At 38.9% G+C, this 288,358-nt stretch overlaps 1 protein-coding gene and 3 long non-coding RNA genes across 9 annotated transcripts; 2 read left to right on the forward strand and 2 right to left on the reverse strand.

Annotated features, from left to right (window-relative positions):
- On the reverse strand, positions 13,892-128,603 carry HTR1F (5-hydroxytryptamine receptor 1F). Of its 2 annotated transcripts, none has more exons than XM_021402721.1 (5): positions 128,480-128,603; positions 72,687-72,780; positions 24,136-24,270; positions 22,181-22,311; positions 13,892-18,847 (listed from the first exon to the last, which is right to left on the reverse strand). In XM_021402721.1, the coding sequence occupies exon 5, from the start codon at positions 18,807-18,809 to the stop codon at positions 17,709-17,711; it is 1,101 nt and encodes a 366-aa protein (XP_021258396.1). In that variant the 5' UTR covers positions 18,810-18,847; positions 22,181-22,311; positions 24,136-24,270; positions 72,687-72,780; positions 128,480-128,603; the 3' UTR covers positions 13,892-17,708. The 2 variants fall into 2 exon arrangements, with proteins under 2 accessions (XP_021258396.1, XP_021258406.1); XM_021402731.1 differs by lacking the exon at positions 128,480-128,603 and adding an exon at positions 112,416-112,558.
- On the forward strand, positions 91,878-115,259 carry LOC110401516. Of its 3 annotated transcripts, XR_002440406.1 has the most exons (4): positions 91,878-92,314; positions 105,771-105,890; positions 113,108-113,192; positions 114,932-115,259. It is a non-coding gene; the product is annotated as an uncharacterized LOC110401516 (long non-coding RNA). The 3 variants fall into 3 exon arrangements; XR_002440407.1 differs by lacking the exon at positions 113,108-113,192 and having other exon boundaries at positions 91,880-92,314; XR_002440405.1 differs by lacking the exons at positions 113,108-113,192; positions 114,932-115,259 and adding an exon at positions 110,624-111,609 and having other exon boundaries at positions 91,882-92,314.
- On the reverse strand, positions 187,658-221,632 carry LOC110401524. Of its 2 annotated transcripts, none has more exons than XR_002440411.1 (6): positions 221,552-221,632; positions 217,932-218,075; positions 207,586-210,001; positions 199,484-199,556; positions 191,521-191,778; positions 187,658-188,773 (listed from the first exon to the last, which is right to left on the reverse strand). It is a non-coding gene; the product is annotated as an uncharacterized LOC110401524 (long non-coding RNA). The 2 variants fall into 2 exon arrangements; XR_002440409.1 differs by having other exon boundaries at positions 190,259-191,778.
- LOC110401534 lies at positions 232,409-269,795 on the forward strand. 2 transcript variants are annotated; one of them, XR_002440412.1, is made up of 3 exons: positions 232,409-232,481; positions 262,132-262,247; positions 267,831-269,795. It is a non-coding gene; the product is annotated as an uncharacterized LOC110401534 (long non-coding RNA). The 2 variants fall into 2 exon arrangements; XR_002440413.1 differs by lacking the exon at positions 267,831-269,795 and adding an exon at positions 265,435-265,993.

Below are 288,358 nucleotides of genomic sequence, written 5' to 3' on the forward strand. Positions count from 1 at the left end.
ATACAGCAAATATAAAAATGTACACATACATGCAAATATCTTTATGTGAGAATGCATGTATGTTCTTCTATGTGCATGTGAAGTTGTGATTATATGGAGATAAAGTTATATATTTTTCCTTGATATTAATTTCTTAATAATTTCCCATCAATAGAATGTTTCATTATATATAAATGTTGTGAAAGACCTTATTAGACAGACAAGTAAGGGAAAAAATGCAAAATTTATGCAGAAATAGTAACCTGAAATGTATTTTTTTTTGCATGTGTGTGAGCTCAAAATTCCAGCCTTTTTCTTCTATTAGAATACTGCTCGCATATCATTTGTTTCTTTTGGTAAAAGAATCTGATTTGCTGATACACACATGGAAATCCTATCTGATAGTGATTGTAGAGTACATCTCAGACTAATGGATTTTTTTCCTTTTCTGTGAGTATTTTAATCCCCTCTCTTATTCTTACGTAAGGCAGAAAAAAAAAATAACTGGGTAGTCATTACTGGCCATCTATGACCAGCTGCAGCAGTTTGTTGGAGCTACTGATATCGTTGCTTTCATTTTGATATAGGAAACAGGTTGGGGTTGGGCACAGAGAAGGGAAGAAGAAAGAGTAAAGATGATGCTAAAGCATGGAAAAAATGTTCTTCTAAATACATAATATTCTTAGTTCTTAGTTACAGCTGTCATCGTCCCTCCAGCACATTCTCAGAAAATCATGTATTTCAAATATGGCTTGTCAAATAAGCCAAATGCAACTGGAGCTCTGTATGTATCAACTGCTCTGGTACTGAGTGGCTTTATTACACTAAATCTGGTGTCCATGTTCCATTCCTGATATTTTTCTGTAATTGTTATTGTCTCTGTTCATCTGTTGGCAGATGCATTAATATTAGTGTTAGCGTGGGTCAGGAATGTGCTTATGAATAGAAACTCCCTATAGTCGATACTTAATGTTTGAGTTCATATTGTCAGGCAGCCTTGGAGTACCCAGCAAACTGGTTTATTTGCTAACGGATCTAAAGCAGCAGGTGCACACTAGGGATATATGTAGTGCTTGCCAGCTGATAGTGAGTGCCCAGCTCACAGGTTCAGCTTAGAGCAAGCCAAAAATAAAATCCCCTCAACCCATCTCATGCTCTGTTAAGCCACTCCTGCTGAGCCTACGTAGATGATAAGGTAAAAACAGATTTTGTTAAAAAACCTCTTCCCATAGGGTAATATTTTTTTAAAACCTGCTTTGTATGCAGGAAATAACTTGAGCATCAGCCCCAAGAAGACTCTGAAAACTGCTGATTTGCAGTGCTCCCATATTTAATGTCCCTATTTTTTCCCCTTTTTCTCTCTCTTATTACACAAAGGATATGCATTGAAAATAACAGGGCCATAATGAGTATGTTCCTTGAAGGGTTCTTTATGTCTTGGAAAAAACATTACAGACTGAATCTTTTGCTAACCTGCTACCTTGGATTGCTCAGCCAGAAATCAAAGGAGCCATGACCACATGTAGGCACTGGTGCCAGCTGAGCTGTGTGTTTTCTTCACAAATGCTGGAATAACATGGAGAATGATGTAATACAATCTGTACAACTATTTGCAAATGCATGAGTCTCATTTGACTCACTCAGTATATAAAAAAAAAATAAACTGCCATAGAATTCTTACTATTATCACACAACAGCTTGCAGCTAAAAAGCCATTGTGCGTAAGTGCAAATTGTGAATTAGCATATCTTCCAAAGGAAAAAAAAAAAGAAGCAAAAAGCAATTGCTTAGACTGTATTTACTAGCTACAATGACAAGACACCAGTCCATCTCTGGAGCTCACACTCAGCAGACATTTTATGTGGAGGCATTATCTGATGGGCAGTGCAATCTATGCAGAGCTCAGACGTAGTAGAATGAGAATGAATTTGGTCTGAACCAATGAGAAAGGGAAGAAATTAGAAATACTGTTGACAATTGTAGTCAAGTTGGCAATAGTCAAATAATTCCATCTTACATGAGTAGGAACACACAGACATGCATGTGTATTCAAACCAGGCAATTGGATCACAGGTGATGTGCCAAGCATGAAACAGAACATGACTTTGAATTCATCCAGGTGGAGTAGCAGTGATTATTACATGACGAGGAGTAATCATGTTGGAAACGCACTGTACAGAGATTATAGTAGAAGCAGTTTAGAGGCAGTGGAGGAGTGGATTCATATTAATAAATTATATTTAAAAAACAGTGATAACATTAATGAAGTAGATTAGTCATGACTAAAATTGTTTTAGGGAAGGATGCTAAAAGAGGCCCTCCTGAGATAGACTGGGAAGTTGAATTTGTAAATGAACAAATAATTCTTTAATGTCATTAAAGAGAGAAATACTCCTGAGATTTGTGTCACGGGAAATTTTAATTTCTCAGTCACCAAGACTAAAACTCATTAGCAATAATAGACCATGTAACTGGTGTGAAAATCTAAAGATATATCTAACTGAGCAGTCAGTGAACCAGCTGAGAGTGCTGCTACTTAAAAGTTTGTTTCTGTGACTAATACCAACAATTCAGACGAGGTGGTTGTAGGAAATATTCCAAGTGATCACATAAGGTTGATTTACTCGATGTGAGTTGGAATGCAGGTCTGTGACTCTTATTCTTAGTTTAAATAGGAAAAACCATACATGACAGGGGAGAACTAAATGGTGAAGTCATTAGGAGTAAGAAGGTCAGGACTTCATTTTAACTGAAGCCTGGAATTTTTTTGTATTAAAAGTGTAGACCTGTTGGAGACTTCTCTTCTGAAGCAAAACAAACAATAGCCCCAGCCAGCTCTGGAAATAAGGGCAAATTCTCTTGAAGTGGATGCCAGGAACACACAGAGACTCTCCGAGGATAAAGAAAAATATTAACCTGACAAAGACACTTGTCTCAGACATCAAGAAGCTCAGGGATAAAATGGCAGTTGTCAGCAGGCTGCTCTTACAAAATGCCTTCAAATGCTAAGAAAGCTCTCTTAGGGTGTGCAAGTAAAGCTGTACGTGGACTGTCCCAGCTCTGGTGGGAACAGACCTCAAGTCCAACGCCCTCATTACGTTCTCATAGTTTGGGAGACTTGGGGGACACTGTGGTGCTTGTACTCTGGGTCACATACCATCACTGGCCAGTAAGCAGCAAAAGTGTATGTGGAGGGTAAGAACCACTCTAGATAATTGTTTGGATGCTTTTCTTTAACTATAGTAACATTTTGGTTCTAATTTGCTTTGAGCACATGGCAAGGTTGGCCAGGCTGGGCCCACTCTTCAGCTCGAGCACCCTTTTGGCCTGAAACAGCTGTCCAGGGCAGGAAGGGTCAGCCAGAGCAGTGAAAAGCTTAGAAAAGTGACACCAACGAAGTCCTGCAATGGCAAGTGTTAGAAACTAATTATCAGCCTCATTCCTAGCTTGTGTAATGATTTCACATCGGAGTATTCAGCAGGTGTTCAAACCTCTGTTTTGAGACAAAGGGAACAAACAAGAAGATTCTCACTGATTTTCTGTCTGCTCCTTGGTAATGATGATGAACATACGTACCAAAGGATCCCACCAGTCTCAGGAGGATGTGCCCCTCCTTAAATCCCGTGTCTGCTGTATCTGGATCAAACAACAGCTGGCTCCAAAGGCATGACAGCAGTCGGCCAGCATGCAGGTACTCTTGCTTGACCCATATCTGGAAGATCAACCCCATTCCTCAAGATATCAAGTGATAGCTTGGGGAGTTATCTCAGCCTAACATTCAATGGACAGAGTGGAAATTTGATTCTGGGCTTCCACAGTTATGCTCATCATTTTTTCTACTGGCTTCATACAAAGTTCCCTTCTCTCAGTCATTTTTCACTTTCCAGTATCTCTGAAAACACAAGCTGACTATATATTGCTACTTCTCACTGATTATTCATAAAGCTTTGATGCTTTTGTGCTTTCTTTTTTCCTTAAAATCTCAGCTGTCTGAGTCCCAGTTTCTGTATTTGGTTTACTTTGTGACTACAGAAGAAATGTGATGTCTCTAGTCCTAAAGAAATACTTGAAAACTCAGTGGATGTGGACAGCACAGTAATCAATGGCAAATTAAAAGAATAACAAATATACTGTTTTCTGAATCCTTAGCCACGATTTTGAACAATAAGGTTTAAAAATGATGATCCTAGCTAAAACAATAAATATTTACATATTCTTTCAGAAAATCTCTACTTTAGACCCCACTTTTATGTCAAAGGAGCATCCTTGCTTGTTTTCTGACTTCAACATTTTACAAATTTTTGGAAATGTTGTAGTGAAGCCTAAAGAAGTAATAAGATGATGTCATAGTAAATGAGGAGATTTGTGTTTAATTCTTTGCTGCTGTTTTGTGGTCTCAGGCAAGAAATTTGTCTCTCTTTCTCTCTGCTTTGATTCTCTGTCTCTGGGAACGATAGAACTTTTCCTGGAAATGCATTATTTTAATCACTGTAAAAGATAACAAAGAGCCAAGACACCAGGCTAGGGGCATTGTGGTAAGTGTGACAGCTCAACAGAAATAGAAAAAAAACACCTCTGAGGCTGTGGATGTTTGAGGCTGGATCACTGTAAATAATTCTACCAAGTTACGGTGTCCTCTGTGGGCCTGTGAGGTAAGGATACCAATAACATTTGCACCTCAGTTGGTTAATGATCCAAGCCTTGCTGCTGCCTCAAGCCCTGTTTTTACTAACATAAAGATATTTTCAGCTCTAATATTGAGAAAGGTTTCAGAAAACTTACACCTCTGTGAAATGACAAAGTGGGACGAGTTTTGGTTTTTTTTTTCTATCTAAATAGGAAATACAGTATTGAATAAATTGCTCCTATGCTGCTTCAGTTTCGTGGCTAGATTACTATGACCTGGGCCTTGTGATACATTTATCTAACTTAGAAAACAAGATGGGAAGATCAGCAAGGAAATTGCACAGTGCATTGATGCTCCACAGCTATAAGGCCTATGCACAATAGGCACTGACTAATACCATTGGGTCTGTCTGAATTTCAGTCAGAGCAGCCTGGAAGGAAGGTATTCCCCAGCTACCCCTGGACATAATAGCCACCTGACAGAGAAAACTGCTGACTGACAGTGTTGTCATTCAGATAAATGTCTGGCTTATCGCTAGATTCTTCTTGTTTTGTTCTCATTTTCGTGGGGAGTACTCTTTAATCTTCTGGGGACAGGCTAATATCTTTATTTTGGTACTTTACTGATTTATGTTTGGAAAAAAAATCCAGGTTATTAGCTTTGCTCTTTTCTCTGCAAAAGCACAAATGAAAATGTGGGCAGCGATTGCAAATAAGAGCTAGGTATCAGTCTCAATCTGTCTTGTGGTTTGTAAAACCTCTCTCAGCAAAGCAGTGGTTCACCTGTGAAGATGCCGCTGTTAACAAGTGTAAGGGGACAAAAATAACACGGTGAGGAGAATCCACCACAAATGAGTGGTACATTTGTGAAAGGAGGAAACAGAAATACGTTCCTGTAAGCCTGGAAAGGCTAGGAGAGCCATAGCACGTGCTGCTTTGTGCAAGTACCAGCTTGTTTATGCATCATCAGAAGCAGTCAGGCTACAAGAGCTACAAGCAGTTTGCCAGGAACCCACATGTCTGGCTGGCTGGAGTTTCTGAAAGAAAGGAAAATTTTTAAAACTGCAATCAAACACAGAGGCTTGGCCTGCTGTTGTCCACATCAGAGGTTATGGCTGACGACAGTAACATTTTGTTGTCTCAGACTGATTCTAGAAAAGTTATCTATCACAGCTGTGTTAGCCTGTGTTCACCTGCTAGCTGGAGTCCACTTGACAATTGCCCTAGAACTGTTTGATTTCCAGGTTTTATTAAACATAGGCCACCTGCAGACAAATGAGATGCCAATGGTTAATCATAGCAAAATCCATGTCTTCCTGCCACAGAGACGTCAAGGAAAGCCACAGAGAATGACGCAAATTGCTATTCGTCTGTTGAATCACAGAGGGAATTTAAAACATAAAAGCCAGGCACCACCCCTTCAAATGATTCCAGGTGGTCCTCTTCACCCTGCACATAGAGTGGTCTCATTCCCCTGGAGAGGTGGAGTAAATAGCTCTGCCTTAATATTGTCTTTCCTTCCATGTCAGGTAAGAGATTGAAATCTCTGCCCTTCTGTCTTCAAGCTTCATGACAAGATTGTTCCTTCTTGCCTTTACTTTTTGCAGATTAGAAGTTATAGTAAAAGTATTTCATCAGGAATCTGTAGGATGTGTGCTTAGATGCTTCTTTTTCCAGACCATTGCTGTTCACAAAATGACATGGGCTGGCAGATGTTTTCCCTCTTTCTGTTACAGCCAAATTAAGCAATCTAAGATCCTTCTTAAATGGTGAATTGAAGATAGTCTTAAAGCCAAATTCAGCTTTATGCATTTACAGTTTTGGATGGCAAGCATCTAGATAACTGGGCAGCCTAGAAGAGAGGGGTACTGTAAGAAAAAAAAAAATAAGCAGAACAAACTGTGTTTTCATACCATGCCAAAATGTTGGCTGACCTAACCCTTCCATAGTTAACAGGAATATTATCATTGCTGGGAATGTCAAGAGTTAGCACAGCTTAGCTTTATATTGGGTTAGGTTCTTTGTGGTACATCTCAGACTATGCTACTTATTGTAAAGCAGTATGCTGAAAAAGTAGAGGTAAATTAAATGCATAGAGTTAAATAGCTGAAGCATGGTGGGAAGGTGCTTCCTCTTAAACAAAGCTCCCTTAACTTATGGCAATAAAAGACCTCATTTTGATGGTACTGGTAAAATCAGACTATATCCAGTATTTCCTCCAGGGACTACTTTTTTCTCAGACAGGCTATGTGGAACAAGCCGAAGGTGAATGTAAACACCTTCTGACTTCAGCTGGTGGGAGTTTCCTTCCCAGACTTTGTCTTGATGGGTTGCTGTAGGTTCCAGGTAGCAGTCTTCTTCCAAATCCTGATGAGTACGCTTAAGGACTATTTGAAGTCTGCTCTGTCTGCCTAGGTTGTGACAAGGAAGATAGCATTCAGATTCTGTGGCTAACACCTGCAGCCTGTTTTAGCTACTCTAACCCATCTCTTGAAGAACCTCTTTCTTTCCACCACCTGAAGAGACCCTAAATCTAACTCACTAGGCAAAAGTCAACTTTTGGCAATATCTCCATGGACTCTACAGAGGGAATTCTGTAACAATCTGTTCAACTTTGGTGTGAAGATGTGATATAAGGCAAGGACAGATGGATTAATGCTGGATGAGCGCAAACTTTTGGTTAAATAATTTCCATGCTGTTTTGGAGGGAAGATTTGGAAGGCACCGTTGTCAGATCCATGCAGTTTCTGGAGATTCCAGAATTGGATCAGAATGGGATTTGGACAATGCTGTGATGAGTCTTATTTGTTTATTTATGGGCGTGCTCACTGAGCAAACAACACTAATTGCAAAGAAGTTGTACTCTAGCCTGCAGTTTGGACTCATATGGCTGGTTGAGACAAGCAGAGAAATGTTGAAATGGTGTGTGCAGACAATGCCAAAGCTTTCTTTTAACACAAGTAGAGTGCCAGTTTCTGTAAAGTACCCAGTGATTATTTAGTTCAGTATAGATCCCATAGGATCACCTATCAGACAAAATCACCAAAATGATGACCTAACTCTCTGAACATCCCATGTCAGTGAACAGCACAGAGAAGGCAATGGATACTGTAGCAAATTCTCTTCCTGGTAACAAAGACCAGAGCCTTTTCTTATTGGTGCTGGGCTGCTCTGCTGTTCCAGCAGCATGAAGCTAAGCAAAAGGAAAACTACACTAATCGGTCAGTGGGGAATTTTCCTTGCACCAAAAAGTCCTCATGGGGCTCAGGACTGCCCATACCTCAACACAGCTTAATGACAGTAGCCTTTATAGTAGGCAATACTTGCATTTACATCGATGTGTTGTAGGGATAAAAGGTCTGGCAGCTTCCTTGGCCGTGTGTCTGGGCTGACCTTTTGCTCCCTGCAAGGACCTCAGCCCTGTGGATTTGAGGGCTAGCACATTGCCATGAGCTGGCGTGTCCCTGCCTTATCTTTGTGCAGCTGCAGGCAGAGGGGACACGAGCTCATTTGTACAGAAAGAGACCTGTTGGCAAAGTGGGCACCTTCCTGGGTGCTGGAGAGTGGACTTCACCCCTTCTGGGTGTGCTGCAAGCCATGTCAGCTGTTTGTCTTACCATCAGTCTTCACTTTCTTTTCTGGTCCCTGGGGAAGCTCTCATCCTGTTCTATCTCTTACTTCGTTTTAGCTCAGGGGCTTTGACAGATACCTTCTTAATGTAGAGAGATTATTTCATATCTGTGATCTCCTACAATGCTGATGATATCATTTGATCTTCTTGCTTGTTCCAGCAATGAATCTCCTGGAGATACGTTTGAGTGAGGAGACCTCCTCCGCTAGAATGTTTGTCTGTGTATGTCATACAGTGACAGAAAGAAATATGTTGGGACGAGGGAAAAAGGACAAGAGTTTACTTTGTATTTGCTGATTATATGGTGAAATGCTGCAAGTAGAATGAGTCCCTGTGACATTTCTGCATCAAACTAATGTTAAATACTGTACGAAGTACAATTTGGCAAAAAAAATACTACCTACATTTTCCATGGCTATTGAATTGGATAGGGTTTGCACCACCTTATATCCCTGACGAATGCAACAATAAAGTTTGTATAGCTCCCTAAATCACCTGGAAATGTGAATTCTTAGCTGTGTAGAATTAGCTCGTCTTCAGGGTGTCTAAATATTTGTAATTTCCTGAGTCCCACTTCCTTCAATATAGTGATATATCCTGCAGCAGAAGGGAACAAGATGGGTTCACACTGCCATTGTGCTATTTCTTTGGAAATGCAGCATAGGTAATTCTAACCGGTCTCACACTTTTAATGAATGATTTATTTTTTTTTTCCTTAAAATTTAACAAAACTTGGAAGAAGAAAAAAATTTCCAGGTTTGGTGACTTTTTGTCTGTAGGACAGTAAAAGAGAACATACAGGACAGAAAAAAGAAGAGATGTTGACAGAAGCATAGGAGTCGGAAAATCTGCTATCTTTCATTTTCACTTTGCAAAGTGGCTCAAATGGCTCCTGTGCTGCCTATATTTAAAAAGTAAAAAATCAAGCTTCAAGTGAAAGGCATAAATGCTTCTAGGTTCGTTCTCTCGCATAGCAGTGATACGACAAGAGGGAATAGCCTCAATTTGTACCAGACGAGGTTCAGGCTGGATATTAGGAAACATTTTTTGTCAGAAAGAGAGCGGTGAGGCACTGGCACAGGCTGCATGGGGAGGTGGTGGAATCATCGTCCCTGGAGGTGATCAAGAACTGTGAGGATGTGGCACTGAGGGGCATGGTGAGGAAGGGCTGGTGGTTGGACTGGGTGACCTTAGAGGTCTTTTCCAATCTTTATGGTTCTATAGTATTAGAATTTATTGAGGGAGCTGATCTCTGGTGATCTATATTTCTTATGTACATTTTCAATCTGTGTGGATGTTTCTGCAGCCCATTTCAAACGGCTGCCTTTCTCGACCTTTGCCTGGGAGGTCTCAGAGAAGTTGCTGAAGTCTCTAGACTAGTGAAACTTAAACAGCCTGGAGCCTGTCTCAGCTAACAAGATGTTACAGAGGCACAAATTACTTCAATCTTGCCGCATCAATGAGAGGAAGCAAATGTCACATCCCTTTCTCCTTCCTAGGAAACTCTAGTGCCTCTCGCGCCTCGTTGTCCCTAGAGTCTTCTGACACCGAAGCGTGCATTAACCTGAAGGAAACCTGCATTAATCTCCTTTCCCTTCTCCCAGCTGTGTGCTTGATAGTTACTCTTGGGTTACTATCCCAAAAGTCGCCGCGGGAGCCCTGCGACCACTCCCGTCCCTCCCGCCCCACCCCGAGGCTCCGCAGGCGCAGCGGCTCGGGCCGTGCGGAGCGCCCCGGGGCCGCTAGGGGGAACCGCCCGCCCGGGAAATGGCGGCAGCTCGGCCCGGTAGGGCCTGAGTGGATCGGTTGTATGTGATAGCCCGGTGGAAACAGCTCTCCTCGCAGGTGTGGTAGAGCTTCGGGTTTGGGATTAAGCTGAAACCATCCCTCAGGGAGAATCTGCTCTGTTGCTCCTGCTTTTCTCCTTCTCTCCGACACTTATTTCATCTGCACTATTTGCTTGCCGGCACGTTTATCAATAATACATCTCCTTTGCTGCTCCTGGTACAGCAGGGGAAAAGGAAACGCAGCATAGGTATCATTATACAGCCTTCCTCATGCCCCCGAAGCATCCCTGAATGAGTTCTTTTCTCAAGTAATGTAAAAGAAGCCAAACCTTCCTCTGAAAGCAGCTCCATCCTTCATTCATCGTGGGCACTGTGTTATGGGGAAGAACAGCCAGACTACACACTGAAGTGACTAGAAGGGATGGTTAAGATAAGCATTCCTTCATTTATTTTCTCTTGGATCAAGGCTGCTTCATTGTATTTCATTTTTCTGGCTTGTTTGCAGGTTTAGAGCTTGGAGGGTATTTCGGCCACTTTTTTGTTACTCTCCTGCTAGGGAAGAAAGAGAAGCAGTAGAATAAATTGGTTATAGAGGGCCTTAACTCCAACTCTGAGCTGGAGACAGGTGAAGGCCAGGCTGGCCCAGAGCGGGCAGGGTTGGCATACACCAGTGCTAAACAAGGAGAAGCAGGAATCATGGTAGTGGTTTGACTCTGTGTAACTTGTGCTTGGAGAACAGAAAGCAAGCTGAGCAATTATCACTGGCTAGGTCTAAAGCAAGGGGTATGTCTCCATTTAGCACTCTTTCTGTGCTCAAGGTGACTTCTGAGAGGGATGGAATAGAGGACAATGTTGAAACGTAGGTAAGATTTAAAAATATGTGCTTTGATCGTACTCAATTTTTTTCTCTGTTGACTGTAGCTTTTAAAATCCCAGCACTCGTAATTCCCCAGTCTCACCAGATGTACTTTTTTGTTGCTGACCAGTATTGTCACACTGATCTTTGAGCCTTCTCTCCTATGTGCTCAGATATAAAGTGCTGTACTGACCCAGTAAGTGCTCATGTGTTACATGCTTCCTCTCTGTGCTCAGCTCCTGGGACATGCCAGGCATCTTCAAAATGAATTCGACTTGAGCGCAACTCAAGCAAGCTTGTTTCAAGGCCCCCTGGCACTATGGGGAAAAAACTGCTCGGTCTGTCTCTTCCTGTTCTCCTACTCCTTCCCCTTTTCTGATTTGCTTTAATCCACAGATGTTGTTTTCTTCTGTCAAACTAGTATGCAGTCCAGCAAAGGAAAGCCTGAAGTCCTGCTTCTGGGAAGGAACAATCCTATGCTCCACTACATGCTTGGGAATGACCATCTGGAATGCAGCTTTGCAGAAAAGGCCCTGAGGGTCCTTGTAGACATCAAGTTAAACATGAGCCAGCAATGTACTTGCCACAAAGAAGATCAACAGCCTCCTAGGCTGCATTAAAAGTAGTATTGCCAGCAATTGGAAGGGAGTGATCCTTCCCCTGTGCTGGTGGGGCCACACCTGGAGTGCTTGAGTCAATTTCTGGGCTCCCTACTACAAGAGACACAGGGACTCACTGGAAGGAGTCTAGTGAAGGACCACTGAAGTGATTAAGGAACTGGAGCGTCTCTGATATGAAGAAAGGCCTGAAGAACTGGGACTCTTCAGCCTAGAGAAGAGAAGGCTCAGGGATCATACAAATGTGTATAAATGCTTGAAGGGCAGTTATAAAGGAGACAAAGCCAGGCAGGCTCTTTTCAGTGATGACCACAGACAGGATGAGAGGCAATGGGCACAAACTGAAACACATGATCTTCCATCTGAATATCAGGAAATGTGTTTTTCACTGTGAGAGTGACTGAACATTGGCATAGAGGTGTCACAGAGATGTTGTGGAGTCTCCATCCTTAGAGATACTCAAAAGCTATCTGGACATGGTCTTGGGCAGCATGTTCTAGATGACCTCCAGATATTTGTTCCAGCCTTGACCATTCTGTAGTTCTAGCAGTAGACTGGGAAACCTTGGCACTCTGGGACCTCACCCAATAAAAAGTGCTGAATGCCTACTTCCTTCGACTTCTGGTTTTCTACCTGTAAATTGTGATAAGACCTACCTATCCACTGAAGATAAGTAGTTAATTAATATTTCTTCTGCAGTTTGAGAACAAGTTGTGAAAAACTGACAAAAAGACTGCCAGTGAATGAGGTTAGAAACAGTCTAATGGTGATATAACTTATATCTGTGAAAAATAAGGTCATGCTTACTTGTGATATGTATGTAGCTTGCTTGGAACACTAGTTTGGGTTTAGTTTACTTGCTGTCACAGTAGCTGTGGAAGAAAAATCCACATCAAATCCTTGCCTGGAATTTTTACTATCTTAAATTCCTATCTCTTTGCATTTACCCAAGTTGAAACCTGACCTTCAGAGATGAGCTTTATGATTAGAGGGTATGCTAACTGTATACTGATCAGGATTGATTCAACACTGTCTTACAAATCATGCCAGGACAGCTGACAGAGCCCAGCTAAGTTAGGATAGAAAATAAGCAGCAGGAACTAACCAGCTGACTCCAAATTCATTAATACCTAGTTGAACTTCCCTTGCCAGGGAAGACAGGCCGGATACTGGACTGCTCTTCTTTCTGTTACTAGCTAGTGCTGAGTAAGCTTGCTGTTGGTGGCATTCTCCTTGAAGAGATCTCATTTTGCACGTGGTGGGGCAGCAGTGCTGGTCTGTGTTGAGCCCACCTAGTCCTCAGTCTGGTCAGGCTGTCTTATGGCTACCTCCCAAAAAGGAAGTGGAGGTGAAAGCTTTCCGCTGTTTTTGCTGTGGATAAAGACACAGCTTTGCTCCTGCTGGTTAACAGTGTGTGTTTGTGGAGGAGTTACCTCCCAGTGACTATCATTTTAGAAAAGGTAGGTGTGCAAACAGAGAGATTTCTTTTTTCATGGCTCTGGATCATTTTATGCAGCTTTGTACTGTGAAATGCGGAAAACTGGGCTTAGCCAAAAGTGAGTTGCTTACCAGACGCTTGCTGTCATACAAATTAGACACAGCTTTTGCATCTTGGAGTACTGCCAGCAGAGAGCTAGCTATTGCATTAAATGTCTACTACCAGTCATGATCCAAACTGAAAGCAAGGAAATTAATCACTTTTCTAGCTTCAACTTAGTAGTTAGTGCTTTGTGTGGCATTAAATTTGTTTTTTGTCTTTTAAACACAAGCTGTAAAATACTGCTCTGAGTTTCAAATCAATGAGTGTATGGGGAGAACAGAGAAGGATTTAATTTAACAAGAGAAAGTATTGTGCATGTGTAGGATCTGTCTAATTTTAAAGTGGAAAGGGAAGTTAATTTTATTAGTGCTGCTCATCTGTTCCACTGGAATTCATACTTTCAAAACTAAAGTTTAAATAAGTATTTAACTTAAAGAGTGGATACAAATGATTCGAACTACTAGTGTATAAAAAATAGCAGTGTTCAGTAAACACTTTCTTTGCCTTTTTGCTCTGCCTCAACCAAGTCAACAACTCAACATGAAGTAAACAAGTGGATTTTAGGAAATTCAGACTTCAGCAATTTCCTGAGGATATAAGATTTCTTTCAGTCAGTCATTGCTGTCTGCTGTGAGAGAGTTTTGCCACTAGAAAGGCTGTGTTGGATTGAATTGGTAACCTTGACTGTTCATACCAATGCTGCTGACTTCTGCCTATTCTCAGTAGTCTTCATCTTCTTAGCCAAGCTCTGTATCACCAAGGCTTTGATTTTTTTTTTTTTTTGAGTTACTAGATGGTATCCAGAAACTCTTGGTCATAGGAGTGTTTATTTTTTATTTTAAAGGTTTACCCTTCTTGGTTGAGGAGAGAAACAACAACAACAAAACAATTAGAAATTAGACACCATTAGACAAACGGAAAATCCTAAAGAAAAAAATCTGCTTAATTCATTTCAGCATTGTGCAGGGGAGGGGATAGCAACATACTACTGGTATTTTTAATAGTTCTGATTTTGGTAGTACTGTTCTTGTAGTGTAGCAGCACTTTTCAGAAGAGGAATAAGAGAGAAAACAGCAGGTAATGCTCACTGCTTGGGTGCTGGAATGCTTGCAAGTGTTAGGTTTATGCTCAGTCTTTACAGGGCTGCTACAAGGGTTTCTTCATCCTTTTCTTGCAGCCTTTTTTTTCTTTGATCTGCAGAGCTCTAAAAGCCCTTCCTTTTCTATAGCTACAGGGGTGATCTTCTGTTTCCCTTCTGCAAAGGAATCTGAAACACAAAGGCCAAATAGGAATGCATACTTGCCTGGAAGTGCTGAGTTTGTAACTACTGGAGAAAATAATTTGGCACATACTTATTTCTGTGTACCTCCCTAATGCTAAGAACAATTAGACACCAGCTGAAGGCAATGATTGCCAAAAGCACATTTGGATGAGGTGGGTGTTTCTGGGTGGTACAGTCATGCATTAACAAGTGTGACTGCGTCACAAAAACAAAAGTGTATTCATACCCCAATCCCTCTGTAGGAATGTGCTATCCTCAAGAGGAAAGGACACCACTTGGTAGGAAGGGAAGGAGAAAGACTGAGCACGGAAAAATGAGATGTATTTAACTTCTTACTGTTAGTAAAAAAAAAATGTCTACCTGAACTGGATATAGCATTCATAGTTACATCAGGAATCATCCTCCGTGAAAGATGAAGTGGGAGTAGGTCAGCTGCTCCAAATACGGTTCTCCAAGTGCTAGAAGAAATCTAAATGGATGGGTGGTTGGGCAGCAAGCAGCAACTGGGAGGGCAGCTGCAGCGGAGGTAGGGATCCAAGGAGCTTTGTCCAAAGCAGAGGTAGATGGAAAACCCTTTCCTCAAGTACATATGCTCTCTTCTGAGAAATAGAGTTAAGAAAACAGCCTTTTTTTTCCTTCTTCTTCTATCTGGGGGACTGAACTCCCACAGGGTAAAGAGCTAATTGTAAAAAATAAATCCCAGCTCCAGTGCATAAAATATTGCAGTCTCTCTCTTGCTCTTTGAATTCAATGTTAACCTCCAGTGAGTGCCTGTGTATCTTGTGGGGAAGGGAAAACTGCATCTAGCAGAAACCTTAGCCATTATGCATCTTGAAAGAAAAAAATTAGAGGTTTTCTTAGCACATCACATGCACACATAGATGCTGAAGATGAAATGATACTGTGTGGGGATGTGTAATGCAGTGTTTGTCACTGTGGAAATTTCAGACACCAAGAAATGATGGTCCACAATCTGTAAGTGCTTTTAATAAGATAACTACCTGCTTGCTTGCTTAGATTTCTTGTAGTTGCATCTTCCACCACTGGGGTGCTGAAGGATGAGCACACAGAGCTCATTGAGAAGCATAAAAAAAAAAACCAACAAAAACCCACCCTGCATTTTGAGAAACGTTTAGCAGCTTATTTCAGAGTATAGTACTGTTGACAGTGCATAAATGAGAGCTATTTTCTATTTATCTACATATTATTCCATTCTTTGAGCCTTATCTATTATGAGTATCTTAAATATCTTTTCTCCTCAAAAGCAACCCTTGTTTTTCTTCCAATATGCTTTCACAAGACATTGTCAAACATCTCACGTGTAAGAGGAAAAATAGTGCACTCTACCCTCCAGCAGATTTACGGGGAAAAGCAGGGGGAGGGGAAGCCATGGCTTTAAATATCCAATGTTAGTACTCAAAAACGAAACAACAACAACAACAAAAAAAAAAAAAAAAACAAAAAAAAAACCCACCAAAAAAACAAGGGAAACAGATCTTCAGAGTTAGATGTTTCACTGTGTTTTTCCTTGTGGCCTTCTGCTAACCTGGTAATCCTCTCATGAAGCTGAGTTCTGTGGCTCTTTCTGGAGACAGCAGAGCACAGCTGATCCTTAAAACTGTTATTTTCTTTCAGCATAATATAGCCATTGCTGAGGTCACAGGGGCTGCTGCATCTGTACTCTGACTGCAGAATTATCAAATGCATTATTTTATGCTGCGTACAAGCCAAATTACATGCTGCCGCATCCTAGTGCCTTCAAAAGGTAGCTATGCTTCTGCTGCACTAGAGCTACAGGATATGACGAGTAGGATTTCCAGTAGCTTCCTGGAGGGGTTAAAATCAACAGTAAAACAAATACATGGTTTCTGGTACTTGTGAATAATATCTCATTTGGATCTTGATGTGAAAGCAGAATACAGTAAATTTCAAGTGACAGAAACAAATTAGTTCAATTTCTCAGGTCTCAAACCTCATCATCTTTCATGAAACACCTCTGACAGCTGCTGTGGCAGCTTGTATCTAAGGGGAAAAATACAAGCTGGAGTGGATGCGAGGTCCTTTCAGCTTTTCTGGGACTGGGGACCAGGGCCAGATGCTCTGAGAGAAGTGGGGTTTTGGAGGGGCCAGCCCATGAGCATCCTACTGGATCACCTCCCCAGGCATGTACTGCAGACTGAGATAACTTCCCTGCCCTTTATGGAGAAGGGCTGCAGGGCATTTTCTGGAGACCCCCACTGCTTAAACTGTGGTTGGACTCTGCTTTCTAACATGACTGGGAAGAAGGTGCACAACCTTAGTGCTTGAGGCACAGTCAAGAAAAGACTTGGGGGACATTAGGCTTCTGGAAGTGGAGGAGCATGTGCTGAACTGGAACTTAGTTTAGTGACTCTCAACCAAACCTCAGTAAGCCGACCACCGTCAGCAGTTATCTGGGGGCCCTGGCACAAACTGTGGATACGTTTGGTACTGGGAAATATAGGATTGTGCCTGGACAGGCGTGTGAGATAGAGATGAGGATGTGAGCAGGGATTATCTTATGTTTCTAACATCGGTAGAAGGAGGACCAGCTGCTTTTTATGAGCTAAATTCTCCGCGGGCTCTACTGAAATGGAGACTCAGAGCACCAGGCTCTGAGACCCTAATCACTGGAGGTGCACTGACTACCATACCATTCCCCTGGGGCTATGGCTGTATGTGTCTTGGGTGTGCAATGGCAGAGGGCACATGATATTGACTCACTACGAACTGCTGGGCTGTGAAAGTGTCTTCCCTACCACTGGGGCATTGCAAGGGCGTAACACAAGGAAGTCCTAGGAGAGGGCAAGGCTGGAGCTGAACTCACCTAGTCAACATAGGGTGATGCTAGGAATATTTAAAGCTACCACCCTTTGTTCAAAATAGCTTGGCTCTATGCTGCAAGCCTGTCCTACACTAATAACATTAGTAAGTTTTATTTTCCATCTTACTGACAATAGAGACCAAAATCTGTGTGTTATTTACTTAAAACTTAAAAAGTCACTTAGAATTGCTTTTTTTCTTTTTTTAAATTTGTTTCTTTCTTTTATCTACTTCGAAGGTGTAGATTTCCTTCATATTTAATGTAATACCTATATGCTTCAAACTAAGCAGCTCTCCAAATGCCAGCATGGTCAGGGCCTCAATGAGTATACGCTACTTCTTTCTCCAGAGCAAAACTGATCCCAGAAGATTCATCTCTTTAAAACGTGGGCAATTTATGCTCCTGGTACTACTTATACAAAAGAGTCATAATGTGAATGCAGAGTCTTGGTGCTTTTCCTTAAATACAACAAATGTGATCTCAGTTATATAAATTTATACATGTTAAAAAAAGCAATGAGTATGTTCTGCTTATATGAACAAAAGCTCTTAAAGATATTGCCTACACCGCACAAGCTTCTGGAAGGCTTTCTTGAAATCTTCATTAAAGATTGTGTAGATTAGAGGGTTAATAAGGGAATTGATGTATCCCAGCCATGCTAGGAAATTAGACATGTCTTCTGAAATGTGACATCTTTCACAGGTGTTCACAACTACTTCTTTTACAAAAAAAGGAAGCCAGCAAATCACAAATGCCCCCAGGATCAGACCCAGAGTAGTTGCTGCCTTTCGCTCTCTTGTGCTAGAGATCCTCTGTTTTTTCCAAGACTTCTCGTGCTTAGATTCAGATCTGGGGCTTCGTATGCTGACGTTGATTTTATCACAGTCCACCAGTGGCTCTGATGTCTTCTCTGTTGTGCTGGGCATTGAAGCCAATTTGGTGCTTCTTTCACCTGCGTCCAAAAGGACTTGTCCATTTACCTCCTCCCTGACTATCCGGCTGACACTTCTTCTGTGAAACGTCTTTGCTGCCTTGTATATCTTGTAATAAAGGATCAAAATCAAGGCCAGGGGGATATAGAAGGCGCCAAATGTGGAGTAAATGGTGGAAACAATGTGGTCATGTTTGATGATGCATTCATCGTCCCTGCTGGTTGTCTGGTGCCGCCAAAACAAAGGTGGCATAGAGATAAAAATGGATATGATCCATACCACTGCAATCATGATACCAGCATGCTTTGGTGTCCTTTTTCGTGCGTATTCCACAGCATCTGTGATTGCTCTGTAACGATCCAAAGCAATGGCAGAGAGATGCAAGATGGAACACGTGCAGCATGTAATGTCCACACTCAGCCAAATGTCACACACTACTTGCCCCATGATCCAGGTCTCCTTTACAATGTAGACAATGCTGAAGGGCATCACTAGGACTGCCACAAGGAAATCAGTCACTGCAAGAGAGCAGATCAAATAGTTGGCGGGGTGGTGGAGTTTTCTTGTCACAATTATTGCAGTCATCACCAGAGAATTGATGGCCGTTGTCATTAGTGCAAGCACAGACAGGGTAATGGAAATGAGAATCTTGGATGTCACCCATTTGAATAGTTCTTCTGATGTACTGTTTTGTTCGGTTGAGTTTATTAAATCCATGTTCCCTTTTAAAGGTGATCTTTACCAGTAGAAGTTACCTGTTGGAAAAGTAAAAACATGCATCTTCAGTTTTCAGAGAATCTTCAATTTGTCATCTTAAAAGACTATAAGCCCCAAGCTTACAGGAAACTCCAGCGTATAATTAGAAATGATTCTGGCTCCAGGCAGATATTTTCTTGGCTATTGCTGTGTGGTATGCTCTGCCTCCTCTATCTCCTTGATTGTGCTGAAGGGAAGGTCAAGGGGGAGAAGTATGCAATGGTGTCTGAGATGGCACTGCCCTGCAGGGTGATGCAAATCACTGCAGGGGACAACCAGCTCTGTCCCCAGTGCAAGGCAGTGATGCTGGTGCTGAGTGTAATTGCTTACTCCAAATGGATTGTAGTGGGTCCTTGAAACTGATTAAACATGGGCAGTCTCATCCTAAGGTAAGTACTGAAGTTGCTTCTAGGCTAATGCTGTCTGCTCTGCTGAGCAACGTAAATACCATTGAAAACCTTAATTCACAGGAAGCTAGTGTAATGCTTCTTCCCTATATATAAACTCATTTTTCCCTATCAGTATGTGTCTCCTTCCTTGTGTGGAGAAGCATAGGCTTTTTCACTTGGGACGTAGTTTTCAAAAGAAAACAGAAAAGTGAAACATTGCAGTACAAGTAGGAAACAAAACAATTACGTGTTGAAAATTTCTATCCTCTCGTGCAACTCTAAAATTAAGCAGCAAACAGCTGAATATGTCTTCAAGCTTCACATGGCTGACTTATTGTCTAAGTGAAATATATGTTGATTAGACTCATGAGAATGTCACTTCTTTTCCTCAGGTTTTGCTTTTCTGTGGCTGCTGCTATAGTAAACTGTCCAGAACTTGAATGCTGGTTGTTCCTCTAGTGGCTATCTCTATGGAAACAGTACGACCCCTGTATGGCTCTGCAGGAAGTAAAAGGCAGGGAAATACTGATAAAACGAACTCTTGGTTATGTTCTGGGAAAGTGCTGTTCCACCCTATGTTCTTATCAAAAAGGGTTTCTGAGCACTCTGCAGTAGGAACTGAAGTAGGAGTTCCTAACTTTTTTAGACTAGAACTTGTAACTCACAGAAAGAAAATCATTTTGGGTTTCATCCTCTTGTGAGTTTTGATGTGCAATTTCTTGTGTGTGGAAGCTCTACTGGATGAACCCTTTGGTGGGGTTTCCTCTGTCCAGTTCTGGACTGTAGTGAGTTGTGCTTCTGTTGCACTGAGTGCTACAAGTAGAGAAATATATTAAATATGGGTTGGGTTTTTTTTTTGCAGGAAAAATGGGCCTCATTAACATAACCAAATACTTTTGGTATTGTGCTGAAATGGCTTAAAAAAATCTCATTTACTGTATGTAACCTTTTGTCCCTTGGACCAATTTGTTTGATATTCTAACCAGGGCAATGCTTAATGTGCTGCTGGGCTACTCACAAAGGTTTTTATCATTGCTTGACCTCAACATTTAATTGTATGGAAGGACAAGGAGAGGAAATATATTTTATTTTGTGTTATGTACAAACACTGAGCAGACTCTTGTCCTGTACATGAGCTGATTACAGCATGCGCGTGCTCTCTTTCTCTTTCCATGCCCCTCTCTCTGAACTTGAAATATACTTCACATGCATAAAAATATATCTTTTGTCATGTCAATGTCACCTTAAAGCCTTCTGAATCCACAGTAATTGCTAGCTTGCAGATATTTTTGTCCGTAGATAGCTGCCTTCCAGTGGAGGAATAGGCAGATATAGTATTATCTCATGAATGTTCAACCTCTGCTTAAAAAAAAAAGGAAAAAAAACCCTTCCTGTTTGTAAATGAAAAAAAGTTTGTTGGGAAAAGCTAAGTCTTCTGTTGATATCCAGCAGCTGATCATATTTCAGAACAGTTACTCATTACCGTTAATTACCTTATAAATTTCTGGCTCCTTAAATATTAGTCCTTAATTGCAAGCAAGCAAAAACCGATTTAGATATAATGGAAGTTGATCAATAGTTTTTGAAAGATTATTTAGTCTGAGAATACAGAGTAAGGAAAATAGTGTGTTCACAGAACTGGTGTGTAGGAATAAGTAGGTTTCCTTAGCAGTGCAATGATTTGGAGGCTCTTTGTAAGAAGCTCAGTGACAGCAGTGTGCTTACTTACCATGTGGTTCTCTCTGATGTTTTCAGGTTGTCATCTAGTATGTTCTGATTTCATCCAGGCTGATAGCACGGACCCTCAGCAGTACTGAAGACTGCCACCCCAAGTATTCATTGCTGCTGTTATACAGAAACTTGTGCTGGTATTTTCTGTTTACAGGATGTAACTTTTTATTTAATTGCAGCCATCTGGAAGTGCACCCTTTTCCTATGTGGAGTGTTAGGACCTTCAGAACCCCAGCAGCAGGTGCCTGGGGCATTCGCTGTGGGCAGACCAAGGAGCATGGCTCCATGGATCTGAGCACATTCTGGATCTGAAATGTACTGGAGGTGGAGGAATAACTCATAAGATGTTTAGGTTTTGCAGTTCAAGTCTCTGTTAACTGAAGTTATTTATCACAGAAGGTCACAACAGACCTATTTCTAGAAACACATACCATAAATTACTGCAAAATTACAGATAAATCAATTGAGCTAATAACAACTGAAGATAATACAGAATTCTGCCTACCAAGCGCCCACTCAGGAGGAGCCTGGGCAAATAGATAGGCTTTGCAGCATGCCCTGAATACCAATATAACACATGAAGAAAACAAATTTCAGAGTCCTGGAGAATACGTGCTTCCAGCTTAGAAATGCACAAATCCATTTATTGCTTGAACACAGAGACTTTGATTTGTTACAGAACGGTAAAAAAAAAAAGAGTCCATTTCTGTTCCTTGAATGCAAGGCACAGAAGTTGTGTAGTAAACCTGCAGTTGATGCTTTTCTTAGCCATGTTATCAATCTAAAAGTCCCTGTGTTGGTAAAATGATACACTGCAGTATGTTTTGAGTCAGGTGCTACAAAGATGATGCTTGCTTTTATTTTCTAGACAGTGCTTGAAATTCTTTCGGCCAACAGATATAATTCCAAATAGTTAAAACGACAAACTCTTACAGGCTTAGCCTGGAAAGTTACCGCCTCAGATGTCTCTACTGCCATGTTATTGCACTTGGAGCAAAATCGACAGGAGGAAGGTTGTACTTCCTCTGAAGCAGCTGAAATGCAAAATCCGAGGGCTTGTTCATGCTACCAGCGAAGGAGAACTTGCCCTGTGATGCTAGGTGCTGTTAGAGAGTTGTGAGAAGCAGTGTGAAGGTGGTAACCTCTGGCAAAGGGGCAGAGTGAAGTGCACAAATAGTTCCTATCTTCACCTCCCTGCTGTAATCAACTCACCTTCATGTTTTAGGAAGCCACACGAATTGCAGCGTGCTGGCTGTGATTCCTTTGGCATGTCTCCCTGCAGAAGGCTGTGGTCCTTCCTGTGCTATCCCACCGGCATTACCAGGCACTCCGTGTTTTCCAGCCTGCAAAACACCAGATACTTCAATCCTGAATGTGATAACCCTAGATAACAGGCAATCAGGGGAGTTCTGTTTCAGAGGCGGTTCCTGCAGAGGTACCACCAGAGCTGTCTTTCAGCTCTGCCTGGTAACTGAGCAGAGTGCTCAGTAAAACCTGTATGGGAAGCAGGGTTGCTACATGGTGGGGGTGGTTAGCCTGTGATGTTCTCCTCTCTGCCTTTGCCATGTTCTCTACTTAGATCTTAGATCTCAACCTGCTCAAGGGATACCTTCCCTACTTATTGTCATCAAGTCTGTAGCAACCACTGCATTTATTTATATGGAAGAATGATGTTCAGAAAGTAATTATGCATTCCTTGCTGGTGCTTGAAGTGATGAAGTTGAGGGTTTGTTGCTGTGTGTTGGTTTTTTTTTTTCTTGGCTCCTTTTGCAGAATTAGTCACTCATCTGTGTTTGCTCTTTATTTTGTGTCCCTCTGCCATCTGTTTTAATCTAAATGAGAGGGATGGGGAGGGGAAGGGGAAGACAGTCCCCTAGCCAGCACTCTGAGAGGCAGGAAGGAGGAGCAGCAAGGATGGCATAGTTCACAGCGTGACAGGATTGCTGATGTAAAACAGGAAACTTGTCTGTGAGAAACAAAGTTGTGTCTTGGCATCCCATCCCCCTGTGTAAGTGGAACTGTCTCTGCAGTAACTCTGCACAGACAAATTCCTGTGTAACTGTGATCAGGAGGCCATCCATAGAAGTACTCATCCCCTTGGGTGAGTGGTCAGGATCTAAGCTTGGGCCCTCCATATCTTTAATTTAGTTTGCATCTAAAAGACTGAAATCTTCTTTTCAACCAAAAATTTTCTGTATTAGGAGAGGGTGTTTAAAAACTTTTCCTTCCACAGAGCTGGAGGTGAAAGAAAAAAGCAAGTATTGCATTTTTTTTATTTTGTTTCAAGTTTTGAGGTTTTTTTTTTTTTTCCTATGACAGTGAATCAAAGTGATTATTCACTCACCTCTGTCTGCAATTTGTACAGTTAATTTTGTACTGTGCAGGAGTGACTTGCTTTCGTGTTTATCAACTAAATTTATACCACAAAGTGCAAGTACACAATAGCTTTGCTTATGTTTCAAAACACTGCCCTTTGGATAAGGACTTGAAACCTGCAGGAATGATAAAGCAGTGTTGGAGCAAAGAGGCTGAGAGGTAGCATTACTTCCTTTGAATGGTGATAAAATACAGCCTTGTTTCTCCCACTTCCCACTCATCCTTATGCTTAAGGGCCAAGTGTTCTTGCCAGCCCTCTGAAAACGCATGCATGCACAGTAGTAAGTTAAAAACCTTTTTAATCAATACGCCTACCTCTGAAAGTCTATTACGAGAAGGGGTTCAACATTGAGGAAAAAAGTCTACTAAAGGCCTGCCAGCCTGAAAAATCTGGCAATTAGCTTGTGTTTTTATTAAATAATAATAATAATGGTGCACTTTGGTTAATAAGCATTTTGGTGGAATGCCTCTTATGTTACCTGGCTCAGATAAAACGTGCACCTCTTTTCTTATTTCCTTGGATGTTGGTCCTAATTCATTTAATCATGTTAGTCACTTGGAGCTCACAGGAGTTTCTGATTTTCTAACATGTTACTTCAGCCTTTTCCAGTAGTGATAGAGAGGTCGATTTAATCTAGCATGTTTTTATTATAAAAACTGTGAAAGCTTTTATCGTACTGGAAGAAACTGCCTTGTTTACTCCTGGACAGTAACAATACAGCCTATCTTCAAATATGTCTGGAACAGATCTCTATTTCAAGTTGGAAAATAAGAAAACATCATTTTCAAACCTGGGCCAGGAGTAGCACATTTGTTTTTCTGCTGTGTGCTCACTGAGACAGCTTTCAAGAAGAACTGGCCTCAGAAGTGTTTGGTGGAAGAGGAGTGAACGTGACAGGTCGGTATGCTCCTCTGCAGTAGGGATTCTGCACAACAAAAGAACATTAGGAATCTGTGGTTAATTGCTTCATTTTGGAGAGATGCCAAAATTCACATGATCTGCAATCTCATCTCTGCCCTTTGCTTATATTTTTCATCTTTCCATCTGTTTTTCCATCTGTCTTTCCTGTCTTACTGCATACTTCCCAGTATTTCACCTCCTATTTCTTATTACAATGCTATCTCTGTTCTGGTTCTTATCTAATAATCTCAAGACTGAAGGTCTTTCCCTAGGCTTTGTTACCTATTTGTGATTGGATAGGCCTCTTAGTGAAGTGTGTGCTGGGTTTGTGCTGAGCAGCAGTTCTCTAATGTGCTCTTTATCAGGATAAACTGATACAGTTTAGGCTATTTCCTCCGAATGATGCACATGGAGTTCACATGGAGAAGTATTTTAAGTAAAACAAATAGAATCAGTCCTTAAATTGATGGGCTTGGGAAGTGGGAGGAAATGTAAAAGTCTCAAAGTAGAAGTGGAATTCAAAATATTTTTTACCCAGTCTCCCTGGAAAAAAAAACAGGAGAAAAGGGTTCTACATGCTACCAAAAAAAAATGGGCAGGATGTGTTGAAAGCTTTTTCAAAGGGATGCTTTGGGAAACTTCATTTAGAGGATGCTGCCACCACCAGGAGAATATGCAGTGGGGGAATGGCACAAGAGATTGTGTCCAGTCCAAAATGTTGACATGCTGTGGGCTCCTGGGAAGCAACTAGTGGATGGTGACTTTTCTAAGATATATAATGCACCAATCCTCCTTGAAACTGTTACACTAAAGTTTAGCATGGAAAAAGTGAACTTTGAGACCAAAGGTGGAGCTCTAGAGCTCTTTAGATGGAAGACTGGAGAAGTCTTGTTGAGTGCGTCTGAGATACTTGTGTAAAAAGCACAGTTGTCAGATAAAATCTCAACCTGGAAATGTGCCCAGGGGTTTTTGTTTCGGAAGTAACTAAACTGTCCCCAAGGCAGACAAGCTGAATCACTGTGCTCACACTGACCCATGGTAGACTCAAAACCACACAATGTAGTGGAGCTGTGTCACTCTTTGGAGACCCAAGCTATTGGTTTCCTTCATGGGGAGACAAAGACTCTTGTTGGAAAAGGCCACCTACTGAAGTGACAAAGAGGTTTAATTAGGTAGCTGACACTGATACTTCCTAACTGGCACTGAGTTTTTCTTTCCTAGATGTTTCTATTAAGACTGATTTGTTCACTGTCTGTGAATGCTTTGATTGGGAACTGACTTTCCAAAATGCAGATCCTGTGCCTTCAGACTTAAGTCTGTACTTAAAAGGACGTGCCTTTAGCTGCCACAGTGTCATAGTGCTGGTAAGGCATAACATGAAGTCATAAGTTAGGGCAAGAGGTAATGGCCTCTAGTTGTGCCAGGGAGGTGCAGGTTGGATATTTGGAAAAATTTATTCTCTGAAAGAGTGGTGAGGTATTGGAACAGGCTGCCAAGGGAGGTGGTGGTGTCACTGACGCTGGAGGTGTTCAAGAAACATGTAGATGTGGCATCTGGGGAGATGGTTTAGTGAACATGTGGTGTTGATGAGTAAGTGGTTGGACTGGGTGCTCTTAGTGGTCTTTTCCAGCCTTAATGATTCTATAATAAAGTTGTTTCTGCACATAGCACCTCCTGTTCAGTGGCAGAGCATTAGCTTTGTCATTAGCAGGGGTCTGGTTGGTCAGAATCTCAGTGACCACTGCGGGAAATGCTTATTGGAGAATGTAAGTTTCAAACGGAGTGGGTACTTGATAGCTAGGAAGTTTTTGCTTACTGTTTTCACATGCTTTTCCATTTTATTTTAAAGAGACTTTAATCCTAGCTTTGACACAATTCAGTGTTTTAACCAGAAGATTCTACTTCACTTGGTGAATTGGCAGAAGCTCTAGTGGCAAAAAAGCATTTGTTCCAGGCTGGTATAAAGTAGCTACCCCCTGAGGATCTTGGATGTGATCATTCTGACAAAGCTTCTCCAGAACAAGTTGGGCTTCAGCTTTCTTCCTTTCTACAGCTTCCAAATAACCTGCAGCTGTCAAGCATGCCTCTCCCTTTACTTAATTTCATTATTGCATTATAGCACGCTCACTGTTAGAAGTACCTGTGTTTAAAATGTATGTCTTGGGGCAGCCTGCATAAAATCAGAAGAATGAACAGGGGATGAGGGAGCCAGTGAGGGGGAATCTGATGGAGAAGCTGGGGGGAAGAGTCTGAAGAAGGGAGGGAGCACCTGCTGCATAGTACTTGCGTGCATACATATCCCACAGTGCTGTTCAGTCACATTGGATATATCCAAATACAGTGACTTCTCGCAAGAGCGAGGATGCCAAATAACTTATCCACGCTGTACCATGGAAGCTTGCATTTAGGACTTCTGAGCAAGCTGGCATGCTGCCTTGGCAGAGAGCAGATCTGCTGAGTGAGGAGGGCAGGCAGGCAGCCAAGGCAGCCCAGTGCTGTGCCCAGGCTGGAGAAGCTCTGGAGCTGACCTGTGGCTCTTGGGGCAGGGCTCGCTGTGCCACTTCTGTTAGGCAATGGCTGTCTCCGCAGCCAGCTGGCATCATGGCTTGTTAAAGAATTCCTGGGAGACTTTGGCCTTGGGCCTATCTTCAGGGCGATAACACTTTCAAGAAAGCTAATAGCAGCAGGATAGTGTTAAAATGTGTCCAAACTCCAAATCCGGAATGAAGATTTAGCTTCTCTAGGAAGCTTTCTGGATGCGTCAGGTCTCCTGCTGGAGACACTTCCATTGCTAAGTGAGGCCTTAAGCTCCCTAACACTTTGTGAACTTGTTTTCATTCCTGATAGGCAAATAATGGGCTGTCACACACAGCATTTTCCTTTGCATAATTCTGATGAAGCTGTGACACTTGACAAATAGCACAGATGACTGTGAATGGCTGCTTACAATTAAAGCAGATGAATCAGAATTAATTATGAAAAACGGTGTTATTGTTGTCCCAGGAATTCAGTACAGACAGCCCTTGTTTAACAAGATTATCCTCCTTCAATTGGCCCCAAAACTTTTTAGGATTAACATTTCAGAGCCTTAAATGCTTTATCGATAAGAAATTGTTTCCAAACAAAGTTTCAGAGCCCATTATTCCCCCCATCCCCCTTCAGAATCCATTGCTATTGCTTTTCTAAGATCTTTTGAAACATAACTTTGTGATTATTAAAATCTTCAGTACTGTAGATAATTTTAGATACTACTTTATGCTAGGGGTGCTTCTAGTCAGCACTGAAGCTCTTTGTTTTCTACGCAAGGAAAAATATGTAACTTCAAAAGATGGTTGAGAAAAGTTATCTTTTAGATTTAGATTATAATATTAACATAAAAAAGCAAGAATTTTAGTGGCTCTTTTCTCCTTAAGCTATACGCTACAAAAATGAAATTTGTCTTTTTATGTGATAAGGATATTTATTTGTAATATTGGTGTGCGCCAGCAATATATTTCAAAACATTTCACAAGATCTGTTTGCTAAAAGGTGGTTTATAGCACTTTTTTTGTTAAAAATATGTATGTTTTTTGGATCAGGTGAGAACATGTAATGTTAATTTGATGTTGAGCAGAAGCATCAAACTGTTTTCCCCCAGTTGCCCAAATCCATAGAAAGTACATCAGTGCTCTGAGCTGCTTTAGGAGAGCTCAAAAACCTCCAGTGCATTCTCAGCAATGTTGTGGTGCCTGTGGTACCTGGAGTTTCTGAGAGAGACAGAAAAAGAAAAGAAGTGCTTTCACAAAATAACATGGTTAAAAAACATTAGTAAAGGACAGTGGGAAAATGGTTAATGTCCGTGTTTTCAGAGACTAGAAGAGGCCTGGAAAAATCAAGGCCAAACATGCCTTTGTTATGTATCAGAGCATCCTTGTGCTTTGCACTTCTGGAAATGCTGAATTCCTTTCCCTGGAGTGCTTACAGTTGACCTCTTGCATTGGGAAGTCGTTGGATTTAACTATGAGCTGTAGCATACTGAACTGTTTTTCTATCAGGAGATTGAAAAAGATCAAATTATAGCTTTGAATCTCTCTGCTAAAATTCGTCTTTGGTTTTACCTTTTGAAGCTGTTGAAATTTAAGGAAAAAGGCTTTTTTCAGTACCACACTGTTGGCAAGTAATTAAAAATATAGGGTTTCACATCGTTTGCCCTTATGCATGTAGATATTGCATCCTATTATTTTGCATATCAATTCAACGTTTTATATTTTAAGAAGTTATTGCAAATCATGTTTTCTTAATGCTTAAAATGAGTCTTTGCTCTCTGAAGCTGAAGAATATTTTAATGTTAACTCCTCTGGGAAGAAGCAGTGTACAGATTTGGGCAAGTCCTCACATCTGTATAATTCTAATTTCAGTGTTTCCCATTTTTTGTCACTAAATACTGACATTACATTCTGGAATTCTTTTACCTCCATTTCTTGATTCTAAATCTTTGGGATGTAGCTAGGTCATATCAAATCTTTCCCTGCATAATCCCAAGATTTAGAAGCTGTTTTAAAAAGATATGGCTCTAGCTACAGACATGTGTGTCCAGAAAGTGTCCTCAGATCAGCTGACCAAAATATTTATGGCCTCAAATAAAACTAGCAAGCTTGAGGAGAAATAGCCAAATTGATAGTTGATGACAGTCTAATTTTGAAATGATAAGTATGTGATATGCATGATGTACATATATTCATAGGGTATGAAGTCATCATAAAAACATTCTTGGTCAATCTAACAGGGCACATGAATAAACTTTTGCCTGCTTAATTTGCTACGGTAGGAAAAGTTGTTGGAATAGAAAATTAATGTAGTTGCCAGTATCTGAAGAAGTCAAATATATTGTCTTTACTTTGAAGCCCTGTCTGTTTTCTAGGTGTCTGACTCTACATTTTGAGGATGAGAAATTCCAGCAGCATTAGCTGCAGTTCCTGGGTTTATTGGTGCTTCACTTCTACTGCAACATCTACAATTCCTTCTGGTAATTCAGATGGATTACATTAGACCAAGCATGTAATCATGGTATTTTCCTTCTGCAAGTAATTTATTCTAGTCACTTTGTTCTCCCTGTTTCTGATAATGTTTTTTTTTTTTTCTTCATTAGAAGGCATATACACGTAGCTAATTTAGGCCATGCAGCTAAAATTGTCCTAAAATCTTTGAGTCTGCTGGATTGGATTATTTTATTAATATTACACCTATAGTTATTTTTCTTTTAAGTACTCCAGTATGACCCGGTTTGTCTACAGTGTTGACTGTCAGTGCTCTAAATTCACTACAAAGTATGTAACACTGCATGGGAGAATATCTTGTAGATATAACCATCTATGAATCAATTAGCCTAGACTTAAATTGTAATAAAAAAACCCCACAAACTATGAAAAACAGCAGCTTTCAGAAAACATATGACTTAAGGTGGCAGAAAGGAAAAGTACTCTGAAAATACTTGCTCCCCCATTTTTTTCAGCTAGCAGTGGAAAAAATGCTGCAGACCTTGAAACGTCATAAAGAATTCTCATATATCTCAGCTGTGGATGAAACATAACATGGAAAGTAAATGCAGAACACTGAAGCAAGAAGCAAAACAAAACCAAACCTGACCAGGAAAAATAAAATAACCATCAAATATAGTACAGGATCATTAGATTAACCTTATGTTATGATGAAAAGCGTTGCTGTAAGATGTGCTTCATCTGCACTTAATGGGATCAGTAAGTTTATGTTCTTATTACACTGAAATGGATAAAGCTTTTAATTTAGATAAATGGGTACCTGACATGGTCTGTTTTTGTAGTATCTGCTGCATTTATGCTGGGTTCTGACTTCAGTGGTTATTAATAGATAATTGTTTTTTCCTGTACAGGGTAGTGCTGAAGTTGGATGCCAAGAATGAAGTATGTTCTTTATGCAGATGATGCTTTGCTTCTACAGCAATATCCAGCAAGAGCATTGGATCTGTTGATAGCTTTCCACTGGCAGTACAGAAAATTAACTAGGGGGAAAAAAATCTAGAGCCAACAACATGCCCTTGAATAGTCCCTTTCCAAAAGCACTTTATGGCTTCTCCTTAGTAGAGGTTTAATAAATACAGAGGATGTATTTATCATCACGGAAAGATGTCAGCTGTAGGTAGGATGGAGATGTATTTCAGTCTGGGCAGAATGTAAGTCATTTGTGGCAACAAAAACGGTCCAGTGGATGGAACTCCTCTGCTACAAGGACAGGCTGAGAGAGCTGAGGCTGTTCAGCCTGGAGAAGAGAAGACTCCAGGGAGACTTGAGAGAGGCCTTTCAGTGTCTAAAGAGGAGTCTTTAAGAAAGGAGAGGGCAGACACTTTAGCAGAGTCTGTTGTGATAGAACAAGGGGAAATGGTTTCAAAATAAAAGGGGGGAGGGGGAGACTGAGATTAGATATAAAAAAGTTTGTTATGATAAGGATGGTGAGGCACTGGAACAGGTTGCCCAGAGGTGGTGGATGCCCCAGAGACATCCATGGTCAGGCTGGACAGGGCTCTGAGCACCCTGGTTGAGCTGTAGGTGTCTCTGTTCATTACAGGGGAGTTGGACTAGATTACCTTTAAGGGTCCGTTCCAACTCAAGTGATTGTATGATTCTTTGACCTTGGGGAGAACAACTTGTCTATACTATGTCTTCCTTTGTGCTCATAGCTCTCTTCCAGATGTAGGCCTTCCTGATGGTTGGATCTTATATATCACCCAACGTAGTCATGTTGCAATAGTCTCATGCTATGGTTTTATTGCAACTGTCCTGTGGGAATGGCATGGTCATCTATTCCCCCAGATCCCTTCTTTGGAAGACTGTACACCTCTCTGCCCCCTTTCCTGGCTTGCCTCCTCCTGCTTCAAAGCACTGTGGCAATGTGTGCTTCTTTAGGCTTTAGAAGAAGATTGGGTAGGTTGGGTTAAATGCTGGAGATTGTTATTCAATTAGAAGTTGATATCTGTGCCAAAACTGTTTTAGAAAGTTCCCAGTTGGGTGGTGGGGCAGGGCAGTGTCACACATGGTTCCTTCTGTTCCTTCAGGACTGCAAAAAGGCTAGGAGATCTGAGACAAATTACTTAATTTTCTCCATACGTAAAAAGAACACACCATACTTGTGCTTCACATCTATACTGAAAACTTTCAGCTTTCAACTTTCTAATGGTCTTTGAGTTGAAGTATAAGTAAGGAATAAAATATGCTTAGGCTGGGAAGTATCTTGTTCAAATAACTTGTTATCGCCTGTAGCTGTTCTATCTCTGATCTGACTGTGGGCCAGTTCAATTGGAGCCATTTAATTTCAGCAGAGGTTTCTCAGCTGTTGTGGTGTGGAATGTCATTAATGATCCTCAAAAGGACGCTTGGAGTTTAAAGATGTTAGCACAGTCAAAAGCTTACACATTGCTTGAGATAACCTTGTAAAGACAAGTGATTATTACAAGTTTGGTTCTCTGTGACAAACCTGAGGTGAATAGCTGGAGCCTCAGGGGACTGCTATTAGCAGCACTGCATTCAGGAAAGCAACTGATCCTTCAGTTTTCTTCTCTCATCCCCTCCTGGTGGGACAGCTAAATCTGTCATAGGCAAAGAGATTTTGTTCCTCAGATATAGCAGGCATTTTGAGAATTAATTGAATGTTCCTAAGCTTTAACCCAGTAAAATAAATGCATTCCAGCTGAGGCTCCTTGCCCTGTGCCATGGACAGTATCAGACATGTTTTCCCTGCCTGGCTGAACACTTGCTAGGCTAAGGGTTAGGGTCTGTTAGCCTTAAAAGCTGTTAAGGAAAGAACTGATTGTTTCTTAATAACGCAATGCTGGTAGCTTTATTATTTTTTTTCCAGCAAAATGTCATTAAATATCTTTAGCAGCTATGACAGTTATTGCAGAATATCTAGGAGAAGGGTATTGACCAGCCTTCAAAGTACAAGGGGTAGATGTCTTGGAGATTTTTCTTTTACTGACATGTAAGAGCAGAGAAGAGGTACTTGTGACCTTTTATTCATCTACTGAGAGTGTGCTTTCCTGAATTTTTCTGTGGGTAAGAAGTATGCCTTCGAAGGAAGCTCAGCTGTGTCACTGAATGTATTGTGCTAACAAAAATCTGCACTATAATTGTTGAGAAAAGACATCCGTTTAGGAAATCGGTGGCAGGGCCTTGTTATTTGCTCGATTCCATAGCACGACAGCTATTTTCCAGTCTGGAACTGAAGCATTAGTTTTTTTGACTGCAACTAGATGTTCCACTTTCATTGTGTAAGAATAATAATAAAAGCAATTATTTTTTTCAGGCTTCTTCATCTGCATGTATTGGCTGCATTGCAGGCTCATACTAAAAATAGTGGTAAAAATTATAATGACTTGCATACAGGAATATATCTTTTTAATATTCTCAATTTACTGTGGATCATGATTACTGCAATTGTGATTTAAAAGCAGTTATGTAAAAATAGCAAAAGGTGTGTCACAGAAGAGGCTATTGCCTTTGAAAACCTTAAGCTGTTCTATTAAGCATTTAGATGTGTAGTATCGGAGCAGATAAACTTAAAATTAACTGCCTTTAAGGTTGTCACAAATGTTGCTTGAGGCTCCTAGGAGAAGCAATATTTGGATCTTTTATCTATCAAAAAAGAGACTGATGAGCATAGGAACTTCTGACTGTAGTAAAAATGTCAGTGTGCCATTCTTGCTGTTTCAGGAATTTGCTTTTCATTCAAGAATCTACTGCCCTTTAAGATCATTTGATCATAACATTAAAGACATTCAGATCCTGTGTCCTCTTCAATTGTGATATTTATATTCCTATATGTATGCTCCAGACGCTAGAGAATTAATGATTCGGTTGGTAGGGCCTGAGGAATCCAAATACCTCCTTATGGACCTAGTTTTGTGTGGCTTAAAAATTATGTTTTACCGACTATAAAGAAGCTTCTAGTGCTATTGCTATAGTCATATATAGAAGAGTTGTTTGAAAAGTCAACCAAGACTGCCTATATTTATTAACTTTAGCCAAAAGGCATAGAATCAACTACTTATTTCTCCTAAAGCTCTGTTTATGACCAGAGAAAAGTTCATAAAAGTGTCCCAGACTCGATGAAACAGGATAAAGAACCTCATCCCCCAATTTCTTGAGAGACTTTCAACACTCAATTGACTTCCTGCATATTTTTAAAGGACATTTAGTGTTGGTTAATTATTTAGAGCAATTGAGTACCAACCTTGCTCTTGGGAAATAAGTTACACTTAAGAATCTCAAATTGCAGAGATTTAGCAGAACTGTCATTTAATAGCATTTCCCTCATCTGCTGTATTGCAAACACAGTGTCAGGAGCTATACTTCTGTTTGATTGTATATTCAGTCTTAATGGTACCTCTGTTTCTCTAGGTACTACTGCAGTTTTCCCACTTTTAGATATGGTGTCAATGAAATGAACCTTTTCTATACAAGGGATGTAGCCCTTCTTTCAGTGCATAGAATTATGGTCGTAATAATAGTGAGTGGCAATAGAAAAATCACGTATGTACACCCTCAATTATCCAGATTTCCCATGCATTTGATCATCTGCATTATCAATAGCACATGATATTTTGGATTATTATTTTTTTAAAGTAACCTTTCAGATTTTTTACAATATTAGCAATTAAGAACCTGAAATTCCACCCTCCCAACCCCCTGCCAGAAGCTCATGAAGTTAAATCCAGGTTTTTTGGCTTTTGGTTTAATTCAAAAGCAGCGTACAAAATGATTGCTCTAGGTAAACTAAGTTGTTTACTTTTTCTCTACTGGTACATTTGTAGTTCCGGATCCCTTGGTGTCCTTATGGGCAAGACAAGGCCTCAAAATTATGTTTCATACAGTTTTTACGGTGTCTCTCCATGCAATTTGACCAAATGCTCCCATCTGGCTCTCTTTCCCCATCCATACCAATGGGCATGGGAAATGTAACTGACTCACTGCTGCCAATTGCTGTACAGTCTTCAAGGAGTCTGAGCAATGAGCATGGTCCATTAACTCTGAAGCAGAAAACTAACCAGCAAATCATTCCTGATGCATCTCCCAGCTAGAAGGTCTGATTTTTTTTCCCTCCACCACAGAGCTTCTGATGTGCAAGGTAGAAGCCCAGCCTAAATGTGCTGAAATGTTACAGATGTCCCTGCTAGCTCTTGCTTGGACTTCTTGAGGACTTCTTTTAATGGAAAAAGCACAGTGCTTGCCCTGTGAATGTAAAGGGGAATACTGACAATAATATCTGGGATATTAAATCTGTAGAACTGCGTGTAAGTGTAATGGACATCAAGGTTACCGGAAAGCCCTTAAAGACAAGGAACTTACCATTCAGAAAAATACTAATAACTTACTGTTCTTAATGGTACTTTGCATTTATAATGTTTGTCATGGAGTTTATGATTTCACTCAGATGTAGAACTGTAAATGGATTGATAAAAGTGACTTTTTGAAGGTGTAAGCTAGGGTTGAGGTGTAAGCACTTTTCTTCCCTGCCATTTGCTCAGACAACTAGAAAATGACTGCTCTCCTAAAGCACGAGTACTTAGGAACTTTGGATGTGCAGGGTACATTGAAATCAAAGGCTGAACTTGATGGATTCTAATCACCCGGCCAAAAGACATCTCCGCTGAGGAAGGGCCATCTAAGTTTAAGTGCCTTAAGCTTCTATGAATATAAATTCAGATATGGCAAATGAAAATGTTCATCGTGCCTTGAATAAGGCTGTGATAATTTTCTTAGTTTCTAGTGGATCACGAGAACAGAGTATCTTAATTAAAAACTATTCAGCTGGTCAAGAGCTGTCAATTTTTCTCCAAGAAAAGCAAGTGGGAAAAAATATTTTAGTAAGTACTACTTGATTTGTTTTATAGTAAAAAGACAGAAGAAGGTCCTTGGGTTTTCTTGTTCCTGATGCAGAGACACGGGTTGAAAGTCTTCTTCATAAAAAGTGTAACCTAAAGACGTATCCATGAAGGATACTTTTTGTAATGATAAGTCTTATCATTTCTATTAAGAAAACTAATTTTCCAGAAACAAATATGTGGCTGAAAAAAATCTGCTTCAAAAGGTCAAGTTCTCCTCCTGTAAAGTTAACCCACTCTAGTGGAAATGCTGAATCACGGCTTGAACCAGTGATTGAGCGCCTGGTGGAAAGGTAGGGCCAGCCCAGGGGAGCTCAGGTACAAGCAGTGCACCTGAGTGACTGGATCCTGGCTCCACTCCTTCCCAGACCTCATTTGAGAGTCGGCAGTGGAGGTGAGGTCATCTGGAGATCCCTACCTACGTGAGGACCTTTCAGGCCTTCTGAAGATAAGTAGTTTCTTTCTCTTTTTTCTGTGCCCACTGCTGTTATGTCTAAGCAGGTTTTCACCTGCTGTGGCCTGGGACCTTGCTGCTCTGCTGTTTTGTTGTGCTTTCCGTCCATTACACCTGTGCTTTGCTAGAAAGTCTGTCCTTTCTCCATTTAAGATGGCTGAATCTAAACTGTGAATCACTGAATATCCTAGTCTGGACCCACAAGGATCATCAAGTCCAACTCCTGATTCCAGAAAAGACCACCCAGAAATCAAAGTGTATGTCTGTGAGCATTGTCCAAACTCTCTTGGACATATATAATGAGATGTATCTGATTTCAGTGCTATTGGCAAGAGGTATTGTTGAAAGCAGGGGGATTACAGAAAGAGATTTTCTGCCAGGGATGACAGATGATCCTGCACGAGATGAGACCCCCAATCAGTGTGTTGTTCTGGGCAGGTTATCTGTGCCAGGTGTTTGCAGATAAGCTGTGAAGGGATCTGATGCTGTTCTTACTGCATGTGGTATCTCAGCAAGCAAACTATGTGCATGAAGCTGATGAAGCAAAAGTAGTTGGTAGGTTGTCTAAAAGCACTCTGAACATTGGCAGCTTCCTCTCTAAGGCTGACGTTTATCTCTGTATTTGACACTGAGTAAGCCTGTCTATTTTGGCAGAGTAGTGGGTGGAGGATTAAAGTAACCAGAACTTGGCTTTTTATTTATTTATTCCCCTTGTCAGAAAAGTCTATCCCTAGACTTAAGCTCTTGGTACAGGAGAAATGTCCATTTAACTTTTATTCTAACACAGTGTTACCTTGCTTGAGTGACTGGATGAAATAACATAGCTGGGGTTGTGTTTGTACAATGGATTTGGGACTGGGAAAGTCAGCTAGCTCCCACAGTGACCACCTTATGTTCCTGTCTGGAAACAACCATTTTAAAACTTGAGATAAATGGCCCTAGCAGTCACTGGTGTTATAAATCTCAAAGGGGAAGATCCCTGACTAGCACTGTGTCTCCTTGTCTGTGCTGATCAAAAGGATTAAATCTTTCTGCTCAGGAAATGAGTGGGAATGAGAGCTGTCTTGTGCACCTCTGACATGGTTGGAGATGCCATGTCCTCCCATTGCCTCTTTGTCCATGTTCTGTGACTTGAAAGCCTCTTAGAGAAGCTTTTCTTACAGAAAGACCTTTCTGCAGTATTCAGAATTTAAGAACGCCAAGCTGGAATATTAGATAGCAGGCTGAAAGTAAATTAAAACAAATCAATTAGCTACAAGTGCTATTCAGAGAGTGTTTCAAATTAAAATAGGCACCTAAGAGCATGAAGTATTCTGTCAAGTTATTGAATGTGAGGGTGGAGAATGGGGGAAGATCACTTTAGTACACATGTTCAGCCACATTAATTAGAGCAAATTGGTGATTTCCTTCTGTTGGGAACTGCTCTTAAAATTAGAACAAATCTATAGAGAATGAATTCTCTAACATACTATCACTTAAAATTTCCCCTTGTAATTGTGTAAGATTTCAGTACCCTGTTGTCAAAATGGGGAGGGAATGCTGGGGAGAAAATGCTTTAAAACACAAATGGCAGAGTTGATTTGATTTAATGCAGCTATCTAACCCAGAACTGTTGCCCTACACAGGGAAAAACAGGCATCTCTAAGGCACAGTTATTCTCATCCTAAAGTAAATGCTTCATTTTGGTCAGATGAATCATGCCTGAAGGTGCTTATTTCTCCCAGCTGGTTATAAATGGAGCCTATGAATCTTAATACAGATATAGGTATCTGCAGAGTGGACCTCTACAGCTAAAGGAAATGAATCCTGACCAAAGTACACCAATAATAAAAAGTTGGCAGAGAAATTTCCAAACAGAACATCTGTCATGTCTACAGTAGTGTTACACAGTGGTCCAAGAAGGTTGTAGAACTGCTTAAAACCTATGGGGATGTCACAGTTGCGATGCTTCATCAACGCAAAGCAAGGGTGTGAAAGAAGTGTTTCTCATGATAAGCCTATCTAATCACAACAAGCTTACAGACAAATTTGTAGTGGTGATGTTGGGACCATTTCTCTTGGGGAATTTATCCCATAGGTGTTCACCATCTATCTTTACATCCTTGTAAAAGGGAACTCAATGGACAAGCAATAATGATCTAAGGCTTCATCTCATTCAGTCCATGGTAATACTTTGCTTATTAGATAGGTGCTTTCCTGTAATCCTTTTGACATTAAAAATCTAATTGTGTTTTCTAATTAGAAAATAGTATATGGTACCACTTGGATTTTATCCTTTTTGTATTAAGCAGTTTATCATAAGTGAGTACATGAAAACCTTAGATGTGATGCAGTGTCCCAGTATATGGAACTAAAGTACTTCTAGAGAGTCTACAACGCTGTAATTAAAATCTCAAAGGATTTGTATGCTTGAGAACACCTTTTTAAAACATGCCACAGACAGTGGAATGTGCTGAGGGCTGGTGTCTAACACAGCAAAGTGTGGCTATTTCCTTCTTTTAAACAACATAAGCATTTCTAATTTCAAGGAAATGAAACTGCGCACTGCTAAATATTTTTTAATTTAGTATGTCTCTATACAGACTATGAATTGTGACTGCCTTCTCATCCTGTGTGAAGAACAATGAGTCTCAGAAGTCAGAAGCTTTAAATATTGGTAGCTTAATTAGAAGGTACCCTAAATGACAATTCTTAGCATTTTAATTAATTTCCTCTAGAATTTTTTCTCAGAGGAAATTACAGCGGATATGTGAGTATTGGGGATCGCTAGGGAGACCTGGGCATTTAGTGGCAGAAACTTTTAACTGTGAAGTGTTTGTTCCTTGTCTGCAACGCTGAGGTACATATAGATGCAAACATTGTATGTACGTATATTAACTGGGAAAATAGAAGACTGTACATATAACAGTCTTTTATTAACATCTTCTGGACACAGGCAAGGTCTGATAATATGATATGTTGGGCTCAGGTGGCTTTTGGTTATATTGCTCTTCCAACACTGATACTCTTAGGAGTTACTTAAAATAAGTTATGCATCCTTCCTCCTAAGTGACGCATGGATAACCTGGAGAAGCTCCTTTGGACTGTTATTTTTAAATAAGCAGTTCTGCCTGGTGCTGGTGTGGGCTCAAAAACAGGAAGCTTGTACACTGCGTCTTTCCCTCTCTTTTTACAAGCAAACCGATTTAACATGCTGGTACTTGCAGTAGGCTTTAAAGGATTTTACTATTTAATGTGTATTTATTTGAAATAGCATTTGTTTGTTCTTAGCTTTTTTTTTTTTAATTAATCAATAATAGAATGTTATTTTTGGTATTATGTGCTGCTAGGCTGGCTTTGTGGTATTTTCAGTTCAGCCATACTTTCTTAAAACTGGGTAATATGTATTAGATCAAGCAATGGTTTCTATAATTTTATACTTCAATTCAGGAAGAAATATTTCATAACTTTCTCTGCAGTAAAAAGTCCATTTGACTGGTTTAAAGTTTCTTTGCAGATTCAAGATCATAGTACCATTTCTCCCCTGGAAGGGGGATTGTTGGAAAAACATCTGCTTAAAAAAGAACAAACTTTCACCTTTCTCATCATCAGATTAGTGCTGTTTTTTGTATTCAGTTACACAATCTCAAAATGCTGTCTGACAAATTGCTGTAATTTTTGCTCATTCCTTTGGCTTAGAGATGGGGATTTAAAGGTTATAACTATTAGACTAGTGGAAAGCCTTGTTTTAATAGAAGACGCATAGTATTTACTGCATGTTATCAGGTTTGATAATCCTGGCAATCAAAACACTTTTCATTTTTCAAGTAATACCTTGAATCCTTGAATACATTTGTCCCATCAATAAGTCCCTCAAACACTGTACCATGTTTTCAAGCTCCTCCATTGCAGTGATGACGCTGTACAAGGATGAGGGGAGCTTTCATAGTTATTCTACAGTTACTCTGTGTTTAAAAATGATTAGTAAGGGATTTCTAGGACTTGTGCACCCTGAAACACTGGGAGCATATTTTGAAACATCTCTGCCCTTCCTGCTGTACCTGAGAAAGGTTCCTTGCTTGAATCTCCCTTGAACTGCCTAGTTTTTTCTTGTAATCTTGGAGCTGGCTGTCATAGGGAGCCAATAAATCAGTGGGTGATGTAGAACTACACCAGAGGAGGGCCAATTTTGTATTCATTTTCTATGAAACCCTGATGAATTTAAGAGTTGAAGATGATAAAGATCCTCTCTGGGCCTTCTTTTCCCTGGAGAAGAGCTTAGACCCCTAAATCCTTTCTGGCATGCTACAGTGGAGGGTGAGTGAGCAAGGTTTTCTGCAGTACTAACATTGATTTGTTAATAGAATACCAATTATTTCATTATCTTATTTGTTCTATTTTAAATCCTATAAAACTCAATTATTCAAGACAGCTACTGATTAACATAATGCTTCAGCATGAAACAGTAGTAGTGCAACAATAAATATCTGCTTAATGCATTTTTGTAATAAATATAACTGTTTTTTAGAGAGGCAATTACATGACTGCTTGCATTAATTTTTGTTGGAAACGAAGTATGGACAATCTTATTAATGTAATGAATATAAGCTTATAGCTAGCATTACATGATGGGGAAAGTGAGATTATTAGGAAGACTTTGTGTGCGTATATGGAGCAAGTTATCCTTAAGTACCAATCAGCAGATAAATTTGCCAAGCAAGCATGTTTTATGGACTTGACTTTTTTCTTTTAACTAATCTGCTGGACTACTGGTTTAGGCAACCAATAAGGTATCTAATGAAAATGTTTAAGATAACTTATTTTAAAATGAACTTTTCAGTAATAAGCCAAGTAAGCGGAAGTACCAAAATACAATCCCAATCTGGTAATAGGGCTTGTAGAGTACATAGCATGACTGTGGGCACATTTTCTGTTTTCCGGGTATGCATGCTTAGATTGAGAGTTCACATCCAAACCCTTCAGGCTTGTGTTAGTAGGACAATCATAAAATATCCTGAGTTGGAAGGGACCCATGAGGATGAAGTTGAACTTCAAGATGTCAGTGATCCTGCCTGCAGTATAGAAGTACTAACACTATGTCTTGAGAAATCATCTTCATTAGGGCTAGAAAGAACTTTTACTTAGGAAATCCTATCAGTTTCTCCTAAGCACAGTTTTGCTCTGGGCTCCTCTGAATAGGCATGAGGGTTGGGGCACGGAAGCAAGTGTCAGAAGCAAACTCCACTGCAATGCACGTTAAGGTTTAGAGCATGCCAGTGCAATATTTCTAAAGTCTGAGCATGCTGATACTATTCAGCACTTGAACAAAAGAAAAGTGAAATAAAGCAGAAACTGCTTATTCTGTGGAAGATTTGCAAAGGTTCCTTAACACATGAAATTACATATTTTGTGTTCTGAACAAAGCATGAAGAAATGTGGGGGTTGTGACTGACAAATTTCAGTCCTAGAAACAGTAAATTTTGAACATTTATCAAGAAAGATCTTGAAAACTGAAATGGTTGAATGATGCTCTTTCTTTTCCATGGTATCTGGTTTGAGGTGCAAAATGAGATGAATCTGTTTATAGTCCTTACCAAAAAAGAATGAAGTGTTCTCAATATTTTTCTCTATCTAGGGACATTAAGGTTGCCATTTGAGGGAGAAAAAGAAACAGAGAGGTTTTCAGGTCTCTCCTGAATAGAGAAACTGCTTTGCTTGCTAAGAATAAACTTTGTTTCTTCTTCAGTCTCTGAAATCGAGCAGCTTGACTCTGCCTTCAGATCACTGCAGTCTGAGTGAGCACAGGTGCAAATAAGAAAGCCAGCAGCATGAAGGCCATTCTCACTGTTACTGCTGTTCCTCAGTCTTTCATGGTTATCTGACTCCAGGTCTCAAACAACATTTTCTACATGAGGCACACTGAAGTGAAGCAATTAGAAGAACAGAACAAATACGAACAATATCTTTCTGCTATTCTTTGGGGTAAAGGTATGATTCAAGGTTGCCATAAGCAAGCTCCTTATGGCATGAGAGAGCTGGCTCGGATCTTCTCAAGCGTAGGAAGAAATGTGACTAATGCTACCTTGAGGGTGAAGGGGAGGTGTAGGTGGGAGAAACTGATTTAGGTTGGAAAGCCAGAGGACAATTGGGCTGCTTCCATTAGGGCAGGGGCAATGGCAGCTGCTGTGCTGGGATGAATTTTCCTCCCTTGGCTGCTGGAGCTGCCAGCCCAGAGCTGTGGTGACTGGGTTTGTTAGAAACGCTTCTGGCATAGAAAAAGTGGGCTGTGTCCAGTTTGTTATCCTTGGCAGCCTGATGTCCTAAGCAAACGGCAGCACTTAAAGTTATAGCTGGCTGTGTCTTGCTATGGGTCAGTAGCAGAGACAGGAATAACACAGGTCTTGTGGCACTGTTGGCTCAGAGCTTTAATGAGCAAATGGCCAAGCACTCAACAACTTCTACAGAGCTCAACTGAAAAGTGTCCTTCTCCTACCTTGGTCATGAAGTTCTAGGTGAATAGAAGGACAAGATACTACTAAGGAAATTAAAAACACAGAAGCAGAGTGCTTTTTGTTCTTCCATTTCTGAAATGTGATGAGACAGTTGCCATAGAAATGCTATTCTTTGCTTGATGCATTGTGCACCAGTTCCAGAAAACCATTGGTGCTTGTCACAAATAGCTTTTCACATTTAAATATCTCAGAGTAATGTAAGGGAAAATGTCCCTGTGTTTTCTTATAGAAGATCGGATTCTATAGGATCTGTGTTTACTAGAAGGCAAATATTGGCCATCAGTTCTTATGAATGGTCTTCAGATTGAATGTAACAGTGGTTAATTTTAGTTGCAAGAAAAGTTTAGCATATGTTTTCTCAGAAAAAAGAAATTGCATCTTTTAGGATGCTTTTGATAGAACTGAGCATGCAAATATGCTTGATTTATATTAACAGTCTATAAAGCTTGGTTCAGAAGACTATTTTAGCTGTTTGAAAAAATGTAATTGGAAAAAGTACTCTGTGAAGAAACAGTTTTCAGTTGATAATAGTCTGAGATATTCAAACCTTTATAAATACAGCCATACAGTTAGTGTATTACTGAAGATCTGATAGCAGGGAAAAAAACCTTTCCATTGTTTTTGTGGCTGATATTTACTTACTACCATCATGTGCTCTGCCATGGCAGGAGGTAGTAGCAGTTGGATAGAGAGAGCACTGAGTGCATAGAACAATGCAAGCCCTTGGTCTGCTTTCCTGGTTGGCACACTGTTCCACAGAGACCAGCTGAAAGCAAACTCCTTCAGGGAGAAGACAGTCATTCGAACAGCAAAAGCCAAGCTACCACAGGGAAGCATAATGACCTGTACCAACCAACCTGTTGAAGTTACATTTAAGGAAGTGGAGGCTTGAAAGTACTTCACAGATGAAAGAAGGATTCAGTTCATGGCTACGCTTAGTGGCTTACGCTATTTACAGATTTTTGGCAGCCAAGCAGCAAGTCTATAGATTTTTTCTTTTATTCAGAGATTTAAAAAAAGATAAGAAAATTAAATTTAATTTGTGGGAGCAAATCTGTTTATAGAGTAGACTTCATGGCTAATGAAGATAGGGTCAATTACTGTTGTCACAGAGCTTTCTGGACAAGCTCAGCATTCTTCAGCAGCCCCGTGCTCAAGAACAAAGACTTAAAAAAAATAAAAGACTTTGGTGCTTTCCCTTTTTTATAGTTAGATTTGGAGTGACATAATGAATTACTGCTGACATAAAATTATCTGGCCAGATGTATGTGCTGTGTAACATACAGATGAAGGGCTTCCTCAAAAGCTGCAATGAAGCTTGCTACTGCTGTGCTGCACTTGTCTAAAAGGATCTTTCTTGTCTCTCAAGCCTTAAAAAATGAGGGTATGTCAGCTGCAGGCTAGTACCTTAATTAATGGGAAGGGTAAGTTTATGTGAGAGTCTAGGTCAGAGATTTAGTGTTCCCTTCTCCTTTCCATGGAGTCTGCCAGCCACTATAAATTACTATGGTATCCACTGCTATTCTGATTGGGAAGAATGAGCTTTACAGCAAGGCAGCATCCAAACCATCCTTGGGACACAGCAGTCCAGCACTTAACTTGCTTTAGGGCCTCTCTGAATAAAGGAGGTGACTGTCACAACCTTGTTCTCAGTCTCGGTGCCTCCCAAGTGTTCTGCATGAAGGTTTTTTGATTCTGTTCTGCTTTGCTGTACTTATTAATTTTTTTATATTGGTGCAAAAAAATGCAATAAAAGTATGCTCAATTCCTATAGTGGCAAGGAGAGGAGCTAATGGTTCCCCTGTGGTTGAGTCAGCTGAGCAGAAGTTGTCATTGCTGGGTGATGCTAATGCTGTATGAATACGCTGGGAGCATGGAGCCCAAATGGAATGCCTTTAGCTGCTGTGTGGTCAAGGTGCAGACTGCAGACCTGTGATCAGAAGCCCTGGATATGCCCTCTGGAGGGATGCCAGTGCTTGGCAAATTGTCTAAGAAGCAAAGTGCCAATTGACATCTAGTTCATTATAGGACAGACTTAATTTTGCAGTATTGATTTACAGAAGCCAAAAGCCACAATGAAGTTTAGTACTCTATTTCTTGCAGTTACTGTAAACAAACATGTCTGTGTGGTGAGAACATAACTACTTGTTCAATATTTCACTTTAAAACAGTTTTTTTTTTTCCTAGGAGTAGTGCTTTTATTCATTGTTGTACAAGAAATTGAAGACTTATATTCTCAACATCAATAATGATCCCGTTCTCAACTTTTTGACCTCTGGCTTACCAAATATAATCAATTGTGATAACTGAATCACTTGAAATAACCAGCTGTCTATCCTGTAACGGCCAGATGTGAAGGCCTTAAATTTGAGGGCTCTTAGTTCTCCAAGGCAAACTACATGCTGCTGCTAGCATCTTGAAAATACTTATTTCAGTTTGTCAAGTGAAGAATGGCAGTCTATTGTCAACTCTCTCTCTACTTCTCTGCTTTCACGACCGGGGACAGGACAAATCTGTCTTACTGAAAGGGATAAAACTACTGTCAGCTGGTAAGTGGATCTGGTGGCATTACTGTCCCTATCTGGACAGAATAAATGCATATTAGTAAATGATGACTAACAGTCAGACTCTTTGACTTGTATGTTTTTTATGTTTTTACATTACCTAACACTAAAGCCCTTTAAACACTAATTCTCAATGTCAGAGCTTAATGTTATACTCTGCTTAAAAAAAAAAACAAACACACAGACAAAAAAAAAAAATCCAAAGAGAGAGAGAGAGAAAGTATGGCAAGTCTAAGTGCCTTGTCCTACCTCCCACAGGAAATGGACAGGAAGGAGCTCAGAACAAATTTCTAGATCTTCTTCACCCCAGCCTGCACTCTGCTTGTGATGCTCCCTTTGCCCTGCCGATGGAATGTGTTTTCCAGAAGAGGAGTTTACATCATTAGGAGTGCCAAACATAGAATCCGCCTTCTAAAAGACATGAGACAGAGGAGTGCTTTCTAGTGGGTATGCTTAGCAGCTTGAGTAAGCAGAACAGTCTTTTCTTAATTTTTTTCCCCTAGTTGGCCTTTTTCCTTTGGTTTGCAGTACTAACTATTCCTCCTAGTTAAAGGTGAGATTTCCAGTAGTTTCATGTGTGCACGCCTGTAGTGCGGGGAGAGGAACAAGGAAACCTTCCTGGAAAGTGTACTGTCTCAGCAAGAGTCTGCCCTATTTCTGCCCCTTCCCTTAGGAATCAGTAAAAAGAAGAAGGATTTTGCTAACAGGGAGAGGCAACTTTTATCTTACTAGAGACCACAACCTGTTTGTTCTGTAAGCTGCAGCTCCATAGGGATCTCTTCCCTTCCATGCTCTCCTAAATATTGAAGCTTACACCTGCTTGATGCTTAGCAGTATTTTGTCTCTTATGCACTTGAACCTTCTTCTGTCATGGTCATTTCTTCCCCTAAGTGATATTCTAGATGTAATGTGTGCTGGATGTATGCGTGTTTAACTTCAGGCTGAATGCAGCTTGTTCCTAGAATCATTGACTGTCCTGAGTTGGAAGGGACCCATAATGATCACCGAGTTCAACTCCTAAAACAATTATGACCTACAAGAAATGGCAAGGCAACAAATTCAGTTCTGCAAAGTACACAACTGTCTTTTCTTAAAGAGATTAAAGTCTTCTGGCTTTTCAAGCCTTTGGTAATGCAGACTAAAGAACAGTGCAAAACTTCCCAATCTGCATGTGTTCTAAGTATGCTAGAAAGTCTGTCAGACTTCAGGGATGAATTGGTTACCTTGATGTACGCCTCTAAGTTGCTGCTATTGAAAACAACCCAATTGATTCTTACAAAGTGTTACAATATTTCTTACTCCCAGTCCATTAAAGAGTGTTTTGGTTTCTGGCCACCATCAACTCCAATAAGAAAAAATCCTGCCAAGAATATCACAGACTGTGCAGAACACAGGGCAGGGTCTCTGAAGTGGAATCGTCTAGCTCTCAATGTATGAAGACTGATACCCTTCCTGAGAGTGGGTGGTGTCTCTTAAAAACTTCAACTGAGAGGCAGCTGAAGCATCACTGTGATGCTTTGCTGACAGCTATCCATGGCTCTGTTAGCAGTCTGATTACAGCAAGGGCACCACCATTCCATGTTAAGATGCTTGAAGAAGAATTAGAACCAAAGGCATCAAAGATAACTCCAGCTCCAAAACACTTGATTTGTGACAGTTTGTTTACTTCCTTGCTATATTCCCTGATACCTTTTATTTTCCTGTAGCTTGAGGTCATGTTTTTCCTTTTGCCAGGAGCTGGACAAAACCTGACTCTGTTCTGAAGGCAGATTCTCAGAGCCATACGTATTGATCGCTCCTCTGATGAACAAAAAATTTTCGGAGCTCTTGAGATTGGACAAAAAAATATGGTCCTAGAAGATTATTTGGAGTAGGAAGAAGCACCATTTCTTGGTGACTCTGAGGAATTTAAAGCCTTCACCAAACAAATGCTTCTACCTGCCTGGAGTTTTTTGCTGCTCAGCAGGTGCTCTGCTCTCTGTTCGAGAAGCTATGTATACTTCAGCACCAGCACTCCTCCTTGCACAGGTTGTATCTGCAGAGAATGAGGCAAATTGTTGATTTAGGCCTTGCAAACAAGGGGGATGGCTTCGCTGAATGATGCTTGGAGTGCAGTACTCCAGACACATGGGCTGTAGGGATTGTTTGCCAGACCTGCTTTATGACAACATGAGAGGTAATGGCCTAAAGTTGCATCAGGGGAGGATGAATATCAGGTTGGATATTTGGAAATGTTTCTTCTCAGAAAGAGTGGTGAGGCATTGGAACAGGCTGCCTGGGGAGATGGTGGAGTTACTGACCCTGGGGGTTAGAGATGTGGCACTGAGGGACATGAGTTAGTGGACATGGTGGTGATGGATTGATGGCTGGACTAGATGATTTTAGTGGCCTTTTCCAACCTTTTTAATTCCATGATGCCTTGTTTTGACCTGCCTATTCTTCACCTCTTCATTGCCCACTGACTTTAGTAGGGTTAGTGAACTCCCTAAGAAACAAATAAATTTCCCTGTGAAGTATTTCCTTTTAACAATCAAACAGACTTTTTCTTGGATGGTGTTATCTGACCATGTAGTTGATGTGTTTTCTAGAAGGTGAAAAAGGTCAGCATAATCTTATGTTTATCTCCTGCCCTAGCACAAACACTAAAATATGGGTAAACAAAAAATACCTTTCTGCCAGATACTGTTTTGCTAAGCTTCCTACCGTGAAACCCTTGAAACCCTTAATCAAATGATAGCAACCATTGCACTTGCAGTGGGATGTTAAACTGGCATAAATTGGCAAATGAACAAAGTAGAGAACATACAGTTTCTAGTTGGGGTATAGCTTGTGCTTTGAAACTTGGTGAACTATGTGAGTGTTCATAGGCTGTGTGGGCAAGAATCACTCTGATTCATTATGTTGAAGTCACTGAGGGATTTCTGATGAAGATCGCCTGGTTAGGCACCCACAAGAATTGTTTGTTCCTTTAATAGTTGAACAATAGGTCCTCAAAGGAATGAAAAATGTAGTTTATGATGAGCAGAGTCAGAAAAGGAATTAGGTGGGGAGAAACTCACCAGTTCCCTGGAGGGTGTTTTAAGAAAAAAAGACTGCTGTAGGAGTTTTGCCAGGTTTTCAGTCTGAAGGCACGCAGTGAAGAAGGACTGAATCTGTGTGAAGATTTGAACTTTGCCAACTACTGATTTTGCAGCAGTCTGGTGGCCTTAAGAAGCTGGTGCGTCTTGTGAAGGATTTGGATGCTGTCCCACAGAGACTCAAAGGAGTAAATTGAGCAGAGCTCTATGAAGACATTATTTGATATGTTTCACATCTGGACTCCTCTCCTCCATGTGAATTTAGGGAAATCTTACAAAGATTGGAAGTCTTCCCTGGAAGTATTGTTTTTAGAGTTATTGGTAATATTTATCATTCTTTCAAGGATTATGATTATGTATTATTTGAACTGTATGTTTACAGGCACACATGTGTTCAAGGTAGTGAAGGCAAAAGAAGAGATTCGTGCAATCTCTGCATATAAACTTATTTCCTTCTCTTTACCGAAAAAATAGACATTGCTCAGATATGCATAATGTGACTCGATAATGATTGTAGGTAACTGTAATTGTATGGATTTTATATATAAAATTTGGGCTTTCAGCATTGGCCTATGACTAGGATGCATTGGAGGCAGGGGAATAAGTAATTGAAATGAAGGCACAGATCTTCCTAATATTCAGACTCTATAATAAAAAGTTATACTAGACACAACTGCTTGATTTGTGGAAAATTCTTAAAATTTTCTGATTGGCTTTTCCTATATGTTGTACCTAGAGTGTTTTTTTAAAAGTAGATATTGTTAAGAACAGCTACTACTAAGCTCTCCAAGATCTCAAAGTACTCAAACATTTTCCCATGAGATGCTGCAGATGCACTCACAACCAGTCAGAAAAACATTATTTTGTTAAAATGTGGTCTTAACAAACCTAATTTCTGCCAGCCTATGCCCTTCTCTCCTTGCTTTGAGTGGAGGGAATGGAGATGCATAGGAATTTGGTCCTCAGCTTTCCTTCCTTTTCATTTAAGACTGACTGCTGACAAGGGAACACAGAAAAACTAGCAAAATAAAAAGCAGCCCCAATGCACACATGGAGGGGGAAATACTGTTTAACAGAGATCTCTTGTTTCAAGAAATGTTGTTGCCTGTGACATGATTTGCCTTTCAGCTTTGTTGTCAGTCGGGTGTGGCCATGTATGGGGGAAATGGCCTCTGTGTTGTTCATCTATTCTTAACAAAAATCCCCAGAAAAATTTGGTATCTTTTGATATTTCTCTCTTTCCCTGACTTGTGATTGTATGTTTGTAAATAAGGTCAGTACTAAAAGCGACAGCATTTCCAGCACCATGCATGCTGTGTTTAAAAAATGTCATTGATATTATGTGGAGATGAATATCAATCACAGTTTACACAAGTGTTCAATGGAAATGAAATGAACTGCTTTCACAGAATTATTTACTGGTTCCTTCTCTTTGTGGTTTTACTCTGGATTATCCACTCTCCTTAGAATACTTTTTTCCCTGGCTAAGAATTCTATGAGAATTGCCCCCCGTTAAGGGAACAACACTGAATGGGAAACTCTAAGAGAACTGAACCAGAGATTCATTACCTGTGAATATCAGAAGGTTATAAAAAAGGAGATTGCTTGAAACTAATCTATCTACTGATTTGTTAAACAATAGATGTTTTCTGTGGTATTTGTGAAATTCATGTTGCTCATGACAATGGGTGATTAGTTGTATTTATCATTAAAGACATTGCTCAAAAAGGCAAGCTTCAAAGGGGCCACATATCAATGCGTGTGAAGCCAAGGGAAAGGACAGATAGATGTGTAACCCTTTTTGCTTTGAAGCATAGCTACCCAAATAAGTAGCTATGTGACACTGCAGCTGTATTTAGACATTTCCTTATTCCAATGCAGTAGTGATTACCGCCGTGTGGAGTGGTATAGAGTGCAATGTTTAGATCCAGAGTATTGCTTCAGCCTTTGAATTCACTAGAGATTCTGTCAAAATGGGAACTTTGACATTGCACAGCAATTCTTGCAAAATTGCATAGAGTAAAAGAGCAAAATTGTGATGAAGCCTGAAGTGTAACTAAATTCAAGCAATAAATAGGCACATAACTTTAAGATTGTCTCCCGTGTGCTTTGGTGTCAAAACAAATCTAGCTCTTGTAGAAAACAGGATCACAAGAAAATGGCAGATACAAAGCTTCTGGCTTGAAAAATGTTTCTAGCACCAGGTACAGCTTCACATGACCTGGAACACATACTATATATGGCTTATCCTTCCTTCACAGCTAGAGAACATTCGAAAAAGGGAGACATGACATGAGTTTTGTCATGAGCAGGGAAAGATGTGAAGGCTACATTCTTCTTTAGATTGCGACAAAAAAGAATCTGGTCCTCTTCTAATTCTAGTGCTGTTAGTTTGGGTTCGTGGGAGACAGCTGGCATATAGCTCAGTGGCTTATTTATTCTGCACTGGCCTCATGTTGTGTGCGCTTTGCTAACCTATTCCTAGGCTTCTGCTCTTGGATGAAGATCCATATTTCAACAAAATTACAATCATGCAACACCTACATACTTCTTGGGGATACTGTTGGTATCAGTCTCTTTGCTGTCAGTAAATCAGTAGCTAGCCTACAGAACTTCTGTTAGGTCTTACATCTGTGATGCTCTTGATAGCTCATCACTTAAGAGCAGAAATATATCCATACAGTTTCATAAAGGCCAATTACGTGTTTCAGAAATAATTTCAGTAGTTGTTCTTTTATATTACAGGCAGGATTTAGGCCTGATTTATCTTGATAATCTGTTGTTATTCATCATGTATTACAAGAACTTATGGTCGAAGGTATCCTGCTTTGGAGACTTTCCCTCTGAGGTGGATTCATCATAGCTAGAATTTTATTATCTATATAAAGATGCATATTTCCTAAGTCAGGCATATTATTTGCTTGTAATACAATCATACCTATTACCTGACATTTATTGAGTGGATTCTCAGAGGGAAGAAAAAGAATTCTCACTTTCACCACTGGTTGTTCATGGTGACATTTTTAGCTACAGGTTGGTCTTGTTAACTGATCATTTAAGGTGTTGACTTATTTACTGATGGCAGAAGTAATATTTTTGTCTCTGACAGCTTTAGAACTTGAAAGAAGTATGAGAATCTCCCTACTGATCCTTCAAGGTATTAACTAAGGATGTATTTTCTGCGCACTGGGTAAAAGCATAGAGAAATCTTTTCTTTCTTTCTTTTTAAATTATTTTTGAAGTGCTTGCTTCATGGTCACTAGAAACTCCTCTTAGCAGCACCTTAAGTTCTTTTTCCTTGTAACGGTCTCTCAAATTTTAACTAGCTCAGGATTTTACTGTAGCAGTAGATGAGCCATGTTATTTAGAAAGAAATGTTTTACATGCTAAAAAGTGTAAATGAGAACTCCTCTGTATGCATTCTGTTGGAATTCTTTTACTGTTTAAAATGTCTGTCTGCATTGACAGCATCAGAAATACTGGCTTTAGCTCAGCAGAAAGCCCTTCCAGGTTTATATGCTGCTTCTCGCCATGCAATACCATGCCTCTGGCCATGCAGCCTCATTGCTTCCCTCCCCCATGCAGCCTTTGAAAAATGTGTGAGCTTTCTCACCTCCAAGCTGCTGCTCTCTCAAGTGTACAAATCCATGTACTTCTAGATAGTGTGTGTCAGAAGCACATGGTTGTAATTTGTACTTTCTTTCATTCACAGGAAACCACACTGTTAAGTCGTGTTACTGGGAATTAATCATAGAATCATAGATTCACAGAATCATAGAATGGCCTGGGTTAAGAAGGACCTCAAAGATCATTGAGTCTCAACCCCCTTGCTGTGGGCAGGGTTGCCAACCACTAGACCAGGCTGCCCAGAGCCAATCCAGTCTGGTCTTGTATGCCTTCAGGGACGGGTCATCCACAGCCTCCTTGGGCAACCTGTTCCAGTGCATCACCACCCTCTGAGAATTGTTGCTGATCATCTTTCATTTATAAACCAAGTTTGTGGATGATGATGACAATCTCTTAACTCACCACTCATCTTTCTGCCTTCACGTATCTACTCATAAAAATTCAAGCACTTTTCTAATTTGGGAAATAAGACTAATTTTATTCACAACATTCTGTTTGTACTGGAACATCAAGGAAGAAACAAATGTCACTTTTTTCTTTGTCCCATGCAACAGTACAGATTGTAAACACAGGGCAAGATTTACTCAACTCTGGTCTCCTGAGATGTTATTCAGAAATGCTGTCTACCCTGAAGCACACATGAATGCTAAGACTGTGCTATGAACTAGCCCCTCAGCAGAATGCGCTCTCAAAAGACAGAGGTTCTGAACTTTAGAAATGAATGTTGATCCTTTTGAGGATGCCGAAAGAGTTTTTAGCAGTGGTGATATGGAATGGTCTTTACAACTGTCCTGGTTTCAGCTGGGATAGAATTAATTTTCTTTCTAGTAGCTGGTACGGTGCTGTGTTTTGGATTTAGGATGAGAATAATGTTCATAGCACATGGATATTTTAGTTGTTGTTGAGTGATACTTACACTATATCAATAATTTTTCAGCTTCTCTTGCTACCCCAACAGTAACGAGGCTAGGGTGCACAAGGAGCTGGTAGTGGGGACATAACCAATACCTCTGACCTGGATTGGCTAAAGGGATGTCTCATACCCTGTGGCATTATGCTCAACAATAAAACTGGAGAGAATTGTCTTCTGGGGGCAGCTGCTGCTTGGGGACTGGCTGGGCATTTTCTGAGAGTGTGGTGAGCAATTGTGTTGTACATAACTTTTTTTTTCTTTTATCATCACTATTATTATTTTCCCTTCCTTTTCTTTCTTATTAAGTGGTTGTGGTGCTGAGCTGCCTGCTGGGTTAACCCACAACAACTTGTTCCTTTCTTTGGCTTTGAAGCTATTGCAGTCTTTCTGATAAAATTTTCATCCACACTGCTCCCAAGAGAGAGATGGGAGCAAGGAGAGGGATATGTATTATTTCATCTGTGGCTTGTGCCATGCTTGAGCTTGTCTTCAGATATGATGTAGGTGTTTAGTCCTGAGCTATTCACAAAGCAGTTCTATTGAGATAAACCTTGGCAATTTTGGATGTTTACCCAGTGAATAGCATGCAAGCCTTTTGAACTTGTGAAACTTTCTGAAATAACAAGCTCTCTATGGAATGTCAAGTATTGTAATTCCTGCTTTGGGCTTAGTCAAATACCCTGAAATACTTTTTCATACGTTTTAGTAATGTTTTTGCAACATTACTAATTCTGATGTTATTCAATAAACTCAGAAATGTAAATCTGCAACCATAAGAGAGAGAGGATTGTGCTAAATAAGCCATTGCATATATGTTTAAGGCAAAACAACAACAGAATTCTTACAATTTATTTCTTAATTCTTGGCACTTATACAGATTGTGTGTCAGTAAAGCAACTTCAGTTAGAATCCTATCTTGTTTATATAAACAACTCCACTACTGAAAGTGATTTAAAAAGAAAAGGCCAACCTGCTAAACACTTATTTGAGACCTACAGTTACCAATCATGTAGTGCTTAGATCTGTTTTCTTAACCACACCCCCATGCTTAGTTTCTTCTTCAGCCTGTAATAACCACTTTGAAATATACTGCTTTATTTTACTTTCACCATTAACTACTTGCTTAATGTCTAAAGGTGGTTAATGTACATGATGGTCTGTATTCCATGCTACATAATTTTAAAAGACTTTTTGTTCCTGTTGCAAAGTCTGAGGGTAATCCTACAGATGCTTACTTTGAAGCATTGTTTGTAATATTGTTTATGGGAAATAGAATGAAAAGCTCACAGTACTTTTTCCTAACTTTTACAACCAATTGAAAGGCTAGAGAGATTTGCAGCTTTGCATGCTCCTGCAGGCTCAGGAAGAAAGATGAATTTACAGTTTTATTCTGCATGGAAGTGCTTGTTTCCTTAAACCTGTTAGTAGTGAGGCTCCTCTGGGTGGCCAAAGAATCGTAGAGGTAGTGGTTGTCCAGCTTGTTCTATGTACCTGCAAGACTGCTGACATTAGTGACCAGGTAAGTGATGGAATTGTTCAGATGAGTTAGGAAAATCCCCCATAACTGATACGTTACAATCTCTCTGGGTGGGAATACTGCACTATGCTCCTAGTGAAGTTTTTTCTAGTCTTCAGCCTGAACCTCTCAGTATGGTGTTTGTGGATACTGGCCTTTTTTATATTGCCTGCCACACTCAAAAACCATTTGGTTCTGTTGTCTTTGATACATTTCTCCAGGTAGTTGCAGACACTAGTGTATCATCCCTTCTCCAAAAGACTAAACAAACCCTGATTTCAGCCTCTCCTCCCAAGTCTTGGGCCCTGACAGTCTCAGGAAATTCTCTACATCCCTCTTGAACACATCCCTGATCTCAAACGTGGATTAAGTAATCCAAGTGTAGCCTTATCAGTACTGACTAGAGAGGGATCACCTCTCTCAGTCTGGCAGACATGCTTCCATTTAAGTGGTCATTTGCTTTCTTTGTGTCAAGAGTACATTGTTGATTGATATTAATCTGGGATCTGGTGTAACGTTGGGATCTTTTCAGGCTAATCAGCCCATTTTGTTTCCAACCTTTGTAGATCATGGTGTTATTCTTCCCCATGTGCAAAGCTTTTCTCTTTTCTGTGTTGAACTATATGATGTTTGTTTGCCCACTACTCAAAATTATGGCCAAACTACTTTGGATTGACGTTCTGCCTTCTGTCATAACAGCCACTTCCAATCTAGTATCCTTCAGGGTAATCCAGAAAAATTACAGGCAAGTTTCAATCAGATTTATTCTCATTAGGAAGATTTCTCTATCCACTAACTGTAGATGGAATTGTGAAAGATTTATTCTCTAATCTAAGGCTAGCTTTAGCAGATCTTCCCAGTAAAGAGTGTCTATCTGCTGTAGCTTTCAGAAGTTATGACAGCGGGGCATAGGGAGAGACTGCAACTTTCTTTTCTTTTTACCCTGCTATGCAATGCTCAAGGCTGAATAGAACAGAAGCTTTTTGTTTGCTAAGAAGTTCTTCTGCTTTGTGTCTGTTTCTGCCTTCCAAATATTCTATTTCATCTTTAATGTTTATGGCACACATTAAGCAGAGAACAATCTTATGACTGAACCAGCTCCACAGACTGCTAGCTTCATTACAGAACCTTAACTTAATGTTCAGACTGTTGGTGCATTAATAATTGTTCAGTATAAAATGTTGGCTTGTTTTCATGCCTTTTTTCCTCTATTAAGCTTCCATTATTTGTAAATAGAGTACCTCTTGGCAAGTTAACCTACACTGTGTTTTTCTTGTTAACCTTCCCTCTATATCATATTAACTACAGGTACTTGCAATTCTTCTCAGATTTTTACCAGACCTTCAATTTTAATATTTTTAGATAGTGAAACCCCAGTGGATATATTTATATGAGTATTCCCATCCCTTCCTTTGTTTCAGCAGCCTCTCTCAAAAATGTATTTTGCTATTGACCATGTAGGTATCGCTTGGATATATCTGCAGTGGTTCTCAACCCTTTCCCCCCCAGCTTGTTTGTATACTACCAAGAATCTCACAGTAGAAATGTAAGTCCTCATATAACAGCTCCACTGCTCTGCTCCAAAAGTGCGTTGCTTTTGTTTTTTGGTTCCTTAGTTGTTTTGAGTGGATCTCATAGAAGTAGTTTATGTAAGTGTTTACAGACCCCAAGATGAAAGTGGTTGTTTCATATGATAGGAAAGTGGACATGCATTGCTCTTAAGCTATTGCTTACTCTAGAGAAAGCAGTATGTCCTAAGTGGTGATAAGTGTATGCAATATATTCTGGATAGCGTTGCATGTAGGATTTGCATCAAAACAAGTATTGCCCACTGGATGCTAATATATATTATTTTTTTGAAAAAACACAAAAATATTTCACTTTGGTATAGCTCTTCAAACAGAATTTGCAACATGCCTCATTTTATCTTTTCTCCTACAAAGCAAATACATCCTATCTCCAGCCAGACTAGGACAAGGTTAAAAGGAAGATATTTTAACAAGTGAAGAAGTGTCCTACTACCAAGAGGGATTGCAGCAAAAAGGCACAAGGCTGATGAGTGAGTGGCTTGCTCTATCTCAGCAGCAGCAGTTTCTCTCTTCAGCCACTAACGCTCCTGGATGCAGCTGTATGAAAAGCCCACTGCTGAGTGGGAGTGAGCGTGACATTCTTGTCAGTAGGATCCAGAGCTAAATTAGCTCATCCTCTCCCTTTTCTTCCTTCATGAATTGCTGTGCTGTGGCAGTGTTAATGAGACACCAGCCTCATGCAGTGTGTCTTTCTACTGCCAAAGTTCAACAGAAGTTTAGTGATGCTTTCTGCAAGTGCATAGTTTAGCTTAAAATTATGGGTTACAATTTAAGATTGCTTCATTCATTATATGGTGTATCATCCTTGCTTATTTCTTTTCTTTATAAAAAAAAAATGGGTCACTTTAAAATGTTCATGGCAGTGAGATGCCTAGATATGCCATATGATGATCTGCTACCCTGCTCCAGCTGAGCATAAGTTCAAGTCAGATGTCAGATGATCCAACAATACCAGGGATGGTGTGGCCTGGTATTGTTAGCTGTCATGAACATGGTGCTTTGCTGGATTGACAGAAAAGGAACTTGCAGTTAGTAACCTTGAACGCTTCTGGAGTTATTCCCCCCCTGTGAAATGTGGAGCGTGTGTGAAAGAACAGAGCTTCACAAAATGGTCTCTAGATTGTTGGTGGTTGAATGACTCGGCAGCGCTTTGCTGCTCAGCTGGAATAAGTAGCTACTTCACACTACTCTGTAAAGGTTTTATCAGTGTTTTCTTTTTCAACTCCTAGATCCAGATTTTGGTTGGTACCAGGGTTAGGCAAGGATGGGTGTGCAAGTGTTACAAGCATAAGAAATTATGGAAAAACTTGCCTACAGAAAGGGCTTATTTCTAATTTCCATAAGTCAAAGATTTGTTGATGGCCAAAGAATGAGTAGTTCAGTTCCTTTTCAAATGATACACTTTAGATGTTGTATGGCTATTCCTTTTTTTTTTGTTTGTTTTCAATCTGGTCCATCCTGCTGCAGCAATGTTTTCAATCTTTTTAAAATTGGATAAGGTTTTAACTAAATAAAATTAGGATATTCAACACTGTTCTCAAGTATAAGTTCTTCCCCATGTTCAGACCCTAATTTCTAAAAAAGTATTTCTATAATCATACAATGTATTCAGTATTCCCACATGCATTCAGCTGAGGTACCTAATGGGAGACACCCGGAACCTGCAGTGTGCCTGGCACATGTCTTGCTGAATCCCAAGATTCATCACATCTGACCCCAAGCCAGATGCCTTAACCATGATCCCATCCATCTCCACTGAAACTAGGGCATGCATGAGCTACAGACTAAAAATCAGTGCTGGTTAACCCTGCTGATGATTTCGGTGAGGGAGCTGGTAAAAGAGCAGAAGCAGAGCAGTGCACTGAGGAGAGCAATTTTTAAATGCTTAATTAGAGAGTGTCTAAATTAGACTAGGAGCTTTCTGGAGTGCAGATCAAGTGTTTTTGCCTCTGATAGGATTAGGCCACTATGGCTACTTATGTCTGGTCCCTTGCAGACATGCTAGCGCTTTGAGTCCTCCCACTCCCCGGAGGACTGTAATTAAGAAGTTACTGTTTCCCAAGTGCACAATTATATTCTCTAAAAGCCAGTAACGAGCCCTTCGTCTGAAGTGTCCCAGGCTTCCTTCATTAGCATATTCTCGCTGATAGGTAGGTAGTTTGTTACACTTGATGATGTGCTGAGGATGTTTTGTCCTCCAGACAATTTGCTGAAATGCAAAGTCTTAGAGAGAGGATCAAAAGAAAGACATCAAGTAGACAAAATAAAAGCGTAAGCATTCTTGATAAGTATTTTTTGAACAAAAGATAAAAGATAAAAGATCTGAGTATTTGTTGAGTTTGTCTAAAAATGAGTGATAGGTTTCCAAGGGTGAGAAGCTTATGTTTTGCTGTTTTTTTTTTTTTTTATTTATTTTAGGCAGGGTTAAAAACACTGATTTTAAATAAGATGTTGGAAGAGAACTACTCAAAGAGACAGTCTCTCTGCTGGTGACAAAAATAAAATTCAAAGACTTGTTAACCCTTAAATCATCTTGTTTACACTAGCCATGAACTCAGTTAAATCAGTTGTACTTGTTGGCTTATGTGGAGGCAAAATTGGTTGCCTGGAAATTATGTGTGCAAGGTAATTATGTGACTTGTTTGAAGAACTGTTTAGAGCAGTAAATTGATTAACTCACTACACCGTTGCTATTGCTGCATCTGACAGATAATCATCTTTCTATCCTTTAAGGTACTCCCGTAACAGAAAATAAGTAACCCTTAGGCATGATCTTCCAATGCAGTCACAAAATGTTAGCTAAAGCTTCCTTGTTGGCATGTATGCTGTAATGCTACTTTCTGGGTGGGCATGGAGACTCCTGTATTCCCTCTCTCACTGCACCAACATCTAGACTTTCAATTGTGCTTCCTCTCTGCTTTCTCTGTTTGGACTATCCTTTTTTCTTTTCTTGGTGGTTTTCACTTAGCCCATGTATCTCAAATATGGTGCTCAAAGATGGATGAAATAGTCTGGGTGATTCATTAGTGTCTAGCAGAGCTGAAGGCTTATTTTTATTATTATTATTCTTTGTTATACCCTGGTTTATGTATTAAAGTAAAATTTCTTTTTCTTCAATATTGTGGCTGTTTCTAACTCGTGTCCAGCTTGTGATGCCTTAGGTTCTTCTCTACAGAGTTCCGCTTAGCTAGTCTTTTGCCACCCTGCTTTTGCAGGTTTTTATTCCTATCTAAATATATGTAGTGCTTTGAAATTCGCTAAGGACAATATCAGTCTCTTTCTAAATTGATTATTTATCCAGTTTTGCCACAATCACACTTTACTTAGGGCTTCATTGCTAGAAATGAGCCACAATCTGGACTCCCCTACTAGAGGAAAACACCTTTCTGTGCTTGGACCACAATTCAAGAAGAGGACTTAAAGCTCAGTAAGGAGATATTGACACCTTGGACCTTCATGGAAGGCTAAAAAATTAGGACTCTCCTAAGGAAAACAGAAAGATCATAGTTTTAAGAGTAGTTTCTTGCTTAATGTCTTTATGTAGTAATTTTCTGCAATTCTACAAGTCATGGCAAGTTTCAAGTATGTTGAGTACAAGCAAAATAGGCTGGTTCCGCACCAAGGCTTAATGGCAATAGCTTGAGGGAGAAAACAAAAAACAAACTACACAAAAATTAAGGAAACAAAATAATGAAGCTTTGTTTAGTAGATGATTCTAATAAATTGCAATTTAGCTAGTTAACATAATGAGGTAAATGCTATACTGAAAACTACACAGTACTTTCTTCATTATTTTATGTTCCAAAACGACTTTTGTAATCACTGCTACTGTCTGCCAGCATTTTAATCCTGGTTGTTGACGTGTCTAAAGTATGATGTCACTTGTAAGAACTAACTTGGAAACATGTAAAAGTACTGCAGTTATGTATTTTTGATACTGCCCCGTTTTTGGTTAGGGATGAATGAATCATGCACAATATTATTGTTTCACGGAATTGTGTTCAGACCCTCACAATTATTCATTACACGCATTGGGAGAAAGAATTTAAAATAACAGCGCTAAGTGAATTGTATACATCTTCACTGCAAATCTAAGATTAACTTTGAAGTTAAACTTCAAATGTTTTCTATAAATTCCTTCTGTTACACATACTAGCTAACAGTGATATTTATCATGCAAACAGAGCAAGTGTTTTAGTTGGAGTGTGCAGATCTCTGAATAGAATAAGGTGTACTACTCTATTTATCACAATAGTGTGAGTATTCAATAGCTAATTTAAAAAAGTGGTCAAACTGGCATTGCTATTACTATACAGTCAATAGAATTTAGTATTTTTATTCTGCATCCTGTTGATTTTCATGAGGTTTTGCATTTCCTGCAGTCTATTTCTACTAGTGTTGACAATATCTCCATTTAACTTAAATTCCTGCGTGTGGCTGAAAGGAATTTGGATTTGTGTAACAGAAGGTAAAAAGTCTAATTTAGGAAAACATTTTGAAGCGTTGAGTATACTGAAATAACATCCCACTCCTAAGATGACAAATGTTTTTATAGGACCAGCACTGCTGTCATACTGCAGTATGATGTATGAAATTATTGTATCTCTAAGTTTGTGAGTGAAGAACAAAAAGAAAAGTAGAGTTTCTACTTAATACCTTGGAGGTGAATGAATTTCAGAATGATTACACTAGGAAGATAATGCCTAAAATTATCCCCATACTTTCCATTGTACAATATGATTTTTGACTTTTTGCCTCTGCGTGCAAAAAATGTGTCATGCTGTATCTGTGCCTCTGCATGAACTAGAGTGGCTGGGTTAAGGAAAATGGTGTGATTTTGACACATTTAAAAATCTTACAGAAGTTTGAGAAAGTCTTCAAAACTTTGGGAGAAAGAAGATAGGAAATGGCAGTGAGGAGGAAGACTCATGGTCATCCCAGAATAGTCTTTCTTCCTGAGGAAGCACTGCAAGCAGAGTAGTGTGAGGAGAGAAAGTGGTGGAGAGAAGGGCAGGTTGGAAGTGGGTAGTTGTTAGTGTGAAAGCTGGAAAGCAATCCCTGAGTCCACCATCCCTAGGTTTTTCACTTATCAGACAACAGCTGTGACACCCAGTGACAAAATATGTATCAGTATTCTACTAGAAATAGACCCAGAGACATTTATATCCTAAGATGCTTTATTCTATACCATTAGCTCAGTGAAAAATGGTGTTAATGATTCAAGGGTGTTAAGCCTGTGTATCGAGGTGATGATGGTTCCAAGGGCTCTAACTGGTGCTGTTTTTGAAAGGAAGAAGGTTCTGCAAAATAATTTTATCAAGAGAAGACATTGAGTATAAGCTTACTTGAACAATCTTGAGATGGTGTTCAGGGTATAAGTCAGAATTTTATAGAGAAGGGAAGTTTGGCAGACTGCTGCCTGCTTGTTATAGAATCAAAGTGCATATAATGAAAGAGAAAAGAAAATAAAGATTTCAAGATGAGACATTTGCCCCGGTCCTAAAAGAATTTTAAGTGGTACTAGGACAGAGGGAGATTGATGATCTCTCTGACGTGAGTTCAGCAAAACTTGTCTCACTCTCAGTCATCTTCTACTCTTGACTTGTGAGAGACTGCATCTGATTTAGAAGGGGAAAGCTGCTTTGAAAAGCTGATATCCAGGAGCTGTGATCTCTAAGTAAAAATAAAGTGGTGTGCATTGCCTAAATCTCTGGTAGCGGAGGTCACATTCTTCTTAAGCTGAAATCATGCAGTGAGTAGATACTGGTGGCAGTGTCTTCCTTCTGTCTTCAAAATGAGGGAAGTGCTACAAGCTCACAAGGTTTTGGGAGAAGGCTTTCACTGTGTTTCTGAAGAAGTCTACAGTGCTGAACCCCACTGAAAAGGACGATGAGGAATTGAGTAATTCTGATGGGTGGTGAATGAGGCATAGTGGAAAGAATATTAGTCAAGAAAAAACAGTAGTATCTGCCTGTTCAGTGAGCATGGTCCCTTTGACCAAAAAGTGTAGCAGGATTCTGTGGGAAAAATAACAAAGGATGGCCCAGTGGAAGCAAGAGATGAAAGGAGAGATGAATTCAAGTTGCATGGCTGTTTTAATCTTGTTTTTTCCTATTTTTTGATCTCTTATCAATATTAATATTACAATATATTACTTTGTTGATGTAGAGTATATAGGGCATTTTGGGTCTTGCAGGGTCTTTACTGTATGCTTGGCAGGTACATGTATGTATGCAAACCAATAGTCTACTTACCTTCCCCCAAAAGTCTGAATTTTTTGCTTGTTTAAACAGTGCATTTTTGCAATGTGATGATTTTGATTTCAGGTAGAGCAGCAAAATGAATTATACAAAAACGTACTGTGCTAAAATTAGGAAGATGTGATTTGCAAGGAATATTTTCAGTTTCAGTGGGTTTCCTTCAAAATCTGCACTTTGGATGTTTAGAGTTGTTTATTTTACATTTCTAGGCAACAGAATCCTTCTTTGCTCAGTGTCAGAGAATAAGTTATCATCTGTCAGTGTGTCACTTCTAATTCAGAGTTCATTCTGAGGATATTTTTAATGATTTTTCAACTAGAAATATCACTCTGCTAGTTTGTTTAAACTCCTTGAATACTATTCCTTTCACTTAAAATTATTAAAGGAATTTTGTGGTTTTTACTCCAGCATCAGTGTATGTAAAACAGATGTCTTAAGTCTCTTTTCCTATATTTTTGCGTATAAATATCTAATTTATGTTACTATTGTATTATTAAGAATTGTGGAAAAAATAATTCAGAAATGACATCTATTTTTATTTAGCTATTGGTCTACTATTTATAAGATATAGTGAAGATTATCTGAGATTTCTAAGTCTTATATTTAATTCTATCTTACCTACAGTTTTGATGGACTGCTATTTGAATTTATCACTGATACCTGTCGTGTAGGGGAAACTCTTTCTTCTGAACATCGTGTTGCATCTGTAGTGCCTTTCCCAAATTCTGTTCCCAGCAAGCAATGTATACGGCTCCGATTATTCTCCCTTTGGTAGGAGACGTTGGAAGAACCTTTGGGAGGCTGTAAACTGATATGTGTCATAGAGCTTAACCTGTCATGTTTTCATTCTGTCTTTTCCCCCTTTCACCTTTTGTCCTGAGGATGTTCTGTCCTTGTGCAGTGACTGCATTGTCTTTTAGCTTCCTGTTTTACTCTAGGTCTCTGATCCTCTTAGAATCAATGCTGTGCATGTGTAGAACAAATCAATTTCTAACAGGGGAAAACCAAATATCAAAACCTGGAGAATTTTATGCCCAATCTGACTCCAAACAAATAGTAATGACACAAGGCAGCACTGTGTTTGTGTCCCTCCAGTAGTAGTCTTTGTTTGTTCAAATTCTTGCACCCTATGCTATAGGAAAGTCATGTAATGCAAGCATCGTAGTTGTAGTATGGCAAGCTAGAACATGGCTTTTCACATTCTTTTACCTGAAAAAATATAAGATAAGAATAATATATAACTTTTCCCAGTGCCACAAGTGCTAATAGCCTGGGAACATCAGGGAGGACATACAGGCTCAAATGAAAGATTTCTTGGTTTGTATCATGGCTCCAGCGTTTCCTACTACAAAAACTGGCAAAGAAACAGGTGCTACTGGTGCTAAGTCTGGCACGAATCATACTGATGTCTGCTTTCAAGTAGGAAGGAATGCTCTTCATGTGTGGGAAACACATCAAAGGAGATTGGCCTGGGGTTCAAACCTGCAAAGTTTACTGACTTCAGCTCTTGTGATGTCTCTGAGAAAAATCATGCAGAACTGTATGGGTTGACCTCTGCAGATCATCTAGTTCAACTCCCCTGCTAAAAAAAAAGTTAATTTTAAATAGAAACTGGAAATAGTGAAGCTTAAAGGACAGCTTGAAAACGTTCATGGACACAAAATAATCTACATTCAGTAATGTTTCCATTGTAAACCTAATGTGTTAAAATGAATTCATATTTACCGTATGATATCTGAAAATAATATTGAGGGTGCATTATCTGTTTTGGTAATGCAGTGCTAATTTTAGCTGTCAAAAGGATAGAGTCAAAGACATATAAGAGAATATAATTTCTGGAGTAAAATCTAATGGGACATTTGATTTGTTTATGTTCTTTTTCTTCTGAAAAAGTCATTTTGAAGTGGATAATGCATTTATGTAAGTGCTGGTTTTCTGATCTCTTTCTAAACATTCTAAAAGCTTTTTTAAGAAAGGTTTTTTTTTTTTTTAAAGCACAATGGAATGGTAGTATGCATTTTTTTGTTGTTGCTGTTTATCTGGTTGGTTTTTTTTTTTTTTGCCCAGTGTTAAAGTGCCTGTGGGAAGGTAGTCAAAGGAAGAGAATTCAAAATTCAAATTGTCTCAAGTAAAATTCATATTGTTGTGACAGACTTGTGCTTAAAATATTAGATATGTCTTTTATGTAGAATGTTCGGGGCTGCAATTGTATTAGCTGCTCCTAGATGTTTATCACAGGGAAGGAGAATCCTAAACTTGATAAAGTTCATGAATTTTAATTTCCACTGATAATTTGATTATATTTCAAGATAAATCATTTCATTTAGATCTGTTTAGAAATAGGATGTGCAAGCAAAATCCTCTAATCTAGATTTTGTACTCAGTATAAGGCATATTCCTTTTTTGAGGCTCAAAGTAACAAATTTGTGCTTTAGCTGTGCTAGGTAAATTGCAGAGGAATTCCACTGGAAGTGGTGGAGCTATCTGAAAGCACGTTTTTAGTAACAAAGGACTATTGCAGAATTGATGAGGCTTTGAAGTTGTTAAAATTGCAGTATTCATTGTCACAGGATACTGAAGCAGTCAAAAACAGAACGAAGTTGGTAAGGGATGGTGACAGATTCATGGAAAAATATATGCAGTCTCCAGCTTTGAACTTTGAAGCCATTTTCAACACTAGTGCTCTGACATGACTGTGCTTGAGGCTTTGACAAAGGTCTGACCGAGTGCCAGCATGTTGGTTGGGTGTCCCTGAAAAGAATCCAGGTGGTGATATGGAAAAATCTTATTTCTGTTGGTTCACAGTAGTGAAATTTAAAGGACATAACATGAACTATGTTCAATTTAATGTTGTAGGATTCTTGCAATCAAGCTGGAAAGCTTTTGCCAGATGGTTAATAGACTCAAAGAATGCTTTTAACCTTGGAGAACCAGGCTGAATGCTTTTTTTTTCTCCCTTGTTGATTTGTTCTGCAGCAAACAAATAGTGTTTGGCTTGGGATGATGGCAGACTGAATCCAGTGGGATTGGCTTAATTATGGAAAAAGAAGCCTAGTTATAGCTGGGAACTCAAAAGTGTCACATGCAACTTGCAGTTACACAGCTGAGGAAAGTATCCATTTCCCATTTAGTGGTGGTTTCTGTAGTGTGGTTAGCTGGTGACCTCAGGCATTTCCATCCTTCAGCATCACTATTTGTTCCACTTGTCTCTGCTTTTATTTTGCCTTTCTTCAACTGAGAATAAGTGAGAGCGAGAGTCATTATGATTATAACACTGCTGTACCAGAACTCACACCACATCAAAGTACAAAAGCTGTCACTTAACATGAGTCATTCTGTGTGTGCATCTCGTGAGTGAACAACTGAATGAGAGATGCCAAAGTCTGCAAGTTATCTCAGCACTTCAGTTGAGTTCAAGGTACAAAAAGTCTCTACTAAACTTTATTGTACGTTTTTTCTTCTCTGTGTTTTGAGTTTTCACAGTTACATCATAAAATAAGATGCAGAACTTCTATCTTCTCAATATTCTGCAAAATTATGACCTTTCCTTCTGTAGGAGAAACTGGTAAACTATGGCACTTTGTCTTTAGCTTCTGGTATGCTATGCAACTCTGTGTCTACAGCACAAATGTCTGCAATCCAGCTACCAGAATTGGTAGGCACCAAAACCCCAAATGCAAACTCTCACTTGTCATTGCCCTTCTATTCCAGAGGCTACAAACAAAATAAAGAGAGTACGGAGCTTCTTCAAATCAATGTAAAATGTTTTTTTTTTTTTTTTCCTGTGCTTTCCTGTAGAGACAGGAGCTGATATGTAAAGGTGCAAAGCTGCTGTTCTGGATGAATGAATGTCATCTGGTGATTTTATTTCAAAATCTAGGTAGGATATTTGATTTGCTATTTGATTTGCTCTAGGTACAACTTGGAAGATAAAAAAAAAAACAAAAACAAAACCAACCCTTCAACATTTCCTTTGTGTTACCCAGTTGTATGTATAAGATGAAACAGCTATCTGCTGAAGTGTTTTCAGGGATACTTGTTCACAAAAGAAAGGGCATTTGATGGAAGATATAAACTGTTAAATCCCTACAGAAGTGGATTCCAATTGCCTGGAATAGCTGAACAAGTTTCTGAAGGGTTTAAACTGCTACAATTTGTCAAGTTAACAAGTACCACAATTATTTTCAAAAATATTTTTGTTCCAAAGCGTTAGTTTTGCCTCTTTGTACTGAAAGCTCTTTAGTGAAAGGACTATTTACTACTGTATATTTCTTCAGTACAAGACAAGTTTCTAAGCACTATTACAATAATGCAATTAAGATGAAATAACCACTCCAGAATGATTCTATATAGTGTAGTAGACAGAGCTCTTTATTCATGCTCTTGTACTTTAGATAAAGTCATGACTTACGCAGTGCAGCAATTCATTAAGCTACTGGTTAGAATCACTGAGTTACACTGAATAAAATCCCAAATCTGAATGCTTATCAGCTGAGCTTTTCAAAATGGAATCTGCTGAGTTTTTCTCTATTAACCCTATCTACAATAGCAGACTGTAGTTTAATTCAACTAGATGTGCTTGGGTGCTAACACTACCGCGTTCAAAGCAGGACATAAACTTATCAAATATGTTGGAATTGCCATCATTTTCAGAACCATAGCTTAAAACTCTGAAACTTTTCCCCCCGTTTATTATTTGTACTTATTTCACCAAAGTATCAACTTGCCTTCCCTTAGCTCCAATGTAATTGACCCTATTAATTGCTAGTTAAAACTTTCCTCCCTGAAGTCCACAGAATTACAACTTGAGTGGTTTCAGCTGATAGAATCTAATTCAGCTATAACCTAAAGAAGTAACATAATTTTTGCAATATGTGATAAAAGAAGCAATTGGCAAAGGTCAACTTTTGAAATATCTTGTGGAAATGTAATTAAGTATAATCTTCTGATAGGTCCTCTTCTTCTGCCTCAGTGTCTTAACAAAACTTCTGGATTTTCTGGTTGAAGTTCAGCATCTATGTGACTTTGATAACATCAAGTTAGAAGTTTCTGATATAATTAAATAAATTCAAAACCAAATATAACCGCTAGGAATTTTGATAAAACTCTTTGAGTGAACTCTGTTATACGAATGTAAAACAATTTTTAAATTATCAGTCCTTCTGAATGTAGTTAAGACTGCTAAGCATAGAGGAGAAGTCCTAAACATCTGAATTTAAGGAAGAAAAGTTCACACTATTATTTGATATTAGTGGGGACAAAGGCTATGCCAAAATGAAGCCCTTCTGCATGCAGGACCTATCTGCATTTCAGTTTTCCATTTCTAAATCCTAATTTGTTACGATGGATGTTAGGATGACTCTTTGTTAAGCTCACATCACTATGTTAAATCACATAATGACATTATGTTAAGCTGTCAGAAGACTAGATCAGTGTATATCTTAAAGTGCAGATACTGAGGTTGGAGAAGGTGCGAGATGGCAAAAAATTTGGAATGAGCTCTAGTTTTAAGCTGAGGAAAAACATACATACCAGCACTGTTGCTATCAATAGACAGTTTTAGTTGAGCTGTCTACAAATGGGGAAATGCTAAAATGACGACTTGCTGTATGAACATCTATTTAGCTACCTTTCATATTAACAGACTTAAAACCAAAAGATGGGCAACAGGCCCATGACAGTGGTCAAATACAAAATCAGTTAAAAATAATAGTAATAAAAACTGCAAATTAGATATGGATCATTTACACAGTGAGATGACAAAATTATGTCTCTGTCTTACTGGCAGTGCTCGTACTCCCTAATAGGGAAGCAAAGTACTTCATGACCTTGTTCTCAGAGCATACCTGCTGTCTTTATGTGGGCAGCAATATGTGAGTGTGATAGACTGGCACTTAAAATCTGCATTATATTGGCCTTTGGGAAGGACTAAGGGGCCAGAGAGTCTTCTTGCATATTTTAGAATATTCTGTTAGCATGAATGACTTTCTGACACCATAACTATTCAGGATGCATTACCATAGATAATATCCAGCCTTAAAGGGATCTCTACAGCATTGTAGAGGTCACTGGATCAAGGTGTCTGCCAGGACGCTGCATAGTAAAGAACGTAGCAGCTCTGAACAACTGAGGGTTGAGTGTCTTGGAGAGCCTCAAGTCTTAAACTACGTGACATATCCTCACCTGAGGTACAGATGAGCTTGTGTCATGTCAGTTTGTTAATCAGCCTAAGGGATGTTATAACAATTATTCAGTAAAGTCCAGGATTTTCAGTAAACTACTGTCACTTGCATTGCATTGAGCTGAAGAAAAAAACCTATACCTGTGAGATTCAAAACTAAAAGTAAGACAAAATGTATTTTTGACAGCTTGGTGTCTAAAGTGTCCCACTAGATTATTTAGCATGTGTTCTTATGGACCAGTCAGTGTAAGTAATAATGAGCTCCTCATAGAATCCCAAAGAAATTGGTATATTCAAAGACAAATAGCTGGTGAATATTTACATAGTTAACAAAAGTGGAAGTGGTATTCTGTAACCTACCTGTTGAAAGAAGTTAGAAAGAAATTGCAAAACAGAATCATAAAGGGACCTTAAAGCCCACTCAGCCCCAACACCGTGCCACGGGCAGGGCTGCCCCCCACCAGCTCAGGCTGCCCAGGGCCTCATCCAACCCGGCCTTGAGCGCCTCAAAGGATGGGGCATCCACAGCTTCTCTGGGCAGCCTGTGCCAGCGCCTCACCGCCCTCTGAGTAAATAATCTCTTCCTAACATCTAACCTAAATCTCCCCTCTTTTAGTTTAAAACCATTCCCCCTTGCCTTGTCGCTATCAGACTGAGTAAAAAGTCTGTTTCCATCTTGTTTACAAGCCCTGTTTAAAAGCAGAAGGCCACAATTATGTCTCCCTGGAGCCTTCTCTTCTCCAAGCTGAACAAACCCAAATCCTTCAGCCTTCCTTCATAGGAGAGGTGCTGTCAGCCCTCTGATCATCCTTGTGGCCCTTCTCTGGATGTATTCCAATAGCTCCATGTCTTTCTTGTACTGAGGGCCCCAGGTCCATATGCAGTACTCCAGATGGAGTCCCGCAAGGAGAGAGCAGAGGGGGACAATAACCTCCCTTGCCCTGCTGGCTTTTGATGCAGCCCTGTATGTAGTTGTTCTTCCAGGCTGCAAGTGCACACTGTTCAAGATACAAGAATAGTTAGTCCTTTTGGAATATCACTGCTTTAATATATTCCGAGGACAGAGACTTCATAAGCAAACTTCTGTGCTTCAGTTTTGACCTTACTGAGGTAAAAGAAATGTATGAATAGTCTTTAAATATGCTAGTAATTTAAATGATAAATGGTGGTAAGTGCTTTTCTCCTTCGTGCCTAAAATTTACACGAAATCTTCCATTAAAGTGTACAATCAAGTATCTAGGCAGTTGCATTTAGATTTACATCTACTGCCAAAACAGTATATCTTTCAGATAAGACTCATGTGTTACTCTTAATAATAATGATTTAAATTAAAAGACTGATTCCATCTGAATAATGAAGCAAGATAGCCAAGAAAATAGATATGTGCCTAAGCGTGCAAATTCATTAAAATAAGAAAAATCTATGAAACAGTGATGATAATGAGAAACCATTGAGTCTCAGTTGACAGTACTGAAAACAATGATTGCATTTATGGCTAGCTGCATAGAGGGGTCTGTTTTACTATTCTTATGTCTTTCTTTCTCTGAGGAAAAAAAATTGTGGCAGCTCAGTTGCTTTCATTACCGTAGACATATAGAATCTCAGTAGTGCAAAAACTAAGTCTGATGCTTGTACAAGGAATAATGCTTTATTTTGCTTAAGATTAGCATTAATGATTGCCCTTATTCCCATACTAAGAAACATATAATTATTTAGTAATGACAAACATTACCACTTCAAGAAGGCAATTTGATGTAGACAAGATACTCTCCTTTCCAATTTTCTTCTTGGTCTCTAACTTGCGGATAGTGCATGCGCTACCTTGTCTTCATTTTAGAATTAAGTTGCCCTTTCAAAGTCTGTTTTTGAAATACCTGTTTGAAGATGTGCAATCTTTGTTTTCCTCATTAAAATATTTTCCCCTTCTTCTGAGTATAATGAACTTGAATAGCAAGTGCTAATAAGAAGCATGATTGCCTATCAGTTGCTTGCCCTTTTCCTCCATCGCTCATGTTATTTCTTTTCTTTAGTAAGTCGACTCAGTATTAAGCAAAAAGTGGCACCAATGCAAGAGACCTTGACAGACCGTGGGATGTTAGGAATGCTGAGAGAGTTCACAGGAGAAGCTGATGCTCTGTATATTTCCAGCCAGAGACAAGTTTTATAATTGATATCCATCTCCATTGACTACTGTTGACTATGGAAAGACAAAAGGTGCTGCCTGGGACAGAGCAACCTTTTGCTGTTGGAGCACAGATGGTATGAAAGTGCTTTACGTGACACACTGTCACGAAACATTCGGTGCAGTAAAGTGCGCTGTTGAGACCTGTTTTCTTTAAGCTGCCAGTCTGTCACTGTCTTTTGAAAACTAGCATACAATGAACAAGCCCCTTTCCATCAAAAAATAAAAGTCCTGTTTATTCTTCCCTTCTGTTTTCTCCCACCAGGTGATTTCAATCTATAATATTACCTCAGATATTACAGTAGAATTAATGAATAGCCAAAATTTCTGCTACACCAAAAAAAAGAGATAAATAGTAAGGAATAAAGTAGGTTTTGAAAAAAGGTAAATGAAAAGGAAAGAGGGGCTTTCAGACCAAACGTTTGCCACACGTGAATCTGCTGAACTTCCTAGATGCAATATGAACCTACTAATTTTCCATATTATAGGCACAGCTGTGTAAGGGGCTTTAATACCACCTCCATATACAGACCTGCAGTTGGTTTGGATACCACTAAGATACCACTAACTTTCATAGCTGAATCCAGTATGGACCAGAGCAAGTGTTTCTTTCAGTCTGACTTGCAACTCAGATTAAAATTCCATTAGAGACAAAGAACATCATCTAACTTGCCATTTTCCTGAAGCCTTGATGGTTACTCTGTATTCAATTGGTAATGATTTTTTCTTGATTTATGATGCATTATTTAATCCTTTTAAAGAAGTTAAACTAATGAGGTCACAAATCAAAAATCTCCCATTTAGCCAGTACTGCCTGTATTGGTTCACCTGTTTTCTGATTTGGCACTTGGAGGAACTACTGGCTGAAGGGAAGTTCTACTTAGAAATATAAAATCATATGAGACTGGGGACTTTGTCTTTCTCTGTGCCTTCTTGGTGGTAGAAGAGGCTTGTAAATGCTGAAAATAGCCTGTATTTTGGCCTAATTTTCACTAAATCCATGTGATTCATTCAGATTACTCTGTATCAAATAGAAGACTTTCCTATTTTTTGTTAATTTTACAGTTACCTAGTGACACTTTTTAAATTCTTCGTTAATATAAGTGCAGCAACTTTGTCCTTGCCTCTCTCACTGTGAATAAGAGTTTTAAAGATCACCTTTCCTGATCTTTCAGACACCTGGAAAACAGACACGACCCTGAGATGTCAGGACTCTGAAATTCTGTAGTTGTAAGTGAGGGTAAGGAGTGATGAACATGTGAAAACATCATGCTTGTCTGTAGGATCTGTTTCTTATGCTATGAAAAACGTAATGAGATGACCCTGCACGTGGCAGGGGGTGTGATCTAGATGATCTTTGAGGTCTGACCCAAGCCATTCTATGATTCTATTCTATAAAATATCACAGAATAGAATCATAGAATCGTTAAGGTTGGAAAAGACCTCTAAGATCTTCTAGTCCAGCCACCCAGCTACCACCAGTATTGCCCACTAAACTATATCCTTAAGTGCTACATCTACATTTCCCTTGAACAACTTCAGGGACAATGACTCTACCACTTCCCTGGGCAGCTTGTATCTCAAGAAGGATTTCTTAGAATGTCAAATGATTATGCATTTCTTTATTACCTCTGAACATACACAATTTTCAGGTATGCTTACTAGCAATCCCACTTAATGTGCATTTGTTCAGACAACTGATTGCTGAAGATTTCAGATTGTCTCTTGTTACTTAATTATCCAAACATCTCAATACTGAATGACAATTTTGCTCTTGGCACAATTACAGGAAATCTTACCCTTCTATTTTTAAATATTGTTGTATGTAAGTCAGTTTTAGGTGCTTTACGAAGTATTGTCACTAGGCTATTGCATTTGCATTGTTATGGAAAGCAAAGATTTGGGGATTTTGCCATCTTTGTTGATATTAAGAAACTACATTTATGCACTATTGGAAAAGCAAGTTCTTTGCAAAGCTACAAATATCAAAAACAGAAATAAAAACAAGCATGTAGTGGCATGAAATGACCATAGGCCAACACAAAAGTAATAAAAATCTTCTCTCACGGCGCATCTTTGTGATGAACTAACATCAAAAGATTTTAGAGTTCAGCTAGGCAAAGAGATATTTAGTTAAGCAAAATAATGAGTTCTGCTGTGCTTTTCATCTTCAAAATGTCTTACAAAGGTTAAACCTTTAAAATGTGTCTGTGAAATGAAGCGTTATATTACTACCGTTGCTTTTTTCCCCTCAGTGGAAGTGGATGTTGAATGTTTAAATGCCCAAAGGTGCAGAGAAGGTTGGTCAGATTTCGGACTGAAGATTGTGAGCTTCTCCTGCAGTGCCTGAACTTCTCAGACTGTGCTGGATGTTCTTCACTAATTCATAGGCATCTGTCCATTGGCTACTTCCTTCTTTTCCCCAGTATGTCTACAGCTTTCCATTGCACTGTGTCTATTGACATTTACTGGGTTAGGCTGCCATAACCCTCTAGGTAAACCCTCACCTGCCTCCATTCGACTCTTCAGACCCCTTTCTTTCCTCTTGCACTGCTTTACAAAAAGATTAATTTCAGAGCTCAGCAAAACTCTGGATTGAAACTGCTTTGCTTTGAATTTGATCACACTTACATTAGGCATAGTCCTCACGAATTTACATAAAGGAGCTCTACATACAAGGGTAGAAAGCAACTCACCATCTCCCATATTTGCATCAGCCATGGTAAGGTAACATCTGTGCCAGGAGGCCCAGGGATGAGAACAGAAGTAAAAATTGTGTCTACCAAATACCTGTGAGAAAGCAAAATGTCATAATTATAGACTCTGTAAGTGATAGTGAAAGAGATCTCTACTTCAGGAGAACAAAACCACTTTTCAGAAGTTTTAAACTGTAGTTTGCAGGAATTCTTCAGCTAACTGATGATGGCTTTTTAAAAGCTTAGAGATCAACATCAGGAAAACCCTACCAAGTTTGTAAAAGTAGATAGCTGGTAACATGTGAAATTCTTTGTAACAGGCTAGTAGCCAGTAAAAACCTGGTAGGATTTGACACTCAGAAATTTTCTCCAGAGCTCAGGAAATTGTAAAAACAAAACAAAGCAAAAAACCCCTAGACTTTTCTGAAGATAAACAGTAAAAAGAGAAGGAGGAATTCTGTACTAATTAGCCTAGCTAGCAGGTTTAGTGTATCATACGCTATTAGTACCCAAGTGCATCTGTGTTGTTGGATGTCCTCAATTCAGACTGCAGTGGGAGCCCAAGACACTTGGTATTTTGCAGCATTAGGCTTCTTGTTATTAATCTGAGGACATAAATGTGCCTAAGCATGTGCTCTTTGAATTGCAAGACATAGTTTCTTGCTTTGTCAAAGTATATGTATTTTTTTCCATAAGAAGTGTTTCATAATAAGTAACTTGCCTAAACGGGAAATATACTGCAAAGGTGTACCATGAAAAGCAGAAATGTAATTAATATAATTTTCCTCCAAGAATAGGCTGATTTGATTGTGAATATAAGTTGTTTAAATGGCTAATGTGTTTAAAATGCAGAAAATCAGACATTAAAGGCAGCTTTTATTTGAAAGTAGAAGATTAGTAAGAAAAAGAAACAGAAAAATAGAAGACAAAGTAACAAAAGAAATATGAAAAGTTCATTAGTTTTCTAGGAATAAAAAAGGATAAAACTAATACTTTTTCAGGTACTATCAAATAATACAGCAATTCTAGTAACATTTGCCCATGACTTGGTACCAGATCAGTTTCCACAACACAAAGCTTTCTGGGGCGTTTTATGAAGATGATTACAATCCTGTTTTCCCTTCAAGAAGATAATGTGGCTGATAGCCCAGCTGAAGTGCCTCTAAACCAATGCACGCAGCATGGGAAATAAGAGGAGGTAGAAACTGTGGTGCAATTAGAAAGCTATGACCTAATTGCTATCACAGAAACACAGTGGGACGAGTCTACAACTGAAATAATATGATGGAGGGCTACAAGCTTTTTGGCAGGGATAGGCCAGCCAAGAGGGACAGAGCAGTTGCCCTCTATGTTAAGAACTGGATAGACTGAGAAGAGTTGCCTCCGAGAAACAGCCATGACCAGGCTGAGAGCTTGTGGGTGAAAATTAGGGACCAGACCAATAAAGGACATCTGGTGGTCAGGATGTACTAGTCTGCCTGATCGAGGGGAGCCTCTTGGCAAGGTCTTCTTGCTTCAGCTACAAGAGGTGTCAAGCCTGAAGGCTCTCATCCTGATGGGGGATTTCAACCAGTTTCAACCACCTGGATGTCTGCTGGGAAAACAACACAGTGAGCTGCATGCAATCCAGAAGACTTCTGGAGTCTGTTAAGGATGACCTCCTGATCCAGATATTGGACGGACCAGCTAGAGGTGGCTGTGATTGCTGAGCCACTCTCCAGCATATTTGAAATGTCATGGTTGTCAGGCAAAGTTCCTGGTGACTGGAAAAAGAAAAACATCTCACTCATTTTCAAGAAAGAAAGGAAGTCCTGGGGAACAACAGACCAGTGAGCCTCACTTCTGTGTCTTGGAAGATAATGGAAAACATCTCCTGAAAAAGATGTAGGTGGAGGTGATTCAAGACAGCCAACATGGCTTCACCAAGGGCAGATTGTGCCTGATCAATCTATTGGCCTGCTATGACGGAGTGATGGTATTGGTGGACAAAGGAAGGGCAACTGATGCCACTCCCTGGACTTGTGCAAGGCCTTTGACATGGTCCCACACCGCATCCTTATCTCTAAATTGGAGAGATATAGATTTGAAGACTGCACTGTTTGGTGGCTAAAGAATTGATTGGATGGTTGTGGCCAAAGGCTTGTGGTCGACAGCTCTATGTCCAGGTGGAGGCTGGAGACAAGTGGCGTCCCCCAGGAGTCTGTCTTGGGGCTGGTGCTTTTCTTTACTGATAAAGATGTTGACAGATGATAGACAGTGGGATCAAGTGTAAATTATTCTTAATAGAACATCCAGGTTGCACTTAGACAATTTGGAGACCTTGTTTGGCTTTTCAAGAGAAATAGAAGGCTCTGTTCCTTGCCAAACTCTAGGTCCTTTTAGTACAGGCCTTCTCTCAATATTGTATCCTTTTCTTATCTTCCTTTCCTTTCAACTTCTGTATCCTTATATTTTTATCTTAATTATCTCAACTTTGTTTGCAATAAGATGACTTGCTGCACTTAAACTCTTCCTAGAACTGCTCCCTTTTTCCTCTCCTGATCCTCTAATGCAAGAAGTAGCCTGGTGTACTGCTAGGCATTCCTAGGCAGGCAGATTTACAGGCCCCCTACCGGCTCTTTCTAAGACCCTGTCTGAAGGAGAAGGGAAGATGGATGCAGGAGCCCTTGTTGATGATATAGCAATATGAATGTAGCTGTTTCAACTTTTATCATTTTAGCTTAATTAAAATGTAAGTACCTTGGGATAAGGGCCTAGAGATTTAGATGTGTACTGAACAGATATCGCCTTAGGAGTATCCAAGCTAGCCAGCAGGTATAATTCATATGGGGTTATTTCTTTTAGCTTTCTAAGAACAGCTGAAAAAATAAGTAACATTCAATCAGTAGCTGAGGCTATTTTTGGAACAGTGACTCCTATAAATTGAGAATAGAGAGGAAGGCATTACAGAGCTGCATGAATTAGGACTTTTGGAACCACTGAGAAGTAATTTACAACCAGGATATTTTTTTTGGTTGTGGCAGAAAATCCTCAGGCAAAGAGAAAATTTAGGAAATTACTCCAAACCCTATGAGCTCACCTTTTCATTAAATAAATGGAAGCCAAAGTTTTATCAGATGAGCAGGGTTTACTTCTGCATACCAGAAATTGATATATCTAAATGTAAACGAACTTCTTTCTTACCCAATATAAAAACATTTCACACCTGCTCAAAATGCCAATAGTCTCAATTTATGCATGGGAGCAACTACCTTTAGGGAAGTAGTTCACACAGCAGAAGTAATTCTGGAGGCTAAGGAGTTCTGGACCTGCCTTCATCTCTGAAGCACATTCCTTGTTTCCATTGCTTTTTGAGCCTCAGAGTTCTTTTGCTTCAGATCTGAACGTTTATTAACTCAAATTGAAGTCTGCCAGTAATCAAAAAGCAGAACAATCATTTCCAAATCTTTTGTGCTAGCAATGACATTGAAATTATGAAGGCTTTGATCTTGTGAAAAACAGTGGCGAAATTCCTGTGAAATGTGTGGAATATAAAGACAAGCTTTTTTTTTTTTTTTTTTTTGTATGTGTGTGTGTGGTTAAAAATAACATCTGCAATAATTCCATGACAAAACTAAAAGTGCTTTTCTTACTCTGTGGAGGATGCTAAATAAGACTTTTAAAATAGTATCTTGTGCTAAGATAATGGTGGGAAAAAATCAGCCTTACATGAATTTGACAGCTGTTTTAAAAGCTCAGCTGGCAACACCATTCGCTATAGTGCAGAAGACCTATGTTCAAAATCACACATAAGTTTTTGTCTTCTCAAAAGTCATCAAAGACTCGAGGTTGCATAACAAAAATGACAGCCTTAGTGCAAAGGAAAACCGAAATCAATCTGTGACATTGAGATGTTTGTGTTTCCTGAATAAAAGGGGCAAGGAATTAGAAGGTAATGCTTCCCAGAATGGCTTGATGTCCCTAGTTGGGGGCATCAATTTACAGTGACTTAAATTTACAGTGACTGCATTAGATACACCAGAAATTGACAGATCAGTACAGTCCTATAAATCCTGAACAACAAGCATAGCTTTTCAAAAACAACCTTCCAGGAGAAGAAAAAGCCCAAAATAATGACAGCACACTGACAGTATAATAAAGAGGAATTCGTTATTCTGACTGCAGGGGTTGACAATGACCAGAGGGCAAATGCATAAAAAAGGAAAGAAGAGCCTATGCTCAAATGTCATAAAATCCCTGCCTCAACTGAAAGAAAAATAAATATTCTCAAATTATTTTATATGGACATAATAATAATAATAAAGTTAATTTATCTGACCACAGCAAATATTTCTGAGCACGAAGCTGAGGATGCATTGTTACATGATGTCATCTGAAAATAAGTAAATCCTTTTCAGATTATCATTGCCATGAAAATAAGTGAAACCTTTGACATCTGATGGTGAGGAAAAATGCAGCAAAAATTAAAATGAATAGTGAATGAAGGGTTAAATAGGTGGGATGGTCTTCTTTGTGAGCAATTTTTCTTGACAGTTTTTAGGTTACCATTCAGTTGTAGAAACAAATCTGATTATTGCTATTTCTTTTATTACTGGAAAAGAATAATAGCAACTCATGGGGATGACTACTTCTATATGCAGGCATAAAGTGCATCCTCAGACAAGATCTCAATCCCACAGAGGAACAGCAATAAATTGAAAACCCAGTTGTTTTTCTGAAGATATTTAGTTCTAAACATACCTTCATGCATAACTTGTCTGCCTTTTATTATTATTATTATTATAATTTTATGGATTTTTTTAAGTCCTTTTTTTTTTTTAGTTGAATGCTTTTGTGAGAAAGAAGGATTTTTTGAGTTTTTGTTCCCCTGATATTTCCCATGTGAAGTTACAATCCTCATACAGCATGTATGAAGGGGATTAGAACATGTCATCACTAATTACAGATGAGGATTTAAAGCAGAGATGGTCAGGAGAGGCAGACAGATGAGACTGCCTCACCTGTCTTTATTCAGACTGCACAGATATTTTGCTTCTGCTTCTGCTGCTCCAGAAACTTTGCTTGGCTTTCATATCTTTTATCATTATATAGCAAGAGAAAATTTTTGTTGAACATACTAAAAGACTAATTTTTCTATTGCTCATCGTTCCTGAAGATCCATTTCTGCCGTAAGAACTACAGAGAGTTTGTTGGTTCATGAAAATGTACACACACAAAAAAGCGGATGTAAAGAGGAATAATTTCTGAATTCCAAAAAAAATCCCAGATTGGAGTTGCGGAATTATATTTTCTTCCACCATTTTTTTTTTCTTTTTCTGTTAGACAGTAAACAAATGGAGTTCTGCCATTGATCTTCTCATATGCCATAAGAGTGCATCATATGACTATGGAAATAGTAATGGTAATGTATGCAAGACCCTAACCATCTGTAAATATTACTCTTATTTAAAGTCAACAATAGGTAGTAATTGAACTAATATGCTTGAAGAATTACATAAGTAGCAACAGAACAAAATAATGTCAGCTTGCATCTCCCCTGGTTTGGCTTCAGTACAAATCAATTGCAAAACACAAATCAAAGTAATGGGTACATATTGTAAACAATTTTGGGTCCCAAGCATTAAGGACTGAGAGAACTTTCTCTCATAAAGATAAATATTATACAGTAAAGATCCTAAAAGCTCCCATGTGAGCCCCTGAACTACTTGGAAGGACATTTTATATTAGCCCTAACATTCTTTAATGGGTTTAAGACTAATGGATAAGATAAAATAAGCAAGACCAAGTAGTACAAGTTACATTGCAGTTCTCTGGATGGATCATTCTTCACTAAACCTCATAAGTAAAGGACAGAAGTTATTGTCCCTTAATTTGCTTTGAAAATGATTGTTTTCTTTCAAAGTCTACCTCAGTCCTTGCAATAAGACAAAAAAGTGACTCAGCAGTTTTGCAGTATGGCAAGATTGAGCCAGAAGGAGTTCAATTATTTTCAGTCATCTAATGAAAAACAGAATTTTGTTAAAATTTTCAGGAATAATCAGTCAAATCAGATCAGGAAAATGGAAAGGACTATTTCCTGATTGAGTCTGAAGAGGAGCTTGAACTTCATTTTCAAGGAGAAATTATATATTTTAGAAAAATTCTACCTTTATTAATAAAGACAAGGAAATATGCAGTAAAGATACTTCCTTGTCTAACCTTTCAATAGAGCTGTAACCAAAGTTCCACTTTTCTATATGTTACTCCTATGCCATATTTTGACTTTTCAGGGAAAGATTATGTATTTTTACTGTGTCATTTATAAAGCAGCTTGTGATTTGATTTAAGGAAAGAGTTAAATACTCTGTTTTTTTTCCTCAAAATTAAAGGAAAATAAAATTTCAGTTGTATAAAATAGTTGTTGATGTAACATTTTGGTTCTCAATCATCTGAACCTGTGATGAACATCAGTATCTTGCTGCGAGAAAAATGTTACTAAAATGAGTTTTTCAGTCTTTTAATCAGGGCAGTTCCAGTGAGGAAGAAACACTTCCTGAGGACAGTGCCTAGGATTTTAAATTTTATATACCATTTTGTGAAAGATATAACAGGTACAGTAAGAGTGCTCTGACAGGGCAGTGTCTTACGTATCAGAAGAGTATCTCTGCAGAGCACGCAGCATTTGAGTTCTCTACAATAATCTTTTGCTACAGTGGTCTTCTAGCTCAACTTTCCTGCAGTGTTGCCTCTGTTCTAATGTATAGTTGTTGGTGATGCAGGATTTAATATAGGGAAAGTTCTGGAAAAAATGAAGGAAATCTTGCTGCTGACTTTATCAGTGGCTTGGCAACTTATTGGGAGACATTAACGTTCTGTTGATTCATCTGTGCTATCAAAGTTTGGGGTTCTGAACAATGCAGTGGCTTACAGAACCTGCTCAGACTTTTTTATTTCCTTTCATCCCAGTGCAGATGCTGCTGTCCAAACAGCCTTTGGGGAAAATTTCCTTTGTGGGACACGGACATGACAGTGGAAATAGCTGGAGCCTGCTGAAGGTAGTGATGATATTTTTTGTCTAAAGAAGGCAAATAAATACCCTGTAGACCTAACAGAAAAGGTCTTGGGAAGCATTTTTATCACCTTTTACTGTTTTGAATTGCTATTTTGGTAAGCATTTTTTGAAGACAAATGGCTTCGGATAATCTAGGCATGGAATATTTCCATCATTCTTTGATCTGTTTTTCAGCAATGCTGGGTTGATGTTGGAGCAAATGGGGAAAGCTGTTGTCAGGGAAGAATAGGGAGAACTACTTGAGCAGAATGCAGCCAGAGTGGAAACTCTCCTTCAGCCAAAGCAATTTATCACCAGTTTCCTCAAAGGTGCAAGAATGTACCAGAAAGATCCATCACTACAACGCATATAGGTAAACACAAAACAGATATTTGTAAGGGAAAGTACTGCTGTAAAAGAAAGATAGGATATGATATGGGTAATTTAAAAATCTCAACTTCTACTCTATTTTCAAAATTGACTGGTGTTTGTATGGTCTCAATAAATACAGCTCAAAAGATGCTGTTTTCAGAGATACCATCTCCTCTGTCAAAAACATATCTATTTAATGGTGGTGTGCAGTCAAAGAATTCCTCTCCACTCTGCTAGATCACATTTCATTTCAACAATGTGAACATGTACCAAAAGCTGCAACAATTTGTCATAGAATCATTAGAGTTGGACGGGACCCTTAAAGGTGATCTATCCCAACTCCCCTGCAATGAACAGGGACACCTACAGCTCCATCAGGTGCTCAGAGCCCCATCCAGCCTGACCTTGGGTGTCTCCAGGGATGGGGCATTCAACAACTCTCTGAGCAACCTGTTCCAGTTTGCCTCACTACCCTTAATGTAAAAAAACTTCTTCCTTCTATCTAGTCTAAATTTCCCCTCTTTTACTTTGAAACCATTTCCCCTTGTCCTGTCACCACAGACCCTGCTAAAGAGTCTGTCCCCTTCCTTCTTACAGCCCCCCTTTAGACACTGAAGGGTTGCTCTCGGGTCTCCCTGGAGCCTTCTCTTCTTGGGTCACAGGGGAGGGGTTCCATCCCTGGGATCCTTTTTATGGCCCTCCTCTTGATACACTTCAACAGGCCCATGTCTTTCCTGTACTGAGGTCTCCGCATCTGGATGCAGCACTCCAGGATACAATTGGCTTTCTGGGCTGTGAGGGCATGTTGCTGTCTCATGTCTAGCTTGCCATCCACCAGTACCCCCAAGTCATTTTCTTCAGGGCTGTGTTTAATCCTTACATCCTTGTATTGGTAGCAGTTTTTTGTGATCCAGGTGCAAGACATTGCACTTGGAAAAACTGAAACTTGACAAAAAGTTTAGAAAAATTAGCCAGCAGCTTGGCTGATCTTAAAAGTCAAGCTCAACATTTTTATATGCAGTGGAATGTCACTTTATGCCTTTCTACATAAAGGATATTTGATGATGTATTTGAGAATATTGTAGAGAGGTTTATAATTATATAAGGATGAAGTAAAACTTCTTTTATGAAGAAATTAGTTTTTTTGTACTAGTTAAAGAATTTTGAAAATATTGTGCATTAGTTATTTTTACTCTGTACCTTAAATCTGCACATACTATATTTGTTTCTCTGTAAAACAGAGTGAAATTAGAAATATCCAGGTTTCTTTTATATTCAGGAGGCAAAATTTATCAAATAGAGCGACTATAGATGTAGGCAAAGATGTCTGCATTTTGTCTGAATTAATATCTTTTCAAGGATATGCTTTCCCATGTCTTTCCCCTAAGCCTGTACTAAATCACATTTTCCTATCCATTAAAATTGCCTAAGGTTCACAGCGTGGCTTAATTTAAAAATGGTGTGTTAGAGCTCAAAAAACAAGTCATTCCATTTCGAGTGTCAAGTATAGAAAATACCCTCCTCTTCCTTATCCCTCTGTAACAGAGGGTGGCCAGCTTAGCATTCTGCCTGTTTTTGATTAAAAACAAAGCACAAATCTGATCTGGAATGGTAATTACTATATTCCAGTTTAAGTCACAGATCATTGCAGCTATTATTTATTCTCAGACAGAAACAATTGTCCCTCCAGCCTCCAACTACAGGATACAATTCTCAGTTGCTAACCTTTTGCTATGAGTAAAAACTGCATTATTTCTCCTTTGCATCAGTAACTGTGGGCCTCCTCACCTGTGGCAACTGACATAGCTGCATTATCTGTTATCCATTCTCTGTGGAAAGATTTGAAGTTTTCCTATGCTCTCTTTCGCTATGGATCAGAAACCACATAACTTTTTAATCTTAAGGATGGTCAGTTGCACTTCATTCAGTTTTTCTCTTCTAAAATAAATGCACACAGATCAGCCAGAGAGCAGAGTATCTCTACAGAAATCTTATTGTTCTCTTATTAGAGTAGGTGAGGGGGCCTATGCATACTTAAGCCTATCTTGGCAAATTAAAAAAAAAAAAAGAATGATTGAGCAATAATCACTTTTTCTGATAATTTTCTTTGCTATGAGGAACACTAAATCTGCATTATTTTGTTAGAAGACATAGGCTAATATGGAATGGAAGTCAACAAATAAGCAAGGAAAATGCCTATGATAACCAAAAATCTTTGCCCAAACTAAGATTGGTAAAAACATCTCCTTAAATTTCATGTAGGCCTTACAGTAGAACACCTGCAAACTTTTACCTTATGATTGACACTTTTATGAATAAACAGAAAAAAAAAATCCAAACTCTGGAGATGGAAAATTTCCTGAGTCTTTTGTATCTGAACTACTACTCAGTCAGCTCCAAACTTCCAGATGCATACTCTGGCATAGCAGCTGGATGCACATCAGCAGATCTTTGCGCTGGCAACAAAGTCTCTTGGAAGCTGATGGTACTTCTACTGTAGAGTCCAGGCTAGCTGGTATGGTAAGAGTTTCTGGGTTGGTATCTGTGTGCTCCTTCAGAGAAAAACCAAAAGAACTTCATGCCCCAATTTTTTCTCCCAGAGCTGTTTAACATAGGAAAAAAAAATACCACTTCTCTTGAGAAGACATATATAATACAAAAGTTGGGATTTTCAAGATATATCTCACCAATTTACTATATATAACACATCTGAGAAACTAGGCATTCAACAGTAAGGAAAGAGAGGAGAGACAGGAGCTGCTGATCAAACTACAAGACCTGTTGAAGTACTTTCACCTTGTTAGAAACTTTTAGGACCTAAAATTTATCAATTTTTAAATATATCTTGAAGAAGCTATACATTGTAAGCAGAAACGGTATGTTAAACTTTTTAAAAACAGTGAGTAAACCTGCTGATACATTAATGGCAGAATCCACAACAGCTGTCACAAGGTGGTAAATGTTTTTCAAAGTAGATAAATACAACATTCATGACATCGCATTTCCTGCCAAATATTACTAATGAATAAAACATAGTGTGAGCAAGAGAGGTGCAAAAAGGACAAGAGGCCTGAGTAAAATGTAAATTTCCAGTAGAGGGGACAAAGGCGGGAAAATCTAACATGTTCAGCCATAATTGAAACAGGATTCCTCACTCCTTTCCGGCATATGGAAAACATCTTTCATTGTCATCAACATCTCTTCACAATACAAATGATAGGAATGTACAGGTAACTGGAAAATGAGTCTTCAAAATCAGAACATTTTAATGTGGAAGAAATACAATGGTGTGCATACAGAGGATTAGCTTATACGAAGTGCTGGTGGAGCATATTTTTGGGGAGTAAGAAAATATTTTTTTTGTACTTCTATGATAATTCTATTGCACTCACTCCACCATAAATTTTCCACTGTTGTTTATAGACATTTCAAGAATTTGAAGCTGAGACTGGATGCTGTAAAATTTCAGATAACGGCTGTGAGGGAACAGAGCAATATGCAGACCACCTTACCTTTTCATATTTAGATTCCCACAGAGGAAAACAGCTTTAAGAAATCTGGTTGTATAATGAAAAGGCAGAGAAATGTTTCATCTCATTATTTTCCTCTCCTAAATCTCAGGCTCACACGCTCCCCCTTGGCTCCCGAAGGCACAGCTGTTTACTTGTCAATCGTGAGCAAAATGTCCCTTCCTGGAAAACGTTTTCCCCAGCTCTTAACATAGTTTTTGGAGTTGGCTCATGGTACTTAACAAGGCTAGAAGCAGTAAAGTCTAACCCAGGAATGTCCAACACACAGGCTGCATGCGGATTGGCCCAGCACATCCTGTGGCCATCCCCCTGCCCCACACCATTGTGGTAGTGACTCTTTTCATCCATTTGCAAGGATGAAGTACAGGAAGAGTAAAATTTCATCAAAAATCTCTGACAAACACCTCGGGAGCTCACTGAGAATTTCAGCCACTGCCATCGAACCAGTCTGATGTGTTAGTTTCACAAAAACAAGGTCAGATTTCCCACTAGTTTAATGTTTTTGTTGCCCTCTTTTTTTTTCTTTTAATATAAAAAAATATGAAAATAAATTTTGTTACTTATATAGATTAACTATATTATATATATCTTATAAGGGCTGCACTGAAAGTAATACCTCCTATTTTATTATGTTGGTCCACGATGTTAGAGGCAGATGTTGGTGGTATGGCAGTGGAAGTTAAACCTTCCCACCAGTGTTCTGTTACATGTTGTTGTGGTGTGACAGATGGTGGCAGAGGGGCAGTCTGACACAATGGTGTCTAACATGGAAGTGTGTACGAAGCAAAGCGTTATTACTGAATTTCTCTATGTGGAAATAATGGCACCCACTGACTCTTGATAAATGTTTGTGGAGACCAAACAGTGAATGTGAGCACAGCGAAGTGGTAGGTGATGCATTTCAGCAGCAGCGACTGCAATAGTGGGTTACCCTTGCTGGAGTAGATTTTTATGAGTGGAGCCTGCGGCATACAGGCTCTTGTCCATTGCTGGCAAAAATGTGTAGCTAATGGTGGTGGCTATGTTCATAAAATCATAGAATCATAAAATGGCCTGGGTTGGAAGGGACCTCAAAGATCTTATAGTTCTAACTCCCCTGCCATAGGTAGGGTGGTTGTTGAAAAACAGCATTTTGTAGCTGAGAATTTGCTCTATTAAGTAGTATTGTTGTTCTCTTTGTATCAGTTGTAGTTCCCATGGAAATAAATAGGAGGCATTACCTTCGATGCAACCTATATATATGTGGCCCAAGATATTCGCTATTCACAGAGTGCAGCCCAGGCAAGCCTAAAGGTTGCACACCCGTAGTCTAACCAAACATTGTATTATCCTGACTGGAGAGCTGAGGAAGGATTGCAAGTCCCTGGAGGTGTTCAGGAATTGTGTGGATGTGGCACTGAGGGACATGAATAGTGGGCATGGTAGGGATGGGCCGATGGCTGGACTATGTGATCTTAGTGGTCTTTTCTGACCGTAAGGATTCTGTGATTCTTTAAGTCTGGCTAGTCAGGAAGAAAATACTGCTTTTTCCCCCTTTCTGTGTTATTTTTCAGGATATAATACTTAGAATAATAAAGGAAATTTAAACAGGAATGAACCTGGCATTTGAAGACAGGCCCTGTTGTTTGATGCCTCTATTAGCCAACATAACATCTGTCAAGGAAGCTTGGACACCTGGTTGTGTGTTTTTAGCAATGCATGACCTGGTATTTGCATCTCTTCAGCTCACCTCCTGTGATGCAGAGAAGGTCTGAAACTAACCCCAAGGGATTTCCTTTGAAGACTGGAACTACTCTGGGACTCCTCATAGCAGGGCTGTCATCTCCATCTCAGACTACATCTGATCTGCCTGTGAGGACTTTAACAGACAGCTGACCAGCCAAAATGTGCTCTTGATATCTCTTATTTGCCTGGGAAGGATTGATGTGAGCCAAGCTCTTCCCCTGCCCTACTGGGCTCATTCTTCCGGAGCTACCTCTCGAGAGTGAGTTGCATCGAAAAGAGAGGGATCCTGCCAACCCTTAGATTAACCAAACCTGTCTTTAGTTGAAGCCACTGACTCTTGCCTCTTCAGGACATTGATGCCATCCTGTATCAGTCAAGGCTGAGCTTAAGATTAAGGTTTTGGAGATAAGGAACAGCAGAGCCAAACCTGTTGCTGCCTACCAGAAGGGCAGTGACGTGAGGGGGCAAACGTAGGAGATGAAGCCATTCTGAATATGGTGAGTGGCAAACAAATGTACCTTCAGTGAGGTGCTACTGCAGGACATTGCATTTTTGCTGGATTTTCCTGAAGCCTGAAGTTGCAGGATACGCAAGTGCTCTGCTAATTGTGAGTGATTACTTTGAAAAAAAACTGATTCCCACACAGGGAGTTGGAAGGCTTAGGATCTGAGCAGGTGGATTTTTGTAGCACACTGTTAAATCCATGTGGAAATGATATATATTGTTACTCATGTAGATGATCCTCCTCCACCACCCCAATTCAGTTAGAAGTGACTAATGGTTTCTAGGAAGCCCCCAGACAAAGCCAGGATTAGTGCTGGCTCTGCAATGGCTGTCTGAAATGATGGGAAGGAAAGGTTTTATTGTTGAGCTAGTCGAGGCCCTCAACTTGAGTAAGGATGTCTATTCTTATGTCTCATCATTAATTTCTGGACATGCAATGGTTGTTACTGTGTTGATAACACCATGGTTAGCGCTAGAACTAAGACTAAGGCACTGATCAGCAGGTCAGAAAATATTTTGTTACTGTCAGACCCAGCAAGTTTTTTCTGGGTGAAGCAATTCATTTCGGTAAGCACTGGGATGAACATGGCCTGCTGTAATATTGATACAGTTATGTTTAGGTTTAGGATTATGTTCACTTTTAACAGATGAGAAAGGCCAGGGTAAAAGAGAGGAGTTTACTTGCCTGATTCTGCAGGACAAGAAGAGTTTGGATGAGGAATGATGAAGATGAGACAAATGGCTTATAACTACCCATGCACTGCTGTGTGTGCTGCTGAGGCTATGGTTAGTGCTAACGTTGGATTTGTAGTTTGTAACTGAAGAGCGTGAGGAGCTAAGCTTATTCCTAAATATCACAGGACCCCGTGGCTGGATGAAAGCTGATGTCAGGCAGGGTTTTATGCTGTGGGAAAGTTGCTCTGGGGGAGGTTTGGGTTGGATATCAGGAAGAACTTCTCAGAAGAGCAGTGAAGCAGTGGCACAGGCTGTCCCGGGAGGTGGTGGAGTCACCATCCCTGGAGGTGTCTAAGAACCGTGTTGATGCGGCACTGAGGGGCATGGTTAGTGAGCATGGTGGGGATGAGTTGACATTTGAACTAGATCTTAGTGGTCATTTCCAACCTGCAGATTCTATGACTCTCTGAAAAGTCTCTGTACTGGATAATGCCTTGGCTAGTACTGAAGATAATAACATCTGAGGCACAATATGCTGAAAACTTATCAGTGGCAGAGACAAAGTCAAAAACCTCAGGCCCAAAGATGAGGGTCAGGTCTGGCCAAAACATAGCAGAAGGGGAGGATGGTGGTGATGGGGCAGGGAGGAAGATGCGGTGGGGAGAGTTGCTGCTTTGGCTGTTGCATAGGAAATAAGAGGGAGGACAGGGACCCCCTGCACATTCATGGCTCTGCATTGCTGTAGCATCCAAATAGGATTTCTAGGGCTTTAATGCAGACAGATGTGGAAGATGAGCATGCAAGTTTTGTAGTGCTAGATTTGTGTATGCTTGTAGCTGATGCTGCTGTGAGGGCTAAGGTTTATTGATGGATGCTGCAGGACTTTTAGGATTTCTGCTGACAAAACCCACTGGCATGTGTGTGCTTTTGCATGTCACTGCTCTCTAGTTGAGGCTGCATTTGAGGCAAAGATTACAGCTAAATAGCTTGGCAATAACTGTGCTTAGTGTTGCCTCCTGAGAGTCTTCCATGGCAGGTTAAGGGATGGGCTAATGATTAAACAGAACAGCTGGCTCCAGCTATGCAGGAAGGACCGGGAGGAGGATAGACGCATGCAGGAGTGAATGCTGGATGCTGTCAGTAAGATCAGGGCTTTCAAGGGTGGCTGGTGAAAGTGGGAGAGAAAAAAATGAGTGGAAGAAGGAACGGTGAGGGAGGAAAGTGAGAGGGAAGAGACAAAAGGCATGCAATTTCCTAGAGCTTCTCTTTTCATTCCTGTCCTCCTTCCTGTCTCCAGGGTACACACTAACTCAAAGTGTGTCCTCTCAAAAACCAAGCACAGTACGAGATACAGCTTTCTGCACTGTTTACAGTAAATACTCTGAGGTTTGCTTGTAAGACCTGGTCTTTTTTAGCATCTTGCAAAAACTACAGCCTGTTTTTTTCCAGTGCTTTTTAGCAGAAGACAAAACACAGCAGGATTTTTTTTTGAGAGGCTTTTGTTCTGAGCAGTTTACACAAATACTTTTCTGTTGTGTGTCTTAAAATCTCTGGATGTTAGTCCTCATAATTCACCAGAACAGGAATAGAGCTTTAATTATCCAGAAGTGTTAAGGAATAATCTATCTAGTTCAGATCATGAAGAAGATGTGTAAAGCACTATTATAGATGTGTATCTCTGTAGGAGGGTTGCTCCAAAAGTAATGCCTCCAATTTTATTATGTTGGCTTGCAATGTCAGAGGCAGATGTTGGTGGTATGGCAGTAGAGGCTGAACCTTCCCACCAACATCCCATTACATTTTATTGCTGTGTGACAGATGGCAGCAGAGGGGCAGTCTGACAGAATAGTATCTGACATGGAAGTGTGTATTGGAGCAAAGACGTGTCATTGAATTCTTCCATGAGGAAGAAATGACATTCACTGATGCTTGCTGAATGTTTCTGGAGACCAAACAGTGGATGTGAGCACAGTGAGGTGGTGGGTGGTGTGTTTCAGCAGTAGTGACGGTGACAGCGAATCACCTCCACTGGTGCAGATTTTTACAAGTGCAGCATACATGCTCTTGTTCATCACTGGCAAAAATGAATACCTGATAGTGGTGGCTATGTTGAAAAATAGTGTTTTGTAGCAGAGAATTTATTGAGTACTGTTTTTTTCTCTTTGTATCTGTTGTATTCTCCATGGAAATAAATAGGAAGCATTACTTTTGGAGTGACCTACATATATGTTTGTATGCAGGTGAAGGAGTGAAGCACTAGGAATAGCCAGCTCTCAATAAAAGCAGAGCTGCTTCTGGGTTGAATAACAGGAGAAGCAAGATGCTGACTGTGAGTCTGACATAATATTGCAACTTGAAATCTAATTCAGGAAAGAACAGAATTTAAATAACATTTGGATGCAACAGCAGGAAACAGAAGGAACAGGTGTTTAACAAGATTTCTTTTGATTGTTTAACCTCTTTGTTAATGCCAAAACCCAAACTCTGTCAGGTTTTAGCTTTATGTACCTTCTGTAGTTGTACTTTTGGTTGTTTCATGCCTTAGAGCATTTCTTCTGCTGTTCATTTGTCTCTAAGGACCCAGGCCTCTGTCTCTAAGTACTTTTGATCTCCAATGTATGTGTGGCTTTTTCTTCATGAGTCAGTGGAACAACATGGCCATGAATAAGGCTCAGCATTTGTTGTTCTGCTCTGTGGGTTCACTAGATTATCAGCAGGAGAGACTTTTAGATCTCCTTCCCAAACTGGATGAAATCTCTTGTTAAGACTTAGAAACCGCAGAATGTTTTTCTCTGTGATCATTGTAAAATACAAAAGCAGAAATAAGTGCTTCACAATGTTTCAGGTGCTGGTATAGTCTTGATGTATATCTGTGTAATAAAACAGGTCTCTCACTGCAGGCGCCCTGCTGAGTGACTCAGAGTACATAATACTGAAGTTGCTTTAAGCTTTGGAAGAAACCTCCTGGTTTAAAAAACCTTTTGGTGAAGAGCTCTTTCTCTCTAGTCTTTCATGCTCCATTTCACACTATTCCTTGTGTTTAGCAAGTCAAAGTCTATGGTGACATCTGCTTTAAGCAGAGGTGTCCTTTAATGATACAAGTGTTTACTTCTATCATGACTTTTAAAAGTTCCTTCTTGACTTTCTTTGAAGGATTCAGGGTCCAACGAGAAGAAATGACATGAAGATATCTCTGTAAAAACATGCTTTCTTTAGGATGGAATTTTAGTAACTTTTTGATGATAGAGTCCACTTGATGTCAGGTTTTGCCTGTGTGAATCTCCCCCTCTCCTGAGCACTCTCCATTAGACCTCTGCATGACAGGGATGTTTGCATATGCATCTCTAACTCCTTAGGCCTGTTCTCACAGAAACTTGTCCCATTAGCTGCTGCTTTTTGTTAGTATTCTTCCCTATTCCTCATTGCTTTCTCACCCAGGGTGCAGTCCAGTCTTCAGACTGATGTTCTTCCAACAGATAAATGGTTTTCACACTAGAATCTTTTTATTTCCCTTTCTTTGTTTTCATTTTTTTCATAATTAGCTTTTTTCTTTCTTTTTTTTCTGCACATGCTGCTCAACCTCCTTGAAAACCTCATTGTTCTCTGAATAAACAGATCCATCTTTTCACTCTGTTCCAATATATGTGTATATGAGAATGCATTATCTCCTTACCTTGCTCTCTCTGACCTACATTCCTGTCCAGAGCAGGGTTGGACTTGCTGTCAGGGCAGTGAGTGTATCAGTACATTCTGTAACCTCTCTTTGAGAGGTTTGACTGCCTTGGCTGAGGGCTGTGACATTCATTGGAACCTCATGGTACTTTTTCACTTGGGTATTACTTACTGGATGTTATCTGAAGGACTGCTGGTGACTTTAATTCCCCTAACAAAGATTCTGCTTCCCGTCCTTCCCCATTGTTACTGTAGATTATGATCTTAGATATTTAATTATCATTTTCCAAATTCCCTTTTTGTTTTTTATTTCCTGATGACAGTGCACCAACAACACACTTTATGGCAGCACAGTCTGGAGACGTGAAAGTGGACAATGAAGATGCATCACTACGAACAAAATATTACAAAGCAGTTATTTAAAAATGTTGTTCTCACAGACCTCTATCTGCTCTTCTTGGACAGCAGGAAAACATCTACAGCTTGCTATTTAAAGATATCTATTGTCCTTGGGGGAAGGCTGCTCTTGTGTGTAAAGCGTAAGGAAGTTCAATTTCCAGCTCCACTGAGGAAAAAAAACAACACAGAAACTATGGCACCTTGAATGAACCTTTACGTTACTTCTATCCCATTTACTAGTTTACAAGACACTGTGTGTGTGTGGATGCTGATACCTTCCTACATGGCAGGATGATCTTGAGGAATTAGACATGACAGTGGTTTAACTCATTAAGCAAACTGATGCTTTGTAGAACTGACGTTGCACCATTTCCCACCCTAGAGTTGCTCCCTGGATGACTTTTCATCTTTTATGATCTTAATTAATATGATGGTAACTGCACCACCTCCCTGGGCAGCCTGTTCCAGTGCCTGACCCTCTTTTGGAGAACAAATGTTTTCTAATATCCAACCTGAACCTCCCCTGCTGCAACTTAAGGCCATTTCCTCTTGTTCTATTGCTAGTTACGCGAGAGAAGAGGCTGACCCCCACCTCGCCACAACATCCTTTCAGGCAGTTGTAGTGAGTGATGACGTCTCCCCTGAGCCTCCTCTTCTCCAGACTAAAGAATCCCAGGTACTAATCTATGAGGAAAACTAATTTCTTTTGTTACAGGAACTGGTATCTATAAGAAACCATAATGTACTGAAGCCCTATGTAAATAATGAAATAGTTCATTTTCTTCTGTTATGATTTGTTTTTGTATATTGTTTTCTTTGGTAGCTGGAACTGTAACTCCCACACCTGCAACTTCCACCACATGATTTAAACAATTTCAGAAGTAATAAATGGGAAGAATAGATCACAATTTTAAAAACTTTAGTGAAAAGCCATTATTAAATGAATGACAAAGAGGTGTTGCAGGTTTTTTTTTTTCTTTCCACTTTGCTTTCAGTCAGCATACTAATTATTCCCTTATACAGGATTAATTGCTCATTTGTTCAGAAGGGTGGTTTCATTTTTGTCTGGTCCTGTCTGGAGATGGAATCCTCCTGTATATATCCCCAGAAGTTTCCTTTTTTCTTTCAGCATGTATTGTGATTACATAAAATTAAAAGCAGAGATCATAGATCTCAGTAAACATAACCGAAGGATAAATTCATCTTTAAAGCTGTCTAGGATACTGAACTCATAATTCACATATTATTTTTGTCATTGGCATGTTTAAATCACCAAGGCTCTTCTTCAAAATCACAGCTGTGGTATCTTCAACAAAAGAACTACAGGAAAGCTGTAGTTAGGTCATATTGCCTTGCTGCTGTAGATGAAACAAATGATAACAGCATTACTGCCTAATGATTTTGTAGCATGTTTTATTCACTAAAAACAATTGTAACGATTAATAGAGTCATAATATTGTATGCCAAATGCATTTCCTCTTGCTCTGAGTGGTTGACTTAGCTAAGAAGCATGGCAGAGTTGACCAACTCCAGCTGAATCAACTTGAAGGTAAATGCAGAGGCAGGTGATGGAATTGGCTGGTTGGGGAATGGGGTAGAGCTAAGTGGATTTTGGAAGCTTCTTAGGGAAAAGGAAGTTTTTAGAATGAATGGTGTGGAGGAGCTAAGGTTAGTGTGCTTCCCTTCAGAAGGGAAGGAAGATATGCTTTGGGCTATGTACGGTAAGTATTTGAATACATTATCGTAAGTAGAAAGAAGCTATTCTCCAAAGTTACATTTTGTTGACCGCTCCTGCTGGTCAAGGGGAAGGTGTTAAAATTAGGCTGCTGGCTGGAAGATTATTAGGAAATGAGTTTGGGCATTTTACTGTGTTTTACCAATCTACGTAATTCTTAGAGTAACTCTTGTGGGGCTTGCTGCCAGTTATTTCAAACAGAGCATGAAAAATGCTTCTGCCCAGGGTAAATACTATCAACTTGAGAAGAAATCAAACTGCTACTTCAGAGCACTTGTGTAAGCATATGCTCCACGTCTACAATTACTTGTTTTATAGAATGAAATTCTTGGAAGTGTTATTAATGGTTTAGAAGGGTTATAGTAACTTCCTGTATGCACAGACTATTGGACCACAGATGTCTGATTCAGAAGGTCTGCAAAGCATCTACTTTGCATGTTTGCAAACAGACCAAAAAAAATTGCCATATAATGCTGTTACAAGCATAGGGCATATGTGATAAAGTACCAGATGCTATGGACGAAAAAGAGTGTTGTATACCCTGAGCAGTTGCAATTGTAGGTGATTTGATGAGCAGAATGCCCAGAAGTCCTAACATTGTGCCTCATGCCAAAGGTAACAGACTGCTTCTATGTTGGCTCATGGTTTTTTTTTTTTTTTTTTTTTTTTTTTTTTGTTCTCTCTGTTTGGGCTGAAGTCATTTGGCTTAGTTTGAGGGAAATGGAGAGGAATTGCTGCTCTAACCCTGGGAACTGAATGCTGGTAGGCAAGCTGGCTCATGCTACTTGCAGCTTGTCTGTAGCTGTGGCCAATAGACGAGGCCAACTTTGGGACAATAAAGTTGAGTACTGAAAAGCACTTCAGGCTTCACCTCATAGGATTTAGAGGAAGAATAAAGGAAAGATCAGAAAACAAATGATGTGTTATAGGCAGAAAAAACTTCTCTCTTGCTCTTGGCAAATAACCAAAAGAAATACCAAAGCTGAGGTCTAATACAGTGTGTCATGCAAGTAAATTTTGTTGGTGATGCTACTGCACTAGCTATTGAAAGACCTGTAGCACAGACTTAATTTTCTGTTTGCAGAAGTTCTGAGGTATATAAATTCCAGCATAATGTGATTGAACTCAGTTTTAAAATAGTGTAAGTTTCTTGTACCAGCTGCTTTGTCTGGAAGGCTGATAAGCATGAAGTTTTTTTTTTTTCTACAGCTTCCAATTTCAGCTGATGTACTGTAAAATGTATAAAAGATAAAATGAATATAAATTTGAAAATATCAAAAATTGCATAAAATTAGATAATGAATTTATATCACGTGGATACCAATTGACCAATAGTGTTTATTTTGATTAGATACTTCCAGAATACAAGATAGACATTAAAAGAGTCACCCCAAGCTGCTATACTACTGTACGATCTCAGTTTTACTGCAGCTTTGTAATAAAATAGCCCTGACATTATTCTGGTACCCTGTATCACCCTGTCTATAACTAGAATATTGGTTTTTTTTTTTCCAGGAAATTTTTTAGGGAGAAAAAATGAGCTACATTTACTAATGGCATATCAAACAAGATGTAGCTGTCATTTAATTGCAAAAACTTGAAATTATTCCCAAATAGTGTTTAAAATAGAATATTTATAATGAAATGAAAGCTATTATTCTATTCCTTCAAGACTGACAAGTTACAAAAGTTTACAGTCCAAACCTCCCACAAGTCTACATAGGTAAACTTGCAGAGACCAAACATAAGAGATTACTCTCTTAAGGAATAACAAATTGCAAGGGATGCTGAGAAGACTAGCAGTGGAGAGGGAGAGCAGGCTGATGATCTCTCCTTCATGAGATGCACAAACGCAGCCCAATTCTACCCCACGAGCTATGTAATTTAAAGCTACTTCAGAAAAGGTTTTGTATCACATCTGAGTTAAATCTCCAAAGCAGAGCCTTGCCAAGGAAAGAAGAGGCTCAAACAGAATTGGAACGTGCTGAGTTGTGAGCTCTAATAGTAACCTTTTGCTCCTTCAGCAGCTTAATGACATCAGCATTTCTCAGTATTTCTGTAGTGAAAGACACTAATGATATTCTGCACTCTTACACGTGTGATTTCTAAAGACTATGTTTGTGAAGTCTTTTGATTAAAAATAGCGCCAACTAAATAACAATGTTGCTTCCCCTGGGATATGTGCATGTAGATGCTTTGATGATAGGAGGAGGTGGACAGCTGAAGATACTAGGTAAACAGAGACTTGTGAAGAAAAGTTCATCTGAAAATAGAAGGATTTTACCTACGCATTATGGATTCAAACTTGCAGACAGCTAGTGAATAACTTGTTGCATACAAAAATGATATCTGAGGTGCTGAAATGAAATGCTTGCACTGAAATATGTTGTGCAAGAGTTGTTCGGTATGTCAAATTTCTAGCAGGATTTTTGGGAATAAGTATTGTAAATAAAGACTATTTACTTGCTAGCATGGAAGGTAAGCAATGAAGAGGTGGGACCATACAAATGTCAGATGTCAGAAACCTCTTATTTAAAAACAGCAACATCATCTTTCAGGATGCATCCTGGCTGATGAACAGCTAATTAATCTCGTAGTCTAGGAACTAAAAAAAAATCACATAAAACAGCATAGGTGAGCAATCTTTACACATGGAAGAGAATACTTTGTGAATCTTAAATACTTCTAATTGTTCAGACATACTTTTTGCTCCATTTAGTGTTATTCTTTTTCTCAATTTCCCTGAAATGAGTTTTTCACTTTGACTTTTTTTTTAAAGATTTTATGATAAATATCTCTTCTGTGAATCAGCTGTGATGACCTCTATACTGTGCTCAGTGTCCAGGGCCAGCTCAGCCTGCTAATGAGAATATTTTTACAGTAAAGTTTTCTCTTTATGTGGCAGACTTAACATGGAATTTCACGTCATACAACAGGAGCATGACTTTAAAACCATTTTAATCCATCCATTTAAGAGAAATAGTTTCTACTTGTAATGATATTAATTAAGTTCACCAGTCCGGTCTAAGAAATTTCAGGGAAGGGATTAATTTTGTTAAATGCAGATGCATGCAATGTCAAAATCTATAATAATTCTTTTCTTTCTTTTCCCCCTCCCATTTATATTCAGCAGCCCTTCTGGGGTGCAGTGTTTTGCAGTGGAGAATCAAATGTCAAAGACAGATGAGAATTCCCTTCTGTCCTTTTCTTTCCATTGGTTACAAAGAGAGTGTAGGATGTCCTACTCAGACATAAATATGCAAGTTACATGTGAAAATCCTGCCTCAAGCAATGGCACCAATTGATACAACTTCATAATAGAAATATCTGGTGTGCTTTAAAGTGGATCAGCAATACCAGTTGGAGAAATCTCACCTACTCCAGCTAGTGTTTGTGTTCTTGGTTGTGGTTTTTTTTTTTCTTTTGTAACCTACAGAGTATTTGGGACAGGGCAATTCCTTTATAATGCATTTAAGTATATGGTCTGGAACCTTCCTGGCAGTGGAGGTGCTAGGTAGCTCATATTGTTTGCATGGACTTTGGCTGAACCCTGCTGCAGGAATCAAATACATGGGGTCTGTGTTGGGGTTGTGTAGACCTTCTCAGCTCTGAGGAAAGAGAGCAGGCATGCTCAGCAGCGGATCTTTATGAGAATCACAAACCATTAGAAATAAGTTCTTTTAAGGGCCCTTTTTCTTGGTTCCAGGAGTTTTCTTTCAGTTACTGTGAATTGCTGTAGTTACCATAGTCTTGGAAGACATACATTCCCTGATGAAACATCTTTATGAGTATATATGTTGAACTAAAACACCGAATCTGCATTTAGTTTGGATATGCCCCAGGCAGGAACTTCATGAACAGGATATAGACCTTTCCTGAGCTGTGCATAGTACTCAAAGCACTGTGCCCAATCTGAAACTACCATGGATTAACTACTATGAATTTATCACCTTACAAATTTAATTTTCAAATGAGAACAAGGCAACTTAAACCCATCTTCCAGCTCTCTGAGGGCTTTTCTTCTTTCTGTTTCCTTTTCTTCCTTTCCCCTGTTCATCTATTACAGAGTGAAAATGGGACCAGAAGAGTAGGTCACTTGGATATTAACCCAGTGTGTAAATATTTCTACTGTTTAGCAGTTGAAACAATTATTATTGCAAAAGACTGTGTATGCTTGTTTAATGTGCCGAGGTCTTAGAATTAGGGCTAGTGTACTCGGGAAATAAAGCAAAAGAATTATTCACCTTAAATTTCTCCAAATGTGATACTTCATTTTTTGACTCCACATAATTTCAGAGCGGTAGAGACTACTTCTCTATGCAGGATGTTCAAACAAAACCAAATACCTCACGATGGATTTGATTGCAAGTTTGAAATCCAAAGGGGAAAATGAATAAAAGATACTGCTTTTCCTTTGCAAGAATCTTATAATTAGTGTTGTAAAAGTAGTAGTAGTGCACAGGCTGGATGATTTAACAGCTAATAAAACAGTGAAATTTCCAAATTTCTTAATACAAACAAAAGATTAGATCAAGTTCTCGCTTGGTTTTCTCATACATCCCAAATGCCTGTTCTTGTGATAACAATTTGTTGTGTAGGAAAGGCATAGTATTTAAAATGTCAATGGAAATTTGAAGATCCTATTCTGCAAGCATGCTGAAATTCATGCTTTAATGCAAGGCCACTAAAGAAACACAAGCATGTGTTGTGCATCAAAATGAAGACTTTATGGCTTTTATTTATGCATTTTGATACCCTATTAATGCGTTTAGGTAGATCTAATGACAATAACTGCTTTATCTTCCTCTTTAAATATGTGAAGAACTATATGGCAGACGGTTTAAAAGCAGCACTTTTCACAGTGAAATAAATAGGTGGAAGCCAAGCAAGGGGATGTCAGGACAGGACTGGAGGTGAGGGAGAAGAGGTGTAAATTTTAGGGGAAAGGTGTATCGATGCTTCCTGTTTGGCTGACTCCCTGCTTCTGCTCCTTGATGTCTGTGCTGCATACATACCAGTTTGCTCTCACAAACTGCCTACAGCAGACTGAGCCTATGGTACTGAGTAAAATGTGGCCACAGAGCAAAGCTGGGGACTTAACCCCTCATTGCCTATGCTGCCTGGTGGTTAGCAGGGTCCCCAGTTCTGTTTTGTTTTCTTGAAGACCGGTCTGTAAGGAAGGGAGTCAGCCTGAAGCCCTCTGCTTTGTGGCCTCGGGGCCAGATGTGATCCCTTCTTTTTATTTATTTATTTATTTTTGTCCACAGTCTGAGTGACATAGGCTGGACCTGCTCTGTTTGCAAGTCTGCAAGGAGCTTGAACGTGGGTCAGCTTCCTCATTCAGCTGATGCTCCCAATTCAGCCCAGGCTAAAAACAATTGTTCCAGTGGCTATAAAATTAGTTCTCCCCTTTTCAGTGGATCAGAGGCTATACCTCAAAAATTCCTAACACTGAAACAAGTCTTAAGGATATTCCAAAGGTTGAAGTCTTGTCATCTTCAGAGATCTAAGCTGCATCATATCCAGGGGGAGAGAAAGATAATTATGTACTATGACTGGGGAGGTGAGGGGAGAAATCTACATGGATATCTTCCCAGGCACATTCATCAGCTACATGGCCTGTACATCCTCACTGTTGAATGTTAAAGGTTTGTGAAACAGTATATAACAGTTAGTTGAAGGTCGGATGAGAACATTGCAATCATCCTTCCAGTACCTGAACAGGGCCAACAGGAAAGCTGGGGAAGAGCTTTTTATAAGGGTATGTATTGATAGGAAGAGGGGAAATGGCTTTAAACTAGAAAAGGGTAGATTTAGACTAGATACTAGGAAGAAGTTCTTTACTGTGAGGGTGGTGAGATGCTGGAACAGGCTGCCCAGTGAGGTTGTGGATGCCCCCTCCTAAGAAGCATTCAAGGCCAGGCTGGATGGGCCTTTGAGCAACCTGGTCTAGAGGGGGGTGTCCCTGCCTATGGAATGGGGATTGGAACTAGATGATCTTAAACATCCCTTCTAATCCAAACCATTCTATGATACTATGGTATGATTTGGTGACTGCTTTTGTCTTTCTGGAAAAAAAACAATGCTTCCTTTAGTTTTAAGCCATAAAGCTCTGTCCAGTTCTACATGCTGTGTCTTTCCATCCTATATCAGTACAGTTGTTCTGCTGCAATCAAGTGGTTAAAATGATTTTATATTTCTGAGAGGATGTTGCAGAAGAGTGGAAGAAAACAGCAGATACCTGCACTGGATTTGAAGTCTAAAGAAATTTGAAGATAATTGAATGAAAACATTACCACCTCAGTGTCCCTTCCTTAAAGATTTTGTTGCTGACCATTTATTTGAGAGCTAGACACACAGATGGCCCTAATCCTCCCCCTAGATGTAAACTGCTGCATAAATGTTCTGTTCAAATAATATATTGCAATAAATAACACACAAATTTCCCACGATGTTCTGTCTCTCTGCACTAAAATTGATGTATTCATTTATTAATATTTAATGTTTCTGCTGTGTAAGCTCCACTGATAGTTTTCTGTAGGCAATTTGTCTTTTATTCATAGTCACGTATAATCGTATATGACAGCAGGAACATAAAAGTATTTCCAGATAAATTTTACTCAAAAATAAAATCTCCCCAATTATAAAATGTTCAAGCATGTTGAGGAATATATTTTAAATGTTAACTAAAGAGCAACTAAGCATTTTTCAAATTGCCCCATCTGGCACAGCTGCAAATAACAATCTGTCTATTTTAAAAAGTCTTTTGTTGACTGTTAGCAAATGTTAGGATTATTTGCTATTAACTGACAATTTCCTTTTAGAGTATATTCATGAAGTTCTGCAGTGTTGACAGTATGTATATAATTTCTTACAGATTGGTTTAGAACTGAGAGAATCTTTATGCAAACATATTTAAAGTACTTAATCTTACATCTGAGGATATAGATTTGGATAGAGTTAGAGATGTTTATCATCATCTTTACTTTGATCCTTCTTTCTGCAGAAGGGCAATAAGCTGAAAAATTCATGTATCTGGAGATGTAGGAAAGGCAGCTTCACCTGCCGCTGGGAGTAATCACTTAGGCGTGAAGGATTGGCTGACTTCTGGATGTTAGTGGGTACAACATCAATGTCTCACAGATATTAGATGTTGCCTAGTGATCTTTCATCAAAGCAGAATTAATGAGTGTTTCTTTACTAATAGACCAGTAGTACATAATATAGTTATAATAGATATTATGAAAAGATGATATCAGTAGAATAAAAGGAAATAATGTTTGCAGGTACTAGTGTATGTCACTCTGTATGAAGAAAGAAAATGTGGATATCACTCCACTCCTGTTGATATTCACTTGAATATTGCAATGAGGCAGGCAAGGATTCCCAAGTTAAAATCAGCTTTGCAACTTGACCTGCTGCTTTAGACATAAGACAAACATCTTGTGGTGAGAAGTGTTTAGTAAAAAATACATTTTTTTATTCTTCACATGGCAGTTATGTTTGTTACTTTGATTTAAAGTAACTGTGCTGGGTAGAGAACACCCTACCTGCATTTAGACCATGTTATCAGCTGTGCAAAATACATATGAAACACTTCACCGCTCTAAGACCGAAGTAGGTGAAAACCCAGGCTGGAAATTCAGGCACTAAGACATGCATTATTTCTTAAACAACAAAACCAAACAAACAGTCTTTCTCTTCCCAAGCCCTGAGGACTTTTGTCCCTGAGTTTTTTCAGAGTTTGTTAAAATGAAAGTGCTACAAGTGTACAGCAAAAGGCAGAGTGGAATACAAATAAAGCCTCAGTCCCAGGTACTTCAAAAAGAAGTGCCAAGAAGTAACATCTCTAACATCTCCCGCTCTGACGTAAAATTGCTTCCTACTTGGTATGTTGTTTGTGTATATTTGAAGTCATAGCTACTGGCTTGCTTTTAAAGCTGATGTTTCAACTGCTTGCTTTGGTGTGCAAGCCCAGCAGAGGAGATGTGCTGACAGCAAAACAAATCCAATGCTTTTTTGTATATCTGCATTATTTGTTAAGCTCCGGTCTGTATTGGCTGTGCAAGAAAACACTGTCAGGAAACAAAATGCTCAAGTGTCAGTGAGTCAGTTTGGCCAGAGGATTCTTTGTTAACAGTAATCATGCATGAGAGGAACTTTTCTTGATTGTCAGCTTGAGTTTGTAGAGCTGGCACATTGCAGAAAATGAAACAAGTTTAACTTGCAAATAATGCATACTTGGCATGGAAATAACTGACAGTCAAGAATTTACCAAGTTCCTGCCTGCCGCTTTTATGACTGCTTTACCAGCAAAGCTATCATTTACGTGGAAAGAAAAAGCATTACCACGTTCTCCTGATGGTTTCACTGAGATCAAAATCTGATTAGAATGGGGTGGTCAGATCCAGAACCCCTTCAAAAGTAATGCAGAAAACCTGCTGATAAACAGCCTGTCCCTTCTGTGAAACACAAGTGCAGGAAAAAAACGACTTTAATAGAAGTCCCACTGTCTGCGAAGTAGCCAGATATAAGATTTTCTGAAGAAACTGAATATAAAAATTTTCTTGAGCTGAATCTTTTTCTCTTTTTAATAACTGGCCTTGAATAAGTGGGAAGAACTTCACATGGAGATGACAAAGCAAACAAACAAAACCATCCCAAACCCTCCTGTATGTGCTACCTGAGAATAACGATGTCCTGGCATCTTTCCATGTTTCCGCCAGGGAAGAAATGGAGCTGGTACTCCTGGGCTTTGCAGAATTCCCTGCTCTCTTGTTTGTCTTTTTATCTCTGGTTTGTAAAGGTTCAAATACCTCAAATCGATCTTCTGAGGATGAGGATAAAAATGCTATCAAATTTTATTTCCAGCTTTGAAAAAAATTCTGTCATCAAACTGAATTGCATGACTGTATACCAATTGTTGTAGAGTCAAAATATGTTAAGAGGAGTCAGTAGGAAATCAAATTGGTTTTAGGAATGAATGAACACAAATTAGCTCTGAAGTTTCAGTGACTGTGATATGGAGTCCAACTGAAATGCATGTTTGTTCTGCAGGATTTTTTTGTCCTTCCAAGAATGAAGAAAGTTAGATTTGACTAAAAGGAGGGATTACAGCATTGAAATTTATGATATATATATATTTGCAATTGCTGCTTAATAAGGTATATTCAGAAGTAGTGAAAGTGTAATATGTACTGAAAATAGTAGACATGGAAAAAAAATTACATGACAAAAATGGATTAAATTGAGTTTAGAGCCATTCATCACGGAGTGGAAATGAACTTAAAAGAAGATGCAGCTTGGCATACAAAATATTTGTTTGAAATGAGTATATGCAGAAAAAGGTTGTGTCAGCATGTGTGCACACAGCCTCTGTGCATGTAACATACATTAGGCTGGGGATGGAGGGTTTTTGGCTTCAGACTACCACAGGCTAATTGGCACTCCAGTTTTGAAAAATAGAATAGTTAGCGTTACTCTATTTGCAGAATCCTTTTCCTCTTGGATTGTTGTAAAGGTTTTTAATAAGATAGCTTACTGTATGTTTCTGAGATGTCATACATTTTAAATAGATATATTGAAGGAAAAGTAAAAAGGGGTTTACCAATGTGATATGTCAGTAGCAATAAAACAGGCCGATCAACTCACAAACAAAGCGCATACTCAGGTTTAGTTAAACTTGTTGAAGGAACGTTCTGTGTACTCCAAACCTGAAAAGCATAGAAGTAATTATCTGGTAAAGGCTTGTGCTTTCTTTTCTATTCTTATATTTCAGCATTAGTGATTGTTTTGGCTTTGACGGACTTTGAATAAACTCTGCTAAAGTTTTAAAGTAATGGATTGAAGGGAAATCCTTGGTTGCATCTCCTTAAATGTGTATGTGCTCTGGGCAGCATGGATGCAGTCAGTTGCATTCATGGTGAGCCAGTGACGAATGTCAGCTGTTACCGGAGTTCCAGGGCTTGGCTTCTCCATTTTCTCTCTCAGCTTAAGGAACAACTCACAGAACAGAAAAAGTGCACACTATATTGATTTGTCCAACAAGAAACTCTGTTGTGAGAGAATGCGTACCTCAAATCTATATGTGTATACACATATATTTTGCTACAGTGAGACATATGCAGGATGGAAGGTAGTTAAGGTGATTGCAAGTAGTGAGAGGGCAAAGGATTTCTAATGTGTGCTGGAGTGTTATGTAACGAGCACAGTGAAATGTCTGTGACACTGTGGAGGAATCACAGAGGCTTGATTAGAGAGAAACTTACGAATAAAAGGACTAGAAATCTCTCTTCTACCTGTCTCAAGCAAATTTGTCACTAGAGCCCTTTTCCAGACTGATTAGTCTCCATTTCTAACTAGTTTTGTGCGAGTTGCTCATTGGAAGATTGTTCCCAAACTTTGTTGCCTTGAAGGTGGAAATGTTTTTCTAATGCCAGGATGTGCTTGTTCTCATGCCAAGATTGGTCTTCAGTGAAATTATTTTTTCCCCCTTTCTGTTTTCAACTTCAGTGATGTGTTTGTAGATTGAACCCCTGTCCTTCACTTGGCCAGGATTTTGGCAAGCTGAAACAGGCTTTCGTGAACCTTTTACAATTTTACGTTCATTTAAGTCATGTTCTTTCAGAATTCTGATGTGAAGATTATATGATCTTAAAAGACCAAATAAGCTTCTTAGCAATTCCCCTAACCTGATTCCCACTAGCTGTTCTGCCTTTTGTTCCATACTCAACATCTGATTGAAGTGAGGCAGAATATTTACTTAGTTTTAATGCTGTACCTAGATTATCTTTAATCTCTGTTCCATTTTTCCTGCAGAGCAACTCCGTTGTTCACCTGCTTGTTTTAATATCCTTTGCAGTCTAATTTTCACTGTATGTCTGCATTTCTTCATCTTTACCACTCAGCTCTGATTGCTGCTCAGTACATTCTTGTTGGTTCTGCATATCTAGTGGCTATTATTGTTGCCACTGTGTATCCTACTGAGAAATTCTATTTACACATTTAAAACAACACCTAAATATTTAGATGAGGAAAAGGCATTTTGGAGTACAAAATACAGTACTAAACTATGCTTCCAGATCAGGTTACTTTAGTGGCTTCTGTTATCCAAAAGGAAGGTCTTATTAGGTAGATGCAGTCTTTTACTTGCTTAACGTTGCCAGGTACATCCCATTTTGCATTTATATATTGGCTCCAAAATTGTATTCTGGGTGAAATAACCATTTGTGTTCTATAAGGATTTATGTGGTCTGGGTCACTGATGATGTATATTTCTGCATTCCCTCCTAAATGGTGATCAAATTAAGCTTTTCTATTTAGTCCATAGATGACATTTATGGACTGAGTAGAAATGAAGTTCTCTCTTTGTTAATTCTGTGGAAAAACACAGCAGTAAGGTCAGTTTCCTCATGGTAGACCTAATTTTTGATACAGTGGTGTAATATGAATGCTAAACAGCTTAACAATAAATAAACTTTTCTAGGAATAACAGTAGCTTAAGACTGTTTACATTTTACCTGTTTTGATATTTTTTTCTCTTATTCTGCCCCTGCTTTTGTACTTTACAAAGCACCTCCTTATTTCTTGTTGCCTTTCGTAGCTTTCCGTCATGTTTCTTTCATGTTTTTAACTGCCTTTTTCCTATTCTTATTGGTTTTTAACTCCTACTTGCAAAGTCCTTTCTTGCTTCTTGATTACTTTCATAAAACTAAGCCATTTTTGTCTTGAATATTTTGCAACAGGCAACTTTGAGCACTACAAGGTCTCTTACCATCTCAGTGCTGAGGGAGGGGAAGCTGTCCTTTGCAGCATCTGTTGCCTAGCAATCTGTTTCTCAGGTGCCTTTAGCTGTATGGTGTTGTGATCAAAGCTTAAAAGGCAAGTGCGAAGAAAAATGAAAATGGGCTCGAAAAACCCTGCAATCAAAGTGCAGCACTTCCTGCAACTTTGGGATTTTTACATGACATTGAATAGATGCCAACAATGCTTTCTGCCCTATGTGACATTATGTACCAAAGGCTTAACTCATTTTGCTAAGTGCTCCTTGGAATATATAAGCAGTTGTTACCATCCCACAGCTCTCTGCTGGATGGCATCACGTGTCTCTGCTCAGGATTTGAGCCAGTATCAGCCTGGATTCTGGGGCGACTGTTTTGTTGTTGTTGTTGTTTTACATTCCCGCAGACACTTTACTGACCATCAGATGGCATTCTTAGCAGTAGTCAAGAACTTAAAGTAGGATGTTTCCTATAGGATAAAGCTAACATAGTACCCTGAGAAGCTCTGTTGTTTTTCACCCAGAGCCAAAGAGCCAGGTATGCCTTTGTGAGTAACAAATCCTCCCTGTGACAAATTTGAGCCATTTCACAACATAGTACCCACTACAAACTGGCCCCAGCTAAAGTGCAAAAGTTACCCATATTTTGACCATGCTGTGCACACGCTTAAAAGAAGGCACGAAAGAAACTTTGTGAAACACAACTTTGTCAATACAGATGGTGTCCAGGTTCTTGAGATGTCTGGCTAAGTTTTATTCACACCAGCAAGATGCACTAACTAGTTAATGCCATCACTGCACAAAATTAGATGGAGTGGTTAGTACCATTCATGAGGTTAGAGGGAAGTCAAACATCTCAGTGAAATCACCTGGATGCAAATGTTGTCTAGACTAACACCACATAACCCCAGCTTAATGTAGCATTTTTCAAAAACCTCTTTTTAATTTAGGTATTTAAGTCCCATTAGCTTTTGGTATGATTAGTTGTTTAAATAATTTGAGCCTTCACACAAATGTTTTATCTGCATTGTGACCAATGAATGGAAGCATTCTCTGTTATTGAGGTCCTGGACCGTGTCCAGAGAAGGGCAACGAAGCTGGTGAGGGTACTGGAGCACAAGTCTTATGGGGGGTGGCTGAGGGAGCTGGGATTGTTCAGTCTGCAGAAGAGGATGCTCAGGGGAGACCTTATCACTCTCTACAACTGCCTGAAGGGAGGCTGTGGTGAGCTGGGTGTTGGCCTCTTCTCCCAGGGAACACTTCTAGGATGAGAGGTAACAGCCTTAAGTTGCACCAGGTGACTATCAGGGTGGATATTAGGAAACATTTTTTTCTCAGAAAGAGTGATGAGGCATTGGAACAGGGTGCCCAGAGAAGTAGTGGAGTCACCGTCGCTGGAGATGTTCAAGAAATGTTTAGATGTTGTATTAAGCGTGATGGTTTAGTGGTGAAATATTGGTGTTAGGTAGGCAGTGGGACTGGATGATCTTGGAGGTCTTTTCCAATCTTGGTGACTCTAAGATTCTAAAAATTCTGTTCCAGAGTTGATAGTAAGTAAACATAGTGAAGACAAAAATTTTCAGAAATTTGGATAAGTTAGGGTATGATACAAAAAAATAAATAATCTGTTTGTAATATGTTGTCTCTGTTGTCTTTCTTAAAGGTTCAGAAAGAAAAGGAGTTCATCAGCATGTCTTTCAGAAGAGTAACAGGGAAATGCAATAGAAATACAGATGATTTCATCTTATGTTCAAAGTTACCACACCATAAGATGGTTATGCAGGTAAGTTTTTTCTCTGTTAAATGACTGCTGAGTGATTCTCTTGACTGTGATTTTGGAGTTTTACAATGACTTTTTCCCATGCCACACTGCTGGCAGGTGTGCAAAATCTACAACCTGCTTCTCCCCTTCCTGCTGTTTTAAGAGTTAGACGGTCATAGTTACTTGTCGTAATTTTATTACATTTAATGAAAAAAGATTTTCAGGGAATGGGGTTATTAGCAACAGTCCTCACACACCTCCATGATTCCTGTGTTTTCAAACTCTAGCCATTCTATAGTGCATCTGTGTTTCAAATTGAAATTGATTATTTGCTACTAAGGTAACTTGTTAATAATAAGTATATAAGGAGGTAGTCAAATGTTGTTTTGCCTGGAGAAGAGAAAGATGAAACCAAAGTTTTGATTTGGGATGAACTTTTCCTCAACCTCCTGATCTTGAAAGAACACTTTTTCTGTCTATATTTTCTGTCTAGTTTTAAATTTTCTCAGAAAGGTGTTTCCTTACCTAAGCTGTATTAAAAAGCATAGGTCTTCTCTGTAAAGACAAGGGAATGAATCTTTAGAAGTAGTAGATATAGGACTTTTGCTCTGAAGGTGTTTTCCTTTGCAAGGCCGGAGGAGAGATGGGAGTGTGAGATGGTGAAAGTGTAATTCAGAGCCCCACTGAACGCTGTTCTGCTTTTGGACTTCTTTCCCTTGCTGCTACAAAAAACGATGTGTAGGTGAATAAATGAGAAAAGAAGTACTTCCCTTTCAAAGCATTTGTTGCTGTGGTTTTGAAGGCATGACTGCAAGAACGTGTTATTAGAAATTTTGTCTGAATTTTTTATTTTGAATTTTTTTTGCACAGTCATTTTTAGGAAAGGATGTGATGAGGACATATAAGAATAAGACATAAATGTGAATACCTAGCAGCTGAATTTGGGGCCCTTTTTGCAGCCTTCATTCCAGGGCTGGAGCCTTGCTCCCTGGAGGGTTGACCGCGAATGACCAGGCAGTCTGCTGCTGTTCTGGGAGTGGATTTCACCCTCTGTGTCACTGCTTTATGATGTCTTTCACCAGCTAGATGAAATAAAAGCTCAGCTGTAATTCTGGTGATTGCAGAGGAGTGTGTTTTGGAAGGCTGAAAGAGCAAAGGTGGTGCTTACTGCAGGGCCGGATGTAGCAGAACAGAGCTTGTTTGCTGGGTTTTGCACAAGGGCTGCGGCACGCCGTTACTGACATGTGAAAGACATGTTCAGATATGCTTTACAGAACCAGTGATGTTGCCTCCAGAATCTGTCATTAATTGTGATGCCTAGTGGATCAGGAATGCCTTGTCCCCTTCTTTTTTCTGAATTATTATTGTCATTTTTAATGCTTTTCTGGTGTTTCTGATGAAGGGTGCAACACAACATGGGTGGTCTTAGGGACCTTATGGTGTCAAATTTTCATAGAATGGCCTAGGTTGAAAAGGACCTCAAAGATCATCAAGTTTCAAACCCCTGCTGAGTGCAGTGTCACCAACCACTAGACCAGGCTCCCCAGAGCCACGTCCAGCCTAGCCTTCAATGCCTCCAGGGATGGGGCATCCACAGCCTCCTTGGGTTTTATTTTACGTCAGCAATAACTCATACAGAAGCAGTGTAAACTTTAGGACACTGGAGCATACACTCCAAAAGAAATGGTCCAACCATCTAATTGAAAACTTTTAAATTGTCAAACTGGTACTAGTATTCTTCCTCTCAGAAGAAAATGTGATGTTAAATGCACTTGGTAGAAGAATTCTTATTTTCCTCTTAGTGCTGAAGAAAAAGAGAAAGCTGTTTCATATAGGAGGGAAGGTGACAGTTCCAGTCTATGCTGCTGAGTGCTGTGCTGTCTGTGTATTGCTTGCCATGAGGGACAGAGCTTCACTAATGAAGGGAATAGGGTAACCATAGGGTACCAAGATATTTCGTGTCTTCTGGCATCTCCACGAGCCATTTCTGAATGTCACTTCTCTGCCTCTTCTTCTTCTTCTTCTTTTTTTTTTTTTTAACTCCTCTCTACTTTCTTCAATACCTTCTCATGCATTCTTTTCCCTTTCCTTGTCCCTTAACCAGGTTCTTATTCTGCCACTCCCTATCCTGTTCCTGACTCAGAAATCTGTCAGATGGGGTGGGACATTGCTGGGACAGAGCAGAGTGGTGGTGGAGTGGGGCAAGGACTTAGAAATGAAAACTGGGGAGCTTTGGAGCACAACACAATAGTTATTGTGCTAATTCCCATCTCAATGGCAACAATAATGCAATGTTTTTCTCTCCCAAATGGAATTCCCTTCCTATGGTCTTCTCCTGGGCTGAGCTGAACCTGGGCTCAGCCTGTAAACCTGCAGGACATGTTTGTTGGCCACCGATTTCTCCAGCACAGGAACTGAGAGGTGCCTGTGCAGCTTTCAACTAGTGGAATGGCTGCTGGGACATTGGTGAGGGGCGGAGAAACAACTAGCAACCTCTTTATGCAACTCTATCCTTACAGAGATGGATAGATGCTATCAAGAAGTTTGCCAAACAAGGAACACAAGGGTTTTTTGTTAAAATGGCAGTGGAATTTGGTATAACAAACAGCAGTGCTTTTATTAGTATTGTGGCAGAGATCCTATCAGAATGAGAACAATACTATTTCCATAGGTGACACCTCTGAAAAGACACCCTTTGAATGTATTATTATTACTTTAAATTTTATACCATTAAAGGTTTGTGTAAAAAAAAAAAAAAAAAAAAAAAAAAAAAAAAAGGCACAGCAAAAATAAATAGGCTTCTCCAGTAATACCTCTGAAATTAAAGCATTTAATACCTTAAAATCTCCATGCATCTTTAAATATCTTTCTTTATATCTTATATAGATATTTTATAAAAGTTGAAGGTAGCTGAAAGGTCAGAGCATTGTTCAAACAGTGAAGCAACTTACTATCTCAATTACACTTTCTCCAATACCTGCTATTGTGTAAGTATGCTTTCGTTATAAGATGCTTGTGTTGTTTGTTTTTCTTTTAACCCTTGTGGTACTATCATGTGGATGGTGATCTCTTGGGAGGAAATACTTTCTGATATTCCATAAATGTGAGTGTTCCCAGGTACGTTTCTTGTGGCTCAGCACTGCTGTGCCATTTGGATAATGCCAGAGAGCAAATGCTGAAAAGGCTTAAGAAGTGCCAAGAGGGAGAAGAAAGCTTTAGAAAATGCTGTTGTGATGTATGGTGAGCTTGTAGGCTGTTCTCAGATGGAGGCAAGTTGAAGAGCTTTACTTCTTCAGTCTGGACCTCTTCTTGAGAAAAGTTAGGAGCAAACATAACTAGGAAGCTGCAGAGCAGCTTTCATCGGTGAACTACTGGCAGAACAAAATTGGCCAGCAGCTCTCCAGGTAGTTGTATTGAAGCTGAACACGTTCTGCTGACAGTTCTTGCTGTCCACAAAGACCTGCCAGGAGCCCTGGCTGGAATTTATCATGCCTCGGCTGAGAAACCTTAGAGCTGGCCATGAAATGTGAGAGAGCAATGTTGGCTTTCCTAGCAAACCAGTAGCGCTGATGGAGACAAACCAGCACCTACCTGGAGCTTTCCTATGAGTAATCATTTACTTGCAGTAGTGGAGCATCCAGGTGTTTCCCTCTTGGCTACTGGACCAATGGTATGTATTCAACCAGGTCTGGTCCAACTCTGGCAGCTAGATCTGAGCACTGAGGTATTTCTGTGGAGTAGATCTCTGCTAGGATTTGCTCAGTTTTTTGACTAAGATGACTGTTGCAGTCTTGAGAAAGACATGTAGTTCTGCAGCTAGAATGTGCATACAGCTATGCAGCAGCATTTAAAGTGGAAATGGCACCTGCTCAACCCACAGAAATAGTGAGCTCCTGGGAAAACTGAGAGCTCAGTGAAGAAAGGCTGCAGGGAATTTAGTTCAAAGGACAGATAAATTCAAGTTCTTGCCTTATCAACTTTCTGAAGTTTAAATGATAAGCCATTTTAAAGCAAGTGTTCAATTTCACCAAAGGTATACGCTAATTATATAGATGCATTAGACATATTACTTTGGGGGGGAATAAACCTTAGTGTCTTTTACTTTCTCCACTCTGTTCTGTCCATCCTGTCTCCCATCTTTCAATCACACATATGAGTCTCAATACCCATGTTAGAGACCTTTCTTTCCCCACACATTCGGAGTCTATTGCGTACTTGTAGCTCCCCGAGTACTGAGTGGGTTTGATGTACCATCAGGCTGGAACATGTTCGGAGCTAATTCTGGGATGTGTGAGTGCAGGAATTGTCATGGGAACATAGCTGATAATCAAGAAAGATAAAAGTTCCAGAAGGAAAACAGGCGGAGGGAGGTTTCTGTGATGTTGCTCTAAACAACCTTAAATAAATAGTGATTTTGAAATTATTTCAAAGGAGAAACCAAGCAGTGGAAATCCGTGACCAAGCAAATCAGCAGTAATAATTAAAAAAAGACACTTTGAAAATTCAATTTTTTTTCTTCTGGTTTCCTGTAACTAAAACTGTGTTAATTAACTTTGCTTAAAATAAATAAATAAATAAAAATTCCTATCTCTTTTTGGTGACAGAAAAGGAAGGGTTGAATTAGCGTCCCACATAACCAGCCACCAGTCTTTTAATTCAGTTTCTTAGAGAAATGGTGCTTACAAGATTGTGCTGTCTGTCAGTCCCCATGGGCTCCTTTTGAACTCATTGCCCATTTTTAACTGCATTTGCAGAGACATCAAGAGTTCCTTACATGCTTCATGAAAACATGCTGCCGAATAGGCACAAGGCAAGCCCCCTGGTAATGGAAAAGCTGCAGCATGAGTTCTACCTATTATTAGACATCAGAAAATCTGTGTGAGGGAACAGAAGGACTGAAAACCGTTGTAGAAACAAGAGCTACAGGAAAGCAAGCTTCAAAAGCTTCACTGCTCAAAGAACTTGTTGGGAGCTACTATACTAAGCTCTGTATGCTCTCTCCTAACCTGTGTGGAGCCTCCTGATAATTAAACTGTCAACATTTCCATGATGAAAAGCTGCACTGAAAATCAATGATCAGTTGACATTGCTGCATACAGGGAAGAGAGAAGCCTTGGAAAGGTCTAAAGAACCAGCTGTGAGTGCCTTGTGCCACCTTGCTGGGAAAAGAGCTGTAGGACTGAACCACCATGCTTCAGTCCTCAGCCTTTAATCTTACGCCTGGCTACAGGTGAAATCAAGGATGTATCTCTAAAACTGCATGCCTTGTCTAAAACTTACTGGAGTTGTTTTGCATGTTCTCATACCAAGATCACTGACTGAGTAATACTGAGCGAGAAGCCACAGGGAAGCTCATCACAGAAAGATCTGTCAGTCCAAGCAGTGTGCAATGGCCTCTTGTGTCAGAGTTCAAGTACCTCTTACTTTCCTATGTATTTTTCCTCCCAGTGCTTCCCTAAGCATAGAATACTCCTCACATTGCCTTACAGATGAGGAAAGCGAGATGCAGGGAGAATAAATGATGAGAACAAAGATACATGCTTTGGCAGAGGATGAAATGAGATAGGAATTTGCAGCAACAGACTGGCAGCAGCTCTGAATGCCATGCTGTCAGAGGGGGCAGCTTTGGGCTCTACTGGGGTGTAAAGCTCTTTCTCCTGGTCTCTACCCTTCCTTCCTCCTCAAATCAGTTCCATTTACACTATCTGGTTGCACTCCATTGTATCATATGCCCCAGAACTGAACATTATCAGGGTGGGGGTTAGGGAAAGGTTCTGCACCAGAGGGTGGTGGGCATGGCCCCAAGTGCTGGAGTTCAAGGAGCATTTGGACACTCCTCTCAGACATAGGGTTTGGATTTTGGGTGGTCCTGTGTGGAGCCCAGAGTTGAACTTGATGGTCCTTGTGGGTCACTTCCAACCTAGGAAGACACTTGTATTACAAACAGAAGTGGCTTGCTACCTTCCCTTTCAGCGTTCGCAAGCCATGTCCAGAAATGCTCTGAAGCAGCTGTTAGCAGTCTTGGTGGTTGTTCTGATCGCACAGAAGATAGTTTCAAATCATGATAAGTAACTACTTATGTAATTTTGTTTATTCTGTTACAGTCTCTGCTGGGTTTTTAGCCCCAGTACCTTGTTCCCAGAGAGTGCTGCATTAAGGCTGAAGTGACGGTATACTGTGTGGTTCAGAAAGGTCTGATGATGGAGTTAGGAAGGAAAAATAGGCAGATGATACAACAGAAATTCCTCTTTGACATGCAATTTTTCATCTCCTTTTCACCACCCATGTTTTTTATATTGAACTATCAGAGTAGAATAGTCTGCTCTGATTTAGCAACTTTAAAATCTTGTTCAATATACATACATACATTTTTGAATACTACTCTTGTCAGAATGCCTAGTGGAAACCTGCTGAACTTCTGCAACCCGTCAGCACCTCCACTAACTCAAAAACAACTTTTCTGTTTCCCTGCACTGGTCAAGCAACCACCAGGCATTGCCCCACAATACAGCCCAGTTTCTGCCATCTTGCCAAGCAAGGACCTACCTGAAGCCTTCTCACAGATGGTGGCATGGAGCATATTCTTTAGGACAGGGAGTCTGTGCAGTATCTAGTGTAACCAGGCAGGGCAGGGAACTTCAGAACCATCAGATCACTCCCAGCCCACAGCTGCTCATGCTATTTTCTTACAGGAGGCAGAAGCAGCTTTTGTACCTCTGATAGCTTGACTTCCTCAGCATGAAGCAAGAAGAGGCAGTTTCTCAACAGCATGATGCAAAACCTTGTTGTCTTAGACAAGCTTCCTGCCTTCAAATCTTCCTTGTAAGCAGTGCTATAGCCAGCAGTGAGCATAAAATAGTGGCAGTGATTGTGTGCCTGTGCCTGAAAGTTTGCAGTAAGACAGCTTGCTTGTTCAAATAGGGTTTTGCTTTTACCATCACTTCCCATGTCAGCCCAGTGACACAGTCAGCAGTACACCCTCCTTGTTACCACACTGGAGTACTCAAAAAGCAGAGACTGTCTTGGAAGTATTTTTATTTTTTCAACTTATTTGTTTTTATATTCACCTGGTTCTAATAAGGACCCTTCTTGTATCTCCTACTGATTCCTCCTCTCACATACATAAAACAGGTTTTAAAAACAAACCAACCAAACAGAAAGTAGAAGGGCAACTAGCTGGTTAACCATTCAAAAGGCATAAACACCTTCTGAATTACCTCTTTAGTTCTTTTCTACAGCACGTTATCATCACTTGATCTGAACTGAACTGAATCGAAGCCAGCTTACTGCAGCGAATGAGAAGATTTCCTGCAGATGCTGGAGGTGAGGCACTTGCCTGAAAGCTTGGTGTGAGGCTGCTTGTTCTTGGAGGCACCACATGAGTAAGAGAAGTGAGGACAGATTGTGTAAGTTTCCTCTGCTACAGAGAAAAACTGATTCTCACTTTCAGGACAGGTTTTAGAAGGAGGTGAAAACATGAAGGAAGGTGTTTTTCTCCCCTTCTTTCCCCCTCTCCACCCTCAATCTGAAGGACTTTTTCTCTCCTGGTGGGGACATAGCTGTGCTCTGAGAACATTTCTGCCCACAAGGTCCCTCCACTCCTTCAGGGTATTTCTTCACTGCAGTGTGGCTGTTTCAGAGTTGAAAACTATTGTAGGCAGGAAGAGGAAAGTCTGAAGGAGTCAGGGTATCAGCATTTTTCTCACTGAAAGCAAGAGTAGTACTTCTTGATTCTTACACTCATTGATTCCCACAACTCTTTAAAGGCAATAAATCAAGTGATAGCATTTGCTTGACAGGTGTAGGTTCAGAAGATTTGTAACAGAGAACAGGAGGATTGTGCTTTGTTCTCATTAGCACAGAAAGGCTTTCTGTTTCAGGTAGGACAAACAAGTCTGTATTTCCTGCATTCTTTAATTACTTCAATTTATTAAAATATTTGTTTTTATATTCTTAATATCCCTGCAGTGCTTTGAGTTCTGAGGTCAGTGAGTCATACCTACAGCCATACAAGAGTAAACTTCTTTTTATATAAATGCCTTACTTTTCAAGCTGACCATGTAATTTCACCATTCATCAAATGGCTGATAAATCTCTAGATTAAATTAATGAATTTCCAGAAGGTAAATGTGTTTAGGCTCAACAGACAAATCTTTATGTCATGGTTCTGCTAAAGAAGTCTATGCGATAGTGTCCTAATAAAAATAAGAAAGTAAAAATCAGTTAGTCACAGATGTACTGCATATTAGATTAGCAGAAAAAGCATAGTAAACTGTCATTATAAAAGTAGTCCACTCAGTTAAGGATACAAAAGTGTTGGCCACACCTAGATTATGTATTGCTCTAATGAAAGGAATCAGAGAAGGTCAGAAATCCATTTATAAATACAGTCAATACTGATGAAATAAGTGCTGTAAACTTCTGACTGTTACAGTGTTCCTTCCTGTGTGGCTCATGTGCCTCATCCTACGTGTATTTTAAAACATCTCTCTGTCAGTCTGCCTTTAAGTTTGAAATTCAACACAACAGCATAGGACTATTTATATTTCTGTGCTATTACCTTGTGCCATCAAGGTGCTTTATAGGTTTATTAAAGAGGATAATATAAATGTGTTTTTCTCCTCATTCTCTTTCTTTGTTGTGTACTTCTTTTATACATGCTAGAAGTTGGTTTTCAGCAGACAGATGCATCCAGTTTGAAAAAAACCTAAAATTAGTTTCTCATCTTTCTGCATTTTAATTCCATTTTAATCTTTCTTTTTTTTTCCTTTCTGGATAAACTCTGGCCAAACACTTTTTTTCCCAATGTTTCTACATAAAACTTGTTCTCATGAGTTTTCTGACTGAGACAGAGGCAAGCAGTCTCTAAACTGCTAGACCAAGTTTCCTTTGGCTGTTACAAGCTGGCATTAATGTTGCAATGGTCCTGGTAACTATTTGTGTGAAAGGTCACCCGCTTAGCGTCATCACATACCCAGGAAGTCAATGCCATTGCCATATTACTTGGGAAGATGAGAGATGAGAACCCTGATCTACTGTATCACCCTTGGTTTTGTCCATAGGTCTACAACTCGCTGAATCAGTATGATGAACTGAACAGACACTTATCCATCTTACAGACTGTGATGACGCAACCAGTGGAAGCCAGGTGCTCTAGGATTCCTTTAAGGAAGAGCAGCAACTCAGTGTAAATTCTTAACAGAAGGCACTTGCCAAAGGGAATCAGGACTCATTTCCCTCTTTCTTCATCCTTGCCTCAGGGTACATCTAAATACAGCAGATACCAGTATTTCTTGCAAGAGATCTACATGGATGTAACTCAGACGCTGCACTTCTAGCGTGTTGTTTTCCCCATGGTCTTCATGTGTTTCTTTGTAGAGAAAGATTAAATTAAAGGTATTGTCTGATAATGAGTATTGGGGAAAAAAAAATCTTTGCCAAAATTTTTTCTTTTTTCATTTGGATGTAAATCCAAAAATGTTGGACACAGAATTTCTTAATTTTCTTTTTAATCACTTTTACCCCAGCTGGTGCTGGAGAAGGGTAATGCAGCTCCAACATGCACACTTGCCAACACCAAGACCTGGTTTCTTCCAGCTTCTACCCCAAACCCAGTCTTTTTTCTTAAATGGGAAAAAAGGGGTTTGGACTAGGTAATCTGTATCTTAAAGAGTGCCCTAACAAGCTGCTTGGAGAGCTGTTGCTGCTGCTGTTGTGCAGCTCCAAGTCTGTTTGAGAACAGCAAGAGCAGAAGAACTAAAGTGCTATCTCCTCCTTTGCGGCATGTGAAGACAAAGCCTTCTACTAGAGGCTGCAAGAAGGGAGTGTCCCAAAGAGCAGGAAGCTGTGCCTGGACCGTGCTTCCTTACTGCTAAATTATTAGGAAAACAGAAATACTGTCATTCTTTTGTAACTATCTTCTTTATGTGCTGTATCAGAACTATTCAGTATATTAAGGTCTCTGTGCTCAAAAGCGTTTTGTCAAAGATTTTTCTGGCAAAACTGCTTGGACGTACTCATATAAAATTTACCACTCTAAATTGCAGTGTTTCAATGAATATATGGTTCACAGCAAATATCATTTCCCCAGCTTCATCAGTTACAGTTGGTATTCGATGTTAGCTCTTCAGAACATGAATTCAGATACCTTTGGGTAAACATCTCTTTCTGGAAAATTCTGTCCTTATAGAGTGATATAAAGATCATTAAGTAGCTGAAAAACACATGGGGAACAGACATACCCTCCCTCTAGCTATCATATATGATGGACTTCTTTATGCTGCACATTTATATGTTATTTAAACTGTTCAGCAGAGAATATAAATCTTAACACTGGAGTAGGAAGACACTGGGAAGTTTGTGATACATCCATGACAGGCACAGGGGAATCAAAACCAACCTTTCTTCTGCCAAAAAAAAAAAAAAAAGAACTGAAAAAATCCACAGTAGTACGCTATACATTTAAACGTCAAGCAATAAATGCAGAACTGCCATGAAGAAAATACAGTAGAGCAGTGAGAGGGGTTATGCTTCCTGAATGAATCTTGACTTCATTGCAAGTTTGCAGCCACTCATCAAAAAGAGAAAAAGGCAAAAATTTCCCCCACATCCAGCATAGTTTCCCTCCTACTCTTAGTGTAACTATGTTTTATGTATTTTATTTAGTTTTCTAACATTCTATATCAAAGCATTTAATGGGCAAGTCTTCCATAGAACTACTGCCCTGATTTTTGGAATATCTGAATTTGATCTATTTTTGCTCAAATGCTATTAGCGGAAGAAATATTTGTATTCTGCAATCTAATGTAAAGCTATTGAAAGTCTTACTTAAAGTTGTGGGTTTTGTTTGGTATGGGTTTATTTTTTAATTGTTTGCTTAATTTGGCTGAATTTTTCCTCATTTCCCCCTAATATTAATCTTTCTTTAAGATAAAAATTATCAATGAATAAATCTGGAAATTCTTAAGTATCTTAGGCTAATTTCAGCATGTCCAATCAATCAAAGTTATGGGGCATAATTTTCATCGTGATACCCAGACTTCCACAAGTTCTTTGCTTTGGGCATCAACCTTATCTTTATAAGCAAGAATATGTAATGGTCCAGGAGCTGAGAAGAACTCACACGGCAAGGATGACAGTGGGATGCACAGAGCAATGCAAAAAAGTAGGTGTGTTGATTTTGAGCAAAAATAATAATGATTTTAAACACTGGGGGAAAAAAAACACATTTTAAATACCTTTATTAAGATATTCAGTGTAATGTATTCTTTATTAGAAATAATTTGGTCCTGTAAAAAGACATCTCCTTGTGTCTGACAGCTGTATGTACATGTGCTCAGACTCTGTTATTTTCTCCATAATAGAATGGACTTCCAGTCCTGCAGTATGGACATCAAAACCCAAAACCTGCTTGGGCTGAAACTCATTCGTCCCTTGGGAGACTCAGCTGAGACTACGTGATTTATTTTTGAAGAATGGAAGTCTGCCTTTTTTTGAAAACCAATTGTCAGGCTTGAAGTAAGATGATTAAATCAAAAGCTAAGCACTTTCTGCAGCCCCAGATGTACCCTGTCAAAATTGTAGTACTGCACAGTACAAAACAGCCTGGCTATTTTATTAAAGAAGGAAAAGTAAACCCTGTTTTCTCCTCAAGCTTAAGAGCTATATTTAAAGAGTAGTGCGGCCACATAGCTATTTGCTATTACTGTGCTTCATGCAATTGCCTTATTGTTTGTACTGAAAAAATGGGAGAAACTGAAAGGAATTTGCCCAGACAGGTGAAATCTTCTTAGCAAAGAAGGCAGAAATGAATTCAGCTGCTAGAAGGATGACAGCCTAGGATGCTCCTGCTGTGGAAACGGTTCAGACAGAGGAGATGATTCAGGCAGAGCCATAATGTGTTGGGTTTGCAGTTTCTGGAGGCCTCTTCTATTTGCAGCAGCTGTTCACCTTGATTGTCTGTGCTCTGGCTCACTGCAGCAATTCTGATTTAACAGAGCACCACCACAAGCAAAGAAGGTAGTGGGATGATGCTTATTTCCCTGTCCGTTGCAGTCTGCTACCATAACATCTTCCAGCTCTGTCTGTGATTAAAGCCAGTGACCAATCCAGACAGCATCAGTGATGTTTCTGTGTCTTCTGCACTTGGTGTGACCTCTCTTTAATTCTCCTTCACAAATACACAGAGCTAATGGCCACAAGCCTGATCTTTGAATATTTGGCAAAACACAAGTTTAAAAACAAGGTTATACATATATATATATATATGTATATGATTAAAGAAGCTCAGTTAATGTCCTTATGTCATCATCTTGCCCTACAGTTCCCCATTGCCCATGGGCTGAGACACACTCTAGCTTCACAGTAGAGATAGTCAAACTCTCTTGAAATGCTGATACAAGTGTCACTGCATCTGTTTCTACTCATCAAGTTCATCAGATACAGGAGTGATCTTTGCCTCTGCCTGGATACATGAACACTGCTACTAACTACCAAGAAAAAAATGGACAAAATTTACTATCAGGCAAGAAATGTTTTAATGTGGAAGGGGGTGGCAGAATGTGTTTCCAAAACAGCATAGTTCTACTCTTCAGTTTAGCATCCCTTAGTTAAGATCTTTATTTTTCAATTTTTAAGAGTCATTGCACATTTTGTATTTTGTACCTCAGCAAAATTCTGTTACCTAGTTAACTGGGTTTGAGTGTTGCTTGTGTGAGTGACAGCTTCTCCGACTCTTCTTTCTTACCTTCTTTGACTTCACAACCTAACTGTTTCCTTCTGCTTTCTCCCCCTTCCCCACCAGTACCCAAGGAAGAAATTGTGTTTAAAGATTCAGAAGTACTGCTCACAGCAGGATGTTGTGCTATATAGCCCTGAAAATCTGCAAGATGTATTTTCCTCTTCTGTTTTTAAAGAATGAGTTATTGCTACATTCAGAATTTCAGCTAGTTGTCATTAATGATTGATATGTTTTTTCCTAACTTTTTTCCCCTAACTTAAAATTAGAAATTAATGACTGTTTTTCTGAAATTAAACATTATGCTATAGACAGAAATCTCTCAGGTAACTAGTGATATGCTCCATTGAGACAGCAACTGATTTGGAAGGATAATGTCTTTGAAAAAAACCAAAACAGTGAATATTACTGTCTAATACCTGGTTTTCCTCATTCATATTTTTCTGGTACTTTTATATTAAAACCAGATGAAGTTTCAGTCTATCTATGCACCCTGTTTTTGCTTTTGTTCTGCTGTAGTGATTCAGTACTTTGAAGTGACTAAAATGACTAAACATGATCACAGAATCATAGAGCAACTTGGATTGGAAGGGACCTTAAGGATCATTCATTCCCAACCTCCTGCCGTGGGCAGGGCTGCCCCCCACCAGCTCAGGCTGCCCAGGGCCCCATCCAACTCGGCCTTGAATACCTCCAGGGATGGGGCATCCACAGCTTCTCCAGGCAGCCTGTGCCAGTGCCTCACTGCCCTCTGAGTAAAGAATTTCTTCTTAACATCTAACCTAAATCTCCTCTCTTTTAGTTTGAAGACATTCCCCCTTGTCCTATCACTTTCAGACCATGTAAAATGTCGCTCTCCCTTCTTCTTATAAGCTCTCTTCAAGGTCTGGAAGGCCGCAATGAGCTCTTCCTGGAGCCTTCTTTAAAATCTGATCTGCTTGTTTCTTAGATATAGTTATAAATAACAAGAGATGTGTAACTTTAGCCTAGGAAGCTGCCAGTAGAGCCAGTAAATAGTTTCAGTACAAGATCAAGGATGAAGCTAAAGAACGGGAAACTTGTTAGATGAGAGTAGGGAAATGAAACAAAAGTGCACTAAAAAGAGATCATTAAGGAGTGCCATCATGGTCAATGTGCACTCTGTGTGAGTTTGTGTTTGCCACTCCGCAACCTTTAGAAATGTTAACTAGCAAGTAAAGCTGGTTTCCATTTTAGCATTTGTTTCTCCTGATGGTGTTATCTGTTATAGGTCAAACAGCTACGGTGGATGACAGCTTAATAGGTCATCTTAAACGAAATATACACACAGAGCCACTGATTAAAGATCACATAAGTAAGTGAAGATGAGACATTTAGTTTTTAGGTAGCTACAAAGGATTGAGAATTCCACAACGAATGTCAAATTCTGTCACAATATCGTGTACAGACAGCTCAGGCTGTTGTTCACTAGGGACTGTGTAACTGCTTTACTGAAGAGCACAATTCATTTTCCAGAAAAAGCTTCCACTTTAGGAAAGCTCCCATTCTTTGCTTTTACTTAGGGATCTGGAGAGCCCACTACATAACGGCAGCTGCAGCCAGAGGCAGACTAGTCTTAAGCCTTCTTTACTTGTCTTTCCTTAATAATTATATCCCAAAATAGGTCTTTTTAGGAGAAATCTACCTTTAGAGAAGGTTCAAAATACCACTGACTTTTGTGCCTAAATCTAACAGAGGCACCTTAGTCTGCTCATCTTGCTTCTTTGTCATCAGTCTTGGAGTAACTGGCTTGTCCTAGTGAAAAGAGCCTTATCCAGTTTCCTCAGGAGAAAGCTTAGTATCTGTAGGTCAGTGTAGAAATTTGAAATGTGATCAGAAAATTTAAGCCTGAACCAAGCATACCTAAACAGGAAAAGATGTCTGTACTGCTGAGGGATCCCTGCTCCCCAGCTCAAGAGGGAGTGTGGCCTGTGCCCACACATTAATCTCCATTTAGAGCAGTGGGGGCAGCTGTGCCCACACTGCATCACACCTAAAACAGGTGTGATGTTATTGCTATTTTAGAGGTTTTATGGTTCAAAATAGCTGAATTTGTGTGAGGAATTACCCCCCCCAAATGGTAGATATAATAACATAATTCCAAGGGGGAGATAGGTTGCATTGTCCGTGGATTTGGCATGGGGGATTGTGAGCCCTAGAGGACAGAGAAGAGTAGACTAGAGAAAACAGTGTAGGGCAGAAAGATCTGGGTATGGTCTCAGCTATTTTACTTATTTGAAATGGTCTCCTCAGCAGATCACTTCCAGATCCACACCTGACTATTTTCTTGGAGGACACTGCTGATTTTGCTCCAAAGCCACGTGCAGGAACAAACTAGCATTGATGCAGTTTGGATGATCAGGAGGAATAGACTTGAGAACAAGTGAAGGAAGTGACAGTGTAGGCATACCCATAGATCCTCACTCATAATAGAAAGTAGTTCCTTATTCTAAACATAAACATTGACTAAAAAAGCACCCTCAAAAACAAAAAAATCCCACAATGTTAATAGAAAAAACACACACACGACCACCCTGGTCTAGATGAAAGGAAATACACATTTCATCATTTCCAAAACATCAGGGGCCTTTTTTTTGCCACCGGCAACTGTCAGTCTTCAGGTAATTTCATAATATGTCCCACAGTACAGTCCTTGAGAGGAGTGAGAGTTGGCTGGAAGAAAAAAATTAAAAGCCTTCAGTAAAAGACAGAGTGAGAAAGCTTAATTTATAGCCTTAGTGTAAAAATTCTTTGTGCAGAGGAGATGGTAATGATGCCATTACATTGGGCAGGCCCAATACAGAGTACTGTTTACGAAGATACAAGTGTTAGTGAGGACAGAATATAAGTCATTTCCCTAGGAAAGAAATAAGCAGCCTTAAATGCAGCTTTTACGAAGACCAAAATGATATTAGACTTCTAAAGAGTGAATTTCCTGTTTTCTTGAGTGGATAATTATGTTATTTGCTTGTTTTATCTGGTATGTTTGGATTTTTTCAGTGTCACTGAAAAACATCACTGTCACCATCTGCTCCTGGCTACCCTCCCCAGGTGGCCCTGGTTCATCCCCTCACCATGCCTGGGTTGTCAGTCGGCCCCATCACCTGTGTGCGGCTCTGTCTGCCCTGCTCAGACCCCACGGGCTGTGCCTGTCCATGAGGCAGTGCCCATGCTGGGGTCACTTTGGCTCCCCAAATTCCTCGCCTGGCAGAGAAGCCTCTCGCTTTTCCTCACATGTCCAGACACAGGATGTGAATGGTCATGTTGCAGTCCTTCAAAAACAATCTGCCGGTTACATCATCTGGACATGAATAAATTCTGTGATGTAGTTGACGTATGTTGGCATGTACACCTCTGACCATTCAGTCCTTCCTGATCTGTTTGCACGCTTGGTTGTTCATGCCTAAGAGTGTTCCTGATACTTATTCTGTTGAGATACATTTCTTAAAACAACCTTGAAGTCTAACTGAATTGTTCAACTTATTTGCATTTTCCCTCAAGATGGTATCACCTGCACACTCACAAAGTGAGTGAACTATACTGAACTATTAATTAAAGCATTAAATGACACCCAGGAGAGTCTCCTGCACAACATGCATCTGGATGGTAGTTGTAATAATGACATAAGACATATTTTCTAATTAAAGTTTTCCAGCCAATGGTACTCACTCCTTCTAATATTTTCACCTAAACCACATTTATGGCTTTGCGTCTGTGGCAGTGTGAGAAGCTTGTCCTGTAGCTACCAGGATTTCATATAACGCCTCCTGGAGGGAAATACTACAACTGACCAAGATGTATCTCTGAACAATACTGCATGTGGTCCAAATCTGCTTATGTTCTCTAGTGGACGAGACAGACCACAGACTGAAATCTCTCCCAGAGATCATATTTTGATAGTAAACTTCTCTGTTTGATACGAGTCCTCTCCATTTCAATTTTATCTCTTTTGATTTCAAGAATACCCATTTCTATTCCATGGCTCAGAGCCATAGGCACCATAGTGAGCTAGGAAATTTGTACTCTGTGGGGTCCTTCATCACAACCTAATAGAGTAGCTTGGCTAAGCCATGCTGATCTTTCATAATCTAACACAAATCTAAGGATAAGATAATAAGTGCAGATAGTTAACATTTTCCAACGTGAAACTTCATAGGTAATCTTATGCATATTACAAATGAAATGAAGAGATTTAATGCTATTAAATCAACAGTGTTTTTGCAAAATGAAAAGATAGGAATGCTTTCCTTTTCTTCCATTGGAAGGATAAACTCTTCTCCAGCAAAGGATCTAGTTATGGCCCAATTCTATGTATGTACAGACTAAGGAATATTGTTATGATGCAAAGAAATCATCTGCATGTACAGCTGGAAAATGTTTGTTTTTTACATACTGCATTAACTCTGCTGCAAGTGTTCTACACATTGGTTTCGCAAACGGAGGAAAAACAAGAGCTGTGGTAATTACTGCTGCCCACTTAGAAAGTTTTTCAGTCAGGGCAGTGTCAAAGCATTTCATTATGAATGCAATCAGTAGCAATCCATGAATTCAAAAGACCAGGAAGCTCAGGCAGCTGAGGACAAGGAGAACATGGCCTGCCTGAAATCTAGCTGCTGTCAGATAAAGGAATATGGTGAGACTGGAAAGAAGAGAGAAAGTGCAATGTGATGTTGAAGTCATGCTACTCTGCTGATCCTGAGTGATTCACCGAGCATTGTGTCCTCCTTAAGAAGTAGGAATTAATAAGCAGAGATCTTTTGGCATTTCTGTCCATGAAAAGGCCCAAGCCAACTCTTCTACTCTCATCATTGTGCTGCTATAGCAGCTAACTACAGACAGCAATACGAAGTCAGTGTTACTGTGGGCAAAAGGAGTGAAATTTAATTTAAATAAACTTTTATTCCCAGAGAAGAGGCTTCTGACTGTTATCTGTTTGCCCAGAATTGTTACTGCAGACTTGATTACGCATTACAAGTACAGTAGTTAAAGCTCATAAATTCTGTTTTGAAAGTCAAAAGTTTCTAAAATTTGTTATAGTTGTGTTTGTGATTTATAGGTGCAGAGATGGGAAGTTTTCATCAACCCGGGGGAAACTGCCAAATGCAACCACACTTCAGTAGGCACAAAGTACCCCTTGGAGGAATTCCTGGTTTTGCTTTCTCATAAAACATCCATCAAATTGTAATCACCTCTTACTGCTGCACAAGCAAGCAGTAGCTTTTCTGAGTTAGGTAAGCTAGTTCAATCCTTCTCACTTAGTCGGTCCTAAATTTACGTAACGGATCTTACCTTTCTGTGACTCTCTTAGTTCTTATTTCTGCTTTATTTTCCTATTTCTCCTGCAGGTCAGAGCCCTAAAGTTCCTTCATTAATTGCTGTAAAGTTTTGCTCCTTCACATGGGTTTGATGTTGGCCTCCATGAGGTTGGTATGTGTGTTTGCATTGATATGCATATATTTAACATATATTACACATATATATTCACAAACTGGTAGATAGATCACCTTTGCCCCTGTTTGCACCTCACAGTGATAATCTTGAGAGAATAAGCTACGTATACAATGCAACATTCCCTGTGGTGTGGAATGACTTTTCAGTTGTTTGGCACCTAAGGCATAATTGCTGTGACTGCTAGTGGGCCAGCCGACTTGCTACTTTGTGTTTGAATGCTTTGCCATCAAATCTTTGTATCTTCCACCACTGGCTGAAAAAAACAGTTCAAAGCCTGACATGGTCACACTGTCACTGAACGCAGGGGAATAATAGTTTCTTACAGAACGCAGTGATTCAGGCTCCGAAAGGCAACAGATCATTTCTAGGGAATAATAATCAAAATTCTAATTAAGTTGTCCACTTCTTCACTGTGGTAAACCACATCTTCAGCTTGGGGCTGCTTGCCCCTCAAAACAAAATTTTCAAAGTTCATCTTGCATTCTGACTATTAAAAATGGTGCTTAGACATATTTAACGAGGCTATTTGCTGGCATTCTGATGTGGTTTTTCTAAAGACAAAATCACAGCTAGTCGGTAACAGAAATTTTCTCATTTGTCAATGAAGCTAGTGCATGGGAGACTTTTGGTTGGGTCTTTTATGGTGCTGAGCTGCTGATACGTCATGATAGAACAAACCATACTTGCTACATAAAGCTGGCTATCCAGTCTTCAGTCTCAGGTTCCATGCCTCTTTCCTGATAGAAAAGCTGCAAATGCATTCTTAGAGGTGCACAGCCATAAGAATCAAACCCAGTTTTATAGCTTTTCCACGTCTGAGTAAGCCTCCCAAATTATAATACCATCCCACTATAGGGACCATCTTCACTATGGGCAAGGGGAACTCAAAAGTAATTTATTGTTTCTTAGGATGCCTCTGCCTGTGTGGTTTTTCTTATATTCCCACAAGCATCTTCTTCCTCCAGGAACTGAAGGAAAACAGAACAAGGAGAAAGTGTGAAGGAGATGACCACCAATTCCCTTCTATTGCTAAATTATTACTTAATAAAAAGAAGCATTATGAAAGTAACAAAATTAAGTATATATCACACACATTCCTAAAATTTTCTGAAACATTAGCTGATTTTAATTAAAATGTAAGGTGTGTGTACTGAAGGACTTGCCCATCTGCCAGGAGTGGCTGCCTTGTTCCACCTTTCTCACCATGGACATCCAACGTCAACTGGAAAAAATACTTTTTTTTGTTCTTGTATTGAAACTCTGACAACTGGAGACTTTATGGCAGTTGGAAACATAATGTAGTAGCAGAGGGCAACGTTGTGCCTCACATGTATAATTAGTTTGCAAAAAAAAAAAAAAAAAAATAGAACCAGCAGACACGTTTTTGGTAGAATCACTTCATACAATAGCTGCAGAATAATGTATAACATTGACTGATCCTTCTTGCTAAACACCATGACAAAGTAAATCAGCATTTGTATAAAAATGCCATAACAGTTGAAGCTTGAATTAGAGAGTCTGTAACCTTTGTTTGTGATCATAAATTATGGAGTAATCCTGCAGGGAAAAATGTGACATTAAAAAATGCATTAAAACCAACAGATACGACCCATCAAATAGTAAAAAATGTATTGTATTATTACTATGTATCTAACATTACTCACTTAGGATGCTATAGTATACTTCCAACAGTTTCTACAGTTATCTCACAGGTTAAATGGGCACCCACAGATGGATTCTGGTCACCTGACCCACAGATTGTCATTTAAAAGACAAAGGTAAAAAAATATTTTCAGTTAATAAAATCAGTGTCCCTTTCGTTCTGAAGCTACAAAGATTTCTTCACTGTTTCTGGGTGAAGGGTTAATACTTGGGTCAAGGCACAGAATCTCCCAGGACATATGGCTTTTTCAAATGAATAAGTTAAAGAAAATTAGGGAAGAAAAAAAAAGTGCTACTCTTTCAAATCCAATATCCTCAGCTGTAACTTCTAACAGCTGTGCATCAGTACGTTATAAGAGGTCTAAGTTTTAATCACTTGTGGCTTCTTAAACACTCAAATGGTGATATATCACCCTCAGATGTGCACTTGGCACAAAAATCTGTGAGCATTTGAGAGATGTCATGTGCAGTATGAGCCCTTTTTGTCCATAACGCATCTCAAGAAGAATCTCAGTACTGAAAAGTCACTCTGCAAGCAGTGAGTGCCTCCTGCCTGAGTTTGTTCTGTTAGCCCTTTTGTTTACTGTCTGGATGAAAAAATAGGTAATTGGGAGCCTATGGAGGGGAAGGAAGGATGTAAGGAGGAAGCCTAGATGTGCATATTTGCAGGTTTGACTGAAGAGCTTTAGAAGAAAAACTTGTGGGAAAAAACTAAAGCAGCAGAAGCCCAACTATTCTTTCCTTAAGAAAGCAGAATTTCTGACTTACCTAAGGATCTTTTTTTTTTTGCTATTGTATTAAAATTTCCAAATGACTTGCAGCTGATTGCCATTTTAGCCCCTTCTTTGTCTCTACAAGCAGCCTTCACAATTAAATTGAAGAAACTTTCAAATATTTATGACAAAGTGATTCTGCCAGACCTAGCAAATCATATCAAAGAAAGAAGACACGATCCTGCCTGTGAACGGTAACTGTGAAGAGGCAGAGGTAGGGGTACCATTATGCTTACAGCACCTCAAAACAAGCAATGCAGTGTTCAGACAGTACCGTTCCCAGGAGTTACTAATGCTTTGAGGAGCGCTGTTGATCAGTCACTTCAATGTTCATCTCTTATCTGCAGGAGCTCCCTGATTCCTAACTCCCTTTCAGCTCAACACTGCAGAAAAGTCAGTGTCTGGTGTCAGCACACAGCAGCACCTGTTTGTGAAAAAATATAATCCTTGCAAAATATTTGCCTCTTGTGTCAATAGATCTTAACCTTTAGAGGTTTAGAAATTAACATTTAATTGATATTCTCTCCTGTCCTCAACAACAAGAGAAGTGATGGATGGACATAAGTTTTTGGAAGATGAATTCAAACAGAGGTGTAAACACAGTGAGCACCTGTTTGGAGCAGAAGCCAGTGTTAGGCACACTGAAGGGCATGTGGGATCCTCTTTCTCTTCTTTGACTACTGCAACCTATCTCCAAGCTAAGGTCCCTAAAATATATGGCCAAGTTCAGTGTTGTAAATCTCTCCTGTCTTTCCTCACCATTGCTGGCAGACCTCTGTGGCTTGAAAACTGGAATCACAAGTCCTGTGCTTGGCCATTCTCAAGTTGGTATGCGTGCTCATGCAGTAGTGTATACATATGTATGTACAAGAATGCAGTTAAATACACGAACGACTTAACTTTTCAGAAGGGAAAGAAACAGAATCAGTGAAGAGCTACAGAGTCTACACTAATATATGCTTTTTTTTTCAGAGTAAAACTTGGAAGTTTAGCTCACATTGTGGATTCAAGTACAGGTCTGTCATATTTAGCAGCTATACAGCTGATACTCACTCATATTTTCCCTTATTTTATGGGAATAAGGGAGTGTTTTCTCCATGTATATGCAACTTTTCTTTTAAATAACTTCTCATTTCTATTTTCCTCATGTAAACATCTGCTGGGTTACTATTCCAAGAACAAAATAGCTAATAGTTGAAAGCATAAATGCATGTGAAATGATACTAACAAAGCAAAGAAATATGATCTCCTAAAGTTGATTTTCATAATGTGCAGAAAGCCGAGGGTCGCCCAGTGCCATCAAGCATCCAACTATTACAGTGACTGTATAGAATTAATAATCTCTCAAACAAAAGCCTGCCAAATTAAGCTATACAAATTGTACCGATTGTGCAGGTTTCTATCGCTTAAGTAATTGCAAGGCTGAGAAATATCACTTGTTTAGTTTGAGGTGACCTTGTTTTGTCAGCATCCACAAGTGGAATTAAGATGAAAACAGATGTGTGTTCACTTGTTAACATTATAAACTGAAAGGATTCAAAGCCTGCTTGGATTTTCAGATGTGAGCACCAGCATCCACAGTCAGTCAGCATACCCCATTGCATGTGCACAGCATACACATATCTATGCTGTATAGATAGCACCAGCAAAAATTAAGCTAAGGAAAAGCAAACTCAAAGAGATGCCGCCACACGAAATCTCATCTACATTCAGGTTAATAAAACAAGTAAACACATTTACAAGGCTGGTATGATCTAGGAAGGTTTTCATTCCTCAATCCAACTTTAGGATAAAGCAGAAGCGGTGTCCTGCTCTGTCTGAAGCCCCAATATTTCAAGTTCTCCAGCAGCAGCACCAGAGAAGCTAATTAACGAAAACCAAAGGATGATGGAAAGAAGCCAGATAAGCCATAAACCTCTCCAGATATAAGCACACAGCAAGCAAGATAATGAAAAGTTAGCAGGATTTACCGTTTTAATTATCCAAGTGGGTGTTTTGTTTGGGTTGGAGTTTTTGTGGGAGCGCCGGGAGCTGTTTCCCCGAGGACCGGTCTGTACGCGTCCACGCTGCGGAGCGCAAAGCAGCAGCCACGGCTCCCCCTCCAAAAAAAAAAAAAGGAAAATTAAAAAAAAAAAAAGATAAGAGAAAAAAATAAAACCCGCTAGGAGGGGAAGGAAGGGGAGGCACCCGCCGGCCGGGCAAACTCCGCCGGCTTTGCTCCCGCAGGGAGGTGGCGGCGGTGGCGGCTGCGGCTCCGCGCAACTTGCGCGCCGGGCGGAGCGGAGGGGTGGGCACCAGAGGCGGCGCGGAGCGTCTCCACCGCGGCCCCCGGGGGCTGCCCACGGGCTGAGCCGGACACGGCGAGCGTCCCCGCGTGGGCCCCGGGTATCCGGCGCTGGGTGGAAGAGATGCTGCGTGTTCGCCGTCTTTTCAGACTCCGCCGTCTTTTCAGTCTCCGCCTTGTGCCGAAGCAGTGGGTGGGAAGTCTGTATCAATCTCTCATCTGCCGCGGGATTTTGGATCCTCCGAAGTGCTGCTGTCCTCCTCCCAGATATTATGACCAGGCTGTGTGTGATGCGGTGCTGAGGTGGAGTGTGTGCTCGGCTCCCTGCAGCGGCTGCATACCATCTGGCAAAGTGGCGTGTCTGGACCAGGAGATCTGGAAGTGGCCAGTACTTTGCCACTCCTCAGCATGACCCGAGGTACCCAGCTGCTATCCCTGGGCTGAGTCCCGTGCCCTGCAGCACCTACCAGCAGTTGTGCATCTGTTTGGTGCCTTCCCTCTGCCTCCCTGGCACTCAGTGCTGGGCCTGCATGTGCAACACGTTTCTGTGGTTGCTCCTAGCCCAGCATCCGAGGAGGCTGAGCACAGCGTGGACACACTATCTGCAAGTACAGCTTTCTGCTCCTCTTACATTGTGTGCAATTGACTTTCCTCATGGACGTTGTTTTATTTTGGTACTAAGTAAATTCTATGTATCCTTTCATCATCTCATGAGGTTTGCTGTTTGCTTGGATCTCTGTTTACACAAGTATTTATTTTTGAAGCAAACCAGAAATGTATTTTGAGGGAACCAACCCCCTGCACCAGAACACCTGTGTAGATAACAACTCTAACACCTTCCTGCATCCCATGGCCCGTCTGTAGTTCCACCAGTCTCTCTAGAGGCAGTTGCCCTGGGTCATTTGGCATCTGACAGCACCTGTGGTGGCTGCTCAGGGCTTGTCTTTCTGCAAGCTTCTAAAGTTCCAGCTTTACATGAGCTGAATGCAGTTTTATCTTTTGGAAGTTACGGCTCTACTGAATAAAGTCTTCTCCCTCAGCCACCAATTGAGTGCATCTCCTGCTGAGTTTTGATTTAATGAATAAAGTTTTAATTATACAAGTGACCTTAGCAATAAAAGAGGTTAAACAGAATGGTCTTGCTCTGTCCATTGCTCTCGGTGAGTAGGAGCTGACTGTTTATTATTAATCTGCGTTCACACTGTGGTCTGCTTCTGTACTTAAATTGATGCCATTACAGAGAGCCTAGTGGGGGATGTGGAAGTGTCTCTCTAGAACAGACGATTTCGGATATGATTTTTCTGCAGTGCCTATAAACCTTTAAAAAGATTTTGTCCAAGGGAAAAGGGCTTGAGTGACATTGATAGTGGCAGAAATTCTCCAGTAATTCCCAAAACAGTGTGCCAGGGCATTGGTTGTCACAGTGTGAGCAAGTAATCTCTCCAGCTCCTTCTTCAAATACCTCCTTAGGGCCTCTTGCTTCCTGTGGTGTGATGCTCACAACACACTTGGGAACCGCTTGTTGCTACTTTGTGCTTTGTGTGTTCTTTTGGTTTTAAAACATGGCCCAGCTTCAGATTGCACTTTTTGAGCACAGCTGCCCCTGGCCAGCACACTGGCATCTTAGCCAGCTGCTGTGTCTCACTGCAATAGCTTTGATGGTAGCAAGAAAGGGCTTTTCTCTTTTCGTTATAACAGGTAGCAATGTAAGGCTTATTTCTGAGAGTATATTTTCTGTTGTGTTGTTTTACATAGGAGCAGTCACACTTGGTCAGAGAGGAAGATGTTCAAAGTCCATTATCTCCTCTCAGGAGAAATCGGGTTGCAGGTTGGAGAAAAGTATGTGACCTGGGCAGCCTTGTCCTGGTACACTCACTTGTCCTGATGAAGCGTAGGCACTACTCCCTTTGTGAACACATTTATTATGTTAGTATTCACAATGTCCCTCCAGCAAGCTGTTCTACGGCAGAGCTAGCCAATGGACTTATACAATGTACTTCTTGTTTGGCTTAAACTTCTGTTTTGTTTTTGTTTGTTTGTTTTCTCTTCTTGTGTGTTCAAACTGAATGTTGAACAGCTCTGGCAATTTTCTTCTTATCTTAACTGATATTTTCATTAGATGACATACAACTATTTAAACCCCCGTACTTGAAAAATCTGCAGGCCAATGATCAGGTAATAGCTGCATTAAGGGTCATTGCAGTTACTAAGGGGAGGAAGGCCTATGCTTACAAACTTAGATCTCAAGTCTTTGGAGACAGTTTTTTGTTCTGAGTTCCATGGTACCTGTCTCATTAAAGTCGTAATCCTGAACTCAGGCTCCAAGACACTATGACAGCACAAACAGTACTACTACTACTAATAAAAGATTGTCTGAATGTTTAAAAATAAACAATTAATACGTTGGCATGGTGTCTGGACAGTATATGCAGAGTACTGATGAGTTTTGTGCCATCACTGCACATGTTTCAGTCATGCCCTTCTCTGAACACACTCCAGGGCTTCCATGACTTTCTTGCAGTGAAGGGCCCAAAACTGAACACAGTACTCAAGATGCAGCCTCACCAGTGCTGAGTACAGAGGGACAATTGCTTCCCTACTCCTACTGGCAACACTATTTCTGATACAAGTCAGGATGCCATTGGCCTTCTTGGCTACCTAGGCACACTGCTGGCTCGTGTTCAGCCTAGCATCGACCAATACCTCCGGGTCCGTTTCCTCCACACAGTCTTCCAGCCAATCTTCTCCAAGCCTGTACTGTTGCCTAGGGTTGCTGTGGCCAAAGTGCAGGACCCGGCACTTGGTCTTGTTGAACTTCATCCCACTGGCCCCAGCCCAGTGATCCAGCCTGTCCAGATCCCTCTGTAGGGCCTTTCTACCCCCTGGCAGATCAACACTTCCTGCCAGCTTGGCGTTATCTGCAAATTTACTGAGGGTGCACTCGATGCCCTCATCCAGATCATCAATAAAGATATTGAACAGGACAGGCCCCAGTACTGACCCCTGGGGGACCAGCTTCTTCCTTTATCTAACAGAGCCACAAGCCACCATCATCTCAAACATTTGTTCTGAGACAGATCTCCATGCGTGTCTATGGCCAGGGAAATTCCATTGGGTGCTTCTGTCCATTTTACCATAAACTCTCCACAAACTACTTTAAATTGGAAAATCTGGATCTGATGATATCAGTAAGGGTATGGAAGATTGGCATGAGTCACAGTTGCCTACCACTTCAGAAGGCAGCCTTTCTTGGTGTTTGTCTGCAGGACTGTCCCACAGTGCATGCAAAGCTTGGGAAGATGGAATTGTGGTGAGTGATAACGTGCTGGGCTGTGAGGCAAGAGCAGGGTGAGTTTGGGATACAGAATTTTCTTCTCCTGTGAGGGATTCCGTTGCTTGCAGCCCCTGTTTCTTTTTGGGATGCTTCTTACTATGGACATTAAAAAGCCTTAGTTGTTCCTTTCTTCATCACTCTTTCCCACTCACTGATGTCGGCCTAGTGGCTGGAGTTTGCTGCCTGCCTTCCTTTCTGCCTGGATTGGATCCACAGGCCTCACAGTCTGAGGTGAGTGCAGAGGACAGCATGGGCTGAACCCCACTGTGGAAACTGACAGCATGTTCTAATGAGATGCTATGTGCTGTAGCTGGGTGTTTGCTGCTTTGGCTGTCACCTTACCTGTGCAGCACTGTCCCAGTATTGCCTGTTGGCCTTAAGCCAGCGTGATACGTAGGAGAGTCAGTGAGTGCTCTCTGGAGACAGTAGACAGGCCATGATCCTGTTTGCTCAGATGTAACCTCCAAAGGCATCAAGCAAAAAAACACAGCTTAACCTGATGTGAGAGATGAATATGGCAGGTAGGGCTGCCAGAAGAGGTTTCTTTCCTCTGTGTTTATGAAAGGCAAGTAGAAAAGCCACTGCTCAGTCTTTAGGGCTACACTGCCTTGGAGAAGAACCTCCCTGGGTGAGGCACTTACCAGGGCAGCAACCCAGCATCACAGAGGATATGAGTGCCTTTCTGCTCTGCTCTTAGAAGAGCTCTAGCAGACTGCATATATCCTGGTTTATGTGGTGTGAGAGGACACCAGTTGAGGATAACATGGAGATCCAGAGCAGGCCCAGCTGGAGAACAGACTCCTCAGAGCAGGCTCAGCATGTGGCTGGGTGAACAAGAGAAGCAAGAAGATCCATACTGAACCTGCAGTGCAGCTGCCAGTGATTGGCATCAATCATCTTTGGGAGCTGTAGCCAAGTCCCAGGGTGACCATGGGACTGATGGCTCACGGTCCTTGCCCTTTCTGTTTCACTATAAATACCCACAAGTTTGGGATAAAATATGACCTGAGAATGTCTGACTAACTTCAGATGACAAGGGTTATGGTGTTTTTATTTATATCACCGTGTCTAGAGAGCAAGGAATTTAGCCTCTGACTCTGCCTTGCATAACTGCTGCCGTGCTGTGCCCTTAATGAGGGTCGGTGGGGCAGGTCAGCAGGAACGGTGACAGACTGTTTGTGGTTTGCAGTACCAGGTGCTCTGCATCTCTCAAAATCAGGCCATTTGTTTGCAACCTTTAATTAAAGCACTCTCACCTCCCTTAAAGTCTGACTATTAAGTGCGAATGAAGATTGCTACTTAGGAAAACATCTGATTATCTTTGCTTAATGAAATGCATATATCTCATTGCTGTGTATCCAGGGAGGAGAAAATGTGAAAATGTTTACCCTCTGTAAACAGTACTTACACTTGACGTATTTATACCTGCTCTCATCACATTCTGCTATTGGATAAAGAGCAAACACACTCCAAAGCAGCTTTAGTGCGGTGTATGAGGCGGGTCTTGGTGAGTTATTCATCTCCAAGGAAAAACAGAAAGGACAAGACTCCCTCTTGGGACAGGGAGAAGGTGAAACTTCTATGAAGAGAGGGAGAAAAAGAAGTTTGGGCATTGGCACAGGCTGCCTGGGGATGTTTCAGAACCATGTGGATGTGGCACTGAGGGACATGGTTAGTGGCGTGGTGGTGGGTTGGTGACTGGACTGAGTGATCTTAGTGGTCTCTTCCAACCTTAATGATTCTATATACAGTAGTGTGTAACTGAGGAACGAGAAATTGACTGAGACTTTAAAAAGCATGAACGTTGGCTCGTGAGGTACAGTAAAAAAGGATCAAAGTGGCAAGTTACACAGAAAGAAAACATGAAACGTAGTGTTAATAAGACAATTAATTACAGAGTTTCCTGAGCATGAAAACTGAACCTGACGTATAGTTGAGAGAGAAACCAAGGCTTCCTGGATGCTGATGCCCTGATTTACAACTAGATTATATCTAGGAGAAGTTTAATCTCTCTTAGATTTAGTAGCTTCCATTCCAATTGTTCACTGTTTTTTAGAGGAATCCTTCAAGCCAACATATATCAATGTGTATGTTCATGTAGTGAGAGCTACAGAAGCCAGAAAAATCCATACGCTTTCCTCTTTCCTTCAGAAGTGAGGATGTCCTCCACATTTCACTTTTTTTTTCTAAAGCCTAGAGACTATATGATAGATTTCTTTATCTGAACTGAGAGCTGCCTAGGAGATTAGGTAGATTTGTCATTTCTTAGCAAGTACTGAATCTATTCTCACTCATAACAAAGAACGTAAGGGTCTGAGGGAATCTTTAGCTGAGAGCCACTTGAGAAATCTTGATCGTTTTCCCTGCTAAATTACTAGGTACCTACATTTATCAGACTGGGCAGATTGTTGTCTCTAGGAATGTATATTTTTATCTGCTGGAAATTGTATTTTCTACTTGGCTGGCTGCTGCTGTTCTGCCAGCTGCTGTGATCATGCTTGCACATACACACAGACAAGTATCAGAGCGGTACGTAACTGGAAATCTACAAGTTTAATAAGCCAAAGGAAAAAACGCTAATTGGAGGGTGAAATGGTACACAGTATGCTTACAGCTACATAGGCAATAGTGTCATTACTCAGAACGTGATTAAAATATATCTGATACCTCCAGATAAAAAGCTTCCTGTAGGGTATAAAACATATAATATAAATAGGAACTTCAGTACTCAGCTCGGGAATGATAAAAAGGAGTATCTCCTTTTCCCCCGAAGAGAAATGCCCTTCACAAATACTGATCATGAGAACTACTGCTGTCAGTAGTACTTGTAGAAATGTGTCAATGTTGATTTAAAAAAAAAACACAAAAAACCTCAGTGGCATTGCGATAACTTCTGAAAATGGCAAAAGAAAAGTATAGTGTCTACTTAAATATGTGCCAAAATGCCAGTAACAGAGGGAAGAGGCATTGCTAGCACTGAGTTGAGGAAAAATATATTTAATTCCACTTCAACAGAACCTAAAGCAATTTTAGTTGAAGAAAGGGATGTGGACTAAGTGGTCCACTTTACTCTTCTTTCTCCTAATTTCTCCAGACATCGCCTTTTCTCTAATCTGTTTCTCTTCTGTACGTTTATAGGGTTGATTTTATTTTCCTGCCATGTTATATAATTTCTCTGTTTCTTTGATTTTTGTTGTTTAACACACCACCTTTTCTTATTTTTATTTACTTTCAGTCTTCCTGATATTTTTTTTCGTTTGGAATTATTTCTATTAAAGTTTCTCTTGGAAGCTTTGACCAAAGACAAAGGATCCACTTTGCAAGGGCTGCAGATACCATTGGTAAGTGACAATCACTTCTTCCAGTCTTGGCCTTTCTCACCTCTTGATGCTCATCCACATTTAGCTAAAAACTTTGGCTACTTTTTTTATAAAATGAACGTTAAAAGCACAGTATTAATAATAGAGTTTAATAATATACAATATATTATATGGGGATAAGAATGCTATGGAGAATAGAGGAAAGGAAATTTCCAGCTACATGAGATGAGAAAGAACTTCCCTTCTATATTATCAGTTCTAGGAAGCTGTGCCTTCATTCAATCAAGTTCACATACAACATTTTAAAATCCTTGGGAAGGAGTACATGCAAGGAATACTAGCTGCAAGAGGTAAATGATGTACTATAACACCTTCTGATGTTACAACAGTCTTTCCCTTTGGATTTTCCTAAGAGCACTTTATTCAATCAAATTCCCATCTGGAAATCTGTAGCTTAATTCCCTACCAATAGGCTTCCAGAATTATTTTGATAACAAACAACTTTGATGTCTGCCCATAGCAGCTGCCTCAGTAAGCAGGTCAATTATATTCTGATTCAGATCTGTTGGAAAATCTTCTACTGAAGCCTGTGGGGCACAGTAATTTTCACTGACAAGTAGAGCCTTTGTCATCTTGGAGATATTTTCAAAACTAATGAGAGCTTGCCAAAGTGAATAATTCCATTCTCCCTGTTGTAAAGAGTAGGTCTAATAACCCAATCTTATGAGTAGCCAAATCTGTTTTCTGTAGGATGGAAAAGGTAATCTTATCTGTTGTCAGGAAGGACAGAGGAGGTGAATATATAATCTTACTGAAAATGCAATTAAGATCCACAATGGAGAAAGAGCAGAAGAAGAAAACCAAAGAGCAGCATAGCAATAACTAATAGTTAAGTGAGTATACACTTGTTCCAGTTGTATCTAATAAGTATGTCAAGTCCAGCATCTCTTGCTCTAAGGCCTTTTACACTCTTTGGTGGACATTTGCACTGATTTGGCTGACTAAGACCAAGAAGGCCTTGCTCATGGATAAATCAGTGTTTGCTGCTGCTGCTGCCACTGAGTGCGGACTTCCACTAAGACTGCAGGACTTGAAAAAAAAATCTCCCCCCTTTTCTTGTCCTTCTAAATCCAGGGAGATATTCATAGATGTCCAATGCAGCCTAGCACTAACTTATTGCTATTTGTTCTCTTACGGAGTTCTTTGAGGGTGATTTTGATTGACTGAAAAGTAAACAGACTGTATCATGGAAATAATGCTTAATTTGAGATTAAATATCAGGGTTTGCTCAGATTTCTCTGAGTCTTTCTGTATTTTTCTGCTTGTATTCATATTTAGAAAATTCCGTGGGAAAAAGAAAAACCCAGGAACACATTTTTTTGCAAAGATTTTGGATCTTTTGTTATTAAACAACTTCACTGATTGCATAGTTCTTAAATGGATTGAGCTCAGGTGATACTATGGAAGAACAGATGAGACAAATATTCTAATAGTTTCTAAATAAATGCATCTTTCCACAACAACATTTACTTTTGAAGATCCAGTTGCTGAAATTGCTTCTTGCATCATTAATGTGCATTTTATACTGCCTGATTGTTCAACTTATTTTGTTTAAGAGCCTGTAGGATTTGTATGAATGTAGATTATGGAATGAAATCATTTGATAATTTAAAAGTCCCTGCTTTCTGAAAAACAGCTTTGTCACCTAGACTCACTCCTGGAAATGCGTAAGATTATTGACTTCTTGACTTCTAAAAATGTGAATCATATCTTAGGACCACCACCAATATTTATTTTCTCCTGTGTCTGCATAAGCATGTTCTTTCAAAACTCGGATGAACTGGAGACAATAAGAATTTCTTCTAGAAAGGTATAAGTAGTAGTACTTTTGTGTTATTTCTCTATAAATCACAAGATTATGTTTTTGTTTCTAAATAAACACTTCAATGTAACTTTGTAAGTGATGGTGCAATTATAATTCAGAAGTATTTCTTATTAGCCCATTTTCTAAAAATAAAAGTAATATCAAACATAGGTCTGTGTTGATCAACCAACTATTTCATGAGATCCCCAAGATCTAAGTCTTGGTAACATTCATGGCAGTTCATTGCAGTCAGCCTTTCAGTTATTCACAAGGGAGGAAAACATTTTTAACCATTGCCTTTAAGTAAAAAAAGATTGGGAAGTTATTGACAGTTCTGCTTTTATTTTGTTGTGTATCTGTGCTTTTCCCAGTAGATAAGTCTTAAGTTTTCTGTCTTGCATTACTAACACTTCGCTTTTTCTTAAGAGATGATGGGCTCCCCTGTCACCTTGGAGCTCTGAATGTTTTCCTTCATTTCCCAGAATCATTTACATTTCTACATGTTTTTTTCTCTCCCTCCATTTTGCATTTGTATTTTTGTGTCTCTTCTAAATTGCAAACTCTTGCATGCATCCAAAGCCATTACATCTTCTCCTGCTCTCTCTTAGAGAAAAAAGCCCTTTGAGGCATGTTGTTCTCTAGAATTCTTATGCTGTGAGTGCTTTTTACTTTCCAACTCTAATAAAAACCTTTGATCTTAACATTTAGCAGGGACAATCTTTCAAAATCATTTCCATACGCTTAAGGGTGGCTCTTGCTTCCTACTCTTGTTGTGTTTAGGATTAATAGTAAAACACGGTTAGGTATTATGTCACATCTGTGATCTTCAGATTTATTTGACGTAGGAGAGATCAGTGGATCATTAGTTCATACTTAGTCTTTTCTGTGTGAAGTTCAGCTACAACTTTCTTTGAACTTTAACCATTGTCTGATTGCTGTTACTTTTATGAAATTATCTTTACAAAGGAAAAAGAAAGTCTGGGGTGAGAACCAAGATGCCTCTTAAATGTATTTTGCTGTCTTCAAAAAGAACTCTCAGGCTGGTTTCCTGAACTTTTATATGCATACAAGAACACAGAAAATTCTTTCACCAAAATGTGGCAAAGTTTCTAATAGGGAAAGTATTTACAGTTAAAAATTAAACACACTCAAGCTTAAAATCACATTATTTTGAATTTATAACTGTAAAACTTGATCTTCTTTGTGGCCAAGGAGGAGCTTGAGGCTAGGGAGCCATTTGGCTTTTGTTGATATCAGATCAAATTGGGAAATTGCCAGGTGATTTCTACAGAGGGATAGAAACAAGGGAGGTGAGTTTGTTTGGTAGGAGGTGAAGGGCTAAAATGATTACAGCTTGTTTTGGTTAGGTGAGCAATTGGTCTCTGTCCTTCAGTAAAGCAGGCTGTTCTGAAAAACAAAGCCTTAGCTGCAAATCTAGTCCTTCTGGGCAAGCTGTTAATTTGTTTTGTGCTCAGTGACTGAAGATTTAGCCCCTAAAACAGGAGAAGATCTCTAGCAGGAATTTTAGTGTTCATGCATGAATTGGTACTGTTTAGGCCTGATGGATGCTTAGAAAAAGTCAAACACAGCTGAGTTCACAGCATCTCTCTTATCTGTGGAAGTGAAGTCCAGGTAAGGTGGTCTACAGCTTACATGCTTGTATCTTTCTGAATGTTTGTGCAGATGAGGTTGCTATCTTGAGGGGCTGTCTTACAGGGCTATCACAGGAGGATCTTGTGTGAGCTCCAGGTGCTCTGGTGGCTTGGTTTTGTTGGTTTTGGTAATTCAGACAGTGTTGCCACTCTCTGACTCTCAAAAGTCAAAGTAGTTATGGTTTTTATGCATGTTGTCTGATGTTGCTATGATGTTGTTATGAGTGGGTAGTGTGAACTTTAATGTTAATGATGATAACATGGGAGGGATAAGTCCTGCTGTTCTGCAGAGTTGAAGCTTCGTCTGAGAATGGTTTTGAGAACGTGCAAGTATATTTTACCATAAGCCTTAAGACAAATGTTTGGCATTAAGAGAATCAAATACTTTGATTCTCTGAAGAGACTTATCCCTATGCTAATATTTAGTAAATATGCTCTTCTGTCACTTGGTTCCTTTTCTGTGTAACCACTTGTGGTTCATGAAAGCTTACAGAAAGGCTTGGTAACATTTTGCTGAAGAGGCAAAACTCCCAGCGCTAGCCTGTTTCCACACATTTTTTTCCTAAACAAAGCTGTTCTGTTATAATAACTCTTTCCAACATGTAGTTCAAAAAAAAAAACTTAAAAGGTTCCTCAGAATATTACCTGCAGTATTACTGAGAGATTGTACCTAAGATACTTCTCGACTATAAAATAATCTTTTTAGCACCCATTTGACTTTTCCTGCTGTCCTTTTATTTCCAGCTGACTTTCTTTTAGTCTTTCTTGAAGAACTTGAATGTGCTGATCTTTAAGATGGGCTGTTTATGTTATTATAGAAAATGATCCTTTGTATATTCAGTTAAAGAAAACTTTATTTATACTGAACATAAAAGCTGAAGATGCTGTAATTTCTTACAGAAAAGTCAACAGCAATTGTTATGCGCTTATGATTTGGTATGAAGCTTATTAAGTATAGAATTGCTGTTGGACTCCTGCTTTCTTTGCAAAGGCGTATATGGGTATGCTCTGGATATTGAAAGTTACTAGTTGTTGAGAGTGTATGTAGGGATATATGAAATATCTTTGGGATTTATTCCTTTGGCTTTGCACATTTCTGTGGCTAATATTAAGTGCCTATTTTATAATAAGTTTTTTAGACCCTTAAATTGTATAAAAAAATGCTTGCAATGCGGATCAAATACTGTGCCCTAAAATACAATAAGAAATAAAAATTATTGGAATAAGTCAGCCATTTCTTAGTGGAGAGACCATAAGAGAATGTCCATAGATGACTGTAAATACACTTGTTTACAAGTTTATTACTCTCGTTATTTTCTAAACCCTTCGAGAGAAGTGAAGTGAGGTGATGAGAACAGAGTAAAGTATTTAAGTTAATACCTTTATAGCAATGATACAGTTACTTAATATTTGTTTTTAAATATTTTTATTGATTCATTCAGGATAAAAAAAACTGTTTTGGAGGAACAAAACTTGCTAGAATGGTGGCTGAAATTCTAATACTCAAGATTAATGTAATTTCAGAAGAGCTGCAGATAAATGGATTTCTGCATGAAATTAATGTTCTTATAATTCAATACCTATTTCTGATGCACTAGAGAATGTTAGTGTCACATCCCTCCCCACTTCTCTGAAGTCTGGAAAAAGAAGACTAACTTCTTCAGTGCAATGTGATGTTGAAAAAAGGAACTTTGCTGCTATGAAACATTGGTAACGCCTTATTTTTATAACTTAATAAAATACAACACACTTTCCCGCAATTCATTCTGTTTGTATTGCTGGAAATGACTCTCACTTTTTCCCCTCAAAAGAGCAAAAACCAATTCATTGAAAATGCTTTTCACTGAACAAATGGTTGGAAATAAGTCATAACACTTGCTTTAAGCACTTGTCTGAGACTGTGAACTGCTGGTAGCATTTTTCTAACAAAAGCTTAATAAGTAAGTGTTAACAGGGAAATCTGGTGTTGCTGTGGCTTCAGAAAGTGAGGTGAGAATCATAGTATCATTTGTGTTGGTAGGAAGAATTGAGAAGATTGATAACTGCAGCGCATGGGGCTTCCCTTGGGGAAGCCTCTCTGGGTGCCTGTCCCTCTGCAACACAGCCTCTGTCAAGACTTTGGCTCTGCATGGAGACTTCTTGAAGAGTTTCTTTTACAAATTTCTAGTTGTTGACAGGGATGATGAGTATTCAGGAATTTTTTTTTTCTCTTCATGAAGTGTGCTACAGCCAACAGCCCTGATCCTGCGCAGTTAATGGGAATCTTACTAGGCTTTGTGACATATGCTTGCCTCCCCTCCAGACAAGCAGTCCAGCTCTTCAGAGCTGCATTTTGCCTCTTAGAGGCTGAATAGTGCAGTAGCCAGAGACTGCTCACTAAATGCTAATGCTTAGATGAAAATTAACTGCCCTGATTTTTTATTTTTTTTTAATCCTCTGAAAAAATTGGCAAGAACTTGATTTCTTGGGAGTTGCCCTACAACCCCTACCCACTGTTTCAGAATAGGAATTCGATATCATGTAATTGTGTAGCCTGGGGTAAATGTAAAATGATCTGATTTGGAAAGGCTTTCTACTTTTAGCTTCAGGAAGCTTCATAGCTCTGGTGATGTTGATGGTTTTGGTAGAGATGGCAGTTATGGTTTGTACAGTTGATCTTTACAATGGTGTTCTCCTGTTCTTGTCCAAAGTTAAAAGTAGCAATTAAATACTGCTTTTATTTTCCTCAGGGATATATGTAAATTTTCTTCTAGTTCAATGGCCTCGTTGAATCTGAAGCTACTTACTGACAACTTTAAGAAAAGATAGCTAAAGCACAACTAGTGCAATTTGAACAAATGATATGATGATTTTAAAGAACTACAGAAGACTTTTGACATAGTAAATTGATTTTCACGCACTGTACAAACACATTTTTGTGTATGGTTGCCATCTTAGTGAGTGTTTGAACTGCACGGTAGTTAATATTATGCAAACCAAAGCTAATATCTAGTTTTTTTAAAATGGGGAAATGCAACTGAAATAAAGTTGGAGCTTATGTCTGAGGACATATTTTCTTTCATACAGCACTGTTTTAATTTGTGTTGCCTACTATGCTTTCATCTCGCTGTTCTCTGTGATACCACCTGTGCCTTAAAATGGTTGCAGTTGTAATGTTCTCTTTAAGATACCTGTTACAACGGCTTTCCATGACTGGATAGTGAGTAGCAATAACTGTGAGATGCAGATTTTTTTCCCTTGGATGATTTTTGAGAATTAATTCTTGACTTCTGATTTTAGACTTGAGTTTTCAAACAACAAAGCTTATAAACCATGTTGGTAGCTGATAAATAGATATTGTCTAGATACTACTGTCAATAGAAAAGAGAATGTTAAAAGTGGAAGTTATTGGTTATTTTCCTCCTGTATGAGTAAGACATTAACAAACAAGGAATATTTTCCTTGCTTCATAGATAGAATATATAACAGAAACATTAAAAAAAAAAATCATGTAAAACTGAAATAGAAGGAACTGTCTTCCTTGATCATAAATATAATTTCCACAGGAGTATAAAGGAGGCAAACAAATCATCAGAAGATGACAGGTGACAGAAAGATGCCCTTCAGAAAAAAAATTCATGGGTAAAATTCCTTGTTAATTCCTGAGCAAAAAATGGTTTGAGATATCTGACAATCATTCTAGCCTCTGCATAGTTTTCTGTACTGGAAAAACAGTTTTTCTGGAGACTGCATTACCAAGGCCTGCCTAGATGTATGGGCAGCAACAGGGAAAATGAATTACCAAACTGCTTTTTTCTTTTAGTAAACAAATACTCAGACTGTAAGAAACTCTTCACTTCTTTCTTATTTATTTTTCCTCCTCTTTCTCTCCATTGGATTGTGAAGCATTGCTTAGATCACAAGATCACAGTGCGATGTTTCTTGTGCAGTGTGCAGGCTGTATGAAGGAGAAAAGGGAAGTGAAGCACATGATTCAATTGCAAGTCACTAGGTACAAGGCTGTTGTTAGGTTCTGTGATGCAGCAGCAGTTAAACTAGTCATTCGTGAAAGAAAGGGCTATGTGTTAGTGGTGGCATGACATAGAAGGCTGAAGATAGAGTAAAAAAAACAGCAGCTAGCATAAAATTTTTCCTTTTAGAAGATAATCGTGTTGTGGTTCCTAATACAAAATCCTCACTGAATTTCAAACTGTGGCCTACTGTGTTGCCTGCTGCTGCTGTATGGTTCTGAAGAGAGGAATTAAAGGATGCTTCAGATAGGTAGAGGCAAGGGAGATCCTTTGGGGAAGAGTTTTGGCAGGAAAATTTCCTTTGTTTTTTGTTCTCTTGGCCAAAATTAGTGTTCAGGGCTTTCTTTAAACTTGAATTGGAAAAGTATTGTAGTGTTTGTGTATGTGTGTGTCAGTTCTTGGAGTTTTTGAGTAATAAAACTTAGGTTTAATCGTTACCCCTTAGCCCTGTGTTTCTTCTGGAGCTGTGCAAAATCCTCTAACACTGAAGAGAGTATCAGCAGAAGTAGTACGTGGTTAAAACTGCCATCAAGGTCTGCTGCAATAAAAATCTCTGGTTCAAATGGCCTACAAACCCTTTAACTTGTGAACTGTCCTGTTTGCAGTACAAGTATTTCTATTTTGTCCCCAGTGTCCTCATTGCAGTTGGCTGCAATTTGATGGTGACTTGTAGTAAGGGAATGTGTAGTCTTGTGTTTTTTCTTTTAAGTAATAATCACAGTATATGACTCGCAGTACATTACATACAACTGCTTCAACAGGAGTGAAAATTCATTTCTTCAGTGAGACAGATGCCTTCTTTTGGGCCCCTCACTGCAAGAAAGGCATTGAGGCCCTGGAGTGTGTCCAGAGAAGGGCAACAAAGCTGGTGAGGGTTCTGGAGCACAAGTCTTCTGGGGAGCGGCTGGGGGAGCTGGGATTGTTCAGTCTGGAGAAGAGGAGGCTCAGGGGAGACCTTATCACTCTTTATAACAACCTGAAGGGAGGTTGTGGTGAGCTGGGGGTCAGCCTCTTCTCTCATGTTAACTAGCTACAGGACGAGAGGGAATGTACTGAAGTTGCACCAGGGGGATTCAGTCTGGATGTTAGGAAATTCTACTTTTCTGAAAGAGTGGCCAGGTGCTGGAATGGGCTGCCCAGGGAGGTGGTGGAGTCACCATCCCTGGAGGTGTTCAAGGGATGTTTAGACTTTGTGCTGAGGGACATGGTTTAGTAAGAACTGCTGGTGGTAGATGGATGGTTGGACTGCATGATCTTGTAGGTCTTTTCCAATGTTGGCGATTCTATGATTCTAGTACACAGGTGTTTGTAATAAAGCAAAGAAACACTGTGCTCCAGAGGGATTTTTATTCCTATTTAATAATATTGATATTTCTAGCAGTGGGAAAAAGGCCCTGACTACTGTATAGGAAGGGAAACAATGACAATAATTTAACTGCTTCTTTCTATTGTCTATAATGTAAGGAGTTTCATGGAAAACTTAAAAATAATAATAATAATAAAACAACAACAAAAAAATTAAATGCTTGTAGAATGGAGACTTTGAAGCCTTAAAAGGGAAGAATTTGGACTACAAACTCAAATAAGTGTTACTGCATAAATACCATAGAGGTCGGTGTTGAGAAAGCAGATTTTTCCTCCATTGATTGGAACAGTTTGTAAGTTTTTGTCACTTTTATTTCTAAATTCAATTAGTCTCAATAAACTGCATTTTGGAGGCCAGCTGATATCTGCTGCATACATTTACACCAAAGACTTGTCACTCTTCATCCCTCATTATTCCTCTTTCAGCAAAATAGTTTCTGCACTTGATGATCCAGCACTATAGATAATGCTGGTTATCCCAGCATTATGCTCTTAAAGTCTGCTTCTTGTATTCTTAAAAAGGTGTCTTATTTTGCCTAGTAGTAGAAGGAAAACAACTGGAAAAGTATCAAGGAGCGTGAGGCGATAGGGAAGCTTGCAGTAGTTAAAAGTAGATTTATCACTTTAATGGTATTTCATGGTGTGCTCCTACAAGTGCATCAACAGGTTATAAATAATCAAATCAGAGGATTTGCACAAGCTCTGAAATGCTTGCAGTGTCCCAGACTCATTTCAAGCTGTGGCAAATAAAGCATAAATACTGCAGGCAGTGTTTTGCTCATCTGTCTGGTATTTAGCAACTTGTAAAACAGACTCAAAAGGAAAAATGCTGTGAAGTAACAAAATGGGGGGAAGATGGGGAGGATAATTTTAATAGATGTTAATCTGAGCTTTAGAATCTCTTGGGATGTTTTACAGAGAGTACTTTTTGTTACAAAAGTTGCTTCATGCATAATTTTTAATGTATGGAAAAACATCACTGATGAAAATGATGGCTCAATTTTTCCACTTGTTACAAAGAATTAGTAAGAATCACTAATATCACAGTGAACCCTTTCATTTACTGCTAGTTATGTGAGGATGTTTCACATTTCTGGTAATAATAAGCAAGATAGAGCCACCTGCTATCAGAAATAGACAGTCCTTGCTGTAGGGAGGACTTGCTAGGGATCGGCTAAGATTATTGCACATCCTCTTAATGTGTATTGGCAAACCTTGTGCAAGCTCGTATGCAGAACAGCTGTGTAGTTGCTTTGTGTCCTTCCTTCAGTTTGGACCTGCAGCTACTCCCATGAGAAGCACCAGATTCAAATATTACGACTACATCAGACAATGTGGGGAGGTGGGGTGGGCACTGAGCCTGGTTTCTTTCTGACCTATAGAAAAGCTCTGAATACTCCTTTCTCTGGAAAAAAAAAAAAAAAAAAAAGATGTGTATTAGACTTTTCTGCAAGGACTGGTCTCAGTGGGAATCTTCTAAAGGCACGATTCTCTGTCCTTTCAAAAAGACTCAAATTCAGTTGAGGTCTTCTTTGGTAGAAGAGAGGAAGAGGTCTTGGCAGTTAGTCTCTCAAATATTTCTCAGATCTGTGATCCAAATGAAATGTGCTAAATAAAAAAGGTTCATTGATATTTTTAGATTTGATGCAAATATGCTAGTGCATATACAAAGCCTAATCACTTTGTGTTTGGGTATTGAAAGCTACAACTTCAGAGTGATGCAGCAGATTTATAACTACATAGTACAAAGTTAATAGAGCATTAAACTGCTCATTTAAGAAGCTACAAGACTTCAGCTACTCTTTTGAGATCACTGATTACTAGTCAGTCACTGAAAGCTTAAATATGTCGTTCCTGTACAAATCAAGATTTTCTCCTTATCCTGTAGAGGAGAGAGCACCAAACAGTGTTGGGCTGTGCTACTGTGCTTGTGTCCATCTGCAAGAGAATGAGGCAATTAATGAAAGACCTCCCCAGGTGCTCTGTGAGGAAACTGGGAATGGGGAGAGGGAAATCAGTGCAGTGGATAGGGTTATCAATGCATAATGAGAGAGAGAGGAGATTGGAATTTTATGGTTTTTCAAACAAGCCCATAATTCAGGACAGTGGAGAGAACGTTCTTTTGTGACTTTTGAACATTCTTGATAATCACAAAGAAGTCTCCCAAACCTTTTTATCATGACGTGGCTGAACTCATGGTGCCAGTTTTGTGTCAGTCTCATCACTAGCAAGGTACTGTCACCAGCTAATTGTTCTGTGTACTCTCTGCTTGCATGTTCCTATCTACATTTACTGTACCACCTTGTTTCTGAAGTGTCTGTGGTGCTTTGAATGAAACATGGGAGGTTCTCATTTTGTATTTACCTTGAATTGGACTCTGCACGCAGGGAGATGCTTTCCGTGAACTTCCAAAATTCCTTGCAATGCATGTGCATTTATCTATAGATTTAATAAGCTGTTGATTTAGCTATGAAAAAACCTAATCTCTTCAATGCCTTGGATATCTAGATGTGAAATCTGTTACGCAAGCATGTAGCATACCTGCTTCTAAACCGGGAATTAAATCACTTTTCTTTCATAAAATTGTAGTCCAAAAGTTTTGATTTGACAAAATTTGTCAAAATATGACAAGATCATCAGGCTGCAGCCACAGTGGTTGAAATAGCAGCTGCTGCTTTTTCACGTATCAGCTCTGAAACAGTCTTGTATCACTAACTCTATAATGAAATGAATGAAAATATTTGCAAGAGCTTTTGAATTTTTTCCTTAGAATGTCCATGGGTCGCACAACTTTGTGAGGATTAACTGCTAGCAATTTTTCTTCTTTGTTTCGGGACAGCTAGAGCTGAGGGAAAAGTACATATATGAAATCTCTGTTATGAAAAGCTGGTGTTTGGGCTGGGTGATTCAAGAATCATTGGTATGTCTTTCAGTATATCTGTGCTTGGAGCTGTTGAATGAAAGTTAAATTGAGCTTTTGGAAGACAAAGTACTTTAAGGTCAACACCCAACTCTTTGCTTTCAAGGTTTTGCAGATTTTATTTCCACTGACAAACGTTTTCTTTCTGACCTGAAATCTTGACCTCTCAGCTTCCTCGAAGTTTACATTATGATTTAAATAATTGAATGGTATGGATAATATTAATAATGCCTATTCCTTATGTTGAGATATTTGTTGCATTCTGTGCGAAAGATTGAAAAGTAATTTTACAAGGGTTAGTTAATGCTAGCTTAGATCAATATTCTGAGATGCTGCCATTTACAGTAAGAGAATTCTGTGAAATCACAGGGCAGTCCTAGATTTGTTTGTTGTAATTTCAATTAGGTTGAAGTACTTCTAGTTAGCCTAGAAAGAACACTGTTTTATACCTTTTTATACATCACCAGCCTTCTATGTAAAAATAAATGCTTTCATACGGATGAACTGTTACCTGTAAAGTTCTCTGTCCATGAACTGCTATGCACAATGTGTTAGCTTTTCAGGCTGAGTAACTGTGGCTGAGGTACTTTTGGTGGAAAGAAAAAAGATGCCCATAGAACACTAATGCTTTTGCATGGATATAGCACATGCTGTTGTATCACTTATATGAATAAATGCGGCCAGACCTTCAAAACTATACAAGTCTTTTCCTGATATTGCAAGATTCTAAATGTGAAATTTAATGCCACAAGTGTGTTGGAGATCATTTACTGAAACTGCTTATTTACATTGCAATTGAAGCTCTAAACAATTTTGAGTTGACTTCTGCCTCTGTTTGATAAGCCCTTTTTTGAATGCTTCTTAGAGCATTAATCTCTCCAGTGTCCCCAAGTGTGGTAGTAGGAAGGATAAGGGAGTACATGTGACACCGACAAGTCTTCACTGTTGAAAAGCTAGTCATTACTATTTGATGTCGGTGGAGCTAGTTTTCTGCAGTTTGGTGACTGCAGCTAATTTGCATGAACAAAATTATTTTCTGCTGTGTGTGGAGGTGCAGTGAGCTGGAATCTTGGCCCTGAGCAAAATATCAGTTATGTATGCTCATTTTGTCCTTAGTGTAACAGAACTTAGATATTCAAATCCTTTCTGTGGCTCTGAGGCTCTTGCCTTGCATAGATGTGCACATTAGTAAACAGATTTATCTACACTGTATTTTTGCTTCTTGTTTAGGAAAGTCTTTTTGTGGTGTCTTTTCATTGTTGGAACTTCATTGATGAAGCTTGTATTATGTAACTGTGACATATCTTGGTCCTCTTTCACTAAAGATAATAGTGCATTCTGCTGTTGAAGTCTTGAAATAAATTATTTTTTCCTACTATTCTTTTTTTCCTTATCTGCTTATAGCATGATCTACAAAGATAATGAAGATCTGATCAACACATGTATTTTTTCAATGCAGGAGTGACTTCCATTCGGATCTTAGGAGAATTACAAAGTCATATCTAATACTGTTGTTATCAGCTGTGTTAAGGATCTTTATCTATGGTTCTTGATGCAGGGAATTCATTGCAATGTTGAAATTTTCATCTATGTCTCTAGAAGGAAAAACAGGATCGGACTTGCAGCGTTATCTTAATGACCTAAGAGACAAAGCTAGTAAAAGTGGAATTCTTTGAGTACCTTGAACTATGAAAAGCAATATGTTATGAGGGTATATGCTGAATTGCATATTGTGTTGAGCTACTATCAATGATCAATAACCGATTAAAAGTTTTTAATTGAACTATCAAATTTATTTACAGTTCTTGAGCAGTACAAACGGACCCTTGTATGGGAACTGCTGAGTGATGGCCTGAACCACTGATTGAGCACCTGGAGGAAAGACCCAGTCAGCCCTGGGAGCACAGGTGAAGGCAATTCACCTGTGGGACCAGAAGGAGCCTGCCTCCACCCCTTAGGCCTCATATACGGTCTGACTGCCACTGAGGAAGGATCTCATTCTGGAGATCCCTCCTTGGTGGGAGCTTTTCCCTGCGAGCCCAGAACCTTCTGATATGGGGGAGAGATCTACTTCCCTTCCTTTGTAGCACCTTTCTCTTGTGCTGGTCCTTCCACCCCTTTTGTAATGCCTTTTCCATCGTGTTGATCTAATCACTACAACCTTGTTGACTGGTCAGAAAAATAGCAAGGAAAAATAAAGGGAAAAAAAAGCCTTAACTTCCTGGAATCAAGTTTGAGACAGTAGATTAAACATTTTAGTAAGTGCTGCTTCTGAGCAAAGTTTAAATAAATATTTACTGTGTTTTTTGCATATCTTAGGCTTTTAAAATCTATTTTATTATGAATCTTCAGCAGGAATTTGCTGGGATACTGGTGTTTGGCAAATGAGATAAGGTCTCAACTCCATTTTTTCCCACTTTAAGAATATTATGTTTTTTCATTTAAATAATAAACAAAAAGCCTTGAGCAATGAACAAAATGACAGTGAACACAAGGTGATGCCCATCTAAAGGCTGAATAGTCAAATGTTCTTACCTAGCTTGCCTTCTAATACCAGCTCCTTTCTTTTTCCTCTTTCTGCTCTGTCCCCCTTGGCTTTCCCTTTATATTCTTCCTCCCTTCTTACTCCCTAGTGCTCAGATGAGAGCACCTTTATTAATTCTTTTAAGAAAAGATTGGTGAGAGAAAGAATTGCAGTTACAGTAATGGAAAGACAATATGACTTGTTATGCAATCTTGTCAAGTTATCAGGAATTGTGATTTATTATTTAAAAATAAATAAAGAAAATCTGGTAACCTAGTTGCTAAGTCTGTTGTAATAAGACTCATACCCTTCACGAGTGTTGAAAAGTTTGAATTCTGACAAGGTAGCCCTGGTTATAATTTCTATTTAGCATTTACAACAAAATGGTTTGATTTCTATCTAAGCTCTGAAACTTGCACAAATTTCTTGAAGTGATGATGGAGAAACAGCAGTGCTGTTGGTAGAGAAAGGTATGTGAGAGTTTTCATCTTGATAAATATAAATGTTTTAAACTTCAAAAAGGGGTTTAAAGTCATTGCATTAACATATTTTCAAACTTCCGTGTTTGGCACAGAATATGCTGATGTTGCAGCAGTATCTGTAGAAAACAATTCTGTCTTGCCAAGGAACATCAGACATTGCTTCATATTACTTTGTTACTTTACTACAAATGATCTGACTTATTTTGAATGGAGAGAGACTTTTTTTTCTTCAGGTGACATATCTTGCCAAATACCTATGTGTTTTTCAGTAGTCTCTGAACATTTTTAAGTCTTACTTTGATACATTGTCTATAGCTCTGAGATGATGAAAACCTGCAAGTAATTGGTGAGCCTGCTATTACCTTATTTTTTTCCCATCTGTTGATTGAGCTCTAGGAGTCCCTTTCTTCTTTGAGCTTTTACAGGTTCACTGACTGACGTATTTAATTTGCTTTGTGCATTATGTATTACAAGAAGCACCTTGCTCACCACACAGGGAACAGTCTGTGCTGTGAACTGTGATGCTTGTCTGCTGCATGTGGCACTAATCTCAAACGCAGATACTTATAAAAATCCATGCAGGATTAAAAATCAAAAAAGTTTAATTGGGGTTGCATCAGGTAGTTGGCCAGTCACTGTTGGGGTTCCCCAGGGCTCCATTTTAAGGACAGGTCTCTTTGTCATTTTCATAAATGACATGAATGTAGGACTAGACGGTGTTTTATGCAAGTTTGCTGACCATACTAAATTGGGAGGAGCTGAGAGGATTAGCAAAAAGATCTAGACAGATCTAGGGAGATGGGAAATTGCCACCCACATGAAGTTTAACAAAAGCAAGTTCCAGATTCTGTATCTGGGAAGGGGCAACCCTGGCTATGCATACAGAGTGGGGGATGAGATGCTGGAAAGCAGCCCTGTTGAAAGGGAATTAGGGATCTTGGTAGAAAGCAAGCTGAACATGAGTCAGCAGTGTGTCAACTTATACTCTGCATTATCAAGACTTGGGAAGAAGAGCTGCAAGCTTTGATCTTAAGATGGCTATTAAAATGTGAGCTAATTGTTAATAAGCAGAACATTTGCTTTGCTGAATTTAAGACTAGTGTTTGCCTTGTTTGGAAGATTTTTGGAAAATCTTTCAAGGTAAATACTACATGTCTGGAACAAGAAATGCTTTGCTTACTGTCAGTTTATTGTGCCACTTCTTTTGAACTTTAACTTTTTTCTAACTTATAAAGATCTCTGAGTATAATGTTTTTCTGGTATACATGAAAATTTAGTTTTACACAATGAAGAAAGTGTAAAATATCTCTCTCCAATCAACCACTTGGAATTTTTTAATGACTTCTTTTCAAAATCACATTAAACAAAAAAGTGATAGTATGGTACATCTAATTATACTACTTTTTTTTCAACACTGCATTCTGTAGGCAATATTTTACTTGAAACAGTCATGATTTTCCTACATTTGTCAACAGCACATGCTTCAGTCTGTACATTTCAGCCTCAGGTTGTCAAACTCGTTAGCGTGATTATACTGTATGTAATCAGACTAATAGCGAACATCCTTGCTGTATGGGAACTGCTGAGTCATGGCCTGAACCACTGATTGAGCACCTGGAGGAAAGACCCAGTCAGCCCTAGGAGCACAGGTGAAGGCAATTCACCTGTGGGACTGGAAGGGGTGCAGCCAGGCTCCACCCCTCTTAGGCCTCATTTAAGAGCTGACTGCTGCTGAGGAAGGATCTCTTCCTGGAGATCCCTCCTTGGTGGAAGCCTTTCCCTGCAAACCCCGAATCTTCTGATCCGGGTGAGCGCTGTATTTTCCTTCCACCTTTTTGTAATGCTATTTCCATCGTGTTAGTCCTTCTGATTGCTACCCCATTGTGACTAGTCCTTCTGATTGCTACACTTGCCTATCTCCAGGTTCCACTGAAGTTAATGGAAATTCAGCTATTGATTTAATTTTCATGTTTTAGACTTGATCTTTGTGGGTCCCTTCCAACTTGGGATAGTCCACTATTCTGTGATTTTTTTTTTAGATGTGGGACTTACACTAATGATTGGAAAAATCAGGAAGCGTAAATGAAAAAAAAATAAGCGAAGTTCAAATATTCATCCTTGCATTTGCAATCTAAAAAGCTTCAGAAAATCTCATTTGTTGAATTCATAGAAGACGTTTAGGAGAAATAAAGCCTTTCCACTTAAATATTTTTGACTTTTTATTGTTCCAAAAGGGCAAAGTAGTCATGAAGCTGTAGAAGAAATGGGAGGAAGGAAGGGGAGGACAACTGAGCCTTGAACTGTCAAAAATAAAATTCAGTGTATGTTCATCTAGCCCAGTTTTTTTCATGTTAAATCTTGCTTGAATGATGACTCTTAGTCAAAGGATGTTAATATTTCTGTACACTGGTGTTCATTGATCCAAATAATGATCAATACTTAAGAATAAATATTGGAATGTGTAAATAATGATGAAAGCTTTATTTTTGCCAAGATCTACTGTCTGAGGCAGATATAAAATGCAGTCAGAAGGCAATACAATTTTCTTTGATATTTTTCATTTTTATTGAAAATATAAAGAATGCAGTTAGTGTAGAGAGTAAGCACTCATGGAATACAAGGACGTGCTGCCTACTACTTCATCTGTTGCGCAACAAGTGACCATCACTGCACGGTGTGTGTGTGTGTGTTTGTGTGTGTGGGGGGGTTATACATGGGTGTGTGGAAAAAGATGGATGTTCCTAATCCTAGGGGGGGAAAAAAGCAGTTGGAGTCTATTGGTAAAGGCTCTCTATTACCAATCTCTTCTGCTGAGGAAAGTGTATGGAGTTCCTGAGGGCACTGGTTCCTGACAAGGTTGAATGACAACCTCCGGTCTCTGAGTGTGAATGGATGCACTCCTAATAGAGAGAGCACAACAATCCTGGCTAGAATATGTTGTATGGTGTTGTATTGTATTCTGTATTTATGCGTAGACTCTACCTTCATCTGAATGTCTGCTTTTCATCAGTGCATGACTCCACAGACTTTTGCTTGGTGGGGAAGAGATTTGCAACTCAACACATTTCTTTCCTGAGTATGTGGGAGTCTTCCACAAAGAGTGTATCCCATCTGCATGGGAATCTTCTGAGATGTTGCATCAAGGCTTGCACTTAGACTGGAAAAAGAGAAAATGAAAATAGTAAGGCTGTGGGAAGTGACAGGAAAATACTGAACAAAAACGTTAGAAGAAAGGTTTTAAAGGCCACACTTATTGCAACAACTTTCTAAGTGTGGCTAGCTGGTGTGCACCTGCCTCTGATATCAGGATCTGTGTAGGTGCTTTTTTTGTTAAAGTTGTTGATATGTCTTTGCTGCAGTCACTAAGCAGGATCCCCAGGGGTTGGTACTGGGTCTAGTCTTGTTCAACATCATCATCAATGGCCTGGACAGAGGGATAAAATACACTCTCAGCAAGTTTGCTAGGAGGAATGGCTGACACACCAGAAGTCTGTGCTGCCATTCAGTGAGACTGGACAGACTGGAGAGCTGAGTGGAAAGGAACGTAAGGAGGTTCTAGAAGGGCAAATGCGGAGTCCTACACCTGGGGAGGAATAACAGCATGCATTGGTACAGGGCTGATCCCCTGGAGAGGGGCTCTGAAGCAAAGGACTTGGCTGCCCTGGTAGACAACAGGCTGGCCATGAGCCAGCAATGTGCCCTTGTGGCCAAGGAGGCCAATAGTATCCTGCAGTGCATTAAAAAAGAGTGGCCAGCAGGTTGAAGGAGGTTCTCCTCCCCCTCTACTCTGCCCTGGGAAGGCCACATCTGGAGCACTGTATCCAGTTCTAGGCTCTTCAATTCAAAAAAGTCAGAGAACTACTGGAGACAGTCCAGTGGAGGGACACAAAGATGATGAGGGGCCTGGAGCGCCTCCCTTATGAGGAAATGCTGAGAGACCTGAGACTCTTCAGCTTGGAGAAAACTGTGGGGATAATCTTATCAGTGCTAAAGGGTGAGCGTCAAATGGATGGGGCTAGGCTCTTCTGCGTTGTGCCCAGCAATAGGATAAGGGGAAATGGGCGCAGACTGCAACACAGCAAGTTCATGCAAGCATGAGGAAAAGCTTCTTCACTTTGAGGATGACTGAGCCCTGGAGCAGGCTGCCCGGAGAGGTGGTGGGGCATATGTATGTAAACAAGCGCTAGGTACTTGACTAGCAGTTCACCAGCAGAGAAGTGGAACTGATGACTTTTCTTGCCCCAATTCTAATGATGTGTTCTCTGCAAGGACTTTTCTTTCCAGAGAAAGAGAAGAGTGGAAAGAAAACAGCAAAAACCCAGGAACAGTACTGGCTGGAAACTATGTAATGTGGTGTAATCTGTTCCTCTGACACAAGTGTTGCTAGAGGAGATGACATCATCTTCCTTCTTGCTTAACCAACCACAGGAACTCTTTTGCAGAAGAGTGTTACTTTATTATTACTTTTTAAAAATCACTTTCAAATCGTCAACCAGTAAGATTCCTGAAAGCCTGGATAATTAGAACAGAAATTTGTGATAATTACTTTGCCTTTCACTTGCTGAGTGATGTGAGAGCTCTGGGAGCTCAGGCTTTTGAGAGTAACTTGGCTTTTGTTCAAGGGATACTTTAGTTGCTGCTAGTTTGCTGTGCCAAATGCAGGTGACTCTTGAGGGGCAAAAAGCAGATGAGTTGGTGTGTGGATTCCCTCTGTACACACAGGCAAATAAACAGACAGCCTAGCATTAGTATTTCTTACTGCACATCAGGAATACCTTTATGCTAAAAGATCAAGGGGAAGCAAGCTGCAAAGTGAGACTGTTCCCATAGAGCATAGTGGGAATCGCACCAGATTTACTAGTGCCCTTATCACACATGTCTGCATTTCTCTTTCAAGTCCACATCATAACTGAAGCTAGTATTTCACTTACACTGTATCTACTGCACCAGTCTGATGCTCAATACAGGAAGTGTGGTTACTCAGATCAACGGTTGAAGTTGAGAAAGTTATTTGCGGTAGAATGGTGAACTACTGCAATTTTGCAGCAGTTTTCCTGATTTGGCTAACATCAGCTGCTAAAGATGCACTATAGGCCAATGCCTTATCTCTTTAATGGGATAATATATCTGTTGGATGTGTTTCATCTGTGAGACATGTCTATATGCAGTGCAAATGGGCATGTTCTCTATAAGCTGGTTCTGGTAGCTGGAGCCATGTCTTCAGTGGCTGGTTGTGGTTTATCCCAGCAGGCAGCTAAATCCCACACAGCTGTTCACTCACTTCCCCTTCATAGTGAGATGGGGAAGAAAACTGGAAATAAATGTACAAGAAGTAATGGATTGAGATTAAGGAGAGTTTAATAAGAAAGGGGGTGGATAAGGAGTTAAGAAAACCAACCAAAAACCCTGTGATAAGAACAAAGAATTAACAAAACAAATGATGTACAATGCCATTGGTCACCACTTGCTGAATGATGCCCACCCAATTTCTGAGCAATGGCAGTACCCTCCCCAGCCAACTGCCCCCAACTTTTTGGCTGAGCATGATGCCATACCGGATACAGCTTTGGTTAGTTTGAGTCAGCTGTCCTGGCTCTCTCCCTCCCAGCTGCCTGTGGATGCCACGCTCCTCATTGACAGTGTAGTGAGAAGTAGAAAAGTCCTTGACTTAGTGTGGACACTACTCAGTAACAACTAAAACACTGATGAATTATTAACACCGTCATCTTAAATCCAGAAACAGCACTATAACTGCCACTAGTAAGAAAATTAACTTTTTTTTCCCAGCCAAAACTAAGCCTGATTTAGCCAGGCCCACGGAGAGGAACTTGATTTCTCAGGGCAGACTCCATTCTGATACATAAACACCAGAGATCTGATAACATATGCCATGCTGAGAGACATGCTATACCATGATCTGCCTCCTCTAGGTAATTCTGCTGGCTAACTGTGGTACATGCTTCGGTTGCGTGCTAGCTGCTGGAAGGATTAGTCTGAGACCTGTGTGGGAAAATCACTGGGAGCAGAGCTGAGTGAGAAGCTCCTTCTCCTTTCTGCTCTTTTATCGCTTCTGCTGTGACTGTGAACAAAGCCAGGGCTGTCTCTAGTGGTTTCATCTTCAGGCTGCTGAACAGGCTCTTTCTGAAATGACTCTTGCTTCCTAGCACAGCCAGTCTTCTCCAGAGGAAGACTGTATGTATTAGTCTCCTTTCCCTTCAGAGAGGGAAGAATCTATTTCTGAAACATGCTTGCTGTCAGCAGGCCTGTCCTCTGACATGGCACCCAAGACTGATTAGCTGTATGTTTGTCCTGGGATTTACTACGCCGTGTTTTACCCAGATTCTTAAATATATTGATTTGCCTTTGTATTAGTCTAAGCTTTTCTTAGTGCTGCTTAATGAAAAGATGACAAGTCATCTTCTAAATGATCAATCATCCTGTGCTGTGAGATGGCATGGTGACCAGTCAGTAGCAGTGTTCCTCAGGGACCCAGTAATGGGGCTGGTGATGTTTTATATCTTTATTGATGATCTGGATGAGGGGATTGAGTGCACCCTCAGTAAGTTTGCAAATGACACTAGGTTGTGCAGAAATGTCAGTCTGCCTTGAGGGTGGGAAGGCCCTACAGAGGGATGTGGATAGGTTGAATTGATGGGCTGAGGCTAACTGTATCAGCTTTAGCAAGAGCGAGTGCCAAGTCCTGCACTTCAGTCACAACAACCAAGGCTACAGGCTTGGGGTAGAGTGGCCCAAAAGCCATGAGAAGGAAAGGGATCTGAGGATGTTGGTTGATGTTTGGCTGAACACAAGCTAGCAGTGTGCCCAGGTGGCTAAGAAGACTAATGGCATCCTGGCTTGTATCAGAAATAGTGTTGCCAGCAGGAGCAAGGAGGTGATTGTCCCTGTACTCAGCTCTGGTGAGGCCGCACCTCAAGTACTGTGTTCCATTTTGGGCCTCTCGCTACAGGAAAGACACTGAGGCCCTCGAGTGTGTCCAGAGAAGGGCAACAAAGCTGTGAGGGTTCTGGAGCATGAGTCTTATGAGGAGTGGGTGAGGGAGCTGGGATTGTTCAGTCTGAAGAAGAGGAGGCTCAGGGGAGACATTATTTCTCTCTACAACGATGTGAAAGAAGGTTGTAGCAAGGTGTGGGTCAGCCTCTTCTCCCAGGTAACAGCAACAGGACAAGAAGGAATGGCCTCAAGTTGCACCAGGGGAGGTTCAGGTTGGATGTTACAAAACATTTCTTCACAGAAGGAGTGGTGAGGCATTGGAACAGGCTGCCTGGGGATGTGGTAGAATCAGTATCCACAGAGATGTGGTCCTGAGGAACATGGTTAGTGAGCATGGTGGTGATGGGTTGATGGTTAGGTTAGATTATCTTTTCCAACCTCAATGATTCTATATACCGGGGGAGAAAGTCCTGTCTTCTCCCACTAAAGAGTAGAAGACCTTCTGGCAACGTCCTGTTCTAAGTCCTTGCTTAGAGACTGCTGTGAGACTCTGCCTGGCTCTTGCTGTGCCTTGGCTGGCAGTTTGTTTATATGTGGTTTCAAAATTTGTGTTGATTTGAAGGAACTTTGTGTTTGTATCTCCATAGTCTAAGGCTTATGTGATGAGTTCCAAGCTCCTCTTCTTTGTCACATAGCGTATTGTCTTTTATGAATAAAATATCTAGTATGTGGGAGGGTTTTAATTATCAAATTAGCAGACTTTAAAACACTACAAAGTACATCTTGCTTCCTAATAGTAGTTAGAAGAGAAAAGTGAGTTAAGAGTATTTTAGTTGAGGAGACATTGATTTTCATATCTCAACCCCTCCCCTCCCCAAGCACTCTAGGGATTTACTAATCCTGTAAGTAAATCTATGATTAGTATATTTATGCCATAAAACGATCTTTGTTTTGCCCCAAACTCAAAACCAGCTCCCTGCTGCAGGGAATACTTTGCAACAAGCTGATGTGCTCTGGAAAATAACTCACTGAGGGAAGAAAAAAAATTTCAGAAAGGCTGGTGGAGAATCTACATTCTGAGAAAAAGGGCAAAAATTGAGTTTTATTGATCCAGGACACAATGACAGAGCACAGGCTGGTAAGTGTACTGTCTGAGGAAGCAAGAGCTAAAGCTGCCAGCAGGAGTCCATGCAGGATTCCATAGAATCTCTGTGTAAGCAATAGCAGGAACTGAGCAGATAATCTTTATGGCTGTTTGGTGGTGTCCCCCACACCCATGCAGTGATTTTACATCCCTAGGCTGTTAGTGTAAAGTTTTGCCTGTAACAAAAAGTGAGCTCATGGGTTGTTCTCCTGAGAGCAAGGTCATATATATATATGACCTTGCTATCTATCTATCTATCTATCTATCTATCTATCTATCTATATATATGCTGAGTACTTGATATAATCAGCTCCTGTCAACAGTTTACGGGCGTTCAGCCCGGTTCTGTGATGAAGGGGACGGGGAATCCACGGGTCCACACCCCGGGAAAAGGGAAAAGGGAAAAAAGGGTAAGGAGATGGCCCTGAGAGCAAAGAGCAGTGGCATCAATCTGAGGAGAAACAAACTAACTTACTAAATAAGATATCGGAATGCAAAACAACACACTATAATACAATATAATTACAATTTACGCTGATAAATCCAATACAGAGAGAGAGAATGTCCCCAAATCAAGGTAGGCCTTACTCTACTACCGACGATAAGATGGCTGGAGAGCGAGGTGCTGCCAAGACGAGAGATGGGCGGAAAAAGGGACGAGGTCTCGTGATCTGCAAGTTTTTATACTGTGAGCTTTTATCTTTTCCCTCTGGCTGGAAAATGGTAACAGAGGAGCAAAGTACTGTGGGGAATGTAGTAGTCCTTCTCTTCTGAGGTCCAGGTACATTCATTACATGATGTTATGATGTGGAATACCAATAACCAAAAATCATAAAACCATGACAGCTCCTAAATGGAAAAGAAAATGCTACATGCATCTGTTAAAAAACAGCATGCAGTATTTTCACTGAAGGCCAAGACCACAATGCACTCTGTCTTCTCATTCTCTAATGACTAGACTGCAGTATAACTGCATCTCCTGTAATGAACAACCTGGGAGCTACTACGGGGCTTTGGTAACCACAGAGTGGTTGGGAATATATGTAAACCGAGGACCATAAGCAAGGAGGAGGGTGAAAGGGTCTGACCTCAACTACAGTTCTGTGAGCACTATGGACACTGACTCATATGAAACAAAATACTTTTGGCTTGAGCTAGAAACTTGCTCTATCCTGAACTGTAAATTTCCTGATTGTATAGTACTTTTCTACTCCTTGCATCTTTTCAGATTTCTTTTATTTTTTATTTCCTCACACTGTTTCTACTTTCTTGACATTGCAAGAAAAGATTCTACAGTCAGAAAGATTTGACAAGATGGAGTAACAGCTGAAATGCAACAGTCTTGATTTTATCATAGCTTTATGAGCCTCAGTTGTTGCTCTTTTTCAGAAAACAGCAATTTTTGTTCATTGTTTAATGATGAAAAATAACTCCCATCCTCCCTTAAGCCATCTGCATAGGGAAAAACTGATTAATGAGTTCATCTTCTCTTTTTAGCTTTCATCAGTTTTGGCAACTGTTGTGCTTGTATATGTGTTGTCATGGACAGATCTTGTACTGTCACTTGTTACGTGATCTTGTTTGATAGGTTTGGTATAGTACTGTATTGCTAGGTCTAAGTATAATTTTAAAACCATAACTGTCATTATAGCAGAAGACTGCTATAAATAAGGCTTTGACTTTTTTTCTGTTCAGCTGATGGCGAGGCTGTTATATAACAAGAGTACTCCTGAAATGAACCCCTGCAGTCATCAGAGGTACTGCACACTGCTTGGAAGACGTGCTTTCAAACTGAATTTGAAAAGATTGTAAGGATTAATACAGCTGAAAATGAAAATAATGACATCTTGACAATGTTGGGATAAAATATTTTAAAAATCTGAATTTATCATTAGAAGATCAACATCTTCATTTAATTTCTTTACTTAGCATTACAGGCTAAGTATCAATCTTTCCATTGTTGCTGTATTCTGTAGTGTTTTGTCAGGCAATTAATTTAAAGCCAGACTTTTTCCAATTTATGTTTGATGAATTCATTAGAGATTGAAGGATTGTTGGTAGTATGATTTGTGCTTTTGCAGCACTTCTGGTAGCTTGAAATGTGACTATTTCTTGAATTTCTTAATGAAATGCATCTGTGAAATTCAGATCGTTTTTCTCTTATTAGATATAGGAGGACTATTATAGAAATTCTTAAAGCTTTAAACACTCTCTGCGCTTTCATTTTACTGTGAAATCATTGAGACATTTGCAGGATCTTTGTAGCTACAAACAATGTTTATTCCATTCAGGAGGTTGTCAGGCTTTCTTCTCCCTCATTGATGAGAAAGTCTCCCTTCTGTTCTCTCCACCCTCTCACTCCCCCCGCAAAAAAGGGGAAAAAATGGAAAAGGGAACTTGGCTATAATAGCTTAAAAAAAAAACAAACCACTTCATTAGGATGAAATAAAATGTATACAAAGCCTGAAGTCCTGACTGCTGCTTGGACTACTACTGCTGGGAGGAGAACATGTTGGCTAGAAGGGAGAGACTATTTTTTTTCTTAAATTTAGGCTGTAGAAAACCTGTTTTAGCAGCGGGTTGGACTCAGTGATCTCCAGAAGTCTTCCAACCCCTACAATTCTGTGATTCTGTGTTTTGAGTAGAATGAGTTATATCAGCTGACAATAACAAGACATTCCTTAGCCAAAAGCATGGTGTTTACTAACCTCTAAGAAACTGTTAGGCCCTCAGCTCACCAGCACTGCTCACTGCAATCCGAGAGTGAAAGCATGGGGCCTCATCTCACCCACGTGTTGCAGGTGGAGGAAAACTTTTACAAAGGATTAGGAAAAAGGAGAAATGCTTACCGGCAAACTGCAGGCTCTGCTAGAATTTTCAGACATGGTATACTGAGTGACTACTTCAGTCTCAAGTGTCATGAGAGCAACATATCACACCTGCTGTGTTGCCCTTCCCAGAGTATGTCTCCATGATCTATTTGCCTGAAATTCTGGATCAGCCTCTGGAGAGAGCTTAAATACACCTCCCGTTGATTTTTGATTATTCTGCTGTATTATTACTGTATTCTTCTTTATGCACTGAAACTGATAGTATGCAATATCTTTTAAAAACCCTTCCTTTGAAAATTTAAAAAAGTGTTGGGGGGGCTGGAAATGTAATAACTGATAATGATAATGATATATGTCTGATAACTGCTACGATTTCAATTTCTTTCCTGTGTGGCATTTGCATCTTTGTTATATGAAGCTAAACAAGAAGGGAAGGAACTGAATTGGTCCCAGTGTGGAGAACTCTGGAAGAAAGACTGCTTTCCCCTTTTTTTTTTTTCCTTACACCATGAAGACAGCTCTGATCTGAGTGGTGTTGGTCAGATAAATAATCTTTCAAGATAAAATAAATCCTGCTTGAAGCGTTAGGACTGAGTCATGCAATAAGTATCTAAATCTTCTCAGTGATTGAAGCCTTTTAGATGTAGATATCCATTTAAGCTATCTCTACTTTTCAGCAGAAAATAGCAAAATAGTGGTTTGCCAGTGTAATAAGTAACATAAAAGAGATGCATGAAAAGGAGGTGAGTACAAAATAAGTAAAGTTCTGACTGATCCTTAAAATGAAAAGTAGGTACTGCTGAAATGGTGATTCTTCAGCTACTGTAGCACCTGTGGTATGATTTATTCTTTGCTACTCTGAGTGTTAATGTATATTAATGTCTGAATCATGGGGATCATTGATGGAGACTACATTAGGATGTACTTCCAGAAACAAGATCTAGAATCCCTCAGTGGCAATTGCAGTGTTTCCACCATGGTGAATACATCCAAAACATACAGTTGTGATGGTGTTTGTGAGTTGAAGTTGCAAGTTCTTGAAAAACTCCTGCTAAATAACCCTTTTATTGGAGGGAGGTGAAGGGAACAGATAATTTGCTTTACTTTGAAGTGAGTTCATTTTGCTCAAGATGAGTAGTTCAGTGTTTCCGGTATTATCTTTCTGTTCCTTCTTGACATCTTAGATGAGGATCAAGTGTCCCTTAAGTGGGATGTGGTGTCACTATGCTTACAACACTAAGTATGTATAATCAATGCTTTGTCTTTTTCCCTGAAATAAGTAGCCTGAAAAGTAAAAAGGTTTTTCAAAAGTGAGTGACTGCAGAGTGAGCCCATCATCTGTCATTTGTTCATGCACATTTACACTGAAGTGCTTATGTATACACATTGAATGTGTTGAAGCTGACTTTACAAATTCTGTCTTAACTTACTCCAAAATTTAGATGAAAAATCAAGGTGTGTGATGTGTGTAATCTGCAGTCATTCAGTGTCCACACATGAGTAGCCCATGGGATCCTTATGTTGGCTTGAGCTTTTTTATTATATGGAGTGATCTTGTTACATCACAATTGTTCCATGATATGAGGCAGCTAAAGCACAGTTAATCATTTTCCAACATTAAACCTTTTGTAGAGGCAGGTGTAGGGCACAATAGCATTCTGTAAGGATGCAAAGAGTGTTTGTACTAAGACAGCTGTCAGTGCTCTGTTTTTTTTTCCTTTTTCCTTGAAGTGGCTATAGGACTGTCTTCTACATAGCAACAAGTTTGCTTTTGAAATCAGCTTCAGAAAGAACTGTCCTTTTTTCCTTTTTTCCTCATGTATTCTTTCTCCTTGAATGAGGAAAGAGGATGTGTTCTACATGCTATTGTCTCTTGCTCTACCTAGTACTCAGTAGTTCTCTTGTCACCCTACCCCTCACCATGGCAATCCTTACCGGATTCCATAAGAATACAGGAAAATTTGATATCAAAGGAGTTGTAATGTTTTCATGTTTATTTCTTGCCATGCTTATTGTATTTCTTAAAAAAAAAATCAGCAAATAGTAGCATGAATTAATGATCATTATTTCTTGCCCAGAAAGCTGAGGAACCTTTTTTCTGTAGATAAGCGTGTAGATGAATGGTGCTGGCTATATGAAACTCAAATGAGACAAAAATTGGTCTGCCTGCTGTTCGTGGAAGTGTAACTTAAAGACAAAATATTTTGTCAGTCCTTAAAGAGGCCCTCTACTTACAAGTCATCTCAAGGACATGCATTTGTTATTCCATGAACCTAGTTTTCAGGTATCCAGGTCTTCAGTTCAACAGTAATTTCTGAATATGATTACAAAAAGGATCAGTATTTTGACTTGACTGTGATTCCGGAGCCTCCCAACAATGTTTTTCTTTGTTTGCATCCTGTTGCTCAGCAGACTTGAGACATCTTATTTCCGGAATTGGTAATTGATACATTTTGGAGAATGTTCCTGCTTGTAGTAATCAGTATGGCGTTATCTTCAAAAGAAGTGGTGAAAAAAATACTTTGCCTACTTTGCTTAGTGTCCAGACTGAGTCAAAGATGCAATGCTCTCACTAATGTTGTAGTATGATTTTTGTTCTAACTATACCTACTGAAAGAGATTTGCATTTGGACATAGTGGTTGTTATTATTGAAATCTGTGACATAATGGTAGGATCAAGTAGCGTGATGAGAATATAGAAGATCAGTTAGTAACAGATCTGGATTCATATGCCAGCATAAGGAGACTACATTGGGAAAGCCCCATGGAGCATCCTGCAATGTACTTGATGATACTTCTGCAGTCACTAGGGGACACTGCTCATACCTTAACTAGGTCAATTTAGGGGTTAGATGTCCAGTCTGTCAGATGTCAGGGCTTCTTTTCAATTCATCAGAGATGTCCTGGTAACTTCTAAGGTCACTTTAGGATGCTTGGGTATTAGTCTTAGAACAGGATAAATTTATCTCCTTTGACTGACTATAGAGAGAGTCTAGCTTGGACGTTTAGGAGTTATGCATCCAGCATGAAGTTGACATGCTTTCAATAGGACAATTAAAAACATTGCTAAATGGCAGAAAATGGCTAAGGTTTGCAGTGTATAAACACAACAGGCTACCATGTCATAAAAACCTTATATTTAGGAAAGTGTTAGATCATTATCTCCTAAAATGGCTATGGCCTGAGTTACTGCTAGAGGAGAGTCATTTTGTTGGCTCTTTTGGAGACAATAAATATGTGGCTAGTAACTTAAAATGATGGAATGAGTTCAAACTCTCATCTTTGACACTAAAATTCAGACAAGGCCACCACTATCCAGTATTATTTTAACTTTAGCTGCAAAACTGTAAAAAATTATTTCAGGGTGTTGACTTTTGGCTGATGTTCATAAATTTATTTGTGAGAACGATTGTTAGGTACAAAACTCAGTTCACTATAGAAACGTGAAGTGCCATCAGGGAGAATGTTGGAATACAGACATATTTTTCCCAAAAATTTGGAGCAGTTAAATAAACAATGCAGCTGAAAATAAATATTTTCTTATAATGGCAATTAGTAACTGCTAATAGCTCAAACCACTTCATCTTGTACATAGGTATATGGTTAATTCTGTTCTTATTTACTTGCTTTTTTAATTTTTACCCATTTTTAAGTGCAGTATTTTTCTGGCTAAACAGGGAGAGAAAGATAAGCTGTTGGAGAGAGGGAATAGCAAAAACAAAAGAGGCGTAATAAAATGAGATATGCTACCTAAATTGTTTTGAATCCATTCGACTTATGAAGGACATGGAGCTGCATTTCCATAAGGGAAATTAAGAAGGGGGTTCTGAGTGTGCCTCCAAACAGGTAAGTACATACAAGTGATCTGGGGTTTCAGTGTCATGAGTGGGTTCTATGCTGTTTCAAGAAGAGTCTTTATCTGCAGCTCCTTCCTCTGGCCATCCAGCGTACCTGCCTCATGTCTTCTGCAAGAATATCTTTTTCTACCTTAACTTCAAATTGATTGTAGAGAGTCTGTATTTTTTTACTTCATTTATTTTGCAGTAGGTGCCATTGAGTTAGAATGCATGCGTTTGAATTATGCAGTCTTCTATGGGACTTCTTGATTGTTACCAACTTTCAAGCATTACAAGACAAATATTACAAGTGGTTTGTTTCATTGTTTGCCTTACTCTTGGTTTCACACAATTTCTAGTATAGCTATTTGAGGCAGGAAATGAGCTAGTAAACATTTTCCAAAGCTTTTTTATTGATCAAGCATTCAAGATAGTGTCATGGTTTTATGATTTTCGGTTATTGGTATTCCACACCATAACATCATGTAGTGAATGTACCTGGACCTCAGAAGAGAAGGACTACTACATTCCCCACGGTACTTTGCTCCTCTGTTACCATTTTCCAGCCAGAGGGAAAAGATAAAAGCTCGCAGTATAAAAACTTGCAGATCACGAGACCTCGTCCCTTTTTCCGCCCATCTCTCGTCTTGGCAGCACCTCGCTCTCCAGCCATCTTATCGTCGGTAGTAGAGTAAGGCCTACCTTGATTTGGGGACATTCTCTCTCTCTGTATTGGATTTATCAGCGTAAATTGTAATTATATTGTATTATAGTGTGTTGTTTTGCATTCCGATATCTTATTTAGTAAATTAGTTTGTTTCTCCTCAGATTGTTGCCGCTGTTCTTTGCTCTCAGGGCCATCTCCTTACCCTTTTCCCCTTTCCCCTTTTCCCGGGACGTGGACCTGTGGATCCCCTGTCCCCTTTNTTATTTAGTAAATTAGTTTGTTTCTCCTCAGATTGTTGCCGCTGTTCTTTGCTCTCAGGGTCATCTCCTTACCCTTTTCCCCTTTTCCCTTTTCCCGGGGTGTGGACCCGTGGATTCCCCGTCCCCTTCGTCACGGAACCGGGCTGAACGCCCGTAAACCGTTGACAGATAGATAAATGATGTTGTTAATGTATTGTGCTATTCCATAATCTTGTGTTGCTGAACTGTAGTTTAGCTTCTGTATGCTACAGAAAGAAGATAATAAACTGAAACGTCTACTCAGTTTTATAACTTGGAAAAAAACACAACTGATTTGTACAATTCACTCTTTTTTCAGTGGATATTTCTGTTCTGCTGTGGTTTTTCATGCTTTCCTAACACTGTTCAGAAACATCTTTCTAAAATGCATTAGTGCTTTTCAGCTGAAATGTAGGCAGTGAGCTCTATTATTTTGAAGTACCAAAAGCAGAGCTCATCATTATAGCAGTCTTCAGAAGACTGAACATCTTTATTCCAATGTGTCCAATTCAGATATTCAACAATTAGTCCTATGTTTGTTACCTTGATAAATTTTTATGACTTCTTGTATGGGAACTGCTGAGTCATGGCCTGAACCACTGATTGAGCACCTGGAGGAAAGACCCAGTCAGCCCTAGGAGCACAGGTGAAGGCAATTCACCTGTGGGACTGGAAGGGGTGCAGCCAGGCTCCACCCCTCTTAGGCCTCATTTAAGAGCTGACTGCTGCTGAGGAAGGATCTCTTCCTGGAGATCCCTCCTTGGTGGAAGCCTTTCCCTGCAAACCCAGAATCTTCTGATAGAGGTGAGCAATCTTCTTCCCTTCCTTTGTAGCACCTTTCTCTTGTGCTGGTCCTTCCACCTCTTTTGTAACGCCATTTCCATCATGTTGATCTTTCTGATAGCTACACTTGTAAGACAGTACTGAGACCCAGATCTGTTTGAGGGCAGCAGAGTGTTTGAATTTTCTCACTCCAGTGATATTGAAGATTTTAATAAGGGATCTCAACATGGGGAAAAATAAAGATTCTATGAAATGTCTTATGTTGATTTAAAGTTTTAATGCTTATACATTACCTGTTATGTATGAAAGGGTTAGTCCTCTTTTGCATCAAAATGTGAAGAAAGCTCTGTTTTTCTACATGCTTTAATCTCTGCCAGTCACTTACTCAGCGTAGAAAAGCTCAACACTGCTTTTCTGCAAGTCGTCTTTGACAGAGTTCCTCTATTTTCTTTCCCTTATTTTTCTTTACTGTAAAGGTGTCTTACAGCCATTCTTCTCACAAAAAAGACACAAATTGATCCTTCATTCTCTGTGTAATGTTATCCTTCACAGCCTCTTATCCTTGGTATTTTTGGGACAATCACCAATTTCACTTGTCATACTGAAGTGTTTTGCACTTCGTGTTCTGCCTGCAGTTCCTGCAATGTGTTCCATGTCAAAGGTTGTTCCTGTTAACTGGTTTCACATTGGCTTGATTTTTTTTTTCTGTGAACTGTTGAACCATCTTGTTTAGCTAGCATGTTCTTCCTTGCTTTCTGACAATTTAGTGCGTCTGCTGGCAGAGCCTCAGTAAATAATAAAATCAAACTGATTTTATTATTTTAAAAATTTGACTTTGGCCTCCTTTTTCAGTGAGATCTTACTTCCACCAAAGAGGGGGAAAAGTCAGTTAGTATCTTCCAGTTTTATTCAAATTTGAGTAGGTAAAGTTGTTGTGCTTCCCTTCCAAATGCTCTTTTGAGTCTGTAGGGGATAATATTCTGCCATAAATCTCGTGGGTTGCCATCAATGGGGACGTTTCGGTGAGGTTGGTTGGTTTGTTTCCTAATCATAGATTTAGATGCCAACCTTGGTTTTCCTTAGGAGCTGATTGAAAAGTCTGTCAGGCCATACAAGGTATATTTGAAAGAGCTTGCCATCAAAAAGGATAAAGAGTAGTTGATTTTGTCAGTAGTCCTTAAGATTGCAAGCATTTTAAAAATCAGACTGGGCACTTTGGACACATATGCAGAAAGGACTGGCAGCCTTATTTACAAGATTTGGAATCTGATATAAGCTTGGTTGCCAAAGAAGTTGGAAAGGCAAACTGAGCCCTTCAGCTCTTTGCTAATACATGTAAATTCAAAAGTATATTATGGTAAGAAAATGATTCAAGAATAACAGTCACAATCAGAACCATTTTGTATGTTCTGACCGTGACTTTTCTACCACCTCCAATGAAAAAATACTGCTAGCATCTGAACAAGCAAAGATGCCAGGTATTTCACAGGCTGTTCTGGCAAGCCTCCAAGTAGATGTGAGGAATTAACTACAATATTGGAATTTCTCAAGATCCTACAGTGTAGTTGTAGAGATAAGCAAGCAGTCATGATTTGTTCCTTAAAACTTTTCTGTATTACTTTTTCAGAAAGTAATTCCTCCTAGCAGTAGAGCTTAATACAACATCAATTAAAACACCAGAGGAGAATTGTGCTTCTGTAGGCAGATACCAGCAGCTCAGTGGAAATCCATTTGAGAAGCAACTTCCTGGTATTTTACCAGGCAATGAGTGCTGGATGTTCCTGAGACATGGACACCCTTTCTGATGTCTTCAAGCAGACGATATTTTGTCTGTTTCACGTGAGCTTGATTTGATGTCTTTCCCTCACTTCCTTCTGGAGTTTGCATTTTTAATGTGTGGTCAGACTGAAGCTCACTCAAAATCCTGTGCCTGATCATGTCCTGATGAGAATACTGCTTTCACTCCAATAATCCAGAGTGCCGATTCTCCCTCTTGTGTGTCATAGCATCATTTCTGATGTTTCCTTGCAACTATATAAGCTTTTAGATAATGAAGTTTGCTTTATGTTTTTTTTTATCTTACTCTATGAATTTCCTTCCAAACTGAAACTTTTCAGGATACATGTCTAGTGTTTTAGGTTTTCCTTGTGCATAGCAGACCTCAGACTTCCCTCCTTATGGGTAAGTGACAAAACTACTTGTTGTCTCTGTTTAGACAAGGAAATAATAGTACAGGTAGACACTTAAACATTAATGCCCAGTATGTCCTGTTGACTCCCCTGTACTGCCAGGTGTTATCCTGTAGCCACTTCTTGGTTGCTCTGTGTTGTTTCTTCTGTGCTGCATTGTACAAACAAATATTTCCTTGGACAGAGAGAGCCATTGTGGAATTGTCTGGCGTGCCCATGGATGTATCTGCTGGCTCGAAGATTAGTTCTTTAAGAGCAAGTGTATATTCTGGCTTAGGTGTTCAAGGCTTCAGTTTTATCATCATCTGGGACTTCTTTTCTTCCCCCTTACTGCTATCTTTTTCAGCTTCTCTTCTAGAATGAGACTAGCTGTAGGAAAATCAACTGAATCTATTCCATCTCCTTTTATCAGGCAATAGAATTTCAATGAAGCCCCAGGGCAAGATTCCACATCTGCGGAGTGTATTCAGATTCCAGGATTTTATTTCTTCTGTGGACTCTCAATCCAACCGCTTATCCTGATGTGTTTGTTCATTGTTTCTGCTGTAGGGAAAAAGAACTGAGACAAAACAGCCTTCAGCTCCAAGGCCGCAAATACCAATTTGAGATAGTGTGGACACAGCAAACGAGGAAGTGTCAGTGCAGATACAAAATTGGATTAAGTGATGGCTGAAAATATATTCAGTTCTGCTCTTCACCTTCATCTTACCCATTATTGTCACGAGTAAACATCACTTTACAAAATCATTTTCTTCTTTTGATGTAGTCCGAATAAGTGAAGTAATTACAAATTGTATTTGTAGAGTTGATGTCTTTTTTTTCTTATCTATTAATTTTCACCATAAAGGGGTTTCTAGCAGAAACTAGCACTGTGATGCAAATGAACCCTGGATTGTATTCCCTCTCAAATACAAACACCAATGATACTTTCACAAGAAGTCTGGAGCACTATTGCTAAAGAGAATCTATGTTCAATGATGCATTTGACTGGACTGATCATTTTCATGCTAGTAGTAGCTTGCTGTTGTTTGTTGTGGTTTAAGGTGAAATATTGAACATGGTGCTTATAGCTGTTCAGTAATCTTTCTTTTAGAGTTGCCTAAGGATTTGCCAAATGTGATCGTGGTTGACAGAATCATAGAATGGCTTGGATTGCAAAGAACATCAAAGATGCTAACAACGTCCTGCCATGGGCAGGGCTGCCAGGTACCAGATCAGACTGCCCGGGTCTCCATCCCACCTGGCCTTGAATACCTTCATGGGTGGGGCATCCATAGCTTCTCTGGACAACCTATGCCAGCACTTCATTACTCTCTCAATGAAATACCTTCCCCCTGACATTTAATCTAACTCTCTCTTTAGTTTAAAACCATTCTTCTTTGTCCAGTTGCTATCTACACATGTAAAAAGTTGATTTCTCTCCTGTTTATAATTTCCCTTTAAAAACTGGAAGGTCTTAAAGAAATCTCTCTAGAGACTCCTCTTCTCTAGACTGAACAAGATTAGTTCACTCAGCCTGTCTTCATAGAACAGGTGCTCCAGGCCTCTGATGATCTCTGTGGCTTTCCTCTCAACATGTTCCAGCAGCTCCATGTGTTTCTTGCGCTGGTTGCCCCAGACCTGGACACAGGTACTCCAGATGGGGCCTCATGAGAACAGAGCTGAGAGGGACCACCCCACCCTCTCCCTGCTAACCACGCCTCTTTTGATGCAACCCAGGATACAGTTGGCCTTCTGGGCTGCAAGAGTACACTCCTGGCTCATGTCCATCTTTTTGTCCATCAGGACCGCCGGGGCTGCTCTCAATGAGTTCTTCACGCGGTTTGTACACATATCTGGGATTGCCACAGCTGAAGTGCAACAGCTTGCACTTGGCTTTGTTGAACTTAGTTAGATTCACATGAGCCTCTCTCATGAGTTTGTCAAGATCCCTTTGGATGGCAATATTCTTGCAAGGTAACTTGAGCCTTGCATCTTCAAAACAGGCATAACAGTTTTAATAGCCCAACTGCAGAAGCTAACTATCTGCACATCATATTCAAGTAAGCTTTTGTTTTGTTGGGGTCTTAAAATCACAGCAATTATCTCCTTTTTGTCCTGTGATTTTGGAATTACTTGTACGTCTCTGAATCCTGGATTTCCGTGTCTCATGATAATCTAGTTCAAAGGATATTGTCTTTTTTGATGCCTAAGTGTTGATAAAGATTTTCAAACATTTTATATACTTTTGTATTTCTGAAACATTTTAAACCTTCACTGTTTTAAGCAACTCTCATGGATTTCTTTCATATAAACACCTCACCATAAGAGGTTTTCTTCTTTCAGAAGGAACTTGTCGATCTTCTTTCTTTTTTCCCCTTAATTTACTTAAATGATCTTTAGTAGAGAATGGAATACATTTGTATTCTGTGAATTGTGCAACGAAAGCGTATGTAAAATTTCTCAAAGAGAAAGTACCTGTTTATCTTTTTCCTACTGGCTCTTCCTGGCTATTTTTTTTTGGTAACTATAGCACTTAACATCTAACCCACCTTCCCTGCCCCTCCCCCCCATTTACTTAGCACAAATGTTTAAATTCTTGAGTCATCTTAGGGAACTACTCTCCTTAATTTTGTGTTGTTTTCATTGTTTGTTTTCAAGAACTTCACTGTTGTCTTTCTTTATGTAAATATGTGCAGCACGTGTCCTCACGCTCTTATTACTAGATGACTGGAATATGTTAGCCTGAAAAATAAATTTTCTTGAAGAGATGTAGCTTTAATTTGGCTAGGCAAACTTATTGCTGCTTCTGACCACACTTAAGTAGTAAAACACAGATGAATATGAAGAGCGAACAACATTCAGTTGCATGCTATCTTGAAGTCTGTTGAATAGCTTTCTTTTGAATAAGGATCTTAATTGGTTTCAGTACTGTAATCATCTACTACCTGCCTACTTGTGCAATTAGGGGTCATTTGGAGATGAGCTAATGAGTGCACAGTAATGTAATCGTTCAAGGACTGCTCAAAGGCAAATGTATCCAAGAGCTGAGTTTGAATAAATACTGGGAGGGGGACATCAAACTCTTAGGAAGGTACAGATATCCTTGGGTCTGCATACGTGTCTTCTGCCTTCATAATGAACTGTGGAACTTTGAAATGCTTTATGCTAAGGAGTATCTACACATCTTCATGGAGGAGCTGCAGCCATGGATGTGGTATTACCAACAAATTTGAGTTCTGCTGTTCAGTCCTACTTTGTTTTCCGTCTACTTGCCAATGAAACCTGGGTGGGGCAGGTCCTGAAGGAGTGTGAAAGTAGAAGGCTATGAGAGAGAGAGAGAGGCAACTGTTTCAGACACACCAAAGATAATACTGACTCCTGTGCGTATTTAATTTACAGATTTATTCAAACCTAAGGCATCCTGAATTGCTGCTTAATAATACTGATGGCTGTACTAAGGAGATTTGCAGGGACCTGGCAAGATAAGGTAACTCTTTCCACGTAGTAGGCCAAGCTGTTTGTGAATGTGTGCAAGTTAATGTACAGCAGAAAAATAATAGAAGCTTTTTATATATTAATTTGATAGCTTCAGACTTAACAGCAATCCACAAACAAAAAAATAAAAATTAAAACTAAATGAACAATCTTGTTCATTAAAACCTAAAAAATTACTAGTGAATTTTGGAAAGAACAGAAGAAATAATGTCACCCTCACTGTGGCGTGTGCAGCCATCTGGAAAACAGTGTGCACTTTTAGCCAACTTGCTGCTGACAAGAGAGTAGAGATGGAGGTGGAAGAAGCAAAAATAATTAGTGGTATGGAAAAATCCTACAAGGAGGCGGTGTGCAAGGACGGGGAACACTCTCCTAGAGAAAAAATGAATAGAAAGAACCACTGAAGAAAGATTCAAAATGGATCAACTCATAGCTGAGTTTAAGGGCTGGGTGAGAGAAGTATTAATGCTCTTTTCTATTTTCCCATGACTACAGATCAAGGCTCACAGTTGTGTGGACAGCCTTTGTAAGGTTTTTGTTCATTTGTTTTGTTTTAAACCCTGTTACTGACAGTTGTGGGAATCATATTAGAGGCAAGAGATGAGGGCAACTGGAGGAGGACAGTAATTTATACATTGAGTAAAACGTGTAATGTGAACAAGAAAAGTTCCTTATTTGGCTAATAATACTACAGCTGAGACTTCATAGAAAATATGGAATTTTCAATCACTTTGTAATAAAGAACCTTTCCATCTAGAGCTGTGAATGTAATTGACATCAAGAGATTTTATCTGTGGGAGCCTCTATTCAGCATGGTCAACGTCATTACAAGATGATGAAGGATGTTCCAACAGATATGCGATAAATTATGGACAGAATTAGCTGCAAACTACTTTAAACTGAACTAAAAGTCAGTCTTAAAGACAGAGAAATTTATATGTATTATTTTATGTAGACATTGTTTGAAAGACTTTATGCAGGTATAATTTTATCAGTTTTAAAGAAGGAAGCCAGTATTTTATACCAGAGAATAAGTCTTTGAAAAATTCCAAATGCTGTGACTGAAATTACAGGCTCATTTTGGTTTCTCTGTATTTGAGAATGATATACATTATTTTTCTCTTTTTTGAGTAACAGAAAAAAATTTTCTTTCACTTACTGTCAAAAAAAAAAAAATCTTAGCGGCAGTCTTTTTTGTTTCAATTATCCAAACAATGTACCAAAGAGTTAATAATCCAAATTATTTAATAGCACATGAACACTTCTGTGGCATAATAACAGCCAAATAAAATATCTACTTCTGTTAAGTATTCTTCATCTACCCAAAAGAAATTAGCTTTATTTCTCAATTCATGAGTCATAACTGGTTAGGAATTGGTATTCTTAACAATGTAGTGCCTTTAATCATGCAGCTTTCTGCTGTTCTGATGTGTATGTAATATGTGGTTGATATTCTGGAGGTTGCTCCAGAGTACTGAGGAAATGAGATAAGGATGCATCTTTTGGAGATCAAGTTAACTACCTATATATTAATGGCAATTTTATTGTCAGGGCTGCTGTATTAATCAGTTTGACCTACTTTTACCTATAGAATCACAATAACAATCTGTAATACCACTGCATAAACACAGTTCGTGATGTGAACTGTAGCTAACAAAATACACTGAAGATATTTCTCTACTGTAAGCTGTCTTTATACTGCAGCTGAAAGATGTTTAAGACCAAACATCCATTTAAAATCCGTTGTGCTTTATTGTCACATAGTGGACAGCATTGTGAAACATACATTAGCATGTGTCTGGCTTGGACCACCTTTGTAAGGCTTATTTTTAGAGTCTTTGAATAGAGTTTAGGATTCTAACAGCAAGAATTGGCCGGCAGGGACTGGCTTTCCCTGCTGGGCTGAAACAACTTACCTGTTGCTCTACTCAGCCTCTCTGTGAGCAGCTGACCATTACGTTCTAGATTTTGAACACTAGTTGTTATCCTTGTGTGCCTTAGTGCCAGTTCCCATGCAACAAATATGTTGTGGCACTGTGAGTGTCAGCTGTCCCAATCATGTATAGGGAGGGCAGGGACTCTGGGCTGAGTTGTTCCTCAGGAAGGGGCTGGGGATGGGAGAGGCATCCCTCATACCAGTGGGGCTCCAGCCGCAGTTAAGCAGTGATGGTGGGTAGACAGGGATGGGGTGAGTGCCCTAGTGCACTGGTGTTTGCTCTTCCAGTGAGAATGAATGCCCAAGCATGACAAGAGCTATTGCTGGGGGGTCAGCAAGCTAGTCCTTTCTAGCACTTTATGGAGATCCTGCTAGTGAGGGTGGTGTTTGTAGTTTATACCTGCCCCCAGTGAAAGGTTATAAAATAAGAGGGAGTATGTTTTTACATCTTAACGTTTAAACTATGGAGCAATTAGATATAGAAACCTTTTTAACCTGTTAGAAAGAAGGCTTTTAATAAAATGTTGTTGGCAGTTTCTAAGCCATACTAGAGCGGTCTAAGAGAAGCACAGGATGTAATTATGCAACTTATTCTGTAAAATGAGTAAGGTATACTATAACTGAGATGATGAGCATGCTATGCATGTTGCTTGTCTACTGAACTCAAATTGTTCATTTACATCACCTGTGATAGATGGTAGTGGTTCATAGTCTTTCTAACACACGAACATACTAAAATTTACCTGTAACCCCCTTAATTCTGAGGATTAAGAACTTTTCCTTCTTAAGCTTAAGATAGAAAAGGACTCAGTAGTAAATCTCAATGTCTTGGGAAGGAAACCCCAAATGAAGTACCATCTGATATGTGGTGTTTCCTAGTGGTGGAGGAACAGTAGAGAGATCTTTCAACCTGGCATCATTTTGTGGCAAATACATTTTGTGTATCATGAGCCTCTTGCATATGTAATGGCAGTATTTGCTGTGCTGCATAGATCTTGACTTGTCCAAGTCAATGAAGTGGTTGGAAAGGCAAGGTCCAGAAGATCAGGGTTGGAAGGCAGAAGGCAGGTACATGGAAGCTTGTGCTTTGCAAAATTGTTCAAAGCCCAAAGTCTCTTGCAGAAGCAGAGTGCATGTGCCTTTAAGTATAGTGAAATATTTTTTGTTAATGTGTGAATTCAGAGTGGCATTATCGACAGAAATGAAGTTTGAAAAGAGTGTTTCTTGTGGAAAGGATAACCTGATTTTTCTTGAGAACCACTGAAAGCCCTCAAGTCCTCACCTTAGTGCATGCTGACGGAGGTGCTTGAGTAACACTGTTCACCAAGCTACATGACTCCTTGCCTCAGGAAAATGTAAATGCTAAAAGCTGAAGGAATCCATGTTGATAGTGTGGAGTGGGAATGTCAAGGATTATACAGTGTTTAAAAACTAAGTATAATAAATACTATTCCTTGTTTGGAAGTTCTTTGCACCAAATGATGCTGGTTCCTATTCTGCAGAAGCACGAATGTGGGCATGCTGTGGTTTTGTGCTCTTCCCTAAGTGACTGCTAAAGGCCGGTACCTGTAGCATGCTTTACACTTGATCTGGTTTTATATGAATATCTCCTCCATATCAGTAAAAGCAAGCTCTTATCAGTAAAATAAGTTCATACAGATATGTGACTTTCTTTGTGATTAAAAATTGATATCCCAGCATGACCGTTATCTATTGAGAGGTAGTCTGTTAACTATTTAACTTCTTCTCAATGGAAAAAATTCTGGCTCTTCTGACTTTTCTATTACAAGCATCATTATTCATCATGTCACAATGCACCTAATCACTGGACCAAAAATACTGGTGGGCTATCTGTTTTATGATCCACTGAGAGACAGCCTGAGCACTTTTTTCCAAATTCTCTTTAAGAATTTGAAAAGTTAGTCTTGTTTGACTCACAAACAAGCTCGTGTTAGTGTAGTTGTTCAGAGATTACGAATCTTGTGCAATGTGTTAACAGCATATGATCAGGATTGTCTCAGTAATGGTATTGCATATCAAAATGATTCAGCAGTAGGCCTGCAGAGAATTTTGGAAATGTTTTTGTTCCTACTACACCATGTGGAGTGTTATTTTTCTTTTCCATCTCTCACTTTGCAGGAGAGGTTGTGCTTTGCTGCTCAGTTTCACCATCTTTAAGCTTGGATCTCTCATTCTTCAAACTTCAGCAATGTTTTTTTATCTTTATTGTGACAGCCAAAACTGAGTAAGGCTCAGTTTGAGAAGGCCAGACTAGATGAATGTAAGCTATGGATTTGGTGAGCTCAGGAAAAAAGAAAGCTGCAGTAGGGAGGGAAGAGACATGAGAAAAATGAGAGAGAGTGAGAGGAAGTGAAGGCTGCCCACTGATGTATTCAGCCTGTGCAAGTGCTTGTAGTTGTTCATTTGAACAGAGTTTTCCTATCCTGCTGTTAAACAGATGTCTTGGTCTGCACCATTCCTGGGCGTGGTGGCCAGCATCTTCAGTACAGTATGCCATTTGTATGTGGGTGACTGGTTTTACATAAGATGAAATGTTGTACTCGTGATGCTCCTGTAGTGCTTTTTATGAGCTCCTGATGGCACCTTGGTGCTCCCATTTGCCTCAGGGGACTATCCTTAGGCCCTTATTCCACTGCCCCTGAACTGCAGGGCCCTTTCTAAGGGAGAGGGGATATCCCACTTCAAGGTAGTTATAATCATCCTGTGGTAGTGCTTTTTTCCAACTCCAGTACACTCCATTTCTGCTCCCATTTACTGCCACACCAGGATCCTTCAGCCTTTGCCTGATAGCCAAGCTTAAATGCCATTTCCTTGCTGCTTCTTCCCCATGGTGCTTTTGCATTGCTTTTTCTTGCAGAGATCATTCTCTTAACCCTCTCCTATCTTCTCTGAGCTCCATTTTTTCTTCCTCCTCTACTCCAAATGGCTTTGTCCTATCGTCATTACTGCTACTATTTGTCTCCTGGAGATGAGATATCTTTTCTGCCAGCTCCCAGATAAACAGGAGATGCTTGTGTATTGATGAGGTGTGCCAGAAGGCTGAGGATGATGGGAGAAGGGTCATGTAGCTACTTTGGAAACAATAGTATCTGACCTCAAAACTACATCAGTCTGTTAGAGCAAGATGAAACAGCAAGTTGAATTATACATTCTTGGCAAAAACTGGATAAGGAACAAAGTGTGTTTTTTTTTTCCTGTGTGTGGGGGCGAGATTGTTCTATTTTTCTTAGTTTTTCTCTCCTGATGTTTACTATATGTTGGTTTTCTTAATTTGTGCTATAACATTTGAAAAGACTGCTTACTGTAACTGTTCAACATCATGTCATCTTCATTTACTTGAAACAACGTGCAGTTCTTTGTCTTTTTGCTCCTATACTGGAATCAAATTACTTCAACCTGTGTTCTCCCAGTGCAACACAGCAGGTTTTTAGAAGTGAAACTACTCCATGAAGCATGAGGTAGGGCAGTTCAGGACAGGAGAAAGGGCTGTGCTATGAATTTTGACAGTCTATCTACCTTGTTCCTATGGAAGCCTTCTTTAGGGCCTTCTATCTCAGCTTTAGTGGCAGGTGGGTCCCTATATCTCTCTTCAAAGGTATTGTTTCTTCCTGGACTGTATAGAGCCATTGAAGAAGGAAACTTGCCTCCTGGAAGCTGTATCCACTCTATCACTTCAGCTGACTTCATCGGGGCTGGTATAGAAATAGGCAGTCTTGGTTATTGTTATGACTTTAGCTGAAAAATGCTGCCTCAAGGAAAGGGGAACTCAGCTGTGAGGGATTCTGGAACACAGGAGAGTAGAAAACCCTCCATGTGCCCAGCTCTCACTGTAACTTACAGGGCACTGATTAAGGGTACATCATTCTCTGTACCACCAAATTTAGCAAGTCTTCAGCCCCAAATGACCACGCTCTGACCATCATGACCACATGCAAATAGTTGATGCATCTTCAGCCATTCTTTGTAGCCTTCTGGTGTCTGCTCCCTTTCTGCAAGGAATTGTAGCCTTTGCAGAGATACGTTACAGTGTGACTGTTTATGGTATTGTGAACAAATAACAACATTACAAGGGCTTCTGCTGAATCTTATTCAGTTCAGTAAAAGCATTTTGAAATTCATTTGCTGAAGTCTGAATTTGGCCAGGATAGTTAGGATAACTGAGTTACAATGATACCATGATCAAGAGAACTTTAACTATTGTTTGTTCTTGGTAAGGGGGAGAAAATGTGACAAAGAATAATTCCTTTTTGGATTAAAGCAATTTCCGTGATGTTTGAATGTAATCTCTTGAAATTCAAGACAGGAAGGAAATACTTATACCGTGTAACCCCAAAGAGGCATGAACTTAATTTTCTTGTAAGGTTATGCAATACTTACAGTTACAATTGTGAAGCTGATTAAGAAGTACGGAAACTGAAAAAAATTAAAAATGAACATAAAAAATGTCAATATAATTAGTATACCTAATAAACTACAGAGAAAATAGTAAGGGCTGATGTGAAGATGAAGTTGCTATTATAAATATTCTTAATGCAATTCTAATGTAGGTGCCATGGATCGTTTCCCTCAGCACATGATTAACCTCTCATCTTATTCATCTAAACAACTTCAAAACTACTCAAGCGTTATCCAGAAATCTTCTAAATGAAATCTGATATTTCCCTAGCTCTTAAAACAAGCTTTAAGTAGTAAATCAGATAATTCCAACTCCTCTTCAAACTTGATCCTTAGTACTCTACTCAAAACTTGTTTGTAAACAATAATTTGATCTTAATGTATTCTTCACAGTAAGTACATTCTTCTCAGAAGGCGTATTTAATGTTCTTTTGTGAGAATTACCAGTATTAAGTTAAGAATGCAGTAATATATGCTGGTCTGTTTGGTTTTTTTCCTGTAGTGAATTTTACACACTATGATCGTCAAGTAAACTTACTAACATGGCTTCATGGATTTTATTTTTGACACCTTATTTAAAAAAAGTAAATCTGTTTTTCAGCAATTGACAAGAAAATGTAAAAATTAAAGTTTAATACACCAATGCTTCCAACTTTACGAAACAGATCTTTCAGTGTTGTCTTTATTTCCCTAGGAAAAAAACAAAGTTTTCTGATTCAAGAAACTTCCTATACTGATATAGGTTCCATGTGTTAGTATTTTTTTTTTTAAATTTAGAACAGCACATCTTAATTATTGAAAATCTTGCAGGTATTAGTCTGGTCTGTGTATGTAGAACAGCTTTTTTTTTTTTTGCTAAGGACTACTCTTGTTATATGCATTTTTTTGTTTCTTTAAATAGATGAATACCTATTATAGTTTTTAAAGTGTTCCATGAATCCACATAGTACCAGTACTTTGTCGCACAAAAGAGGAAAAACTTCAGAACCGTATAAAAAACAGTATGTTCTCTAAGACAACCTATAGGGCTTGGATTCTTTTTTTTTAAATTTCCTAAGTAAAGAAATCTCTAAGGATGCTTGTGCTCACTCGCTCATGTATTTTCTAAAATCTTCATAACTAAACATTTTTACCTGACATCCTCAGCTTGAAAACTAAAACATGACCTGAAGTACTGGGCTGCAAGGAATGCCCTGGATGCTGGACTTTTTGTGGCAATAAAATTCAGTTGAACTATGTTATGTGCCAGCTTGAGGAAATTCATAGACGTGAAGCAATTCACCAGACCAAATTTAGTTCTTGAACATGAAAACACCTTTCACTTTTGTAGACTTCCTTTTCAGATTATATCATGCCTCCCAACTTCTATATTGAGCCTTTATATGAAAGCAAATGTTATTTAAAAATAAAAAAAACAAACCAAAACAAACAGAATTATGTTGAGTTTGGCCCATGAATGAGATTCTAATATAGGGGGGAAAAAACCCCAACGAAACAAACATTTAGCATAACATTGCTCAGAAAACATTGCATCTGGAAAGGATGCCATATTAGTGATGGTGCTAGGGGGTAAAGGAAGGCCTCCAGAGCATAAGCATGACAGCAGATATACATATTCTGGCCTTAAATTGTTGTAGTTGTCATATTTTCTAGCAGTTGGATATGAGTTCAGTCAGGGAAGATGGGAGAGTCTGTATTACTCTACTCACTAGGATTTTTTTAAAATACATATTTGTACACAGTAATTTCCTATGCAGATCTTATATGCTGAGTGTACCTTCCTTACTGTACTTACTGCCTTACTAGCATGTTTTATTTCACACTTTGAGTTAAAGCCCAAGACATTCAACTAATACAGAAGTATATAGTTGATATTTCAGAAAACATCAGTTCAGATTACGCTGATACACTAGGAAGAGAGGGAAATGTCACTGATTCGGTAAAAACACTATTTCCTCTCAGCTGCCATTTCACACTTTTAGAGCCAGAGAAATGCTCTTTTGACTCATGGAAAATAGAAATACCAGAAGTCATGTCTGCTAAATGATATGTCAGTGAATAGTTCAGAGCAATGCTTTTCAGTACCATGTATGCTCCTTTACAGGAAACTTTGGATTTTTTTTAAATTTATTTTCAGTTTATTTTACTTTTTTTTTTCTGGATCAGATTAAGATATGCTTTTCATCAAGACTCTTCTAGATACATTGAAAAGCTATCTTCATGGCAGAGAGTGTTTTCTTTGAATTTCAGTGAGAATCTGTTGGGCTGACATCAAAGAACTAAGAGGGAACACTTTAGTTCTGTCAAGTCAATGGTTTTATATTCATGGGGAGTTGCACTCTGCATCTTCAGTTTTGCTAGAGTTTTCATGAAGTAGTTTCTCCATCTTCTTTCTGGGCTACGTTGGCTTCTGTGTGTACGACATCACTACATCTCCTGGCAGGTGTGTGTATCTTTTGTATACATCAGTCCTCAGCTTTTTTTTTTTACATGTTTTAAGAGCAGCAGGATATTTGGTAAAGAAATTCATCTTCTCTGGATGAAAATTGCTAACCAACTACTGCTGTGAAGGCTGATCTGAAATATTTTAGTTTAAAATTCATATAGGACTGCTCTAAGGATGAGTTTATCTCAGCTGACGTCAATATGAGAATTTCATTGCCAAGGGAAATTTTTCGGCAAGAAGGATAGAAAATATCTTCATATAAGAAGTTTAAGAAATTTGTGTAGTATTGTGAGGAAAAGTGAGGGAAGAGCATTTGAAAATGATCTTCTCCTTTTATCCCCACAAGAAAATGTTTGAAGAGGGTGCTCTCAGTTTGGAGAACAAGCTTACGAAGAGATTTCTTCTGCAAAGTAAAAATTATCATATTAGAATATCTGTGTTTAAGTGGTTCAGATTGTGTTCACATTTCTAGATTCAGTATCATTTAAAGGACATGTTGTATCTGATCTGTGATTTCCTTAGGGTGATACATCACTGAAAAGATGAATACTGAAGCAAAAAATCAGGATTGAACCAAGTGGGAGACTTTAGTCATAGGTATATTTAAGGAGTTTTCAGAACATATTTAACTTATTGTCCTTGCTTTGTTCTTTACTGTCCTTCTTTATTCACTGGAATTATCTCATAATGCAACATGTACCTTATTGCTGAGGTATCCTGGAACTGCAAACTAGGGGTGGAGGAAGATTTTACAGAACAGGCTGGTTGTAAAATGCCAAAGAGTCAGGATGTGTGAGTGAATTTTTAAAAGCCTGAATTAAACTTGCTTTTGTTCCAAACTGTGTCCATAAAGCGCTTGGTTGTTTCCCTTTAGTGGTGGGATGGTGTTTGAGTTGGAAGCCCCTCGACTTGTCTTGCAAGCTGTGCTGCTGGGATCCACAGGACAGGAGCATGGGGTTATTGCCCATTTTTCTTTCCTTGACTCAATGATTTCACTTCATCTGGTTTTATTTCTTCTGTAGGAGTGAATCTTCCCCCCAATAACAAGACTGGACAATTACAACGTGTTGTTATGTCTGAGACAAAAATAAAACTTGACATAAGGAAATGGCCTTTTGGAAACTGCAAATATCTTAATGTTGCACATTCTTAGACTGAAGTATCCTCATAATTTTAGACAAAATCTATCTCAATTTCAGTGTTTCATTGTTTCTGTAACACAGAATTAGGAGGTAACTATCTGCCTGCGTCCAAGTAGTGTTACTTTATTCTTCTCATCACCAAAGTAGTTTATCTGATTGAATGTGACCATTTATTCTTCTAGATGGATGCTGAAAATAACTAAATTTGCAGCGTGACAGTGTTGGACTAGAAAGGAACTAGTGTGCTTCCTGACACCTGGGAAGAATGCTGTTTTTCTTGGGAGAAATGATTTTCTATCTCTGAACCTTTCAGTAGCAACTTCAGTGGGTGTTTTGTCTGTGTATAAAGAACATGTACTCAGGCCTGCAGCTGGCTCAGGATGAGCTGAGCAAAGAGGCATGGAGCTAAATGAGATAGCCTATTTTCTGTTTTTCTAATGTTGCATCCATTTGAACGATGCATTCCTGAGGTCTTCAGATAATGCTGACAAGATGGTAGTTTTTCACTCCAAGGATCATTTGTAAGGCTGGCTTCCACAATGAGATTATAGCAATGTTTTGCTGCAAAATTTTGCTGGCATTTCATATAGTCAGAGAGGCTACACAGTTGGTTTAATTTTCATTTTGTTGTCTTTCTTTCAGCGCTGGGAGGAGGGCCCTTCCAGTGAGAGCTGAAAGCTGGGTGAGGATCTCTAGGAGAGAAGGACTTTTATAGCATTGTGGGGTTGCCTGGGTCAGGCACAGGGTTGGAGAAGTGAGCTAATAGAGCCTCGGAGCAACTGAGACTTCTTGAGAGAGGAGAAAGGGCAGGGATCAAAAATTGTCTGAGGGAACAGAAATTGAGGGTAGAAGTGTGGACTAGCTTGTGAGTATGCAGTAGACAGGAAAAGCTGTGAAGAAACATTCTCTTCTGTCTGACATGGATTCTGTGCTGAAAAGAAATCTATGTGGATTCTATACTGAAAAGAAATCTAGATTTTATTATTTTTCCTTCCCCCCAAAAAGAAAAAAAAAAGATAACTTTTGTGTTTGAAAGTTTTTCTTTTTCTTTGGAGAACTCTCTGCAAGGAGATGTAGGCACACCTGTCTTGAGGCCTTCGCTCAGGCTGGGAACAGAACAGCTTGGTTTGTGTCCTGTTTACAGAGTAGAGAAATAAGTAAGAAATTGTTTCCTGTTACTTCCTTCTCTCTGTATGTGGTTTTTGTCTTGTTTTAGATTTGTAGCTTAAAGATTTGCTGATGTTGTGTATCTTTGAAACTATATGTGGATTTGAAACCTAAGTGCTTACAGTTTCTAGTGCTTGCTCTGCCAAGAAGAGAGAGAGTTTGTTTGTTTCACTGGTTTTCTACTTGATACGTTAATGCAAATTGTTGAACTGACCTCCTGTACCTTTCAGGGGAAAAATAGTGCTTTTTCTTTGTGTATTCAGTTTCTTTTAAAAAGAACCTTGCTGGATGGAGACTGTCTTGTCCATCTGAGTATGCTGATTCTCTCCTACATAAAGGAGGAAGAAAAAAATAATTACTGTTTCAAACAACATTTAGGATTGCCTGTCTCCAATGGGAAAGGGAAAGTCTCAAACAAGGTCTACAGGTGGTTATGTTCATCTATGAAAACAACCCTCCCATATTGTATCCCTAAAGGTGAATGTGACTATGGCTGCAGATTGTCAGTGGACCATCCAGAAAATTAACAGCTGAAAGCAAATTGCTGCTTATGTATCTGCAGGTTTCTCCAAACTCATTGTGTAGAGAAAGGTATTTCCTTTCTTTATAGACTGGGGATGGTGGCCTTACTAACTGTAGTTAGTGGAATTCCTTTCTTGTGTCAGAGGAGAAAATTGGGGAAATAAATTTATTCCATATTCCCATTTCCACATCAATTTGTTCTCCTGCTTCACAGACAATGTGCATCATTGGAGTTTCAGCAGAGGTCTGAGGCTTTGGTTTAATTTCTCAAACTATCAAGAAACCACAAATTGCTAAGTTTTCCAAAATGCTGGCTGGCAGTGTCTTGCCCAGTGAGTCTTGGGGAAAGCTTGTGCTTGAGGCAGATGCTAAATCAAGGTGCTTCTTGCTTAACATCATGTACTTGCGGACTTTAAATCTGCCAGGAGTCTGTCCTTTAGAAACAGCATGCTTTAGTGGGCTGGGCTGGGAGCCAGGAATGCTGAAGCTGTATTCCCACCTGTATCTGGCTTAATAATGCTTTGTCCTTACATAACACTTCATTTTGCTGTCTCTCCCTTTTCTCCCTGCTTTCCTCCCCCACTTTTAGGCTGTTATTGAATCATGCCAGCAGTAGATAATAGGAGCATATTAGCGCTCTTTTGGCATCTCAAGATCAGTTCAGATCTGTAGTTTTGTCAGTGCTACCGTACTGCTAAAAACAGCCACCTCTGAATTATTTGCTTTTTTTTCCCCCTCCATAGGATTTGATATTGTTTGCCTTGTGGTCTGTTCCTAGTGCTAGTACTTCATATGGAAGTACTAAGTATGGGTAAAGTCAGGTGGCTTCTTTTCAGTGATTTTTTGATGAAATGCAAATTGAATTTTACCTGAAATAATGTAGTAAAGTAGCAGAAAGGCAGACAGTAAGGGATGTACCTGGTATTTTTACAAAGAACTGACTGAAGGGGGAGGCGGTTTGTGTGCAAAAAGCAACTCATTGAGAGAATATGCCTTCCTTCTCACAGAGCCAAAAATGCCAGCTGCTCTTGACAGTTTGATTATGTGTGCCCAGTAGACATGGACAAAGATGTTCTGATTGGTTTTGATTACTTAGTTTGTGATTTTAAATTGCAACTCAAAGAATTTTGGTGCTGGATTGTCTCAAGTTAGAGACAAGTACATAATGTTCCTGTAGGGTTAAATGTGCATGTTCCACTGGGGGGAAATATTAAATAATATGGGACTTCTTCATCTTTGGTAAGAGAGGGCTGCCCTTTTGGTGGTCCTGAGAGGTGAGGATGCAGGCGCTACCTGAGATACACTAAGCAAAAAGCCTGGCTTCCTCCTATGTTCATGACAGTGTCTTTTAATTTTTGAACATTTGAAAATATGAATAGCTGTTGTAACATTTTACAGGTAGCTTTTTGGAAGGAAAATCTGCCTTTTGTCTGTGAAATCTTGATAGAGTAATATGTGTGTTTGAAGAAGACTGTGGAGAAGAGAAATAATATTGCTGTGTATGGATGCTATGATGAGTAGTGCCAAGAAACGGTGATAGCATGACTTTGTGGGAGAAGTCTGAGTTCTTAATTGAAAGCAAATGTTGAGGATATAAGCGTTGGGCCTTTTTTTTTTTCAATGTTGAAGTTCTTAGCCTTTTTCATATTTCTCTTTAAGTGCAGATATTTAAAACAAATAGCATGATTGTCTTCCTCCATTAAACAAACTGTAGAGACTTGGACAGGTGACTCCTGCAAGAAGCTCAGAGCTTCTACAGGAGGTCTCATATTGGATTAAAGTTGTTAGAGTGTCCCTTGCTATTTAATTATCTCTTTAAAGTAAACAACTTCACTGTAATGTAAAGTTGTTGCTTTCATTTTTAATCTTTTGAAGATTTTCTTCTATCTGGCAGATTAGAGCCCTTTACAGCCAGGAGTCTTATACTAAGGTAGACAGGCAGCATGATCAAACCTACTGCTCCAATCTATCGTGTGGTAAAGTTATACAGATTGAGTTTTAGGTTATACCTATTGTCACTTAGCTGAACTAGCATCTGGTAAAATGATGCATCTTCCCTTCTGTTTTGAATCCCGAGGTTTAGGCCTAAGTGTTCAGCTTTTTGTGTTTCATTTTAGGGGATTGCTGTTCATTTTATTTTGCATTTTCTGGTATATGTTTCAATGAGGGCAAAACATCGGGATGAAATGCCACAACTGTTGTGAGAAGTTGAAAGTATTGCACTGTTTTTTTTTCTCTCTTCTGTGATGTCAAGGTGTACCTTTGATGAAATATGCCTGAAAGAAGTAAATGCCAATGGCACAGGAGTTGATAGGTGAAGTAGAACCATGGCCTTGGTTGGAAGTTGCTGTTCCCATTATTTATGTCAATAGTCAGAAAATAACTGTGTGGGTTTGGCATTTAGGGTGTACATACCGTGCAAAGAACTTCCCAAGTTATTTACCTCAGGTCTTAGGCCTTAAACAGTCCCCTTTTCACAAGTTTGGAAAAATCAAAGGAGTAATGCTGCTGAGCATTGAGAGAGGTGTATGACAAAGCATCTAAGTAGAAGACAGGAGACAAGGATTTTTTGAGTTCAGTGGCATGATGTCCTCGTGCTTGTGTAATGGAAGGCAGCCTTGCGGTAATAAAATTAATGTTTTACCGACCTCAATTAACATTCATTCTGTTCATGACAGGGCTGAATTTTATTCTCCAAGCTTGCTAGGTGAACAGCAGACAAATGGAAATAACCTTATTTTATCATTTGAATAACATGAATACCTCAGAGACCACCTTTAACTAGATTAGAAGCTTGGAATGAAAAGCTATAGATCCCTGTCTGGTCAGTAGAGAGCTATACTGGGGTGTCCTGAAACACTCTCTTGGTGATTCATTGAATGTAGATTCCTAGCTCAGCCCAGTGTTAGTGTGAATTTGAACCTTATATCTACATGCATCTGACCTTAGTATGTCCAAATTTGCCACCTTTTTTTTTTCTCCTGGTGTTTTCTCATAGAAGAGAGATTTGTCTTAATCACAGCATAAGAAAATACAAGGAATTACAGAAATCACAGATTTCACTTTATCTCAGAAATTCATGAGATGCCATATCTATAAATCGCAAAAATCTAACAGCTGTGACTGCAGCCAGATAAAACACTGACAAGGGCAGCTGAGAAGCAGTAGAGACAGATGAAACTATGACTTTTTGTCAACTGGCTTCTCCCTCCTGGAGTATATCTGATGTCAAGCTGTCTCTATACTTGACCTGAGAATGAATAAACGGAGTGAGCTGGTAAAACAATGCAAGCTCTGACATCTTTCCTTTCTTGGGAAAATTCGGGATAGTGACATAATTTATGAACTGTTCAAACAAGATGTTTTGTCTTTGTTCTCCTCTCTTTCAACCAACCTTTCATCCCTGTCTCCACCCTTCCCATGTTGTACTAGCTTGCAGCGTAAAACTGTAAGCTCTAGTGATCTAAAATTCTGGTTCAATACCATCCCCATACACAACTGTATGAAATAGTTCAGGAAATAAAAAATAATGTAAGTGCAGAAAAGATTTTGAATCAATAATCTATTTCTGTCTCGGTAATTCCTCTAACTGAAATATCAAGTTGAGAGTATTTTTGAAGTATAAGTCTTCTCTGAAAATTATCATGTTATAACTTACTTGTGGCTGTGCAAATAACTTGGATTTATGTCTGAGTGATTTTCAATCCTGGTATAGGCTTTATTCTGTTATTTATTTAACATTCTGTTGAATAGCTGGAGAAGTGATCACAATTTTTCCTCCAAGATCAGTTCATCAAATATCAAAATCTTTAGCTGAAGACTCCATGAGATCACTGGTAACCACTGACTCAGAAGTATGTGAACTCCTTAATTTTATTGATATACAAATATTGAAGAGGCAGAGTCATTAAAGAGGATCTTGTTGACAGATGTTGATTTGTCTTCCAAAACATTTCCTCTCAGTGTTTTCACCATACATATAAATACATATTTGTATGCAGAGACTTTGGGATGGAGAAAGTGGACAGAGAAGGGCAGGATCCTTACATCAGTCTCTGAAGTAGCTACACGATGGTTCTGCTGTTACCTGCTTCTGAATTGCTTCATAGATATAGGGGTTCCCTGTGGCAGAAATCCTGATTCCTTTTTCAGTTAACGAATTTTCTGTCAGATGTTTTGAAGTTTGGTAAAATTACCATAGCTCTGTGATCATGTTTCAGTCGCTGTTCTAGGAAGCTTCAAAGCTAGGCCTTGAAGAGAGACTTTGCTATGAACTAAGAACAGAAATCCAAGATTGAACATCTTGAGTTGTGTTTTAGGAGGCTCAGGGTAGAGATTAAGGTTTCCTTTTGGTTTTATATCTGCACAATTTTATTGACAGTCTCATCTGGATTCATATCTAGGGGGAAGAAGTGTTGACCAACTTATTTTAATAAGTTCAGAGATGTTGAAAAGCTTTTTTGATGTAGTGAAATGTTTTGACTTTGTGGTTTTCAGAAGAACTGTATCCAAAGCAAAAACAAGTTCTTCAGATGCGGAGGGCCTCAGTTCCAGGCTTCCTTTGTGCAACCCATGTCTTGGATGGGTGCCCCATGTACCACTAGATATGTTGTGGGGTGGCTGGCTTGATCTCTGCACAGTGACAGTGTTTGTTATCTCTGCAGCATGCAGCATAGTTGGAATTGATTAACGTGAAGACTAGTTAGTTCTGATCTTTGAAAAACCTGAAAAAATATGACTAAGTTAAAACCCAGTAATATTTTAATATTCAAAGTAATAAAAATTATGTAGAGTTCTAAAATATGAAAATAATTGTCCACTCAAAGAAAACTATGGTATGTAAACGCTGTCATTCTCTTTGAGCTTTACGTTAGTCCTTTTTTTTTTTAACAAGAGTATGTGTATGAAATGGATAATCACTAAACAAAGACACAAGATTGTTAATATCCCACTATGGAAGACTACATTCAGAATACCTATAATGACCTTGGCAGCCTGCTTAATGAATAAATGGAGCACTTAGCCATATCTGGTAATGAAAATGAGGCATGCTTAATTGACTTAGCACCCAACTAATCATCAGTTAATGCAGTCCTGAAAATTGCTAAGTTATTTCATCTTAGAGGGTCAGAGCATTCATGTAGAGAAGGGACAATCTAAGCTTTATACCTTAAGCATGGAGCAAATGCAAATGGCAAACAAATTAATGTGGCCCAGAGGTTTCAGCTGGTAGCATGGCCTTGATTCATGCTGTACTCAGCCATCTGCAAAGTGTTTATAATTCTAGAACCAAACTTCATTAGTTGACATCCTGCAGGCAATTGTACTGGAGGACTTGTCAGACTGCTTGCAAAACAGCTCTGTTGTGGGCTCACTAGTATCTTAAATTTTGTTCATTTTATTATTATTTTATTTGAGAGAGTAGTTTTTGGTTATCACTGTATGAATGTCCTAGAATAGCTTGCTGGCATTTTAGTCAAAGTACATTATGACAGCAACCTGATTTGATACCTGTAAATATCTCTGTCTTGATTTTGCATGGCTACATAGACAATATTCAGAACTAAATGAAGTAATTTATTCCAAAATCTTTCTGCCTCAGAAGGGATTTTTGTATTGCTTACAGGAATTACTTAGTATTCAGAGCCAAAACAGTGATGTTTGAAGAAGAGGCCATCAATTTAGTTCACTGCACAAGGGATAATCAGTAAAAACTGTACTTTGACTCTTTATGTTCAGAAATCTCTGGTAAATAAAAGAATTTGTGCAGTGAAAATGTTCTCACTCTATGTTCTGTGAACTGCTTTTTTAAAGCTTTTATCTTCATTTGAAAATATTAAGTGACTTTCACACATCTTGATCAGAAATAGCAACTGTGATTTTTCTTAGGGTTTATTGCATGTATTTACAAGAGTACAGGGTTAAATGTGCCAAAGGAAGACTTGTAGAATTGTTGAGATTGGAAAAGACCTCTAAGATCGCCCAGTCCAACCAACAACTCATCCCCACCATGCCCCCTAACCACATCCTTTAGTGCCACATCCACACGGTTCTTGAACACCTCCAGGGACGGAGACTCCACCACCACCCTGGGCAGCCTGTGCCAGTGCCTCACTGCTCTTTCCAAGAAGAAGCTTTTCCTAATATCCAGCCTGAATAATCTGAAACTAAAGAATTTTTTACACGTCATGAGTCATCAGGACATTTACTGAGGCTGTGATGTCTGGATGGTAATTCCATAGGCCTCTGAACTGTTGTCTTGCCCATGATTTTAGCAGCAGATATCTTTCCATAGAAGGCACAGCATTTTCTGTATGTCTCCTTACCAGGAAGCAGCCCTAGAATCTTGCAGCTCTCACAATGAAATGAATGGGAGTGGGGACGACAGGGCTCCAGAACTCTGCTTTGGGCCAGTTGCCAGAGGTATCTGTCTGTCCCATTTGTCCCTGCAGAGCCACTTGCTGTTCTACTTTCTCTAAGTTCCAGACATCCTTTCTTGATTAATGAGGGAGAAAGTATTAAAATGTGGAGTAAGTCTATCTTCAATTTTGTCTCCTTTTTGATCTGTTCTCCTGCTTGCTGATGCTGTGTCTGTCTTCAAAATCATCACAGACATAAAACAATAGAAAAGTAATTTTATTTTTGTCATATATACGCTAGCATACTCCTTCCAGCTTTTTACCTATTTCAGTACCATTCTTTAGACACTTACTGTTTTGTAAAGTTGGGCTTTGCAGACCCACCCTGAATATATTCTGAACACATCATGCAAAATCGAAATCCTTGATCTAGCATCAGCAAACTTTCTTTAAATAGATTTTAAATCTGATCTTTGCACCTCATCTGGTGCCTCCTTTGAGTGGTCAGTGTATCAGTTGTGAATCTTAACAAATTTCAGGAGCTTTGGAATCTATCTGTGAAACAGAAGGCAAACCTTGCCAAGCCCCCTCTGTGAAGCATCATGTAGCCTTTTAAATGACAGATTTTACTTGGCAGAGTTGGATTTCAAGGCTGGCAAGAATATACCACAAAGGTATTGACAAAACATCCTGTCTTCTAAGATGAACGTTGATTATAGTGATGCCTGAGATTTCAACTATTTTTGGTAAGAGCAATACTGAAAAGTGTACACAGGCACTAACAGAGCCGTTAGCAGAGTTTGCAAAGAATGCTAATAGGGTTATTACAACAGTGGTGATCTAAGAATAAAAGTAAGATGAAGGTCATGCGCAGCAGCAGCAGTATTCATAGACTTACTGATAACCTGTTCTACCCTGTCAGATTTCTAGAGAAAGTTATTTCTATAGCAAAAATATTTGGAGTCAGGATTAGAAAATTTCTGAGTGTCTATAAATATGTAAGTAGCTTTTGGACACCCTGTGGAAGGAATCCAGATGTGGCCTTCATTTTGGCCCTTACCCTGCTCTATTCCATATTTTCTCCATGGTTTTAACTGAGTCCATTTACTTACAGTAAGTAAGTGCAGGGCAAAGTTTCCAAAAAAGGTGCAAATGTCTCAGGAAAGGAGCCAGTTGCTTAAAGGAGGTGAAATGCCATGAAGACAAAGCCTTCTTTTATCTTTCTCTGGGTTTTTAATGACAGCAAATCTGAGGTTTTCAATTTGAGATGGCAGCTTTCAGCTTATTCGCTCTTCTGATTCACCACCCAAAACCTGCACGGCTTGCCACTTCATTCTCTAGAATGCACTGGGTTAAATGGGTTTTTCCACCTGTGGAGAGAGAGGCAGAAGAAAAATGCTGAATTGTGTGATTTTCTTAGAACTACAGTGAATGCTAAGAATTTGCAGCAATAAGAATTAGTGACACCAAGTATTTGTAACACCTGTTTGAGACTGATGGTGAACTTTTATCTAGCTGCAGTGCTGGTGCTTGTTCACCTCTGCTGATACTAAGTGTGTTTCACCAGGCCTTTCTTTTCTGGTGATTCCTCTAATGAGTATTAGTGTTAATCCTTAGCATGGAATGGACTGTAAAGCGTGCATCTTTAATATGTGTGTTGCACTTTGGTTGTTCATCACCGTGCGCAGTCCGGAAAATCTGTTAATTTGGTATGATACTTGATGGGATGAATGTAGGGTTGATGAAAATAGTAGTGCTACCGAGACCCTCAATGGTAAAAAGTAGGAAGGATGACGTTGCTTCTCCACTGATCCTACCATCTGCTTGTATGGAGTAGCAGCTTTGACACAGCTTAGCTACAGCCCTGTGAAAGTGTCATGGAGCTGGAGAGCACTCCACTGGAGCATGATGACCTGGAGTGAGCCTAGGTGCCACCTGCCCTCGGACCCTTCGGAAGGTACATGGATCTAGCTTAAATCCTGCTTTGATCTCCTTGCCTTACTTTCTGGCTTTAATGCTGGAACTCCATGCTGGAGGAAAGTCCGGGAGTGGGGAGAAGGGGCAGTGAGACATCCTGATTTTTTTCTTCCTGTCCCCTGAATCTTCTGTGCGCATTCAGCACACTGCAGTCTTCCGTAGCACTTGGTGACTTAAGAGCAAAAGGCAGTTCTTCCACAGTTGTACTGATACTGACACAAGAATGGTGGTGGTGGTTGTTGTTCTCTAGGAGCACTTATTTTCTCTTCAGATGGCAAGAAAGATAATAATTTAAAAATACGCAATGACTGCAAAATAGAAATCAGGCAGAGTGGTTGTTTTTTTTTCATTACCACATCTGCAAGTCTCAGATGAGTGCCTACTCCTGAACCATGTTAGATCAGTGGTCATAAAGTCTTGTTTAAGGACTGAGTAATAACAGAATCTCAGGTGATTTATGTTGAATTTGAAAGCAGGTATTCTGTTCCAGTATAGCTTATGCCTTGCTCTCCATATGTGATCTATATTTTTTTGCACAGCTAAACACGTCTTCCAATGCAAAATGAACCATCTGAACTATTTAGAGGCTGCACAACTAAAATGACAGAACAATTCTCTCTAGACTAGAGGTGAAACTTTGCTTAGAAACTTCTCCTACACTTGATATAATTAATTTAGAAATGTATTTACATGCATGTATATATGGCAACTGTTTTTGTAACTTGGCTCTTGAATTCACTTGTTCTAACAACAGAGGAAGAGAAAACGAAGTGTTTCGTGTGTGCCTGACTGTTCTGGATTAATTCAATCTTAACATCAGTGACTAATGAGCATAATGATAAAGATGAAATCCTGTAAGTGCTTAAAAATATGGTAATCAGTCCTTCTGATTGCCTGATATATTTCTGAGACACGCCTTTCTTAGGTCTGGTCACAGCCATCTCACGGTTGCATTTCAGTTCTGATCCCATTCAGTCTATTTCAGCTGACGAGCTCCCGAATTGCAGTCTGAAGACTTGCAAGTCAATGAAGCTTCTTTAACATTTCCTCTGCCCTGATGTTTTCTTAACATTTCTCACATATAAAATACTATGAATGGAAATATTTTTCCATTTTCTTTCACTTCATTAGGTAATGATCATGTTGTGAAGGTGGAGGTTTGGTGGGGGAACCTTTGAAATTCAAAATGGCTTTTGGCCAAATTGTAAGCAGGGTGTAGATGGCATCAATGTGAGAATTCTGATTCCTCTAGAAACTTTGGAAGAGTTGAACATCTGATTGGTATCTGTAATATCCTGTGTGACCAGTAAGACAGGAAACATTGTGAAAACTAATTGTGGAATTACTTTTTAGTCATAAGTTTTCCACATAAAGAAACCTCAGTTTTCTTTCAATTAGAATCAAAGAAATTTCTGGGGTTTCAAGAAATTATTGTTTCAAGAAATTATTCTTTCCATTAAAAAGGTCTTTTTTTCTTTTTACATTTGCTTTTCTCACATCTGAAGTAGCCATATGGCTTTCATTGCTTGTTGGAAAATAGAGCAAACTTCAGTGAAAACATGCAGTGCTGAAAATAGTGTGATTAACTCTAGAACATAGAAACTACTATGCTGGCTTAGAGTAGTAATATATTTGGCATGGGATTTTGTATTCTACAGAGACTTAAAGATGCTAAAAAAGGGGAAAGTCTGCTTCCTGGATTTCAACACTACACAAAAACTTTATAAAATAATTCCCTCCCTCTATTTTCTGTTACTGTGATAACATCTTAATTCTCATTTATTTCAGACTAGTCTTCCTAAACTTCTTCTCACATCTCTTACAGTGATCATTTTGTTCTTCATTTTGCTCATTAAATACCACACTTCCTGATATTCGCTATGCTCATACACTATGATAATTTTTAGTGGTGAGGTCACACATTGTTCCTTCCACCAAGACAGAATCTGTGCTTTAGTAAACCTATGCTTTTCACCATTGCGTTAGCCACAGCCTACAGTTTCTAAATAGTGTCATTCCTCCCTTACCAGCAAATGCTGGTGAACCTTGCTGACAAGGTGCATGTCCTCCCTAATTAAGAGTATCTGCTCACTCAATGAAAGCCTTTGGTTGCTAACAGCTAGCTTTATTCATTCACAGAGATGACTTGACACTGGGATAAATGGAGTTTCTGAAATTTTATTGCTTTTTTTGGATGAATGAGCCAATGTACAGAATGAGACTGCTCAGGGATGGAGCAGACATTATAACAAAAGAAGCCTTTTGAGCAGGAACTCTGCAGTATCTGCAGCTAAATGGAGACAAGCTTTGAACTTATATGCTTTAAATTTATGCAGTGCTCTTTGAAGTAGTGTTGCAGTTTAACCTGGCAAGTAGCTAAGCACCACAGTCGTTCACTCACTTCCCCCATCCCACTGGATGGAGGAGAGAACTGGGGGGGGGGGGGAACCACAAAAAACTAGTGGTTTGAGATAAAAGCTATTAAGACAGAAAGGATGAGGAAAAAAAATAATCGTAATAATAATATATGCACAAAACAAAACAACTTCAGTTGCTCGTAACCCGTTGATGCCCAGCCAATCCTCATGGTTACCGCCCCCCCCGACCAACTCCCCACAGTTTTTCAAGACTTTTTTGCATGATGCCATATGGCATGGAATATCTCTTTGGCCAGTTTAGATCATCTGTCCTGGTTCTGTCCCCCTGCTCCTTGTGCCCCACCAGCACCTTCACTGGCAGGCCAGTATGAGAAAGTGAAAGGCCCTTGGCTCTGTACAGCATTGCTCAGCAACAACTAAAACATCAGTGTTTTGTCAACGTAGTTTTTCTCCTAAATCCAGAACATAGCATCATACCAGCCACTGTGAAGGAGAAAATTCAACTGAGTTCCAGCTGAAACCAGGACAATATCATTTATCATTTATATCATGCTCAGGTCCCACACTTTCCCATACTTCCCTATTAATTACTGTTACCTTCACTGCACACTGCATTTCAAGTGTCTTGGTTTCTTTAAGCATGTTTTTGATGTATGCTGGCATTCTCTCAACATTCAAATATTTTTAGTTTAATACTTAGTTTCCTGATAAGACAGCACTGTTGCAGGGTGAAATTGGTCTTGAACCTGCTTTCGTTCTGACCTTTGCGCTTTTGCAATCTTAAAGGTAGAATAGTGTGATAGACAAATACTCTCCTTCTGCAGTGACTATGTGCAATGCTTATGCCCTGGCTTTGCTAGTGAGTGTACTTGTTGCAACTACAAGTGTTAAGCAATAAAGTCAAGAGAACTGAAATTTGTCTACTGCCTACAAAAGTCTTAATGCCTCTCAGTATTTTACCTCAATATCTTTTTTTTCTTTGACATATGCTGAGTAAAGTTTTAAAACATGCCTGCTCATTGGAATGTATAACACAGTAACATTGTAGGGAAATGAAGAGGATAATACCTTGGTGACTGCTGCACTTAACATGATGAAAGACAAGCTTTTAAAAACTCTTTAAATAGGTATTCTGTAGATATTTCTCCTGTTATTTTTATTCTGCTGCATGGGAAGTGTCAGATTTTCTCTCTCCTTTTCCCTCTTTCTTTCATGGTTAAAGGCACAGAAACATTCTACAAGTTCTTTAGCTTTTTTCTACTGTTGAAAATTTACAAGATAATACCAGCTTCACTAATATGTCACAGTTTGAGACTTTCTATTCATATAGCCTGTCACATGAAAAGAAAATATCTGTCCCAGACAGAATTTGTGTATGTTGGTAATCACTTTCTGCCTTGAATGGCTTGCAGCGCTTCTGTGCTAACCAGATATACGGCAGCGTGTTCCAAACAGGGCTATGAAAGCTCCTTCAAAAGTTTTCTGAGGGGCAAGGCAGGCAGCTACGAAACAAAGGCATATTGTCCTGCCCACATGCTTCATTCCCACCATCATCTCATCTCATCTTAGCTTGAGCTGCAGACCTAGAAGCAAACAGATGGATGCATGCTCTTTTGTTTTAATTCCGTGATGCAACATCTGAAGTACTTCTGTTATATTGTGCTGTTATTGCTCAGCTTTGTAGCCAGTGGTTTCTGGTGCTTCTGTTTTTATGCCTGATAAATCAAACACATTTTTTGTGTTGCTGTTTCTGACAAACTCACTGACTCTGTGTCCTCTCCAGTACTTAAAGTGAGTTTTGGATGCTCAGAAGCCAAATCACTCCAAGTATGATTTCTGGTGCTTAAAACTAAACATCATCACAGGAACACAAGGAATTTCCTGCGTGATGTGCAGTGTTGCTTACTCTGACAGCAGCTTATATACCTACCTGTGAGCTACTAAGAAAGCAATTGCCATTTTCATCCCATTAGTCTGCTCTGGAAGATTTTAAAGTCAGCTGTTTGATCACTTAATTGGCCTGGTATCCCACCAGTGCAGAAGCTTACATTTGAACTTCAAACAGCACTAGTTAGCTTCCAACTGCCTAATGCTTGAAGTTACAGTTTGTGTGACTTCTTAAGTTAGCGCTGAAGGAAATGCTCTTTCCTCAAACTAGCCAGAAGGAGATAAGGGAGGGCAGAGGAGACTCATGTTGCTTTGACCCTGTATCTCTTACTGTGCAGAGGGGAATTTACCCCATTATACTTGCAGTATAAGTGCTAATCTGTGATTAGCGGGCAAAAAACATTTTCCTTCTGAGTTTAAAAGTTTATGGTCTTGTACAGATAGGTAGCACTGACTATTTGAAAATGAAAGCACTGCAGTGCCTAATGCTGATATTCATGTTTCAGAAACAATGTTGCAAGAACTCTATCATTTTCCTGTCTTTACTGCTTTGTGGTTTTTTGTTGTTTGTTTTTTTTTTTGCTGTTGTTTTTAAGATAATGTCTAGCTACTTTGATAAAGTGTAGGTAGGTTATTTTTAAAGAAGAAAGATGTAATACTGAGCACCCTGAGCTCATGATGGTTGTGTATGGTCTTTGAGTCCGTATTGCACTGAAGAGTAACACCAGGAAAAACAGAACTGTGTTCCTGTGGTTCCATAAGGAGGTGGTATCTGCTCATGTATATACAATAAAGAGATGAAACCACACCTTAAATGCTCAATTTCATCGTGGAAAACTCATCCGAGCATCTACAAGTACTACCAAACTACATAATTATGAGTAGAAAGTTATTTTCTTTACAGTCTAAGTCATTAATACATTAAAAAAGAAAGGAAAAAAAAACACTAAATATTCCTCCTCCAGCCCCTGACTTCTTGTTCCTGTTAAGAAGGCTGTGCAATGCATAAACTATTTCAGACTTCTGATAACAAAGCATTGTACATCCATAAGTCTCCCCTGCCACCGGCTAGAGGGGGTCAGACAGAGGGTTGTGGACGTTAGCATATCTTCTGTGGTGAGTGCAAGCAGGGACAGCCCTCCTCAGGTGGCAGGGTGGGAGGGACTGAAACCAGGGAGAACGCGGTGGGCCTTGCAGATCCCATACAGTTGCAGTGAGGAGGAAAGCATGGACTGGGGGTGCTAAATCTGGGCAAATCTAGATAGCTCTGATAACCATCAGGTCCTGTTACATACCTGCGCTCAGTATCCAGAATGTCTTTGAGTTTGTGTTTGATAGAACAGTAACATGTGCACAAAGATTTAACCTGCTTTAGTCTAAACAAAATAGTAAAGCTCTTTCTTCTGTTAAAATTGCAATTTATATTGACTGACTGCCCATGCATACACAACTTTTGAAACATGAAATTCTTCACATGAGTTTCTCTACAAGCTTGCTTGATTGGAATGATATATGCAACTGAGTATTATTCTTGTTCAGACTTTCTGTAATCCTTTCTCTAGTTACAAATACATATTTGATTATCTTCCTACTTCATAAAGCTGCTCATTAAAACACTTCAGAGGCTTTTAAGGAAGCTATGGCAAATGTGGCAGTTAAATGGAATTACCTCAGAGCTCAGAGCCTGTACCTTCCTGCTAGGTAGAAGCTGAATGTTGTGATCAATATCCTTTTGGCCACTTTGGGTCAGCTGTGTCTCTTTCCAAATTCTTCCACATCCTCAGCCCACTTAGTTGTGAGGACAGAGTGGGGAAAAAGACCAACCAATAAACAAACAACAACAACAACAAACACTACAAAACACAGAAAACCTCACTACTGTGCAAGTACTGCTCAGCAATAGCCACAATATTGGCATGTTATCAAACTGGTTTAGTCACAGATCCAAAACATGGCACCATATGGGCTGTTATGAAGGAATCTAACTCCATCTCAACTAAACACTACAATTAGGTGCTCTAATTGTGTATTTTTTATACTGTATATTCATTACTGCTGTACTTGGAATTTTGACTTTTCTGTGCTTTTTTTTGCTACTGAAAACACTCAATTTTTGTCTCTTTTTGAGAATTACTTGTTTGCTTAGAATGTGTCATTAAAATAACCTGGAGTTCTCCCTGACAGTTGCTGCTTGTCTGATAAAGATACACCCAGTAAGAAAAGAGAGGATGTCTGATAATTCCAGACAGATGGAATGGTCTTGTCATAGAGGGTATGGAGAGATTGAACTTGATGAAGTCATTGACAGACTTGCACAATTAACATACTTCTGCTTATCTTTCTTACTTCCATCTGTCAGCAGATTTCACTACTGTGAAATTCACTTTACTTGACATTTGAGGATGATTTTGCATCACAATTCACCTGCTATGCTACTTGTGCTCTCTTGAAACAAACCATTTGAATCAAAGCTATTTGAGTAGTACACTGCAATGTCTTCCTTCTTAGAAGAGGCTTCATAGCTCTTTAATGTTGCAACAGCAATGACCTCAGAATTATAGCCGCTAGTCACTTAAGGATGGTAAAGTTGTTGTCAAGTATTCATCTTTATAAATGTGAATACCATTCTTAATGATTTCAAGATATTTTATCTGTTAGTATTACAGCCATACAAGAAAAAGTGTTACAAGGACTGATCCTGCCTGCGGAGCATCAGCTGCTCCAGCCAGCATGGCTAAGTTGCTGATTAATAAAATACACTGATTAATAAATTATATTGATTAATAGATGCTGACTTATTTGGGAGACACTTTGTTCTGTCACTGATGGGTACCTTCTTAGGAAGCCTTGCAATCAGCAGTGAAGTCTCAGCAGAAGTTCACTTTCACTTCTGAAAGACTGAAGACCTGTAGAGAAAAAGTTCAGATCTTTACGGAGATACATTTTTTCACCTGTCTTTTGAGCTGACCTATCTATTGTACTACTTCAGCTATCTGTTTTTCCAACTTATTCCTAGGTAATACTAGTCTTGCTCATACATCCATTTTACATGCACAAAAGGTATGACTGTCTTCTGGGTTCAAGGCTTTGCTGCTTGAGGTCCTTGTTAGACCTAGGACCTCATAAAAGGGGGGAGAGGCATTTCCTTTTGCTGTTCTACTATGGATATGCTACACAATTTTGTATTTTTTGCTGTTGTGCCAAACTGCATGACTGGGACCCCAAGTATACCATGTACTTCTTTTCCCTTTCTCTATGGAAGTTTTCTGATAAAAGATAAAGTTTCAGGCCTCCTGACTTTCATGTCTGTCAAGATGCTGGGAGATGCCTGGAGCCATAGTTAACTTGTATATTCAGAGAAATGTTTCAGGCTCCCTGTGTGACCCAATGCTTTGGGTGCCTAACAGCTCATGCTTGTGTCAGCTGCTGACTCATCTAGAGCCACTATTCCCACAATGGTAAGTGACATTGAAATAATTGGTTGTACTTGCTGCAAGGATATCATCTGGATTTCCAGAAATGCTTTGTGGTAGTGCTCATAGACGTTCAGTGGAAGTGAGTGAGGGGCTAAAGATGGCCAAGGAATGAAAAGTGTGGAGGACAAAATTCTTACATGTATTAGAAAATACAACTGACATGACTTTTTCTTCTGTGTTGCTAAACAAATGAGGGTCAAGATGTTTTTATGCAACTGGCAGCTAACTTCTTGTTTCTGTGTAGAAATTGCTTTATGATTATGATTAGACTGTGTAAAGAAGCTTGTTCTACAGCCGGTGAATACTTCTGCATTTTTTCCTATTTTTCTTGTTAAAAATTAGATGTATATATATTCAATATTTAATAGATAAGTCTTCTGCAGAATTCCTTTAAATTCTAGTGTCTTGTCTGAACAGCATAAAGTAGGAAATCAGCTACTGAGTCTTCCTATGGCCGGGGCAATAATTTCTGGCTACTGTGCCAGTGTCTTTCTTAATGCTAGATCTGATTTCTTGTCTTTTTATTTTAATGCTAGAAGTCCTTGGAAATTTCACTTACATTTCCATTTCTATGAGAAATTATAGCTTTACAAGCTGGTTCTTAATGTATAACTTTTATATTGAACGTATCAGACCAGATCTGTGTAAAATATAATGAGATAGAAGCATATGAATAATAGCCTGTTAGTCTTTGTGCATATAGAAGCTGGGAAGATGTCTCTGCAGAGCCGTGCAAGACAGCTTTGAACTATCTAGTTTGCTATAATGAAAGTACTCCTCATTCTTCTCTGAATGATTCTCTCCCTCCTTCCTTCATCCATCATTGCTGGCTTTACTCTTACTTCAGAATATTTATAACACAGTGTGAATGAGAATATGTATTATTTTCTAAAACTTCGATTCATAGGAAAAAAATATTGGGGAGAAAAATATTGTTAGTATAAGTAATTTTTAGATATTTTCACTTTCTGAGGTCCAGGCAAAACATTTAAATACCTGGCTATATTCTTACTGGACATACCAAGCCCTGACACGAGCTATACAAAGCTTTATACAGGAAACAAAAAGGACAGAAGGCCTAGCACAGATGGTGGATAAATTTGAGTAGTTACACCAACAGAATAATATTATGTCTCCCATGATCTTAATATCTGTTATGTTTTGTCTTTTGATTCACAATCACGGAACATTCAGGCAAGCCAGTGTGTTAGACGCATCTCTAATGAGAAGGAAGAGAAGCATTTGGAGGCTACTGAAAAGGAGTATTTCACTTTTCCTCCATTGTACCAAGTGATGCAATTTTATTCTCATATCAGCTTTGGATTCGTGCTTTCTATTATGCAAGGTATTTTCTAGTTGGATGGCAGAATTGAATCACATTTGTAAATGGTTTATTAAATATTCAGATGAATTCAGAGTGGGTAAGATCTTCCAATATTGCATCATAGTTAGCAAACCTCTTTTTATGGTTTGCAAGCCCATAAACATCCTTACAGATGCACTGAGATGCTAAGCTGAACTTTATTGTTACTAACAGTCTTATGCAAAGAACACAAAGTTCACCTTCCCCTGCCTAAATCCAGAGACAGAAGGTGGAGTGCTTGTGAGAGGTTACTAACTAGGCCTGATTAAAAAAAAAATTAGTATGAAAAAGCTATCAGTTAAATTTAGTGCTTCAGTACTTTTCTCAGTTCTGCTTCCTAAACCTGTCTGAGGAACAAAACATAGATGGATCAGGGTAAACACTTAACTGTCAAGCCTTTACAAGTCCTAATGCTCTCCCCCCAAAACATGAGATGAAAAGACTTCCTCCTCTGTTAGCAGTTCCTGCCCTTTGAAATAGTTTAAGATAGTAGTTAAGATCAGCTTTCAGTCTTTGCTGATATTCTGCCAAGAGACAAACTTAGATAATATCAAGTCTTTTTGGCTGTATGAATAGAAGTAATCAAGGAGTAAAATGCAATTAGAATTCAACCAAACCATCCTTTGTCTATCCAAAGGATCTGTTTCCATCTTTACCTATCTGAATGAGACCCTACTTTGCCCATGTTTATTAGAAGCGACATGCCTTAGAAGACTGTAGGAGGAATTCAGGCTAATTGAATATGTTCTGTAGCTTTGGAGAAGACTGAATTCTCCATGAAAATCATTGTGATTTGTGTTGGTTTTTTTTGTGCCTTTGTTAGTGGCTCATTTCAGTCCGTTATCAGAAGAGAAAATCTGGGCCAAGACCCCACACTTCTGGCTGTTTAATCACAAACACCAGTGGAGGAGGAGACATTATTATTCTGAATGGAATAAGTTAATGATCTGTCAACTTTATTTTTATTGGTGTAACAAATGTATTATGCTCTGTTTTATATGTCTTCATCTAGGTTCACAGTCCAGACAGATAACACCAATACTGGCTAGAATTCCATGAAGTGGAGGAATTCCCTTTCATGTTCAGTGATAAAAGACATGAGAGCAGGCAAGGGTAGCCTGGCGAGTATACCTGTGCACTCGCACATCTCATTCTTTCTTAAGCCAGTCTTCTACATGTAGCTTTCTTCTATTAATGAAACAGAATGTTAAAATGTAAAAGTGCAAGAGGTGTTCTCTCCTGCGAGCTGTCTGGGAAGCATTAGCAGTTGATCCTGTATCGGTATCTCTGTAAATGTGGCTGTTGGTTTAATTTAGGGATTCAGTACATACTCTAGTTGGAACTGGGAGATACTTTTGGGGTTGTATTCTTTCTGTTACATGCCTGGAGTGTTGTCAAATAAGCAAATCTGCTGCTGCCTTAAGACTGAATACTTGCAATTGATGAGTGTTCTTTTACTGAAATGGCTCTTGTTTGGCTGGAAGACAGAGTTCTGAGAATGATTTGGTATCGAGTTTACTCCAGCCTGAGTCTTTGTCCATAGGTGTTTAGCGTAAATCTGGCCTCAACTATTCAAAAACATCATTAAAAATAAGGGTGAATACACTTGATGTCCCTTATAGAAATAAAATACGTCCGAAATATTTAACGATCGTATTCTGCACCTTTGTTTTTATTTGAAGGATAACAAAGGATTCTGTTTAAAGTTAACTCGTTATATTTTGTCTGTGAAACCTGAATTGGGACAGTAGTTAGCTCTGATATATTTGAATTACCTTAGTTTAGTTTCTTTGAACATTTTTATAGTGACATTTTGGACAGTTCTTCAAGAATAAGTATCTTTATTACACAGGGATGTCACAGACACTTTTTGTAAACTTGTTAACATTAATATGAAAATTTCAGCTTTCTAACAATGTCATTACTTCATACTACTTTAAAATTTCACCAAAATTGTTCCGCAACATTTTTTAAGATTTTAAAAAAGAGAATTACTATACTTTTTTTCACTTTTTTCACCATGCATTATTATGATGTCAGAGCATGCTTCAAAATTGAATCCTTGTTTTAAACTTTCTCACAATTCAGATCTTAAAAGAAAAAAAAACATTCAAGAAACAAAAAAATCTGCTGAAATCCTTGGAATATTTTAACTTTAACATTTACTTTAAACATAATCAACTTTTTCCCTATGCAAACCAGACAATTGATTATCTAATTCTTCAGAAACACAGATTTCTGCATTGTTGCTTTAAGTTGCACCACTTTTTAAATGTAAAGACATTATATAGCTAAAGTACAAGGTAAAATCTAGAAATAAACTTGAGTAAAACAGAAAATATTTCTGAACAAACAAAACAGTATTTTATCTATTAACATTTGATTAAGTTTCCTCATTTTGAATATGAAAGTGATAGCTTAGAAGATTTACTGTCTCTTTAAAAGAAAGTATAAATAGGTATTGTGTTATGTTTTATTTGATTAGTTTCAGAGAAACAGTCATCTTAATAGAATGAAGCTGAAACGCAACTGATAATGGTACTACAATTCACATTCATCAGAAGCTTTTTTTGAGCGTCCTAATTTTAATGTTTCTAATGAGGTGAATTACTTCTGCTACATTATCTGTCTCTGTTTTGAGCTAAAACTTAAAAATATGCCAATCTTAGCAATATTGTTATATTTGTTATCCAAAACTAAAAAAAGCAGTCTATTGCTAATATTTACATGAATGTAGTTGAACAAAGCATTCTTATTTTAAGAGAGCTTTAGGATGGAGTCCCTACATCCAATCTTTTTTGCAGCTTTCCAATAGCTATTTCACTTGCAATATTTACCAGTTGCTTATGAAGGACTAGACATAATAGTTCTATAAATATCATGGATCATGTCTTGAATCCTACAGAGCAGCTGTTCATGGGTGTATGAATAATGTACTGATTAATTACACATACTCCCTTAAACTATTAATTCATACCAGTTTATGTAAAGCCTGGAGTCTAGTACCACATGACACTGACTCAAAGATTGCAGGGCATTCTGAAACATTGTGATTGTTTTTCTAGCTGGTATCTTTCTTTAGAGAAAAGCAATCTGGGATTTTTTTTTTTTAATATTTTAGAAGCCAAGATACCCGATTGTTTCTTCCTACCTTAAGTGTCCAGCTGTGACCTGCTAAAAAATTTGTAACCAAAGAAAAATAATTCGAGAGCTACCTTCTGGCAGCTGTAGTTGGCTGAATTTTAAATTTAGCAGAATTATCCCATCAGTACAACCTTAAGAAAGGCATCTATCCAGATAACATGAAGAAAAATCTATTTTAATCACTGTCAGTCAAAACTGAGTGAAAAGTAAACAGCTTTTTCCTGTCCCTCTACTGCATGCATATGAATATTATTCTACTAATGTTAGTATTTTAAGATTTTTCTGCAGCAAGGTTGTTTTATTTAATTATTTTTGATATATATATTTTTCCTCACATGATTAGCTCGACAAGGAAAAGTTTTTATCTTCTTTGAGAAGGCCCAGTCAAAGAGTGAGGGAATTGTCAGTTCTAGTTGTCATGTACTCTGGCACTTAATCAATCATAGAATCATTAAGGTTGGAAAAGTCCAACTGTCCACCTACCACTAATACTGCCCCTTAAAACATCTCCTGAAGTACTATATCTACCTTTTCCTTAAACACCTCCAGGGTAAAATGTGGAGGATTTTTCTGAGATGGAAAAATTGTTTGTATGGAGATTTGTTGAACTGAAAAGACATTTGCTTATGTCTATCATTACATTGCTATTTGTGCCAAGAAAATAATTGTAAAGAATCATTATCCATGAGAAATACAAAAGCCCGAGAAATGATCTGTGTGTGTAACCAGCTTTCCAATGATCCATTTGTGTATTCTTATGGAAAATCACTTCCCAAAAAAGTAAAATTAGAAAAGATGTTGGTGGTGTTTTCAATGCCACAAAAAGGTACTGTCCACTTTGTAATGTGATGTTTACATTTGTAACATGATAGAACATGCTGCATTAGAAAGTATATTATGTTCATGTTTGTTGTTAATGTCAGAGTTCATAATAGAGGTAATTCACAAAATTGGCTCCTGCTTTCAGGGTTTTGGATTTCAAAGCATGATTTCGAAGTGAGATATAAAATAGCTTCATTTGTTGTTTGCAGTAGAAATACCCAGGGTATTTCTTTGCTGAATCTTTCCGCAGGTGCTCAGATTTTCAGCTTGAAGTCTATGGGTTTTTCATTGCTGGGCCAACTATTAATACCTACAGCTAATTTATGTATAATAGCTCCCACATGTGCATGAGAAAATTACTAGATTTGTTAAATTAGCAAAGAGCAAAATTATACAGTGGTTGACGGCAGTTTTGGACTATCTTCAAATGTCTGTTCTTCTCTTCCCTGTTTGCTTCGATTCACTCCTGGCTAGTAGCTGTGATAGATTCTGTCTACAGTCTTTAGAGAACTGCTTGGCATGTATGTTGAGCTTTCCATCCTCAAAGTCATGAGCTTGCCTCACATTCAGATTCTTGTCCTGCCATCTGGTCTTGCATGCTTTTTTGTTTCTACAAGATAAATATTTTGGAGCTGTTATCTACCTCAATCCACAGCGGTGGAAAAAAAAAAGCATTCGTAATGTCTTATAAGCATTGAATCTCTTCTACAGCAGCTTGTCTGTTCAAGTCTTAAGAAAAATATATTTACTTTTTTAGAGTATAGTGGAGTTAAAGTTCTAATTTTCTTCTTATTTCGTTGGAAGTTTCAGTATTTTCAATGGTTTCATTCTTAAATTGAATAAAAAAAAAGATCTTTACCTTATTACCTGGTGGAAATATCTTTTTTTTTTCCCTTCTAAAAAAAAGCCAATAAATTTTGGGTTAGCTGAATTATTCTGTCATATTCTGTATATTTAGCAAGACTGAATTTCTAATGGTGAGCTTTAGTTACATGCTTATAACCACACTCTATGATATTCATTTAAAAGAATATGGAAGAATTTTCATTTTGTGAAAAACTGCAATTTCTCCGGAGTTCCTGACTACCCCACTGGTCTCCTATTTAAGTACAAAGAACATGGTTTTAGACAAATTAAGTAAATGGCACAAACTTTGTCCTGGATAAATATCAAAGACACACATCACTCATATATCAGCGTAGAAAGTTGTAGAGTAGCTCACCATTACTCAAAGATGAATACAATATTTTTGTCTCATTAGAAATGTAGAACAAATTGTGGTTGGGGACCCCAGAACTACCTCCTGTGAAAATAAAACTATGAGAGGGGGAAACAGAAAACCTCATTTTTTATATAGCCCAATTCTATCTAAATTAATGGTTCAGCACAATCTGTACCAAATCATTGAATGATTGTGCCACCAAATTTTTCACTGAAAATTATCTTGATTTCAGTGTAATTTTAATCTGGATTTATTTTACCAGATCTTTCAGATAAGTATAAAACGGGAGCTTTCTGTTGATCTGAAACTGAAGAACTGACCTTCCCATCTCTCATAGGGGATGACAATGTTTATATTGCTCAATGTATAATCAATGTAAATACAGCAACTTTTGAAAAGCTCTCTTTAAATAAGTAGCATAGATTATGACATGATGTGATAATATACAGTAAAACAGATAAAAAGAATGTGGTATACTTTAAACTGCTGGAATTCACTTCAAATTGAGATGTGATGTGCTTGAAAAAGTGTTATTTGGCTAAGATTGTTTCAAAACTTCATTTCAGGTTCTTATCTTTGCAACTTGCTGGCTACTTCTAAAACACTGTAGAACTTGCTGATTTTGCTACCAGTTACTTTTGCGCTTGGCGTGATTGGGAAGATTCTTGATTTTTTGTTGTTGCCTTTTTGCAAAAAGATTTCTCAAGTTTTTCTGAAAGTCCTGAAGTCTGCAATGTTTGTGGCATTTCTTAATACATTCTGGTTACTTTGGCTCAGAAAAGAAGTTCTCATGGAAAATTATTTGTAAGTTACTGGTGTGATATGCATGAAGTACAGCCAAAAAAACTCCTGGGAGTTTTACTCAATATCAAGGAATCTAGGTTTACAGGATATTTTTCTGTTTTTACCTGCAGTGAAATGGGCTGAAAGTTCTGTTCTTTTAGTGTCCTCAGATGATATCCAGGTAACGCTTTCATTTTCATGCCTGGAGAAAGAGTTATGTGACAGCAGGAATGTATATTAATCTCAAATACAAGAATACAAAAGTACAAAAATGTGTAAAAGAAATAAGATATAAAGAGCTTGTACAATTCCAAGACTAGCAAGTGTTAGGAGCTGCAAGTGCTGACTGCTCAGTAGCTCCCACTGTGCTCCTTTGTCACTTTGCTCACTGGGAGCAGCAGTTAGTACTTGAACTAATTCTCCCTATTTTCAGAGGCCATGTTTTTCAGTGTGAAGCTGAAGTATCAATATTGGCATTGTTATTATTCTTCTCCTAGTGTAAAGAGTGTAATGAATTCAACAGCTCCTCTGCAAGGAAGCAACCATCTTCTCAGCCTCAGAAATGATTATTTAACTTTGCATTTTAAAAGACTTTGCTAGGGGCTTAACCTGGTATTTAATTTATAGACTAAAGGGTTAAATAATTCCAAATCTTTCACTGAAAATTATCTTTACTTGATTTCAGTTGAATTTTAATCTGGATCTATTTTACCAGCTCTTTCAGATAAACATAAAAAGCAGCTTTCTGTTGATCTGAAACTGAAGAACTGACATTTCCATCTCTCATAGGTGATGACAGTGAGACATAGGCTGTCCAGCGCAAGTCTACCGGGTAGAAATACCCGGCAAATGACTGTGCACCATAGTAAATGATACCAATGTCCTGAATCTAGTGAAATTTATCCCGACAATTTGCTACATGTGGCATGCTCTACGCACAAATTCTCCAAATTATTATTTCTGAGCTGTATGGAGCCCTCTAATTCTTTGTCTTCATTTTAAAATGGTAGAGGATTGTTCTTGGAAAATTTAATTAGGTATAACTGTTTCTTAAAACTGTTTTGGTGATGAGTGTTTGCGCAGGACCTATAGCATATAGTATTTGCATATAGAAAGCTATATACTGTGATGCAAACCGAATTATGTTAAACCACTAAAATATTGCACCATCGAGTTAATTTATCAGATGAATACACAATATATAGTTCAGCAATATGAAAATAAGATGATGTGGAGATGAGAAATGTTAAGAAATGGTGGTATTTTTTTGAACACTTTTTCTTAAATTTCTTGACACCAGCCTGTCATATTGCTTCAGTCATGCCATGTTGCAAGGAGTGGAAGGATTGTGGTTGTGTAGTGCTGGCAAGAAGGATACATTTCCTATTTTCTCTGCATAAAGTTTGGAGCAATAACATAAAAACTATTGTACGACTTTTTTCTTTTTTTATTGTGTGAACTTAAAATAATTCAAAATATGTGAAATGCTGGCTACTTTAAGGCTGCATCATATTTTAAATGAATAGTAAATTTCATCAAAGAAGTTTGATTGAACTGTAACGTCATGGCCTTATCTTTACCTCCACACTAATGTTAATAGCTCTAAAGCCACTTTACCTTTGGAATGGAGGCTTTAGGTTCTCATATAGAGTTGGATGTAATTCAAAATCCTGAGAATACACCTTAATCTTTCCAATGGATTGTGTCACTGCGTGGGAAGGTTTATACACTTTGCATTATGATGGCTGTAGAAAGGCTGAACGAATTGAGTCCCTCCCCTCTGAGCTGTTGCTGGTGAGATCCCAGTGTGAGAATGGGGCTTTCCTGACTCTCACTGCTGCTGTGCCTTGCTGGTTGGTACTTATTTTGTCATCAAGGCTCTAGTTCTAAGATGTGAGTGCTTCAGGCCAGGCTTATGACAATATAGATCTTTTCTTTCTTTGTGGTCCAGGAAACACTAAATCAATTCTGGCTGGTATTAAAATCATTAAACTATTTATACAAGCTGATTTGTTTTCAGGGAGATGGAAGCTGAAGTGTATTCAATAGCTTCTGATGGTTGGCCCATTCCACTGAAAATAATTGTTGTTTCACTGTAAGATGAAAGCCCAACTGCACTAAAATCCTGGGTAGTTGTTTGAAAAAACAGCATATGCTCTTTTATTTGTATCTTAAATAAGCAACTGGTTATGCAAGATGGTTTGCTAGTTTTTTTTTTTTGTCTCATTTTAATGATGGAAAAGGGTAGTATGTGCTCACGATCAATGCTGAGGTTTTGATTAACTGCACTTAAATTTGTTCTCACAATTAAGCTGTTGTGCTGTATACATTTATATGAGATCTGGAATAGTTTATTTCTAGAGTCATTTACACTGCAGCTCCTGCAAGAAGCAATGTTTGCAAATTGGTGAGAGCTGACCATTTCTATTGCAACTGAGAATGAAATTTGATAACTGCTTGTTCATTATGTCATGTTCTTGTGACAGTGTTTTCCATGTTGACTCCACGGGAGGATCTGTGGGAAACTTTGGACAAACCTTCCTAGAAAAAAATAGAATTTGTTAGCACAGTAACAATTATATTTATAATAACCGCTGAGGAAACAATGATATTAGTTTACCTTAGCCTTTTGCCTGTAAACCAATGTGCCTAAGTCATGCATATGCTTTTTTATCAGTTAGGATCAGTGCTTTCTTCTGTAATCTTGAGCTATGTCAGAGGAGATCTTGACAACATGCGTGTTGTCATATCCTTTCTTATAGTAGTAGCAATGACGGAATAGGATAAACTTTAATGGATTAAGTTTCTCCTTTGTTAGGCACATGATCTACATTTATTTTGCATCAGATCCCCTTTTTCTTCTCTTTTTAATGGACTTGGTTTCCTTTAGTAACATTCCTTGTAGCAGCTAATATTTCAATGAGTTGTCATTTTTACTTATTTCCTTTGCAAGATGAGTGGTGGTTATTTCCTGTGGCAAAGTTTGAATAGGGTAGTGCTGAACTGCAAGTTCTTTTCACCCGTGGTACCTGTATATACTGACAAATGACAATTTACTAAGAGACTACAGTAATATTAAATGTGTCATTAATGGCCTAAGGGGTTTCTTCTAAATGTGGTTGGGTAATCAAAGCTCAGGCAGGTCTCTCCCGTTCCAGAGCTCTGCCCTATCTCAGTTTCAATAACAACAATCCTAACAGTTCTCATGTATGTTGTGTGGATACTAGTCTCAGATGATCAGCACAATTCAGGGCTCATTTTTTTCTGAAGTGATGGGAAATTTGATGGAATTTGAATGGTACTCAGGATGAGGGGAAATTCAAGTAGAAAAAGTGATAAACACTAGGACTTATCATATATTGTCTCTAATCTGTGATGATTAATGGATAATCTGATGAGATTTTTACTGAACTTAATTTCAGCATGTACTTGTGACACTGGTTTTACTGAGTAACTGGTAAGGAACAAGTTCAGAAAGTGAGAAATTCTTCAAACTGTGGTTGAAACAGTGATGTACTTGAGAGGATTTCTTCAAGAGAATGTAGAAATACCAGTGTGTTGGCTTTTCATTATATGATTTTGGTTTTACAAAGAGAAAAAAGAATTAACTATTTCTGAATAATGAATGTGGATGTCAATTAAAACAATGAAGGATATCACTTATCTTGCATTATCTAATGTCTTCCTACTCTGTAACGTGTCATAAAACAGTGGCTTATTTGACATTCTTTGGGCTGTGTAGGACTCCAACTGTGTTACTTTCAAGACCACTGAGTGTCCTGTTTCACATGATGATAAACCAATTGCTTTCAAATTATGACAATAAATTATTATAATACTTTTTGCAATTATTTTGCAGTAATTTTGCAAAACTCTGAAAGGGTGTATTTTAAGAATGGATGGAATAAAGAACCTGTTGTCTTAAACATGATGACAGTTCCTTATGGATAAAATTGCTGAAACCATTATTCAAGCGAGCATGTCCCATATGAGGAAAGGCTGAGAGAGTCTGTTCAGCCTGGAGAAGACTGAGTAGGAATCTCATCAATGTTTATAAATGTCTAATGTACTGGGGGCAATTGGATGGGGCCAGACTCTTCAGTGGTGCATGGTTATGGAACATGGAGCAATGTACAAAAACTGGAACATAGGAAGTTCTACACAAACATGATGAAGAACTTCTCTACAATGAGGGTGACAGAGCCCTGGAACAGACTTCCCAGAGAGGTTGTGGAGATTGCTTCTTTGGAGATATTCAAGACACATCTGGACCTGCGTGACCTGCCATAGGGAACCTGCTTTAGCAGGGGGTTGGACTCGATCTCTAGAGGTCCCTTCCCGCCCCTGCGATTCTGTGCAATTCTGTGAAATGTGAGCTGAAGTGCAGCAAAACGGTTTTTCTGAAATCAGGCTGAGATGGCTTACTGAGGTATTGGAAGGATTTTGTAAATTGAGCTGGGAATTGGGTTAAAGCCAGTTCATGAGGTGCTACGTGCAACCTGAGTATAGCTGTTCATCCATCCGTGGCTAATACTGACTTTAACCTCTTCAAAAGTGTCCAAAAGGCTGTGGCAAGAATTCTTTCTCTTACAGTTTCATGGCAAACAGTTAATACTCAACGACTCTAAATCCTTTTGTTTGTTTACACTTTTTCTGTGTGTTTTTGGAACTGAAAGTATTTTTTTAAGTAGATTTTTGTCACCTTCCTACTCTGAGATTTAAGACCTTCCTTTTGCCATTTCCTGTTAACTGAAAATAGACTTTTATGACTGTGAAGAGGCTGAGCCCTGTCTGAGACCATTTGGAATGTTCATAGTTGTCTGTTATTACAAAATCAAGTTGAAAATTCATTGCAAGTGAACCTTCTTTGATTCTTAAAGTTCTGCAATAAAACACTAGCATAATTAAATGCTGCAGTAGAGCTACACCTTCTCATATTTTACTTCATTTGCAGCAGATCCAGGAGTCTTTTTCTGAGGGTGTGAAACAATGGTGATAAATATTTAACAGGTTCCATAGTATAGCATTAAAAACAAAAGTTGCCCAGGTTTTCTCATAATTAAATGTCCGTGTTGTTAGTCCAAAGTTATTTGTCCCAGATGAAAAAAAGGGAAAGAAAGATTATGCCTAAATATTAAATGCCATTGAGGTTCATGATTCATTTAAGAAGACCTAGTCCGAAAGAAAAGAAATGCTGATTCTTAACTAGCTCAAGGTAGAATTACCGAATCATCTAGGTTGAAATAGACATTCAAGACCAAGTTCAACCATCAACCTGACACCACAAAGTCCCATTGCTAAACCTTGCCTCTTGCAGCCGCTATTGGAAGTATCACCTTCATTCCTTTTTTTTTTTTTTTTGAGCTACCGAGTGCGTTTTGTTTCTAACAGAACAGTTTGTATCTTAATGGCACAACAGAAGAGTTTTGAAGTGGACCAAGCAGCACGCATCACAACCCTTGCATCTGCTCCCCAGAGAATAGCCATTGGCTGAAGTCATTGAATCAAGCAGGTAACACTCGCAAATTTCATTTTCTAAGAGCCTTAAAGTAATGAAATGAAGCCTGCTGAATCTTCTCTGAGAGCCTGTTTTCTCTGGCAGAACAGAAGGGCTTTTTTTTTTTCTTTCCACAGAGTCTTTAGAGCAAAACTATTTTAAAACTTGATCTTCTAAAATCTGAAGTGCAGAATACTCTAAAAATTCAGTGACACTTTACTGCTTAGAGAGATGTTGGCGAGAGTGTGCTGCAAGATTTCATGAGAAGTTGCAGTTTTGCTTCTTGAGCACGATTAGATCTCATGATTAGAATGTATCAGTGATTTCTGAGAGAAATGCTGGTGTGTGTGTTTGATGTGCTCTGTGAGGAAGTGAAAAATAAAGAATATCTATTCTCTGTAACTCTTTAAATCTGAAGATAGCATGAGTCATGGAATAAATGAACCATGAGAAAAAAGGGGGGGAGAAAATGGTAAGACTGTGGAAACTTTCTGTGGCATTATGTACCCACAATCAGCATAACGTGACCTTGCACGGCTGTTGCATAGCAAATAAGATAAGGAAGCAAGGAAAAGCTAAGTAGCTCAAGAGCTGGACTGGGACTAAGTAAAACTGTGCTTTATTGCTGGTTTTATCCATGATGTTCAGAGCTTACTTTGATTATACCTTTCCTAAGCTGATGATTAATAAACATGAGACATTTCTTGAGTACTGTGTCCAGTTTTGGGCCCCTCACTGCAAGAAAGACATTGAAGCCCTAGAGCGTGTTCAGAGGAGGGCGACAAAGCTGGTGAGGGGTCTGGAGCACAGGCCTTATGAGGAGCGGCTGAGGGAGCTGGGATTGTTCAGTCTGGAGAAGAGGAAGCTCACGGGAGACCTTAGTGCTCTCTATAACTACCTGAAGGGAGGTTGTAGTGTGCTGGGGGTCAGCCTCTTCTCTCTTGTAACTAGTGACAGGACGAGAAGGAATGGCCTCAAGTTGCGCCAGGGGAGATTTAGGCTGGACATTAGGAAATTCTACTTTTCTGAAAGAGTGGCCAGGCGCTGGAATGGGCTGCCCAGGGAGGTGGTGGAGTCACCGTCCCTGGAGGTGCTCAAGACACATTTAGACATAGCGTTGAGAGACATGCTTTAGTGGGATTATTAGTGGTAGATGGATGGTTGGACTGGATGATCTTGTTGGTCTTTTCCAACCTAGCTAATTCTATGATTCTATGATTTGCATGGACCAGTATGCAGACAATAGATCCTTATAAATTACTACATGGTACTTAGGTTGTACTGGGTTTTTTGAAATTATGTATGTCAGAAAGAGCAACTTTTCTAGTCTACCCATAGTCTTTTTATACTTTTTTGAGTGTGTGGATATATACAAGGCAAGAGACTTAAAGCAGTAAATGTTACATTTCTGAATGGTCACCAAGGTGTGAATAAAAGAGCTGTCCTGAAGATACTAATTAGTTATAGAGAAGGAGCATGAGAGGGGAACTGGAACTAGATGATCCTTAAGGTTTCATACAGCCCAATTCTAAGGAACAAGGAGGAGTCTGAGGATCTTCCACGCGTGGGCAGCAGCTTCTGGGTCCATTGAAATGCTGGAACATTCTGCCAAGCCTTATCACATATAAATCTCGGGAAAGGGAACAGGACTTCTTGGAAGCTGCTGGTTCTGCTAACACAAGCTGGACTCTTATCACAGCCTTCCACTACAGCCATTTCTGCTCTATTTCCTGGTGTCAGAAGCACTAAAATATTTTGTTATCCCTCTGTATTCTGCATATAAAGAGGAATATTTGGAATCGTGCTGTAGTATGTCAGCTTAGAGAAGCACACAAGAACTGGCTGTTCTAAATAGGTAGTATGTCTGCAGTGATAACAAAGCCCTGGTTACATTTAACTGAAGAATAAGTATGCAGTATTTTAAAACCAAAGAAAACTAAGCAGGGCATTTTCAAAACTTTTTTTGTGACAACAGAGAGTGGGAATTTATACCTAGCATTACTCCTTGGTTTAGCTTCATATATTGTATGAAACACTTAATGCTTCTGGTCCAGATACAGCAAAAGGGTTAATGAATTGGACTGTACTCTCAGCTAGCAAGTGTTTACATCAACCACTGATGGCAGAATCACAGAATATCCTAATTTGGAAGGGACCCATAAGGATCACTGAGTCCAACTCCTTGCTCCACATAGGACCCCCCAAAAAATCAGCGCTTTGCTCTGGGCTGAACAAACCGGGAGATCTCAGCCACTACTCATACACCTTGCCCCCCAGATCCCGCCCCATCTTCATAGCCATCCTTTGGACACTCTTTAATAGTTTTATCTCCATTTTGTACTGTGGAGCCCTAACCTGGACAGAGTACTGAAGGTGAGGCCTCACCAGTGCAGTGTAGAGTGGGACAATCACTTTCCTTGACAGCTTATTATGCCATGCTTGATGTACATTTCTCCCACGTTTCTTTGGCTTACTGGATCTCTGAAAATGTATTAGCGTAGAATTTCTTTTTATTCTTGGATCTCAGCTCAAATGTGTGGGCAGGTTCCATCCATATTAGCAGATTAGAACTGTTTTTAGCTAAGACCAGTTTGGCCCAGTATGAGGAGGGGCACGTCCCAGAGTTCTTGGGAAAGCTTCAGAAAATGCTGCTGGCAATTCAATAGACATCTAATCTGGTTTGGGTCATTTGTAGGTGAATGAAGCATGTCGTTTTTGTGTCTTGTGCTCATAGAAAAGCCATTTCTCAAGGGGGCTATAAAATGGATGTGTTTAATACTTGTGATTTATCATAGCTATCTTAACACTGTCAACAGAAGTAAGAGCTGATTTTATACAACATCTTTGTGGTCTAGACAGCTGCCTTTTGCCTGGGTATGCTTCCTTTTTGGAAAATTTTACATATTTTTATTTCTTGGGTTGTAATGCTTGTAATAATGTTGACGCTGTTATGTGTGTTGAAATAAGATGATTGTACTCTAAATTGTTAGTACTTCCTTGCAACAAAAGTGTCTTTTAAAACAGAAGTTAATTTGTCTCTCTTCTCCTTCCTCCTACCACCTTCAATAAGAGAGAGCTTGTAATACATGCACAATGAAAAAGAACTGCATTGAAAGTAAATAATCTTGAAATAACTGAAGTTAATGACTCCAGGAAGAAGTTGATGTATAGCATATTTTTTTCTAATAGTTGTCCTGCCTCTTAAATTAATGCACGATTCTATCACTTCGACTTTTACTCCAGTCTTGGGACTTTTCTTGATGGAAAAACTTCCTTTAAAAGTTTGGAAACTAAAATTCTATCAGTTTTTAAGTCATACTCTAATTGAACAGTGTCATAATTACTTTGATACCAATATAAGTGAATTAATTTTTGTATTAACTCGAGTTATGCAAGTGTAAGAAGAGTTATGTACTTAGTGCAATATTTTGTTTAGTCCCACTGTGAAAAACTGCAGTGGAACATCTGTCATTTGAAACTACTTTTGATATTTTATTTTCCCGTGTAGTTTGTCATTGTCTGTGGAAACAACTTCTGATGAAATTGTATTTCTTTTTTATGTAACCATATACAAAAATTCAACAACATTCAGCTTTTAAAGGCTGTTAAAGAGAGGCCACTGAGAAGATATCCTCACTAAAAAAGATGACAGTACAGCTGTTCATATTTGGAAGTATCAACATGAATAGCTGCTGAAGGACTGAAGTTTATTCAGGTTTTTCTCTTCTCAAAATTTTTGAAAAATCATTGTTTCCTAGGACCACATTTTTTAATGACACAAAAAGAAGATTCCCTTAGCATTTAGCTCCCAACTGTTAGGTTGCCATTTGGACCAGTGCTCTGTGGTAACAGTTCCAACAAGGTAATATTGTTGTGCTCGGGTTTTGGACTGCTGCTGCAGAGTGGCAGAGTCTGTTTTTCTAAGTGGATTTATAAAGTTGTCATTTATCTGGGAATTCTTAATCTGAAAACAAATTATTGCTTGTGTTCCATTGTCATTAACTTTGAAGCTACCGCCTGGTTTCTATTGAATTAGTAATGTAATTACAGATAATGTCTTTATAGGAGGGAAGAGAGGACGGCGTACTGTGTAACTGCATTGTAGCAATAATGAGAGGAATGGAGGTGTGCAGAGGGAAACAGCACAGCAACAGCTGGTGTTCAGACTGCCTATGAGTACGCTGTGTTGAAAATCTGTCTCTGTTATCAAGTACAGATCTAAGCACCAGAAATGAGGAAATGTTGTAAATGAGTAATTGCAGACTCCAAAATCAGTATTTTGCTATTGGTAGGCTTTGTAGGCGATTTGATCGTTTTTATCAAACCTGAATTATTCTTGCCTCTCTTGCATTTTTTTTTTTTGTGACTTGCAGAGATAAGCCTTACAGGATTAAAAGCTGCAGATGAAGGTGAAAAGGTGTAAATGTTTAAAGAGGGGATCTCATCACTGTTTACAAATATTTAAAGTGAAGGAGTAGAGTGGATGGGGCCAAGTTCTTTTCAGTGGCGTGCATTACAGGACAAGAGGCAATGGGCACAAACTGAAGCACAGGAAGTACCATAAAAACACAAGGAAGAACTTACTGTGTGGGTGACAGAGCCCTGGAACAGTCTGCCCAGAGAGGTGATGGAGTTTCCTTCTCTGGAGATATTCAAAGCCTGGAGACTTTCCTGTGTGACCTACTCTATGGAACCTGCTTTAGCAGGGGGCTGAACTCAGTTATCTCCAGAAGTCCCTTCCAACTTCTATGATTCTGTAATTCTGTGAAAGCCCTTATGCTTAGAAGAACTGCCTGCAAGCAGTACTTACTGAGAGATATATTTAATAATCATTCCTTTGCATTATTTACATTTCTTTCTTTTTCCTACATTTCTGCTCTACTCTCTTTTAAGGGTGGGGTGAGAGAATGGGGAAGGACTGTCCTTTAGATACTTAGGTAAATAGTGCAGAGAACCAGCTCTGTTCCTGCTTACTGTAGGTAAGGAGCATGCCAGCACAGCAGAATATATCCATGCATCTCGATGGTGCATTTATGTTCCATTGCGTTTTTGCTTCTGGACAGACTGCGCTTGGGTAGCAGTGTCTCAAAAGAAAGCATGGAGGAAGGGATGGGCAACCTGGGGAGAGTACAAAGAAGTTGCTGGGATAAGCTGTGAGAAAATTAGAAAGGCAAAAGCTCAGCTTGAATTCAACCTAGCCACTGTAGTAAAAGACAACAAATTTTTTTTACAAATATATTAATAGTAAGAGAAGGGGTAAGGAGAATCTCCATCCCTTACTGAATGTGGTGAGGAACGTGACCACTGCGGATAAGGAAAAGGCTGAGGTTCTCAATGCCTTCTTTACATCTATCTTATTAGATGGATGTCAGACCAGTTATCCTTGGGATACTCTAATGCCTGAACTAGAAATCTGGGGTGGGGAGCACAATAACCCCCCCATGACTCAGATAGAGACAGTTAGAGGCCTTCTATTCAATCTAGACTGTCAGAAGTCCATGGGACCATCTGAGATCCACCCAAGGGCACTGAGAGAGCTGGCAGAGATGATTGCTCAGCCGCTTTGCATCATCTATCAGCATTCCTGGTCAACTGGAGAGGTCCCAGAGGACTGGAAGCTTACAAGTGTGACTCCTGTCTACAAGAGTAGTAAGGAGAATACAGAGAACTGCAAGCCTGTCAGCCTGAGCTTGGTGCCCGGGAAGGTTATGGAACAGATAATCTTGAGTGAGGCCACATGGCATGTATGGGACAACCAGGGGATCAGACCCAGCCAGCATGGGTTCATGAAGGGCAGGTCTTTTTTGACCAGCTTCATCTCCTTCTGTGACTGGGTAACCAGGAAAGGCTGTTGGCATAGTCTGTCTAGAATTTAGCAAGGCCTTTGATACTGTCTCCCACAGTATTCTCCTGGGGAAGATGGCAGCGCTTGGCCTGGTACACTCTTTGCTGGCTAAAGAACTGGCTGGAGGGCCAGACCCAGAAAGTGGTGGTGAATGGAGTTAAACCCAGTTGGTGTCTGGTCACCAGTGGTGATCCCCGGGGTCAATATTATGGTCTATACTTTTTAATATCTTTATTGGTGAGCTGGATGAGGGGATCGAGTACACCCTTAGTAAGTTTGCAGATGACTCCAAGTTGAGAGGAAGTCAGTCTGCCTGAGTGTCCTACAGAGGGATCTGGATGGGCTGGATTGATGGGCTGAGGCCAATGGGATGAAGTTCAACAAGATGTTGAAAGTCCTGCATTTTGGCCACAACAACCTCAGGCAATGCTACAGGCTTGGGGTGGGGGGGCTGGAAGACTGTGAAGAGGAGATGGACCTGGGGGCGTTGGTCCATGCTCGGCTGACCACAAGCTAGCAGTGTGCCCAGGTGGCCAAGAAGGCCAATGGCATCCTGGCTTGTGTCAGAAATAGTGTTGCCAGCAGGAGCAGGGAGCGGATTGTCCCCCTGTATTCTGCACTGGTGAGGCCACATCTTGAGTACTATGTTCTGTTTTGGGCCTCTTACTTCTAGAAAGACAGTGAGGCCCTGGAGTGTGTCCAGAAAAGGGCAGGAAAGCTGGTGAAGGTACTGGAGCACAAGTCTTCCGAGGAGCGGCTGAGGGAGCTGGGATTGTTTACTCTGAAGAAGGGGAGGCTCAGGGGAGAGTTTATCACTCTCTCCAACTGCCTGAAGGGGAGGCTATGGCGAAGTGAAGGTCAGCCTCTTCTCCTGTGTAACTAGCAATAGGATTAGAGGGAATGGCCTCATGTTGCATGAGGAGAGGTTCAGATTGGATATTAGGAAAAACTTCTTCTCCCAGAGAGTGGTCAGGTGCTGGAACAGGCTGCTCAGGGAGATGGTTGAGTAAAAGTCCCTGCAGGTGTTCAAGAAATGTGTAGATGTGGTACTAACAAACATGGTTTAGTGGGCAAATACTGGTGGTAGGTGGATGGTTGGACTGGATGATCTTAGAGGTCTTTTCCAACCTTAATGATTCTATGAGTCTATAATGCTGTGATTCTATTGCTCAGAGGGAATAGAACTTTAGGGACTGAGATAGATAATCTGCAATCTCCCATATTTGTAGAGTGTTCTTTTTCTTTCTTTTTTTTCTTTATTTTGTTACGATAGGAAAATACATAACTATTCCCTACCAGTGCTACCTGTGTAAAATCACAAGTATATAACAAGGTCATTTGTTGTGCAGTATGTTTGATCCCATGAGCTCCCTTTGCTACAGCACTTGAATACCTCCTGGGACTTGAAGCTTTAAGAGGATTTGTTTCAGCTATTCTCCTCAAGTCTGGCTGTTTCCATCATATATTCCATTTGCCTTTTATCCAGTATTTCCCTTACATTCTAGCATGGTCAAGATTTTGACCTTACTATTGTGGAGCTTAAGGTATTGAACACTCTTTTTTTTCCCCAAATGCTCAGGTCACCTTGTGGGAGGAAAATAAACTAAAAAAATAAATTTCCTTCTAAGCAAGCATCAGTGTCTAATTTATCTCTAAACTGTAGATTTGGCACCTGCAGTTTTAAGGCTCTGATATCTTTTTTTTTTTTTTTTTGGTAAACCGCTGCTGTTTGCTTTAACAGTGCAGGCTTTGTATATTGAAAATGATGAAAGATTGTTAGCAAACAGCCCAGCTGAGAATATTCCATGAACTAAAATTTACCATAATTAGCAGCAGCTTCAAAAATTTGCGCAACTGATCATATCAGCCACCTGGAAGAAGGTAAGAGTTCCCATAGTATTGAGTTAACATTCCATGATTTCAAAGAAATTCTACTTTTTTTTTTTTTTTTTGGTGACACAGGCATTTGTGTCACAGGCTTAATACTGTAGAAATCATGCAATAGTTAATATTGAAGTTGGAAGCCAGGACTTGCTCTATAAATGTCTTTGGAATTATTATGTCAGGCTCCATAAAGGATGAGCTGACAATATTGTCTTGCACTTCCATTGTTCCTTCATTGGTCACTGCAGAAAATACCAATTTGCAGAGTTAAATACTTCAATAAAAAGTAGATGACCATGAAGTGAAATATTATCTGCTGTCTCAGAGTAAGAATTGTCATGCAAACCCTTCATAAGCATTTCTTAAATTCAGAAAAACAATAATCCTTTCTGAGAAGGATATTGGCATTTGTTAATGTACTCAGAAGCACTTCTTATTCTGAACATATTTACTTTGTTCATTTTGACAAGAGTTCATCTGCAGTATCTTCATGATGTGTTAAAATACCACTACACGCAATCATATCTGCTGTTTTATTCTCAGTAAGCTTGGAAATTTGAGAGCATTGCCATGCTGCCATATTGTCTTCCACCTGCACTTATCAGATTAATTTCATAAAACAGTAAACAAATTCAAGCTTTTATCCTTTTCCCCAAAGTGCATGTTTACTGCATGCACACATCCTACTCTCTTAAAAGACACTGTAGGCAACTGCTAGCAAATTCCATGAAGGCCTTTGGAGCAGTGTATTTTATGACAGGAGAGATATGGGGTTTGAGAAGGCGAGGGTAGCAAATACATCTTTTTGTGGTAGTGGCTCTCTTGACTAAGATAGTCCCTGCAAATAACAAATAAAGTATATTACCTTGAATTTGCAGCCTTTCTTTTTGTTTAGAAAAAAAATGGTGCTTATTATTGAAGTTTTAGGATCAAGTCTTGCAAGAGGTCTGTATAACTGAAATGTGTCCTAAAGTTATCTGGATTTCAAGTACAAAGGGCTAGGTTACCAATCTTTGTTCATTGCTATGAATAGAGAGGCAGACTATTAATACAGAACTAAATCTGTTCCCTAGAACCCTTTCTTAGTTGAATTTATTTCAGTTCTTCAGTGATAATAATGATAAAAAAGATACAATCTTGATTGTATCTTGAAACTTTTAAGTGATTTTACAGATATTTCAAGTTAGCTATTAAAACCATGGGTTCAACATGATAAGGACTTTGAAAACTTTCTGCTACTTCTTCAAGCTTTCTGAAAAAAAAATCAAGTAGCATCATTAAATGTTGTTAAATGGTACAGTATTAGTGCAAACTCTGGAAAATTGTTTCTCCTCCTCCCTCTTCCACTTACTCATGGGAGTTTTCATTAATGAGAAGGAATAGTGTTTTGGGTTTTGTAGCGTCTGTAGGCATCTAACCAGTATGTGACCTCCATCACTCAATGTCCTTCCCTTGCTTGTTAGTCTCTGCTCTGCTTTGATGTTTTGTCCTAATTTGTGTCTTCCTCCTACTGACATTTCTCTCTATAAAATTACCTGCTTGTATGCTATGATGGGAATATATATATACACTGACAGACAGTCTGCTACTTAACAAATGGCTACATACAAATATGTCTCCAGCAGTACATTATTGTACTCATATCACTGAGATGAAGGGTTTGAGCACTAGGTTATCCAAACACCCTAATGCTACAAGATATCTACTGTGCTCCAACACAAGACAAATGAAGTAGTTAAAACTTCAGTACTCATCCACCATACTCAGTTACTTGCGTGAAGATTCTTTTACATTTGTACTTGTATTTTGTTAGGAACTGCCTGAAAGATTTAAGCGTGGATATGTTTTTAAAATACATTACTGCCTGACAATTATGTATACAATTTAAGTATACATACGTATTTATATATTTAACATTTCAAGAAGAAACACAATAGGATGAAAGGGAGACAACGTACTGTATCGATGCATGAGGGTATATTTTTATTTCAACTCTACTGACATTTCTTTGTTCTCTAACATCAAATAGGCCAACCATTTTATTTTTAAATAGTCAGTAGGCTTTAAGACATAAAAAGAAAAACGATAAGACAAGTTGAAGTGCAGACACATTTCAAACTAATGCTGTGCCTGCATATGTCCTGCTTCGCAGAGATATATTTGAAGTCAGTGAAGTTAAATTAAGACTGAGCTTAGCTTTCTCTGTCTTCTCCAGTTTATGCTTACAATCCCATCCTGGCACTTTATGTTCATTATCTCATGAATTATATTTGCAATATGTTACAAATACATCTTATTCTTAATAACTTATGCAATATCTAACTACCTTGTTGAATTCTAGGGCTTTGATTTGGTGGGAGTAGTGAATACTGCTAACTCTGTTGGAGTTGCAGGCTTTTTCTCTTGAGGCAACTTAGTCTTGTTTTGCTGAGACACGACTTCTTTTTTGCTTAAGAGAATACTACTGCGTAAATGATACTGTGTAAACATATAAAACTATGAAAGGGAGGGGATGAGGAAATTCATTTCATTTCTGCATCTGCCATTTTTTTAAACTTACTTTAATTTTTAGAGAACTTTATTTCAAATATATGGTGTTTTATTTCTAATCATTTGTACCAACATCATTTTGCTGTTAACTTTGATCTGTTTTATGCTGCTGCTGACCACAAATCTTTTTTTTCTGTTTGCAAGTGACAACTGATTAACAGGATAGTTTTTATGTGAGTCCATTCAAGTTACGTGAATAAAAGTGCAACTGAGTGAGCAGGAAGATATAGGATAGTGTGATTAAGGGCAGAATCTGTTTGAGTCATCTGTAATCAGCTGTACATTCTTTAATATTATACACTGTTCCATTCCTAGGTAGCCCAGACTGTGGCTCAGAAGCATCTGTTCAGTTGTGAATAGTTAATATGGCAAAGTAGGATGAAATATACATTTAATAACAAGGATTCCTGCCTCTTCTTGAAAGCAATCAGTGTTTTCTATGAACCTGCAAACACACTCTGATTTCTCAGTTTTTCCTTTGTCTCTCTTCCTTATATGTTCTGCAGTTTCTGGTACTGAACAGCAGCCAAACACTTTTGATTCCCTGTGGTACAAATTGCTTACACTAAAAACACAGGAAATTTCTAGTTTTTAACACACAAAAAAGGTATTTCCGTGCGCTATGTTCTGTCCAGGTCTTGGTAACTGTGCAAGAATTACTCCAAAATGCCCTTGAGCTTTCATTATAAATGTTGTGTGCATTCTATGCAAAATTCTATAAACATATTGAATCTTTTTACACTTACCCAGAGAATAACCCATTTATAGTCAAATCCAGAGAGCTGTTCAAGATCATCGCACTATGCAGAGCTCCTGCAAGGAGATTTACCATGTTGGAAATAAGGTGTCTAACCTACTCTGAGCTTGGACAAATAGAAAGATGCAATGTAAATGGAGAGAAAAAAATTCCGCATGTTCAGAGATGGATAACTTTGAACAAGTTGTAATTTTTTATACTTTTATGGAGCAAAAAAACACAGACGAAGCTTCAGAGCTAGGTTGTTGCCTGTGGTGCAAACATTGGTTATTTTGGGATGTAATCTGTGATTACAGACAAGGGTCTGTGCCAAAACATGCTGTGTAATAAAATATAGAGGGAAGATTGCATATGGGAGCATGTGATACTCTGAAACACAGATTGAGCCTTTACTTCAAAAGCCTTCAACTTTTGACGTTCTCTACTTTTTGTAGCGCAAAACTAACATGTAAACGTTTGTTGTGACATCTAGAACTGCTTCCCTGAGACCTTTTGGAGATACCTTATGTTTACTGCTTTTTTATTATTTTCTCTTGTTACTAAAATGCAACAAAGCTTTACAAACAACATTTCATAGTGAAAGACTTCTTTGTAAGAAGTCTTTTTTAAGAGAAGTTCATTTAAAGTAGTACATGCATATGATCATTATGACTTAAATCCAAAAATCTCAGTGAACCATTTTCTATTTGCTTTCCTGAGCCAGAGGTACTTGGGGAGGGACTGCCTGTGCAAGGTAAGTAGGGGCACAGTTTCTGTGTAGATGTATCTGCAGATGATTGCGGCTCCTTTCTGTAAAGTTAGTTGTCAGCTTAATTAATCTACTCTGAACAGTTTCAAGTAGGATCTTTAGCATCATTTTAATGCAGTTCTTTGTAGGATTTGTAACATTATTTTCCTCAAGCAATCCATGCAGACAAGAGGCAAAATGAAAGGATTCTTTTTTTGCTGTAGTAATAGCAAGTAAATAGGAAGACCAGATTATTAATGACTTAACTAAATTAATGACTTAACTAATTAATGACTTAACTAAATCTCCATCTTTTTTTTTTCCTACAAATGCAGTGTCATAGGTTTAATGGATTGAGGCCTTACAGTTTAAATCCATTTCAGAACATGAAAATATTATGAGGAAAGAGGTATCTGTTCATTACTATGTACACTGTGGAATAGCTGACCTTTTGACTTCATTGTTTATAGCCCAGAGTAGGATTGGTCTGCATATCTTTTACTGAAAGAAATAAATGATACTGATGCCATTTACCTTGTATTCAGTCATCTTTTGGTAGAAGGACAGAGAGAATAAAAGAAAACTCACAAGCACATACGAACACTTCTGTGTGGAGTTTAAACATTTAACAGTGGAGTGACATTTTAGATTAAAAACATATGTAAAAAGTAATGTATTGACTCGTTGGGAAATTGTAACTAAAATTTTCATTCACTGGAAATCCCTTCCTTCCCCTGTATGGTGATGCAGAGAGGAGCCCAGTGCAAATACAGCAGGAGGCTGGCAGCATGGCAAGTGGATAGTGGCTGCCTTTATTTCTAATGCATGTCGTGGCATTCAGTAATGTGCTTGGTCTGTGGAGTTGATGTATGTATCTAAACCTAAACAGGATGAAAATAGGAAGAAAATGGTTTACAGCACTTCTGTTAGTCCATGGCACATTCTGTTTGCAGGTCAAAATAATTTAACGCTCAGTAGGATTATGGATGGCAGTAGCTTTTGTGAGCAGGGGGCTCTGTTCCGTGACAGGAGCTCAAACAGACTCTTCTGTGGCAATAACATAAGAAAAAGCAGCTTGGGTGATCAGAAGTGTTAGAGAAGCAGCACACCACATCAGCAGTTACACCACTGCTACTACCCCACTCTCTGAAAGCTTGTACGCCAAAAGCTTCCTTGAGGGCCATGCCCTGCCGTATTCCTTTCCTTTTCCCTGAGGAGGATCCCCAGCTCTGCTGCCTAATTCCTGCCAGACTTTTTTATCCCCAGAAGAGGAGGGGGAAGCTTTGACTTGTTTTCAGAAGTGTCTTAGAAGTTTTCGGGGGTGAGACTAATGAATTTACCAACAGACTTGGGCTAACTGTCATCCCACTAAGGGCGATGACTGTTATTCTTGTATTGTATTAACTTGTATTATTCTGTTTATTTATGCAGAATTGATTGCATTAATTCTAGTCAGTTACTAATCCAATTTCCAATACTGAGAACTGACATTTCAAATAATTTCACTGGACTGAGATTATTTTGGCCTTTAAGTATCTGCTCATCTGAACTTGATATAAGATGGATACAATAGACTTCAATTTTGTTGAGGATATGGATAAATAAATAAGTAAATAGGAAAAAAAAAAAAAAAACAACCAACAACCACAAAGGTGCCCAAAACAAAAACAATTGCATTGGGCACCTTTGTGGGGCCAGGCCAAAGCTGGGCCAGGCCTTAGGTCTGCAGATGGGCCTGGCTTGTCAGGGTCCAGGGCTAGACCCAAGGATGTGAAGCAATGGGAGCTGGATCTCAGGCAGGAACAAGCATGGAAACCTCAACTATACAAGCAGCTCCACCGGGCAGGACTGGGCCTTATCCCATGGCTCCTGTAGGCTCTGAATGGACACTGAGCCTCTATGGCCAAATCCCTATGAGGGGTCCTTGCATCTCTGGAGGAAATTATGGCATTCACTAAACTAAATGCTTGGTAGTGAGTACTTCCATAAATATTTATGTGTAAATTTACACCTTGTCACAGCATAACGTGCTGTTATGCAGCATTACTGTCTTGGGATTTGACTGAATCAATGGAACTTGTGCTAACAATAAAAGTCTGTGGGATCACTGTATAAATATCCTATACTATTACCCTCTGTTTATGTCAGACTATCGCTCTAAGCGAGAAAAAAAAAGAGTGGATAAAATCGTAACCTGGTGTTTGAAGCTAAGATTTAAAAACATCACCTCATCTGCTGTATGCTACTACATTACTTGCACAGTCGATAAAGGCATTGTGATCCTTGTAAAAAGAAAACCTTGCATTCCTTTCCTTGGGCATACTTGTTCTGGTAGCTATGAAACAGTAGAATTTCCCACTATTTGCGAAGAGTGAAGCTGAACACATGAGAAAGTTTAAGAACAATGACATAGTGTTTGTTCTTTCTTAAAAGCAGTTAAGAGTATAAACCCATGTAGTGCATCTTCAGCACCAGCAGTAGATAGGAGTCTTTCTGCTTTGGGGTCATTAAGCTAGACAATTTCCCCTAGACAATTTCCTTGAAGCTAACTTGGGTGAGATTTATTTGATTTACTTTTCTTTTTTGAACAAGCTCCTCCTTATGACCAAATACAGACCAATGATATGAATCTATGAGTAGGCAGCTTGACACTGGCAAGTTCCTGAACTCCAAAGAAACTCTTTTTTGAGTGGGGAAAGGGGCAGCGTGAAGTGGCATATAATGTGGCCAGTAATGAAAAGCGGAGAGTAGGAAATGAAATAGGTCACCACATGGAGTGGAGAATTTCAAAGCTAGGCAAAAAATGGGGAATAATAAATGTGAGTGAAAAAAAAAACTTGGAAGATTTTTAATGATTCATAATTGATAAGGCAGAGGTATCTGCCCTCTACATAAGGTGGCATAAATGAAGAGCAGAACATGTTACAGTTTGAAATGCATTAATGTTGCTGACTTTAAGATCTCAGTGTCAAAGCAGTTTTTGTGAAGTGATGCTGCTAAAAGGGGCAAATATTTCTAGATGCAACCATCTAGATCTGATGTTTCAGTCCTTTCTGAAAACTGCACCAATGACAGGATGCCTGATAGACAAGTAATACTGTCCTCAGACAAAGTCTAGTCACAAACTCCAAAAGCTTCATCCAACAAGCTTATGAGATAGCTACTGTAGGGTTGAAAACTGCTAGTATGTGAAATATTGATACATATTCTCCAATTTTGAATTTTTATGATTCAATGATTTTTACATAAGAAGAGCTTCATGCAAAACCTGTGAGGAGCTTTGTGTGGGGCCTTCTGTCTTTAGCATGGGGATCCCATCAGGGTCTGTGGTGGATCCTGGGGATGACCAGGCTGTGGCCAACATCTGTCAGTGTCCCTTGCCTATCTTGGTTCACTTCGCTGGGGTTTGCAGGATTGGGTGGGTCAAGGAGGGAAGTCGCCGCACTGCCACGGTGTCCCTATGGTCTGAGCCTGAGGTTTAAGAGTCACTGCATGGGAGATACTGAAGGAAAATGTGTCCTAGTTTTATCTTTTCAATTGATGTAGGTAGATGAAAAGATCTGAGGAAGGTCTTTGGCTGAGTCAGAAATGTTGGGAGTTTGAGGCCTGAAAAGTGATGGAAAGATGGGAGAGAAGGCAGTGAAAAGAATATATTAAGGGAGAAAAAGTCACCTTTGTCAAACCAAGAATGTACTATACAAGTGAATCTTCTAAGGGGAAAATATTAAAACTACAAAGAGCAACACTAAGTGAATTTAAATCTGAACAGAAAACTACAGTAAGCTTTTACTGTATACTACATGTGGGAAATGGAGAAAGGAATAGCAGTGAAGGTAAGGCTGAAAAAAACCCCTCAGCTCTGTCCAAACACTGCTAAGCTACTGTTTTGTTGTTTGTTTTTCTGTGATTAAATCTTTAATTTGAAGTTTTCAACTTTAATAGTACTGGAAATATGCTACTAAATTCTTTCTTAGGGGAAAAATAAGAAAAGGAGGGATTCTTATACACTGAGGACCCACACCAACAGAATCAATCACTCTTACATGCTACAAAACCTTAAAACAAGCAAACAACAACAACAACAAAAAAAACACACAAAAAACGAAACCCTCAGGCTCCTCAAAGGTTTGATCAAGTGTGCATCTATGCTGACGCTTTGCAGTGCCTCTGACTGAGGCTTCTGAAATCATGCAGGCACCCAGACCTACAAAGCTTTTATTTTCTATCTCTATCTCTAGAGGTCACCTCATGCTTCAATACATAAGCATAGTCGTAGTGGGGACTTGATTGCAAAAACAACAACAAACAAAAACAAAACAAAAAACAACAAAACACTTAATGGAACACAACTGAATCCAGTACATGGAGAAGAGAATCAGGGTAGAGGTTACAATAGCTGACAGTGCTTCAAGTTCTCCCATCTAGGGGGGTAGACTATTCTACGACTATAAATAGTAAAGCTACTGATCAAACAGGGTCTGAATGCAGAAGTCAATTATGAACAAAACTATAAGAAAGAATATATTTAGAAACAAACAAAAAATAAAACCCACAATAAAGTAGAAAGAATTATTGGATATCTCTCTGGAAAGCAACCAGGCTGGATAAGTTCCAAAAGTCTGGGTGGCTAATTGTTTTGTGAGTAATAGAATTATAGAATCTTTTAGGCTGGAAAAGACTCTTAAAATCATTAAGTCCAACTATCAAGTAACACTACAAGTCCATGACTAAACTGCGTGTCTAAGCAATACATCCACACATTTCTTAACTATCTCTGGGGATGGCAACTCCACTGCTTCCCCAGGCAGCCTATTCAAATAATTGAGATACTAGATAAAATATTGAGACTGCAGATTTTTCTACTAGGGAGATATCCTGTTACTCCAGCATTAACATTGGTTTAGTCAGCTGTAGAGATTATTGTACAATAAAGTATTCCCCAGACAGAGAAAAAGTTGAATGAAGTATATTGCAGCCCACCACTGCATTTTCAAACTGAAAAATTCCCAGCACTGAAGATATCTGTTTCTCGGAATCAAAGAGACTTTGAGTAAATTCCTTTAACAAGGTTTATCTTAGGAAATAGACTATAAGACCTAGAGGCTTTATGGTTGTGCTTGGGTTTTTGCTTTTCCTTTTTTTGTGTTCTACCCCTTTCCCAAGAGTGGTTCTGCTCTGTCCCAAAAACTGTTGAAGAATGTTTTAGGCAGAAACTAAGATGTTAACTTTCAATAAGAAAAAATCTTGTCTTAAGTTTGCACTTAAAAAGATGAAGGAGATGATGGTGAGGATTTAAAAAATTCTGGCTGCTTATTACTCTGTTTGGTACAATGAGATGATCAGAACAATACTAATACTATAACTACTAACTATAACCAATTCCCACTAATTCATTGTCAGAACTACAGATAATGCTAACAGTTTAGATGCTTAGTTATATATGCCTTCTAACAGTTTGTCTTAAATTCATAAAAATTCTTACCTTTTATTTAATCTGTATAACAAGCAATTTTTTAGCAGTTTTTTGACATCGCTTTTTTTTACATCATTTTTTTGATCTCTCATCATTTCAACAATTTGATTAAACTATTCACATAGTTGCTTTATGGATATGGTGCTTAGTGTTCAAATGTTTTATTGTCTCCTTATTGTTTTCTCTGCTGTAAAATGTCTTGGAAGAAGAAACGTCATTATCTGAAAAATGATTCTTGTAAGATTTTAGAGAAAAGAGTGCCTTGATGAAGTAGTTTTACTGCTGACCTCTCTTTAGTTTCAGTGCTTCATGCTATTTTCAATGTCCCTGATGGATACAAGCATTTCAACAGAACTTTATTTCAAATAAGATATCAACAGAACACTAGTAGTTCTTTTGTACTGGAACCGCAGAAATAAAATTCTAACAAAACACCCTATTCTCTTCTATCTTTAGTTTTATATTAGTATTATGTTGTGATTCCTCTTCCAGGTCTAGTTCAAGGCAGAACTAGATACACCTCTATACAGGAAAAAATGGGTATTATATTCAGGCTCCTACTAAGTTTTTTCTTGTCTTGATCTGAAGTAAAATAAGTCATCATGTAAAAATACTGTATTCTGGAAGAGATCCAAATTGCTCAAAACATTGACTACTTCTAAGAGGATTAGATGCTTATGGGGAGAAATAGCCATTCTTCCTGTGTTGACCTTAGTGGTGGTATTTCACAGATACCTGTGGATGAAAGCTGAAGGAAAATAACAAAACCTCTGTTTACAGGGGAGTTAGTAGCTGTGAGATGTGAGGCTTTTAAATCAAAACAGTGGGCTTTAATAGACTTCTTTAAAATTTGAGATCACAAAACAAACCCTTAGTTTTTAAAAAGAAATGCTACTACTTCAGAGTCCAAAATGCTCTATTAAGTTCATAAGATAATTGAGGGAAAAAAATATACAGGAAATGTGTTTTTTCTCCCTTCTTATTGAGCAGAAATATAACAAATATGGTTGCATATCTGACTGTCCATTCTCATAGAAAAATTCTTATTGATTTCAGGGAATTGAATCAGAAATGAGTAGCACTTGCCCAGCACACATGCTGTATTAAGATTTATACACAAAGTCTTTTTTTTTTCATTCTTTCTTTAAGGTAATCAACTCTTTGCCTTCTAGAATAAGTGTATGCCTTTTCTAACACTAGTAGGAATACTGCAGGATGTTCAGAACATGAGAGCTTTTCTCTAGTTTGTTCAGTTTTGTATCTCCATGGAGATCATTTACACTCTGAAGCTTTCCTAAGTGCTTTATGAACCTTAAGTCATTCAGAGGCTAAAGTAGATCTGAGTGATTCTTCTGCAAGTCATTGATCCACAGTTTCCAAGTGCAAGTTTGCATAGACATGAAGAAGATGTGAAGTGACTGCTAGTACTTTTCTTCATGATTTTCTCAGTAGTATATTTTCTCCTAGGAAAACATGGAACAAAAGGTTAAAGTGCCTAAAATGTATGAAAAATGTTCTCCTTAAAGTCTGGATAGACAACTTCAAGCTCGAGCACTGAATGTACACAGAAAAGTCCTATTGTGTTATCTTAGTTTTCATCAGTCAGTGTAAAAAGATTGAACATCCTTACAGCAAGGACACACTGCTGGCTCATGCTCAGGTCCTTTCCTTAGAGTTGCTCCTAGCCTGACAGTGCACATGAAGGGATTCTTCTTTCCAGTGCTTTGTATTTCTTCTCTTTTAACTTCTTTCAGTTCATGTCTAGGCTTCTGTGTGTAGCAACTCTGACTTTCAGTAAATCGACTAGTTCCTCAAGCTGGTGTTATCTGCTAACAGTGTGCTGTGTTGCCTCCTTTAGATAGTCAATAGCAAAAAGGTGCTAAACAGAGTGGGGCACGGTATAAACCCCTGCAATATTTAATTTGTCACAGGCATCCAAGTAAAGTACAATCCATTAATCATTACCTTTTGAGCTTGGTCATTCAAACAGCTGTTTTTTTAAAATCCGTTTAGCTGTCTGCCCATCCAAACTCTTATGTTCTATCTTGAATACACTGATATTGTGGGAGATATTTGAAAGCCTACCATAAAACATAATCCAGAAAACATAACTTTCATGTAAGAGGCTATCCATTTTTCTTCCATTACAATGTGACATAAGGTAGAAACTCAGTTTTCAATGTTTCACAGTTAATACTCTGTTTGTTTTTTTTGTAGGTATGTCATTGTGTGTTTATAGAGGTATGAAAAATGACCTGGCTCAGAAAACCTTAATGAAGCTAACTCAGGTGAGTATACGTTACAGAAACTAAACGTTGCTCAGATGTTCTAAATGTTAAATGGTAAATGTTGCACTGAGTGAGGTCGTTAGTGGGCATGGAGGTGGTGGGTTGTTGGTTAGATGATCTTAGAGGTCTTTTCCAACCTTAATGATTCTATGATTCTTTTCCAACTTTAACCATAGAACCATTAAGGTTGAAAAAGACCTCTGAGGTCATCTAGTCCAACTGTCCATCTACCACCAGTATTGTCCACTAAACCACAGAATCATAGAATCATAGGGTGGCTTGGGTTAGAAGTGACCTTAACAGTCTTCACGTTTCAGTCCCCCTGCTGCAGGCTGAGTTGCCAGCCACTAGATCAAGCACCGGATCAGATTGCCCAGGGCCCCATGCAGCCTGGCCTTAAACACCTCCAGGGATGGGTCATCCACAACCTGGGCAGCCTGTGCCAGCACCTCACCACTCTCTCAGTGAAAATCTACCCCCTGACATCTAATCTAAATCTCCTTTCCTTTAGTTTAAAGCCATTCCCCCTTATCCTATCACTATCTACCCTTGTAAAATGTTGATTTCCCTCATGTTTATAAACTCCTCTGACAGCGACCTTCAAACCAATTTCTTATTCAATGAATAGTACATCCTTCAAATCCGTATCTTTCCAATTTAGAGAAACCATGTCCCCAAGTACAACATCTACATGGTTCTTGAACACTTCCAGGGACAATGACTCCACCACCTCCAAAAGCAGTCTGCTCCAGTATCTCAAACTCTGTCAGAGAAGAGTTTTTTGCTAAGATCTAACCTGAACCTCCCTGGTGCAACTTGCGGCATATAGTTCTATAAATTGCTGCGGAAAAGACAGCTTCTGGTTCCTGCATTAAGTGCATGCTCCTAACTAGCTGGTCCTTTTTGTCACATTTTCTGTGGAACATAAGAAATTATTATTTTAAAACTTCTGGCTTCTCTTAAGTAATACATCCTGGCAAAAGCTGAATTAGTATATAATCTCTCTGTAATATCAACACTTAGAGTTTTTACGCGTATTTTCTATTTGATGATAGCTGGTATAATGACAGAGCTAAATGTCAAGTGCAGTTACCTGGCATAGCACTCATCTGTCTGTGCAACACAACTTACGAATACAAGAGCAGTATTTACATAAATAATTCCCAGCTGGTGTTAGTGAAGCTTAGTTCCAGGCTTTGGCTCAGCTGGCAATCTGTTTCACTGGACATTGCCCAGACCTTTCTACTTTTCTCCAGCTATTTAAAGGAAATTGAGTGAAGATGTATGGAAGAAAAGGAATAAGTTCTTTCATTTTTATAAGGTCTGATCCAATTTTGCATGAAAATATTACTGCGGGCTTTTCAATTTGTTCAGTGAGAAGTACGGTCAAGGACAAAACATGAGACTCTTTCTATGTGAAGCTAGGATTACTTCAAGAGTAACCTTGGATATAGTTGGAAAAATGCTCAAGTGTAACAGCTGAAATTAATTTGAATTGGCTATTACGTCTTTATGAAATAATTCAGAGAGGAAATGTAAAGAAAAGACATGAGTACAAGTAAGCCAAATTATGACCTGGTATAAGTAGGTTCAGATCCCTTGGCTTATTCTACTTTGTAGTATTCTTCATTTTGACCTTTGGAGATATAATTTATCCAAAAGGAATCAATTTAAGTTCTTTTTATGTGCAATTCAAGTTATTTCACTTATTCACAGTTTGTTTCATTGATGAAAGAGAAAGAAAACACCAAAGTAGTGTTATGCATTGCAGTTTTTCCCTGCTTTCAGTAGCTGTCTTTACTGATGAGTTATCTAAAGAAGGTGAATTGCTTTCTTTTCTGTTTCCTTAATACTTCCCTATCTTTCCAAAGTAATTGTAGTAATATGTACAAATCTATCCAAGGGATTTCAATTCAAAAGTGAAGTTTATAGCTTGAGCAGCTGCTCCCCTCCTGCTCCCTACTTTTTTCTTGACTATGGTTAGGGGTTGGTTGGCTGTTTTTCTACAGAGGAAATGGTGGTTAGCATACGAGTTTGTTTTAAAATGGAGCAAGCATTTTTACATAAGCTCTCCCATATATCAGACCCCAATGCAGGCAAAATCTCTGCAGTAAATGTTTGCACAAAGGTGTAACTAGTTGCCAATAAGAGACCAGACTGAATAGAAAAGTTTATTTTGTTATTTGGTTTCACAATATTGATTTTGAAGTTTTCATCTGTCGTTGTGGCTGGACTAGGTTCTGCCTGTTTTCTTCCATGCTATTTGAAATTTTCCAATCTGGCCCTGTAAATACACAATTATTTGAACACAGAAAGAAAAGGAGGATAGTATGTTGACTTGGTAAACAGAACATTCTATGATGTGGTGAAAGATTGAGCTTCGTGTCTCTGCTCTCTGGAACAGATCTAACCCCTAGGCAGTTGAGCATCTTTGGACAGGGTCTCAAAAATAACTCAGCCAAATTGTTTACTTTTTCTCTTTTCTCTCTTAATCTATCTAGTGAATATTTTCATTTAGTTGGTGCTCCTATAGAACTGGAAACATTATCTTCCTTTTTTTCTTTTTTCCCCCTGTTTCTCACCTCTCCTGCAAAATAAAGAGCACTGTAAACAAATGTGGAAATTTTCTCCTTTCTTCTACTTCATAAAAGAGGTACAACAAGAAAGGAAGTAGCAATATAAGGAAAATGCTGTAATTAAATAGCTTGGAGTAGAAACTGAACTTCAATTTTTAAGCCTTGTGTTCAGAATATTTTCATGTTCATTTTCATTCTATGCCATGCATGAAACATGAGTTTTACACTGAAGTAAATTTTTCTTCCTCTTCTTTCTGTCACACTTGCTCATAAATACTTCAGTGGAAAGCAAAAGTTTAGTGCTTAGAGGAATATTCTGTCTTCATTAGATTCAGTGTATAATTGGCATGACTGCTTTTGTACGCTTTTCATTGTAACTTATACATGATGTTTTATGAACAAATCATAAACCCTGAAATTACTATGAGTATAAAAACTGCATCCACCCTAGATGGTCAGCTAGCTCCAATGTTTTAGAAACAGACATATTATTATATCAGTTTGAGTGGTACTAATGCAGCATGCATCTGCCCTGTTAAAATTCAGCTTCAGAGAACTGATCTATGGTAGGCTGAGTTGCTTTGGAATAGTTTACAGGCCTCAGGAATAAACAGCAGCAAATGCACAGGAGGTGCTGTGATGTACTTCTCTGTGCTCCAGACTAACTGAGCACAGTTAAAGGTAAGTTAAATCGATGATCTGAAAGAAAACAAGGAAAATTCAGTTCTGGGTTACTGGTGCGTGGTTGCACCAGTGTAGAATTTCTATTCAGCTTGGGTTTGTGCTCACTTTGGTGTTTCCCGCAGAGGGAACATTACCACCTAGTGGTTGGCAATAGTGAATGTGAGAAGAGAATTGCACACTGCTATGTATGATTACTAGGTGTTTGTGTTGAGAAGTCTGCCCACCATATGCAGAGGCTTAAGTATCTGAAAGATGAAAACTGACAGGTTTCACTTTGGTTTTGTCTGTAAGTAAAATTACATCATTCTCAATGTGTACCTTCAACAAGAAAATGTGGAACAAAAGGAAAGTACATTTGTATTTGTGATCAGAAATTTGTTTTCCTCAGATGAGCTACAATAGCATAACTATTTCTGTGCAGACATGTAGTGCTGCTAAGTAGGCTTTGTATGAAAGATGGAGGAGCTTCAGTGTGCACTCTGCCTGGTGAGAACTGGGGGAACACCTCTGCTGGGGGGCTGGTTTGGCTTAACGTGACTAATAAAAGCACAGGAACTGAATTTGTTTCATTTGTGCTCTACCAAAATGTTGGTTAAGAACAACAGCAAGTTTTTAACTTAGTATTAAGTGGAACAGTGAATTCAATTTTTTAAGGATTTTTTTTATTCCTTAAAAAGAGTCTTCACAAAATTCGATTTCTCTTACGCTGACTGTCCAGGTTTGTTACTTGATGCTATGCAGTCTGATGAATCAATTCATTCAAAATACATGAAATGAGATGGGTTTTGATTCTCTGAAATAGTTGGTATATGTGCGGTCAAATTTGAGTTCTCTACGTATTCCTTACATCTTGGGGAAAAAATGTATTAAGTATTTTTTTTTCCCATTTCATTTGAAAAATCAAATCAGTCAAGTGAATGGGGAGGGAAGAAGGCAGTTTTATTCTTGGTATTCCTTATCATCCCTCCATGTTCTCATTGAAGAAAAAAGAAAGCATATGAAGGAAGGAGTTTAAAAGAGGATTTTTTTTTCCTAGACAATGTTTTTCGTATATGAGGAAACTTTTTTCACTGTTAACATCTTTGAAAAATCAATCAAGAGAATTAGATAAAAATGTGCAACTACAGAAGAAGATTTTCTCTAAGTTTAAGCTGTAATATTTACTGCAGCTATTATCATTAATGTGATGATTTTTCAGATAATTGATTTTCAGAGGTTGTCATAGAATAGTCTGACAAGAGCTGCCATGAGCAGACAGCAGCTTGAAGAGCAAATGCCATGCTTTTTGTGTCTTTGAAGGCATCACCTACTGCAACTTGTTGCTGCCTCCAGGTCTTGCCCACATCACCAGTGAGTCTGGATTCTCTTGAATGTCAGTGTCTCTGAACAGCCAGTAAGTACAGATAGTTCTGGCAAGAAGAGCAAACTAGAAGATGAAGTAGAGAAGCTCTGTTTTATCATAAAGAGCAAATTGTAGATAAGAAACTGGGATAAAAATACCTATATCCACTCTTATGTCTGTATACATGTATTTAAAGAAGAAAAAGGCTTGAGACTGCGTTTAATTCATGTCAAGAAAGTGAGGCTAAACACTCATTATGAATACTGAAACCAATTCTACTTAAGAATATATGTATTTCCATGCTTGGCGTGGTCTTCAGAATGTCTTATTCTCAGCTTGTGTGTTTTATTTTCTTATGGACCACTCTTAAACATTCTGCATACTGCAAATGCTCTAAATTGTATATAAGACTTGTCTCTTGTACAGTGCAAATACAAGCATTTTCTCATGAAAAGATCCCAGATTTATACACATTTCTCTGCATATATACTCAAGGATAATGCAAAGGAGAAGTAGCTGGAGTTTCAAAAATGAGAGCTGAAGCAATTTTATTGCTTCGGTAAAAAGAAACTTAAAGCGATTACAAATACCCAAGGGACTTGATAGGTGTGTAAAAGGGGAGGCGAGAGATTTTAAGCAATTATGAAGTTGCTTTATCAGAAGAGCTGGTATCGCATCTTGCTAGAAATTTAAACCTCTCAGAACTAATCTAAAATGTTCTTTGTAGTGTAAAAGACTCTACAAATAAAATCCAACAGGTTCCACACACTGTTGTGTAGTGGTTTGTGTAAAGTCTGGCTTTTTTCTTTCTGATAGCTGTTCAAATTCCATTTATTTCTAGAGAAACTTCAGAGATCGCTGTATGTTCAGTACAAAACAGGAGAAATTACTGGGAATGTTGTTGTTTCTTGAAGGGAAAAAAAGTCTCAGATGAAAGAAAGCTGGAAAAAAAATAGGAAAAATCCAGTAATTACATATGCCATTTTTTTTTTGAAAGCCAAACTAAACAGTATTCAAATTCAAATACTGTAATACTGTTTTTTTGTTTGTTTGTTTGTTTGTTTGTTTGTTTGTTTGTTTTTGTAACCCTCTCTCTATTTGACCCCTAGCCTAGGAGGCAATAGATCTGTAAGAGCAGTTTGGAAAATCTAGACATTTTTCATTCCTTGTTCAGCTGAATCTCTGAGTCAAAAGACCAGCAACATGTTGCTGCATGAAGTGTGTTCAGGGAGTCCAGAAGCTAATTTTATATTTATGGAAGACTGAATGCTGAAGAAAACTCTTTAAAGAGTGGCCAAGATTAAATGAAACTGAAAAAAACTCACCATTCATTCAGACGTTGACAGTATATTTCTGGCTAGCCATTTAATATAAACTTCTTCTAAAACTAATTGCCTTTTTATTTTAACAGTTCTCATTGGCCAAAGAAAGTAGTTGCTGTAATTATTGAAGAGATAGCGAGAAGCCTGTGAATAATCTTCATTACTAAGAAAAGGCTTCCCGAGCATATGTGCTAATAAACCGTTAATCAAAGATTTCGTCTGGTTTTCCTAATGGCAGGTTCTTTATATAGTTGACTGCATCATCAGCAAATGAGTATCAGTGACTGCAGCAAAATCCAGTGCTGAAAGGGTTTGAAATGATAGATGGTCCAGTAGTACAAGGCTAATTGTGTTGTGTTTGGTAAATGTGTATTAAGTGTTTCCTAGTTATTATCTAAATAACCATCAGTAATAGAAAATCTTTATTTTTTTCTAGTGAAGAAAAGAGTGACTAGGAATGTGGCTTTTTTTATGTATGAGAAAATAATGAGACACTGTTTTGGATGCATCCTATCATCAGATATAGATGCATCCTAATTTAACTAGATTATACTAATATATACTTGGTTGGCTGCTACAAGACTTGAGCACATCCAGAAGCATAAATGGCTACTAGCTGTGGCACTGAGTTCTTGCTGAAGACTGGCAGTCCACAGAGCCATGTTTATGGTTTCATCTATATCAATGTTGTTTGTCCATTCCTTTTCATCATGGGGTTGCAGGGAGGGTGTGCTTACAAGGGACTCCCAGTCCACTTGTGTGAAATTTCCTCCTGTATTTGGATTTTAAGAGGAGGAGTATTTGTTTTTTAACTAAATTTCAATGATTTGTTTTGACAGTTACTTGGTTGGTTGTTTTTGGTAGGGTTCCCCCCATTCCATGTTCTTGAAGTAATCCCTTCTTAATCCTCCTCTTTCTATTTATCTTCTTACTTTTTGGTTTTGGTTGCACATTGTGGTTGACGTATCCTAAAGTACTTCAGGATCTGTATATCCTTTGCAAAGATTTTTCTTGTTTGTGATCAGTACATTCCTTCCCTGTGCCCTTAGCATAGGCAGCTACAAATCTCTTCAGTTTAGGAAGTACTGCTTCAAGCTTAAAATCAACAGTTTGAATTGAAACAATATTTTTTACTATGTTGGTTCTCAAAAGATTCAGGGGCAGGAGACAGTACTAAGGGAAGATGTAGGAAAATAAATACCAACAGGATTATTTATTTATTTAACCAATGAGCTGAAGTGAGATTTTTAGGCCTCAGCTTCATGAATGGGAATTTATCATTGGACAGTTTTTGGGAGAAAAATATCTATGGTGTCCATTCTCACAAAATTAAGTAATTACTGATAAGTTTGAAATAAGAAAATGTATACAGCCAAGTAGTGTTTATTGGGACACTTTCTTCTCTCTATTAAGCCTTTATTGTCTTTTACTTCTATTAATACATGAATGAAATATTGAAGATTCTTCTAGATTTGTTTTCAAATTTCTAATGGATCATTTAGTTGTAACTGCAGCACAAACTTTCTTCATTATATATATATATATTATATTTCTTCATTATAAAGCAATTCTTTTATTATAACAATTGATTAATATTGTTACTCTTGACCAATGACCAAATTAGTCTGTTGCTTCTTCAGAAAACATTGGTAATGGTATTACTCTGGTAGTTAGTTATCAAATCCAGGAAAATTGAAAAAGATTTGATTTGTGTTGTCTGTTTGACTTAATGGATCCAAGATTTTTTACCAGAGGATTCTCTTGAAGTCAAATCAGATTTTGCTTATGCAAACATACATATGCTTCCTTGCACACTCTTTGCTGAAACAAAATATGATGTAGGCTTGGAAATTGAAAGATTGAAATACAGATCTACTGGTATTGTAGAATTCTAAAAATTCAGAAAGGCATACCCTGCCTTAATGTACCTGAATGTCCTTTTCTGAACTGAAATAAATGCAAGTGCTGGACTGAATTCACTTCTTTTCCAAAATTGAAATCAGTTTTTCAAAGGAAGACTAAAACATCATCAATTTAGGGTGCAAAATTATACTTAAGGTACTGTGGCTGAAATTCCTTGAAAAATGTTTTATGCTTTTTTTTTGTGCCTCTCATAATTTATGACTGAAGGCAGCTGAATTTTAATAATAAGACTGTTGAAGTGCTATAAACAGAGAATTACAATGGGTGCTGCAGTATCTATTGATGCAGTAAAAGCGCTGCTGTTGTCAGCAAAGTGACTGAAAACTGCATCAGTGACATGCCTTTTTTATGTGCCCTACAGCTGATTAACACCCTTCTCAGTTAATTCCATGGATTCTGTTAAGTAGTACCCAATGCAGAGCAAAGCAAACAGGATCTAGCTCAGAGATCTGTGGATCTGCACCTTGAGCTTTGGCCAATATTGCCTAATTGAAACAAAGGCTGAGGTAAAATTATAGCCTTTTGAATGCCACTGTGTGCCTGCAGCTTTGTTAACCCACTTAGTTGAATCTCAGTGAAACATTCTTGCATAAATAAAATACATTATTATGAAATAAATTATATGCAAAATGTATTTTATGAAACTATATAAGGGCTAACAAATTGGGCTAGATTACTGGTCATATATAGCTATGCTATATGAAATACTAGAGAAAAAAAGTAATGTATCTGAGGTAGTGTGCTAATAACTTTGCCAGAAGCGCTATGAAGAGAAAGATGATACTGCAGATAAAAAAAAAAACTTTCCTGTATAGTCAATGTTCTTGAACATTCTTGGCTTTCAGAAGGACAAAAACAGAACAAATTATTTTCACATTTAGTCAATAAATGACTGCTTTGGTAGCAGAAACAATCCAGTCAAAGGACAAACACTTTAGGGTGAATTACTTGCCTAGTTGTTGGCTAATTACTGGTCAGTTGAAGGATATTTTCAGATATTCCATTCCTTTTTTGGATAATTAAAAGACCACTTGCTGACTGTTCTTGAAATAATTTGTGTGTCATAAATCAAAATAAACTAACAGTAGAAAAAAGAAAATGAAAACAGAGAAACATAGAAGATAGACTTCCTTATTCCTTCCATCAAGTTTTAGGCCTGCTTCAGTTCCTGAAAAATGGAGAATACTGTATCCATTTTATCTTAATGGGGCAGACAATTGTTTTCTTGCAGATTTAGTATAGCCATTGAAGAAATCCACCAGCTGAAGCAAATGCCACCCTCTCCTGAGCACTGTTATGGCGTTGTAAAAACTTGCAGGTTCCATGGCAGCTCAGGGCTGGGGAAGATAGTTAAGGTCACAGTCATCTGCAGGAACCAATCTTATTCTGAATGAAGTCATATGGAATTTTTAAATTCCCTGACACAACTTAGCAGTGGTCAGGGAACTATAAGCAATACCTTTTAAAATTCTGTAGTTGCTTCCAAAACGATCTTATGAAATGAACTTTAGACATTCCCTTAGGGCATAATTTTAACTGGGAACTTCAACAAGCTTCCCCTATCTCACCATTTTACACATTTTACCACTAAACATAAAGGGCATTGTAGGAGCAAATCCAAGTTCATAAAAATGGAATTTCCTTGTACATCACACATTCCTGGTCCTAGTGTATTGGCACCAAAACTCAGCATGCAACCATGCTAGTGAAGACACGTTCTTTAGTCTGATTTGTTTTGTGTAATCAAATCAAAAGTAAATTAAATTTGTACCAGAACTTTTGCTATTTGTACAGACAGTGAGCGGAGAACTGTGGAGGCCTTTGTAAAGTTTGGTTAAGAGTCTCACCGTATGGTAACATCCATTGTACAGATACACATTTCAATACAACTAGAAATGAAATTATTGTGTATATTGTATGTTTAGTCCATCATAGTGATTTATGTAAATTTATAAACAGAAATGTCTACATCCTGAAACTCCCAGCTGATTGTAAAACCTGATGAGTAGTAAATGAAAAAATAAGTATATATTGCAGGTAAAATTATTGAAGATATCTTCATGGAAGCACAGATCAAAGTTTCTAGGCAAGAAGTTTAAAAAACTCCAGTGAAGACATCTTTTTAGTCATACATGTAATAATTCTAGGAGAAATTATATTGCATGGGATCAAACAGTATTTCACTAATGTGAAAGAAATTTATAAGCCTGAGGCAGAAGGAAAATCTACGTTGAAGTACAGGCAATAGATTTTCTTCATAATGATCTCCATAATGAAGTGCTCCCATGATTCTCAAGGGTATTGACAATTAGTCAAGTTACACAGAAATGTGCAATTGATTCATGTCCTAATTGCAGCCCATAAATGAAAGAAATAGCACAGAGTTACTCAGCATTCTATTCAATAAGTTCAGCACACTAGATAATCTGGCTGAACTTCAGGTGCCGGAGAACAATGTGTTTTTCTATATCATGCCAATTTGACTCTATCTAAATATAAGAAGGTTAGAGAACCCTTGAAGATATGGATCTGAGTTGTGTAGAATAATGACTTAATGGAGAATGCAGTGTACCTGATAGACTTGTACCATAAGTAGAGAAAGGAGAACAGTATTTTTCTGAAAGTTGTTGATAACTTCTTGTACAGTACAACTTAAATACCACATAGTGTATGATTTATTTGATCATTCATAAATGAGTGAGTGGGTCTGGGAAGTCTGGGAAACTTGACGCGGAAAACTTCTAGGTAACTCTCTTTCTTTTGCAGGTCTGTTGTTGTTGTTTGTTTTGTGGTGGTTTTTTTTTTTTTTTTTTTTTTTTGTGAGAATCCAAATATGTTGTTCTTTGCTTTCTTGAAACTTAACTTGTTCATAGATAACCAAAGGAGTGTTCATCTGAATCATTCTTGGGATTGATGTCTGCGTTTCAATCCAAGTCTCAAAAGAGCATTTAGTAAGAGTAACTCTCGGAAAAAGTAGAACTTCAGTACAAATTGAAGATCTCCTTCTTCTGACTAGTAGGAATCATGAAAGATTGTGATTCTCATGAGAAGTCCATCATGGGCTTACTTAACTGATATCCATAGGAGACACATCCCTTTTACAGACATTTATCTGAGATGGCAGAAAGTTTGAGGGAAGACCTTTGCTACATTGTCTAATAGCAAAGAGAACTTCAAAGGGAGGTTAAATAGAATAGGCCTTTCTTTATTCAGTCCTATTAATTCTGAGCTCTTTTAATCTTGAGTTACGCAGTCCCATGCAGTTGTACCTGTTATATAGTTATACCTGTAAGTGTGAAAGCCTATTTCAATAAATTTCAGATTAATTTTAGAAAATGATGTTGTGAAGAAATAGTAAAAATCCTCCTTCATCTGATGCTTTCACTTTGATCCTAAACAAGTATTTGCAAAATATATAAATTTTATATTGTTTTCATACCATTGTTTAGATAATACGTTGATATTACATTACTCCAGTTGTGACGGCTGTATCAAGAACATTGATAACTCAGTAGCAACATTTTAAATAATAAATGACAATATCAGGTACTCTGATTGTTTGATAGTATTTTCTTTAATATGCTAGAGAAACACAGCTGGAACATTTATGCTTCAGAACAGTTCTGAATTTTTGTTGTTGCAGTGAAATTTTCCTTTTCAGTCACATTGATGTAAGAGTTAGGATACCATTCTTCCTGAGTAAAACTGCTCAAATGTAATTACTAGCACTTAAGGTTTATTATTTACTCTTCTTTTGGTTAGGCATAAACACATAGGTGAAGGTAAATTACTTTACTGAATTATTATCAACTGCATGATTTTGTAACCCCTGGGAAGCCTAGTCCTTGCGATATTTTTTATTACTTTTCCCAGTGGTAGATAAGAGGATCAAGTACCCTTACTTGTAGTGTTTTTTGGTGAAATTAAATACTGAGCAGGAAGGCATGGTAGATACTTATTCTATGGCAATTTCTTTTTTCGGAATTCACATAAAGCATCTAGAGAGATACTGATGGTGGAGTCATCTGAGACTTAGGTGATGGGTAGGCAGCTACATCTTGATCCAACTACCCAGAGTGTGCTAGCAGTAATACCAGCTTGAGTCTTCTTGCTTCTAAAATAATTATTTCTGTGCAGCTCTGATCCAAAGATCAGAAATATTTTTCTCTTTATACTCCTGTTCCTCTTCCATGCTGTTTGCCAGCTCACATGCTAAGAAGTGGCTGGGATTGCTTATAGTATACTGGGTCTACCTCTTTTTAAGTATTGGAGGAGAAAGTCTTCTAACATTTTTAACATTATCTTGTTTCTGTTTGTAACTTAAATATGACTTACTCACTCTTACTCGCTCATCCTCTGAATAAGAAAGCTTTGAGCACAAGAAAATCTTTCTTCCTTCTGTTACACTGCACAGGTGCATCTTCCCCACCTCCTCCCTCTGAAGATTTATGAAAAGGTCTGGCCCCTGTAATAGAGTTATGCATCACTGTAGGTGTAATGGGAAAGAGACCCAGATTAATTTATTGAATATTCACCTCTTATTTTAAAAGGATTTGTCAACATTAGTATACGTATCTTGGAACAAAATACCCGATATCAAGAACATGGAAAGAGAGAAATCCTACTTTCCCAACAGACTGTGACTGAAGTCTTCTAATCTGTATCTTGTTTAGAGGGCTTACTGGCAGACTCTTTTAACTTGAACTGTGGGAGTTGGATAAAACTTCTTTAGACAGCAAATTTATGAGAAGAGTTGTCTAGACACTGGACTTGAGCATATTTTCATTGCATAGTTTAGGCCCAAAAAAGGAGAGTGAGAGAGAAGTGCCAAAATGTACCAAGAAGAAAAGAAAATATTTTCACATATATGTTACGATAAGCTTCAGTAATACAATTGTGTTGTACTTTTTCCCCCCGATCTCCTGTCTTACTGTTGAAAGCAGAGAATGTTTGTTTACTGGCGACTAATGCTATCTGAAAAATAGCTCCGTGATTTATTTATCACAGATGATTTAAACTCTGTTTTGGAAATGTCCCCTGAAATTTACTGGCCACAAACATGAGCAAAAACCCGTCCACTTCCCTAAGGGATGAGATAAAGGAAGTAGTGCTGCTGTCATCTTACAGATAAGGGCCTGAAACAGAAGCAGATTACATCAAAAATGCTGCTAAATTTGAGTGCCTGTTTGAAGATGGCTTTCTGTGTGATCTTGACAGTAAATAACATGTTCACAGTGCAGCTGCTATTGACTTTCAGTACTCTGAAATTAGATTTTGCATTTCAAGCAGAGCAATCAAAAAATAGAGACTCTCTCAAACATGTTTGTTCTTATTGCCCCAAGCTCCCAGTTCCAGGCTTCTGCTGAGGAAGGATCTTCATGTTGTCTCTTAGCAATTTGCCCTGTCTCCTCAAAAAGCTTAAGAAGGACTATAAAGATAAATGTGGGCATTTGCAATGTAGACCTTCACATCTGTACTAATAGCACCTTTGCATAGTCAACAGAAAGAAATAAATGCCTAGAATGTGACTGATTTCCCACAGATGGAATCTAAACTATAGCAGTAACCTCGCATTTTATTATCTGCCTCTGGAAAAGAGTGGTGGCTAATTCACAGATGGACATCTATGTCTGGATGAAATTAATCCCACATTCTGTGTCTCACCCAGCTGGCTCTTTACTCAGCCCCCTGTGCCATCCTTTGTCTCCTGGGATAGCCAGTGCTGATTTTGACATCAACATCTCTCCAGTTCTTTTTCTCCATTTGTCTGCTTTGCTGTCCTCCCCGTTCTCTGTTAACATAAGGCATCCTCTTTTTTCCCACACTTTGTAGTGGTTCAGAACTGGAAGGCAAGATCATAAGATGGCATTTATGTTCCTGCACCTCCTTACCAAATCTCTTGAGGTTGTAGTAAAAGTCATTCCTTGCAGTTCTGCTTATTGCACTGTAGGATAGCAATGAGAGTTAAAAAAAAAAAAAAAGTCACTGGTGGGTTGGGGCCTATCTAATGCATTTGTTGTTTTCTGAAAATGAATTGCTTTTCTCACATTGTCTGGTGACTATGTATGGCATCAGAGTTTTGAAAGCCATTTAACTTAGCGATTTTGAATGGATAATATGATGGATTTCCAGTAGCAGGGGTTGCACATTGTTCTGTCCATCCTTCATTTGGCTTGCAGGGTGGCATAAGAGTTCTTCAATTAGAGACTTTTATTCTTCCGAAAAGTCTTGGAACTGTTTCCTTCTGATTTTCTTTTTAAACTAGATGTTTTTTTTTTCTAAAAATTCTCACCCCCCAAATTTTAGCTTCAGGCATCATCACAATATGAATTGCACCAGTCTCAATGATTTGAACTGTTGGTTATGAGAGAAAGAAGGGAAACAAACTTACAAAATGTTGTCATAAAAATGAAAGGCAACTAATGTAGATCTCTACAGAAGTTCAGTAGTGAGTGCTTATAAAATAACATCGTAGTTCAAAGTAGGAACTTCTTTCAATTAACAGTTTTACCAGTAGAAAAGTGTAAGCTTTACCTATTATTTTAGGTTATACTTATCAAATAGTTTTAATTAGGTAGGAACACTTTACCAGGAGATAAAGATTCATGACATACTAGATAAGAGATAGTGAGAAATACTAAAGTTCAGTAACCTCTTCTATAAGCTGATTTGATCTACTGCTTTCCAGCTCCAAAGAAAATTCCATAGTCACTTTTTAATGAAATAATGTGGTGCCGGTTGTTTTGATGTTACTGATTCAAAACATTTCACTTGCTTGCAAGTTAAGTTTTTTTCCATTCAGCATGAGTACCAAGGATGAAAAAGATGGTGCCACCAGTTACCACATCAGTTTTTGCTCCATTTTGTGAAAAAAAGTGGAAATACATCTTCTGTTAATTCCTTAGAAGTTTTAGATGATAAAAGATCTACAAAATTGCATGCTGGAAAGTCCTATTTTATCTTAGAATCATAGGATCATAGAATGGCTTGGGTTTGAATGGATCCCAAGGAATTTTGAGTTCCAACCCCCCGGCCACCAGCCTCCAGATCTGGTACTAGACCAGGTTACCCAGGGCCCCATCCAACCTGGCCTGGAACACTTCTAGGGATGGGGCATTCACAACCTCTCTGGGCAGCCTGTGCCAGCACCTTGCCTCTTTCTTTGTAAAGAACTTCCCTCTGACATCCAATCAAAACCTTCTCTCCTCGAGCTTAAAACCATTCCCCCTTTTCCTATCACTGTCTACCCTTGTAAAAAGTTGATTCCCTTCCTTTTTATAGACTACTTTTATATACTTGAAGGCAGGTCACCCCGCAGCCTTCTCTTCTCCAAGGTGAACAAACCCAGCTCCCTCAGCCTGTCTTCGTAGGGGAGGTGCTCCAGCCCTCTGATCATCTTCATGGCCCTCCTGTGGACCCTCTCCAGCAGCTCCCTGTCTTTCCTGTACTGGGGACGCCAGACCTGGATGCAGTACTCCAGATAGGGCCTCAGGAGGGCGGAGTAGAGAGGGACAATCACTTCCCTGTCTCTGCTGGCCACCCCTCTTCTGATGGAGCCCAGGATACTGTTGGCCTTCCAAGCTGCAAGAACAGCTCTGGAGAATATTTTTTTTTATGTATATAATTCTGAGTACAGATAACTTTCTAAAAGTAAATTAAAATGTGACAAATACTTACTTTATTAATACCTATTAATGATAACAACCTTAATGAAGCCTTCTGTTACTATGATGCGTTTGCAAAGCAATTATTTGTCTTAGAAACTTTTGTTAAATATATTAATTCTTACTACCTCAACAAATTTCCGTTCATATAAAAATTGCAGTACATAATCAGTTCAAAGAAAGCTAATCAATTCTGCTTTTTAATAAGAAGTTTAAAAATAGCCCAAAGGAATTTTTTCTATTTCTCATGGCAACTATTTGAAGTTTCATTTCTGTGGTTTATTTGCCAGGATTAGAATTATGTTTGCTTTTGCCACACATACAGTTTTTCACTATTCAAAGCATTAGCACAAAAAATATCCTTTTCCAAACAGCAGAATTCTTTTAATTGTTTCAGTAGTACTACATGTGACTGTTTGTTTGGAAACAGCTTTTTTTTTCACTCATTGAGCATTTAAAAAGTCAGTGTTCCAAGACCTCACATAATCATTTGCGAAGAACTGTCCTCTGCAAGCGCACCATTAGCCTAATACAGAATTATATCAATATGTATGATTTTATCAATTTAAACATATATGCAGATTCTGCATGATCTGCATAACTAACCCTGGTACATTAGAATTCTGAAGAATGTTAGTGACTGTGTGTAAAGTTATCCAGAGGACAAGAATAATAATTGTTCCTATTCTTTTGGGATACCTTTTTTGAATTATGCACTGCTGCATTAATTTGTTCAGCTATTGTACTTCCAGGACACAAGACATTTTAACTTTACTTGTAGATAAGCAAAGGCAAAGCAATGAATGATATTTAATTAACCAGGGACTTCAAGAAAAGTATTTCACATGAAAAGTAGAACATATTGGAGAATAGTAGGTTTAACTGTTTCTAATAAAGTGTTAGTTCAGCAGGAAGTGGGGAGGTAGATGTATGGAGTAAGACAGTGATCCTTAAGGCATGACTGGGAAGCCTCCCACCATGGTCACATGCGTGGAAAATATCAGCTCTCTTGGTCAGGAAAGAATTCTGCAGACCTGAAATTTCTATTTGAGAAATTTGAGCTCTGTCCCTGGGGCTTAAGATCATGGAATCATAGAATGGTTTGGGTTGGAAGGGACCCTTAAGATCATCTAGTTCCAACCTCCCTGCTATCGGCAGGGATACCTCCCTCCAGACCATGTTGCTCAAAGTCCAAATTCCTAGGGCCCTCTAACAACTGCCTCAGCTGAACCTCCAAATATTGAGGTATGTATTTCTGTTTCTCTGCAATGTAATATGAGCAGAAAGTATAAATTCTGTTTTCTGCAGTCTATAATATCACTAGCTTTAAGAGCACAGCGTGCTACTTACAAGCCTTGACTTCTAAAAATGACTGTACTTTCACTTTATGATGGATAATACATATACTGCAGTAATTTTCTTATGATGACACTTTTTTTTTTTAGTATAGAAATAGTATACAATAAGGACAGTTATCTCAATGTGTTTCTTAAGTTTTTCCTTCAGAGAATAAAATACTGGCTGTTACTGGCCAGGAATTGCCTGTGCAAACTTCCTGGAAATTCTCTTATTTTAACAGTAGACTAACAGAAAATGAATACACTTCTTCTTTTCAAGTGAGAGGAAAGCAAGGAGACTACTTTGTTTTTGTGGTTTTTTTTTTTTTTTTCTAATCTGAAAATGCTGATATAGTGGAAGGAAATACATGATTTTATTGTTTTGATGAGAATTGTTTGGAAAAGTTTTACAAGGCCAGAGTATGCTTGCATATATGAGATACTTTCCTGTTATAGCCATCAGCTAGTTTTGGTTGTAGTGATTTGTACCTTTCTCTAGGAAGGAGGAAGGCCATACACTAGAGCATACGCTACCAAAATCAAGGGACTTACCTGTACTTATCAATGTATGTATTAGGGATTTTGTTTATAACAAGAACGGCAAGAGTGGTGCTGCTCTGTGATGAGTGATGAATAGGGAGTGGAGGTGACCCCAGCACTAGTAGTGGTACCTCACTGATGGGCAGGCACCACAGTGTCTGAGCAGGGCAGGCAGGACTGGGGACCAAGACAGCCCATGCAGTGCGAGGCAATGAATCAGGGCCAGAAGCCACATGGAGAAGGGCAACAAGGAGCAAATGGAGTCAAGTCCAAGGACAGGGCTGGAGACAGAGATGCAGTGTGTGTATGAAGTCCATCCAAGGGGCAGCAGTCACAGAGATAGAAGAGATATTCCTGAGGTATGGACTGATGGCCCTTGGTAGAGCTGAAACACGATCTTGGACTAATGGGCAAGAGATCAGCAGAGGCCCCAGAAGGACCAGGGAACAGTGTCCTCAGGATGCTGATGCTGGACTTATTCTCCAGTCTAACACTAGATTAGATTCCCAGCAATTATACCAACCTCCATTCCTGGAGATATTGAAAAACTGGATGAAACTCTGAGCAACTTGATGAGACTTTGAAGCTAGCCCTGCTTTGAGCAAGAGGTGGGTCTGGGTGATATCCAGAGACTCTTCCCACTTGAATTATCTGTGATTTTAATGAAGTATCACTCTCATCTTACATATCTGAAGTGATGACTGAGTTTCTTGGTGCAGGGGCAGAGGGTATATAAGTTCGTATGTTCTTTTCTTTCAAAGCTTAAGAGGGAAAAGAAGATAAAGAAAGCTTAAGAATGGTCTCATTTTATCCTGAGGGGTAGTAAATCATATTTGAAAATAGACTTACAGACTCTGAAAACAGTTTCCTACTGTACTTTAGCAGCAAATAAAACTACTGAAATCTCAGCCTGCTACCTTCTAACAAAATCAAGCAGACTTCTACCTCACCTTTTCAGTGATGAGTGCAATTCTGTATAGCAACATGGATGAAGAACTTGCTTAGCTCTTCACTTTTAACTCATTTTTCAATGTCAATGTTCAGCCATCATTTTCAGTACTGGTTATTGTATTTCTTCACAAATCCCTTAGCAAAAAACTCAGAGACAATAATCCTGCTTGGCATGGTTCATTGCCACCCCATCGTTATCGGCAGGATTAATAGCATTTATGATAACTGCAATAAATTGGACCATTTTGTGTTACCATGGTAGCCAGACTGAAAGTAGTAATTTTTTTTTCCTAGGTCAGGCACAGATATTTTACAGGTAGATGATATAAGCTAATATTGGTTTATAATTTTCCTGTATGCTACACTGAAATATCTTTTTCTAAATTTCTCATTCTCAGTGATAACTACCTTTGATGTAGGATCTTCCTGATGGAAAAATAGCTGGAAATAGAAAAACTCAAAATTTGAGTATATCAGTGATTAAATTAATCTGATATTTCATCTTAATTTCAAATACTGCAATGAAGAACTCTTATGATGTATGTAATTGGCAATTGCCAAAGAAAACTGCCTTCCTTATGCTCCTATAAGAAAAAAAAAATTCAGGTAATAATCTCAATTAAAATAACACTGTATTATAAGTTAAAAGAACACTGTTTTCTGTCCTGGCAGCAAATTTCTCAAAAAGATTGATATATGTTCTCTACCATCTTACAGGAAGAGGCTTAATGCATAATGAAGATTAAGATGCTGTTAGAAGGTGAAGATACTGCTAGCAGAATGTAGACTTGACTAGCTGCAGATTGGTACAGTGTTAATGTTTCCTTTCTGGACAAATGGTTAAGCCAGTTGTGGTCATTTAACTTCAAAGGGCAGTCAAACACCTCCACGTTTCTCTGTCACTCCCCCTCTTCGAAAGGACAGTACGGAGAAACTGGAGAAGTGTGGTGGAAAAAAAACTTCATGAATTGCGATCAGTACAAGGACATCACTCCCGCGTTACTGTCATGGGCAAAACAGACTCAGTATAGGAAGAAAAATATAGTTTATTGCCTACTGCTAACAGACTAGAGCAATGAGAAGTAAAAGCAAACTAAAACCACCTTCCCAACCATCCACCCTCTTCCACCTCCTCCCTCCAAGGAGAATAATAGCTCATAATGCTTCATCTCTGCTGCTCCTTCACGGTCACTCTGCCCCTGCTGCACCACAGAGTCCCTCCCAAAGGATGCTGTCCCTGTACCCATCCATTCCAATGCTTCAATTGGGAAGATATCCCAGCACATCTCTGTAATCCCTGATCTGTAAAACCTGATCATGGCACTGCAGTTGCACATAGATCTCTAATTCTGCTTGCTCCCTGTGCAGTCTGTGTGACTGTACAAACACTTTACCTGAGCATCCCATCATGCTGATTTCTGAGAAAGGGCATAAGAACTTCCCCAATCATGCTGTTATTTTGGCACTTCCTCGTCTATTTGCATAAGCCTGAGGTGGTCTCTCCAGCTCTGTTTTATTGTTTTCAGGGGGTCTCTTGTCTACTTCACTCATCTAACCCATTCCACTACTTCCACACCTAACTGCAAGTTGTTTATCTCTCTTCCCTATCATTCCTAGCACAACACTCTCGTCACCAGACTGACCACGCTTGTTGCTGGCAAAGATGCTCTTGTGTCCTTTGGTCACAGTTCTTCTTAGCAGCCCTTGACCCACAGATGAACCAAATTAAACACAGCCAATTGAGTATTTCTGGTCTCACTGAATTCGGACTGGTTACACTGAATGTTGTGGAGAAAGATCACTGTGCAGAAGTGCATCAAGAGGTATGAGGTACAATTTTTTTTCTTTGCAACAAAAATTGACAAGTGATGTCTAGCTTCTTCCATCATCCGGACCTGGAATCTACATGCTTTTGTTAAAATTTCTGTAGTCATAGCACAGATCAGATCAGAGCTCAGCTTTCCTGGCTGCCAACATTAGAGATTTCAAGTACTGCTAACTTCTCTCAGCTTAGTATATTAGGTATGTCCAATCTTTTCTAGAACTGTGGGCTTTTTTTTCTTTTGGTCTAGACCTTCTTAAAAGCCTTTCTCAATACTTTTTAAACGCAAATGGCAAGTGCTATGTCAGTTAAGATCTCGCAAGTCCTTAGAAAGCTGTCACTTTTTTTTTGTCTCAGGTGAAAAATAGAGTACTTGGTATAGTTTAGGATCTGCCTTGTTCTCAGCTCCTTCGCTGGGGTCAGAGTGTGTTTGTTCATTTACTAGGCTCAAGTCCTTCTCAATCACAGTAAATCCTATTTATGTTAGACATTTTCATTAATCTATGGGTGCAGTTATCTGAGAATTTATAGCAGCCTTATAGTGGAGTTCCTCCTGAAATACAATTCTTTTTTTCCTGAAGAGAAATCAAGATTTGGTTTCTTGGAGGAGAATAAGGGATGACTGTGTTGATGGGACTGGTCAAGAGGACAGCTGGGAAAGAAATATAGGTCCTAGGAAAGAGGTAGAAAGGAGATGTGTAGTGGGGAGGGTTAAGGTGAATGTTAAATGTGTCTTGTATTGCTATGATGAACTCTGAATGGTCTGCCTCCTCATTAGAGTTATGTACCTCTGATCTTGTCTTTCTTGGATGGTGATGGGTCTCTGGTAGTAACAGTGCTGCCTAAGTCTATTTGTAAATCTGGAATCTTTTTTCTGTGCCAAAATTACTGATGTAAATGAATGTGGTCCTGAAGCGGTCCGGCTGGCCCTTGATCAACTTCTTCATACCTGGTAGCTTGTCGTACTCGAATCACAGAAAGAATAAAAGTGGTGCAAGGAGATCTCCATGCCTGAGTGAGCGCTGCTATAATCACCGCAGTGACATTTTTATGTTGTCACAAACATGGTTAAAAATATTTTTAAAATCTTATGCTTGGTATTGAATCAATTTCAACTAATTAGTTTTGCACATTATTATACCTCCTTCTTTCATCATACGTTGCTTTCATATTATATTACTGGAGCTCAGGATGTTTACACTGTTTTGAACAGAAGATAAAATGTACAAAAGCTGACTGAAAGGAGAAAAGCCCTTCTTTCCTGACACATTTTATTGTACAAAATTCTTTTTTCTTGCCTGCCCTTTTTGTCTCGAAGGTTTTGAACTCATCATTTTCCCCTCTAACTCACTTCATCAATGTTTTTGGCTTTTGTTTCCCCCTCCTGCTATAATATTTATTTTTCAAACACTTCTTGTGTTTATATAGGGACATTTGGAAATGCTCACACAGTTTAAGACCCTCTGGGGACTTTTTAACATCAACAGCCCTCATCTTCCCAGGCGCGGCTAAAAGCTTCCATTCTCCCTGTCTGAACTGCAGCTGTATTTTTCCCCCCGTTGTCAGGGAAAGCGCTGGCCAGTAAACGTATGATCTATAGCTTGTTGTGTTGTGAATTTATTTTCCTGTTTGCCTCACTAGTAAATATTTTTGACAAGAGAGCTACAGTTTTTAAGGCAGAGAGTCTGGTATATGTTGATGATGTTCCTCATGAAGTGTCTTAATATGTTTGGTGTTCCTTTGATTAAGTAAAATAAATGCCTCTGTAGTGGGTTTGAATGGCAAATCTTGCCTGGAAACTGTTGCTAAGTAAAATTTCTGTTGCTGTACAATTTTGTCTGGGGTGTCTATCAGTTAAAAAAAAAAACAACACGACGCAGAATCATGGGCGTGGAGGGAAGCAATCTGGGTGCCGCAGGCTAAGTACTACGGGGTTGTGTGAACAGCCACTTGAAATTATGCAGCAAGCTCAGGATGTATGTGTGAAAGTAAAACTTGTTGCCAGAAATACAACTCAATCATAAAAGTAGTAGCCAGGTTCATTATTTGTTACTCTTTGTTGTTGCTGCTTTCGGGCTCTTCTGACTGTTTGCAGCTTCCGCTGTAGTTAATGTGGTGCTGCTGGGTGTGTGGTGTTCTGTGTTATAGCATTTAGTTTTGTTTTGTATTAAGTAATCCTACTACCAGCTACCTCAGTAAAGCTCAGATTTCTTTTGTTTTTCAGAGAAAGGATCCTGATAGTTAGACAGGAAAGTGACAGCTGCAGGATTAGTGAATAAAAGGCACAACTTAAAACTGTACATAATGCATATCATAACAGGGCAAAAAGGACAACAGATACACATGGAATAAAAGCATAATATAAGGATACATCACCCATAGGTGATTTGATCAACTAACAAGAGGAAGACAGCATGGAGTGAATGTGGAATCCTTTGTTAAAAGTCCAGTTCTGAAAAGAGACTTTATCCTACTGCCAAGGACAGAAAATTGAACTGAGCACTGTAGATGACTTGCTGCAAATTGTCCAGTTTAAGGAGCTTCTGAGATGGCTACCTTGACAGTACTTGATTCTGGAACTATCTCATCTGTAACCTTTGGTATGTGGAAGAGGAATCTAGTTATGTTTCCTTCTGAGTGCATGTCAGCTTTGCTTGCTTAACTCCTGACTGATCCTGAAGACCACCAGGTGAGAGAATATGTGACAGCCTTGAACTCCCTCAAGAGGCAGCAGCTTCCTGGGTGTAAAGAATTCATGTGCCCAAAGTCTTAGCATCTCAAGGAGCCTTTCCCAAGAATTTCTTCTCTTCCTTCCCTGTACTAGCTCCACACTGGTTTTGGCAGGTCTAGTACTATGGTAGCCAGCCTCAGGTTGGGAAAGAGAAGGAATCTTCAGAATGGATCACAAAATTATTCTTGTCCTCTTCGCTCACAGTAAAGGGTTTTGTCTTCTCCCTCTCTCACAGTCAGCTCACCTATAGCCCTACTGTCCTCCTCCAACACACTTTCTCCTTAACAGCTGTTTATTAAATACATTGAGAAAGAACACTCTTGATACCAGTCCTTGTGTCCAAAGAAAGTGATATGAGCCTGGGCGTTCAGTTGGTATAACCTTGTTAGTAACATTCAGCTTATAAATACATTAATTTGGCCATTTGGAATCAGTTATCTTCAAACATACTTTTTTTTTTTTTTTTTTTTTTTTCTGAGATGGGTCATTCTTGCTCAGATTTGTGAGTGTCCTAAGTCATTAGGATAGGACTTTGGATGTAGAGAGAGATAGTAGAGGTTTAGATTAAGCAGAAGTGCAGGACTTCAGATATATTTTTTCTTAATAATAAAGATCAAAATTATATAATATGATCCAATCTTTCTAAGCTTATGTGAATGCATTGTATGCAACGCTTTCATCCGTCATTTGAAGATAACTCCCAATGTTTATAAAGTTTTGGATTGTAGAGGATCCTTCAGAGAGAATCTTCACTGAGAAACATTTAAGTAGGCCTTATGTGACTAAAGGTTGATGATTCTGTCAGCACTGCTATTTGCTTTGTCTCTCCAAATCTTATTGGAATGTAGTGTTACTGATTTTATGTAGGAGAACAGACTTGAAAAGGGAGAACTTTTTCACTGACTTGGTGCTCTACCAGGCCTTTCAGTGACAAGAAATGGATTCATTCATGGATCACAGAGTTAGTTTTCTGACCAATAACTTCAGTGAGAGAACTTGTCTTCTTGTTTCAGTCATTTTTAAAGGTAGTTGGCTCATTCTTATACTGTCTGTGTGTCCTTTTTGGCATTTATGCATCTTTTGGGAACTGGCTTGCATGTTTTTTGTGATATAAGCTGTAGGCATTTAATTGAAGATGGTATTGTAATGTGTAGAGCTAAGGTTGCATGGCACTTTTTTACATTTCGTGACTTGTGATACTTATTGTGACTTTGTGTCATCTTTTAACGTCATGTTTTTTTTAATGTCTCCTTTTCTCCTGAGGGATATAGGGGTGTCTGGAAAACACCAACTCTATTTTGCCTAAGAAAAATCAGATTTTGGAGTCTTTACTTCCCAAGTCATGTAATTACTTGTTGGCCCAGCCAAAAAGGTGATGATGTAAGATCTGGTTCCTGACACTCATAAGTTCCTTTGCTCTATGCATCACCTATAAAACAGCTAAATCGCATGCCAAGGAGTTCAGATCAGTATGACTGATGAGCAGCTTAGTTTTTTCATTTGTTCACTCTTAAATAATGTTATTCTTTATTGGATTCCTCTACTAAAATGTGTGACATGACATTAAAAATGAGCAAGTAGATTCAAATTAATGCTAACATCATGGATTATGTTTCAGCAATACATGTATTTAAAATATTGAGCAAATATTAGCACACAACTTACCATTTTGTTCTACTGCATATTGTAGAAGCATATTTTAGCAGAGTCCTAGTGAAAGTGTTAACTGATTATAATTTGCATTTAATGAACTCACCAATAACAGTGCATTAGAGGGAAATTATGAGCTAGAGACAGTAAAAAAATAAATATGGAATGTTTGCAGGATAATTAATTTATCAAAAATTACTCACGAGACCATGTGCTACCAAGGCCAACAGTGTCTTTTTTCAAGAATTCGGATTGCCCTGGATACATGTGGAGGTTTTGGTTTTGTTTTCAGTAGTTTGGATTATATCTATGATGAAATAGATGGAATGAGAAATCCAGAGATCTAAGGTTCACATGCAGGGCTTTGCACAATATTGTATAATAAACGAATGTACTATCAACCTCATAAAATTCTTTGCATTCTGGAAAAAAAGTATGTCTGCCTGTTTCAATTACTGCCTGTGTAGCCGTAGGAACATGACACAGATGAATCATTTATGGCTAGAATCTGGGTTGATTGCTGGTGATTATTTCAGATTTCAAGTATTTTTCCTCTTCTTCTCTTTTTCCTTTTTATTTTATTTTTTTTTAACTAGCCTGAATGCACAAATAAGTGGTTAGCTTGTGTGGTTGAATATGAGCCAAAAAATATTTTGTCTGCGCAGATGCCAATATTGAATTTTATCATCAAACATATAATTCATAATTTTCACTGTTGGTGGTTTGCTGCGTAAGTAGGAGGAGTAATTAAATCAAAATAGGAGTAATCAAAATGTCACGCAACTTATAAAGGAGTCCATGTGTAGAGTTTATTTTTCTGCTACAAAGCAGGATTTTGAAATGTTTGTAGAAGCAGGCATTTTGAAGGCATGTATTTCCATAGTTGTGATTTGTTCCTTCTTTTACTGGGCATTTTACAAGCATAAAATCTAGATATATAGTTAAGGAAAATACTAGAGCACAAAAATGCAGCATTTGTTCAATTTGCTACTTTTCTAGAACGTCTGATATCTAACTATAGCTAAAACATGTTCTAAAATAAATGTTCTGCATTCTTTTGATTCTACATTGCTACCTTGCATGCTTATAATTCTGTAGATTCAAGTATGTGAGGGAGATTTTTCTGATAAAAATTGTGAAAGCTTTGACTTCTCCTGTTATGCTGTGAAGTGACCCATGACAATTAATCATTTAATAAAATTTATATTTTTACTAAAGATCTAAAGCTACATTCCAAGAAGACTCTCTTGATTTCAGATGCTATGTTTTGACTTTAGGAGAAAAGCAATGTTGATAACATGCTGATGTTTTAGTTGTTGCTGAGCTGTGCTGTACAGAGCCAAGGACATTTCGGCTTCTTGTACTGTCCTGACAGTGATGGGGGTTGAATGGGGCACCGGTAGTTAGAAGGAGACAGAGCCAGGACAGGTGACCTAACTGGCCAAAGGGATATTTCATACAGGGTGGAGTTGGTCAGGTGGGTAGCTGCTGTCTGGGGACTGGTTGAGCATTGATCAGCAGGTGGTGAGCAATTGTTTGCACATCACTTGTTCTGTATGTACGTATATATGCATACTTATAATTATTATCCTTTTCCCCTCTTCCTTTTCTCTACCTTAGTAAGTAGTTTTTAATCTTAACCCATGAGTTCTACTTTGACTTTTTTTCTGATTCATTCCCCCATCCCAATCGGGGATGGGAGGGAGGAGTGAACAGTGAGCAGATGACTGTGGGGTGCTTAGCTACATGCCAGATTAAACCACAATAAGGATTTTAACTATGTCTGCCTTTGCCAGATAGGCAAATCTGGTCTATTCACCTATGCTTTGTAGAAACACTAGTGTGAGGGTCACAGGCCTCCAGTTTGCTCGGTAAATCACTCTATTTAAAAAACCTCCTCTACCAAATTTGATGTTATAAAATTCTGACTCTTAGTTCTACCAAAGAGGAAAACAAAACAAAAATTCCTGTAAGTTTTTTGCTAATGTCCATTTAGTTTTCCCATAGAACAAGATACTAACTATTCTTAATTCTACTCTTGTAGAATTAGACAATTTTTTGTGTTGTGTTACATGGAACTTAATGCTTAAATGTAAAAGAAAGCCATTGCATTTCAAAAATCTGTATTTCTAGTAAACATTTCAAGAAATGTGAGATGAAAATTCAAGTAAAAGTGATTTACATTACCTGTAATTTACATACCCAGCAAAGTATATATAAAGTGGCTAATAAACGCAAAGGATTCTGGTAATTTAAGGCATTGTGTTAATCCCTTGTGAAGGATTATATAAAATAAGTATCTTCCTAATGTTCCAAACTTTGATTGAGCTAAATCGCGAATAACTGAACCATGAAAGCAGGGCAGGAAGCAATAACATTGGATGAACTTGCTAATGCAGTAAACAGGATGGCTGTGAGATTGTCCCTGTCTGATGATGATGTTATTTACAGTAACATCCAGAGAGACAGAAACTGTGATTTGCTCATTTTTTTTACTGAGTGTTTTACAAACCTATAATCTAGTTATGTAGTTAAGGAAAATGCTAGAACGCAAAAGTGCAGCATGTTGAGTTTGCCACCTCTCTAAAACTTTCACTAAGTATAACTGATTTGGAAGACTTCAACCAACTTCAATTACTCATTTCCATCTCCAAATTGCATTTAGTTTAATTTTTTCCTCACTCATGAAGTAACCTGATTACTCCAAGAACAAAGTTATCATTTTACCAGTTCAGTGGGAATCTAGGTGACATCCCATTTTGGCTGTCAACGGTTTACGGGTGTTCGGCCTGGTTCCGTGACGAAGGGGATGGGGGATCCACGGGTCCACGCCCCGGGAAAAGGGAAAAGGGTAAGGAGATGGCCCTGAGAGCAAAGAACAGCGGCAACAATCTGAGGAGAAACAAACTAATTTACTAAATAAAATATCGGAATGCAAAACAACACACTATAATACAATATAATTACAATTTAAGCTGATAAATCCAATACAGAGAGAGAGAATGTCCCAAAAATCAAGGTAGGCCTTACTCTACTGCCAACAATAAGACGGCTGGAGAGCGAGGTGCTGCCAAGATGAGAGACGGCGGAAAAAGGGAAGAGGTCTCATGATCTGCAAGTTTTTATACTGCGAGCTTTTATCTTTTCCCTCTGGCTGGAAAATGGTAACAGAGGAGCAAAGTACCGTGGGGACTGTAGTAGTCCTTCTCTTCTGAGAACCAGGTATATCCACTACATGATGTTATGATGTGGAATACCAATAACCAAAAATCACAAAACCATGACATTGGCTTTGGTCATGACACCTGACCTTTACTTGGTGAAATATCAGTGAGATAATTAATGTTATGATCTGTTGCTTCATACTTCAATAACTTGCACTCTTTAAGTTTCTGCCAAGCTCCACTACATCTACTGGGTTGGTAGGTGGCCTCATGAACACAGAAAGATTTGAGATAACAGTATTGGTGCTACTTGGCCTATCCATCTATTTGCATCTCTCCTGGAAGAATTTAACAATAACAATTTCTGGTTGTCTTTGCTGACTATTTTCAGTATATCCCAAAAGGCTGTGACTAATAGCTGTTTGCCTTAAGTTCTCCAACCTCATTAAAAATGTCTTGAGGGCTAGAAAGGTGGAGGTAGGATTTCTTTCTGTTGATGGTTGGGCTGAGGGGAGCATGCGGTAATTTCAAGGGAGATAACAGAAGAGCTTTCGTGCAAGTTCTTAGAGCACAAGCAATTAAAGGAAGCTAAAGGGAAAAATTCTGTTTTGGCATGCCTCCAGCCTGAGTATTTGTCACTAACATGTGTTATACAATGAACGGAAGACAACCTCATCTTTTATCTATAAAAAGAGCTTGTTGGAAATGGAAAAACAGCAATGAGTTTTACTTCTAGAAGGTAAAATAAAGGAGATGTCTGTTTAAAAAAAAAAACACAGAAAACAACAAGCTACAATCTGGTCAAAGGACAAAGTTTTCTGCCCAAATGCATGAATGTTAACAGTGCAGTTAGCATCATATATTGGCCAACACAATCGATTCACTATATTTGCTGGTGTTTGAATTCCAGGTTTTGGTAGATTATGATGGTACTTTTTTTTGATCGGTGTTATCTATTACATTCAAATGGGAAGCAGAAGATTGGCAAAGTCTGGTTTCAAAGGACAAGGTACATCATCTTGGGATTTGGAAAGGGCTTGGTTATACCTTGACTGAAGGAAACAAAACTTATGAGGGGGTTTTTTAACTCCTATTTCTTCCTGATCTATGTCACTGAGGTAAGATTACAGTAATACAAGATAAAAAGTACACTTTGACAAAGCAAATAGTCATCTCACTGTATTCAGTGGCGCAGAACAAATTGAAATGTGGAGGTTTTTTTTTTTTTTTTTTTGCTTACTTGATTGTTTGCTTTGTTATTTGTTTGCTTGTTTTCTTGGAGAAACACTTACCTTCTTTTCTGGCAGTAGGATGTTGTTGTAAGCCAGGATGCATCACCAGTATAAATACCTGAATTTTATGCTACAAGATATAAAAACTGCTTTTCTCAGAAAGTGACTCATCTTTCCTAGATGGATGCACCGTTTTTCAACATTGACAATAGTGCTTATGCTTGGAATTAGATTCCTTGTCTCAATGCAAAACACCAAGTCAAATAACTACTGCAATAAGAATTAGAGACTTCAATGTGCTGTGACATTATCATAAGATAAAATTGTCTAGGGAAAAAATTTTGCCAAATAAGTCTCTTGAAAGACTGAGTAACAATGTGGAAGGAAAAAGAACTGCACCTGTTGCATGGACTTCTGAAGTTTCTGGTGAAGAACTCCTTTTTCCAAATTAGAAAGCATAATTTGTTACACTTCACATACGTCTGCATTCTACATTAGCTCATGATTCAGTATAGCTGACTGCAACAAAGAGTATGATGTTGTTGTAAGTACCAGAAAAAAAATGTTTTCTTATGTTTTTGTATTTGTTATTTTGAGCTATTTTTCTTTTTCTGGGACACACTAGTCTGTGAATTCTAATCTATTAGATAGGAGACTGCACTTGTAAACCAAAGACTGTTATTAATAGCAGTATTTTCCTCTTGAGTGGCAGGTTCACTGATGCAATGAAACTCGGCTTTCTTTCTGAAGAACTGCAGCTGCACTTCAAGTGTGACAGTTCTGTCCAGCTATGGACAGGTCCAGAAAAAGGATGCTCCAAATTCAAAGGTATCTTTACTGCAATTCAAAATTGTAGGAACAATATCCAGAACATAAACAATTCCTATTTATTTGCCTGAAACATTCAGCAGTGTGAAAATGGCTTTGGCAGAGAACTGAAGGAAAAGCCGCTCCTTTCAACTGCCACCACCACTCCTCCCTCACGATACTGTGACAGCAATGATATAGTTAATTGTGCCGTCTTCCTGAAAAGTTACTTTAAAATTGCCAGAGAACCATCTAGATAGCCTTCAGAGGTCTCCTCCAACTCTAGGGATTTTATGATTCCATGATCCAGGCTGCCAGAGTCACCAGCCTAATAGGAAATCTGGAGTAACCTCCTGTTTCCCCGCAAAATGGAGAAAAAGTAAGAAGAACAGAGAGCCAAGGTATCTGGGGTGTGAGTGGGGTTTATTAATCTGTCAGGCAGAATCACTCCACCTTTTGGGAGAGGGAAGTCAGCATGAGTAATCCGCTCACAAAGAGAGCTGTGGAAGACATTGTTGTGATCCTCCTTTAAGAGAAGGAAAAGCTATATTTTTGTAACCTGTAGTTCTAAAACTCCCAATGGAGAGGATCATTGTATTTTTTTTTTTACACTTCTTTAGTTATGTACCACACAGAAGATTACAGATGGAGACCTGTTGCTGAAGTTGTTCATTATTTCAGTAGCTGGCATTAAACAGGGATTAATTCTGAAGCTGTGTAGTTTATCTTTTTTCTTTCTTTCTTTCTTTTTGTTTAAACAAGGAAAGAGATAAATTACTTTGCAGGATTATTTTATGGCATCAACTGTTCCAAACTTCTCTGCAGGATTACTTCTGCTTACAGAGGATCCCTGCTAGGACATGACCTGTGTAAAAGAAGGCAACCGACACTGTGCTAACAAACAGCAGTCAGTATAGCCCTGATGCTCTGAAGGCTGCAAGTATGCTGAATACTGCAGTGTTCTGATATATCCATTTTTAACAAGATAAAGGAAAAAATAAAAAATCTTTCATAAAGTTTATTAATTTTGAGAAATAGAGAAATATAGCAGATATTAGTGGCCATTGAACTAAAAACAGAAAAAAAATTTACCTAACATTTTCTATGCATCTCCTCCCAAATAAATATATATGTGTGTAAAAAAACAAACATAGAATCATATAATAATAGAATCTTTAGAGTTGGATGGGACCTCTGAAGGCCATCTAATCCAACTCCCCTGCAATGAACAGGGGCACCACAGCTAGATCAGGTTGCCCAGAGCCTAATCCAGCCTCGCCTTGAAAGTCTCCAGGGACGGGGCATCAACCACGTCACTGGGCAACCTGTTTCAGTTCCTCACCACCCTCACTGTAAAAGGTCTTTTCCTTATATCTAACCTAAATCTACCCTCCCTGAGCTTGAAGCCTTTTCCCCTTGTTCTGTTGCCATGGACCCTGCTAAAGAGTCTGTCCCCTTCTTTCCTGTAGCTCCCCTCTAGATACAGAAAGGATATATATATATATATATATCTTCAAATACCATTCACTTGAGAGAAGATCATTGCAGTATCGAAGCTGAATATTCAGGAAAATTAATCTGCATAATAGTGAAGGTAGTAAATCTGTTTAATGCTTTGCTGTATTTCTCCATCACTGCCCATGTTCTAAGGTACAGGAAAAAGCATTAATCTGTAGAAAACAGAAAATGTAGACAGACTTTTTAGACCTGTAGACTTGGAGAAAGGGAAATTTTCCATAGTGAAGTTCATAATACAGCTCTTTTGAAAGGAGCTTAAGGACAAGTGAAGTGCTAGAAATGTGTTTTCATGAAAATAGTGAACAAAGAAGTCAAGGTAAATAATATTGAAGGTTATAAGCAAAGCTGTAAAGAGAGAGAGAGAGAAAGAAATCATTATGTGGTAAGCAAAAATCTTACTGGAGAGACAAAGTAATGTGATTTTTTTTTTTTGTATAGAAAAATACAAAATCTAGAAAGATAGTAGAGTCTCATCAAGTAGTGCTGATCCTCTGAGCATGATGTGATTGATAATTCAGAGACATGCTGCTGTGTCAGAATGTCAGCTGCATCACCATGTTGCCATGGAGGAAGGGCATTCATAGAGTACGACTGAAAAACCAACATAAAACCAACAACAAACATTTCTGTTGACTTCCAGTGGTGTGAAACTATAGCAACTTCGGAACATGATATCAGGTGTGGGTGGCATTCATCTTTTCCACGTGCTGCCTTCTTGTACAGAGGTTGAAATAAGGAAAATTGTAGCTGAGACGCTAAGAGCCTAGAGAAGAGGCACTTTAATGTCCTTCTTTTCTAATAGGAATCCTGCTGCTGGGCTTAGAGCTTCCTCTTCATGTAGACTTGGTGGGTTTGGAACAACTTGAAGTCTAGCCTTATGCTACTCCATGTAAACTCTTCTCTAGTGATTACAGTAGTTTTTGAAACTACCGTTTCAATCTTGCTGATGTTTTTTAATATGTAGCCTCAAATATAGGAGGCATGCGAATGAGTTCTGTAGCTTCAGGATATAATTCATCCTCCATTTTCTGTGTTCTTTCTCCCTTCTGTTACTTGGTAAGTAATGAAAAAAAAAAATTCCTTCTAACACTTAAAATCTCCTTATCTTTTTCTGGAACATATTTCAGTTTCCAGAGTGTAAAGAACAGATGCCACTGTTGACTTGTGGTTTGAGTTCTGTTAAGGGAGAGAAGGAGGAGGGGTACTCTGGCATGTTCCTAAAATGCTTTCTGAGTTCATTCCATAAAGAATTTTTTCCTACTCCTTGTAGGATTCAGCACTACTGAGAGGTGCCATCCATAAGTTTTCAGTGGTTTTTCCTGTGTGTTTGCCATATGTTGTTTATTTATTAACAGTAATTAAACAGTGATGAAAATGACCCGGGAAAGGCAAGTGTCCTACTAAAAATCCATGAATAAATTAAATTGTTTGTTTGTTTCTAAAAAGAATAACAAGCTGCTTTGAAATGGCTCTTTGTCTAGGGATCTTAAAGCTCATCAAATACAAATGCAACTGAAGGACCGACACATGGCCAAAACTACTCTCACAAAGTATAAGTAAAATTCTAAAAAAGCATTTCTGTAGTCATCAATTCATGTGACCTTCCACAATAAGCCTAATTAATGAAGATGGCTCTTAGAAACCTTGGAGGGGTAGCTAATAAAATACTCTGCTTTTTTTTTTTCTTCAGTATACTCCTTCACATGTTCTGGAAGGATCTCTGAGTGCCTGTGGGATGGATTGCTATCTTGTTTTACTGTTCTGGATCTCTGCTGGGATTGACACTGAGGATGCCAGTACTAATTGTGATGGGTTTTTGTTTGTGATCTGGATACCTGCCCACTAGGAAATGAATTGGAACAACTCAGTCTTTTCGGGATTAAACTGAGGGAGAAAAACAATCTGTCAGTTTCAATCAATGCTCAGTTCACATTTTTGCCCATACTGCCTTGTAGAGAAATTAATTTTCTAAAGTTCAGATTCTGAATTCATTGACAATAACATCTGTAGATGTGAATGGGAGGAAAGGCTGTATTTCTGCATATCACCAGCAGAGAAATGTGACTGCATCAGTGCAAAGTAACACAAAATAATTTAAAGGGCTGCTCCCACAAGGTTTTCCTGCAGAGAAAACCATTTGCCAGAGACTTGACAGACCTGAAATCCATGGGCCTAAAGGATATTGTTTAAGGACAACACTATGTCTTATACTTGATGTTTTCTTTATTTCTTTCTTTGATTTTTTTTTAGCCAAGAGCCTATCTTATCTTTTGGAAAATATCTGTTTTTGCAGGTTATCCACAATGTTTGCTTTAACTAAGCAAATATTAGATGGAAGTTTGAATATTTTATTGTCTTTATTTGTTCCTATTTTGCTTTTTTGTAACTGTTGTTCTTCTTTACTTCTCTGTGTGAAAATGTGTGTTTGGGAAGATGATTATTTTAGTGGTCATTTTGCGGATCATCTTCTGATGTTTTATGAGCCACCAGCAGGCCATGAACTATGAGCTGAAAAACATTATAGTGTACTGGGCTGGAGCTCTCTCCGCGTTTTACCAAGCAGAGCAGCAGGACAAAATTTTTGGCTCGATGTCCACAACTGGAGAGGAACAGAGGAAGAGATTTAGCTGACCTTGTCTGTCAACGTGCCATGAGACCTGATTTCTTGCCTGTTGGGTAATGGCCAGTTCATTCCCTGCATGAGCAGAGATGTCTTGTGCATAGGCTGAGGTATCTACTAGAAGGTGCATGCACTGTTCCCTGCAACATCATGGTCTTAGGAAGCCTTGGATCCAGAAGTAGTGAGCATTGTTTTATAATTAAGTGATCATTTCACTTATCTGGCTGTTTTTTTTCATTAGAGTAGTCATGTTTTTTCTTCCTTCCCATTTTCCCACCACATAAATGAACTCAAAGCTTTACATTTTTCTTGAGGTATTTTTTGTTTGTTTGTTTTTCACCTCTATTCACAAAACAGGGTCAACCACAAGAGAATTCAATTGTTAGTAACTGCCTGCTGCTTAGTGTTGTTGTTTTTTTGTTGTTTGCTTATTTGTTTTTCTTTTCAGACCTGCTTCTGTTTACAGTGTCTTTTTGGAAGGATAATGTTTTGTGTTTCTTCTGAAAATTTCCTCTACTTGTATTTTTTTTGCCACTGAACTCCAGTGAACACCACAAATTTTACTTTGTCATTTCCGTAGTAGTGAAGAGAGAACACAAACATTGTGCATAAAAGATTTCTCTCAAAAAATATAGTATTTTAATTAAGAAAGTCACATCAGAAAAGAGCAGTTCAGCTCTAGCAGCCAATGAATGATAAAATATCTCTGAAGTATTAACTCAGAGGAGTGCTGTTTGCTGTGGCTTGTTATTAGTATCACAGATGAGATGAAAGGCTTGCAGATTAATCTAGATATTAATTGACACCAGCATTATTTATGAAGGTAGAAAATTTCCTGCCTGGTAAAGTCTGCAAATATGATGGACAAGGAAAAAAGTATTAATTTTGATAAAGTATGGACAATTAAAGGACTACCTGCAGGTTGGATGAGAAGCTGTGAGCTGGATTGCAATCTGACAGGCTAAGCCAGTTTGAACAGTTTCAGGTGCTTTAGCATCCACTGTTCTGGCATAAAATAATGTGAAAATGATTTCAGAAGCGTAGAATGTGGGGTTATGTAGCTGGTTTTCTGCAAGGAATGAGATTTTGTCATTCTCTTGTTTTAATAAATTTTGAGCTCACTGGCCAATTTCAGTCCAGTTTCACAGAAGACTGTCAGTCCTAAAACAAACAAACAAGAAAGCAACATAAAATGCCTTACATTTTATGAAAACATGTCATTTGGTTGAGTAAAATGAAGCTGCAGAATGAGCTCATTTGGTGTTAAACATCAGGGAATCAAGGGAGGAAAAAATAAATACTACTTTTGCAGGAAAGTCTTCACACATGAGAATATTCTTCAGGAAACCAGATTTCATTTGTCTTGTATGTGAAATTACTTTTTTTTTTTTTTCTAGAGATACTGTATTTTGGTGCTGCTTTAACTGACCAACTAACGATTTGCTTGTGTTTGAAATTTTTTCAAGGGTGCCACATTTGGTGGATGAGAGGTAAAGTCATGTCAACCACAAGATAAGCCCCATGTCCTGCTCCTTTGCATTTACTCTGGGAGACTCTGCTGGGGCTACTGCAGTGGAACAGCCCTTTCCCAAAGACACCAAGGAAGGAAGAAAAAGAGAGCAGAGTGGAGGAAGTCCTTGCCCAGCTGCAAGCAGATGGTTAAGAGGCAGTTTAACTATCTGCTGTGCCATTCAGGTGTCTCATTCTAAAACATATCTAGGATAATGCATTTTCTGAATACCAAGGGTCAGCATTTTGTGTTAGGGAACAGGACTTAGAGAAGTATTGGTGAAAAAATCTGAATGGCTGTTACAGCTTAGCTTATATTTGTATTTTTAATGTTGTATTTTTAAGAAGGGGAAAATTAGAGATTTCAGACAATTCAGAATTGTATTTCTAGGCTGTCCAATAACAGAGGGAGCCAACTACCACTATAGGTTTCATGGCTTGATGCCAACACATTAAAATAGCTTTGTGATTCTGCAAAAATGATAAGCCTTCTTCATCATTTAATATGAAACATCCTTTTTCCTGGCGGTGTATTTCTAACACAAAACAGTAGGGGTTTAGATTTCTGGCTCCAGCCACTGTGATAAGAATCAAGCAGTAAAATCTCTACTCCTTGCTTTGGAACTATTCTTTGCATATTCTATTTTATCAGCGTAAGATCAGTGCTCAAATACTTAGTCATCATTACCCACTTCTGCCCTACAGACAATCAAACAAAGAGGATATGTCAAGAGTTGGAAAACATCTGTTAATAGTGCAAAGATTTCCATCTATTTATCAAGTCCTTCTCCATTTATTACCATAAGAGTCATAATTGTCTAAAATGGCTCTTTTTCCACTTGAAAGATAACAGGACATTTGCAGTTTAACCCGGCAAACACCTGTGTATATGGTGGAAGCAGTTGCAAGAAGGTCTGTGTGTTCATAGGATAGTTTGGAACTGATGGGAGGGAGTCACAAAGGAAATCATTGGATTCATTTTCCTTTCAAATTAGCACGTGCTAATCTTTGTTTCTTTTCAGTGCAGTGGGTTTACAGAGGCAGGTAAATGGAACTGTGGAGAATTTAGCCTGGTAGCAGAATCACAAAAAGTGCCCAGTCATCTTGAACATTAGTATTGAGCCTTTTATTAAGACATTGATGCAGCATGAATTTAGGGATGTGGCACTGCAACTGCTAAAGTTTGAGATGAACAGGCATACTCTCATTCCCTCTTGTTGACTCCTGGGTGGGGATGGCTTTTTCTTTGTTTGCACGGTTTGGATGCATGATTAGTAGTATAGTGATCTCTTTTGGCCATAGTTCATCTTTATGCTATTCTTAAAGATCTCTTTCTGCTATAGATATGCAGGAAAATTAGCACTGGCCAATGCTTGTTCATGTTCATTATAGCTGTCCTACCCATTTTAGAAAGGGTACTCTCTAACAAAAGTATCTTCTACTGCCCTCTCCTGCTACCTTTCTAGGCAGAAAATGTGGAAGAAATTACCATGTAATAGTATCTGTTCACCAAATGACCCAAAAAGTGAAGCCAGAGCTCCGGGAAATTTGGGGTAGTTGGCTGTACTGTGAATGGGCTCGATACAGTATCTGTGAGGAAGGCATAAGCCACACAGACAAATTGCTCTCAGCAATGTCTACCCTGAAGCAACAATGTTAGCGCAAAGGACAAGGTTTTCAATAGCAAACTGTGAATGTCCCTGTGTAAGAGCTGGAATTGACTTGAACTAAGTATTTATAAACCATTTAGCTCATCTTAAAACATTGTGGCTAGTCACTGCTGTGATTAAAATAAATACCGTACTGAAAACTCAATGGACAAAGAGTTGTAATTGAGGTACACTTAATTAAGATGGATTAAACTCTTCCCACAAGTTTATCGGTTTATGCTCAATGAGGTGGAACTGAATGTAATTAGCTAAACATCATCAATAAAATTACTTTTCTTCTCAGTTAGGAATATATTCTAGTGAGAGCAATAATTACTTAGTTCTTCAAGAAACCATATGCATGTAGCTCTGAGACCACTAATGATGCTTAAGACGTTGGAGGATTGGACTCCTTCCGTTCAAAACATCCTCGAAGGTTTAGAGATTAGCCCATGAGAAAAATCTATTTTCCTAGCTGTACTTTCATTGCTTTTACCATGGATATGTATATGAGATGCTTTGATCAAATGATTAAATTAAGTACTTAGAGGTTAATTCTATCATCTTTACTGAAGAAGTCAACTTGATTTATTGCTTTTGGCTTATACAGATAACAGTTCTCTCTAGAGCTAACTTATTGTCTCAACAGGTGGTCTCATAATTAAACTGGATTTTTTATTGCAATTAGGCACTCCATAAGTGCATTAAGTTTCTCTTGTTTGCCAGGAATCAGTCATATTTTAAATCCATGTATGAGATCAGGAAATGTATCAGTGGGAGTGAAATGGCTTAGGAATGGTGGAGTAATGTTTAATTCCTCGGGAAGTATGTCCATGGGCAACGCAGGTTCTCACACCAAAGTCTTAATGTCGGTTTCCTCAACACTCCATCCTCCTTCTCTTTTTGCTGATATGGTGTTTCCACTGCACAGACAAAATCTGCACTACATCTTCCACTACATTGTTACACCCTCAAAAGTAAGAGGGATGAGTGGCTATTCACACTTGCAGTAACCGTGAGGGGAAAAAAAACAGGACCTACTGTGTTATGGACGGTGTGAGTGTGCATGGTTATCCTCTAAGTGCACTATATCAGATTTCATGGAAGAGCTCTCAAGTCAAACCAAGTAGTATGGGGAAAGAAGAAGAAGAAGAAGAAGAAGAATCTCCATCTACAAGAGGTGCCTCCGTTTGAATAATTGAAATTATGGAAAACAGTCCTGGGCCACCTTAGGTATGTTGTAACCTGAGGCAATTTACCAGCAGTACACTGATATACTTGGAATAGCTTCCTGAAATGCTGTGTTCCTTGTAGTGAAGACCACCACATATGATATTCCGTTCGTAACTTGTCACCCTGCCCGCAAGGACTACTTTCTGTCCCCGGTCACCTCGTCGCATTTACACATCAATATGATGAGCGGCAAAATGGCGTTTATTGTTAAAAGCTACAAAACTATATAGTATATCTTATCTTTTACTAGACTGTTCCAGAAGCTCACGCAGGCCCCTGGCCAATCATATTGAATATCCCGCTCTGGCCACTCTCTTCCGAAAGGCCATACACGGAGTTGTTGTACACCTTGTTATGAAAACAAAGAAGGACAGCCTCTCCTTCTTACGACACGGGTTCAAGTAAAGTAGGTGAACCAATAGCAAGCATATGAGGAAGGACCTTCAGCGTTACAGCCCGAGTACTCAGTAACATGCCTACTACAGTTCCTGAGTGCTAAAAGTAGCTGTAGGTTCATGTTTGTTTGTTTGTTTTTCTGGCAAAAATACATGTGGTGTTTTAGTACTGCATGTCCAGAGGAGGGCCACGAAGCTGTGAGACGTCTGGAGCAGTCTTATGGGGAGTGGCTGAGGAAGCTGGGGTTGTTCAGTCTGGAGAAGAAGAGGCTCAGGGGAGACCTCATCGCTCTCTAGAACTGCCTGAAAAAAGGCTGTGGTGAGGTGGGGATTGGCCTCTGCTTCCAGGGAACAGTTCTAGGATAAGAGGTAACAGCCTTAAGTTGTGCTAGGGGAGGATCAGGTTGGACAGTAGGAAAAATTTATTCTCTGAAGGAGTGGTGAGGCACTGGAACAGGCTGCCCAGGGAAGCGATGGAGTCACCGTCCCTGGAGGATTTTCAAGAACCGTGTGGATGTGGCACTGAGGAACGAGATTTAGTGAGCAAGGTGGGGAGGGGTTGACAGTTGGACTGGGTGATTTTGGTGGGCATCCCAACCTTAATGTTTCTGTGATAATATGCCTCCCTTTCCAACCCTGCAACTCTTAAAGCCTTACCTGAAGATAGTTGTTGTTTTTTTTTTTTCTAGAGAGAGGAAGAAACATTTTATAGGTATGTGCATGGGTTGCATCTGAACTGATTATATTAATGGTGCAGAGCAGTCAGTGTCTCTACAGAGCTGCAGAGGGGGAGAGATTTATCTGAGCAAAATATATAGAAGCTTATTATATCTGACCTGCTTGTCCTCGATTTGCTTTATGCCAGTGAAGAGAAACAAGCACTTTGTGGTGCCATTCATGTCATCTGAAAAAAAAAAATTGTCTAAACTGTTAATTTTAGACAGGAAAATGATAATTTTAGTCAGGTAATTAGGCCCTCTAGTCCTTATTTCTCACTTGATTGTAAAGAGGGTCTAAGGTGACAAGCTCAGCTGCTGACATCTTAACTGTAAATTTCTAAAATCCTACACCTTCAGCCTTTGAAATAAATGGGAAATGAGTCCCCTTTTGGCCACAAACATAATTTTGTTGCAGTTCTTGACTCTTTGGACATTAACAGCTAGACTCCTTTGTCTTCTTCCTTCTACTCTGAAGTATGCACTCAAGGTTAGCCAAGGGATTAAAACCAAGCAAGTTCTGATAGCAGTCTGCCTTTCCCACTGACTTCTCTGGGCACTGGACCTTTCCCATAGCATGCTAAATTTTTGTGTGTATAGGAGGCTGTGTTTATTTTTTTGTTTGCTTTGAATAAATGAGTTATCTTATGCCCTGGAAACATTTTGGAATGACAAGGGTTTGAGGGTGATGGTTTTGCCTCTGTGGTTAGCAGGTATTAGTGTAACCCTAACCCATCCTGGTGGCTGGGGATCAGGGAGCATCAAGTGGTTCTGGATGCAGCCAAAGCGATGCGTGCTGCTGAAGTTCAGATCTGTATCTGACTTTTGAGACTCTGAGATCTGAATGAACCTGCCATCTTCCTGTGGATTGCCAGATCTCTAATGATCTGAGATCATGCTGCACCTTTTACCCTGCTGAGCTCTGTGCTCAGCTGCCTTTATTTTGTGGCCAAACCTCAAAAAATACACATCACTGTGAGAGAACTTCAGATGTGCAAACGTATGGATGTATAAGCCTTTTTTTCACTGAGAAGCCAGGCTAGTTGTTAGTGCATGCTCTCACTTTTTTTTTTTCTCTCGAGGAGGAAAAACAGCAAAAAATGCAAAAGTGCAGTAAATATAATCACACGGGTGATGCAATGGCACAGTACTGTGCCTGCGTTTTGAATGTGACCCAGTGGTGTGTATCCCTGGAGCGTTCTGCTGGTTGGCTGTTTGGGGTTGCCACCTGCTGGTAAAAGTACTGCATGGCTTGTTTCTCCTTCTGGAAGAAGGCAAAAGCACAAAAATACGATTTTTTTTTTTCCCGAACAAATTATTTCATTTTTCTTGGATTTTTTTTCTTAAAGTATGGCTATATTAATTGTGCTTTCCAAATAAAATATTGCTGTGTTCTACTGGATTTTGCAGATTATGTAAATCCAAATATTCCAAGAGTTACACTGAAGTTATTACGTAAATTGCCACTGCCAGTTCCCACTTATTGCAGGTTTTTTTTAACAACTATAACAAAGAGGACACAAATTTTGCATTCCCATTTAAAGCAAAAGGTTTCTGATTGCCTGCAGTGGTTTTGGAGAGCTCATCTTGAAATACATTTCAAAAACTGGTAGGATAGAAAAAATTTTGTGCACAGAGCTGAAGTCACCATGCAAAGACAGCAAATACTTCACAGCCTTTGTTTCAACCAAGGAAGATGCCATTCTTTTTTACATATCTAGTGGGTGGCAACCCTGACCATGACCGAAGATGACATCAGGAGGTCCGAGCCGTAGGTTTCATCCTGGAATCAAGTGTGATTGCGAAACAGACAATGCTGTTTCTTTCCCAAGCTCAAACACAAAAATTCTGGCAATTTGCAAGCTGTCATACTGTTAGCAGCGCAGTAGTAGCAGTCTTCTCCCAGAAAGGTGTGAGTGAGCCATGGGAGATGCTGCTCACACGTTGTCCATCTTCAGTCACTGCTGCCAGCCACCATCAACCCACTGGTGGGTGCAGGTCAGCTTTGGAGCCCAGCAGCCCCAGGCAGGGAGCAGTGATGGCAGTGGAACTCAGTGCCTCTTCACTACTAGCCCTGCTAGTGAGAGGGGGCCTCCAGGGATCATGCTGGTTTTTATGTGATTACTCATAAGTCATGGCTTAGCCTTGCCAGCCTTTTTCAGGAATTAATCTCATTGTCTTCCGCATAGCATGTACTTTCACGCAGTGCAATAATTATCAGCTATCTCCTGGTAATTAATAATTTTAAACCCCATGCAATGTGTGCTTTTTGCTGCTTTCACAGAGATTTGGTGGTTTGTTAAGTGAGAACCAGGCTCTGGGGAGGTTCGGGACTTTCAGTGGCAACCACAGGGATGGGGGCACTGTTCACACCTCTCATGGAAGGACCTGCAGGATGGGCTGGGAGGGGACTTGCCATTGAGGGGTGGTTTTACTGAAGGTCAGGAAGTCTGTGCTGCCTGATCCTGCTCTGCACTGTTCCATGTGCCCCTACCAGGGACAAAATTAATATTCAGCTGGTGCTGTCTGGGCTTATGGGGACATTTCTGTAAGGGGACCTGCAGAACGTGGTTTAGTCATGGGAATAGTAGATCAGGTTGATGGTTGAACTTGATAATCTGGAAGGTCTTCTCCAAACTAGACGTGATCCTGTTCTATGGTTCTCCACATGGACGAGAGGATTGGCACAGGGTTCCCACTGCTCTGTTTTTGGGACATCCTCCCAGTTTGTGAAAGGGTTGTTTACTGCCTCTCTCCCCACATCCTTCATGGAGGTATGTGGGGATTGGAGGCAGATAAGTCTCTCCTTGGCCTTCAGCAGTATTTCTTTCAAAGCATTACAATAAATATCTATTCCTTTCCCTGACAAAAAAAAAAAAAAGAAAAAAGAAAAAAATCAATTGAGTTTCATCCAGAGCTGCTGTTGTTAAGGCTGCCCAGCCCTTTGTCTGCTAGAATGGTTCTTGCAGTTATTTATAGCTGTCAGGCTCTGACCATTCAGGATGAGATTTTTCATGCTTAGTAGGAGTCTCAGATGAATTGTTATGGACAGTTTTGCCTATTCCCCCCCCCCTTTTTTTTTTGAGGGAGAGAGAGAGAAGAGCAAAGGAATACAATTTGCTCATGTTTCAAACAAACAAAAAATCATTTTCTTGTGTGGCTTCTATTTAGTTCCCATGTTTAAAATTCATAATTTGGATTTTCTTCTGACAAAGAAAGATGCATTAACATCCCTTTGAAAAGTATGCTTGTTTTTGGCAAGTGAAGCAGCCTTGAAAATGGCAGTTTGCTCCGAAACAGCAACAATTTTCTGGATGTTAAAAGGATGCAATAATGAATATTTGTGAATCTTCCCTCTTGAGGAGAGTGGAGCAGTGATGATGAGGCAGTGGTTTGGAGACAGATATAAGGACAGACTAGTGAAGACAGGAAAAAGAGGGGTCAAACATTCAAAGAATCATCAGGATTGAAGGTTGTGTATGTCTATGCCAATAAAGCCTTATTCAGGCTATGTGTATTTTGAAAATATTCCTTTGAAGTCTTCCTTAATTTTGAGACATCTGCCTTTTTGAGTGTTTGCCTTTGCAGATAGAAGGTGTACCTAAGATGGAATAGACAATCACTTCGATTTGCTTGTAAAAAGGAGGTCTGTGGTAGAATCATAAAATCATTAGGGTGATTCCCAAATTGAGAACTGCCACTGGATAAGCAGGAGAACCTAAGCTACACCAACAAGCCTCTTCTCTCGTGCCCAAAGTTTGTAACTCTTCTTTCTAAGAAGTCTATGGATCTCTATGAGAGAGGAGCATTCACACTAGTATGCGTTACATTGGGGAAGAAAAGGTGTAAGGCACTGTTAAAGGAAGAAGTCAGGAGATTGAGTGATCCAAGTTACCATTTCTGACTGCCATTTTTTGTAAATCCTGATCTAAATTCCATAGAGAAGCTCTCAACAACTCAGGGCTGCCATTTCCTCCGCGTTTGGAGTCAGTAGATGATGGCAGGGTTAAAGGAACTTATACATGAAATATTAAGCTGAAATAAAATTAAAGTGAGACCAGCCTGTAATTAAAGGTTTGAACACTGCAAATTTGCTGATTGTTTTACCGTGTTATTCTAAAATGAAGATAGTAATGTTGCAAACATACACCTAAAATCTCAGTGGCTCTCTATAGAACAAAAATAAACAAACAAAATGAAGCCTACATAGAACACTGAATTTTCTATGAATGGGTTAATATATCCACAGCTTGGATATAAAATGCCTCCTGAAACAAAGAAACCTTGCTTTTGATTTTTGATGTGTCAAAAACTCAAGTCAGTGCTATGAAAAGAGTGCAATGTAGAGATCAGTGTGTGCATATGTGTGCACACATGTGTACATAAGCACACAACTTCTCATAATTTGATTCCTTGCATTATGCAACTCATTTTAATGCTATTTTTTCATGGAGAAAATTCAGCGTGTTGTAAAATTTGGTATTCAAGACATACTGAATGATGCCAACTACTTCACTGTATGAAAGACAGATCTCAAGTCAGTCTTATTGCTCCTTTATTATTCAATTACCAAGAAAAAATCCAGGCAATCATTTTTTTTAATGCTTCAGTTTACTTCATTTAACCCTAATTAACAAGTGTTTTTGTAGGTATTTGGTGTGAAGGTTAATCTTTTGCACATGTCTACTTATCCATACCCGCTACAGAGGTTGCCTTTTACTGTAGTATCTGAGCATCTCCCCTTATCTTATTGACTGCTTTGAATAACTGGTGGTATTTGTGGCTATTTTACTCAGAAAATGTGTATATGTGTATATTTATAATCTTGTAACAATTGTGCAGTGTTTCTGATGGCCAAAAAGGGAATTTAAATAAATGTGCAGTTTAAGTTAGAAAACTGAAAGTAGGAGGATGCTAAGTAAATATAGTAAGATCTGTGATCATTCAGTCAGTAAGGAAATTTTGTGTGCTGCACAAATAGCCTTTGAATTTCATTCGAAGATTGCACTTGGAGAACAAACCAAACCTTACTTTTCTCTTTTCAATATATTTGCAGATATTGTTTTTAAAATACTCAATAGATTTTGCTGTCAGAGAACACAGAAATATTGGTTGAAATCCATATTAACTCACAAATTCTTACATCACTTCATATTTTCCAAATTTCAGGCAAGAGGAGGTTGTTGTAGACTTATTTAGGCAATATTAATAAAAACAGAGAAATGCTTAAAAACAGTCTCACTGTTTTGCAAAAAAAAAAAACATCTAGGCTCTGTAAAACATTTTCCTCTCAGTAGGAATCCAGGTTGGCAGCTGAGGAATGTGGAACTAGCTGATATGTTTGAACCGGACCACTGTCCAGCTTTTACAAAATTCACTTTCTTCTAATTGGTCCAAAGGGGACTATTCCTTCCATGTTTAAGTACATGTTCCAGTGTTAACTTTCCCAAAGTTTCCCAAAGTGTAGGATGCTGTTTGAGGACATGTGAAGTTTGGAACAGACTGTAGAAACTCTAAAATCCCACCTACAATTTGCTAAAGTGTGGCAACTTTTCAAAATGGAAGATTTTAACAATATTTTTCTCTAAAAACAGAAGCGAATGGCATTATTTCAGATTGTATCCAAGAAATCCTAATTCTGAAAGAGGCTGTGTAGATATTGAAAACCACTTTATTTCAGTCGGTGATATAAGCATACAATCAGCTCTTTTTATCCAAAGCAAAGCTGAGAAGCATGTGTATGTATTTGTATATAATCAAATATATACTGTTAAATTTTGCTATTTTTGCTCTGGGGTTTTCCATGCTTACATAATGATTCCTGATGGTAGAAAAAATTCTTGTCTTGTGGAAGTTCCCTTCTGAAAATTTGTAGGAAGAAGAAATCAGGTCCACACTCAGCACCAAGGATAGTTATTGTGAGATCAGTAGTCTTACTTTTTAACATATGGTTTAATGTAAAAACACAGCAAATTGTACGGGGTTGTTTATGTTTTTGAATCCAAACAAACAGTAAAATGATGTCCTGCCTACTTCTGGCTTATAGAACAAATAGTTTTCTGTCAGCATATGTCTCCTTTCCATTATCCTTCACTACAGTTAATTCTTTTGAAGCAAACATCACCTGATGTTATACAGTGCTGTTTTATATTATTTTTAACCATTGAGCAAACAGTGAAAATTGAATAAGCAGTCATTGCCTAAGGATGATTATTTAAAGCTAAGCTATTAATAAAATCCTTGGACAGGTGGAGGCAGTTAGTAATATCAATTAGTTCTCTCTTGAGATATGAAGTATTCATTTTATAAATTTATTTATTCTCTATATAAAGTTTATTGCCTCTTGAAAAATGGCTTGGTATTGGGAATACATCTTGCTATTCATTTAGAAGAATGCTCCGCCGATGACATGGATGTGCTTTCAACAGTTTGGGGAAAAAAGAACAAGTGGTTATGTTTTGCAAACATGAAGATGAGCCTGAGTGTTGGATTAAGAAAAAGATTAAGAGATGGCTTTGTGGAGATCTTCTGCTCAGGTATTGCTCTTGCTGTGTGGAGATGATAGGTTATCATAGGCATTAGTAGCAAAGTATGTTTTTTCTGTAATGCCATATTTCTTAGTTAGCTTTCTTTGTTAAAGATTTTTGTGGACACACATGTAATTTGTTTCCAGCTACTATAAAACAGTTGCCGAGAGTGATAGAATTTCATTGTAGAGACTGAATTCATCACCCAGGTAGCTCGTCTGATGGTCACTATGAAAGCTGTATAGCAGAACAAGTATCAGGAGTTGTGACTCATGTGAGGATGGGGATGCTAAAGAATCAAATCTGGTTTTTTTTCCTGTGCTTTTGGAAAGTCGTTTTGTGCTCAGTGCTCTGGGATAGAGATGAGCAATCTGATAAGGGCAGCTGTCTGCATGTGCTCGGGCACGAGTAGTGGGGTAAATCACCAGCATTTCTAAGCAACACCAGCTAGGCTGGAAATTGAAAACTGGTATTTATTCAGATGTAATGAAGCCTCTCTCCTGTGGGGAAGGTAGTTATTCAGTTGGGCTGAGACAAGCCGAAGGAAAGTTCCGGAAAAAATCAAATTATTGTTAATGAAACTAACAATAAATAGATGTCGTGTTGCTATAATCTGTTTCTGGTAAGTGCCAGCTAGAAGAGAAAACGGTGGTATTCACCTTTACTGTAGTTTTGTGATGGGAGATATGCAGGGTTTTTTGTTATGTTATTATTTTCTTTGAAGAAATAGTAATATGCTGCCCATAATGACTTCCACTTAAAAATAAGAAGGTACCTAATTTTTGAGAAACTGTGGTAAAAATGGCTATCTTTTAGACACATTAACCCCTTATCTTATATATTATACACTTTTGCTTAACTTATAGCTTTAAATGATACTGGACAGGAAAATAACGGTGTCCTCTGATGAAAGTGATTTTGCACGGTGTGATTGAGTGAACTAAGTAGAGGGAGCTTAGAAAAGTGAATTGTTACCAATTCCAAGCTGGTGGAGATCCAGGTTCTGAAAAGAAGAAGAAACAACAAAGAGAAGTAACAAGAAAACAGAAGAGGGAAAGATTTCCTCATCCATTTGGTCAACCGAAGGATGTTGGGAATATGCTCCCCACCAGACTGTATTTTGCAGGGTAACATATTTCACGTAGGTACATGGCTTGTGGTGTTGCTTGTGATGTATAATGGATTATGTTACAAAAAGGTCAACAAAAATTGCATTTTCCATTTTTGTTCTTCATTTAATTGTTGAAGTGCACAACTGTGGATGTGAATATAATTCATAGTGGGGATGCAGCACCATCATTAGTGTACTCCTCAAGACCAAATTAAACTCAGAGATGCTGTTTTCTTGCCTCCTTTCTGTGCTTGTTTCAACTTTCCTTCTGAAAGTTTCCATTTCATAGAATTATAGAATCATTTGAGCTGGAAGGGACCCTTAAAGGCCACCCAGTGCAACTCCCTTGCAGTGAACAGTGACACCTATAGCTCAGTCCGGTGCTTGGGTGCTATAACTTACTGCAAGTCCCTAAGCTGTTTTATACTCCAAACTTTGTAATGTCTCCTGACTTATAGCATCTTTAAGAAGAATGTCCTAATGGAGAATTCCTTAAAAGCCCAGCTCCTGCAGCTACTGTGCAGTCCCAAGATGAGCTTGGCAAGTGAAAGAAAACAGCAGCAGCTGGGTGGATCGTTGCTCCTTGCAAGGTTCTTGGAAAAGCTGTGGAAGAATAGTCTGGGGAGTTCTTAACTGCTCTGGATGGGGAGAAATCCACCTCCAAGAGGGAGCCCTCTTTTGGCCCAAATGTGGAAGAAAGAATGGATTTCAAAGGTCAAAATACTGATGAGCTAAGCTTAGGTTTTCCTCTGCCTGGAGTGATGCTCTGTAAGGAAGGAGAAGTAATCCCCTCTCCCACTTCCCCGTCATGTACAGCTTTGAGCTATGCTTGTTTAACTCTTGGAAAGTGGCAAGGTATTTTGTTTAAATACCTGCTCCTTCAGGCAGCACGCTTGCCAGTAGGATGAGAGGCCTTTCCCCAGATGTTGCATGTATCTACTATATCAGATTAAAATGCAGTACGGTGATTTAAAAGGAAATTTCCAAGCCCTGTTGTGCTAGCCTCTCAGCATGGCTTACAGAAACATTGTGCATCTTGGTGGGGCGTTTTAAAAGGAAAGCTGGGTGCTAGTTACCAGAGCAGTGATTTTGTGATAAAGCTGTAAACATAATTCTAAGCAGAAGCATAAAAATGCTCAGCACTGAGAGAAGTAAACATATTTGAACAATTTAAAACAATAAATAATTCTCATAGTCCCATGTTGTTTGTTTATGCCAATCACTTCACTATTATTCTTTGAGTTTATCTGTGTTTATTTTGGGAAGGTTCTCACTTTCCTACTTTTGCCTGTGCAATAATTAAAGAGGGGTATGTGTATGAAGAAGATAATTGTATTCCCCACCTTTTAAAAAAATCAAAAATCTCTTCCCTCTGTCCAGAATTCTCACTTACAAGTGGAGGCAGAATAGGCAGACAGATCTCTCCTGTTGACTCATGTGGAGACTGAACCAGCCCAGAACTTAGATGGTGGCTTCTGAATTTGGAAGCTGGACAAGCATGGTCCTTTGCCCGTGATCTCACCCTGGAAAATGTAAATGGAATTTCTGAGTACTTATATTGACCTGGTGAGCCATTTCAGACTTTCCACCATGGCATGGAACTACGTTTAAAAGCTGTAGAGTTTTGTAAGTGAAGCACTGACCAAAATGTAAGTTGACAGATCTGGCTGCTGTCCCAGTGTTGGCCATCGATTTTACTTAACACTTTGGCTTTCTCACCCATAAATTGCAAGAAGCACTTCTGGGGGACAATAGATAAGAATCCTCTTTTGATAAGAGGAGAAATTGAAGGGTGAGGTGGTGCTATACCATGATGATTATTCGTTTACTGTGGAGATGCAGTTTTCAGGTTTATCACTGCTGGGTAATGATTAATCAAGTTGTATGGATTAATTTTTATTGGGGGTTATTATGTATGTTCTGGAAGAATAATACATTTTAAACGTTATTTGAGATTTCAGAATTAAAACTCTCATTTTTCAGAGAATTTTAAATGACCTTCAGACAGAGCTAGTCAGTGGTTTGAATACGCTAATGAAATCACTTTGCTTCCAGGATGTTTTGTTTGGTAATGAAACTCAAAACTACTGACCATGTTGAGCTGATGATGTTTGTCTGTCTAATGGACTAATATTCATCAATGCAGTGTGTGAAGGCAAAGTTCAGATGTGAATATAGATGACTAGGATTTTCTGGGAGTTCATACAATAATCTCTTTTGGGTATTGATTTTTTTAACCACCCAATGACCTTTATTTTACACTGATATTGAGAGAAAGCAGCATTATTTTATCACTTGGCTCTGTGAATGCAGAGATAATTGAGTTCTCATCACTAATCATTTTAGCAAATTAGAAATTCCAATTTAGAGCAGACCTTGCTGGCTGTACTTGTACTGAGCAGTGTTTCCTGGAGTATTTTGAGAGTGTTTACTGCTTAACGTGGTGCTCAGTGAAGATATCAAAATCTGACCCTAAAATTTTCACGTATTTCAGAGTCTAGTTTTACTTTTTTGACTTACTTGTAGCTGTCATTTTAATTAGACTGAACTTAGTTGAATGTATGTAATTTTTCAGGATGAAGCATGACCATTATAGTTATCTTAGTACAAAAGAGAAAAATGTATTTGTGTAAACTGTGAGCTTAAATATTAGGGTTGTTTTAAGAAACAAAAGGCAGTAACCTTGGAAGATTCAAACTAAATTAAAAAAAATCCACAAACTTCACCTTCACTTCAATTTTGTGTCTTTACTGCTTTAAGTCTTATTAAGTAACACTGGAATCCTATCAAACCTATCCAAATCATCACAAATTTGGATCAATCCCAAAAGAATGAATGTTTTATCTTATAGTTTGTATAGAAAGCTTTCCTCCTACACTTCATTCCATATAAATATATTATTCTGTATTCTGTAGATTAAAAAAATCTATAAATATATTTTCTAACGCAACTCTCAAAAATTTTATAAAAAATACTATCTGAAATATTTATGAAAGATTGTTGCAGACGCCCAGAGCGTTAGAGAGCCTTTAATATAATTGTTTCTGAAACTCTTGCTGATTCTTCATTAAGGTTGATTGAAAGTGAAATTCCACATAAACTCATCGATTTTGTTATGATTAATAACTGAAATAAAGGAGTTTGTTATTTTATTCCAAAATTGTTGCAACTGAACATGCGATCATTCTGATCTTAGTTTTGACTTTATAGGTGAAAAGTGTTCCTCAGTTTGTTGGTCAGACATCCAAATGTAATTTAACATAAATTATAGGGCACATACTGAGGAAGGACTTTGGAGTAAAAGTAGGCAGCACAGAGCAGATGAGAGAAGTGGGTGAGCACATCAGAGGGTGATTGTTATGCCAGAGGGAGACTCCTCATTAGTCCATACATTTCCCATTACTTTAAACTTATACTCGTGATGGTGTCCAACAGAACTGAGCAATGGATAGAAATATTAATCAGACTATCAGAATGTAATTTCAGTTGTTATCTTTTACAATCCTTTCAGACTAGAGAGACATGGGCATACAAGGCATGCCTCTGGCTGTATATCATGTGAAATTAATGGTAGCTTACAATAAGTGTCTAGACTACTGACGTTTCTTTGGTATTTGGTTTAATTTCATTAACTGTAAAGAGTCACAGATGATATCTCATAAAGAAAGAATGTTAAAATACATTCTTTCACTATGTAATGTAAATGGGTTGAAGATGATCATGAGGATTGTCTTGCTATGGCAGAAATACTGCTGTGATCCACCAACAGCTGCAGATGGGCCTAAGCCATTTCATGGAACACACCATCCCAGGAGAAGAGAGAAAGTGCGCATAGTTCAAATAAGATGTAATGCTGAAGGCATGTCACTTTGAACAGGCTGCCCATGGAGGTGGTAGAGTCACCAACCCTGGAGGTTTTCAGGAAAAGAGTAGATGTGATACTGAGTGACATGGTCTCGAGCGGTCACAGGCATGGATTGATGGTTAGATTACATGACCTTATTGGTCCTTCCAACATTTATGATTCTATGATAAAAGCCAGGAAATAACTTTTTGAGCCTTCAGGATTATTCTGATCTTTTCAGTGTATTTGACCTCTAGATGAAAATTTCTGAAATCCTTTCAAAATATAGTGATGCTAGTCTTCAGTTCCCTCTCTATTTATATTTAATAAATATTAAAAATATTTATTTTTTGTTTTGGAGATATGTGAGGTGAAAGATACTTTTGAGAAAAATATTTGGAGATTTGTTCATTTTCAATATTTAATACTCGAAGACACAATATAAGACTATTCACTGAAAAAAGTTATCTTCAGTAGATATGTGCACTTTGGATAGGGGAAAGCTTTGTACTGCCAGCTGAACTTCAGCTTTTCTAAGGAAGCCTGTCATCTTCAAGAGTAAATGAATTAATTTATAGTGTAGCAGCAGAGATTAGATGACATAGTCTTGAGACTTAAGTCATATTTGATGAGTTGCAATACTACATCAGTAGATATTTTGATGGTAGATATGGGGTATACTGTGGTTCCAAAGCACTTTCTGGAGAGAGTTTAACTAATTCAGGGATCTGGGCTAGCAGCTTAATTCTGGCAAGCTTTCTCTGTTAGTTCCAACTCATTTACAATATATATTTTGCCCACATGTGCTTCAGCTAGCCCTTTTACACTTCGTTGCTTTCTCTCTTCAGGGGGTAAAGGGACATGTATGTAACATTTCAAACATAGACCTGGTCAATTCTGCTTCTTTTGTTGTTCTTGTTTGGTGTTTTTTATTTTTGAGTGTGTGTTTTTTTCTTTATTTGTTTCTTTGCTTTTGTTAAACTTTCTGACTTTTAAACTTTTTTATGAACTGCATTTTTAGGGAGAAACTGTTATGCTAGTGATATATAAACAGAGAGGCAGGGGATGTATAAATGTTTCATTTGTACTAAAGCAAGTTTACACCATTTTGGGATATATGAAGGAACACTAAAGTGCAAGTGATTAGAATTCATTTCTATGCTGTATCCCTTTCAAATGTTAGGGTTTTCCAGTTATCTCATGTTACTGTCCAGTAGGCATAGATGTGCGTATCTACTGTATTCAATGCATGTGTGTATTCATGAAAGCCTTTGTGAAAAAAATGTTTTGTATTTATTTGGATACATATAGAAATAACATATTTATGTATAATTATATATATAAAATACTTATAAATCTAAAAAAGTCTCATACTTAATATACCTTATTTTATAAGGATATAGTGTTCTGTAATATAAAAATCAACACTGGGAAAGGATTAATGATCTGGTTATTGTAGCAAAGGCCTGGTTTGCATGATAAAAGCTTCCTGATGTTACAGGTACCCTTTCCAAAGTGATGTAAGAAAATAGTCACTTGGAGAGGAATAAGAGTCCTCACTTGAAAATTCAGTTGTTAGAAATAACATTACATGGATTTCAATTCATAACCCCAGGTGTGTGAAATTCTTTTTCTGTATGGAAAAGACTCAATTTTCCAAATGAAAAACTACTTGGAAAGATAGACTTTTGCAACTGAAAAGGGTGTTGGATTGTAGTTCTGAATTAACAGAAAATGAGTCAACCATCATATATCTGAAATATAAACTTGGCCTTTAACAAATGTAAAATTTTTATAGTGGTAGTATGTTAATTATTAAAGATATTAACCATATCTTCTTTTGCACATACTTGGCTAAACTGATGGCTGGTATTAGTCCACTGGTTGGGTCCAGTCCTGGCTGTTTGTAGCCTGATCCCACACTGCTTTCACTGGAATTACACTGCAAGGGACATGGGCCGGTAATCTCATCTAGTACTTGATCTAACTACTGGCAACTCTGCCAGTGGCAGGGGGTTGGAACCTGATGATCCTTGAGATCCCTTCCAACCCAAGACATTCTATGATTCTATGATTCACTGCCATGCAGCTTCAGGGTCTCACTCTGTAGCAAGTGGTGTGCAATATATGTAACATTTTAGACTGATTGGGAGCATAGAGCATACCAGTGGAACTGGTATATCTTTGTTGTTTAAGTTTGCATGTCTTATCTCCCAGTCTAAATGTAGGTTAGGATGCTCCCTAGCAGCGCTCAGTTGTTCTCTGAGAGCCGTGGGAACACTCCCTGCAGGTAAAAGATCATGCTTGCGCCACACGTTCAGAGACGCTTTTCTGTGGGGACGATCTAATGTAAGGACAGGTGGTTTGGAGAAACAAATAATCTTACTTTCTTTCTTCTCTTTAGCAAGTCATCTTGCTTGCTTTAAATTGGGCTTTAAGGCTATTGTTTGCTGTAATGCAATTACACATGTTTTTTACTCATACTCCAGTGAGCCAGAATTTGGCAGCAAGACCTGATAAGCCTTCTCTGTATCCTTAAAAGTGAATTGCTTTGTGCTAGTCCCTGGGAAAGTGTCTTCTGTGAAAATTTTTAATCCTTCTTCCCCATCATTTGTGGATGAAACCATCCATGGCGCATATACTGACAGTCAATCGGCATTTTACAAGAGATGAAAGATCTTTTTTTCCTATGCACAGGGTTTGTACTTTGAGATGTCTTTCTCATTTACCGTGTGGGAAGTAAACCTTGAATCTATGATAGCTTTCTTTCTATTTAGTATTTTAATGGCACATAAGCATAGTGATTTCAGCAAAAGATCTTTCTGGATAGTAAAATTCTGGGGAAGAACTGTGTAAACATGTAGAACTGTAGAGCAGTTGTAAACTACTGGAAGTATAAAAATATTTCAAAAATGCTGAAGTATATGTGATTATATCACTGAATTTTGTTTGTATCTGATGTATTTAAAGCTTACAGCCCAAGGTGTGCTGAAATCTATCACAACCTCGCCTTCAGGGTGATGCTCAGTACTTCCATCTCCCACTGACACCACCTACCATTGGGGTTCCTCACTCTGCAAGCAGAAAGCCCAGAGGTCAAGTGTGCTACCAAGTGGACATAGGGAGAGGAGGAGATGTGCCTGTGCTGTCCCAGTGTGGATCTTTCCAGAGTCTGTGTGCACATGGAACGATCTCCATTATGTTGTACTGATGCTCTTGTTACACCACTTTGTGCAGGCAGAGCTTGGATGCAGAACAGTTACACCAGATTTCTCAGCTTAGCATGACTGCTGAGCAGTGCAGAGTGTGCCAGGAGTAAAATGATTTAAGAAAATATCTTACACAGAGGTGGGATACAACTGAAAGCTCCAGAAGAATTGGAATTCTTTGAAAATCTGGAACACAACTGGAGAATGCTCAATCCATTTCTACATCACATATATGCAATAGTTTGTTACCAGCAAAACAGAAATGAGTCAGAAGGTATTTTTCTTCTCCTTTAAATTTACTTTATAATTTATCCAACTCACTGGAAACTAACTGTGACATTATGGAATGTAAAGCTGGGAAGTTATCTACTCTGCATAAAAATGAAACATATGACAGGAATTTTTGCATACAAATACATTGTGCAAAAATGTGCAGGGCAACAAACATGAAAACTGTTATAGTACCAAAATAGAAAGAGTTAAACTGATCTCCCACCAGATGTGCATTAAAAGCAGAAGAGAAGGTTACTTCTCAAAGAATCGGAGTTTCTCAGGGATGCATTGTTGGTATGTGTATGTGTATGCCTCTCCAGAGTGTAAAAGTGCATATGGGTGATTGTTTGAAAGGATCATGTTTCAACCTCAGGAGTATTGTAGTGATTATGTTTGTAGAGACTTCCATCTCTACAAGCTTAGTTTAAACAAGCCTTATATCTGCAGCTTTTCTCTAGTACAGAATTCCCAACGGGCTCCCAAAGGCAGTTAAAGCAGGCAGCCTGTGCAGGTAGATACCGCATCCCATAGAAACATCAGTCGTTAGTATTTTCTCCTTGGAGATATTTGTATTTATGTGTGTTCTGTGGGTGACTAAAAAGGAGTTTCCAGCATGTGTATATTATTTAGCAGAAGGTCTTGGAGACCCAAGAAAATGAAAGAATGAATGATGCTACTAAGACCCACACTGTGTATGGTTTTCTTTGCAACGATACGGTGCTTGGCAAAGGTGAGGAGGAGACTCCATGCTGTTAATCAGCATGTGATTGTCTCTTGGGCACAGAGATGCTGTGCTCCCATGGAGCAAAATGATGGGGCTTTTCCCAGCTTTCTGATAGCAGTCCGAGAACCTACAGAAGAAAAGCTGCCTCTGAGCTGAGAAAACCACGTGAAAGGACCTTTCTGCCAAGAAAACAAATGACATAATTCTGTCTAAACAAAAAGTTAAAAGGGTTTCTGAAATCTCTCTTTAGTATTTTGAGATCTAATCAGAACAGATACAGGGGAAAAAGGGTCAGTCTTCTTGACAAAGTAAAAGTTAGAGATAATTTAAGAAAATAAGTGAAGGTGATTTCTGTATTATCCCATAATGGGCAGTGTAAATGGTGCTTGCCATTAAATCTTTATTTTCCCCAGCGTTCTTTATGGAAATAAAAGCCACTTGAAAGATCAGTTTAAACTGAAGATTCAGAAAAGGGCAGATGGGGTTTACTGGGATATGTACCAATGTCTTACTGCAATCCCATTGGAGAATGAGGTCTGTGTCTCAGGGCAGAACCCCACCACTGTGTTTTTATGGCACTCATAAGTGTAACAAAGGGTTGGGAAGAGAAAATCTCTTTTAGTTAGTGGCTACATGTCTGAAACTTCTGCCAGAAATCCTCAGCTGAATGATAACTCTTTCATTTTTAAGTCCTTGGAGACAACCCATAAATGAAGGCCTCTCTGGGTGATAATGACTTCCAGGAATATTATTTGGTCCATTTCAGAAAAGGACACATTCATTCAGTTTCCATAATCTTCCCAA

This window comes from Numida meleagris, chromosome 1 (assembly GCF_002078875.1).
Source record: "Numida meleagris isolate 19003 breed g44 Domestic line chromosome 1, NumMel1.0, whole genome shotgun sequence".
NCBI lineage: Eukaryota > Metazoa > Chordata > Aves > Galliformes > Numididae > Numida > Numida meleagris.

Bases quoted from the DNA above. Each gene is read 5' to 3' on its own strand.
- HTR1F (XM_021402721.1), bottom strand. From the start codon at position 18,809: ATGGATTTAATAAACTCAACCGAACAAAACAGTACATCAGAAGAACTA.